Source organism: Tauraco erythrolophus, chromosome 10 (assembly GCF_009769465.1).
Source record: "Tauraco erythrolophus isolate bTauEry1 chromosome 10, bTauEry1.pri, whole genome shotgun sequence".
Classification (NCBI taxonomy): domain Eukaryota; kingdom Metazoa; phylum Chordata; class Aves; order Musophagiformes; family Musophagidae; genus Tauraco; species Tauraco erythrolophus.
In genome coordinates, this window is record NC_141474.1 from 24,318,430 (window position 1) to 24,547,600 (window position 229,171).

Consider the following 229,171-nt stretch of genomic DNA (forward strand, 5'->3'; position numbering starts at 1 on the left):
GAGTTACTATCTTAGTTTTAGAGTGAACCTTGTTTGTTAGCGGGTTATTAAATCTGCATGTTATTACGTTTGCTTTGCCTTTCATTCATCTGCCCTGGATGATACCCTTTAACCTGGAGGGCCAGAGCTGGTTCCACTAGCGTGTGAAGTTGTCTATTGATTTTCTTGAATGCGAACAGTGGCGCGTCTCCGGCCAGTGGGTTGTAACACATGTGGCCACCCCGCTGCTGGAGCATCCCAGGGAGATGAGTGCAGAAACCTAACCGGTTGTGTTTTCTTTTCTTTTCTGTTTCCTTGCAGCGTTCGGAGGGTGATGATGCTCCAGTAATTTTCCCCGCTCCATTCCCAGGCATCGCTTTGTTTTCCTTCCAGGGAAGATCGTTCTGCTTGTGATCCTGCTGAGGAAAGAAACTCCGATGGACTTACACCGGGCAGCGTTCAAGATGGAGAACTCACCCTATCTCCCCAACCCGCTGGCCTCCCCAGCACTGATGGTTCTCGCCTCCACCGCTGAAGCCAGCCGTGATGCTTCCATTCCCTGCCAGCAGCCGAGGCCTTTTGGGGTCCCCGTGTCAGCAGACAAGGACGTGCATATTCCCTTTACCAATGGCTCCTATACTTTTGCCTCCATGTATCACCGGCAAGGCGGGGTGCCAGGAGCGTTTGCAAACCGTGACTTTCCTCCATCCTTGCTTCACCTCCACCCCCAGTTCGCACCCCCCAACCTGGACTGCACCCCAATCAGCATGTTGAACCACAGTGGCGTTGGGGCTTTCCGCCCCTTTGCATCTACTGAAGACCGGGAGAGCTACCAGTCAGCCTTTACACCGGCCAAGCGCCTGAAAAACTGCCATGACACTGACTCACCCCATCTGCGCTTCTCAGATGCTGATGGGAAGGAGTACGAGTTTGGCACGCAGCTCCCCTCCAGCTCCCCTGGCTCCCTCAAAGTCGACGATACGGGGAAGAAGATCTTTGCTGTTTCTGGCCTCATTTCTGACCGGGAGACCTCATCCAGTCCTGAAGACCGAAGTGACAGATGTAAGTACCTCCATTGACTTATTGGTTCTTTAGTTGCGCCTCGTTGAGATACTCAACAGGTGATTGTCCTGCAGTGCTATGGTTCTTGCTGACGGCAGAGGAAAACCAGCCTTTCCTGCCTGCCGAGCTCAACCCCGCAGTGTTGCCCTGGCTCTTCTAAACAGACATTGGCAGATTTTAAGGTGCGGTGCTCTTGAGTCCAGCGCACAGCTGGACATGCAGAAAGCTGTCTGTGCCCCGCTGTGAGGCTATAGGTGCTGATACTCATATGTGTGTAAACAGGGATTAGATGTGTGTAAACAGGGATTCAGCTGGAGTATGTAGCCAGAAACTTTCCCAGAGCTTGCAGCAAACACGTACTCCCCTGCTTCTTCAGGTGTATTTTTTCTGACCTTTTCTTCATCCACGCCGTTCTTATAGCAAACGCGTCACCTTCAGGATTCATGCCTCAGGCTAGGACGAAAGTACCTTTTCCTCTGGTTAACTTAAGAATATTTCTGGCCACTGAGCTCCATCTTCAAGACGTAAACCCAAATCCCTTCTTACAATTCAAGGAGCTGTTGCACCGTGCGCTTTCTCCGAGTGTTTCCCCGCTTTGGTGGCTGTTGAGATGCAATGTGCCCTTGTGACTGTAATTCCCTGCTCCCCCATCACCTCGTTCCTTGCAGTGTTGCCTGCACAGAGGAGCAGAGCTGTCCTCAGGGAAGGGCAGGCTTCCAGCTCTGCTGAGCTGGGAGGTGACCCATGGTGGGGAGTGGTCTGGGGGCAGCAGAGCGTGGTACCCTGGAGAAGAGTACTAACTTACAATTAGAGTTTTCCCTTAAACCCAGACATGTAGACCAAGGAGTGGTTTTCTTTTCACGTGGGTCTCCTTTGTTCTGTTGAATTTTCTTCCTAGAAAACAGTTTTATTATTCTTGTTGTTATTGTTATCACTATATTTTTTTTTCAAGGAAAACCTGCTGTCCCACTCCTTCCTCTCCCTTTCAGATGTGATTTTTCCTCTCCCCTTTATGATGCCGAGGAGAGTAATAGAGACATTGTGGCTCTCTCTCCCCTGTCGGCGCTGCTTCCTCAGGCTGTCTCCTTGAATTAGGCACTGTGCTAACTTACCGGCGCTAAAAGGCATCTGCCTAAACCCAGCGTACCTTTTCAATAAAAGTCATCATAAAATCAACCTGCCTTGTAAATCCATCACTCTTTGGTTTTGAAATATGCTGCAAGTGTGTCTTTTATGTCGGTGTTTGCAAGGGCAGGACGATTCCCACTGAAGGCAGAAGCTGTGTATTCCTTGCACCACGAATGCGATCTCTTATCTGTCTCCCCCCTCTTCTTCCCATCCACCCCCAACGATGCTACTTTTTGTGCCGTAAGCTCCTTCCATTGTTCAGCATCTCCTCTCCCTCCTTTTGGGTCCGTAGGGAAAGCGGCTGTAGGTGGGAGCACGTATGGATGTGTATGTGTGTAAGCCGATAATATAATTATCCTGGGGGGGAGGCAGGTGACATGGCAAGGCTTAGAGACAGCTTTGTCGATGCTCTTTACCTTATCGATATAACCTGGCTGTGGGAACGAAGCTTCCTCGAAAGAATACTCAGGGAGGTAGCGATGAAGGAGCGGGTCCGCTAGCTAAATGAATTTACAGCACGTCAGCTGCTATGGATCTTGCTGGCAAAATCCTGTCGGATACCCCATTTAAAGAAGTAAATCTGTTAAATGAATTAGACCACATGGAGCGCAGCTGTGGACAGACGGACGCATCCACACCCACCGCCGTGCCTCGCCTTTGCCGACAGCGCGTGCCGAATGCAGGTCCTCTCCTGCCTGGGAGTAGACGGGGCTTTGCACAGGCGTGGGCGAGAGGCTGGCACGGTGGCACCTGGCTCCCCGGGCCGCTGCCAGCCCTGTGGCAGGGGACTTGCTGGAAAAAGAGAGTGGAATAAAAACTTTGCAGGCAACTTGGAAAACTTGGGCAGAAGTGGAAGGTGTTTTGGTTTATTGTTAAATTTCTTTAAAGTGCTTTGCTGCAGGGTAGAGCCGAGCAAATGCAACATCCCTGATATTTCATCGACATTAAAATTCTTCCGTAACTACCAGGACAGTGTAAGCTAAATATGTTTGTTGGCTCTGTATCATATTCCCATCACATATAGATACTGCACCATGGAAACTTCGCTCCATTAACATGGCGAGTTTATTTGGTGTGCGCACACACATTTACGGGCGTGTTTGCTGGAGACTGAGCGAACGAGCGGCGGAGCTTTTTAGTGGGTCCTAATGATCTTTGATGTTGACCATCAGAAAAGCAAAACTTCCGCAGTGAGGAACTAGAGAGATCACAGTTTGCAGATATAATCGTGATCCTGTTTTGCATTGACATTGGCGTACATATATTTGGAGTTTCTATATAAATGCCTGCTTGGGCAGGGGGGGAAGTGGTTGTCTCTGAGAAGTTTTGTGGATTCCTTATGTAACTGTTATATGTAACCCTTTGTAAAAACTGCCTACTTGTGCTCCTGATGGGTAATCTGTTGCAGATAGGTGGCTGTAGCTTCTAGGCAAAAATGTAATACGGCTTTCTACAACTGCGAGCAAAAATTGTAAAATGTTCTTAGATCAGCAACACCTTTACGTGTCTAACAGGTGCTTTTCAGATTTGCGGAGCTCAACCGTTCAGTTGTATTTTTCAGATTCCTGTGAGGGTTTGTGTTACTTAGAAGGTGAATTACTACGATTGCTCTGCGTATTCCTTTGTACCACTGTGCAAGAACTCTTTTTGGGTAGCTTATTGAAATGTTTGTTTTACCCCATAGCTTAAATGGTGATTTTCTAAGAAATTTGCCTTTTTAAAAAAAAAATGTTTTAAAAAAGAAAATGGAACTCAATGCACTGCGTTTTAATTTTCCTGAAAAATAGGTTTACGCTTGTGATACCCTGCAGCAAAACAAGAATCCAAAGTCAGGCATTTTCGTCTCAAGGAATATTTGGGTGCTCTGTTTACTCCTCTGCATCATGGGAGCCTGTTTTCACCAGTGGAGGAAATTCACAGAATTCAGTAAAATTATTTGGGATATGTTCTGGTGTAACCCAGATTAGCACCTGGCCCCATAAGATATGTAGGATGTAAGATATGTATTTGTGCAGTAGAGAATGCTCAGTCTTTTGGGTGAACCTTTCCTTACTTTTAAAGCAGGGCATTGCTTCCAGTGGTACCCATCCCCATGCATCCCCATGCATCCCACGAAGGGAGAGCATCTCCTTTGGGGTGCATCTGGGTGGGATCGTGCTCCACATTACTCAGCAAATTGGACCGGGATGTCTGCATTCGGTCAAGTTGTCTCTTGCTGTAAAATGCAGGTACTCAGGATGTCTGGAGCGATGGAGCGTACAGGGAGCGCGTACAGAAGCAGAGCCTTTCCAGGGAGAAGGAGATGTACCGTATGCTGGATGGGCCCATTCTCTGAGGTGCTTACTGAGAAAAAGAATGCCATTTGCTAGAGTTTAGAGGCTTCTTGTAAAGCATGTGTTAAAGACACTGGGAGACATATTTTATGGGTTTCCTTTAATAAGCGTACAATAGCTGGGATTCCTAGAAGGAGTGGAAATAAATGGCGTGTTCCTTTCTGCAAAAGAGATCTATAGTCCTGTTTTAAAATCAGGAAAAAAATAAAAAGATCCCTGGTTTTATTCCGTGCTTCTAATAAAATCTGTCCCAGTGGCCTTCTGTACCCAATCACCATGGCATCGCTTTCCTACAAAGTGGCAGGCGGAGGTCCATGCTGAAGCCGGGATCTCTTGGCAAAGAGCTGGACCTGGTCAGAGCCATGGACACCTCTGCCATCCCCCGTCCTCCCTGGGACCACAGAAGATGGTTTCCCATTGCTGTCTGCTGCTTGGTCTTCTTCATGCATTGTGTGTGACTTCTTGTGAAGCACAGCCTGATGCGTGAACATGACCTTCCACATCCTGGCCACTGGTTCAGTTTCCATCCTCTGGCCAGAGCCTGGCTCTCCGAGCCTCGGTTTCCCTCCCGCTGCTGCTGCGCCCTGGGGATGAGCAATCGAGTTGGTGAGCAGGCTGGGATCCTCGCTCAGCCCTTCTTGGGACTGGTGGGTAAAGTGAGGGGTGGTTCTATGAACGTTATTTTGATTATTATTTTTGATGATCATATTTAACCTTGGTTATCTGGACGCAGTCAGTTTGTCCTGCAACTGGTTTCTCCTCTGCAAGAGAAGTCGTGCATCATATTAGTGAGGTCTTTGTTCCACTTTAGGGTTTTAAAGAACATCTCTAGCATGGAGTTAGTTTTGCTTTTGAAACAGCTGGTTTGTTATTGATCAAATGTAAATCGCACATCAGGTGATGAACATCAGGGCTATGATGACCACAGCTTGAATTCCTCAGTAACGTAGTGCTTTGGAAATCAGACTGAAGACTGTCTCTACAGTTGTCCACCCGCTCAGACATATATGTTGGGCTTTGTTTTACAGATCAGGACCTATGTAGAGAGCTGTGTGTGTATATATGTACGTGTGCTGGGGGAAAAAGGTTTTTTCTTTACATTTTATGGCAGAACAATGGGTTGGAGGGGGAATGCATGCATGCACACATCCACCCGCGTGCACATCCATAGCTCGCACTCACAACTCTTCCTGCTGGGATGTGCCACTTCCAAGACCGGTAAAATTTGGGGTCTAACATGAAGCAATGCTTTGTTGCCAGTAATAATCAGCCGTGACCAAGGGAAATTGCAAGCTTAACATTGCTGATGAAATAATGAAATAAATCAAGTGGAACGTTGGCTTTCCATCATGCCGTGCCCCCTGCGCGATGCAGGAGGAGTGGAGGAGCAACAGTGGATTTTCTGAAGGTGTGGGCAGGCAGACAGGCGGTAGCAGAGATGAGGGCCACATGACCATCCCCTGTCCCACAGCTGAAAACGCCCCGTCCTCGTGGAGCTGGGTGTGCTGCTGCGTGGAGGAAGGTCTCATTGCCTCCTTTTCTGGCAATGATCTTCCCGCTCCCTCCTCAAACTGTTGCTGAGACTTCTTTCCATGCTGTTCGGCTTAATTGTCTTGTCGGGATAAAGAAATGTTTGAACAGTTAAAGTGGGGAAGGGCTGGATGGGAGCAGCTCCTGCCGGCTGCGGGGCCATCTGGCCTGCCTTGGATCTGCCAGTCTCTAGTTTATATTTCTCTTTCTGTTATTTGGGGCTATCTGGCACACTCGGAATACCTAATCACCACGGTGCAAGGAGGGAAGGGGCTGCTCCCCCCACCCCGCCGCCCCTCCGGCCTCCCCTTCCCATCAATTGTCATGCAGAGCCCGGCCGGGCTGGGCTGTTCTGCTCACAGCCCTCGTTTTCTGTCCTTGCCCGGCGCTCAGCAGAAGGATGGCTTTTAATTGATCGTTTGAGGGGGAAGGCTGGGGTTGTCTTTTCCTCCGAAATATTTCCCTGCGCAGCCACTGCCATCCGGCTGCCTTTCGTGTTGGCTCAGCCACACCAGCGATGCCTCGTGCCTTTGCTCTTCCTTTTTGGGCTCCCCGGGAGTCAATGTTGGGGCTCATAACCTCTGTCCTCGGAGCATCAAGCGACACCTAAATGTCAGAGTTACCCATCTCCTGCTAGAGACAGGCATGGGTGTGGTAAATATTTATCACTTCTTTTTTGCCCCACGTGTCTGACTGCCAGTGTGAGGGTATTTATTGCACCGTTGCAGGGAGAAATCCCCGTCTTGCTCAGTATTTCCCGTCAAAACCACGGCCCCTGAACCGCTGGCCGAACCCTGCTTTTCGAGAAGGATTTAATCACGTTAAATCTTCGGTCCCATCGATCAGACTTGGCTGCTGTCACAAAATTGCAGCAGAAGAAACGAAGGCAGACTCGGCAGCTGCCATGCTGGGCTGGGCACCGGGAATCCCGACCTCGGGGACAGCTTGGAGTCGCAATTTCCCGATTCCTAACGGGGAAATAGTGATATCTCCCTCACTGCGGCGTGTACCGCTTTGATATCTTCTGACAGAAGACACTAGGCAAGGGCAAAGTATTAGTATTATTAATATAGTACAGTTAGTAGAATATTATGAACTATTATAAATCATTACCGCTAAACTACAGTTATTAAAGGAAATGACCAAAGTGCACTTTGCGAGCCAGGATCTCTGACAGTTAAAACATTGTTTTATTATTTTACTTGCTAACTTGCAAAATTCAAGAGTTACCAACAGTTTCCTGGTTGATCAGTGGTGATTGCGTAAGGAATTGGGAGAAGTGGGGGGCAGTGGGCGTACGTTTTAGGAGGGAGGGAATAAGCATTGGTGCCTCCGTGATTTTTTTTTTCTTTTTCTTTGGTAATTTGGATGTCTTGAAAGAGAGAGACATACTCAGGCACTGGCCTAATCCTGCTCTGTAGGAGTGAAAGTGTTCAAGGCAATGAGGTCTTAGTTTCTGGAATTTCCCTATGGAAAAAATAAAAGTGAAGGTGTTTGTGAATTGTTACTGATTGTTATTTGTTTGATATAATTTCGACAAGTCCCATTAAATGCTAGCAGCAGATTCATTTTTCCCTCTTTGTTTGCCTTCCAAGGAGTAGAAAATAGACATAATTATATTTTACACGAGACTGTAAGGTTTCCGCTCATCTCCTTTTCTGGCTAATATCTGCAGCTATAAAATAAATTCCGTTTGTGCATACATGGTGTTAGACTGAGGTAAATAACTGTTATCTAAAATCTGCCTAACCTTAATCCGCATCAGGAGCACTATAGAGAACTGTACCCATTTGTATAATATTAAGCTTTATTTTTCTTATGGATTTCTAATGCAAATTCATAGTGGAGGCAAAGTTGTTTTCTCTTAATACCGTATTGCAAGAAAAGCAGCCATTGAGAACAAATTGTGACAATTTTTATCCTGCAGTTCATGTCACTGGTGGTCTTCGACCATGTCAGTTTGCTTGGTGGCTTATGAATATTTCACCTCTCTTCTTTAGGATGGAATAGCAGATTTGGACACTTCTGAGGACATTTTTCAGCTATCCAAAGCCACTGAAATTCTATGGGAATAATGGATTTCTATTTGGGAAATTTAAAATGGGATCGGATTCCTATACAGCATCCTCTGAAAAAGGACACGTGTTTTTTTGTAGATCTACACATGTAATCTCTATATGCATCTTTCTCTCTCTTCATGCAACCTTGCTGTTTGCCTGCTTGGCTTTGCTGGCCGAAGTGATCCCTGTGTATATAAACTCACAGGTTACAGACATTTTGGGCAAATTCATCGCCCTGAATTCGGTTTTCTTTACATCTTAGTCCTGAAGTATTTTCCTGTTGCTGTTAGGGTATTCGCTGGCCAAATCGGCAGTCTTTCTTGAGGACCTAGCCCTCAAGTCAGTGAAGGCTCTGGCTGAAGAAGGGCTGTGAATTTTGGTACTATCTGTGTCTGTCCTTTTTGTCTTGTCTTATTTAAAACATGGATGGTGGTTCTGATAAACCTGAAGTTTCTCTTTAGCCATCACTTTCTCCTCTCCTTCAATCATTTATTTGTTGGCATCTTGAATTGCCTCAGTGCCCAGAGCAACAGAAGAAGGAGAAAAGCAATGTTGGGAAGGAGCGGGGCAAAGAGAGGTTTATTGTCTTAAACGTGGATAACGTGGGGAGGGAGTCCTGGTGACAGTGGAATTGCTCTTCGAGTTCAGGTGTGGGACACTTGCATAATATTTTTCCTTACTTGGGACATTGTTTCCAATCGGTATTGTTTCAAAACCTTCCTTTTTTGGTAGCTCGAGGCCGAGATCTGCTTTCTGACCGAATTGCAGAGCAAGAATGTGTTTTGTACTTTTTCTTGTGAATACCAGGCTGTCCTGCAGTAGGAAAAGGAAGGCACTAAGCGTCTCTGGATACTCCTAAAAGGAAGAGCTGGAAACCACATCCTTGCTTTCCCCTAACAGCACCGATTCCTAGTAACTGGCTCTCACCAGAGTAACAACATAAAGTTTTTGATTTGGAAAGACACAGGAGCTTTTATGCGTGAGCTTTTTGCCGGTACAATCCTGCAGCCCTGCCTATGCTTTGCGAATTTGTGATGCTGCAGCCCTGAGAGTGGGGTGAGGGCAGCAGGACTCATCCAGCTGCAGGTGCTGGGCTCCTGGCGCGGCTGGTTTGCCGAGCGCAGGAAGGTGGAGTGTTTTTCAGGTCTTGTGTGAAAACTAAAGCAGAAAGGGCTGGGGTGTCAGCCAGCAGGCGAGCAGCATGCCACTGGCCCAAGGGCTCATCAGATGCGATGGGTTCTGTAAACAGTGCAAAAAGTGAAACTCAGGGAACTGCCCTGACAGACCCATTTCTTTCTATTGGGACTTTTGGTACTTTGTTTCAAATTGTGATATTTGTAATTAAACATGACTCAACCTTTTTGTCTGATTTTGACATTGTTTCCCTGCACTTTAGAAAGCAACTTGCAAAGCTGTTGAGTACATGAAATGGTCTGTTCTGTAACGTCCCTCACCGTAAGGAGGTGTAGGGTAACAGTCCCTCACGGCAGAGCCTGCTTGGGCTGTTGTGCTGGGATGGGAAAAGAGCCGGTACCAGATTACAGCTCTGCCCTCTCCTCCAACTTTTACTTCTAACATTGAAAATTTCTTTAGGAATTTTCTGTCCCAGTCCTCTTGGGGGGGAGACTTTACGGAATTCCCTACTGGGGGCCACTATTCAAACTCCTGTGCTGTGCCGGAGGTGATGCCAGGGTGTTTGTGAACAAGCAGGGAGGAGGGCTCACGGCACAAGGAGCATCCTGAGTGCTGCACCTCGGGCTGGGTGAGCAAAAGTCTTATCAAGGTGGCCTGGCCATGCCATAGCAGAGCCACCCCACACCCAGGCCAACCTTTGGCCAACGCAGACTGGAAGGAACTGTGTCTCCTCGTCGCTGTTTGCACTGTGGATGATCCTGTGAGGTCCTGACAGCTGTGGGTGGGTGGAAAGTGCCATCTTGGGTACCCGGTATCAGCGCAGGTCGGACGGATCCATGCAGAGTGCTGCAGCACTGTCGAGGGGGCTGCAGAAGCCCACTTCCGTCTCTTGTTTGTTCTCTTTCTTGCGAACAAGTTTTGGTTCCCTTTACCAGCGCTATAGGTTGGAGGTGAGCCTCTAGCAAAGTCCTCAGCCCTGGTGACAGCTTTTCCCTCCTGAGCTCCTGTCTTCAGCCTCCCCAAGAAGGCAGACTGACCACTGGCCTTTGTTTTACTGGAGAGATGAAGGAGCAATTGGTGACCTGGGTGACCCTGCACGGAGCATGAGCAAAGGAAGTTAACGGTCACAATCAAAAAGTTTCCAGCCTGGGTGGATTCATACATTGGGAGGTGCTCCTCAGACAGGAGAACGGGAGAACGAGCAGCTAACCTCATATTCCTGCTTCTTTGCTCTTGGTTTTGTGCCTTGCCCAGCGCACAGCCCTGCCCAGGACTGGAGGCGTTGCTCGGCGGTGTCTGCTCCGCGGGCCTGGCTGCCACCATCTGGGCTGCTCCTTCCTTTCTGCCTGCTTGGGATCGCGCGCAAAAACGTTGCTCTCAAAGAGCTGTTCTGGTTACAGGAGAGCCGTGGTGATGGGCAGCCTGCCCAAGATGTGGTGCGTAGGGACGTGGTTTAGTGGTGGACTTGGCAGCACTAGGCTGATGGTTGGACCTGATGGTCTTAAAGGTCTTTTCCAACTTAAATGATTCTATAAGATTTGGGGCTAATGTGTTCAGGGAAGCTGTGTTGAAGGCGCCTGGAGATTCAGTAGTGAGGGAAGCAGGGAGTCTGCAGACCAGAAATGAAACGTCAGCAAGAGGTCTTTGAGAGAGTGTGAAGTAGAAAAGCGCTACAAGTTATTTCTGTCTTAATTTGGCCAATGTGTTGTGTCCAGTCCTGTGTTGGGTCCAGGACTGAAATAAGTATGATGATATTTGGATCAGGACTGGGATATACTGGAAAAAGTAAGCCATGAAAGTTTGCAGATCTCTGCCTCCATTAGCCAGAAGTAATGTTCCCACCATCTCATTATTTTCTCTCTTAAAATGAAAACAAGTTAACTGTGGAAACAGGGGAGGATTGTGTTAGAGCAAGACAGAGCTGAGCAGAGAGGAATTGAATTGGCCTCACTTGCATGTAACTCAGAGGCTGTGGGTGTTGTAGCCTGGGGAAGCTGTGCACGGTGCGGTCCGGATCAGGCCCCGGGTTTTACAGCACATCTCAAGGAAGAAGGGGCCTTAAACTAAAAAGAAATGCTTCACCTGTGGTCATCTGTTCAGGAACACTGCAAGGACCCAGGTGTGCCTTCGAGCACGTGCATCTGCCCCCTGAGGTGCCCACCCCAGTGAGCGGGCACAGTCTGGTAAAGGCTGTGGAAGGTTATGATGTCAATGAGAAACATCTGGGTCTGTGTTCTCCCAGATGTTGCCAGTCGTGCCTGGGTTGTTAGCTGCACCTGGGCAAAGAAGAAAAGGAAATCCCCGGGTGGTGTGATGGGTTTTGCAGACCCTGGGAGGAGAAGGCAGTTAGACACCACTTGCTGATATCCCTCTGCTATGTACTCAGGTGGCTCATGGACGTTCAGGTGATCCAGGACCCTCGTTCTTTGCAGCTAAGGAAATGTGTCATGAACTCGTCACATACTGATTATTTTACTTTTGTCCCACCTTTCTCGCTTGACTGGTGTGGGAGTCTTGAAGATGAAGGGCATGTTTATTGGCAGAGCCGAGCGTGCCTCCTCCTTGCAGGCACATGGAGCAGGAAGAGGGAAGGGCTGCCTGGGCAAAGCCCTGAACGTTGGTTTGCTTATGCTGTGGACTCTGTTGACCTCAGACGAGCAGAGTCATTTCTCATCGCCCATCTTTAAAGCAGGGCTGATGATATTCTTGTAGCACAGCTGTATGCTGAAGGTGGTTGTGTTCACATTTCGGAGATGCTGAGGTCCTCGGGCAGTGGCTATAACCATTGTACCCGGATGGTTACACCAGGATTGAAAAGGCAGCATGGGGGGAGGGATGGAGGCTTGTTTAATAAACATTATCATTGGGATTTATTCTGAAGAAACAGTTGCCAGATAGGGGTTTTTTTTTGTGAAACTTGGATGAACAGCTGAAAGCAGTGGCTAGGAACCGCAGAGCAAGAAACGGAGGAAAATTCGGAGTAAGGTAGATAAAAGTGAGAGATAAAAGAAATAATGCAGGGAAGGATGAGTAATCGACATTCTTGGAGTCGAAACGCAGGCTCTGGCTTCCTTCCTGAGCAGTAAAATAAAATTAAAAAAAAAAAAAGTCTTTAGAACAACAAAACTCTGGACATGCTGGTTTCCTTCCTGACAGGCCCAGCCTCGTGGTGTTTCGATGAGTCCTCACTGGCAACCAGGGCTGATCTAAAGGCCAAAGGCAGAAAGATTGGGGGGGAAGGGAGAGGGATTTAACTCTTCGAGCTCTGCTGGAAAACCAGAGATCTTCTGCTTTGTGTGGATTCCTTTTGCTGTGGCTGGAGCATGAACAGTGTTCACAGCAGCTCGGAGGTCTGAGGGGCAATGAGTACATCCACCCAGGGGCTTGGTCATAGCCAGAGTTAATGTTAAAAAACAAAAGTAAGTATTTTTAATCCTTGCGGATAAAATTCCTTAGACTTGGCATGGTACAGCATGAAGCAACAGCACGGATGAGCAACGTGGGAGTGGACTGGCAGCTCTTCATAGGAAGCCCTGACGTTGTTGCTGTCTCAGGGATGCTCATTTTACTCGGAGCATCCAGCTTATAGTGCAGTGCTGGTGCAGTGCCTTTCGTTAGCACACGTCCCAGCTGGGAAGGAGCTGCTGGCTGCAGGAGAGCCTATCGTACCCCAGAAGGCTGCGGGCAGCTTGCAAGGAGCCCGGAGCGCGGGAGGGCAGGCTGTGTCTGTGCTAGACAGGTTGAACGGCTTGGGCAAACTTGTTTTGCAGCTAACTCTCTGAGGCTCGCCGCTCTCCACAGGGTTCCCCTCTCTGAAAGGTCGAAGCTACTTCTTAATTCTCAGCAGCTGACAAAATATTTATTTTCAGGTACTTAAAATATTATAATTTGAAGTGGAGTCCAGGGCCCTGGCTGGAGCTGAGCTTTTGTACTAACAGTTTCAGTGAAATGCCTTTTTCCTTCTACAACTTGCCAACAAATGCTTGGAAAATAATAGTGGGACAGTCATCCCTTTAGTGAGCAGATCAAGAAGATTTGAGACTTGCCAGAGACTTTCAAAGGACAGGCCAAAGGTTCAAGTTGTTGCCAGTTCTATTTGTCTTAGCCTTTATACTTACTTTTGTGTCATTAATTTCATCAAATGTCTGCGGGTAAAAGGCACCCAGCAGGCTGCTGCTGCCGCTGAGCTCTCTGGGTGTGCTTGGACACCTCTCGGGAAATAAGCCCACCTTTTTGTCTCGGGAGAGAGATTAATCCCTCCGCAGCTGTAGCAGAGGAAGCTCACCCACCCGCATGCTTGGGATAACCTGACATGGAGATGGCTGTCCTGGGGAGCAGTACCCCTGAGCTGCTGGTATCCCTCCTGCAGCCCTTTTTAAGAGAGTTCTGCAGGGAGATGTGCAGACGAATGATGCTCCCTCAGTGGTACCGGACCTATAGGACCTATAGAGATCTCCAGAAATAAGGTGCCATGCTTGGATTTTGTGGAATTTACTGAAATGAGGGCTCAGCAAGGAGAGGTGAGCAGAGGCCAAGCAGAGAGGAGCCCAGCACCCCAGGTCCTGTTTCTGGCCCTGCTGTTGGGTCCTCAGGATAATCACATATTTTCTGGGATCGTGGTGAGTGGTTCTGTTGATTTTGGTATCAAGGCGTCTCCGTTGAGTTCTTCGCAAGGGCTACCTTGCAGGAGTAACAACTCTGTTGGCACTGTCTTCTCCTGGGGGCTGTGCAGCAAAAAAAAGTGGGGAGGAGGCTGTTTTCTCAGCAGGATCCCTGCAGGCAGAGCTCCCTGCCCTTCTCTTGTGCTCTTGTGCTGCAAACCTCTCTCCTTGGTGCTCCCACCACTGCCCGCATCCCGACAGCTGCTTGCCTACCCTTTCTGCCCCAGTGCAGCTGGCCAAGTGTGTTAATTTTTCGGCAGAAGTGTTGTAGTAATTAGGCAGCTCGTCGGAGGGTTTATCAGTACTTAACCAGATGTGAAAAGACTCGTACTGTGGTCCCTGCTCTCTCACTGAGCTCCAGCCAGCTGCCTTTTCCCGCCTACTCAGGTTGCCCAGAAAGGGCTGTAGGAGATCTCCCTGCTGCCCTGGCTCCTCTTGCCTCTCTTCTTATGCTAAACACTGATTTGTAAAGGAGAAGGAGGGAGAGTGGAAATCTGGCACTGTTTGGGAGAAGAGCAGCAGAGAATTAAAAGCAGACACCTGCAGCGCTGGGACTGGAGACCTCCGCCATTAACTCTTCCTAGGGCAGCATCCCTCGGGCTTGCAGCCCTGGGTGCTGCGTGGCAGCATGCGAGGGCTGGAGTGGGTGATAGTGCTATCCAGGGCTCTTGATGGAGCCTCATTACATATATATATATATAAAAATTATGTATGACCTTCTCCATCTCCCCTGCCTCAGTTTCCCTTCCTGTGGGGCCGATGCCGTTTCCCTGTCCACTGTGCTCTATAAGCATTTATACGCTAGGCAGTATTATTATCACTAACATTGTTATAAAACGAGGTTGTAGTAAACTGTATTGTGTGCCTAATCCATATTAATGGGAAAAACTGTGGAGACAGGATATTGGCCTGGATGGCCCTTGGACTGAGTCATTCTGACAATTCTTACGTTTCTATGATAAAGTTTTATACCTACACACTGGCACCGTATATTATGTTTAAAAAAAATCTATATACAGCCTATAGGTTTATGGTTATAGAGAGAAAAGACGTATTAAATCAGCAAGACCAAGGGAGCAGACAAGATATAAAAATGATACTATATTATGCTAGAACTTATTGAAAATCCCAGCACATCTTTTTTGTGTAAATGGTAAATTCTTTTCTATGTTCTCAATTTGTTTCTTAATGTGTGTCACGTACCAGAATAGTAGCATAGACACAGTTGCAAATACGGTATATGTTTTATTGTGAGTATTATACTGCATAGCAGAGTAAGGGTGTTGAATATTGAAGTCGGTTATATACAGCTGTAAATGGGAGCTACCTGCTGTTCTGTATACAGCAAGCTGCATATTTATTAGTAAATACAAGTCTCGGTAAAATAAAAATAAAACAGGAAGTTGCACTGAAGACTTCAAGGTTTAAAACTAGTTTGTGCAAAGCTCCTGGGATCCCACTGCAGGGAACGGTCCTGCATTTTCCGGCATTCAGTCTTTTCCATCTGATTTTTCTACTTCTGTGAATTTGAAAGCCTCTGCTGAACTCCCTGGCTCATCAGTTTGTGGAATAATTCATAAGTGTTTCAAAGCAGGGTAAAGATTGGGTTTGGGGCTGGAGAAATTGCGGGTCGGCTCCTTCCCTGGTGTAGCTCCAGGTGAATGTATCAGAGTAGCTCTGAAGGATGAAATGTACTGAGGACCCATGGTTATGTGCACGAGAGGGCACACACGTCACACACGTGTGCATGTAACGCATGGAGCTGCAGGCGCTCCATACCTGCAGCAGGAAGGCCAGGTTGCGGAAAGCAAACCCCGTGTTTTCTGGGATATCTGCGGGCTTTCCAACTGACGGACACTTCTCTGAAGATGAAGGCATCAGGGCAGAGCGTGGAGTCCAAAATGAGCGATGGCTTCTGAAATACCCGAGTGCTTAACCTAGAGGGAGCTCTCTTACATGAAGAATGAGACTATTGGCACAGCTGCCTGAGCAGCTTTTAGCGCGTGGATCTTCAGCAAACTTCTGCCTCCTGCATCCTCAGCTTGCGCTCCTGGATACCACATTTCCCTGGGCTGACGTACAGAGGATTGGAGAAGTCCGGTGGGTAACTTCTGCCCTCCCAGCTGTGCAGGGGCCAGAGCGGGAACCTTGCTCGGCCTCCAGAGGCTGTTTCTTGTGGAAGTTGGTGGAGATTTCTTCTGGCGATGGCATTTCTTCTATTTTTCCTGCTCCCAGTAGCATCATCACACCTCGCAGATGAGTCACGGCTGTTGGGGTGCCAGGCACCTGCTCTGCCAGGAAGAGGAAGGGCTCCTCGGTGAGGAACAGCCTTTTGTTGGCTGCTGAGGGTGCTGTTAGCAGGCTGATCCACTAAGGAGATACTTATATGCTGGTCTGGGGGGGCTCAGTTGCTCCCTTTGGGTCTCTCCTTTTAAATGGTTTCATATCCCCTCATCCTCCTTGAGGTAGGTCCAGTTGCCCAAATACAAAGCTGTGATGTTTTGGGGTTAGATGAACTGGTATTTCCTTTCCTAGAAGCTGAGTGATGCTGGTGGTGACACGGATGGATGATGCGAGGGTGCTTCCCCGGTGCACAGACAGAACAGGCTCGGACCTGGTGTGAGTCCTTCAAATCCTGTGGGTCCTGCTCCCAGTGGAAACCCCTGGGCCGACAGTGCCTGAGATGTCATTTGAAAGGAGGATTGAATAAAAGTAGGACTGAATAATTCTTTCCTGGGTCCAGAATGCTCCCATCTTGGCATGGTGGACCCGATGGGGCAGCGTTATGGCGCAGGAGGGGTTGACAGCAGTGATGCTGCATTCCATCCCCTGGCCGTCTGGGTCCCCGTGGTGGCTGCATTTGCCCTGGCAAGTAGCAGGATGGTGGCAGTGTCACTGCTGGAAGGCTGGCAGTGTCTTTGCTCTCTCCCCAGGGCAGCCTCCCTGGGGAGGTCCTGGGTGAAAAAAGAACCACCCCAAAAAGCAGAAGGGGAAGATTCGTCCAGCTGGGGTGTACCTGCAGGGAGTGCGACTGGGAGAAGTGCGAAGCTGAAATCCATCCTGCCAGCCAGAGCAGGCTTTCCCAGTTGCAGCCCTGTCTCTTCTTGGGGCTTTCCTAAGGTGCTTGGCACTGTCTGTCTGCCCTTCCATCTGTCTGCCTTCCCATTCTAACTTCTAAGCGGCTTAACAGCACGGGTGATGGAGGGGGCTCCTCTCTCTTTTGCAGCCCCTGCCTTAAGGAGTTGATTTTATGATGCCGGGCAGGGGGCTGGGTTGTAGGGGGAGGGCAGGGGTCCTTTCCCCTCTGGCACACTGCTTGCTGAGCCTTGGCATCGTTAGCAGCTTGGATCCTCACACAGGCATGCCCAGGAGTGTGGGAGATGCATTGCAGGGGCGTCCCTGGCACTGGTGCTCTCAGCCGCTGCTCCTCGGATGCTTCCCTGCTCCCCAGGCAAGGGCTGGCTGCTGCTTAATTAGTTTTTTGTCTCACTCGTGCCCCCGCTGACCTCCCCTGCTCCTCCCTGGCTCTGTGGACCTACCGCTTGGAAGGAGGACGAGGAAGCCTCGGTGCAGAAAACAGCAAAGCCAGCGTTTCCTCAGGAGAAGGCAGAGAGATGCTGGCAGAGTCTCTCTGGACAGTTTTTCTAGTGGAGTTCATGGAAAGCTGAGTTCAGCCTTTCAAATACCTTGACCCTGGTGTGCAGGCTTGGCGTGATCCTTCTGCAGCTCCACTGTCGAGCTGTTGGGATGCTTTAAAAGAGGCCTGTGGAGAGGCAAAGCTGGGTGGGAAATTAAGGATAGATGGAGTAGGACAGCGGGTATTTTCCTGTGGGTGCTTTTCTTTTTGTTGGGTTTTGTTGTTGTTGTTGAACAAAGGAGTTTGGGGAAGGAAAGGGCATGTGTGAGGGTGAGGAGCTGAATGGGGAAGATAGTTGGAGGGAAGAAATGGAGAACTAAAGCACCTTTTTCATCTAATTTTTAAAGAAAGTCTTTCCGATAACTTTTTTCATGCCTTCAGCTTGTAGTGTGGGCTGTGTCTTTTCCAGAGCAGGCAAGGAGAAGCGTGAGCCGCAGAGGCTGGAGAAGTTTTATTCAAGCCACCAACTGGGCTTGACAAATGGCAGGGCACAGTAGCTGAGACTGGAATAAGCACTTTTCCTGTGGATGACTTCTCTCTGTGTCTCAGATGATGGCCATTCCTTCCCCCATCTCACTGTCCTTGCTTTGCTAGCTAGCAAATCATACTGGAGTCTCATCCTTCCCTTTTCTGAGTTGGCACGAGGAGATTCTGGGAAGCAGCTAGTTGCAAGGGAATCTGCCCTGGACTTCTAACGAGGTTAGGGGATGCTGTGGGAAAGAGAGCAGCATGAGTGGGCACACCTGGCTTTGGGGTCTCAGCAAACGTCTCTGTGTGTGAACAGTGCCTGGGCCTCACCCCACCCCATTCCTGTCCTGACAGGAGGAAGCCACACAGTTGAGTACAACTTTCATGAAATTCAGCTCTGTAAGGGCCTGAGTGTGGTTGGAAAAAACAACCCATTACTCTAATGGTCAGCTTTAAGGAAGTCTGGTAACTCTAGGAAACACTGAGAGAGCTCAATGTGCTGTCCTTCGGGGCTGCTTCACAAATACCAGAGCAGTGGATCAGTCCTTGCGGATCCTGAAGTAATAATTATTAGGTGTAAACTCTTGCAGGGAGAGGTCACATTGCTCATGCAGGAACCTTGGTGAAATGCCTGAGGTACCACTTGTAAATATCCCCATGCAGCAGAAATGCTCCATCTCCTCTTCTTCTCTCCCTTGTGGCCCCAAGTCCGCAGCCCAGCAGACACCTGCTCTTTGAGGGCCTGGCTACAGCAGCCCTCTTATTCTACATCCAAGCTCCTCAAAAGTGAGTTCCCTGTGGGTCTCTGCTCTGTGCTTAACACAAGCAGCCCTCCTTATGTGTTTGACCTTGTACAGAAAGGTTTTTAGGAGTCCCCAGGGAAGGTGGGTGGCTCCCCTGGGAGCAGAGCAGGTCCCATGTCCTGGGCAGGCGGTGTGAAGGTGGCTTTAGGAGGTGCTGGCTTCTCATCAGTAATTCCCACCAGTCATCAGCTGTTTGGAGTGAAACACTTTGGCTCCTGAGGAATTCCTCGGAATCTCAAAGGGTTAAAAAAAACTGGCACTTCTGAGTTGTACCTCGTGTGATCTTCCCCTTCCTTTACCCTCTTCCCCTCATTCACCAGTCAGGTGAAAACATTAGCCTGAGATGCTGTCAGTGTACAAAACCAGGCTGCTTCACGTTGCATGAATTCAGCGCTCCATGTTGTCACCAGTGACCGTCTCACCATTCATGACATGGGGATGAGGAGCAAACTGCTCTTCTGTCCTTTATACCTGAGACACCACCTTTATACCTGAAGATATTAACAGTGCAGAGAAAACCAGGAGCAGCAGCCTGCAGGGAAAATGGAAAGGACTTAATACCCACAGCTCGCAAAACAAGAGCAGCTCAGGACACGAGCGTTGAGTGCTGGAGCCTCGGAGGTGGTGGGAATGTCTGTAGGAAACGAGAGCAGGGATGGAAGGGCCAGGACAGGGGAAATTGCTGTCGCAGTCTGAGACTGTCTTCAGAAGAGTATTGGGAGCCCTACACATACCTGTTGTGTGTCCCTAATGAAACCATAGCCCCTGCAATGAGGAGGCAGGTAGGGGATGAGAAAGGCGAGCAGGAGAAGCAAGGCTATCTTCTCCCTCCGTGGCTAGTCTGACGTGGAGCAGCCCTCCGAGTCAGCATGGGCTCTTTTCGTGGGGTGGAGGGGTGAGGATCAGCTGCACGGCCACGCTCTCCTTGGCCAGGAGGGTCTGAGCCAGTCCCTGGTGATGGGGACTGATGGCAAAACCCAGCCCAGTGGTGGCCAGCTGGGAAAGGGGAGACAGGGCTCAGGCATCTCCAGCACATGGAGTTTGAAGAGGCCTTCCCTTTCTCTACATAGATGTGTTTTCAGCTCTTACCTGGACCTTAAACTTAAAAGGTCCTTGCTTGGTAAGTCAGGAGAGGTGTAACTTTGGTTTGCAAACTTCAGGCTTGATTCAAAGAAGGGCAGCACTTTAAAAATAAATCCATCTGCTGCTGCTTCCCTAAGGTACGTCCAGGTAGGGTGTGCTCAGCACTGGCTTAATGCTCCAGTTTAAAGAAATAATTCTGTCCAAAGCCACCCTTCTGCAGGAGCCTATAATTAGCAATTAAAGCATAAAAAATATTTCCATCGAGTGACTCCTAAATAAATGCTTGTCACTGCTGATCAGAGTTGGTTTATTTCCATGTGTGTTTTCCTTCTTTCTTTTTTTGTATAACTTACGGCCCTGTAAATGCTCAGCAGCTGTTAATATGATTCTGTCGATACGTTTACCATGGTGATTTGGCTGTATTTGGCGAGTGTGTGAAGAAATCACTCACTGGTTAGGAGGAGGAAAGACAAGCTGTCGATATCAAGGGAGAAATGCTAATAACCCCGGTGACAAATCATTCCTGGGAATCTCAAAGGGTTAAAAAAAAAGCAGCAGCACTTCCCGGAGAGAGGGGCCTTGGTGAGTGAAGGTGACTCATCCGGAGCTGCAGACACCAGCTGTCATCTCCAGCTCCTCCTGTGCTTAATCACTTCACTTTTCTAAAGAAATATTTTGTTCTAATTCAAACAGACCTGGGCTTGTTTGTTTTTTATGAATTATTTACTGGTGAGAGGAACCTTTTGAGGTATCCATCTTCACTCAGGAATAAGTGGACTCTCAGAGCCTGCTGCAGCACTTTAAAGCCCGCAGTCCCCTCCTTGATGAGCCTTTTTTGTTTTTGTTTTTTTTTTTTAACAACTGCTTAAAATCCAGAATAAACCTCAGAAAGTCAGCTCTGGCCCTTGGATCCATACCAGAGGGTGCTCCAGGTGACCCCTGTGACTGCCACCAGTTTCCCAGCATGGAGGTGGAGATGTGCTCCCACACCTGACTTACTCCTAGGTGCATTCCTGTAGCAAGCACGCACTCACTGTGCACAAAGTAGGTGCATGAAGGGGCTTGCGTGTGCCACTGACCCCTCCTCTGGGCACCAACACACTCCAGCTCTGGGTGATGTTTCTGTTCCTTAATAAACCCAGGACCAAATTCCACTTGATCGTTCCTGACTTCTACTCTTTGCACATTTACAGCTCTTCCAGTGGCAAGAGGAGCTCGTGTGATATTTCGCAGTCCCAAAAGGTCTGATCCAGCGGCCATGGAAGTAAATAAATGGAAAAATTTGCACTGACTGGACTGGGCATCAGATTAGTCCCTAAATGTTAGTTGATCTGCTTTAGGGTTATGACAGACAAATATTGCCCCAAGGTTACTGCTACAGGAATAATCGATATACCTGTCTTGGATACGTCCAGACTGCCTATCATCACTGTAATAGCTAAATGAGTGTTACCTCCCAGGAAGACTGTGCCTGACCAAATAAGTTGCCTTTTCTTTGTGTGGTCTGAGACCAGAGAGTTCAGTTTTCAGCGTATTTAAGATCGTTTCTATTTGGCACTTATCTGCTCCGCAGGATATTGCTACTTGACTGCAATGTCCTTATTACCTACTTCTATATTCCATTTAGAATTCTTTTTTTTTAATTTATTTTTTTACTAAATAAATAACATGATCTGTAAATAAATGACCTGGTCCTCCAAACAATTTAGACAGACAAAGTACCTTGAGTGTGATTTAGCTTGAGTGGTGTAAGTCGCACGCTTATACAAGCTTCAAAATGACAGGAAAGATAATCCCATCAGGCAGTCTGTAAAACAGAACAAGCCTCGAGAAGGGTTTTCTTGTATACAGTCACACTTAGAGACACGGGATGAGGAGGAAGGGGATTCAGGACCTGGGGAGGCTGAAAGAAGCAGCTGGTTGTGTCCTAGATGCTTATTTGCACTATGACCCCTCCATGTGGGTCACCGCAGCCTGTGGAAGCTGGGAAGGAGACGGGCACAGCCTCATGGAGAGTGGCTCTGGTGCCCACAAAAGCGGCATGGGTTTGGCCAAGGGGCTTTGCATCGACGCCGGCGTGTTGCAGATCTGCTGGGAACACAACAGGAGCGTGCTGCGTCGGGCAGTCTTCCCTCTGTCCCACGGGTCATGGGGCATGTTCCAGCCTCGTTTCAGGGCTGCTCTTGGGCGAAGGAGGAGCCTGCAGCCTGCCAGCTGCCCCCCCCTCGACCAGAGGCAAAAGTGCCCGAAAGCCTCCTTTGTGCCCCATTTCTGTTTGGAGAATGGGAACTTCGCCTGGAGAATTGGATGCATGAAAGCAATTCCTTTACCCAAGTCAGTAACATATTTGCTTTTGATTCCTCACTTTTTTTTTTTCTTTTTCCTCGCAGAAGACTCTTTAAGCAACGCTTTTTTTAAGGGGCACTTTTGACACCCGAATCTCTTCTTCCTGCCTCCTTCCACCCCCCTCCTCCCTCCAGCCCACACAATCTGCCAGCTCCCCTCTCTGCTCCTCTCCCGGTGTTTGGGGTAAGAAGTTTGTGGCGTATTCACTAGTGATGTGTAAGTTAGCAGAATTGAGGACTTGGGGATTTTTGCCATTTACTATGAACTCTGGGATCCCGCAGTTTACAAAGCAGCGGCTGGTGGGAGGCACAAGATACAACAACTGAGGTTCACTTCTGAGCCAGTTTCCCATCTTTTTTCACGTGTGAAAAGTTCCTGACTCTGTGTTGATTTTCTTGAGATCGTGTTTATTTAAATCAGGATAATAATCTTCCAAATATACCCTAAAATTATATAGCCATATAAATCCTGTCATAATATATTCAGTAAAACTGTCAGGTGATCACTCTTAATGTAAAATGAGACCTTTTCATTTTCATCCAGTCAGTTAGCACTAAATTAACTCCTTGGAACAGGCTCAGAGTCGTTCATTTAAGTAAATATCCCAGTTATTTATTGAATATACAGCATTGCTGTCTGTCTCGGGGCTGAAAGCGAGGGGCTCCTGTCCTTATCCCAGCTGTGACACCGGTCGGTCAGGGTGCTTGAAAACTTCAGTAACACCCACACAAACATTCATTTTGCTCTTAATCTCGGTGCAGCCGTAAGCTGATTCCCAAGGACGGGTTGAAGCCATGGGCCAGGCTGCCAGCAGGACTCCCGATTTGCTGCCCCGGCAGCAGCCCAGGAGCAGGAATGGTCCCACGCTGGCTTGAGCGCTCAGGGACATGGGCAGGAGCCGCATCCCGGTGCACAGCTGGGGATGCTCAGCTGGTGGGCTCCTTGGAGATGGGCTCTGGCCAGTTGGACTGGCTCTGTGCTCCTTGGTTACCTCACATCAGAGCACCTTTTCTAAATCATTGTTTACCTTTTGCTCAACATTTTTGATTCCTGACCATCATGGGTCTTCTAAACCTCCAGCCAGGAACTGGTCAGGGCACATCAGGACCTCCATCTCTTCCTCTTGGGAGGGAAAGGTGCCAGCAAGTGTGGGAGAGGTTTGCTGTGGGGTTCACCATGCGTGGCTGTTTGGAAGAAGTCCTGGAGTTCCAGAAGGGCCATCAATGAGATAAAGACCCTCAAAGAGCTTGAGCTCATCCTTCAATAGGGTGATTTTGTGGACTGCCTGGTCCATTACAGCCTCCTCTCCATCCCCAGAGGCCAGGCCCCCTTCTTTACTCCTCTTTATCCCTCCTCTGGCTGCCAAGCCAGCGAGGAACATGAATGGTCAGCAGACGCCTGTCCTGGAACCTGCCACAAAACATGATGGAAATTGAAGCACTGCCTGCAGGGGATTCCCTGGAGGACTCAGATTTCTCATCAGCACATGCCGTTTAGATGTCCAGTCTCATGATGGAGCCGGAGGGAGAGGTGAGCTTCTTTCCCTGCATCCCTGAGAAGACGGTGAAAGTGCCTGCAGGGATGCCCTGGCATCCTGCCTGCAGCCTGGGAAGCACGAATTCAGCCAGGTTCAGGGAAACACCTTCCTTCTCCTGGACCTAAAGAAAGAGCCTCGCTTGCAGCCCCGCATTCAGCTTGCCAAACACAGAAGGCAAATAAAAATAAACGAATCAGTGAATCAAATCCTGACTATCCGGAACCGGTCTGTGAGGAGACACACTCATCCTGCTCTTCTGGGAGATCAAATTCACTACACAGATCAAAGAAAGAAGAGGAAAAGCTCTTCAAAAGTCAGGAAACAAAATCGCCTCAGCCTTCCTTTAAAGAAGGAAAGTTACTGGACCTCAGCCGAAAAGGAGCAGAGGAGAAAGCATCAAAAGGAAGCTCTTAGTCACATGTGGCTCTGTGAAAGGTGAGGTCTGCCAGGTATCATATGTCCAGTTTGAACTGACAAACTTCAGCTCCCGAAGAGCAGCCTCTTATCCTGCCTACAGGAGCTCTGCGTCCCCATCCCCTACAAAAAATGATTAGAGTAAGGGAAAAAAGAAATTAAAAGGCTTGCCAGATTTATTCATAAATTCTTTATAATCCTGCAGAAAGTGGAGGGCAGTTCCCTTTCTTATTTTTTCTCATTGATGCCCATTTCAGCTCTGGCCTACCTAAAAGAAAGACGGTGAGAGTGGTCGGATCTGTCTCTCCTTAGGAGGGTGGGAAAGGAACCCACCCTCCTCTGAGGATGGCGCGTCAGGTGGGCGTTGCAGGTTGAGTAGTAGGAAGATGTGCCAACTGCAGGTAAGGCAAGAAGTTTGGAGCTTAAACTGAAGCCTTTTAGCTGCTATTTTCTAGCATGGAGGTGACAAAGCAATGCAATAGGGTGTCTAGTGAGTGGGAAGCACTGATAGGTTTCAGGACCAAATTAAGCAAAGTTATTTCAGGAATGCATTAAATTTAGCTGTTTCCACTTTTGGACAGAAAGAAGCAGATAACCTCTCGTTCACCCTTCCACTTCTGCGTGATTTTGTGATTCTCCATGTTTCAGATTCTCATTGTTGTGCAGAGACAAGGTGTGGAGCATTGGGTGCTCTCCTAGAAATGCCCTCCCATTTCTGTGGGAGCTCAGTATTGAGGTGACCTGTTGGCTGGGGAGATGCTTTAATAAACAAGAGGCACAGCAGATGAGAGTGCAGGATCAGCAGCTGGCAGCAAAAATGGTTCCATGTAAGTTTATTGACACATAATCAACTGGAAGAAAGGACAAAGCAGTTCCTTCCTCTAGCAGAAAGGGAAAGAAGATGCAAAGGGGAAAGGTGTGAACAGATTGTCCAGGGAGTGGAAGTGGGGAGCCCAACTAGAAAGAAAGACTCTATATCTTTCAGGTTTAGGGGCTGCAGGAGTACAGTGACTCCAGCCGTCTAGTGGGATCAACTGTCCAGAGGACTCACAAAATGAAAGCTGCGGTGTGTGGCTGCCCGAGGAGGTCCGCTCATCCATAGGTACCCAGGTCTGAGCAGAGAGGATGCCAGGGTTCGATACAGCAGAACGCTGAAGGCTTTTATCTGTTTTCTTAGTCTGGCTGACCCAGGGTGGTTTTGATGCCTAGCTGGGATTTCGTGTAGTTTGTTTTAGTTTAGTATGACATTGTTTAGTGTTTAAAGGTTACCTGGGTTGCAAATTTTACTGTTGTATTGATTGACTGGTCTTTTCTGTCTTGTTGCTGAGGATGAGAAGGAATTGAGAAAAATGTTCCCGATTCCCTCACCAAACTGGAGTATTCTTCCCTGCAGACGACTGCCAGTTTCCTCCCAGCATTCACCTCTGCTACCATCTTGCTATGTGCAAATGCACACACAAGGCACAGGCTTCTTCCAGTATCGCATGATATCCCTGAAATCCACATCACACACTGATTTAGATTTCTGCTGGTGCAACTTCTGCTTCTGGATATGTGTAGCAAGGTTTTTAAAAAGCCAGCAATAACTGGCCTGATTCTTTTGAGCAAAGTGTCTGTGAGGGGAAGGCAAGTCAGAGATCATGGGAGGATTCTCTCCTTTAGTGTAGCCTGAGCGTGGCCTTGCCAGTGCTACCTCTGCTCCTGCTCCTGGGAGCAAACGTGTTAGTAGACAGAACACGTACATTCGTCTACTGAAAAGTGTTGCACTTTGGGAGACCGCTGCACGCTGAACCTGTGACAGCAGCAGTTGCAGATTTCATAGAATCATAAAACAGTTTGGGTTGGAAGAGGCCTTAAAGATCATCTAGTTCCAACTCCCCTGCCACAGGCAGGGACACCTTCCACTACACCAGGTTGCTCAAAACCTCATCCAGCCTGGCCTTGAACACTTCCAGGGATAGGGCAGCCACAGCTTCTCTGGGCAACCTGTTCCAGTGGTTCACCACCCTCACTGTAAAAAATTTCTTCCTTATATCTAACCTAAATCTCCCTCTTGCAGTTTAAAGCCGTTGCCCCTTGTCCTGTCACTACACGCCTTTGTAAAAAGCCTCTCTCCAGCTGTCTTGTAGGTCCCCTTCAGGTACTGGAAGACTGCTATAAGAACACCCCAGAGCCTTCTCTTCTCCAGGCTGAACAACTCCAACTCTCTCTCTTCATAGGAGAGGTGCTCCAGCCCTCGGATCATTTTTGTGGCCCTCTTCTGCACCCGCTCCAACAGCTCCATGTCATCATCATGTTGGGGGCCCCAGAGCTGAATGCAGTACTGCGGGTGGGGTCTCACGAGAGCAGAGAAGAGGGACAGAATTACCTTCACTGACCTGCTGGCTCCTTTTCTACTCTTTGAATGAGTGCAGGCTCCTCGCTGCCCCAGGCACTTTCCACTAGCACCGGAGGTGCGTGATCCTCCCGAGGAGGATGTGTTGGTCCCACAAAGCTTGGCTGGGATGCTGCTGCCATATCTCCACTGGCCCCTTTGCTATGTTTATTGATATCCACATTGCTCCATTTTAGTGTTTCAGCAATCGTGGTGATAAACAGTGCCATAACAGTGCCCCACGGGCACCACTGTGCCTGTGCTCTGGGTGCTGCTGAAGCACCTGTGCTGCAGACCATCTCCAGGTGGGAGCTGGTTTGAGGGTGTGGTTGCACCCCAGCACACCGTACCACCCAAGGTCGTGGTCCGAGGAGGCAGGTGGGCAGCAGGCATGAAGTTCTGCCTCTCATCTTTCACTCAATCCGCAGAGCGCTAGAAAGCACAAATTCTGTTGAGATTAAGTTATAATTTAAGGCAGTGAACACGTGCTCTGCTGGCGGCTATAAAGATTCAAATCATAAAGTTTTACAGTGGAACGGTTTCTGTAAAAGCATCGTTAGAAAGGGGGAATCATGCCTTTAATGCTTACAGCTTATGGGGCTGCCTGGTTCTTTTTTGTTTTAGTGGCACTTGGTGTGACACAGGGTGGGGTCCCAACCCCATCTTTCCATTTAAAGCCAGGCCTTTCTTCCCCAGGGCCCTGCTGTTTCAGTGCCTTGAGAAGGACTGGAGGTGGTGCGGAGTTTTCTGTGTTCACCCCATCCACAGGAGAGTTTCGGGACCCCTAATGCGTGCAGAGCTTTTGACCCATTGGACTAGTAGGGAGAAAGATGACCCATTGTGTGCTGCATAGCCATGGTATGGAGTTTGGGGAAATCCAAGCTGAGATACAAGTATCATGAGCGTGTTATAAAATGCCTGGTCAAACCATCAGTGTAGGGTTAGGGTTGGGTTAGTCAACCTGAGGGCTCTGAGGCTGTTGAATATCTTTCCGAAGGATAGATTAGCTTCCTCATTCTTTCAGACTTTGAAACCGAGTTGGGCTTAGTCATGTCCCATAACATTGGTTAATGTCTAAACGGAACCATCACCACACGTTGCTTCCAGTTTTTGCACAGTGCAGGGTGGTTGTTCTCCATCTGTAATGTCTTTGCTCTAGTCACACTTGGAGTAGAGACTTGATTGCTTTCAGCAAGGAAGGGCTCCCAGGTCTGGGCTTCGGAAGCGATCTGACACAGCCGGTGAAAACCTGCAACTGCGGCATGAAAGGCAAATGAATTAAAACATAATATGAATAATACAGTCAATACAGCAGCCATGAGTTGTTTATTTTTATGTTAAATTCAATGCATTTTTGTCGCCCTCATATTTTGAGTGATCAATAGGCCAAAGATTTTCATATTAACAATACTCAGCTGCATCGTAGAAGTGGAGGGAAGTGGAAGGTTTTGGCAGCTGGATGGATGCGTATGGTTTTTGTCATCTCTTTGGGACACGTGGAGAGCAGTTTGAGATTATGAAGAAGCATCATAGATAGATATATTTGCTGAAAGATCAGCAGTCAAATTGTTAACAGTATTCCCAGTTCAATGGCTATCTGCAGCTCCCAGAATTAGGACCCCACTGGGGTGAGATGACTACGGCAGAGCTCACCGTGCGGTTATAGCAAGATCTTCAAAGAGGGAGGAACACACTGCTGGTGTTATCAGGTGTTAAATCTTTCAGGTTTATTTATAAATTAAAACACAGGAAATTATTCATAATGAAAGTGAAGATGGGCAGTGCAGGTGGTGTCCGTGTGGTGTTTAGGGCTTTGACCCTGCGTGGAGGGCTGTGTTCTGCTGAGCTTTGCAGCTGGACCACCGCCACAGGGCTGGCCTGGGTGAAACCGAGAGGGGAATTTAGCTCAGCTGTAAGCCAGCTGGGGTTGAAATGAGGGAGTTCTACGGTCCTGAGTCTTGGGATTTCGTGTGATACTGGCAAAGAGCCCAAATAGGGCATGGGGAGACAGGCACTTCCCAGCCTTCGTCTGCAAAATGGAGGAGCAGACGGTTAGCTGAGGTGCTGTCGGTATCTTCTGGCTGGAAAGAAGGCGTTTAATCTGCTCCACTGTGCAGTGGAAGTGACTCCCCAGCTTTGGCTGGCAGCTGGCGGCTGGCAATACTGCCTTTAAAGCCGAGCGTTGCGGGATTAGATTGAGTCCTATGACATTACAGCCGAGTCTCGTTCTGCTTTTGAATCCTGCCTTTGCTGAGCCCATGGATCAGCTCGGCTGGGGCTGTGCGGTGGCAGTAACCCGGCATTATTGAACCTGTCCTCCTCGCTCTCCCGGGCAGTCACACGTGCGTCTGGCCACATTTGCAGGACTCAGCAGCGGACAGCCCGGGCCCCACTTACTCAGAGGAGCAGATCGATAACAGAGACGGGTGATAGATGAGGAGAGTTAGGGATGGATAATCTGCTGAATTTACATGACCCAGGGTGGTCCGGGGAAGGCTGTGGCTTTGCTGGGAGACTTTCAATAGGAGACAGAAGTTGCCTTAGTTTCCAGCTGCTGGCTGCATTTTAAAAAACATTGCAGGGTCTGTTTGGGTGGGTGGAGGAAACTGCCAATTCTCAGCAGAAAATAAAAAGCAGCATGTCTGCTGCCTACCGTCAAGGCTGTGTCCCCCTGGCCCCGGTCGGCGGCAGCTGAGCCAGCGCTGCGGGAAAGGGAGCGTGCGATGTTATCCACTCAGCCGCCCATGCCGACAGGCTCCTTCTCACAGTGGAGTTTCAGGGAAGAAGGAAGTACTGGTGGGACAGGCGGGATATACTTTGAGGAGTTATATAGATACATATTGGGTATATGCATTAAATTGGCTGTGCTGGCTCACTCGGTAAGAAGCAGAGGGTTTCAGTCTGAAAGCCCTGTATTTCCAGGACCTGGTTAGCAAACACATCATAAAAACAAGCACCAGCAGGTAGAAACAAGAAGTAAAAAGCTGCACTTTTAAATAATAATACCCAACAGATTCCAGCTTTCCAGTCCCATTGATACTGGAGAGAGGAGTTTTAGGGCTTAATCCCATAAGATGTTGGTAAATGCCTTCTGCCACAAGAACAGAGCATATGCCAGCGGCCAGCTTTCGGGGAGGAAACTTCCCTTGAATTGAGGCTGCCCTGTAACTGTTTACAGTGGTGTCTTCCTTTTGTCTTCTTTCGTTTGATCTTTCACAGAAGCATCTGGTCTGGCCTTTGCTGGAGACACCACACTGGGCTGGAAGGACCACAGGTCATTTCTTCTGCCCACAAGTGACAGCTCTGGTGCCCATAAAACTATAACCTTCCTGCTGGCTGGAGCACGCTGCTGACAGACCGGTGCACTTTGATTTAAGTATTTTAGCTTTTTCTATGTGTCTATGTCATTTGGTCTCAGATTTGGGTTTTAGTAAGAAATAATGTTTACAAAACATAAAAAAAAAAACCACAAACAAACAGTAATTTGAAATAAATATGTACACCAATCCTTTAAAAACCAACCTTCCTCCTTCCCTTTCATTTGTTCATCTTGGAGCTCAGGCCTTGCAGTATTCAGCTTTTCCCCAAAACTCTGAAAGATAAGACGCTGCAGAGCGACTAGAAGCAAAAGTGAGGACAGGAAAGCTGTTTTCAATATGCAGACTGATAAAAGAGCCCAAATTCTTGATAGTAGAAAATAGAATAGATTTTCATGATTCTTCCCAGTGCAACAATCATGGAAGTTTATAAAAAAAAAAAAAAAAGAGATTATTTTTTTAAAAATACATATTATTTTAATCAAAGTATACTTTATTATTTTACTGAATTAGACCCCAATCCTACAGTTAGATCTATTTTGGATGCAGCTTGTTGAGAATCATCTTACTCGCTTTGATTCCCGGAGGCCTTTGCTGTCTGTAAAGTCTTGTCCCTTGTACATCTAGCTGCAGTGTTGATGTATTGGCATGAAATGCTCCTCTTCTGCTTGGAGATGCATGTCCACAGGTAGAGCAAGCATGGCAGGGTCTGGGACCTTCTGGGGAGAATGGAGCTGTTAAAAAAGCAGGACACTGCGAGCTCCCTTGTGCAGGAATGCGTGGGGCTGACGTGGATGTAAAATCGCTCATCAGCTTTTTCTGTGTTTGCTGTTTTGCTGGATATCGTAAGTAATCAACAATAGACTGAGGCTAAGGAGGGGTGGCTTTCACAGCAAAGATTGTCCACTGCCAGGAGGGGCTCTGACAGTGAGGGCTCGGGAGAGTCTTCACACCAAGCAAAAATAGCTGTTGTAATGCAAAGAAGACCTTAAAGGGACTGATTTTAAAGGCTTTTCCCCTTCCTGCCTCCCTCCCCTGCTCTCTATTAGTACTCAGTAAATGGCTTTGGCCCAGGCTGTCCTACCAGGAAGGGAGGTGGCGGAGCAGGGATGGCTGGCGCAGGGCACAGGCTGCTGCCACTGCCGTGTTGCATGTGTGCTGACGGACTGCAAGGACGGCTGCGAGGATGGGGAGCTCTTGGCTGGAGGTGCCCTGCAGCACTGTAAATCATGTTTGGGAAGCTGTGCTGGGCATCGCAGCATCCCCAGTGGGGCCGCGGCTCAGTGATTGAAAGGAGCATCCCAGAGGGGGAAAACAAGCTGTGCGAGTGGAAGGGTGTTCACAGGAGAGCAGTGGTACCCAGGGGTACTCATACAGTGGTCTTGGTAACAACACGTGCCCTCCAAACAAAGCAGTTGTATTGCTACCAGAGCACTCTGTAGGCAAGGTCTATATCTGCATTCTCCTCAGCACCTTTGGTTGCCTCTTCTTTCTTCAAAGGAAGAAGGAGGAGCAGCGTTAGGAGCCCGGCGTGTGTGCATAAGCGTGGGTGCAGGGAGCAAGGGTAGCCCTGCAGCGACAGACGTGCTCCTGCCACATCAAACCCATGTTGCTCTCCTCTAACGAACCAGTGGGAAGGCTGTTCTCCTGCATAAAGAAAAAAAGAGGCAATGGACTAAAATTGCCATCTTAAAAAGCAACATCCCCATCAGGCAGGTGTGTAATAGCAAGGTCTGGTGGAAGTTGCCCAGAAGAGCAGCACGGAGCAGAGGTGCTTTTTGATCCCCGTCAGGCGGTGAAGCACAGTGCCGCAGGGCTTGTGGAGACCCAGACTCGACTTCAAGGAGGAATGGGCTGTTCTGCTGGGCAACAAGCTGTTGTATTTAAAGCAGAGAAATTTTGGAAAGGCAAAATGATGTTTCAGACAATTCTGTGTAGCAGTGAAGAAGAGACGCTCTCGCACATTTACCTGTTCTCTCTGCATGATATGGATATGTTATGGATATGAATAAAGTACATATCCATTGGCATATCCCTATGCAAGCACAGCATGCGTGTCTTGAGTAAAACCACAGGCGTGCACGTACCTGGGCACATGCACACGTGCCCGGACTGGGGCCTTTGCACATTTGTGTTTATTGAATGGGCTTAATACAGGGCAAAGTTCCCTTTGCTTCCTACTTCCTGACATTTCAGGGAGAAAAATGTCCTGCTGCAGCCTCAGGAAAATAACTAAGCAAATAACTTAAAGGAAAAAAAAAAAAAACCAACACCAAAACCCAGGATTGCTCCAGTTAAGGAATTAGCCTGCCTTGCCTCTGCAATAAAGCTCCTCTCCCTCTCTCCCCGTCACTCCTGTGGCACCCTCCCTGCTCCGCGTTTTAATTCCAGTCTCTAATCTCAGCCGCTCCTGTGATAAATTAATTGCAATGATAGAGGCCCCAGTTACGAGGTCTGCACCGTTTGCTTGTAATCTGAGCGACAGGTTTAGGGCCTGCTTTATTTAAGATGCGAGGGTAATTACATGGGAGTTAGCATATGCAGGCAGGGAGATATGATTCATTCTCCCTGCGACGGCCATGACACAGCTGTTTGTCGGATAAAATAGAGGAACCGTGTTGTTACAAAATGTTCCCCTTATTATACCTCATTAAAAACAAGGCTGCGATAAGTCAGACCTGGCAATGAATAAAATGTATTGCCCCCTGTAAAAGCTGATAGGAGAGAAAGAGGGTCTTCGAGCAGCCTCAGGTCATTTATTTATTTTTTGTTCTCTTTCACACTCTTCTTTCTTTCCCTCTGCTGTTCTGCCTTGCACTGCCTGCTGGAGAAAAGAAAAGGCATGTTTTCTCTTGCTTTCCCTTCTTTCTTTTCTTCTTTCTTCCTTTCTTTGAACCTGGCTCTGCCCTCCCCTTCTGGGAGCACTGGCAGATAAGGCAGAGTCGGGCCAGCGGCAATTAGCGAAGCCTTTTGCAGGGAACAAAAGAGGAGATTTGTTCCCACCGGCCCAACACGAGTTGTGCCTCTTCACCTTGCCCGAATGCAACAGGCTGAGCGAGATGGGGAGCTCCTTCTGCAGCCCAGGGACCAGGGCCGTCCCAGGCAGGTTATTAAAAAAAAAAAAAAAAAAAGTTTTAAAAAATTGAAAATGATACGAAAGCATTCCTTTCAGGAGCGAAAAAATGTTTTTCTTCCATTTTCTTTTTAAACAACCCGAGAAGCGTAAGGTGATTCTTACCCCTTTTTCATCTGCAGGAAAACAGCGAAAGTTTAAACGCTAAAAGCCAAAAGTGGGGGAGAAGGCCACGAATGACTTCTGAGAGCCCCCTCAGGGTGAGATGTATAGAAAGGGTCTCTCTGAACTGGCGTGCCGGAGCAGATGCATAAATCCGTCACCTCTGAGAGCGCTTGGGTGCGGGAGTTCAAAGGATGGCTTTCACTCTTTCACCAGCAGTTTTTTCTTTGCGTGCACTTTAAGCTGTCAGACTTCGCGGGCTGCAAGCGGTCCTGCTTATTTATTTATTATTTTGGCGCCCTAAAGCTACAATGTTGACTTTTGGGGTTTTTTTATTTTTTTTTATTTTATTGCAGGGAAGATAGAGTAGTTTTGAAGTAGCAGGAGCAGGAGGAGGTTTTGCCTGCTCTGGAGGGCTGTCATTTGGGTGAGAGGCACCAACCAACTCGAGCAAAGCTCGAGGCGGGCAGCTGTGGCCTTTTGGAGCTGTTTGTATGGGCTGCATTAAACCAAATGACGTGTGTCTTGGTTTTTCTAACAATTTTTTTTTTTTGAACTCTGATCAATACGTTCAGCTGCCTCTTCTCAGACCATTTGCTTCTCTCTTGCGTATGTTGCTCTTTTCTTCCCACAATAGCTGAGATGAATGAATAAGGCTGATTGATAGATTGGCTGGTTTATTTTTAACTTAAGCTATTGAGGGAGATTTATAAAAGCATCTTAATTTCTCTCTGGGTGGATTTTAAGTTATAGACACTGTAACATTTGACTAACAAGATATTGAGCTGCGTTCAATTTAAAAATCAGACACAATATCTTAGAAATAACTTTTCCAAGTACCAGACGCAGCAAATTAGTCACTTTTGAGGTTTGTTCCCTTGGAAATAGGTCCCATTTGTAAACATGCATACCTGGTTTGCATCCGAAACACCAGATTTTTGGAAGGGTAAGTCGTAAGTCATTGCTTGCCTGGGTTATTGTCCTCCGTGCTGTAAATAAGTCCTGTGCTGCTGCGTGGCTGGTGGTGGGTGTTAGCAGTGGGCTCAGGAGTGGCAGTGGAAGGCACTGCAGTACTGTGGGGCATCACCCTGCTATTAAACCAATTGGGGACTTAAAACGTTAGAGCTGGTGCCCTGGGCAAAGAAGATCAGATCCCAGGGTGTAGCCTGTGCTCAGGCCTTGTTGCTGCTCATGGCTTCTCCTGTGGCAGCCAGAAGAGGCACAGGAAATTCCAGGTTCTGCTTCTTTCTGGTGGCAGTATTTTAGTGGAAGAGTGATTTCTGGGTTAGGGGCAGTGTCAGCTCATGGCAGTAATGACAGTACTGGTGTCGTGGACCTGCTGGGCTTTACAAGCTTGTTTGAGCCATGGGGAGATCAGTGCTGTGCACTTGGAGAGAGCCTATCCTGGTCACATCACCTTTCCCCAAGGACATGGGGTGTAAGGATGAGGAGTCCTCTCGAGACAAAATGTCCCAGGCAGACATGCCCTCATGCAAGTGTCTACAGCATTGCCCATGGATGGCAATGGTGCTACAAGTTTCAAGATGAGAATAGTACATTTTGAAGGCTGATGTTGGAAGGCTGGGGAGAAGTCAAGTGCAGCATGGGCAGTCCTTGGACAGTTTTTCCCAAATCTCTAGTTTAATCACACTTTCTCAGACTGGCTTGCTAGTCCCCTCACCTCTACTTCCCACTTCTGTATTGATCCTCTGCACTAGTTCTCCTTTCTGAGTAGATCTTGTTTACAGAGATGTAATGAAGTGTCTTATTTCCAAATAAAATCCAAAACAAGCAGGAGTAATGGTTCGCATGCTCAACCACTCCCACACTGGTAATTTACTAAAATTAAAACTTAATTAAGCCAGGCTCACTCGAAGGTTTTGCATAATTTAGTAGTCTGTCTTGGATAGCCAAGGAGCTGTACAGGCAGGCAGCTGAGTCAGGAGCTGAGTCTGTCCTCCAGCTCTGGAGTCAAGAGCTATTACTTGGCACTTTATACACCCACTTCTTTTCACTTGTAAGATCTCAGAGCAGCTTACAGGAGTGAGCTGGAATCACTTTTACTGATGGGGAAAGCGAGGCACAGAGAAAAGCAACTCAACAAGCCAGTGCTGTAAGTAGTAGTAAAGGAGAACATGATGTCTGCTGTCCCGCATCCCTGTTTATGCATCACATAAGCCATTCTCAAGATTTTTCAAAATGGATTGTCACCCAGTAGCAGCATCTGGACTAGGACAGGTCTCTGCTGAGGGATGCAACTTGCATTTTAAGGTCACATCTTGGGGGAATATGTCACTTTTGAGCACAGGACCACTTAGCGTCACTTAGGTATGACAGCTCGGGAGTGTGTGCAGCCAGGTCATGCTGATGGTACATGTATGACTTGCTGCTATGGGTTGGGGCTCCTTTGCAGGAGAGCACGGAGCAGAGAGGAGCACTGCTTCCAAACATCTTGCAGTCTAGAGAGGGAAGACAGGCAGCAGGAGCAGTATTTAAGGGAAAATGAAAAGACTTGAGGTGTCGTAATGGAGCAGCAGCAGAGGTGCTGGGAAGCATGTAGGAGCAAAGACCGAATCAATAGGCTGCTGTCAGTACGTGTTAGGCTGTACCATCTGCCCTCCCCAAGAGATGCCCTGTGAGAACCTGCTGTCGAACTGGGAAGAAACCTTTGTACCCACAGTTACTTGGTCTCTTTTCTTTATTCCATAAAGGGAAGGGACAAGTTTTATCACTGGATCCTCTGCTGTCTCTGGGAAAGCTTGGGAGAGACTTGGCAGTAGAAACATCAAGCCCTCTTTCTGCTCCTGTGAAATGGCATTGGTAGGAGCACCACTGTGGGAGGTTAACCCAGAAAAGCTGGTGGGTAATGTCTGAAAACCATGGCTTAGTGAGTGGAGTTTGGGTCTTGTACTGGGTGCAGATACCCAACTGCATCAGACACTCCTGAGCACCCCTGTGGAGCATTGAAGCCTATCTGTCTATGTATCTCAATTGTCTCACTGGCCACATGGGGACAGCTGATGGATCCTGCCCAGGTGGGTCAGCACCACTGAAGCCCAACAGGGCTGTAGGAGCATTGTTGCCTTTCTAAAGCCTTTGAGAGATGCTGCCTTGGCTGCAGGGGTTGGATGAGCTAGTGGAGTTGGCTTCCCACACAACCGGGCATGAGTGGGGCTTTCAGAGAAGATGTCTCTCCTCTGCGAGGGGAATACAGAACTAGGGAGGGTACTTGAGAGGGAAACGGAGGGTGACGATTTAGCTGAAGAGGGGAAGGATGTGCAGAGGGGAGCTCACCTCAAAAGGAGGACTCTGAAGCGTCTCCCTCAAAGGGAAGGGACCTGCAGGATTCGTGTCTAGACCGTCAGCACTGAACGGGACGCCCAGCGCTGGTATGGAGGGAAGGGACATCAGCTAGTGGCGAGGTTAAGGATCACCCAGAAGATGCCGGCTGAAGAGAAGGGGGCACAGCAACAAAAGCCGAGGGGAGGGTGTAAAACCAAAGGGCAGCCCTCCCCTCCCCCTCACCCCATAGAAACCCACGGAGGGCTGGAGAGGCAGGTGAGTAAATCACGCCACCCAGCTCCATCACTGCTGGGGCTCTTCTTTGTGCACCGCACAAAGGCCGGGAGTGTTTTATTTTTGGTGCGTGCGGGTGTGTTTTGGCGCGCGGGGCCCCCCTGGCCGAGGGTGAGCAGCGGCCAGGAGCAGGAGCGGGGAGCGGGGAGCGGGGCCCCCGCGGTGCTGGGTGCCCCTTGTCGCTGGCCCGAACCCGCCCCAGCCAGACAATGCGGAGGGTGGGCTGGGGGAGGCTTTTGTCTCCCTGTTTTATACACTCTCTTTTCAAGGTGGGGAGGAGGGAAAGGGGCTGAAAAAGTTTTTGAATTTCAATCAGGTTTGGCTTTGAAAGCCTTTGGCTTTTGTTGAGGGGAGAGGAGGGGAGGTTTACATTTCAGCTGAGCCTGGTGGATGGGCGCTGGGGGGGGGCGAGGGAGTGTGTGGGGAGAGGGCAGTCACTTTAATGACATCAGTTTGGCTTTGGGGCTAGGCATCCAAAAAAAAGTGTCATCCCAGAGCCTGCTGCTTTGGCAGGCACAGGGAGAGGGTGTCGCCGGGGGGACGATGGGACAGTGCTGCGGCTGCTTTCTCAGTAGCTCCGAGACTGGCATGTCCATCCGAAGTGCCGGGTGTGAAACACAAGCCTGCCTGAATGGCTTGTCCCCGCCAAGCACCAGCCACCCCCCGCCTAGCTTGTGTGTGTCATCCCCCCCTACCTCGATGGCAGCTTTGACTTGCGTAAGCTGGTGAAGAATAGACCCACCCATGCCTAGAAATCCGCCTCCTCCCTCCCTTCCCAACCCTTCTCCCCTTTTCTGAGAGGTCTAATGGAGCAGATCTCCCAGGGAGCAGCTGCCTCTGCCTCCATGCCTGCCTGCCCTGTGCTCTGCTTTAGCACCTCGGGGTGAAGGGGGGTGCCTGGTGTCCCCGCCAAGATGCAGAGCTTGGGTCTGTTCTTCCCATGCAGTGCTACAGCTGCCACCATGGTGCAGGCTTTGGAAAGGTGATGCTGTGTGGCTCTTGTCCCCTGTCTGCCCAGCAGTGAGGAGGACCTGTACCAGCTTCCGTGATGGTATCAGATGGTGCAGATGGCCCTTCCTCTTTTGTGTGTGTCTGCGTTCAACTCTCCCATTCAGCTACAGAAGAGCTTATTTTCCTTTGTTTTGAGTAAACTTAAGGAAAACACAAACCCTCACTTCCAAGAGCAGATCTCAGCTCTCCTAACACAAGCCGTTCAGATGCACACCTCCAGTCACATCAAAGTCAAACACTGCCCTCTTCTCCTGGTAGCTGCAGTTCTGTGTGGGACAAAGTTGGAGTAAAAAATGTGGAAGAGCTCATGGAAAGAGAAGGAATATGGTTTGACATTATTATTTTCCATTTTTGAGACAAATCCTGAGTTCTCAATCGTAGGCCCCAATTCTCAGGTCATAGAAAGAGTGGGACGTTCTTGGCTTAAAGAAAATAGAACCAGCAACCTTTGGGTTTTGATCAGAAACATTTCATGTCCCAGAGGTGTGTGTGCTGCCAGACTAGTGTGCCCTTGACAGTGAAATAAGTTCTTCCTCTTGTGCATCCTTCAGAAGCAGCAGAGCAAAGGGATGAGACAGTGTCAGGAGCAGGTCTTAGCTCTTGTAAATGGAGATGTCTCCTATTCCAAAAATACAAAGAACCTGTCTCTGTTCCTCAAAAGTCAGAAGATCCAGAACTTCAGTCCTGCCCCAGGGGCAACACCTTTCCCCAAGCCTTATTTCAGCATAAATTGGGAGGAACTTCCATAGCACAAAAACTGGTTTGAAATGAGCCTCATTTCATCCTGATTTTTTTTTTTTAACGTTATTTGAGTCTATTAACAAATACGGGCAGCCATATGAAACCCCAGCAGAGAAAAGCCCAGGAGAGCTCACCAGCAGCATGCCCTTGGCTGTGCGAGGGTACAGTTTGCGTGGGGTGAGGTGTCCTTCTATCCTTCCATGTTCTGTTTGTACATTACTAAGAATGCTTCAGATTTGCCCCTGAACGGTACTTACTAGGTAAAAATGCACAACATAAATCATATTTCTTAGAGTAATCTTGTCATACGCCCTTTCTACCTCGTGGAGTTTTCTTTGTCTTTAAAACAGTGTCAAAATTCATATTGATTGCCTTGAGAGATAGAAAGTGGCTTCTCAGAGTCACTGTGGTGCTTGGTGCAGAAGGATACGATCGAATTTTTCCTGCTTTCAATCTTAGATGTAAGCCCAGCACCTTCAGCTGGTCTCTGGTATGGAGATGTCCGGGTTTCCCATGTCCATACTGAGCCATAAGGGTCTCTTTTAGAAATCAGTCAGAAGAAGAAAGTGTAGGTAGGCAGGGAAAACTCACCATCCCTTTCAGGAACTTCACTGTAACCCAAAGGTATGCCTGCAAAGAAAGCAGTCTGTTCCCAGGTTGTTGCCAGTGGCTGCAGGTGCTTTGTGTCCCCTGCCATGAGGAACTTTGGAAATGACCCAGGGTTCTGGGGAAGATAGCGTACAGTGTCCTGCTTTCCATCGGTGTGTCCATCACCACCTATAGAACCACGAGATGCACGGTAGGAGCTGCTGTACCACTGCGGAGCAAGTCCCTGGGGGTATGTTGACACAAGGCTGGTGTGGTTCTGGGGGACGAAGGAGGTGCCTGCAGCAGCCCAGGCTGCTGAGGGTAGGCAGGGCGGAGCGGCCAAACCCGCTGGCACACAGAGCATGACCTAGCATTGCTCAGAAAAGGGAAATTGTCAAGAGAGGGAGGGGTTCAAAAGAGCAATGGGTTTGGGGAAAATTAGCTAGACCTTGAAAATGGAGATGTTGAGATGTTTGTGTATGAAGCTGGTCATCAGACCTTTGAGGGCAGGTGTTGGCTCCTGGTGGGGCTGTGCAGACATGGTGGTGAGAGGTGGGGGTAAAGTGGGATATATTCCCTTTGTTTGCACATTAACCCGAACCACAGCCACGGGAACTCCTGCTGTGACCCATATTTACGTTCATATTTGATTTTTATCTATTTACCTCTCAATTTAAGAGAGATGGGAGTGGATGTCTCCTTGTAGGGGACTCACTTCTGGCCTCAGTTATGCCCTGCAAGCCTGTAGGAACTCTTGGCTTCCATAGTGTTACGCTGGGGTTTACACCGGGATTTACGCCAGCAGTTACGCTGGCATGGCGGAGGTCAGAATCTGGCCCTGCCACCCCTCCTCCTTCTTGTAGGAACCTTTTTGGTTTGTGGCTTGCCCGTGAGTCCCATGCAACTCCGTTTTGCTTTTCTCTTCTTTGAAAAAAATCCTACAATCTAATTCTTACTCTCTGACGGATTCCAGGCCCAGAGGTGCCGCTCCAAAATAAAAACACGTCCTTCCCTTCCCCAGGTCCAGTGACGTTGTTTTCCTCTGTCTCCTGCAGCGCAGGTTAAGCCAGTGCCAGCCCTGGTCTCAGGAGATTCCCTGCAACCCCCACTTGCCTCGCTCCGTCGCCGGCAGCTTTTTCATTATTTATTTAATGTCTTGTACCGTAAATAATGGTGACTTTATGGTTATTAGGAACGGGTTAAGGTACATGCGGGCAGCACCAGGCTGCCTTCAAAAGGAACAGGCCCGGCATAAAATGTTGCGATAATTGCTTTACTGCTGAGTGCTTGGTCTTTATTTTGTGTCCGATTTGTCTCTTAAGCCAGCGTAACATTCTCCCCGCTGCAGGAGAATGCAGAGAGCAAATTGAAGGTCTGAGCGTGAACAATGCAACATGGTGCACTGCTGGGTTTTTCTTTTCTTTCCTCTTTCTTCGTTCCTCTCTCGACCTCCCTCCAGTCATCTCTGCTCCCCCTCCCCCTCCAGCCTCCTCTCCCTTTCAGCCGCTCTGGCTCTCCCACCTCTCGGCACCCTGTTTACAGCAGGTGAGCTGGGAGGTGGGAAGCCAGCAGGTCTTCTTCAAAAGCAAAGAAAAAAATTATAACGGCGGAAAGTACCTTCTTCTACGAAGCCAGGCATGTCCGTCAGCCTGAAATCCCAAGCACGTGTCCCAGCCCAAGAATAACAATGGCTTTTCCGTAGTGCTAACGATACCCACGCATGCAGCAGCCAAGGATGCTCCTGGGTGCCCACGGCTGCCGGCAGCGCCACAGCAGCTGCCCGCGCGCCGCACGTGCCAAGGAGGAGGCAGCAGGGAGCCGGTTGCGGAGGCAGGTGTGCTTTTAAAACACAGCTCCCAAGGTGCCAGGGCCTGGGGAGTGTTTGCGTCGTCCTGCCATACACGATAATTACCTTGTTAGGAGTAATTAAACGTGGATTTGTGATCCTTCTAAGGTGGAGCTTCCCTTTCCTTCCTCTTAATCATGAGAGGCAGCTGCAGTTGCTCTGCAGACAATGGGAGCATCCCAGAGCAGGGCTGCCATGGTGGGTGCATCAGTCATCCCGGGTCCCTGGTAGTTGACCTGGCTCTCTTCCCGCTCATACGGTCCTCCCTGGCGTGAAACCATCTGAATTGCCTTCTTCTGAGATTTATTTTCGGCAGAGGGGGAGAAGCGAGTGCCAACCTGGCACCCGCGTGGCACTGTGAGTGCTGGGCTGCTCCTGTGACCTTGACAAAGCTGCTTGGTTTTGCTGAACCTCAGTGATCCAGGCTGTGAAATGGCACCATTGTCCCCAGTCTGTCTGGTTATGAGTCTCTGTTTAATAACTCTCTGGGAAGTGCTGTGCTGGAGGGACAGAGATCTGCTGCAGAGCCTCCTGCCTCTCCTCTGTCCAGAGGCAGGAGGAAGCAAAGGTTGCAGTTTCTCGTCTAATCACTGCCTGTAGAAAAATCATTGCTATTGACATGGCCTTGTGGAGTCCTCTGGAGTGCCTGGGCCTCCTTCATATTGGAGAAACCTCCTGTGGTTGGAAAGGCAGCAGTTCCCTGGTTGTGCAGTGTGTGCTGGCGTGATGGGATGGGGTGACAGGGAGCTGATCTGATGCAGAGCAGTTGAACAACCCGTTCTCCACGCCTCACTAGCAGTGTTGGGGCCAAGGCAATATTTGTTTTACTAGGAGGAAACAGAGAAAGAGGGTTTGATTGTACAGGAGTCCACAGCCTTCTCCTGGATGCCCAGCCAGGAGTCTTCTGAGATGTTCAGAACCTCTTTCATTTGAGATCAGACCTTTCTGGTTTGGTCTTTCTGTACCTTATCTACCTGGTATGGAAAATGCAACCAAAAAATATCCCCCAGATGCATGTCATCTTTGAAAAAGCTTTTGGTTTGAATTTTGCTCAGGAGTTAAAATTTGGCCATTTCCCCAGTTGCAACAGCTTCCTGGCTGAGAAGTTGCTATGTGCAAAAATTCAACTTTTTGCTTTGCTCCCTCTTCCTGTCTTAGCTAGAGACATGATGCTTATCAGGAGTTAAAAATGAGAGAGTTTTACCTTCCCTGGGCCTCTGGAAAATAGCTTGATTAGCAAATTATTATGCAAAAGAAGTGTGGGTTTTTTTCTTTGCAAGGATCCAGGAGTTATTTAATCAGAAAGTGCTAATCATCAATTTAAGCTTAAGAATCAATGGGTTGTAGCCGTGGCAAAAGCCAAATCAATGCTGAAAATCTGACCCATGGATAGGTTTGGTCCCTTTTCTCACACTCCCCACCTGCCTCCCTTCCCCCTCCCCTCGTCCCCCTAGAGCAGCGACCAAGTAATTAATAAGGCATAAGGGGAAATATGAATGAATTGGGCTGAGCAAGAGGAGGACAAGCAGGAGGAAGGATTTGCTCTGTGTATCTGAACAGCTTTAATTAGCTGTTTCTTAGTCTCTTTGGTTAGGTTGCTTGTTAGGGTAATCCAGTTAAAGAGGCTGCCTTTCATCTGCGTTAGACTTTTCCCAGCAGAGAGGGATGGGTGAGCTGTGCCGGAGCACAGGGTAGTGCGGGCGGCTGAGAGCCGAGGCCACCCCAAACCCCAAATGCGATTGTTCCTACAGGGCTGCCGCCTTTAAAAACAACTAAAACAAGCCCACTGCAGTGCAGCCCTCTAGCTAGCCACGAAAGTCAGCGGTAAAATGGCCAATGTGCTTCTCTGGGCTTAATGTGTCCTGTTTTCTGACCCCGAAACGTTTTCTTTATGAAAGGATCAAGTTGGGAGCATTGTCCCAGCGCCTTGAAAAGAGCTGCACAGAATGCTCTTTTGTGTTAAGTTGCCTTTTTTTTTCTTTTTTTTTTTTTTTTTTGAGCCACTGCCTGCTGTGTTTTTTTCCTCCCCCTCCCTTCTGCAGGATGGGGGGAGAGGCTGGGACGGACAGTGATACAGACAGAGACTGTCTTGATGAACCATCTGTGCCACAGTGTAATCCAGTGGAGCTGAAAAATTAAACAGCATTTTCAATTAACTTTCCCTCTCAGGCTCTTTCTTCTTCTTCTTCTTCTTCTTCTTGAGGAGAAGTTTTATTTTAACCCCTTGGAAGCCATCGGGATGGGGAGGATCCCTGGTGTGGGGGCAGTGTGGGCAAGGCACAAGGAAAAAACACACACCTGGAAACAGGACAGTGCTCATGAAGCTGAGAGTCCTGTCTGGGGCAGGACATGCTGAGTTAGGGGATGGTTAAGAAAGGCATGTAATTTTGGAATAAATGGGCCACAGGGGAACTTTTTCTTACTCAGTTGGAGGAGTGTGTGCTCCTTTAAAAAACAACACTGGCAGTTTTTATTTACTCTTGTTGATATAACCTAGGATGTTTTCATTATCCTGTTTAAGTGGGGTTTTTTCTCTTTGATTGTAGCCTCAGCGCTATCTTGTGGCAAGGAGCCCCAGGGGTTAACTCTGCATTGTCTGTAACTACTGCCTTTTTATCAATTGTAAGGTTTTTCTGCCGTTCATCTTCACATCTTCATTTAATTTCCTTCTTCCTTTACCCAAGGAAAGGTGTAGTAGGAGTTATTAAAACTACTCCTGTTCCACTCCCTGTTTTGTATATACCCTTTGTGACCATTTTTATTTGTCCCCTACAGTAAAGGTATTTTCGTTTTCTTTGGGAAAAAGATTGATTCCAACCTCGGATGGTGGCGGTGGTTCAGGTGAACACTCTTGTTTGTAGCAGAGGTGTTGGGGCTGGCGTGGGACTCAGCGTGTGTCTCCCTGGTTGTGGTTACCATGGCTTTTTGAGGGAGAATCCTGCCTTTTTCCCACTGATGACTCTAGCTGTCCTAGGTGCTCATTTTAGAGCTCTTCTATGAAAGACATGTAGAAAGCCCAAACAATTTGCCAGCCAGTCGTTTAGCTGAGGCCCTCGGACAGTTCTCATGGAGAAGGGAATTCACCTGTGCAGGAGGCTCCCTGCATGTGCTGTGTTAAATCGTGGCTGTCTGAATACTGTCTTTAATTTGGGAGCTCTTCCTGGCGACTTGCCTGACACTGAAGCAGGGCTTTGCTCATCTCTAATCCTTATGGCCATCCTACAGGCTCTTTGAGAAACATTACCAATGTTTTGCCTTCCAGTCTTTTCACTTAGTGGTTGCAATAATCCTCATAGTAGTTTGCTCTTAGAAGCTCCTTTTACAGCTGTGGGACTCCCAGTACTTCACAAGGGAGATGAACCCCATTAGTACTTTATTTTGAAGGTAAAATGAAGCACAAGGAAGCAAGGGGATACCAAAGGTATCACCAGGTGACCAGCATCATGGCCGAGCCTGGTCCCTGAGCTGGAAATCCAGGCTGCTCCCTCTTTACAAGTGGAGTCAAGCTGCTGGTGTTTGGGAGGGTGTCCAGCCCTGTCATTCCCACGTCCCCTCACTTGTGTCTCCTCTGGGCCTGGGAACTTGAATTCTTGCATCCTGCGTGCTGCACGCAAACATGCAGAAGCACCCTGGCTCTTGCTGCTCCAGCTCATCTCTTGCCTCCCCCCTCAAGCCATTCAGACACCTTCCTGAGCCCTCCCAGCTCCTCACCCTCCTCCTCCTCAGCCTTCCTCCTCGGCAAGTTCTCTTCTCCCACCCTTACAGCATAGCAGCAGCAGCTTTTCCCCAGCAGTGACCTCAGGGCAAGACTCAAAAGGATGTCCCCATGCCTGTTTCCCCTCCCAGTGCTCGTACAAGGGGCACGGAGCTGGCAGAGGGGTGGGCGCAGAGCCTGGGCCCAGTCTTTGTCCTTGGCAGTTGAACGCTCCAGGTCTCCATCTGCAGTGATGTGGGCTGGAGGCTGGGAAGGGGGGACCTTTGCTTCCCAGCAAAGCAAATCCAGATGGTCTCTGGACCCAGGCTGCTCTGTCCCACTGTGCAGAAGCGGGCACAAGGGGGCAAGGGTGGCAGCAAAGCCGTAGCTTCTCTGCAGCCTTGGCATCTCTGCATCCGACCTGGGTAAGGACAAGCAAAGCGAAAAAAATGCCGCCCCCACCCCCCCCACCCCCCCCCCCCCCCCCCCCCCCCCCCCCCCCCGGCCAGTGTCCCCAGTCCACTGATTCTGCCGTCAGAGGGGAGGGGGGAGGTCGCTGGGGTGTGTGAGTCCCTGCGAGTCCTCCACCGCAGCCGGAGCTTTCCACTTCTCGGGCTAGCGGACAAGCAGGGACGGTCGCCGCTTGCAGCAGCATCCCGGTGCCCGCTTGCCCTGCGCTCGCCGTGCCCCCTCGCAGGGATCCCCCCTCCCCCGCGTGCAGCTCCCTGAGGGGAGCAGCCCGTGGGTCTCCCCCTCCTCGCGGGCAGCCTCCCAGTTACCAGGGGCTGCTGCTGGCATGGCAGGGGGGAAGAACACTCAGCAAATTGCTTTGCTGCGCATCTTAAAGCAGCCCTTGATTTGATTTAAGCAAAAACAAAAGGGGGCTTGGTGGAAAGCGGGGCGATGGGGGGGCGCCGGCCCTCCGCTGTGCCTCGCACACACGGGCTCGCATCAGTGACAGCTCGGTGGGCCGCTGCCCAGTGCTTTCATTGCACGGGCTCAGCCTTTCGTGGGGGAAAGCCAAAGTGTCTGTCACTGTGTGTCCGTGTCCCCCAGACCGCCCCCCCCCCCGCCTTTTCTTTTGCTGTCCCCTTTCTTTCCCTCCCTCTCTCTGCAGAGGAATGGGCAAGACCTTTGCATTCAAAGGGAGGATGGCTCTGTGAGGTCTCACAGAGGGTGGAAATCACTTTAGCAGAGATGATGTTTCTTTGTTTAGGGGCAAATTGTGCCCCCTTCTCTGTGGCTCCCAAGTTGCCAGATGCTGTCATCTGCAGGGGGTCCCCAGAGAGGGGTGCAGGAGCCATGAGGAAGGGCCCTAGTTTGGGGGGAGCTGCTGGTTTTAGCACTTTTCAATGGGAGGCAGGGATACAAGGGGGAAAAAGAAAAAGGTTTGGAAGATTTGTAGTCGGCGTCTGGGGAACTGCATGAAGCAAGGGCCAGGGAAGAAGCGCAGCTGGGCGGAAAGGACATGCGCTTCTTCCTCGCATCTCGGGGCCGTTAGCTCCATGCAGTTGCTGAGCGGTGGCTCTGCCTGGATGCCTTAATCTGAGTTTCTGCTGTTATTTGATACTGCATAAGGTTCCCAAGCTGCTTTCACCTCCAGTCTTGACCAAAATGGAGCCCTAGGACTGAAGTAACTGGCACCGAAGGAGATGGGTTGGGTATTGCATTTCAGTGTCTCTAGCCATTCATTTTATTGCAGTTGTTCTGACCATATCCAGCTCTTCTAGAAAGCCAGGGTAGATCCGTCCCTTGGCTTTCACATGAACCTCACATAAAATGCAAGGTAGTGGGATCAGGAAAGAGCAATGAACAGCATCAAGGAAGACACAGGGTGCTCGGACATGCGGTGATGGACACAATGGAGCAGAGCCTCTTGCTGCTTTCCCTGGAATGGGCACCCACCACACTTTGCACTTGAGCACTGAGCATACTGCGGACAACCACAGACACTGTGCTCCCTCTCCCAGCATCCCAGGGAGAAACAGGCCTTGAGAACATCAGTAGAGCATTTGAGGACTTGCCCAGTAGCCCTCTTCTAATGTCCAGGCATACGGTCTTGGCTAGCTGTGGCTAAGTGTTTGGGATGATACATTCTCCCAAGTGTCCTGGATCAGGGCTGCTCTCGCTTTGACAAGAGAGAAGCACTCTCAAGTGCCTGTCCCTCATCGTCCTCAGTGAGCTGTTCAACACCCTCACTGAGCTCCGCTCCCAGATGTACTTGGTGGGTCTTACGGGCTCTTGTTCCTGAGGACTCAGATCATGGTCATCTCAGCCCTGCACAGCTAGTCATCCTCCCTGGGCATGATCCTGCAGTCTCTGCCATGATGGAAGCAGATGTCAGGTTCATGTGTGTCCAAGGACGCTCTCAGATCACTTCCAGGCTTGATGCCAGCACTCTGGGTGAAGAAGATGATCGGTATTTGGAAGCAGACAGGGTGGCTGCTTTAGCAGCAGAGTCCTGTAATCTGTGGCATGAGGAGCATGATGTGGAAGATGACTTTTGGCACACATGCCACTCCTGACAGTTGTTCTCCGTTTCTCAATTCCCAGTGGCAGAGTCAGGCTTACCACAGGTCTGCTTTGGCAGAGGGGAAGGAAAGCAAATATCTCTACAGTGAGGGATAAGGAGAGCGACTCATTTGGGTGATCCCGCAGAGTCCTACTGCCAGCCCTGGTTTCATGCGCCCCGACTGTGCTGAACGCTTTCTCTCGGTCCCTTTGGCAACCTCACAGTTAAAAACTTTACCAGTTTCTTTCTCTCTCTTTTTCCCTTCCTTCCTTTTCAGAGTTGACAGGGGCAAAATAAAGGCTTTATTTTTTTTTAAACAATTTTGTTCCTTCTGGGAGTGATGGAGCGAGAGTGAGTGAAGATTATAGCTCTGTGTGCCGAAGACCTTCATAATGGGGGGAGAAGCAGTGACATAATGGGAACCTAATGGCAGTAATTGGCCCTGGTTTTGACAGAGCCTATATCACGGCTCAGGAAAAAAAGAGATGTTTAAAGTAAAAATTTACACAAAATTACACGGTTTGGGAGGTGAAAACGGCTGTTTGGTTTTTATCTCTCTTTTTTTCCCATTCCTCTGGGGACGTTGCCTTGCACTGTGTTTGTGTCTCTGTGTGTTTTCATGTCCATCACTTAATCAAAGTCAGAACGCGGGTCCCTGAACAAGAGAGCCCTCTGCGCGGCGCCCACGGTTTTAAAGCGCTGGGTCAGATGCTGAAAGCCAGCACTGCTGAAGTCTCCTTCAGGAGAGATGGGACGTGAGGACCCCCCGACGTGGGGACCCCAATGAGGTATCTCGGAGGCTCAGCTGTGCCAAGGTGGGTACCATAGGAAAGCGAGGAGCAGAGTGGGGCACAGAAGCCGGAGCAGCAGAGAGGGGCTGTGGGCAGGGGTATCTGTTTCTTCTTGCTGTCCATGCCACCAAGTGAAATCCCTTCTACCTTTCTCTGTCTCCCCTTGTAGGGGCGGTAGGAGCATGTGCATGCAGAGGACAGTGAAAGGGATGTACGTCCAGCGAGGCAGGGCAAGGGCAGCACTGTGTCTGCAGGTTGGGCTGCCGTCCCCTTAGCCCTCAGCACACACCATTTCCTTTAACATTTGCTCTGGTATTCGGATAGCAGTGGTCCACAATATCTCACCCATCGTCAAACCTTATGAATTTCCTTCCTTGGACACAGCCACAGCTTCCCCAACCATAGTCAGCTCCTTGATCATTTCTCAGGATCTCCTCCTGCTGCGCTCCAGATCATCTCTGTGTCTCTCTAGCACTGTGGTCCCAGGGCACAACATCTTTTCTTCAACATGGCCATGTCAGCACAGGCCAGAGTAAAACACTAGTTTGAGCTCTGATTCCTTTGCAGGCCTGGACCACACTGCACATTTTGTGTTGCCATATCACGGCCCAAGCTGATGTCCAGCTTGATGTCCCCTCCAACACCCAGTTCTTCCCTGCTGCTGCAGCTTCCCTTGCATGTTTTCTTGCTGAGTTCACATCAGTCAGCTTGTTTTCCCCTGGAACAGCAGTGCGGGCTGATGGACGCCTGTATACTGTAGGACTGCACTCTGAAGGCCCTTAGCCGGAAAGTGGCCACTGGCTTGGAGGCGTGACTGCAAACAGAAACTTGGAAGTGTGGGACCACGAGCGTTTGTGTGTGTCTGTGCAATGGTTGTGACAGCTCCGTGATAAATTGCATCACTGCAATTTGGATCACAAAGCTATTCTAGAAGATGCTTAGAAGTTTCTAGAGTGCACTTAGTTAAAAATTCCTCTGTCTTCAAGCTGGATTTAGCACAAAGGGCTGCTGGTCTTATGGACAAAATGGTGTTGAATCGGGATGCCTGTCCGTGTAGTGGTTTGTTGGTTGAAAAGTTCCCGATTCTTTCACTCTCTTGACACTAGGACCTTTAGGTGTGTTTAGTAAGTAAGCTCAAGGCTAGCCATGCCCATCACCCAGTAGAAAGTTGGGCAATATTCTTCAAGGACTGACCCCAAGGGGCATCTTGGATGCACAGCATGTACATTTATCCCATGGGAACAGCCAAAGAGGGCTTGTATATGTGTCTTGCCCCCATTCTGACCAACACGAAACCGGTAGATTTGCAGTAGTACAGTTTGAAAGAGACAAGGAGCTTAAAGCGGGATCTCTCCATGAAAATGCCTGAGGGCTGTTGTTACACCTCTGTGTTAAGGGATCAATAGTCATTTGGACCAGATTGAGCAGAGAAATGACTAATCTCAGAAAACACCATTCCCTGCGTAGCTGGGTTGGAAGTGGCATGTCATGGTCTGGGAGGGTAACCTGGACTCACTAGGCACTCTGTGAATTTGCAGACCCCAGGTGGCTGCTCTGGGGTGATGTTTTAGGAAAAAATAAGCATATCTCTCCTCTAAGCTACGAGCAGTTGTGTGTTCTTCAAGGTAGTGGGATCAGCTGTCTAGGTTGACAGCTGAGAATCACAACACAGAAGTTCTGTGCTGTCCACTAAACCCACGCGGGTCCCCTACTGCTGTAGTCTGTCTGGAGAGGGCCTTTCCTTGGCCCAGCTTCTGCAGCCGTCTCAGCCCCCACATCTCCCAGAGGAGACTCCAGTCCCCTTAACTCCAATTTAGAGATGGGAATGTGAAGTCCCAATGCCTGTGCCACTGGCTGGCAATGGGGAAGGGAAGACCTTTTAACACCAATGGCTGACCACAGCTATAAACTCTTCCTTGTGCTTGCTCGACTTTCCTCTGGGGTGCCTCTCTGCCCACCCCACTGCCGAGCTCGCATGTGTGTGCGTGAATGCGCATGTTTGTGTGCGTGCACCTGACTGACCTTAAACAAGAGTGCAAAACTCGTTTGCCTTCCCGGCTCAAAGGCAGCAGAGCTGCTGGGGACCTTGGGGGCAGGGGGAAGGCCACATCTGTTCAAAACCAAACAGTGCCTCCTGCTAAATGGCCTAGAAAGCTCCTGCGAGCGTGGTCCTGGGTGGAGACTCCAACGCTGGGAATGTTTTGTCTGGAGGAGCTGGGATCGGAGGTGGGTGTCCATGGGGGCTCCCACATCCTGAGAATGAGCCACATCTGGGGAAGTCGTTTGGCCAGTGCTGATGATTCCCCAAGCACTCTTGGCTTTAATGACTCGTGATGCCGCAAGAAGTGGCCCTGTAATGGCCATTCCATGCTTGGCCAAGGGGCACGTGCTCTGCCGCCGCACTGGTGTGTTTTCTCATTCCCGCTGGAGACCAGCACCTTCCGCTCTCCAACTGCCCCAGGCAGGGCCACCTGGAGACCCCAGTGCCTTCAGGAAGGGTCTGGGGGATTTGCAGGTTGCAGTAAGGTGTGCTTCTGGTGGCCATCCAAGGCATCTGTTCTGGCTCTGCTGTACCCGTTACCAGTACCGGGCCAGCATGAATTGTCCCTGCATGAGGTGGGTTCAGAGCTGCTGGCTAAGCTGAGCTGTGGTTGGAGACCCAGCAGCGTAAGCCAGAGCACAGACCTACTGCTTCTAATGGGAGGGAGAGAGAGAGCGCCTTGAACCTGGAGCAATGGTCCTGGCTGTTTCAATGCCCGGGAGCTGGGTTTTCAGCAAGGATGCCATGTTGCATTGCCCATCGGAGGGGTGGCCAAGCCCCAGGACACCAGCACCTGGCTTGCCTGTGGGACTTGCGTGGGACTAAGCAGTCCCAAGAATGGCCCTATGATCACAATCGTTCTTAGTGTGCAGCTGAGAAGCAGTGATGACATTCATCCCCCTTGCTGCTGCCAGCCTGCCGCAGATCTCCGTTCAGAAAGGTCCCTGTTTTGAACCTTGCACCCTCCACACAGCTTGCAGAGACCAAGGCCATCCTGTCAGCCCAGCATCTGGCCAAACCTGTCCCTTTGGCCAGTTTCAGTTCCCTTCAGAAAGGTGAATTGCTGTGGGAATTGTCCTGCTGGGAAGCAAACCAGCAATCTGTTTAATCCAGCACCTCGCCTGCAACAGTGAGTGGATCTCAGTACTCCAGGAAGAGTTTAAGTACTTTGCAATTGGCAGTTTGGAGTTAATTTCCGTCCAGCCCTTGTCCCACTCACTGATAAACTTTGGTTTAAACCCCCTGGCTGCACAGCAAATCTAAGCCAATGTTTCCTTGACTGAAAGTTGCCTCCTGCTGACTTGGTGGTGTCCAGTAGCCATGGTGCTCGCGTGGCTTTTCTACTGTCCAAGTACCATCATTAATCCTCCATGAGAGAGTTTTGGTGGGCCTCAACCTAGCTTCTGGTGGCACGTGCGCATAGTGGTGGGGATTCTGCACTCCCCTCTCGTGTCAGCCTTAGCACAGAAGCTGAAGCCTGAGAGGGGCCAAGGAGAATGAAGCTGGCACCATGCAAAGCGTGCATCCTGGTTCTCCTGCAGCCTCTGAGGCTGCTGCTGACCCCACTAGGTATGTGGGGCTGGCAGTGGGCTGATCCTCCAGCTTTGGTCTCTTTACCCTACAAAGCAGAGTACCACAGCTGAGTACCCACAAGTCATTTTGTGTGCAGGCACAATATTTTCCAAGGTCTGGCTGCAGGAGAGACAGGGTCATTGCCTGGTGACCCCTCCGATGCTTCCATGGACTTTCTCCTTGATTGTGCTGATCTGAGGGCCTGCAGCAGCCTGCTCCCACCCTGGATGTCTCAACAGTGGCCAGTTGCGTGCAGAACAGTGGGGATTGGAGGACAGATCTGGCTGTTCCTGGAAGACAGAGCTGACACTGTCGACTGTTCCCCTCTTCCCTGCTCCTGACCTTGATGTGGGTCCCCTTCCTTTGTTGGCTTCTCTTGGTACTCTTCTGCTTCCCATCCAGATCCTGGCAGAAGATTCCTTTCTATGCCGAACCAAAAGCAAAGCCCATGACAGCAACAGTGATGAGATTCACGTATGGATTCGGGCTGCTCGCAGGGCTTGGTTCCTGCTCAGCTCCGAGTCACGGCATCCGGTACCCATCCTGGCAGGAGCTTGTCCGCTGTGCCGGTGGGGAGCAGGGAATTCCCTCCCCCTGCCCGCCTTGCCCAGCGAGCGCTCATAAAGCCGCAGGTGTGGGATGTTTGTTATTTAGTCTACAGCCTGGTATGTGACAGTTTCTTTTCTACTCAGAGTGGTTTCAGATAATTAGTACATTACGATTCCCCCACCTTGAGTGGGGGAGAGAGGAGGGGGCAGCCCACCCTCAGACTACTTGTAATTTCACATCCTGTGTTTTATGGACCCGAACTGTTCAGGGCGGGGAGTTGGATGGGGGGGATCAGAGAGCAAACAGCGGGTCCTTCCCCACCAGCCAAACCCTGGCGTTGTTAGGGTGGCCAAATGTTATTTTGCAGAGTTGCAACCAACTTAATTCAGAGATGTTTGTTTGCCTTTTTCCCCCTCTTTTTTCTCCCCCTTTTAAGGCTTGAATGCCCTAAAAAGGGAAGAATGAAAAACAAGATGCTCTTTCTCGCAGCCGGTCCATGCTCCTCTCTCTCCCTTTTTATTACACGCTTATCGCTTCTTTCCCTCCTGCTTTTGAAATTGATTTCCTTTCCTTTCTCCCCTATTCAGGGCCTAAACGCTGAATGTTCGATATTTCATTTGAGGCCGCTAATCGCATTACCACCCTTGACGTTTTACAGATATCATATTATGGGCGCAAATTTGGCAAATTATTAGCGTTGTAATGTATAGCTTGTCAAAGGTATTTAAGACACTAAGAGCCCTGGGCTTATCGGGGTTAGCAGAGAGCTCTCGTTGAGCTTTTGAAATGCAGAGAGCCGGTTATAAAACACACTGTGACTCTCTTTTCAGCTTGTAAAAAAAAAAAAAAAAAAAAAAGAGTGTGAGAGAGAGAGAAAGGAGGGGGAAAAAATATCATCCGTCTATCAGGGGCTTCCAGGGCTGATAACAAGCAAAATTCTTCTCTGTGGGTTTCACTGGAAATGTGAGAAGCTTTTAAAACATTTCACAAGCTGTCTGGGAAAGAGGAAAAAATCTTTATTGAAAGGATGTAGCAATCTTTTTACTGAGGTCTATTTATCTCCTGGGAACAAGCTGTAAGTAGGAGTTTCCCTCCCGGTCACCGGAGAGGTTTGGGAGGGTGGCTGGAGAGGGGTCCTCCCGGCCCAGCCCGGGACGCCGGGGGCTTGAAATGGGTCCCACCAGCCCTCCTTCTCCCCGCTCGGCCGGGATGCTGGTTGCCATGTCCCGTTAGGCTGCGGAGGCGGGCGGCAGATGCTGCCGGGCTGGCCGCGGCAGAGGGTCCGGGGAAGCCCCTTCCCCGCCGCCCCAGCGCGGCTCCGGGGCAGACGGGGCAGTGCTGGCATTTGTTCTGCGACCCTCTCCCAAGGGGAGGTGTTTCCTCTCCCATCACTTTATTAAAACGGTTTTAAGTCCTTTTAAAGCCCTGTGGGGGATTTGTGCCTTCCCTCGGTGCGGAGATCCGAGCGTGTGTGTTTCCCCCCTCCCTCTTTTCAGGCCCGGGAGGAGGGGCCATGGCAGCGCAGGGTCACGTTTCGCTCCCGATATTGTGATGCTAACGAGCTGCGAGGTTCGCCGGTGCGGAGCGGGGCTCGGGCGGCAGCGGGGAGGGGGTGCCAGGGTTGGTGGGATTCACTCCCTGCTGGCAGCAGAATGGATATCATGCGTCTTGTTACGGAGTGAGACAGGCAGAGCCCCCCCGCCCCGAGCTGTCAGTCCTGCCTCCGCCTGACAAAAACAAGCCATAAATAAGCAAATGCTTCACAGCGGGCGGGCGGGGGGTAGTGTGTGGGGGGGTGTGTGTGTGTGAAAGAGAGAATGGCTGTGTGTGAAATACCCGGGGGGAGGGTGGGTGGGGGGGTGTGAGGAGGGGGGCTGCGTTTGTAACCCCGGTTTGTAAAAGGGAAAATGGGTGGGATTTATGCCGCCGGGTCTCCATGGAAGAGAACATGTGTCTTCGGATTGCCTTGCTTAAGTGTTTGGAAACTCAGCCTTGTGTACACCAGGCAGCATGCATCTGGGCCAAAGCGTGCCGGCATGGAGCGGGGGGGTGTAAGCATGTTCACAGCAGTTCGTGTTTGTGAGGCAGGAGAGATAACTGGGGGGGTTCCTCTTGCTGAGGTATTTCGCTGGGAGGACACAGTGGGATGCTGAGCTTGGCAAAAGCTTTAAAAGTACCTGTTGCATACGCATGTGGGCCTGGCTGAGATGCATGTGTGCTGGGAAGATGCAAAGTGGTAGGGCCAGGCAGGTGTCGAGCATCTCTGAGCACAGAGCATCTCTGAACAGAGCTGAGCATGGAGATGGGTTGTCCGTGAGCATGGCTGAAATGCCCATCATACTCATCAACTTCTGCCAGCATCTGTGAAGGCAGGAGGACATGCAGCCCTCAAGGGCAGAGTGTGTGTCTTGTTTGGGGCAGGAAGGGTCCATGATCTTGTCACAGCTTTTATGAGAGAACACCAGTGAAGGACCCCGAGCCCATGCTCCTCCACGTGCCCTGGGAAGGCTGCAGCATTGGTATGTCACCCATCCCTCCTTGGCTGAAGCAGGGGTCCGCACATGGTGCCCTGCCTCAGCTGATAGGTGCAGCAGGTTTTCCTGGCAGCCCCATCCAGACCCCTTCCGCTGTGGGTGCTCTGCCATCCACATCCTCCCAGCAGCTTCCAGCCTCTTCTCATTTTGTGGTGTGCCGGGGGGGTTTCCAGCGGAGGTGCAGAGCCCACATGCAGAGCAGTATTTGATCCTCAGTTTGCTGTTCTCGTTCAGCATTCCTAAGTAGCTGAGAAGTAATCCATGGGCCCTGAGGGGCCACAGACCACGGGCTGCAAATCACTGCACTCTGCTTATGTCTGTCAAAGAGTTTTGTAACTGCCCCCGTGCCTGTTGGAGGGCAGGGGATGGATAGTGTCTTCTGATCAGCCAGTTAAAACAGTGAACCACCTGATTTTTGTGATTTTCATGGCAATACAGAGCTGCTCAGCACCTCTGTGCCATGCAGCAAGTTTTGGGGCAGTGCTAAGGGCTGGAAGGGCAGAAACATCAGCCACAGGGCATGGCAGCAGTGCACAAATCTGAGAGGTGCTGGGCGCTGCAATTTGTCCATGTTCACAGGCTCCCGGAGTAGTGATGGGAACAGGGAGATGCAGCAGGGTTTGGGGAAGGGCTCTGGGTTGGATTTGGCGCCTCTGAGGAATTTGCCTCATCACAGACAAATGTGCCAGGCAAGCCCTTTTCATGTCAAATGGAGCTACTTTTCTCTCTCGTATGACTGGCTGTGGTCCTTCTACCTTAGAAGAAGGTAGTAGGAAAAAGACACTGCCCTGTCCTCGGTTGGTTTCTGCTGAGTTGAAGTCCATCCTTAGGGCCTTGGTCCCGTTTCCTTAATGAACAGAAGTTTGTTTGATTTGAGCGTGGAGCCCTGAGCTCCCTTCCCCTCTCAGCCTCCTAAGGATGCAGCATTCACCCTCTCTCTCATATGAAATGGCGCATCGGTAAGTGCTACTTAAGAAAACACATGTTCTCCCCCTTGAAAGCAGCCCCCCCCCCTCCCCCTTCACACCAACACCTTTCTTTATTCGACCCAAACCTCACCAAGGGGAATTTGCAACAACTGTGGTGATAAATCCGCCCGCAGATAATTGGCAAGAAAACAACACTTGTGCAGTATATAACGTTTTATGGTTGTTTCATGTACTTTATTATAATACTAATGAGCAGTTATATATCAGGAGCTAACTGCACGCCGGATTAGCTTGTTAGCATGATATGAAACGGCAGAGCAAATAGTCCAGTCCCCCTCACCCGCGCGCCCTCCCCCTACCTCTCGTTCCCATTTGCACTGAGTAATTAGTATGCAAATTAGACCCCGGGACCACACAAGTTCTAGTATATTACAAGGGCTTTATTATGCTCTTGTGAGTAGATGATGGAAGTGGCCCATGACAGTGTTTATCTCACTACCTCTCTCTCTTTTTCTCTCTCACATACATTGGCAGAGAGTAAACACACACAGAGCTGGGCCCTGTACCATTATGACTCCCTGAAGATGCCACCAGCTTGCCTTTATCCCGATGACTGGAGTTAAGAGCCTCCTCTGGAAGCACCATAACAATGATGTTAATAATAATAATAACCCTGATGATGATGGTGATGCTAAGAGCAGCCTTGGCTCTAGCAGTCATGGTGATGATTGCAGGAGCAAGGAGAAGGATCAGAGCGAGCCAGAATGAGCTCTTTGTCACCTGGGTTGAGCTGCAGAGGAATGAGGGTTGGCCTCAGTTCCCAGCCCTGTAGGGATATTTTGCTTTCTTGTAGCTCAGGATTTCGGTGTGTTAACTGCTCTCAGTGTGTGATGCTCAGAGCGAAGCATCTTCAAAGTCTTTAGTGACTACCAAGCTATTGAGAGAATAGATTCCAGCTGAAGTTTGCTTCTGGGTTCCTCTCCTCTTATGTTTTCTGTATACGGTACTTTATATCCCACTTTCTCTTTTTCCTTTTATTTCTCATTGAGGTGAGCCATGTCTTCCAACCATGTATCTGGTGATGGATGGAGCTCCCTGAACATAGACACTTTCCATTTAAATTAGACTGTAAGACACCAGCAGCACCCTCTGTCTCTCCTCAGTGCAGATGTACACTGAGGCACAGACTGAAGTTGGTCTCCATGGTCCGTTGGTACTTTGCTGGGACAGTGAACATGGTGCCATGGGGCTATACTCCTGCCCATAGCAGCTGCACCTTCCAACTTGGGTGCCTAGCACTCTCTTGAGCTATTAGTCGGAATTTCTGTTTGTCATAACCAGTTTGATGCCAATCTGGTCACCTGAGTGCGAATGCATACAGTCTCATTCCCACGCCTGACCCAGTCTGCTCTCTTCTCTCCAGGTCTGAGGTCTCCTAATGTCTCAGTTAAGGTTGCTCTTTGGGTTGAAGCAATGAGTACTGAGGAGCCCATAGGGGTGAAGGAATGGAAGGAATCTCAGTGAAACCTCATCCCCACTGCTTGGGCTCTCATGGGACACAGTCACCTCCACAAGCATTTTGAGCTCCATCTCAGAAACTAGCAGACTGTGTTTGCGCAGAGGCTTTCCATTAGAAAGTCCTGGCTGTGAAGCTCTTGGGCTTTGACCAAAAGAAGGTGTCATATGGGGTGGCCCATGTGCTCGGTGGACATGCAACCTCCTGCAGTCACTCTAGTGTTTATGGTGCCGTCTGGGACTTTGTGAAGGTACAGTGGAGCCAGCTGATGGGTCTGGGGTAGGGGCAGAAAGACCTGGATAGGGGCCAGGCGCTGCACTGGGCTGCTTGTGAAGCAGGGCAAGCATGGCAGGCACCGGGTGTTAAACCGTCTTCAGGGAGCTGCCTTTTGCCAGTCTTCCTTGGGGGGTTCGCTGCCAATGTTCACTTCAGTTTGTTCTCATTTGCATTGGGTGTTTTCTCACCCCTGAGAGATGACCATCCTGGATGTCTGCTGTTCTGGAGGACAAACAGAAAGAGAAAACCAGAGGCATGGTTTGCTTTTTTGGGAGGCATCTTCTCAGGGCTTAATTCTTAAGAACTTTGTGCCAAAGGAGAGAGATCCTGAAATCCCAAAGCAAAAAAAAAAAAAATGGCTGCATTTGTTCTGAGCATAAGCGAGGGGCGGGGGTGGAAATTTGTAGAGACGGCAGTTTTTGTAAAGCGCTGAAGTGCCCCACACATCACGCCCTGACAGGCCCTGATGTTAGCTCCCGGAATGGATCACAGGAGACTCATTAGAAAAAACAAATATTATCACACGCTGAAATGATTTATGGAGAAAAATGAAAAATTTTGTGTTGTTGCGTCCTCGCTCTCCCGCTCTCCTCTGCTTTCGCTCAGGGAAGTTATTTATGGCAGCAGGCCCTTAACAAGGGAAAGGCGAAGCGCTGAGCCGCTCGCTCCTGCAAACTGCCTGCGTTTGATTTTTATTAGCGAGTTAAAACTTCCTTCTTTTCACCTCCCCCCTTCCCCTCGCGCGCCTTTATTATCCCGGACTAACTGAAATGCATTTTAATGCCTACTACTTGTGCTTTTAATAGTGATCCTATCGCCACCCCAGCAGCAAATAAAGTGACATTGACGGGGGGAGGAAGGCCTGACAGACAGCGGGGCAGACAGGAAGGAGTTACAGCCCTCGTGTGCTCCCTCCTCGTCTGTTCGGCGCCGCTACCTTCCCAGTAACCGGAGAGGCGTTTTATTGTCGGAGGAGCGAAGGCGCACGAAACCCGGTCCCGATGTATGAGCGCGCCGGCAGCGCGCCGCCTGCGAGGCCGAGGGCTGGCGCAGGGCAGAGCCACCGAGCACCCCCAGCCCCGGTCCTGGCGGGCTCCGAGCATCCCCCAGCCCCGGTCCTGGCGGGCTCCGAGCATCCTCCAGCCACGGTCCTGGCGGGCTGCGAGCATCCTCCAGCCCCGGTCCTGGCGGGCTGCGAGCATCCCCCAGCCCCGGTCCTGGCGGGCTGCGAGCATCCTCCAGCCCCGGTCCTGGCGGGCTGCGAGCATCCCCCAGCCCCGGTCCTGGCGGGCTCCGAGCATCCTCCAGCCCCGGTCCTGGCGGGCTGCGAGCATCCCCCAGCCCCGGTCCTGGCGGGCTCGGCAGGACCAGCAGGCACCAGCCCGTGGGCTGCCATCCCCTTCGCTCGCTTGCGAAGTGTCGCTGTGACTGCAGTGTCTACGCCAGGCGTGGAACCCCCTCAAAACTCTCCGGGCGGCTGGACGGCCCCGCTCTTCCCCCGGCCAAGCATCCCCGCAGCGGCACGATAAGCTTTCCGGAGCGATGGTTATCGGCCGGCCTTCCCCTCCGCTCCCTCTTTGTGCGGGGGAGTCCGGCCCCGAGGGTCCTCCCGCCCCGGCTGCCTCCCCGCTGGCGGCTGAGCCTGTCGGGGGAGCCGGCAGCCCCGCACGGGTTAATGCCCGCGGACACCTGCAGCTCGTCGGCTGGTGCTGCTGGCCGGGGGGGAGGCGTAGTGGGGGGGATCGTTGGTGGCGTTATTATGAAGAGCTCAGCAGGCCTGGGGCCTTCCATTGTCCGAGTGGCAAATAAATAAATAGAAGAAAGCAAGTCTTCCCTATGGCTCGGCAACGGGAGGTTAACAGCTGGACATGACATGACAAATTGGGCGTTTTTTTTTCCTGCGGGGGCTGATCCCGGCAGCAGCTCGGTGTGAGGGGGAGGCATGGGGGAGAACGGCTGAAGGAGGGAAGGGAGGGAGAAATCAGCTGGGCGAGGGTCTCATTGGCTCCTGGAGGGGCTTTGTCCCGGGCTGGCTGCCTCTGGTCTCTAGAAAATGTGTGGGGGGAGATTATCCTCCAGGAGGGAATTCCCAATGCTGAAATGCTCGCCCTAACCCCACGCACCTGATTGCCGTGCTGGCAAGTCCCCACGGCCAGCCCCCGTGTTGTGTCCCCTCTTGGCGTGGCTCCGCTCCGAAATCAGGCAATGCGGTGCCTTTTAACGGCCAATAAACCCCGGAATTCTCCAGCAGGAAAAGCAGGGAAATTAATCAAATCGTGGATCTGCTGTGAATTAGGCGCTCACCTCCCATCTGCCTGTTCAGCCGGCTCACCTTCCTTTCCCTGCCTGCAGCCCCTTGGCTTGCTGCGGGAGGGAGCCTTTATGGCTACGCCTGGAGCCCTTGCCATTTGTCGTGGGCTTAATAGAAAATGTGTTAAACATACAGGAAATGACCCAAATGTTACCAACGGGTCTAGTTTGCTTGATTTGTTTCTCCTTTTTGAGGATGGCAGGGGGTGGCTGGTTTCGTTTGGAAATTGTAGGATGTAATGGCAGCCAGCCTTGTCCCAAAACAATCCTTCATCCGAGCCTCTATTCGGATGGTGCCCGTGGCACTTTTGTGAGCTGGGCTTTTTCCAAGGCTTCTTCCCAGGCCTTTCCACCAAACCCTGCCTCCCTCCACACTGAACAGCTGCCCCACTACACGTCCCATGCTGAGGTCTGTGACCTCCTTATTGCACTTTGCTGCCTGCTCCATGTCCCAGCACGTGGGCAGCTTGAGCCTGGCCTGCCTCCATGGCTTTTGTTCTGATCCCGTGCCTCCTAGGACCTGCCAGGGCCTTGGAGCACCCAGGAAGGACTGCAGCAGCTCTTTGGAGAACCTCCATGTGCGAGGACTGTGCAGTCCAGAATTGCTCTGCAGTGCTTTCTATACAGTCTCTCTTTGTAGTACGTTGACTTGCTGAAGGCTTTGGGAGGGCTGGAGACTGCTCTGTGCAGCCTGTGAAAGCCCAGTGTGGCTCAGAGACCTGATGTCACCGAGATTCAGGTTGCATTGAGTTCCCATCACCACACAGATGTAGCTGGGGAGGAGCTGCTTGCTCTTTCCCATCTCAGCCGATGTGCCTGGGACCAAAGGAAGGTCCTCTAAAGCAGCAAGCATGAACCAGGCTACCCATTAGATGTAGCTGGGCTGTTTTTTTTGGTATGGTGGACACCAGTGGAGCCATCACCATGACTGTGGTGTGGACAGGCCCAAGGGAGCTGGAGCCATGGTGGGTGGTCAGGAGGGAGACTCTGTAAACCCCATCAATCTCCTCCTCTGGCTCCCATACATCTGCTTGCAAAGGGAGGGGGAGGCAATAACCTGGCTATCCGCTCACGATTGACGCTTTGGGAGGTGGAAGGGGGAGGAAGGGGGGAAACGCCAGCCTCGATCCCTTGGCAACTGCAGGCTGAAATATTAACTGGAAGAATGTGCCCAAGACTTGGCCCCACACTGGCCTGCTCCACCACCGCCTCCTGGGGGGGTGCGGGGACGGGGCAGCCTGTTTGCACAGCCCAAGTGTCAACTAATTAATAGGAGTTTATAGGAACATTTCCAGGGCAGCTGGCTCAGGAGCGGTGGGGGAAGCACCCCACGTTTCCTGAAGCCCAACCATGACCCAGTGCTCTTCTCCACGTCTTGGAGGGACGGTAGCTGCTTTGATTTGCTCTGTGGTCTGTGCGGCCAAAGCAGGCTCAGCTGGTTCACTGCATCACTCCTGCCTGCGCTGCCACCGCACAAAGGGGTGCCCATGGCTTGTTCTGGAGACCTCTTTGTTGCGTGGACACCCTTCTCTTCCAGGGCTTCCAAGTGCCTGTTGAACGACTCAAGTGGGTGAACTTGACGATGTGTGTCCTACAGAGGTTCCCTGAGTACCCATGCTCAGCTGAGGAGCAGCGAGTTTCACATCCTGCGCCCTGTCCTTCAAGGTGCAGGTATGCCTGAGTCCATTCCAGCCCATAATTTCTCATATTTTCTCAAATAACAGGAAAGATGCTTCCTGGGAAGGGAATACGGTCCCAACAGTGTATCTGTCTGCTGGATGGTCCCCTCGGAGCGTGTATGCTGCTTCCTCTGGCCTTGACAACAGACTGTGCAGACATCAGTGAGAGGTCTGGCTTGTACGTCTCTCCCGATGCATAGCGTGCTGCTCGGGGTCACCTCCCCTCCTATGCTTCACCAGGTTGAGGTGGAGGGATCTTACAGGGGCAGCCAGGATGGAGTTGTCCTTGGATAGGGAAGGGCGCGAGCTGGGGCAGCACCCTGGGGTGCAGGGCAGCCCTGCACACCCCACCACCAAGAGCGGGGCTGGAGACCCCTGCTCTGAGCATCCCTGAATTTAGGGCCTACCTGGCTGTGATCTTTGAACAAACCAATAAATGAAGTGTAATAACCAAAACGGTGATTGTTTTCCTCGCAGTAGCTGTGGAAATCTCTCCCGGGGGAGCACAGAGCTGCCAGCCTCAGGTTTTAGATCACAATCCCACTAACCTTCCTGTCCCCTGGGCAATAGTTTACCGCTGCTGCCCTCAGAGCCAGGCTCTATTTATTATATATACTGGCCTCTGTGTGTGGTGGTGTGTTCGTAAAGCCTGATTGAGCTGTAAGGAAAAGTGCACTCGAGGGGAAGGAGGAGACAAATGCCTGATTTGGCCTGCCCTAAACATGGGCTTATAACCTCTGTGGGTGCTGTCAGAGGGTTCGAGGCAGTCATCCAGATGCAGCCCCAGCCCCAGCTACATAAAGCTGTTCCTTGATGGCCACCTTCCACAGGGGGCTGCAGTTACCCTGCCCTCGTGACCACTCCTGGGACACCCGAAGGGCTGCAGGAGTGCAGCAGGACCTGGGCAGCTCTCTCTTAGCTGGTGGCTTGCCCTTTGCATGAATCTGCAAAGTCCAGCTTGGAGAAATCGAGACCCTTGACCATGTGGGCGCAGCTTGGAGCAGCCAGCAGACAGGACCTCAGCACAGTGGGGAAGCTGAGTCCAGAGCCTGCAAGGTGTTGCAGCCATCGGATGCTAACAAAGCATTTTGGGTTGGTTTGCAATGATAGTTACATGTAGCCGGGACCATAATCATCTGCAGGTGTCCACCTTCAAGTGACGGATGGACAGTCAGGTCACTGTGGGGAGGACAGTGCTCTGATCTCCTGCCAGTGTAAGTCTTTGGAATTGGGTTTGAAAAAACCTCATCAGTGTGGCAGAGATTAGCAGGTACCCTTGTCCCATGCTGTCCAACACGGCTTTCATGAGCTGGAGACCTTTCAGCTACCTTGCTGCAGGGAGAGGATCCACACCTCTCTGCAGGAGAGTTGGCTGGTTGTACGGACAAAACCTTGGCCAAAGGGGGAAGAGGAGTTTCTGTCGGGATGCTGTACTGGCGTTTGTGTGTGTGTGTAGCTGTGCACGAGTGTACACAAACCTGCCCAGCAGCGCTCAGCCGTGTGTCACAAGTCCTAAATTCTTCAACTCTGGAAGCAAATGGATGACTATGGGTCACGGCAGTGCGGCTGCTCAATGCAGTAAGTGGCCATGGGGCCCAGCAGAGCCTTGACTGGACATTCCCATTTCACTTTGCCCCGTTTAGCTGGTTTGATACAAATGTGAACCGAGGCTGTGATAGAACAGGACAAGAGACAAGATAGATGGGGTCCTGTCATCTTCTGGGGGACGACGTGGCCCAGGAAAGCCTCAAAGGACGAGTAAAACACCGTCCTCTGCTCCCAGACCCCACTGTGAGTTGATCGTTGGCTGTAAATACCTCCAGGCTCTGCTCCTGGATCAAGGCTCAGTGCTTCAGACCCATCTTCAGACCTACATCTCGAAAGTCACTCACCTGATATGGCTGGCAGCAGGGGTGCGCTCCAGCACATAATGTGGCTGGCAGTTGCTGGAGTCATCAGCATTGCCCTGCTTGTCTTGCCATGTTTTCTGCTGCAATGCCTGTGCTAGGTGAGAGCCCAATACAGACTGATGTGGGAGCTGGCAGACTGGGAATGGCAAGGCTGCCCCACCACTCAAGAAGGGACACGGAGGTACAGCACAGATATAGTTATTCTTCATTGGGGTAACGGAGAGCTATAAGATCTTTCATTTTCCAGGAATCTGCCTCCTCCCCCTACTTCTAGCTTTCCTATATAATATTCCATGCTGTAGCCTATAAATGCTGCTCTGAGCCCACAGCCTGATTGAATTTGGAAGCCTTTGTTTACAGATGTCTGGCTGTACAGGGGTATTTATTGAATTTTCCATGAAATGTTGCTCCTCTAATGCTGTAAAGCATAAGCTGCCCACATCAGAGGAGCTGCGTGTTAACGGATCGGGTTACGCAAAGATGCATTGCTCTCCCTCACCATCCTTTCCCCGGCCAGGGAAGGAAGGTGGGTGCTGGAGTCCATGCACGGCGGGGATTCCCAGGGGACCCTTGCCCTGGAGAAGAGGCGGACCAGCTGTCCTGCGCCCTGGGGCTGGGAAGTGCGTTTGATCCTGCAAGGCAGCAACTCCAGCCACATGTGATGCAGCCCAGTCGGTGCTGAGAACAGAGCAACTCGCTGCAGGTCACAGCAGCGGCCAGATCTGCTGGTGGGGCTGGAGATGGGTCTGACTTTGGGCTGTTGTAATTACTGCGCTGGCTATCAGCGGCTCAGAAGAGACCTCGATGGCAGGCAGATGTCTGCAGGGCTTTTTTGTGCCTTCCTTTGCGGCTTGCAGTGTTGGGATACAGTCAAAGTAGTGGGTAATTTAATAAGATGCCCCTTTGGTCGCTGTGTAACCAGGGTCCGTCTTTCCTTGCTCATCTAATCTACTGGTACCCCGCAAGCAGAAGACTGTTATCAGCAAAAGAAACAGGATTTTCTTCCTGGGAGACCTTTATGGAGCCCCTCGGAGCATCCTCTGACCTCAGTATGTCATTTTTAACCTCTGTCTTGAGAGGGAAATGAGGGAGAGCCTGGTCTGTGAAGGACACATCCGGGACCTGCCGTTCTTGCAGTGGTAGCTGGAGGAATGTGTCTTCCTTCCTTGTGGGGGAAAGTACAAAACCATCTTGCAAAACTCTGGGTCAGGAGCCCCAGGATCTCTGATGTAAAATAAATGATTCTCGGGAGAGAGCATGTGTTCACCATGTTAGAAAAACAAGCCCCCTGCAAATAGCACATACCAAAATCTGCCCGGAGGAAGGGACTTCAAGGGTGGACAGAGGGAGCAGTCCGAGCATCAGAGCACAGCCTGCCCCCCTCTCCCAAGCTGGATCTTCACACTGGTCTAAGGAGGAGGCAGGAGGGATGGGGGCTTGTTTTCTCAGATTTGATTGGTTTATTTATCCTTGGTCCAGGCTCCCATCTGGTCCAACTTCAAACAGGGGCTGCTGTGAAGTGTGGAAGCCACCAAGAGAGATTCTGCAAACAACAGTTGCGCAAAGTATATAAATATTCCTGGACATAAAAATGACTGTGTCTGAGGAGGGATCCATTTGGGCTGCGATGGAGGGTTCTCCGTCCTGCTTGGGATAAGTCCTGCAGAGTGACTGAAGCAAGGAGAAATATGTGCTTATCTGCTGTTTACATGTGCATGTGCAAGGGCAGAACCAGGCCTGCTGAGTGCTGCTACCACCGGAGGCTGTAAGGCAAGGAGAGGACAATGGGAAAGTCTGTCTGTCTCTCTTCTCCTGATTTAATAGTCAGCGTGCAAAAATGTCCATTGATTTGAGGAGGGGCAGAATTGAATTTGGAGTTTGTAACTCATCAGAAAATCCAGCAGGGTCTGTCTCATGAGGGATCTCCAAACACAGCAGCTGCATTTGAAAAGTTTGGTGCAGCTGCTGGACGTGAACTTTTGTTTGAAGGTAGAGGGAAAATGTAGTTTGGTTAGCGATGGCCTTTTGTGCAGTTGGAACAGCAATGAGTGCCTGGGCCAGGATCCTCGTGCATCCCAGAGTGATGCAGCCAGTGGCTTCGGAACTGGCTGATGGATTGTAAATCAGATCAGCTCACAGACTGCGGTTTGGATGGCATCCCTTCAGGGAAAAAGGCAGCGGCTGGCGCTATGCCTGGGCTGAGCTGATGTCTGTGTTGGTGATGCTGAAGAGGACGTGAAGGCCAAGCGGAGGAATTTGTCAGTGGCGGTAGCTGCAACCATCACTGAGGGCAAGGAAATAGTGTCAGGGTAGAGAAGACAGCACAGGCTAGGGAGGAGACGTTCAGCTGTAGGAACAGCACGTGGCATTTCCAGATGTGCTTCTCAGTATTCATGCGACGGTCCTTCCTTGTACGAGGGAATGTGTATTTCTGGCTTGGATGAGGAGAGGGATAAGGAGGACACAGCCACCTCTATGGGCTCATTGCTGCCTTTGGAAATGTTTTGGGGATGCTTGGTCTTGTGAGTCTCACCAGGAGTGTGCCAGCCCCAGACAAGGCACGCTCCATGCTGCATCTTCCCTGGGGCTCAGCTGCCCATTGACCTCTGGCCACAGGGGCTGGAGCCAAACCACGTGGGAGAAATCCCACCACGCTAGTTGTTCTCAGACTGGACAAGGAAGAACTCAAAAGCAGGTGTTTCTTGAGTTGGGTACTGATCGGGCTTCAGCCCATGGGGACAGGGCAGTTCCAGATCAGTGGCTTTAAATCAGTGGTGTACATTCCCAGGATTCAGAGGTTTTAACCTCCAACTTTGAGCTATCTCTTAGCATCAGCACACCCAGATGTGCTGTAGGCAGCAGCATCTGTTTGTCCTTCCCTTGGAGAGAGACAGATACTCTCGGCAGTGTGTGGTAGGTCCCGACTGCTAACCACAGATAGAAATGACCGTGTGCCTGAGTGGCAGGATGGTTGAGTGCTGCCCCATCCTGTGCTGCAGAGCTGCCTGGCTTGTGTCCCCAGCCTTGCTTTAAGAGGAACACAGCAGCTGGATCCTGGTGGCAGGGACTCAGCCAAGGGAAGAAAAGCAGCTCTACTGGGCTTGATTTTTATCACAAACTGCATCAACAACAGAGTCGTCAGCAAGGCAAAGTCAGAAGAGCCCTTAGGAGCAAAGGCAGGATGCTGAGATCCCCCCTTTGCCTCTTTCCCTCTTGGCAGGGACCAGGATCAGTGCCATGTTGAGCCCCAAAACCCACCATCCTCCTGTGGCAGATAGCTGCCTCTCTGGGAGCCACGGCTCTCCTGCCCCGCAGGCGCTGCCAGATTCCCACGCTGGGGCTCCCCAAAACTGGGTGCTGACCTGGAAGGGCGGGGGGGGAAGCCCTGGGAAAATTTGCTGGTAAGATCTCAGGGTTAAACTTAGTTGTCTGAGATGGAGAGCATCTGAAAACTGTACTGCCCATGCAAGGCTCAGCCTGGCCCAGCCTCCAGCAGCCGCTCTCTGCAGCAGCCCTCCGTTAAACCTGATCCCTCGCTTTAAGGGCCTGCCTGGCACTTAGTGGAGACTGTAAATAGCGATTTATAAACGATCTTCACGCCAATTCCTCTGCCGCTGCTCAGACATCAAAGTCTATAATTCACGCCCTCCCGCGTCCCGAGCCTCACAAAACCACAGCCTTTGATGTGAGCCTCCCCCTCCGCTACCTGCGCGGGGGCCGAGCCCGGCTGGGCTGCGGGCATGTGCTCTGCTTGCAGCAAGGCGCCAGGCCTGCTCTGCGAGGCATTTTATAAGGTGTCTGCTGTCACTCAGCCTGTTCCCGAGCCTGTTATCCCCTTTGGCGAGGGCTGCGTGGGACAGCTGCGGAACAATGGGAACGGACCCAGGGGGAGCTTGCTGGGGGCAGCGTCCAGAAAGCACCTGGCCTCTCCTTCGTCCCCTTCCCCCCAGCACCTGCATTAATGGATTATTAATGGAAACTTCTTCCAATAGTGCTGCCTGTGCTGTTTTAACAAGTCCAACTGTGGGCTCTGAGGGCTAGAAACCAGCCTTGCCTCTCAGGATGCAGACGGCTCCCAGGACCCTTGCACCAGCCCTGCTGCTTTTGGGGCAAGGACGAACACTGGTGCAAGAGCTTTGTGGTGTAAACGGGCCATGATTGTATCTAAGATGAGGCTAAGGTCTTTCCTGGCTCTGCAAGCACGGAGTCTCTGAAACATCCTCCCAGGAGGGAATAAGAAGAAAGAAAACATCTGGCTAGCTGTAAGATGGGTCTGGATCCGTTGCAGGAGGTGGTGCTGGTGACAGTTCAGGGCTCCTCTGCCTGCCTAAATTCACCATGAGCTACTCCGAGTTTGCAGCCATCCTTGAGGTGGACTCAACAGCCCTTCCGGCCTCTCTAGACGTTGTGGGGCTGAGTTTGGCTTCGTCCTTTTGATGAGTGAAGGCTGGCCCAAGATGCACTCCCCATTTTCCCTGGCCTCTGTCTACCTCTACTGAGCCGACATTGCACCACGTGGGTGCAGGAGCCCTTCTCCAGCGCTGCAGTCAGCCCCATCTGCGTCCTCTTCCAGCTCCTCCATTATCTTCTGCAACCTTGAGTTGGATCTCTCACCTCTTTTCTCTAAGATGGACAGTTTTCTCTTCCTCGTACATGTGAAACTGCAAACTGAAGGCTCCACACTGTGATCGCACTGAAGTCTGGGGGAGCTGCGTGGGACAGGTGTCTTCATCAGTATGGCAATCTCTTCCTCTTTCTTCTGTCTCTTTCTTCCTCTGTTTTTTAGCGGCTGGGGCTATGAGGAGGACTTTCAAGATGTGAAACCAGTGCAGCAATGTTTGTCTGAGTCTGTAGGCTCTGGGGAAGGCACACAACCCCCTGGTCACATCCCTCTTAAACCAAACGATTGTTCAAGCACAACATGCTTGACCATGGTACCAAAGCACTGTGAGAAGGGAGAGAGAGAGGGGTTTGGGACCATAACACTGCTCACCTTCATCTCTGCTGGTTTAGCCCCTCTTTTCCCACACAAGGGCCTGCGGGGTCAGGCGCCAGAGCTGGACATAAGTCACAAGTAAAGCACAAATTAAACTCTGTCCATAAAAAAGCTGCCTGGTCTGGTGCGAAATACTATGTCTTACAAGCCAGACACTGCAAAGTTGATAGAGGCATTTGGAGTGTTGGGAGGATTTCAATGTATTTTGCATCTGGGATGGTTGTGGATTTCTTTATTTTATTTATTTTATTTTATTTTATTTTATTTTATTTTATTTTATTTTATTTTATTTTATTTTATTTTATAAGTGAATTTCTGTAAAAATTAGTTGAGAGAGTCTTGCATGTGCTACAGGCTGGCAAGTGGTGAAGAAAGGGCATGAATCATGTCACTCGGCTCTGTATTTAATCATATCAAACCAGTTTGGTTCTCCAACAAGTCAACATATATTATCTGTGTAAAAAAGGCATTTTACAGGACTGGGAGTCTAAATATCATTTATAAATATTTAATTCTACAAGTGATCTTTGCAAAAGAAGGATAGCTCTTCATTATCATACCTGTGTCTATTGAAATATCACCATTATTTATCATCCACTGTTGGTGCAGTGTCCCGCCTGGGACTGGAAGAGTTATTCTGTAGCGGAGGCCAGCACAGGGCTGGTCCTGTCCTTCTCCCCACACCAGGCCATGCATAAAATGGGAGACACGGTCCTGGCGTGGCTTCCCTCTGCCCTGGTCCCTGACTGCACCATCTTGGAGACACGAGGGTCACACTGCAGAGGGGCTCGGGAACCCTGTGTCTGAGCTTGAAGGAGCCTTGTGTCATAGAATCATAGAATGGTTGGCATTGGAAGGGACCTTAAAGATCATCTAGTTCCAAGCCCCCGGCCATGGGCAGGGACACCTTCTGCTAGACTAGGTTGCTTAAAGCTTCATCCAACCTGGCCTTAAATACCTCCAGGGATGAGGCATTCGTAACTCCTCTGGGTAACCTGTTCCAGTGTTTCACCACCCTCATTGTAAAAAATTTCTTCCTTAGATCTGATCTAAATCTCCCCTCTTTCAGTTTAAAGCCATTGCCCCTTTTTCTGTCACTACATGCCCTTGTAAAAAGACCCTCCTCAGCTTTCTTGTAGGCCCACTTTAGGCACTGGAAGTCACCCAGTTCCTTCTTAACCTACTCAACCAGAGCTGCTGAAATGCTCTCTGTCAGGGAGCTCTTGTGGACCACTCGTCACCCATCTCGCTGTGAGAGTGCCCCTCTGTGCTCTAATCCAGCTCTTTTTATGGAGTGAACCATAAAAAGCTGTGGCCACCCCGCTCATCCCGTCCCCGTCTCCATCCCTGCGGCTTTCTGCCTGTTTAATCTCTCTGACATTCAGCCCAGCTTTGCCCTGCTCTGTTTTGACTCCTGACAAGCCTTTCAATTTGCTCTCCTCTCTGAAGAGCTGAGAAGCCATTGATAGCTCTCCCCCTGAATTATTGAACCTCGGCGTCGGGTTTCGGGCCCCGGGGAGCAGCCCCGCACGCGCAGGGCTCCGAGGCTCGCCATCGATCGGCAGGGCTCAGGTTCAGCCTGCTGCTGGCACATGCCTGTCCCCAGGTCCCCAGGCGGCCGTGGCTCCCTGCGTGCATGGCTCCTTGCTCTACCGTGGGAGGAGACCCTCATTTTTCCTGGCCGAGGCTCGAGGGCTGGCATGCTGCCTCTGGGATGTGCATCCTACACCATCATCCTCCTTGTATTTGAGGAGGAGATGGACTTGTTCCTGGCCAGCATCTGGTTCATGACTGGCCTGCCTGCTCAGGAACCTCAAGCCCCATGTTTCTCCGTGTTCTCTCCCATGAAAGAGAGGTGTGTTGTTGAGGTAGCGGAGGTGTGCGAAGCACCAAGATGTTCTGTTGGAGCAGAGGTCCGGAAAGGGACAAAGAATCGTTCTGATTAGCAAGTGTGAACCTCTGACTTTGCTCTTCTGGGAGAAAGGAACCTTCTGGAGAAGACACGGTGACAAGAGTGTCTCATTTAAACCCCACTGGCATCTTGCCGAACTAGCTAGGACTTCCCTCTTGTCACTGCTGCATGGGCTGATTGGAAAACAGATACCCATTCGCACAACGAATGCCCTTGGTGTTTTCATACGCTGTTGTGAATTGTTTTCCAAAGACCATGGGAATGTGTGTTGACAGGCTACAGAAAACCAATAGCATTTTTCACTGTGTTTTCAAGAGGAACATTTTTCATCCCCTTTTTGTGCTGCCACCCTTACAGCCACTGCACTGTGAAAGGGAGCGGGGAGCAGGTATCCCTCACACACCAGCCCCTGTCACCATGTGTGTCCCCTGGCACCGCTGGGCAGTGCTGTTTACCCAGCAGAGGCAAAATATCTTCTCCATCCCTCCCTTACCCACTTAGGGCATTTTTAGCCCCTGGCTACTCCATGGTCCTCCCAGAGGCTGGTGGGACGCAGGGCCATGGCAGGAGCTGCCCTGGGAGCTGGAGTGCAAATGCATTTCAGTAACGGGGGGAAGAGGAAGGGCAAGTGTGGATTTTATTAAGTGATAACACATCTTCAAATCAGATTATGGGAAATTTTCGGGGGCACCACGGCATTGATTGGCTGGGCTGGAGTTGGTGAGGTTGTGCGGGAGCACGTCAGAGCATGTGCAATCGGATCCCTTCCATTAGCCTGATCAATAGCTGCCGCGTGGGGGGAGTGGACGGGAGCGTGGACAAAACTGCATAAATATATACGCCAGAGTCAAGAAATCACATTACAGCCAAAGAATCTGAGATCAACATGGGTAACCCTTTCACCCCAGCACCCAGGGCAGGGGGAACATTAACCCTCTCAGGGCAGCCCTCTGACTCCGGCACTGGAATGGGAGTTGATTGGGTTGTGGCTTGGCATGGTGGTAGGAAGAGGTAAGGCACCACTTCCCCATGCCCGGCTTATTGGAGGCCAGGTATGTTTCTTTGGCTGCGAGGGATCCAACGGCACATGCTCTCGTGTGTGTGAGATGCAGTTGGGCACTGGGAGTGTGAGCAGCGTATGCACAGCATCCCCTTCAGCAGTGTCCCCACTGCCCTTCGCAGTGGCACACCATGTGAGTGAGTTAGCATCACATGTCACACCTGTGTGATTCAGAAGCAGAAGGGACTGGCAAAGGGTTGGGGAGTCACCGCAGAGCTGAGTCGAGCCCAGTCTGCAACCCAGGGCATCCTCCATCGCTTCTCCACCAGTAGTTTGCTGGGCAGCCCCGGAGACCAGGAGCTATGGGCTTTTCTTCTGCATCGTGGCATCAGCATCTCCAGGTGCTTGCAAGCGGGCAGAGCTGGGTGCTCTGCTGTAGGTTTGTGGCAGCCTGAGGCCAGAGCAGGAGGTGCAGGAAGGGAGAAGAAACGCTTCCAGTGGGACAGAGAGCAACACTGGAGGATGGTTGTCTGAGAAGGAGAGAGGCAGAGAGCTAACATCAAAGAGAGAAATAACACATTTATAAAATCTTCTCTGCTTCTTACAATCCCAGGAATTTGTAGGAACACAGGACAGATCTTGTTGTCCTCTGAGCCTATCTCCTTTACATCTCACGTTTGGGATTTCTGGACCAAAAAAAGTCAGAGAAGCTCAAATGCTGGTGCCGGGGCCATCCCGCTCTCACCTGCAGCGCGGTCTGGAGCCCCAGGATTTTCTGTTTCTCTCCACAAAGCCCTGCTTATCACATTTCCAGGCCCTTCCCAGCAGCACCTGCCTTTCCAGTCCTGTTTTGACACTTCTAATTAGGAGACATTTAACACCTTGTTTTCCTTGGACTCTGCCTTCAGCCAGACAACACATCGATGGCCTTTGACTTCTCCCCTGACCCCGGCTAACCTGGCAGCACAGAGCGCTTGGCATGGCTCGGAATACATCCTGTCCAATTTCCTCCCGCTGCCCTCTGCCCCTCAGTCCCCATGGCCCTCCCCAGCCATGCTGGGGCGAAGGCACAGCGAGGTGTGGAGCGCAGCCTTTCCCTTCGTAAGCGCTTTCCTGAACATGATTTAAAGCACTGAAGCAAGAAGAGAGGGGGAAAAAAAAAAGACTTGTAATAAAGTCAGCACTCTGCTTATTAAGGGGAAAAGGCTGTGCTTTACTTATACTAACATTAATTAGATAGATATATAGGGAGCAAAGAGCCCTTTAGGAGATTTATACAGAGGCCCTGAAGATGAATGTGAGGACTGACAGGCAGCAGCTCCTGTAGAGTGCCAGGAACGGGGTACCGGGGACGCGGTGATGGGGAGTCAAAGAGGGTGGCGGTCTCAGGGATGCTTCAGTGCAGCATGTATGAGGGCAGATGGGGATGTTGGGACCTGCCAAAAACACCTGGGGGTGCCATAAAGCTGGAAGGAGGCACAGATGGAGTGTACCAGGGAGGTTTCTGAGAGCATCCTCCGAGAGGAGCATGTCTCCCTCTCCTGTTCCCCTCTGCGGTACAGTCAGGCAGGTCTAGTGGCAGACGAGGTCTTCAAGCAATAGTTTGTCTTTCAGGCTCCGGAAACCTGTAGTCACCTGGATGCCATTATCAAATTGAGGAGACACTCAGAGCTGTTTATTTTCACCATGAGACTTTTCTCCCTCTGTTTCGTTCCTCGGTGCATCAATCAAATATTTTCCTACCGCTCCCAGCGCTAGACAGACAGCAGAGCAGAAAACTCATTGTGGCTTTTTCCTTATCCCTCTGCAGAAGGATGCTGTGTTAGCATCTGATGGGAGCAGATCACGAGGTGGCAGAGTGGTCCCTGCCCCAGCCCGCAGCCAAACGCAGTGGGGTATGACCTTGTGTATGCCACTAACACAACAAGACAGGTGACCATCTCCTTGGTCCTTCTGGGCCTGCCCTTGCGGCCATCTGGACCATGTTTTTCTTGTGTTTCTGTTTGGGGAGGCAATCATGACCTGTGGATCTGGTAGGGATAGGTGAGCCCATGCATTGTACATGCTCCATGTGTTTCACCATCCTCCCTCCTTCCTCATCTGTCACCCTGGGGAGAGCAGAACTCCTCACTGGTCCTTTTCCACTGATGCTTCAGCAAGGACAAGTCTGGAAGTGCCCTGTGATACCTTGGCAACTGCTGAACTTTCCACTTCTCCAAGACAGTCAGCATCCTTGGCCTTTTCTCTCTCTCCTCTAAGTGCTACTTCTAACTGCAAGGACAAGATCAAGCTTAAGCATTGAAGGAAGCTTAACTGTGTGTCCTTGCAGCCGCAGTGGAGGGACCTCCCTCCTCCTAGGACTGCCAGGTGCTCACACACTGCTGTGAGACTTCCCCAGCCTGGAGAGCGGCTATCTCGTTAAATCTCAATTCTCATCCGCTTTGCACAGGAGGAGCTTCCACGCAGGGCAGAGCCCAGGGCTGCTCGAGGAGGCTGCGGCTGTGGTGGTAGTTCAACTGAGGTCTCTTTGATCCATCGCCTCCCGCTCCACCACAAGCCCACCCTGCTCTCGGGTTAGGGCTTGTAAAAGGGATGTGGCTGCGGAGGCTGAAGGCTCAGGGGGATTTATTTGCTGATGCTCCAGCAAGCCCCTGCCTGTGTCCGTGAGCTGCGTCAGGGCCGCTCGTCACACTGTGCTGCCTTCGCTTTTTGGTCTTAATTTCTCCGTTGTGCCCAGGCACTGCCCCCTCCCCTCTTTCCCTTAGTCTGGGTTAAGTATAGCAGCTAACTTTGGTGGTGATTAGTAATAAGATTTTAACAAGCATTCATACGAACGTCTTTCTGTCACTTTTATGAGGCCATTTGCAGCAGGGAGATACAAGAGCACCTTAAATCTCCCCCTAACAGGAGGGGTCACGTCAGACGGGTGAGAAGCAGAAGGCTCAGTGTCCAGCGTCACCTGCCTGGTGGTGCTGGGTGCTCCCTGTCCCCACGGTGGGACGGGTGGCTCCGCTTTGTGCTACCAGCTTGGCCAGTCGCTTCCCAGACTGGGGACACTGGGGGCTGCACAGGGACGGGGCTGGAGCTGGAGATGGGCACAGTGGGGCGAGGCTAGCTCAGGTCCCACAGCAGGGCAGCCACCTCATGGCTCAGGCATTGCACTTAGACAAATACACTCCATTAGGAAAAAGTATTCACATCGGTCATTTTCCATTCACCTCCCAAGTGTGCCAGTCGTGAAACGGGGAATGGTTCCTGTTGCTTTGCCCAGGTCTAAATTTGGGGCCTGACTCTGCCCTGACGTTGTCTACCTTTTTTAAGAAAGGCTCGTAAAAGCCATACACCCTTCCCTGTTTCCAATGCGTCTGGCTGCACACAGAGGGCAGGGTCTGCTCCTGCTTCCCGCGGTGCAGATGTCCCCTGCCCACAGCTGCATCACACCCACTGGGAGCAGGAATGGGATTGAGTCCCTGGTCAGCAGTGTACATGTGAGCAGCCAAAGGGATCCTTTCCAGGAGCACAGGAGAAGGAATAAGCCTTCGTGTTTCCTGTGTAGTTACATGTCCCAGCTCTGCTCCTGTCTGTAGGCTTCATTTCTCAGCTGCGATAATCGAAAACTTTCTGCCTCTGGTTTTGCTCAGCATGGTTGTTACGGCAGGCCAGGACAAGTCCAGGTCTGGGCAGGCACCGAGCCAACCACAGTGGGCAAGTGCGGTTTCTGGAGCACTGATCCAGTCAGCAAAGCCAGTGTGTGAGGCTGTATAGGATTTTGCCAGGTGGTGTTTCGTGGTGGGAAAGTGCGAGCTCCCTCCGCCCCAGGTATGAGGCAGCAGTGAACTCCGGCACCCACTGATGCCCCTGTGTCCCAGGGCAGGGGCTCAGGGACAGGGAGAGGTGCAGTCCCTTCCCCATCAACTTTGGGTTGATGGCAAAGCCCAAAATAGAGCCACTCTGTCCTGACAGCCACCGAACCGTGCGGCTTCACATCTGCTCTGCCACACACCTTTCGTGTGGGCACTCTGCTTCCTCTGCCAGGAGCGTGGATCACACACAGCTTCACCGAGCCTTTTAATGTTAAAAAAAAAAACCCCAAGGCTTGTGGTCTGAGTTTTGAGCAGAAGTTTAGGTTTGTTCCTTTTTCTGGTTTTGTTTCTTCAAAAAAAGGAAACATACCTTTGAACAGTGAAATCAGAAAATAAGGAAGCAAAACGTGTCCAAAACGAGGGCTTGTTCGTTGTGAGCAGTGGCCGGTCCCTAGAAGAGCAACTCGCAGCCTCTTCATAGGCAGCACCAGCTTTGCAGGAAGAGCTACTTTTACATAACTAATACAGTTTACAACTAATACACGTTAGTAATGTAAACATACATGACTAGTTTTCCAATCTCATATATGCCACCCAAGCGCTAACTGTGCATGGCGAGCATAAATATCACCCATGCAAAGGCAAGGGAGCAGATGTGGGGAGCAGACGCCCTGTTCTAGGGCTAGAGCTGGAATTATAATTCACTGTTGCAAACTTGCTCCTTTCTGAGGAGGCAAGACAGAGCTGTCAGCACCCAGCAGCCTGGCAGAGCGGGCAGCAGGGGTGCTCAAACTGCTTTCGTAAAAATATCTAGTGTGGCCAATGATAAAAGTGAGAGGAAAAGATCAGTATATATTATTTTGATTTTCTGGTAAGGAGTGCAGAAGTGAATACGTTGGCTAAGTCAGATGGTTACTTTTTGCTGAGAAAAGGTGATTTTGAAAATTTCGTTCTGGAGCCTTTAGGGTTTAGCCAGCTCTCTGGTTTTGACTAAGCAGGAAAGTGATTCTGCAGTGTTGCTGATTCCTAGGAAAAGCAAGGCTGCATGAGTCAGCATCCCTAGCAAACAGCATCCCAAGGACTACTTCCCACATTGCTCTCCAGTTGTGGGATGAAGCAGGGCTGGAGGGCTGCTGACAGCTGTGGGTGCTGCCAGGACAAGGCGATGTTGGCACTGCTTGGGCTTGGCAGCAGCAGAGGGATGACCCTGCTTCTTGCTCCCACGCCGCTCTGTTGAGTTTCCCTTGGAGCCCAGGCTTCCTCTGGGCTGGTATTTGGTCATTTTTCCTCATTGCTTCCCCGGGTCAGAGGAGATATCTGTATCCCTGGGAGCCAGAGGGACCCAACGCTCCCTCTGTGCACAACTTCATGTCATTACTGAGAGCGCCTTGGCACCCCAGATGAAGTTAGTGAGCCGGGATGTCCCGCACATCCCTGGTGTTGTAAATGACATTCTCCATCCTCCACACACACATCCTCCCATGGCCACATGTTCACCATGCATGTCAGTGCAGTCACTGATAATGATTGTGATGCTGGGATCGCCAAAGTGACCTGTTTGCAGAGATGAGTTGCCCAAGCTTGGCAGAAGGAGGCAGCTTGGGGTCCCTGGAAGGCTGGGATGGAGGAGATGGTGCAGAGGGAAGAAAGTGAGCAAGGAGCAGAGGGCAGCAGCGGGCAGCCCCCGTGGGCAGTGGGATGCAGGGGTAGCCCTGTTCCGTGGGGTTAGAGCCTCCTCCAGCAGGAGGTCAAAAAGGCAAAGTTTCTTGGGAGGTGAATTATCAGTGGGAGCAATATCGGCAGGTCAAGCACATCGGTGCTGGGGTAATACAGTTAAGGTGCAGAGCCTTGGAGGGAGCCCGGCCGAGGAGTGCAGCATTAAAGCAATGAGCCCAGCTTAATCTGCCCCAAGTGAGGGCAGTGGGGTCTTTAATATTGTGTCAGGCTTGCAGGCCCTTGTTGGCGGGTTATTCTTCACGGCAGCTAATGCCACTGGGCTAACTGAATTAGCCCCTCCTTCCGCGGGGTGAGCGTGGGGTTGCCGGGAGGGCGATCATGCCTCGCAGCTGCAGGGAGAGCAAGTGATGGCCTGGAAATTCAATCAGGTGAGGAGCTGCTGCCGTCCCCAAAGGAACAGGGAGCAGCCGGATTGGGGAAAAGAGTCCAAGACGGGGACGCCGATGACTGGCTCCGTGCTGTCCCTAGGCAGGATCTCCCTCTGGGGTCAGCTCTCTGCCCTGGATGGCACGAAGTGCTGCCCTGCAGCCTGCTGCTCTGCATCCATCACCCTCCATGAGCGCCTCGGTGGAGAGCCCATCCCTACCTCTGTGCTCGTTTCCAACTCACTCACCGCTGGATGCGGTATTCCCTTGCACATCCATAGCGAACCGTGACGCAGGGACGTGCTGGGACATGCGGTGTGTCTCCAGCTGAGCTGGGCATCCCTGGGATCCAGACTCCAGCGCAATTGCAGCATTTCTGTTTCATCGGAGATGAAGGTTTGCCAGTGAGGGACAGCCTGGCCCAAGGAATTGGCAGGTGGGTCTTTTTCCTGGCTTTGCTGTTGAGACAAGGTGCTTCCTTAACAAGCCACCAAGTGCTTATACGATCCTCTTTTAAAGTCCCGAAGGACATGCAGGCAAGGAGGACAGCTAAAACGCTGGGTGCAGCAGTGACCCATCATTCCCAGGAGTCGTTTTCTGTCCTTTAAGTTAAGGAAAAACGAAAATCTGAACCTTGCAGGTGTTCACTTGTTGTCCTCCAAACCTGCCACTGCTTTTTTTCTTTCCCAGCCTCAGCAATTGCTTCCTCCTTCACATCTAATTAGAAGCCCACTCCCAGTGAATACTGCCACACATCCTGAGTGAGAACGGTGTCTGTGCCCACTGCTGCCTGGATGGTGCCAAATGCAGAAGGGCTCACCTGTGTGCCAGCGACCCGGACCAGCCTGCACTCGGCAGTGGCACTTTGCCAGCTCCAAGGACAGGAAGGGCTGTGGGGGCCATGGAGGATGCTGCGGTCCTTGAGATCTAGGGTGGCAGACCCATGACATGGGGCTGCCCTGCTCCAACGGGGTGCAGTCCCCCTTGCCCTGCCACACCAGCCCTTTCCCTACATGAAGCCACTACCCCTTTGCCTCTGACACCAGGGCTGACATGGTCCCCTTTCCTTTCCCAGGTGACCTTTTGATCTTCAAACCTGCCCCAACTCCCTTCCCTTCCCCTTCCCTCAGATTGTTATAAATGGAGGCTTTGGCTGCCTTTAAATAGTCATATCTATCAGACAAGCTCATGTCAGCCATAAATTCTACAGTAATGATGATTTTCTAAGTGGGTCGACTGGAGCTATTTCCGCTTCAGCTTCAAGTTACTGCACATGTGCCCCCCCAGGGGCCAGCAGCCTCATTTGTTGTCCCCCTAATTGTCATCTCTCCCATATGCACTTGGGTAGAAGCTGGAAGGAAAACTGGTCCTGCTGCCAGCCTCAGGCTGGGGCTCCTCTCTGCCCCCATGGATCCCTCCTGGTCTTTCCAGCTCGAGGTGACTCCAGAGAAGAGGAGAGGGCTGGAGAGGCAAGATGGCACCGGTTGCCTCTGACGCAGGCAGGAGGAATGGCTGCAGAAGCCCACCATATGGATGCCCTTACCTCTCGCCGTTCTCCCCCACTTCCCCAGCTGCGTGAAACCGGCCCCGACGTGCGAAAGCTGTAATTGCAGGTAATCCCCCTGCCCTGCGCATGGTTTGAATTTGGCAGAGCAGGAATGTGGAAGGGAGAAGGGGAATTACTGCCCAGACGCGCTGCAGGGCCAACATCTGCACGAGTCATCAGCGCACATCTGGCTGCCGCAGCCTGCGACTGTAGCCCAGCCGGTCACTTTTTAGCCCATTAGGTCTATCTCAAGCTCCCAATGAGGGCAGGGCATGGACATCCGGGACTGGGAACCTTTGGATGATAGAGAAAGTACCCCTTTCACCTGATCTTGCTGCTGATGTTGGGGTGGTCACCCAAACTTGGTGTGCCTTAGTTTTCCCATTTGTAAAATGGATTAAGGCTGTCAGGAGCATACTCCAGGGTATCCACCGTTACCTCTTCTGGAGAGGAGAGTGGCTGTGGCACCCTCTCCCAGGTCTGCCTAAGGTTGGCACTGCTCTGCAGCATCCCCCAGTGCGATGCTGGAGCAAAGGAGTTAATTTCTGCCTTCACACGCAGTTGGGACCTGTGAAGTGGGACCCCGCCAACTTTCTGTTTCGCTGGAGCCGTGGTCTCAGAGCCGGCAAGCTTTCTGCAGAAATCCTGCCCTGAGGTTCGATCCTGCGAGGCTGAGCACTTCTCAGGACAGAGCCCCTAGCGCAAAGCAAAGGGTTTCAAATCTACTTCAGATCAGGCCTTTGCAGAGAGAAGCAAGGCAGGATTGGGGCTCCCGTACTGCTGGTAGCCGAGGGACTTTGTTGCCTCCAGGTGCTGTAAGCTTCAGTTGTTCTGTTTACACTGGATAGGGATGGAAAGCCTCTGTCACACAGATGAGATGTGCTCTCCCTTGTGTTTCCCGACAAAGCAGTCCTGGATCCCGAGAAGGCTGCTGTGACCCAGGAGGAGGCAGAAAGTGCTGGGGAGACGGGAGGGCTCAGGACACAGAGAGGGGCTGCAGTCTTGGCCAGGGGAGGCTGTTACGTCCAACGCCTGGTTTCTGTGGCCAGACTCGATCTGACCTGCTGGTGCTAGGGTGGGACAAGAATGGGGCACATTAGAGAGACAGACAGTCACGTGGCTGAAGATCCACCATCGTGGTGCTCTGGGATGAGGGCTGGCCCCAGGGAGCACTCTGGCAGTGCCTTGTGTCTGAGGTAGCCGACTCTGCTCTGTCTCCTTGATGGAAAAGACCTGCTGGACCTTCTCATCCCTACCCTTCATCTCTGAGGTTTCTTTGGGAACGTGCACGGTCAGGGTGTAAATCCTCACTGCCAGTGAGTTGCCCTGTGCAGGGAAGGGCATGCTGGGGGGGCTTTCAGCAGCAGACATGGGTGTCACATCTCCTCCCAGATGTGGCTGAGCACCTCCCTGTAAGGAGCATGCTTGGGGCTGACCCAGGACCAAAAGCATCTTCTGTTGAATCGCTTACACCCCTTCGTGCTCCCCCAGCCCCCTGGGATGCAGCCTGACCCCGCTCAGCGAGAAGGCGGGCACTGCCTCCTCCGCAGGCAGGCAGCTTCCCAGAGAACCCCCCCGGCTTTCCGAGGGCAGTGCAGGTGTCAGAGGCATTGTCTCTTTGGAAATTAATTTTCCTGTCGATTTCCTTATTTCTCTTAATTGATGAGGGGCAAGTCTTAGGCATGTTGCCAGCGGCACCAGCCACAGCCTCCCGTAGGTACCGTCGGAGCCAAAAGCACCAGCGCTGAGGGCTGGGGAGTGTAATGAACTCTCAGAGGACTCGTTGCAGCTCAGCCCGTGCTCTAGATTAGCTGAGGAATCATCTGGCCCAGCTATTAACTGTCCCATTTAACATCATAAATTATTAACCTAATTTTGAGGAGGGTCGGTGACAGATCATGCTGATTTTTGTCAGTTTTTCCGCAGCCTCTCGCACAGGCTGCCAGTGCGGGGTGAGCCGCGGGCAGGGCCGGATAGTTGGTGCCTCCGGAGAAGGAGAAGGACGGGAGAGCACAGCCTGGCTGCCAGCAGAAGGACCAGCTCTGCCTCCTCTTCCAGCCCAGCAGAGAGCTCAGAGAGAGCCCAAGCAGGGGGAATCCTCTGCTGGAAATGGGGAATGTAAGAGCTGCCCCTTGGGAAGAGCGAACCCACCCACTCCCCAACACACCTGCATCCATCTGGGGCACATCTGTACCCGCGTGCACCGATGCCCAGGACCTCTGCCCCTTTCTGGGTGTCAGCGTGTGCCGCTCACCCTCAGTGTGAGCCAACACCAGAGGTGCTTTTTAGCTTGTTTAAGCAGCTCTCGGGATGCTTTTTGGTTTGTATGGCAAAGACCTGGGGTTAGGAGTTTTTTCTTCCTACCCATGTTGTAGACTAGAGCTTGTTCAAAAAGTTTCCTTCCTGGGAAAAGTTTTAAATAAAATAGGGGGGAAAGCTGATTCTTCAGTATAAAAGTTTTAAACCATTCAGAGGCTTTTTTTCAGCTGACTGAAACGTAATTAAAATTTAAGGGATCCCATCTTTTCTTTCCTCTTCTCTTTCTTTGAGAAGAGAGATGCGTGCGAGAAGGGGCTGAGAATTGCACTCAAACCAGCATTTTTTTTTAATTGAGTGGAAAAATTTTGAAGTCATTTGGTCTGTCGAAAAAAACACACAAACCTGAAGGAAAGCAAGCTCTGAAATCCTTGTAAAATGCCTCTTTCATTCTGGCATCACAAAAAGGACTTTTTGTTTCCCTGCAAGCAGCTGTGCTGCTCGGTGCTGCCTGTCCGTGGTGGGCAAGCGCGTGGCCCCGAGCTGGTGGTCTGTGTGTCCCTGCGTCCTGTCCCACAAAGGGGTGACGTTTGGGAGCCGGCGTAACCCGCAGCCCCGCTCCCCTTCGCTTTGAGGCCGTGCGAGGTTTGGCGGCTGTAGGACCAGGCGTCTCTCTCTGCCACGCGTTTCCCTGGCTGGAGGAGCTTGGGATGAGGACCAGCAGGTTGCGTTGCTGGTGAGACGAACCCCCAAAAACCCCAACACAAGTGCAAAGACGTGTCTTTGGGTGTGCTGGGGGTGGAAAGGTGTCAGAGTCTGCATTAAATTGGCAAGAACGTGTACCACTAACCTGCCTGTCCTTGAGTACCCATCTACTCACCAGAAGTGCCTGTAGCTCGCAGCATGGTTGCTGCCCCTCGCTCCCTTACTGAATGAAATGGGAAGAGGAATCCAACACTTGCAGACCCACAGTGTCGGTGCCGTCATACTCCCCTCACTCGGCGTGAGGCTTTACACGAGGTGCAAGGAAATGGCCTTCGCCAAACCTCACAGCGCACATGCGGCGCAGACCGGCACAGGACTGGTGCCCAGCCACGGATATAAAATACAGCGCCCTGCAATAAAACATGCACTGCTAGTCTATATATTTTGCAATCCCTTTAAAGATTTTTTTTTCTTTAAACCCCTCACCCCAGCTCCCTCCCCATTCTCCCCCCAAAAAATTATTATAAAGAATTATTGCCATTAGTACATCTTTCCCAGTGAAAGGAGAAAATCGCCTCATTCATAATTTATACCCTCAATTACTATTAATAAAGAAATATTTCAGCAGAAAATCGCCTGGGAAAATTACACGTAACATTGCATTAACATTCTATTTGAACATTTTCATCACATTTGTTATAGAGTTAATAAGAGGGATATGCTCCCCTGACTTCTTCATGAAATTATGGGCTGCCTATGATAGTTTAATCTTTTAGACTTTATATAATATATTCACTTTACTAATTGAGCTATCCAAGGAGCAGTTAGGGATGTTCTTAAACGTGGAAGACAAAGTAATCAGGGCCGTGACTTCCTGACGAGAAGATCTTCTTCCGGAGATGAGGAGCCGCGCGTGTGAGGAGCACACACGTAGGTGTTTGTGTGCAGATGTGCCACTCCATTAGCCCTTCCCTTAGTGTCCTGCCTGTGCTTGGAACTGAATGTGAATGAAGGCTGGAGGTGATTTTTGGACTGGCGAAATATTCCCTGAAAGCTCCGTTTGTATTTCTGAGCAAAAGGGGGTCTGGTGAACGTGAACGAGCTTCTATTTCGGGAATAAGAAATACCCAGCACGAGGGGTTTCTTGGGAGCAGGACTTTGTATAGACAAACCTGTAGGCTCAAATTCACCCCCACCCACAATCATGCACAGACCATCTCCAAAACTCTGGGCAGGGAGCTGGACTGGGGTGGATGAGCCCTCTTCTGCTCTCTCTGGAGCTTCTGTTTCCCCAGGCAGTGCAATGTGGGGCACGTGGTGCAGAAAGGCTTCCTCCCAACCAGGGTACAAACCAACCCGAAATTGAGCCAGATGCAGGAATTGTGGCGGGTGTGAGCAGTGAGGGATGAGGAGGCATTTTGGAAGATGAGTACCACTCTGGTGCGCCACTATGGTGCTACCATGGGCATAGCTTTGGACAGTCTGCTTGTCTCCAAAAAACTTGAGCAACAGGAAAGCCTTGGTAGCTGCTCCTGCACCCATAGCTGGGGACCTCACATAGTAGCTGGAGCCTTGGTCCAGACTCAGCTGCTCTTGGACCTTTCCTTGCATAGAGGCAGTGTCAGACACCAAGACTTGAGCCCCTCATCCAGTTTGGGAGCTCAACCCAGGTCAGGGTCTCTCTGCGAGATCCTCTGTTCCCCTCCATGTGCACACAAGGTGTCCCTTACCATGGGATGTGATCCAGAGCTCTTGGTTTCAAGCAGGAGGCTTCCTGAGGTGACAGCGGGCAGTGGTTTGGACCAGGACCGTGTGGAAGAGGCCACATCATCAGTGTGCCAGGAGTTTGCTCATTCATTAAGTACATGCAGCTGCGAGCAGGTGTAAAGAGGGATCCATCACTGCTGAGCAATGGCCCTACCACTGGAGACAAAGAGGAAGCTCTGTTAGCTGCCTCTGACAGGGAAACTGAGGGAGCGCGGGACCAGCTGCTTCGTTTCACATCTGCAGGGTGCTGGTTTCCCCTCTGCAGCCACTGAGACCGGATAAGAGCAGGGAATGGGTGGCAGGGCACAGGGTAGCACGCAGGCTCGTAGGTGAGGGTTTGCAGTCACCCCCAGAACCACTTTTGTGATTCCAGCCTCTGCAAACTGGTAGCCAACACTGACAGTGAGCCAGAGGGTTAATGAAAAGCTTTCATGCATTGGGATTCATTAGCTGGGACTCATTAAAAACAAATAAGAGCCTGGATGTTGCCAACTCAGCCCTGCTGAAGGTGGCTTCTGGATCTCAGGAGAACCTCCATGCTATTGGGGGGCAGCTGGGTGAGCCCCCATTGCTCCTGGCAGACCATGGCCAGTGCATCCCACCAGAGATAGGAATCAGTGCGGGAAGAGTGCGAGGAGGGGGTGCTGGCAGCGAGCATCCCTCCGCCACATCCCCAGCATTTTAATGTCTGTTCATAACACCATCAAGCTATCAGGCCCAGCCAGGCTCAACCATTCAGACCCCTGGTGTGACATCCAGTTCTCTCACCAGGAAGAGGGAGCTGAGCTCCTGCCAGCTCTGTCCTCCCCACCCGTGGGAGCCCATCAGAGAGACAGGGATGGGTGTGTGACAGCCCGAATGCATGGCCCTCTACTGCAGTGTGAGGTATGCGGCGCAGAGCACCCATGCAAGGTTGCATGAGATGTGCAGCTCCATGGCTTCATGACAGAGCATTGTTGTCCCTGGCTAGTTTCTCATGGGATGCGCTGCACCCTCATCGCTGATCTGCAGCCAATGTTTTCCTGGGGGATGGTGTGCCACCAGCCAGCGCTGATGGAGGCTGTGGCCCCCTGGGCTACCACCGAACCATGCTGGGCAAGCAGCAGCACGGGCAAGCCCACATGTCCCCATGGTCTCCTGGATGGTCAGGGGGCCATAAACTGCCCTGTGTGCAGGGAGTGGGGTGTGTTGGGCATCTTTCCAGGGACCACACGGGCAGCCTGAGCATGGCAGAGGCTGAGGAAGGTGAGGCATGGACTGTCTGCCCCGGGGATGGCCACTGCCTGGTCCTGGACAGAATGGACCAGGCTGTAAACAGGACAAGGCTTGTAAACAGGGCTCCAGCTGGGATAAATTTAGCCCATTGGGGTTGCAGCCCTGGCTCGGCAGGACACGGTGTCAGGGCATTGTCGAGAGGAGACGGGGAGAAAGAAGCTGAATAAACAATTGCAGCTTGTCCCTTTTTTTTTTTTTTTTTTTTTTCGTCCTAGCATTGTTATTTCAGCCGGACAATTGTCCTGCAGATTGAGGGAACAGGCTGGAGTTCAAGTGAATTTGGCTTCCAGCATCTCCCTTTTTATATTGTGTTTTCACATGGGAATGTATCCTGGCATATATGTCCATACCCATGTATGGATGGATAACTCCATGGATGCTCCACGCACATCTCTGGGCTGGCCCACAGGAATATGGGCTGCTTGGAAGCCCAGGTGAGGCCAAGTAACTCAGTATTAGCTGTCATGTAGGACTTTGCTTTCTCCACGTGCACAGCCCAGACTAACATCCGTGGGTGTCAGAAGCACACGTGCGAGGTGATCTGTGCTCCATATGTATCCATATGTGCCTCTATGAGCAGAGCAGCCCTGGAGGTGTCCCTCCACAGCAGAGGGGACACTGTAGAGGTGAAAGTCTTGGCAGGACTTTAGAAATGAGGATCAGGACTCCTGAGTGTTTTTTTCCCTTGTTCTATCATGGGGTTTGGACAGAACATATTCCCTTGACAAAATCATCCATGATCTCCAGAGCAAGGGGCATGGATCTTCTCTGTCAGTCCTGCTCTGCGAGGACCTAAGTCCTTTCTAAAGGCCATGTTTAGAAGCAGCCTAATTTTCACATCGTCATTTTATTTTTCTCACATCTCTCGCTGACACACACATACACACACACACCTCTATTGGAAAAACGATTTTAATACCCATGGCACATTGTCCTGGTGTGATATAAAATCCAATGACATGTGGCATTTGGAAAAGGTCACTTCCTCCATCAGGACTCATTATCCTACCTCAGCCTGGGAAGCCATGGGGTTGCCCCCGCCTCTGCGGACCCCTTGCCCCCTCCTCGGCTGCGGTGGGTGAGCAGGGAGAGGGGATGAGGTGGCTGGGTGGCCGCGCCAGGGACTTTGGTGGTTACAGGGATATGCTGGTGGGAAGGCTTGGGCTGCAAAGCCGGCTCTGCTGGGTGCACAGGACTCGGTTTGGCTTTCTCCTGCCTCCCCCTGCTCACTGCTCCCTCTCTGTTCCCTCTCAAGCAGAAGCTGGCTCTTGCGGTGCCCTTGCTCTGCACGGTTGCAGAAGGGAAATGCTCCCCTTCCCTGTTTCACTTGTTGAATTTTTTTTGTGCTGGGTTGGTTGGGAAGTGCCTTTCCATGTCAGTGCTCACCACCTCCTAGGCAGAACTGAGAAGAGAAAGCGGAGGAGACCTGGGAAGCCCAGCTCCTCTCCAGCTTCCCTACCGAGCCTGGGGTCCCCGGCTGCCCCACGCTCAGTGTCCCTCAGCCCCTGGGCAGACCAGCAGTGCCCAGGCGGCTGGGTGCAGCAGCACTGGGGGGGGCTCTGCCTTGTCTCTTGGTGATGACCAACGCAGGGCAGCATCCTGGCTAGAAAAGGGTCCCTGGTGCATGTTGCAGATGAGAGACAGCAGATCAGAAATTGGGGACACTCATAGCAGGGCAGGAGTGACAAGCAGTCCTGGGGAACTTGCGTGTTTTTTTCTTTCCTTGGAGTTCTTTCTGCTCAGGCTTCCCCAGGACCACCTTTGTACAAGTATATCCACCTACCTCCCCACAGTGTTTCCAGCCCAACATGGAGCTATCCCCTGGAAAGACAGAAGGGTGCAGGAAGGACAAACCTGCCGTGAGGCTGCCTGGGCGTGCTTAGGGCATGCAGCCCCTGGTGGGGCTGGGCACAGGCCATTCCCCAGCAAGACCTGGGAGCCAGGACTTCTCTGCTTGGCCACAAACTACCTTGGGGTGCCTTGGCCAAGCCGTAACCCTATTCCCCATGTGCAGGGGAGAGGAGAGGTGAGGGTGGGCGCCCTGAGCATGCAGCAGGATCGGGACTGCAGGAAGGGTGGGAGGTGGGGAGAGGGAGCAGTTGATCTCAGGGAGAGGAGCATTATTCTTGCAGCGAGGAGTGGGGTTTGATGCCTGCTGAAGATGACTTCTCAGAGTGCTGAGGGTGACGGTGAGCATAGCCCCTTCCTACCATATAAACACCAATGAGTTATGGGTACCCCAGCCTCTAATTATGCAGTCAGCCCCAAATGGGCTGTGTCTAACGAGGCTGACAGACTAATATCTCAAGAGCCCTTAATGCGTTATCATCTCTTGCTGTATGACCTCATATTTATAACTGCTCTGGTGGGAGGTTGAGAAATGTCCTTCTCTTCCCCCAGCCCCCTCCTCAACTTCCCCCCCTCCCAGAGCAGCAGCTCTTCAGCCTCATCTGTTAGGATTGGGAGGAGAGAGGCGACTTCTCTCCATCCATCACAAGCGGAGTTCGCGCTATTAGATGATTAAAGGCATTTTTTATAATATTTGGAAGAGGCTTTGAAACATCTCTCAAACAGCATGATTAATGCCTGCTTAACCCTTGCCTGGCCAGCATGGTGTGGTGGGGAGGCGGGTGCACCCCAGGGCAGGGCTCCGCGGCCATCTCAGCGGTCACCCGGCCGTTGGGCACCCCAAGCCCTGACAAGGTGTGATTCATGAGTGCAGGGCACCTGCAGGAAGCCCCAGCCTCCAGGCAGTTCCTAATGCACCGGGGAATTGGTGGTTTCTGAGGCTGCAACGGCCGGGGCAGGAGGAAGCGGCTCCTGCTCCCTCCCCACCATTTACACAAGAGGCTCCGGGGCTGCGCTGGTCCGGGTCTGCAAGCCAGACCATCCCACGGCGATGCTGTGGGTTTCAAGGGCGGGTGGGGAGAGCGGGTGAGCAGCCTGTGCCCATGCCCCAGCTGGCCTGAGCTGGTGGAGCGTTTGCTTTCTCCATTTCCCCTTCTTTTTTGATGGCTCGCTCTTGGCTCTCCAAAAAAAAATCACAGGCATCTAAATCCTCTGGTAGGTTCCACCGTTAGGACGTTGCATCCTTGCTCAGAGTTTGCCATAAAGACCTGCAGGGCTGGTGGACACATTCACACTAAAAGTCGTGCCAGCGTTGCCTTGGCCAGTACGTGCCAAAGGCCAAGTGGCTGACGTTCACTGTTGTTGATTCCTGTGGGGAAGCGGAGGTTTGGCCTCGGATGGAGGAGGGATGCCCACCTCCTCTGATTGCAGGCACAATGTTTCATAATCTCAATTTCTTGTTAATTGATTGCCAGATAGAAGCGACAACCAAAGAGGGCCCCAGGCGTCTGCAACTGCCTCTCATCGTATGGTTTTAACTCTCCCCCTCTGTAAGTTTGCATTATTTTCTTGTTGTTATTGTTATCTAAAGAACCCCCCCTTCTCTCCCCCTCCAAAAGCCCTGACGCCCTTGTCGATTTGGTGTTCAATGTACAAATAGCTGAGAAGGGTTAATGCATGATTAATAAGTGTTTTATTAAAATGGTTAATCTGTCATTATAGAGTCCAAAAGATCAATAGATTTCTTATAATCGTGGCTTAAAATCATCTTTAGCGCCACTGCTTATGGGCTTAAGACCCTGGGCAAGATGCTTAGGGGACCTGGGAGTCCCCTGTTAACTCCTTCTAACCCTTCTGCCACCTGAAGCATGACCCCAGGTCTCCCACAGATGGAGAAAAGCCAACACAGGGATGCGCATGCTCTTGCCGTTACCGTCCGCCTTATTGATGAGTATTAAAATTGTCACACCTGAGCAACAGAAAAGGGAAATGGAAAGGAGAAACTGAGAACGTGGCTGGATAAATGCTCTGTTATGACGGTCGGCAGCACCCGAGCAGAGCGAGGCGGGGGCACGGCGGGGGTGTCTCCACCCCTTAGTGCCAGCGTTGGCCGAGCGTCGCCCCATTGCAGCCGTGCCCCATTGCTGGCGAGCACTGCCTCATGCGCTGGGCTGAGGCAAGGGGGTCCCAGCCTTGCACAGAGGGGAAGCCACGTGCCCGGCATGGTGCAGGGTGTCGGTGGCCAGGGAGGACCAGCCCATCCACCAGAGTCCCATCCGTGTCCTCAGCCCCAGAGGCTGCCTTCCCGGCAGTGGGCTGATGTGGGGTCTGGTTGACTCAGCCCTTTGGGATGCCTGGGCCAAGCTGCTTTTTGATAACTCCGGTGATACCGTGACAAATCCCAGAGATGCTGAGCTGCCGACCCCCAGCACAAGGTCTCTGCAGGAGGAGGTGCTGTTTAGACTGGTTGACATGGCAGCGACTGAGCCAGCACAGGCGGTGGGGGGGAGCACAGCCCCCTCTCTGCCCCCTCACCGCCCCACAGCCTCCTCTCCTCCGTGGCAGAGGAGGGATCCTGAGGTCATGCGAGGGCTCCATGGTGGAGCCTGGATGGCAACATGGAGCACTGTGCTCTGAGCTTCAGGCAGGGCAGCTGGCGCTGGCCAGTGGTCCCTGGGCGATTTTGGCTGTGGATGTTGCTGGGCCACCCATGCAATGGACACCTAGACCTGCTGCCGAGTGAGCGGAGCAGATGTTAGTGTGCTGGGACCGGTCCTTGTTGCCTGAAAACCCCTCCCTGAAACCCCTGAAATCCCTCCCTGAGATGCACAGATGCAGGATGGGCAGGCTTTTGCAGCCCCCAGCACCACAAGCCTGCCCGAGGCTGGAGCCCCTTGCTCAGAGGCTGCTGGGAGCTGGTGCTTTCTGATGATTTGGCCTCACAGGGTGCCTCTGCTGCAGCCCTCCTCCCTCACCTCCTCACTATGCATGGGGGCTCAGTCCCGCTTTCCCCCAGGCTCTGCTCCCAGCCCGACTCGGCAGCCCGTGCCAGCCAGCTGGCCTCAAACCCTAGTTCGGGTAAAACGAGGCAAAGTCATGCTGTTACGTTCCCCTTCTCTCCGCTGCCTGTCCTGCGCTCACTCTGCTTAGGGCTGACTTGAATAACTCCCGCCTGGCAAGAAATCCTGAGTCTACCCCATTGAGCCGGGGGGCCCGTGCCTGGTGCGGGGGTCTCAGCTTGCCACGAGGGTATCACTGTCTCCACCTCCCACCCCCACTGGTGCTCGGCATGGGGCTGGGTGGAGATTTTCCAGACCCCCTGGATCCAGCCCTCTCCATCCTTGCCTCATTGCTTATTTCGGCGCCATTATATTCGACAGGGAGAATTTGTTTCTGTCCAGAGCAGATCCCCGGACAGTCTCAAACCTCTGAGGATTTATCATCCTGAGCTTTTGTTTGTGGATCTCCAGGACCCTCTGCCCCACAGCCAAGCCCAGATTCTTCTCTATCTCCTGCACAGAGCCTGCTGCCCCCCAGGAGCACCAACCCATCTCTTCCCCCATGGGTGCCCAGTCGTGCAGGGTTCCCCGCACCCTGGTCACACACATGTCTGCAAAGGCCACCGCTGGGGCAGGTTGCTGCAGTGACAGTGGCAGGAGACATGTCCTACCTACTGGGAAGGTGATAATTGTGGCTTCTTCTGGCTTTGACCCCCAGGGCTGCCAAGGGAGGTGGCCCAGGGCAGGGCACGCTGGGCTTCCAGCACAGAAATTCCCTGGGATCCTTAGGTGACGTTCAGCCTACCCCAGGACCGATGGCAGGGGAGCCTGGGCTTGTCCCCTTGCAGCCCCCAAATCGCATCCCTGCTTCCAGCCCTGCTCCACAGCAGCCGAGCAGCTGGGAGGGCTGGGCAGAAGTGAGGTGTGAGCCCCCTCACTTGTCTGGGGGTCAGCACTGATGTCCCCTCATGACTCATAAAGCTGAAATAGCAGCGGCCGCCTGTGCCGGATGACAGCGCGGTGACAGCGGAGGCAGTGCAGGTGCCACTGCCACTGGCTGTGCTCTCCATGTAAGCAGGTGTTCAGCTGCCCTGTGGTCGTGGTGGTGAGGATTTGGGGTCATTCTTGACAGGTTCAGGTCTATCAGGACAGAGCTATCACCTGGCACAGGTAGCGACTGGGGTTGCATTTCCAAGTTGCCACCGCTGCTGCGTTAGATGGGGACCTCACTTGCCGCCAGCCCCCTGCTCGCTCTCCTCCTGTACCAGAAGCCACTGTGATGGTGACAGAAAGCTGCTCTGGAGCACAGCAGACCATGGTGGAGAAGGAAAGGGGTGCGGGGCTGCTCCACCAAAGTGCCACCCCCGCAGCCTTGTCCCCTCCCTGGCCACCCGCATTCCTCCACAGCAGCGCCAGGACAGGGGGGACCAACCTTTGGCACGTTTATTGACACTCCCTGAGTTCATACTGCGACTGTACAATCTTTCCCCGAGATTATTAAGAATTAATTGATCACTTTTATATTCCCCCCGATACCCAGGGCTGCTTCGCGACAGGCTGCAGGAGGAGGGAAGGGAGGCGGGAGGAGGGCAGGGTGTGTGTAAAAGACACACTGATAAATGTTAATTACTCTTTTACAGCCCTTGTCAAATTCCAAAGCAAGTCGTAAATTCATTAAACTCTAACGGATTAAGCACATGCAGCTTATTTAGTTGCCATAAACAAGATCATTTGGATGTTGATTTTCCTCTTTTTATTGCTGCAGCAGGAAAGGAGAAAAAATCAGATGAGGAAAGCAGTTGATGGTTACCAGGGAGTCAGAAAAGTTTGGATTTATTTCATATCTTGTTTTCTCACTCCATAGCAGCTCTCTGGAGCACATCGGTCCTCGGGTTGCGCCTGGGCAGCATCTTGCCAAGAAGCATGGCCTTCCCAGGATCTATGTCCGTGTTCCAAGCACTGAGTCTGCATGGACAGCCCTGGGATGGAGGGGCTGCGCTGCACAGAAGGTCTCCATGCCCTCTCCATGCCCCAGGGCTGCCTTCTTAGTGCTGAGGCTCTTAAAGACCCAAGCAAGGTCTAGCTGAGCAGAGATCAGATACTCAAAGACCTTTCAGTGGTGGTTTTGGGCTGGGTTGGCCACTCTGCGCTCTGATGTGCTGAGAGGTTTCCAAGGGTGAGTTGTCTCCAGCGAGACTCAATCCGGCCCCTGGAGTGCTGAGGTCTGCTCTCAGCCATGCCATAAGGGATTGTGCAGGCAGAGTTAGCATAAAAGCAGCTCTGCTCATTCTGGGATGTTTCAGCTCATTTAAGTGCTGTCCCCAGAGTGTTGACTGTGCTCAAGCGAGTGGGACGTGCCCTCAGCCAAGCCCAGACACGAGGGAGAGGAAGCAGGGAAGGGACGCTGTGCTGGCGGGTAGGGACAGGGCACCTCTGGCTGCTTTGAACACGAGGACGTGGCCCGGGATCTGCTGACCCGCTCGGTAAGCTCACCATCCTCTGCGTGCACATGTTAATAATCCCAACTGACCTTCTGAGCTGTGAGAGCAGGGGAAGGAGAATGAAAGGAGGGTCATGGAGATTAATTAATACTCAGGGCTCTAATTATGAGTTTCTTCAACACTGGGCTTCTAATGAGGAACAGGCGCTGTGGCAGCCCCGAGTCCCACCGCCCCCCAGCTGGCCCTGCTGAGACATCTCCTGCCTCCTTGCAGAGACAGTTTTACTGGGAGAGGGATGGCAGTTAGCCCCCGGCCACCAGCATCTCCCGCTGCGGTTCTGGGGCTCCCGGCTGTGCAGCCGAGGACTTGCCATGCTGCTGTGTATGTAACCCCGTCCGTGCCTTGTGCTGAGCGCTGGAGTCTGGCAGCCATCGCCAGCACGCCCAGCTCCCTGCCTTGGTCCGGTACGCGGGTGTGGGACAGGGGCAGGAGGTGGCCTTGAGGACCGGAGGACCTTGATGAGTGTCACAGCCTGGCCCTGCACAGCGGAGGATGGTGCCTGGGTCCGATGCTGGCAGGAGCCCTGGCACTGCTGGCTCTGCTGGTGCTGGGTAGCCATCTCCAGTTGAGCAGCTCATGGCCAGCGATGCTGTCCTGGGCCACGATGGTGCTTCTCCAGCATCTCTCAGCCTCTGATGAGGCTGTGCTCATGAGGAGCTGCAGGCAGCCCTGTGCTGCAGGCAGCAGAGGGAACTCTAAACACCTCACCGGAGCTCACTGCCTGGCTGCTGCCAGAAAAATTTAGGGCTTTTGCTTCCGAGTCTTCAGCAGCACTTCATCTAAAGGAGGTGGCCTGGGCGCTGGTGGGGACACTGCCCTTCTCCAGCCCCATCTGAGCCCATCTCTGAAATGGGTGCAGCCCAGGAGGATCTGCGCCATGGGTACGTGTGTGTCACCCTGGCCCTGCTCCCCTCTGCATTTGCTTCTTGAGGGGCAGAGGGAGAGAGAGGAGCTGCTGGAAGCGTCAAATAGGAGAGTGATGGGGTGCCAGCCTTCAGAGCCCCCTTCCCAACAAACATTTCCCTCTTGCAGTCTTCACCCTTTTCCCTTTACCCTTTTCACACAGTGCATGGCTAAGTGTCAGCAGAGATGTCCCTGCCCACCGCGTCCCTCCGCGCTGTCCCGCTGTATGGAGGTGCCCTCCTGAGATCTTCCCCAGGCTTCTGAGCACGGACAGGGCATCCAGGGGTTAAGGGAAGGAGCGTGTCCCATGCTAAGCAGTAGCTAACAGCCACTAGCTAATAACTTTATGGCTTCAAAGCAGGGCATTTATCATGCTGAAGTTTGTTTATGCACTAGTTATATGGCACATTATACCAGCACTGTGTTTGGCTGATAAATTCTCTGTGACAAGCGAGGCTACCAATGGGGACTCACTGAGTCCAAAAGACCAGTAGCTTTTTCCTGAACTCTGCTTTCTGAGATAAGGATGTTTTTTCCCTCCTTTGTTCTGTAAGGAGGAAAGAAAAGAATCTGACAACCTGTAAAGTAAAAAAAAAAGAGGGAGATTTTTGTCCAGATAAGTTGCCCGATGCCATGGTCCCCGATGGGTGCAGAAGAGATGGTCCTGGTCCTGGTGAGGACCAGGCATGCTGTGTGTGACGACTTCTGTGCTGGCAAGTGATGCATGTGGGCCTGTGCTGGGAAGCTGGTGCATGTGCTGAGTGAGCACTGACAGTGCGTATGGGCTCTGGATGTCCGTCCGCGGGAACAGCATACCTCAGTCCCGACTGCCTTCAGGGAGGGTGTTTTTTGGGTAGAATTATTGGAGGGCACTCTGGCAACCCTCTAGTTCTGCCCAGTGTTTCTAAAATGAGCCATAATTGTAGCATTCGTTGCTATTTTGAGGTTGTCTGCGTGCGATTCGTTGCTGAGCATGGCACAGCTGCCACGTTCACCTGCACCCCCTCACTGCTGGGTTAAATTGCTTTAATCCTAATAATAATAATGACCTTCACATTTCTGGCTTGCTCTATCACAGGAGCCAAACCCACTTTGCAAACATGAACAATCTCGGTCTCCCAACTCCGTGCAAACATGATGGGCCAGAATTATTTTTCCTGCTGTGGTGGTGGGGAAACTGAGGCATAAAGCAAAGAGTTGGTTGGTCTGAGCCTACCCAGAGGGACACCCTTTGCTTTAACCATTATCTCTCACCCTGTTCCAGTCTGGATCAGTGTGGGCTTTCATGGGTCTCACCTGTGGAGCAAGACCTGGGGCTGCTTAGCTGGTAGGATGCAGCAGGATGGACCCTGATGCCGGGACCTGCCTCTGCAGTGCCACCACAACGGTTTGTGTGTCAGCAGCCTTTGCTCCTGCTGGGGCTTCGGACCTGCACTGCAGGATGCTGGGGGATACTGGGGTGTGCCAGCTCAGCCTGGCCCCTGCCCCATGAGGCCGTGGCCCTCTGTCCTGCCGCAATAAGCAGAAAGCCTCCATCTATGGTTTGGTGCTCGGGAGCAAATGCCCAGGCAGCGGGCATGTGGGCGCACAGCTCCCCACATGCAAACAATCTTGTTACATGCATCCGCAGGGGCTCCCCGAGAAGGGCATCTTGGTGCATTTACCCATGCACGCTGCTGTGCACCACACGGGTGTGCATAAACACAGATTCAGCAGTGCACTGTGTACATCTTCATCTCCGCATGCTGCATTAGGATCCGTCCACGGCTGGCCACCCGCCTGGGCACCCCTGGCCACGTAGCCGTCCCAGCCTGCGCATCTTCGGCTGCGGTACCTGTTGCATCTCCGGCTGCGTACCTGTGCCGGTGTGCGCAGCCCCGGCTGCGGATCTGCATCAGTGGCTGCGTGCAGTGGCCCCCGCAGGCTGTAAATACTGCCAGTGTGGCGGGGAGGTTGAGCGGTTTATGGCTCAAGGTCAGGCCCATGAATCATAAAAAGGTGTCGGAAGGAGCATTAACTCCTAGCCTTCGCTTGGTCTCTGTGTGGTTTCAGGCGGGGCCCTGGAGGCAGTGATTAAAGGGTGCACCTTCCCCTTTCAGTTTATGGTAAAAGGAAAGCAGTAAATTAGAAGCCCACAGGCTGGGGCAGGCCAGGTCCCGCCAGCGCAACAGCTAAGCGAGTACCTGCCGTGCGCCCCGAGACCCCGACGCCGGCTCTGCACCCCCCCATTGGCACAGCCCCCACGCAGCCCCTTCCCAAGGGGCAGGGCCCAGCCGTGTGCCGGGCAGGCAGCCACGCTCATGATGGGTATGTCCCTCCATCCTCACCCGGCTGATGGCTCGAGATGGCCGGGGGTGCTCAGTCCCGCTCACCCTGTGGAGCAGCAGCACCTCTTGCTCTGCACCTTTTTATTACTCCAGCTATAATTAACTTGAGTAATAAAATTTTTTGAATCCAAATAGATATAATTAACGTTTAATGCCCCTGTTTTCTTGCGAATTGTCAGGACTATTAAGAGCTGAGTATTGATTGAAGAGGCAAGGCAGATGTTTCTGCTGCCGAGGTGGGACTGTCAGGGCAAAGGCAGAAAGCTCCGATCACAATCAGGTCCCTGCTACACGTCTGGGCCTCGGGACAGCGAGCTGGGGCTGGGCAGAGCTGCGGTGACATCCAGCGCTGCGAGGCTGACCCTGGCCCAGCTTGGCCATGGCAGGGAGGACAGGACGAAGGCTGCTTGCAGGATCCTGCTTATTCCTACCACAGCCTCACGAGGAGCACTCAGGCATGGGGCTTTGCTAAAGGTGCCACCTCACTAGCATGTGCTTCAAGATCACCATCTTCTGGAGATGGGCTTTCAGGGACAGAGGTGTGAACGCACCCTGCCCCATCCTCATCCCGCCAGCGTCATCGTGCTCCCAAGCCTGACCCAGCTGGCAGCAGCCCTGTCATCCCCTGCTCGTCCCTGTCGCCTGCCAGGCTGGCGAGCAATAACACCTTCCCCGAGCGGCTGCTCCCGCAGCCAGCCCTGATAAGGCACCGTGCGAAGGGCCGGGCGCGTTTGGCAAGTGCCAGCCTGATTTCCCCCAGCTGCTGCCAGCTTGGCACGACTGCTCCCCCTCCGGACCTGACTGCCGGACCTGCGGGTCAGGCTGCCACCGCCTGCCTGGTACCTGCAATAGCAAGGACCATAGGGCGGGCAGGGAGACGGAGCGCATCTGCCCCCGGGAACGCTGCGGGTACCGCAGCCCTTCTGGCCCCGGCCTCCCTGTTCCTGGGCTGGGTAAAGCATGAGATGCCTTTGAGGAGGGGAGGGAGGGAGCCTAGCAGCTTGCAAGGAGGGAAAATACTTCTCTTTTCCCTTAAAAAAAAAAAAAAAAAAAAAAAGTGGTTTTTTCCCCTGAGGAATGGCATGGCGGAGCCCTGGAATTGACGGCGCTGCCAGAGCTGATGAATGGCACCGGCGGAGGGAGCAAAGCGGGTCAGCAGAGCAGAAACCAGCAGGCACAAAGGGAGAGCCTCCCCGCTAACCAAGGCAGGCGGTGACACCCTGTGCCGGGGCTGGGCCCACAACAGCCCCCTCTCTGTTGGACTGAGAGTCGGCACAGCTGGGGTACCTGGAGTGCCATCCTGCGATGCCCCCGGGCTCACCCCAACTGCACCCGCCAACAAGAAGGGCCTTTCTTCATCTCCGCATAAGCCCCGATTGTTTGGATGCTTCCCTTGCCACTGCCTTGTGCTTCTGCTCTTCCCAGAGACGGTGCTGAGAGAAAAGGGAGGACTTACGACATCTGCACAGCCAGAGCTGCCGGGGCTTCCAGGTTTCTAAAGGGACTGAGGCTCCTTAGTCAGCTCCAGACCAGGACATCTTGGTCCTCTCAGCAGCTCTGCTGTGCAGCCATGTGAGCCCACAACCCACTCGTGTCTCCATTTCCCCACCAGTGGCTGAGGTCCTGCTCCACCTTTGCAGGTGTGCTGCAAAAAGTGAGTGTGTGCATTTGAGCCAAGGCGCTCCCAAGAATTGGGGAGCTGCAGCACCAGCTGCCCAGGGCAGCCTTGGTGCAGGCAGCTGCGCTGCCGGGTCCTCTGCCTTCCCTCCCAGGCACACAACATCCTGCTGGCCATCCTAGAGCTGAGAAGGGGGAAAGTGAAAGGCAGAAGTCTGAGCTGGTGTGGATCTCTGAGGACTGCTCCAAGCAGGGACCTGGCCATGTTTTGAGGCCAGTGGTGGGAGAAACTGAGTTTTTGTAAATGGTGGAGGTGGTGGCTGTGGGCAGAGATCAAGAGACTGGGCAGCTGTGCAAAATCAGTGCTAACCTCCCTGAAACTTGTCTCTGCTTGCTCATTGGAGACGCCCAGCCAGCCTCCTGGCAGGAAAAGTGACAGCAGATTGCAGTGACACTGGCACTGGAGAGGATGCTGGCTGTTGTGGTGTGACCGGGGCTCACAGACACCCACTCCAGCCTGGGAGCCCCTGGCTCTGCCAGCGAGAAGCATCTCCCTCCCAAGTCACTGTCCCATCAGGCACGTGTGGGAGGGCAAGATCTGTCCCTATCAGCCATGTGTGGGAGGCCAGGATCTGTCCCCCATCAAGCACGGGTGAGTGGGCAGGGTCGGTGGGGAATGATGTCGGAGCGGAGGCAGGCCACGATAAGCTGTAGAAAGCGACAGCTCTTTGGAAGGCTGGAGTAAAACAAGGGTGCAGTGAGTGCCAGGGTTGGGATCCAGGACTGCAGGCTGCTCCCTGTCTCTCTTGTGGGGTCAGTGGGACCTTCTGCTTTCTTCCCCTGAGCACAAGTAGGAGAACAAGCTCCTGTCTCAACTGGGAGGCCATAGCCCTCCACCCAGGTCCCCCTGGCCGGAGGTTCTCTAGGGATGCAGAGCTGCATTGCCCCTCCTGCAGCATGGGGACACAGAGCAGAGTGGGTCTTTGGTGGAAAGGAGCCCAGTGTCCTGGCTCCTGTCCTGGGCTCTGTCTCCAGCGCGAGGATATGCCTGAAGCTGCTGGGCTGAGGAATGTATCTCCAGAGGGATCTGAACTCCAAACTGTCGTTTTTTGCAATAAGCCCTGCTGCCGAGTCCCTCGACTCCAGGAGCTGTGAGGAGGAGGAGGAGGGAGGAGTAGTGCAGGGAAGGGGCTCAGCTTCAAATCGATGCTGAGCACCAAGATAAGAATCTCTTATCACCCTTGTCATTGTAATGGCTGGGACTGAAATGCTGGGCTGAGCTAAGGGCCAGATTTCTGCACAGCTGGAGGTGATGAGGAGACGCTTTCGGACAAAGTCCCAGCACTTGGAGCACCTGATTGTTTTCCTCCAGTGATGACCAGAACCAGTTCTCCCTTCTCTTTCCAGCCTTGGGGCTGCCCTGTCTCTTTCCCCAGCTCCTTTCAAGGAAGAGGAGCTCCCGGCGGCACAAGTGAAATGCAGCAAAGGAACAGGTCCTGCAGATCCAGACCACATATGAGGGTGAGGGTCACACACAGAAGAGCAGCCCAAGGGCTGGACATTGCCAAGAGGGACCAGGAATGAAGGAAGAGCTGGGAAAAACTCCTGCTCCCACTTCTGCAGCTACCTTCGGCCTCTTCCACCTCCCCCTGGCCGGGCTCAGCCCCAGTCCTTTGGAGAGCTGCAGCACAGGAACAAGACAGGGACCCAGGAGCTAACGAGCTGACGGGGCCCTGTGGGGTTTTCCAGGCCTTTGGGAATTCTCTCTGTTCCCATTACTGTCAAAAGCAGCTTTTCCAATGGGTAAGGAAAAGGAGCCGGTAAGCTTACGCACTCTGGGTGGTATTAGACTAGACAGCAGCAGCATGGCGTGCCCTCAACTGTAACGGGGCTCCTCCAGAGTCCTGCTTTAAACCCCTCATGCTTCTCCCCATGTGCTTTATTACAACTGTTGATTGGGATTCCAAGGTCGTCTGGCCGTGCAGAGATGAAGATAAAAATCTAAGGCTGCTGCAGTCCCCTGCATCTCCGGACCACCAATCTCTGTCTATCTACATCTCCTCCTGCTAAGCTTTCCTCAGACGGACAAGCCCGAGAGGGTTAAACAGGGTCCTGCAGCAAGGCCACTGCTCTGTCCTCCTCCGATAACCGTGCGGCTGGGGCATGTGTCCAGCTCTCCACTCTCTCGGCCCCATTCCCCTTGGCCACTGCTGTGCAGACGTCCCGCTGCCAGGTGGGAATGGCCAGGCAGGAACTGTGGTGCTGAGGAGGGCAGCGCTGCTGCAAAGGCTTGCTGAGGGTCTGTGGCTGCCCAGGAGGCTTTGCTGCTGGCTCCATGCTGTTGATGGCAAAAAAAAAAAAACATGCTCAAAAGACAAAGCCCCCTGTGCATGGGTGCCCTGCTGCTGGGGCCTTCTAACCAGGGTGGGGTACCCTGGTGTGCTGCAGAGCTGAGGACTTGCACAGTGGGGGTTGTATCGGACCCAACAGTTGTTCTGCTGGAGAGGATGACTCTGAAGCTACAGACTCGGTTTTCTTCTCATGGACCAGACCCAGGTTTCGTGGCTGATCCCAGGTTGGTGGCTGGGGAGCCACAGGCAGCGGTGCTGGCACAGTGCTGAGCAGCTCACTGCTATGGAGAGGCACCTCAGGACTCACAGGTTTAATTCCAGGAGGAGCAGCGTCAGGTCGAGTGAAATTGGCCCCGCCAGAGGATTTATTCATTTCTCCTTCCCTCTGCCTCCTGCCACGGGCTGCGCTAAGATCTGCACTGCACAGTTCATCTCACTAGAGCCAGGGGGCTTAATGCTTAAATGGTTTTCATGCCGCCACAGAGTTTAGTGCTTGTCAACGAGTCCGAGGTCTTGCCAAAGAGCCTTGACAAACAGAGCAGTGGGGATGCAGGGACAGCGGGTGTCAGTGCTGGGAAAAGGGGGCACATGAATCAGGTCTCCAAACAGCACTGCGTAGGTGGGAACGTCACATACCCAGCTCCATGTATCCCCTCCAGCACAGACAAATTTGGTTGTCCCGCACTCTAGCAAGAGGTGTATTTGGCCCAGCTCTGAGTTTAAACCTCATGGAAACACCTTCATTAAACCTTACTAACGTGAAAAAGCAGAGCTCGCCCATGGTTTTTAAGCCCTTGCTTTTGTAGGCTCCTGCAAATAGATGTATGCATAGGAACATACTTTGTGCTTCGTATTCATCAGGCTGCTTTTACTGCCGCGGCGAGCCCGAAGCCAGCGGAGCTGAGTGCTGCTGCAGTAACGTGCCGGCTCTGCAGATGGGGATAGCAGAGCTCAGAAACCAAACCCGGCTCCGAACGCCACTTAAAAAACTTGCCCTGCCTGGGGAGGGTGAGGAAGGCACCCCTCACTTCCCCCTGCACCCCAGCCTGCCCCGCTGGGACGAGAAGCTCTCAAACTTGTCTCCTTTCTTTTTGAGGAGCTGGATTTGCCAGGGATGAATTTGCTTAAGCGTAGGATAGTTAACTTCAAGCAGATCTGGCACAGTACAGAGCTGCGAGGTGCGTGGCGCAGGTGTCGAGGTCCCGAGGCCCTCATGTTGTGGGTCCTCTGGGAAGCCCACCCCACGCCTTGGTGGCAGGGTGGGGAGCGAGGAGGCACCATGGCAGGGCAGGCTGGCCCTGCCCCAGGCACGCCGCGGCAGTAACAGCCCTGAGACACCCGCTCCTGTGGGATCCGCTGCTGCCGGTGGGTCGCCCAAGTCAAGCGTTTGAGCAGGATTCGGAGGAAAGCTGGGTAGTTTTATGGGCAGTAATAGTATTTACAGCCCTGCTGGCTGAGGCACTGGTCCAGGGGGAAGGGAACTCCCTCCCCAGCGAAAACCGGATTGCAACACTATCCTGTCTCCAGCCTTCCCCAGGGCAGGATTGGCCCCATTCTTTTTTTTTTTTTTTTGAAGCGTCCTTGGTTGACCAATCCTCTGTGAGCCTGTGGGCTGGTCCCCCTGGCACGACCAGCTTCCTGTGCTGGTGAGGTCCTCGCCCTTCTCTGTGGATTAAGGATTAAGCCCTTCATTTTCACGGGAAGCACCAGAGATTTTCTTTCTTCACCCCACTCCTTGGCTTTGTCCTGCCATCCGCAGTAACCGCCTTCCTTGGCAGCTCCTCTGCCCGACGGGCAGGCATGGCAAGCAGCCCCGCGGACACCCCACATTGTTTTCCCATCACCTGCCACAGGCCCCGTATGTTTCGTTTAGGTCGACATAGGAGAAAGCTGTAAAACATATGTCTGCTTCCTGAGGAGAGGTTTAAAAAAAAAATGACTCCAACAGCTTGGTCCCAGTTAACAGCTCGGGCTCTTGACTCTGCTGTTGGCTTCGCAGGGGCTTGGTTCATGCTCTGTATTAGCTGGCCCCCCTTCTCCAGCTGGATCAAGCTGTGTGTATCCTTTAGGGGACAGCATATTTGGGGAGAAGATGCTCCCAGCAGCTCGGGGAGCGCAGTGGGGCCGTGGTGCCCCGTGAGAGCGGGCAGGCAGGAGCACTTTCCACCCCACCTCTCCGCGTGCTCTTCCCAGCACAGCTCCCCATCCATCCCATACATTTACCTAACGCTAATGAGACGTATTGATTGGAATGATGGGATTTTGTAAAGGTCGCAGGGTTAAAGTACATAAAACCAGCCTTTCTGGAGCTGCAATATCAGGGCCGATGGGTCTGGTGGGAGAGATTAAAGGCCTCGTGCTGCAAGAATGGAGAGAGCTGACAGCAATTACATTTCAGATGTGTGCATAGTTATACCTCCCCCACCCCTCCCCCCCCCCCAAGACAGCGACCACATCCCCACCACCACAGAGCAGGTCTCCAACCTCCCACCCCCTATCTCGCTTTCAAAAAGAAGGATTCAACAGAGCAAATCAGGGAATGAAAGAATGAGAAAAAGGCGGCAAGGAGGAGAGAGAAAGACTGGTGATCTCTTTGGAGAGGTGGTGCCCATCCCTGCAGCTGGGCTTGTGCCCCTGTTTTGGGATTCCCAGCTGAGCTGTTACAGCATCACTTCGCTAAAGTCACATCAGTGGAATCTAAACTCCAGAAACACTGTGGTCCCTTTTGTTAGGGCAGGACTCCCACTACTGGTAATGAGCTGGCAGGTCATTAGAGCTCTAGATGCTCCCTGGAAAGGACCTTCTTTCCCCAGCAGTTCATGCTTGAGGGCTGGAGGAGTCCAGATCCCCAGAAATACAGTTCGCTGGAGGTTTCTCCCAGGTCAAGGTTAACAGGTCTTGCTGTAGGAGGCAAATGGATTTGGCCATCATTTTTTCTAGAAGTGTTTCTCAGCCACATCTGGAGATGCTTAGGTCCCTCATGCTTTGCTCCAGGCTGCACTCACCAAAGGTGTGTGCTGGACCTGCAGGGCCAGCCCAGCGCTGGTGGAATCATCCCACTCCATCATCCCTCCTGGTAGGCCCCTCTCTGCACCATGTGTTTGTTTCTTGGTCCAAAACAGAGAAGAAAGAGCACAGTCAGGAGAGTGGCATCATCTGAAGGTTATATGCTTATAACATCATGGGCTCCTGCACTAGTTCTGGGGTGCAGGGAGACAAATGTGTGCCTTGGTGGTTTTCCTGGGTCTCCAGAGGGACAAGTAGACAGAGAGATGAGCTAGGCTGAGGAAAGAGCTCATGTTAAGGAAGGATTAGTGTTGACAGTATCACCACACACACAGTTAAATTAGCTCCACAACAGGGCTTCATTAGCCCAGGCTTAAAGGTCAGCTCCAGACGGAAGCCCAACTCAAGGGCTTTTCAGCACCAGCTCATCCTGACTTTGCATCGCCCACCTTGCCTCTCACAGCAGGATTAACACCAGAGGCACCTCAGACTCAGTAAACCTGGTTCCATCCAACATCGCACCAAGTCAAGAACATGAGCAGGGGCTGCACTTCCCCAGAGATGAAACCCAGGATGAATCCTAGCAGGGAAAAGGAACCATTTGCCAAGCACAGAAAGAGGCACATTGTTCATCTGTAACTGCAGCTGTCTCAGGCTTAGAGCCTTTCCCTGGTGACAAGGCAGGGCTTAGCACATGGTGTGAAGCACCAGCAACTTGACAGCCCCTGCAGAGCAGTTGTCCACACACACTAGAGCTTTAAATCCTCCCCAGAGCCCTGCCAAAGGGGCTGCAGTGGGGAAGCAGGGGCATCCCCCAGCACTGCAGCCCCCCACCAGTGCCAGGCACCCACCCATGCAGCTCCGTCTTTATTTATCCCTCCCACACACTCTCTTTCCCTCCCTCAGATGGTAATGAGTGGTTTGCACTGGGAACTAAATGAAGTTGATTGCCCACTGGTGTCTGCCATTAGTGGTAATTAGTTAAAACATCAGAGTATAAACAGTAAATTGGCTCTAATAATTATACTAGCACTCAAGCATATGAGAGACACAGAGACTGGGAGAGAAGCAGCGGCAAGCTTGTAAAATCAGCTGGGGCTGCTTTAATTAAAAAGGAAGGAATGTAAGTAACACAGTATTGGAAAAAGGACAAAAGCCATCAGGATCTTGCTTGTTAGGAGCGTGGTCGTGTCTCCCCTGGTGCGCAGCAGGCTGAGGGCTCGCCCTCCAGCCTCGGGTACCTGCCGCTGCGAGAGGCAGAGCCCGTGATGCCAAGGCAGTTGCATCCCCGAGGTGCTGGGACACCACTTGTGTGATGAGTTTAGCCTTGTCACTAGTCCTCCTGGGGTGACAAGGAGGACCATAGCATGTGGATCTGCTGCTGCAGATGGGAGGTGAGCTGGGCAGATAGGTGGGATAATCCCATGGGATTTTTCTAGGGAGATCAGCTTGGATCAGAGGGGCTGCTTCATTCAACTGCTCCCTGCTTAGTAAGGGCACCTTCCTCTTCTCTTTCCTCCAGCAGCAGATTTGACCTGAGGTTTCCTTTGAGAAGAAAGAGCCAGTAAGGGATGGGTGGGTCCTGCTGGGGAAAGAGTAACAATTTTTTTCTGCAGGTTTTGCCAACCTGCATCTTTCCGCTCCTTCCAGCCACCTTCTTGCCCCGCGCACCTTCCCCTTCTCCCAGTCAGCATCTGGAGGGGCTTCCCATAGCCCTGCCTCGGCAGAAATCCCTATGCCCCCCGAGTGAGTGTAACGCTTCTTCTTAAAAATTATGATAATAGTAAAATAAAACATAAAGAAGTAATACTGTCAGTGCTGGGGTGGTGCTGAGCAGCTGGTGCTCCCAGGGAGGGGGTGCAGGATGGCTCTCCCCACACAGGCACAGCCCCGGGCTCAGGTAGAGGTGACAGAGACACGGCGTTGGGGAGAGGGGGAGGCTGCAGTGTATATTGCTATTAATCATCCCCGCGTACGTTAACCATGCTAATGTCGTAAGTGACAATAGCCCATCTCAGCTCGTGATTTAGGGTCTGTGAACGGAAGCTGGGCTCCTGGAGTAAATGCGTGAATCCTCCGCTGGTACTAAACCTTCTAATAAATCTAACGCACACCAAAAAGCCCTGGGCACTAAATCCCAGAATCCGGTAATTGAAACCCTTACAGCTCTCAGAAAAAAGGTAACCGGTGAGTGGAAGTGAGTGTATGTTTTTACAGAATATACATCCTATCTGCACCCGATTATCTCCAGCAGAGACAAAGGAAACTTGGTCCCTCCTCATAAAGCACCTTGTTCCACAGACTTAAAATAATACCTTGGAAAATAAGAACGAAGCAGCCCCATGCTGCAGGCGCTGGTGCTGTGCCCGTGTGGGCAGGAGCAAGGAGCCGTGACTGCCCCGGCCGTTGGCAAATGCCACCAGGTCTGTGATGGTCCATCCATCTGCTGCCTCAGGCTGTAGTGCCTTGGTGTCATGGTGATCGGTGGGCTGTGACGCTTGGGGACAGTCACTAACCTAGCCTGGCTCATGCCTGCCTTTGCAGCAGCGTCCCTGAGCTGTCCCCGTCCTACAAGTCGTAGGGGCAGAGGAAGGGCAGGACGTTCCCGAGGGGCTCAGCGTCCTGGACGAGGTGGGGTGGTGCAGGGCGGGTGAAGGTGTTCCCCCATCAACCGTGTCTTCGGTGCAGGGAGCAAGCTGGACAAGCAGAAGGACATGTGTGGGGCTGGTCCCCAGCTCTGAGTGAGGCGTTTGCAGGCACAAGTATGTTCGTGTTGTGGCAGCGATGAATTTGGCATCCCTCCCACCGCTTGTGTGCTTCTGGCAGCCAATGCTGAGGCTGTTTATCGTTTTGTTTACTTGAAAAAAGATCACGTTGGTGTTTTATTCTGCTTTTAATCTCTGTTACAGACCACTCTGTAATGCCTTGGCAGGGGACTTAATAAATATAGTCATTTGGATAATGAATGGTGATGATACAGGCAAGCTCGGGGGAGGTTTCAGAGGAGAGAAGCTACACAGGGCACCTGGCTGCATTTGGAGGCAGGAGGATCATGTCCTCCCTGGGATCGACCACCCGCAAGGTCCTGCAGCTGTGACTGGTGGTCGGGACGCAGGGGTTGCCCAGCTCTTCCTGGTTCAGCATCCTTTGCTATGTGAAGAGGGCTGAGACAGGCAGGGATCGATACGGACACCCAGTGTCCTGCCTGGCAATAACCACGAGCCTGTCACCCACTGTGACCGGGGAGCACCCTGTGCCCCTGCACCCTGGGGACCCGGGACCCATCCCATGCATGCCGCAGCAGCGTTTCTGTACGATGGCTTTCTGCAGGACATTTCTCAGAAACAAAACAGAATTGGGATTTTTATTCCCCCTCTCCCTACCTTTCTCTTTACTGCTGCCCGACTGTCCGTCTGTTACCGCGAATCATCCTCACAGCCACTCTTGCCGTCTCCCAGCCCACCACGCCGTTGGCACACCAGCACATCGGCACAGCCGTTTTGGGGTTAGCTGGTGCCGGGCTGCGAACGAGCCGTGATGGATGCCCAGCACAGCTGCCCACCTGCATCTCCCATCCCATCCTGGGGTGCTGGTACCGTCCGCTTGGGGACAATCCTGGGATTTCCATCGCCTCTCCCTTTCCTCCCCCCCAAACCTGGGAGAAGCCTGAGCACCCTCATTTCTCAGGTCACCGCTTGGCTAATGGTCTATTAATTTGTTCAATTGTCCCCTGTGAGGCAAACTCAATTTCTGCCCGAGATTCCTCCCTGGCTGTTGACACGGTGATGGATAGGATGAGTGGCTGTCACTGCCGGCCCCGGCGCCCGCTCGGCACACCGGGCACCCGCACCGGCCCTCTGCCTGCGCACCGGCGCAGCTCCGGTGGGGCCAATCGCGGCCTCACGCCCAAGGATCTGTCTCCGGCAATGAAAAATGACAGAAATATTTAAGGACAAATAAGGTTTACAAACCCAATTTAAAATTATTACGGGAGGCCCTGGCTGCAGATGGGCCCAAGCTGATTCGCAGTGGCAATCAAATCGAATTTCCTTATCGTTGTATTATTTTAGGGCGTTATCTGGCCCCATAATGCAGTTATAAATTCAATTTCATCTGCGAGCGTTCATTGTTTACTGTCGCCTGTTTGCCAGGGAAAATGTAAACACTTCGCAGCCCTTGGCTGAAAAATTAATTTCTGGTGGAAAACGGGAAAGGGGAGAAAAAGTGGAAGGTGCCAAAAAAAAAAAAAAAAGAGAGAAAACAAGAAAGGTGGTGGTGGGAGCACTGTGGGCACGGCACGAGGGCTGGCCAGGGCACTGTGGTGCTGTGCTTGGGACAGCGATGGATGGGGGTGGATGGGGATGGGCAGGGACAGGTACCTGGGTGGCGTGGGTGGCTCTCACCTCTCCTCCCCGCTGCCACGTTTCTTTCCCGTGCAAAAGGAGGAAAGAAAAAAAATACTCATTCACCTGCTGGGACTGCCAAGGGAAAGTTGAAGGTCTCCCATTAATTCCAGACTAAAAATGACAAATTCATCTTCTACGACAATTAAATGAAGGTCAGTAATTGATGCTAATTGATCTTCGGCCGAGAGGGCTCTTACTGCTTTGCTGTGCTCTCCCCAACGCTCCGCACTTTCCCCCCTTCCCGCTCCTCCTTCCCGCAGCTTCATGGGCTCATGCCATGGCCCTGGGGGATATCCCCAGGGCCATCCCCATGGTCCCACCAGCCCCACTCATCTCTTTGAACCGCTCGCTTCTTGGAGTTTGCGTTTATTTTCTCTTTTTTTTTTTTGAGGCAGGTACCAGGCCTGGCTGTGTTAGCGACAAAGGATTTATAGCCTACAGCTGTGTAGGTTTCCACTTAATTTTTATAAGCCCAGCATAAGAGCCGGCAGGGGGTAAAGCACACTTGGATTTTCTCTACTTAAAATATTACAATGTTAGCACTTTTGCTTGAGCCCTGAAAAGGGGGCGGCAGGGGGGGGGGCTGGATGCGTGTGTGTGTGTCTGGGGGTTTTTTGGTGTGTTTTTTCTTTTCTTTCTTTTCTTTTTATGAGAGCCCTTTAATCTCAAGCCAGTATGTCAAAATCAAATTAAGCCTTGGAAGGGGAGCGGGCTCAGCGTGCCAAGCTCGCTCGCTGGGTTGTAAATGTACAATTGTTTCTGGGAGCTGTTATTAAAGCGTGGTGACTGCTGCCCATTAAGGGACCCTGACGTCACGTCCTCCAGTCATGTCCTCCAGCCGTGCTCGCTTGGGAAGCGGCACCGAGAGGAGCGGGATGGGGGTTCGGCCATGGGGAGGGGATGGACCCATGGTGTCCCCCTGGACCAGAGTGGAGGAAGGGTGGCACCAGCCCTGGCATGGATGGACTGTGTGGTGGCCCCAGCGAAGGAAGCCCTGGGGACACCTGAAGACCCTCGAGGACACGGCATGTGCTTTGACGCAGAAGAGCAGATCCCCAGTTGAACTGTCAGAGGGAGTGGGTTTGAGGCTTGCAGCAGAGTCTGTGTTTTGGAGGTAGGACAGCCAGGACTTCCTCTGGCCCTTCTGGAGAAGCAAAAGGAGGAAATCACAGGGGGGTTTCAGTTTTCGGGTGAAAAAGTCCCTGTTTGCTCTGGTTGAGAAGCCCATTTCTTGCCCAAGCAAAACCTTTTCAGTGGGGTGGTGGTGCCGGCCGAGAGGTGCCCTGCAGAGCCCTTGGCAAGGTGTGGGGTAGCATCACTATTTTTGGGTAGCTGGGGCTCTTTGCCGGGGGCATGGTTAGGGGCAGAGCTGACAAGCCTTGTCCCTAGAGGTTACTGAACCCCCCTGATGTGGAGGTGGGACTTGGGGTCCTCTGCTGTAGGGTGCGTGTTCTGCAGGGCATCTTACTGCAGCAAGATGCTGCCATCAGCACCACGATGAGTATTTTAAATCCACTTTTCTGCTGAGCTTCACTGCAAGCAAAGTAACAGCAATGACCACACTGTAAAGTATCACTGTTCTTCACTCAGACAGTTTATAATTATCCATAATATCTGGTATCTGACATATATTTAGACTGTGCAGGTCTTTAGTAGTCACTTAGCACCCTTTATTCACGCAGTGGAACTGAAATGGGCTGGAGAAGCGTGGTGGGCAGCAGGGAAGTGCGTTGGTATGCTGAGATCCACTCGCCGCCTTTCGCCCGTCCAACCCAACTTCAGCTCCTGCAGATGCCAAGGCAGGTGGTCCCCGCTCCCTATCCCAAATCCCTGATTTCAGTGCATTGAGATGGGCAGCTTTGCGGCTCACCAGGGCCATTTGGGACTCAATGCTGTGGTCTCAGCAATGTCACCATCAGCACTGGGGCGAGGACCCAGCACAAGGACAGCGAGGAGACCTCTCACCTCCTCCTCTTGGCCATGCCATGCTGGGTCAAGAGAGAGACGCACTAACGGCTGGGATAATTAGTCCTGGTGAGAGGCAGTGCTAATGAGACGGAGCGTAGCGCTGCGCTAACAGGGCTGTCTTGCTTATAGGACACAAGACGGGAGCTTTGCCGTGGCGCTGGGCTGTCCTGGGCGGACGTACAAGCTCATTAGGAGCAAGCTGAGAGACATCTAACATGATGCTGTGGGCAAGGTGTCAGACTCTGGGTGGGGGGCAGCCCCTGGGACCCTGAGAGACGCTGGTAGCAGTTCTCTGTATCGGCCGGGCGATGCGGCGGGAAGCTCGCGTGTCCGTTGCAGGCTGCTTTCGCCAGTCTTTGCCGTGTTGCGGCTGGGAAGCGAAAACTGGTTAGTTCTGTCTCTGGTCTTTATGGGTCCCACTAAATCTTTGTAATATACTGTAAATAAAGTTTATAGCTGAAATCGGTGTTTTACAGGGGCAAACCAAAGTCCAGCTGCAGAGCTACAAACAAATGCGCTGTATGCAAAGGGGAGACAGCACCGGTGCCTCTCGCCAAGCTCCCACCCATTTCTCATGTGTGTTTTGGTGGCTCTTAGGGAGAGCGTAGCTTGCACTGGCTGACTCTGGACATGTTCGGTCACCTGCATGTGGCTCCTGGCTCCCAGCACCTCTTCCCTGTAAGCAATTGAGACCAAAAGTCAGCTGCAAAAGTGAAACTGAATGACTTTCCGCAAGTCACACAGGGAAATGACAGTGAGGGCAGGGTAGATGTCATGCCTGGGGAAACTGAGGCAAGGGGCCGTGCTTCAGGGTCACTCTCCTTGGTGGCTTGTGGGTGCCTGACATGGCATGCAGGGACTTGAAGTCCCCAAAATACCCCCCCCTTGCCTCTTTTCCCACGGCTCCACAGCTGGAGCGGCCACTGAGCAGGGCTGCGCCTGCCAGAGCGCTCCGGGTTGCTCAGCGATTCCCAGACATGCTGTGCTCGCTGTTTTCCGGGAACCCGGCAGCCTGAGCAGAGATAAATAAGTGATACAGACATCTCTGCACTAAACACACATGACGTTCTCCCTCCCCTCCCCCCCCCCAGTTCTATTAAATCCTGACAAATTATGACGTACAGACGTGTAATGCAAACTGATTCATCATACATTCAAATCTGCTGTGTGGGAGCAGCGGAGGGCAGAGGCAGACAAGTGTATTACACGGATAATGTATTTGACGTATTAATAAAACCAGCCGCATTGCTCAATCTGGAGAGAGGGGGGATGCCGATACATCATGACAGATCACATATTGATGGAATCCAGATGTTGGAATCATAGTCTTGGGGCCTTTCTTGTATTGACTAAAGTAAAAATGCAGGCTGTCAGCACATTAAATCTCTGCTCCACTCACAGAGGCTGGGGGAGGGATTATTTATTTCTGGAGGACAAGGAAGCCACTCCCCAATCCCCTGTCCCATTAGCCCACCTGCGAGGGAGGGTCGGAAAAAGAGGTTTGAACCCTCCTACTATTTGGTTGCCAATCGCTGCAGTGGCCAGCCAGAGGCACACATTAATAGGGTCCCATCGGCTCAAAATCCTTGGCTCAGCCCCTCAGCTGGTGTCAATGAGCATGGAAGTGATCCCCATTGAGCACACAGGCTCGGTTTTTTAGCTGGTGAAAATAGTTAAAAGACCCACCTGGGCTTTGCCAGTGATGCTGCTGCTTCCCGTGTTTTGCTCCTTTTGGCCAGCGATGCTGCTCAGCTCTGTCTCCCTTTTATCCTTGTTCAGAGCACACTGTGAGTGGTTGAGTGAATGATACTTATATACATATACACACGTATGTGTATCCATAACATATTTTTAGTATTTTTTCAGGGGAAGATATTGGGTTACTCATGCTTTCAAGGGTAAAGGTCATTGTGCCAATAACAACCCCAACTTTTATTTACCTTACCAAGTTCTTTCAAAATGAGATCAGCTTGGTCCAGATCTGTTTGGGTTGGATACTTTTTAAGGGCTGCTTGCATTCTTGAAGGCTGATTGACCTCGGCTTCGGTGTGATAAAGGTGTTACACACATGGTGATGTTACCTCTTGGGCACGCGGTGAGGGTACACAAATATATGAATGTACTGGCTTGGCTTTGTGGTTCTCTGCCTCAATGGTGCTTTTCCCTTGAGCATCTTCCGGTTGCAGTGGGTTAAACCTGCTGCTCGGTGCACAGTAGGATGAAATGACACAGAGAAGATGACAGAGCTTTATCCTAATGCCTGTTTCAGGGTTATTGCCAGCCTGGAGAAGGTGCTGTGCTCTGTATTTTTGGGCCCTGCCCCTGCAAGCTTGCGTTACCCACAGAGGGGAGCAACCAGGAGGTGGCTGGGACACAAATGGTCATTGCCTGGGAGGCCAGGGCAGCTCAGAGGGATGGGGTGGGTTTCAAAAGTAGTGAACTTGCAGCAGAGAGGGGTGTTTGAGCACTAGGAAGAGTTTAAATGATTGGGGCGCAGTTTCCTTCTATACAGACCACTGGGACTTATATATAGGAGCCTATAGAACTCTTATTAGGCTCAGAGAGAGAAACTCTATACAGGAATTACAGGTTTATACACATATATATAAGATATAGAACTATTATATTATATAGAACTAATATATAGGAGCCTATAGAACGATTTGTATGGCATTTTTTCCCCCTACCAGAATGAATCAAAAAGTAGGAATCAAGGAATTTAGGGAAATAAAAAAGCAGACATTGGTATCTTGGTGGTTTTGCCAGAGGAGCCCTGGCTGGCCCCGGCTTTCAGTGTGCACAGCGGTGCCGCTGCCCTCGTCACGGCCAGGGCACAGGGCGCAGCCGGGCTGAGTGTCTGTCCCCAACTTGGCCACCAACTCCCTCTTGAGTGGTGGGTGACCCGTGCTGTGCTCAGGTTCTCAGAAAGGAGGACACAAGTCCTTCGGAGTCACAAAGTGCTTTTAAAACTCCTTCTTTAAGCTCTGGAAGCCGTTTCCTTGCATGTGAAATGGAGACAATAAACACCTGAGATAAAAGGGCAGCTTTTCTCTGTGGAGATAAAGGGGTTTGCTCTTTCCCCGGGACTCGTTCGGTACAAGTGGATGGGTCTGGAGGCTGAACTGCTGGCAGGGAGAGCATGCCAGCCCTGGAAAGTAGCAAGGTCATTTTTCAAGTTGGAGAAAAGCAGCTTAGAGGAAATATAAATTGCACCGAGTGAGCAGGACTTGAAAGCAGGGAGGGCTCCTCAGACGGGGAGCTGGGCAAAATGATGGAGGGAATGTAAGAATGACAAAGCATGTCGTTCCAGTGGAGTGCGAGACGATTTGCTTTAGCTCATTAAATACTGCAATAAAATATTAATAGTTATTGTCCCTCTATTTTTTGTAATTATCCTTGCAAAGAAGGATCTGCTGCAAGTCACTAATGTATTCCCAGCAGCGGGTTGCTTTTTAATACGGCGATGGCAGTCAGGGGTGGTGGTGGTGGGGGAATAAAAGCGTTTATGTGTGGCCAGAAAATAGTTGTATGATCAGGGTCATTAAGGAACCAGCACTGTCTGCAGAGGGAGAGACACGAGCAGGGGAAGCGGAGGCTGTGGGGAGGGGAAGAGGGTGCAGGTCAACCTGGGAGCACTCAGAAGGGACAAGATTTGAGGATAGTCTAGGGTCCGTGTCCCACCTAACCCCAAAGAAGAAATTCATGCTGCGGCTGATCAGCCCAGCACTCCCGGCTGTTTGCTGGTGAACGTGGTGATTTCCCCACCTGATCGCTCCAATGCGGGTACGAAGGACCCTGGAAGTGCCCAAGCTGCTGCAGGTACTGTGGAGACAGCCCAGGGCTGTAGAGCTCAGGGCATTGCATCTTGTGCCGAGGGGGTCCCACTCCAGGCAGGGCATGGTGCATGTCAGTTGTGCCGTTGCCTTCAGGTCCCCCATTCCTGTGCCTGTCCCCACCGGCCTTTCCTGTCCTCACTATGGTCACTGCCACAGCTTACGTCATCACCTCCAGGTTCCTCTGTGCAGACTTTGAGGCTCTGGGAACTCTTCCTCCAGGGTTTCTCTTTCTCTTCCTGCTGAGGTGCAGCTGGGACCCAAAGAGGCTGTCACCCCCTTCCCTTAGCATCACAGCCGTACCCCTCTGCTGTGGCCTCTGGGCTGCAAAGAGCAGGTGAAGGGCTGCTATCAGGATCGCTGCTGCAGTGCTGGGGCTCAGCAAGCCTTACGCTCTCCCTGTGGCCAGGAGGGTTGGGAACGTGACAGGGTGGCACCTCGCAGCCTCGTCCTCTCCACACCAGGCTCCAGCCAGCTCTTCTGGATGTCAGCATCAAAGGATCCCTTCCCAGGAGTGTCACCTGGGTGAGCACCCTGTGAGGTGGTCCCCAGGATGGCCGGGGACCCAGACACATGACTGGTCGGCCAGACACCATCTGCTGGCCAAGAGGTATCTGAGGGATTGCACTCAATCCAGAGGTTTTGGACCCCGGAGAAGCTGGGGAGTAGCATCAGCCTCTCTTCCATCCCACTGCCATCTCAGCCTACTCCCTCCTCCTGGTGCATCCCCCGACCCAGGAGCAGGGATGTGCCTCCCAGCCCCTCTGGTCCCTGTGGTGATGCCAGCCAGGGGGTCACCGGCAGCCAGCTGAGACACAGCACCGCACAGGAGCAAGCAATGCTAATGCTGTGGCCATGACAGTCTCTGGCAGAAAGCTTAAGAAAGTGAGGTGGGATGTCTCCTGCCAGGAGTGAAGTGCCCCTCTAAGGCTTGAATCTTCTGCAGCAGCAGCACCGGCATCCCACCCCACCATGCTCTTGCCAGGCGAGACCTCACCACGCTTCCTACAGCTCTTTTTCCAGCTGCTTGAGCAAAACGTGATGCAGAGAGGTGTTTTGCTGAGCCTGGGCAAAGCTGGTGGCTTAAACACGGTGTGGTGGGGAGGGGAGCTGGGGCTTTTCCAGCCAGGAGCAGCCCGTGGTGGGTAAGCAAAGGCTGAACCCAAATAAAGCACTCCCAGTGTGTGAGACCAACCTTGCATCGCCGTGGGTGGCTCACACAGTGTCGGCCAGAGACAGAAAATGCTCTGCTGACAGAGGAGGAGGGAGTGAGGATCCCGCCGTAGCTCTCAAACCAGGCAGGGAAAGCCCAGGAACGCAGTGCCGGCGTGGCGTCCTGGGCAGCAGAAGCGGGGTGGTACCCTGAGCCCGTTAGTCTTGAGGAGTGAAGCCTGTTCCTGGTGATCGCCGTCCTTCGTCCAGGCAAGCTGAGGGCAGGGCAGCCGTGTCCCTGATGCTGCCTGCAATGGCAGGGATGCTCCTGCTCCCTGCGCCAGTAGGACAGGGGCTCCGGCCCCCACTCAGATCCCATCAGCGGCCCTCGGAAGAGAAACAGTGCTGACAGGTATCTAAGCTGGCGAATTAAGGGAAATGATAATAAATGTGGATGGTCAGGCGGGGGAATGAAATGATCCATCTGTTTGCATGTTAGTGCAAGAGGTGCTCGCAGGCTCCCCCTCCCCGCTCCTATTCAATCAGGGCCCTTCAGACCTCCAGCAGGCTGGCATTTTGTGAAGAATCTCTCGGCTAAAAATTGTTGTCATTCCTATTTCCTTGTTATCAGTCGGGCGGCACCTCGGTGGAGCCCGGAGATTTAACGCATACATCACCGGGCGAGCATCCATTCCCGATGAGCCCTATCCATTACGCTGAGCTCGGCGGGTCCCTCCCGCCTCTACCTCCCACATTCTCATCTTTAACGCCTGACAGCCCGGCGCAGCGGCTTTCAATTATCTCTCGCCGCGTCCCGGGCAGGCTCTATCCGTCAAAACGCGCAAGGGGAGCGAGCCGGAGCACACGTCTCCTCTCCCCTGTTCATAGGGAGCGAGGGGGGGGGACAACCTGCCCATGTGAGGGACTCGGTACAAGATTGGTCCGAGATACACAATTAATCATGGCTCGCATCAATTGCTTGATTTATCTCCCCGGAGGGAGAAGGGGCGTAACACAGCGTGTGCAGAGGCAGTTGTGGAAACATAATGTGTCTGTCTATAGGAAAAACATTAACACATCATCCCCGTTGTGGGTGATTGATGGGGGAACGGGAAAGGGACAACCCGGAGCTGGCAGGGTGACAGAGAGCCAGGAGCTCGCCAGAGAGATGGACCCAATGGAGATGAACCTCAGGGGCCACCGGTCAGGCATGGCGGCACCTGGCACGTCCAACCAACCTTGAGCTTCCCTCCCGGAGTTTCTCCCAGAGGTGGCAGCCCGGCCTGGGCATCATCTGCTGCACCGAGACCCTCTGGGTGGAGAAGGGAGGTGGGAAGGGGAGCTGCCATCCACGCTGCATGTGCAAGGCAGGTCCTTCAGGGTACGGATGTATGAAACATCTGTCTTCAGGGTGATGGAGAATCCAAAGCAAAAAGGCTTTTGCACATAAAAATCGCCATGTCCTGAATGGGTGGCAGCGCACCTCGCTCTGCCTCGCCTTCCCTGAACTCCTCTGGCCAGTACCTTTTTCTGCCTGTCCCGGGAGCAGATGCATTTCAGGAGGAGATCCAAATGTGCACAGCGTGCTTGTGAAGCCCTTCAGTAGCCTTCGGGGCGGGGAGATGCCGCAGCATGAAAGATGCGGTTGGTATTAGATTCCCAAGCTCTGGGTTGTGCCGTACCTGATGGCTCCGGGCAGAGAGAAGAGGCTGACTTTTATGGAGAAAGTTACTGCTGTATTTACAATCCAAACCTCCTCGTAACCAGCCGCAGGGTGGAGGAGGAAATGCAGAGCGCGTGTGTGATGATTTAACGTGTCCTTCTCGTGTGCCTTTCAGCTAAGGAGCCTCCTCCCTCCTTCACCAACCCGCCTTCGGCCGGTGCTCCGGCTCCTTGAATCGAACCCACAGGGACAAGGGAGTGGGAGGGGAGGTTCAAACCGAGGTCAAATCGGGGAAGCCGGAACCTGGAGACCCATGTTCCAGAGCCACAACCTTCCTTAGTAAAGTCTTCACGGAAATAAATGATCCCCAGACCTCGCCGGCCAGGCACCCCCGTTTCCCACTAGATCTCAGAGAGGTTATGGTGTTTGGAGGGGGAGATGGGGCTCGTGAGAGCTCACTGCCACCAACAAGTGAGCCTGCACCCGATATTTGTAAGGAATAACCTGGCCAATAGGAATAGCTCCAGCGTGAGGGCTGTGCAGGATCAGCCGATGCAGTTCACCAGCCCTTACCGCCCAGACCTAACGTGTGTCCCGGGCAGGTTGCAGCTCATGGGCCATTCCAAAACTTGGTGCCATTCTGCTGGAGCTGTGAGCGCCCACCTGAGCCGGGTTTATGCCCTGGTTAGCTGGCAGTGGTGTGAATGGGCTCCCTCTTGCCTGGCCACCCTTGGCCCTTGGTGGGACCTTCCTGCAGACGCTCCTGGCATTTGGGCTCTGAACAAGCAGCAATTTCCCCACATATGTTTCTTAACACACCTGAGGCTGGGTTTAAAAGCTGGTCTTCCAGCCCTTCCTCTTCCTCCCTGCATAGAGTCTCCTTAGCTGCACCCCGGTGTTTCCAGCTGGGAGAAGGAGATATTAACGCAGGGAGATCTGTCATCCGCAGAGCACCGGATGGTGCTTTGTACGTCAGAAATGCACGAGATAGATGTCATCTGCCTCAAATGACACCTGAAGCGGTGCGGGCACGATTTGAGCATCCAAGCAGCCTGGCCATTATTTGCCCTCCTGTTTGCAGGTCCGTGGGAGAAAATCTTGCTGTTCTATGTCTTGTCTTCTGTCTGTCTGGCCAGCTATCAGTACGGTGCTTCAGACCCTTCCTGTTTCTAATTCATAGAGTATGACTTAAGCTCTGAGAATTAGCACTCCAGCCGGGGGCTGCTCCCATCCACAGGAAGTTTCCCGTCCCCTTTCCATGACGGGCAGCATCAGCCACGCCTGCGAGCCCCACACGCCCAGCCCTTTGCCCCCCTTCGGGGTGGGTCCTGCCCACCAGGCTGAGCTCAGGCAGGATCAGGTCCGTGACCCACAATTCTAGGCTTGCTTGTGGTTTAAATTTATCAGTTCATTTAGTTTTGTTCTCCCCTGAATTAGTTGCGTCAGAAGAGGGTTTTTTGTGTCCTCTTATCTTGTGGAAATTACCCATAATTTTGTAGCAGCTGTTTAATATATATATATATGTATGTATATGCTGGGTTTTACAGCCCTTTTTATCACCTTTTATGATCATGGGTCAAAAGCTTTACTGGGTTGCATTCAGGGAATTATGCAAACTAAGAGAAATACCATAGCAAAAACTATAGATTTTCTCATTAAACTCTGCTTGGACATGTAGTTATACGTAGTAAAACTCTAGTAACTATTACAGGCCCTAATATAAAATTATAGTTTGACACCTCAGCGTGATTGGCCTTGCACTGCAGTTAAATTAACCCTTTCCGTCCCTTGCCGGCTCAGACGAAAGGCTTTTGTTGGAAGCGGGCAAGCCAGGCTTAACAGGCAAGCCAGAGTGACTGTGCGGGGGGGGCTTAGCCAGGGACCCCGCTGAGGCACCCACGGCCCCTCCGTGAATGTGCAGCTTCAGAGAAAGCTTCGTCTGAGCTGTCCAAAAACTTCACTCCACAAGCATTTAGAGAGACAGTGATGCTCGAGCAAGGGAGGATCCCGCAACTCCAGATGAATAAAGTCCAGCAAGGAGGTAGGAGTTCGCATTCTCCCTCCTCATCCCAGAAATTGCTTCGTTCCCACCACCAGAAGCCCATGTAATTCTCCCTGCTCCATGCGCAGTGGATGTAAGGAGCGATAAGCATATTCAGCGACTTAATTATCTCAGATCAGATTTTCTTCTCAATTACACTCAAGTAAATCTGAAGTGATTCCATTCAAGTGGATGGTGTTAGTCCCACTCTTGTAAAAAATGAAATCGGATAAAATATTGTCCATACGTTTTAGCAAATCTCCATGCCTCTGCCGGTAATGCTGCAGCAATGGTGGGAGGTTTCGGGGACCGGCTGACGCAGCGCAGTGACAGGGAGCTGTGTTTAAAACAACTCGGATGGTCTGGCGGGGATGGGGACTGTTTCCTTCTGATTGTCTGATTAACATTTTAAAGCCATGTTGATAATAACCTGGGGTAGCGTGACAGTTCAGCAACTTCATTCGAGGAAAACACTTAATCATATTTATTATGTAAACACAGCTTGCCATGCCCCCATTAAATTGTAATAGTGCCATTAACTATTTACATATAAATCTTATAGCAATTGATGGAAATGGCTTCAAGAACCTTGCGTTAGCTCTCTTTTTATATGGATTCTCTCTTGCAATGCCCATTTATTAAAGAGTCAAAATATTAATTTTTTTGTAAAATTGTTCACATCAAAAATGTCACCTTAGCAGTTTTGCAATTACCATTTATGCAAAACCTACTGACGTGGTATTTTCCTGTCTTAAAAAAATGGCCTGTTTAAAAATAGTGCTTAAGAGGAGCAATTAAGGGGAATAAGAGTAAAGATATTTCAGTGATCTGTTTTTTTGCATTTTCATTACTGATCAGTTGTTAAGCTGAAAGACACAAACACTGGGCAAGTTGTTCCATCACTTCACCCCGGAGGTACCCTAAAATGGCCCCAATCCTGCTGCCTGGGGGTTAACCTCTGATCAAAACATACACAGTTTCTATGTATTTGTGAAAGCTACTTGCTCTTACTGGGACCTGAGTTAATCTACCTTGGACTGCAGTCATGCCCAGATGCCCCAGTTAGAGCTGATCACACTAATGGGATGCAATGCCCCGGTTACGACTCCTCTCTTTTTTCTGTATTTTGCAGAATCATAGAACGGTTTGGGTTGGAAAGGACCTTAAAGATCATGTAGTTCTAGCCCCCCTGCCATGGGCAGGGACACCTTCCACTAGACCAGGTTGCTCAAAGCCTCTTCCAACCTGGCCTTGAACACTTCCAGGAATGGGGCATCCACAACTCCCCTGAACAACCTGTTCCAGTGTTTCAACCACCGTCATTGTAAAAAATTTTCCTTTTATCTATTCTAAATATCCCCTCTTTCAGTTTAAAGCCATTGCCCCTTGTCCTATCACGACACCACCCTTGTCAAAAGTCCCTCTCCAGCTTTCTTGTAGGCCCCTTTAAGTAGTGGAAGGCTGCTATAAGATCACCCCGGAGCCTTCTCTTCTCCAGGCTGACCAGCCCCAACTCTCTCAGCCTGTCTTCATAGGAGGGGTGCTCCAGCCCTCTGATCATCTTCGTGCCTCCTGTGGACTCGCATCCAATAGGTTTATTTTAACAAGACAAAAAATGTTCATTTTTAGAAGGAAATTTGTATTTCCTATGAAAAGGAATATTTGGAGGAAATTTTTGTATTTCCTGTGAAAGAGGTGAGGTCTCCTTTCAAAACAGGAGTGGGAAACTGAGGGAAATAGGTAGTATAGTGGGAGCATGGAGGAGAGAAAGAGCGTAGGGAATACAAAGGCAGGATTTACTGGACAGAATAACAAGAAGAGAATGGAGAGTAGTTAGTCCTTCTCCTGTTTCTTCTCCAAATTCTGCATCTTTCCTACACAGCTCAGCCCTGACTAATAATCTTAATTAAGTTCTATACTGTAATTCCTTAATACCTTCCAGATAGCAATATCCCAGGGTGATTCATATCTTAAGACCGACAAATTTCACAAGTTTATCATAAGACTCTCAGAATTGTTTATTTTTTTTCCTCTTTAAAGTGTCAGCCCCTGTGATATAAGAAATCTCAGTTCTTATAAGTGGTGATATAAGTGGTGATATAAGAATCTCAGTTTTCCTTTCAATAAATAGCAAAGGCATGCTTTGAGCCCTGCAGACAGGGCAGAAAGCTTGACTATGTGCTGCGAGCAGGGTCCTTAAAATGTAGAGACCAGAAGGCAGAGAGGAAGATGATCACAGGGTTGTGGAGCTGTAGGATAATTTAGGTTGAAAGGGACATTGGGAGGTCATCATACACTTAATTTCTGGTGCATCTCATACTTAAATGGCAGTTTTCATTAGCGTTTTTAGTATAAAATAAATAAAACATAGCTCATAGTTTTGTGTGAACTATATATACTGTACATCTCCACATTGTGAAGTATAAATCTCCCCCGAGAGCTCGGCTGCCCCTTTCCCCTCCGGCACACCCAGCAGCTCTGACCGGAGCAGAAGGAAGGAAAACCAGTTGTTGGGAAGGAGCTGGAACTGCCTGAACTGAGACCTGCTGGGGACCAGCACAGGGCTCCCATCCCACCTCTGCCCAGGATGTGCAACCTCGGCAAGTCTTGTTTCCCTTCCACACCTCCCTTCTTCCCACTCAAATACGGGGGTGAATAGACACTTTTCTTCTGGAGAAGTATTTAAGAATTAGACCTTATTATGGTAATGTAGAAGCTGGGGAAAGACGGAGGAGGCATTACACAGGATTTTTTTTCCCTTCTCATTAAATGAATGTTCTCCCAAGCCGTCATGCCCAGCCCTTGTGCTGTGCTGGTACAATTGTCTCTAAAAACTGTCTGATTTTTCAAGAAATTTCTCACGAAACAGGCACTTTCAGAAAAATCATAAGAAAGCAATCGTTTCCAAATTGGTCATTTGGGACTCAAATTACTAATCTAATACATTTTTATGGAGGGTTCCTGAAAGGTTCCATAAAACACAGTCTGTGAAGCTGCCCAACTTGCCAGCCCTCCCCGTTTGACAAATCGAACTCAACAATACCACTTTGCAGCTCAGGTTTAGGGCTCACGAAGCCGCCACCGGAAATTGCAGCATTTATATTTCTCCATCAATAGTGCCTATCTGGTCAGATTTTTAAATTCCCTGGGGTGTTTTGTAGGATTGTGGGTTTTTTTTGCCTGTGCTGGATTTTTGTATTGGTGTCCAAGCTGCAACGCTGATATTGGGGCTATTTGGTGGGGGGAGTTGATCTGGAACCTGCTGCTAAACATCGGCTCTGGCACTGCTGGGAGGAGTCGGCAGGAGGATGGAGGTCCGGTCAGGCAAGGAGAGGACTGGGAGCCAGAGACTGAGTTTTTATTATTTATATTCTTTTTATTATTTATATTCTTTTTATTATTTATATTATTTTAGTATTTTCTTGTATTATTTATACTGTTATTTATGTTTTTCTCGAGGCTGTAATTAGATGGGGCCCCTATAGCCGCGGAGCACTGCACACAGTCCCTGTCCCGTTGAGCTTAAGGGCTGAACAGAGAAGGGAGACGAAGTATGGGAAAGATAATTTCTTTCTAAAACTGAGGGCTCAAAGCACAGGAGAATGAGTGAGATCAAAACAGGCAGGTCTCTGGTCCCGAGTCCTTGTGTCGTGTCACAAGACCATACTTGTCTCTTTGCAGCAGATTTTTGGGGAAACAGGGATTTTCCAGCAGCCACTCATGGTTATGAAGCGTCAGCCTCCCCACACACAAGGCACTAATCAAATACATGTTAATTATTATCTGGCAGATGCTGATGGCCGGCTGAGTGCCGCCTTGAGGTAGGACTAAAAAAACAGCGCCTCTCTGATCAAGTTTAATAAAATCCAAAATAAAATTCCGTGGGTTGACAGCCAGCTCCTTCCTCATGCTGGAGAGGCAGCACCCACCAAGGAAAACCAAGCGGCACGAGGCCAACACCAGCTCAGCTTGCCAAGAGCCCAACCAAAATTGCTTTTCCCCTTTGATGTCTGGTGGCAATTTTCTTTTCCAAGATCTGCCAGTCAGGAGCAAGGCAGGAATGTGGTTTTGGGGAAGACTTTCTAGCAGTGTCTGCTTCTTCTTGGTCTGGCCAGCACAAGAAGGTGGAGGGGCGAGGGAAGGAACAGGACAGCCCAAGAAAGATACAGAAGGCTGCTGGGCTGTGGGCAGAGATGGGATGGAGAGGCTGGGAAGAGAGGTGGTACCTCTGCCTGCAGCTCAGCGCCTTTGACATGGCTCGTGGAGAGGGGATGGGGACGGTGCTGCGCTGACGCTCTGGCCCCAGCACCTCGGTTTGAATTTCACCCTCCAGAAGCGCTGTGCGAGGTGGTCTGACGTGCGACAGGCACCGTGCAGGCAGGGAGGGAGGGGACTTCCCCACAAATCCCGTGGCACCCGGCCACGTCCTCGCCTTGCAGCCCCCGGTGTCCTCCGGCTGCGCGTCTCCCTCCGCGCTGCTACAGCCGGCTGTGTGCGGACATGTTCCCCTCTAACGCCTCTGAGGGGGCCTGTTACTGTTTATTGGGTTAGCGTGTAGTTTTCTGCTGCCATTACAGTTTTACTGTGAGGATAATGCACAACGTGTAGTCAAAAAGTAGAGCTGGAGTTGCTTTCAAGCCAAAGACGGCCGTTTTGGATATCGGCTGGGGCTGCGTTGCAGAGGGGAGCCGTTCTCAGCCAATTCTGCCCGTGGCGGTCTCCCACGGGCGACGGGTATGGGCTGGCAGCCCCTCCAGCACATCCTCTGGGCCACAGCTCCCCTGGGGAGTTTGATGCCAGCGTCCTGCTCTTGTGCAGGAAGGATAGTTGCATGGCTTCCTAAACAGCCATGGCCCCACAAGCAAAACGGACTTTATTATTGTGCTGTTTCATTTTAAAAAAAATAAAAATCCATTTATTAAAATTAATAAGCAATGTGACATTTCAGACCAAAATTTCTTCCTATTTCAAAGAAAACTTCCACACCAAACTCCAAGCCAAGGCAAAATCAAAGAGGACAATTTATAAATGAAGCAAAAAGTAAGGTGAAGCAAGAGTTGCCCTTTAATCCTGGCTGTTGCCGCACAGTCAGCAGCTCCTGCCTGTGCCGCCCAGGCTTGGGTGACGGTGCCAGTTCACACCAGCTCTGCCAGCACCGTGTCCCGCATGGCTGATCCTCTTGCTGGAGATGCAGGTATTTTTATTCCGGATGGGAAAACCTTCCTTTTTCCCTGCTCAACCTTTTTTTAGGCGCATGTGATCAGCAAGATGCCCACGTGTTTCCCTCAGAGGGGCTGCGTGGCCCGTGGAGATGCATTTCCCGAGCTCAGCCCTGCCTTGTCCCTGTGCATGAGGCTGTGCAGAGCAGGTCCACCCCCCCAAAAGCTGCACGCACCAGCCTGTTCTGCCTCCGTCCCCACCGGGCAGAAAAACCACCAGCACCCGTCCCTCGCAGAGGGGTGGAGAGGTGTTGGGCTACCGTCACAGCGCGAGGGCCCCGCACAGAGACACGTGGGCCCACGGCAGATTGGGGACATGGCTTCTTGCTCCACTGAGCTGGAGGTGCAGCTCTGCCGACCCCCTAGTCCTTCCCACCGCCCTTCCTTGAACTCCCTCCAGCCACCCCACAGCTTCACAGGGCGCGTGTGCTCTGGCTCTGTTTTGCTTTCATGGTTCACACCTCTCCCCTGCGGGGCCGTTCCCCCTCCGGCTGTGTGCCATGGCTGCCTGCCACGGTGCACCCGCCCGGGATGGTGTCTGATGAGCTGTTTGGTTTAGCCGGAGGGAAGAGCCAGCCACCGGGGCGGGAGCCGCGGGCGGCCATGACAGCACGTCTCCCAGCCCACCGCTCGACAGACTTGGATGCCGAGAGGCACGGAGATGCCAAGTGCTGAACCTGGCTTGAAGTCCATGAAGTTGCATGGACTTCAAGTCCGTGAAGTTACCCAGCAGCAGGGTAAGAGGCTGAAGCATCAGGATGTGTCCCTGCCTTGTGCTGAGCATCCCTCTCCAGGGAGGGGAGGCTCTCAGGGCAGATTTCACCTTGCGCGAAGGGGTCACCAAAAGACTCGCGCAACACTTAAATCCCACTTAAGCACTCCGCGCCGGGGCGAAATTAACTCTCTTCGCAGAATAAGCCATCAAGAAAAACTGATCTAAAAATCTACGCTGGGCCACAGCTGAGCCGCGCTTCTATTAGCAAGTAAAAAAATATTTCCCGTCCTTGGAGTTAAATGAGCCAATAGTTCAATCACGGAGCGAAAAGCAGCAATAGAGACGAGGATGCTGAGTGCCTCAGGTATTGGCAATCTATGCGAGAATCACAATAAGCAGGGCTCGCCTGTTTTCCGTGTTTAGCAGCAGTGTTATTCAACAACCTATTTGCAAATGCCATCTTCTAAAGTCCTTTTTTCCCCCCCTCGTTAAAGTTGCAGCGATAATAGGGCGATTACAGTGCAATAAGCTAAACGCAATCCAATTATGGCATCACGGCCGGTTTTAGATCTTAAAAAAAAAAAAAATCAAAGCTGTTTAAGTTTTCTTATTATGCACATTAAAGGCAGGCAGCAGGGTCTGATCAAAGACAATATCACCCCTGTGCTCCCCTGCCCGCCTCCTGTCCCTGCGTCTTGTCCCCCCTCTATTCATTAGTGGTCACAGCTGTGCAGTCGGCCAATTACTTGGGCATAATAAGTACATTTTGCAGTAAATTAAATATTAATTAGTCCTTGGCAGGTTGTTTTGGTTTTTCTTTTTTTTCTTTATTTCTCTCTCTCCACCTGAAAATGGCGGAAAGGATGTGACACTGTCATCGCCTGTGTTGGAATGTGGGTGACACTGGGGGAGGCTCTTCTCCGCTCTCCATCCCTGTGCTTGGTCTCCTCTGCGGTGGCCTGTGGCGAAGTCTTTCCTGCTCTTCCTAGAGGGTTCACTGCTGCTGGGCCAGGATTTGTAAACTCATCCCCAGCTTTGACGTTATCTTCTTCTCCCAACCCAAGCACATCCCATCTCTGCCTGTGTTCCCCCTCCTGCACGCTCCAGTTGGGCACCCAGCTCTCCGGGGCAGGGCATCATCCCTCACTGCCTGTGATATGCCTATGAGAGTGGCCTGGAGGCAGCAAATAAATCCGTGTGGGGATTGCCTGGCCATGGGAAGCGTCTTCTCCATGAGACGTGAGGGCAGGTTGGCTGGTGCAACCCTCTCCCTGGCAGTGCTAGTGGGAGAGATGCTGTCTGGTCTCCTGGATGTGCCTGCGAGGCCTCATCCTGCTCTGCTCCTGCACAGCAGGACCTCAACCCAAACAGGGTGCCTAGTCCCAGGGGATGAGGAAGAAGAGTAGGCATGGGCAGAAGGATGTGGCTGAAGAGCGACTGTCGTACAACCCAGCGTCACTGCTGGCCAAAGCAAGTTGTCCCTATGAAGACAGAAATTTTTTACAATGAGGGTGGTGAAACACTGGAACAGGTTCCCCAGGGAAGTTATAGATGCTCCATCCCTGGAAGTGTTCAAGGCCAGGTTAGATGAGGGTTTGAGCAACCTGGTCTAGGGAAAGGTGTCCCTGCCCATGTCAGGGGGGTTGGAACTAAACAATCTTTAAAGTCCCTTCCAACCCTAACCATTCTATGACTGTACGATTTTCCAGTTCAGTAACAGATCCCAGGCAGGGTGACCCTTTGAACTCCCAGCCAGGGACTCTGGAGACAGAGTGACCTTGTCTGGCTTTGCCTGTTCCCGTGGAAGTCAGACCACCTTGAACAAGTGCAGACCTTGGGGAGAAAGCCCTGCACACTGTGGTCAGGTGAAGCCCAGATCAGATCCCAAGCGTGGATCTGCTGGGAAGGGAGGTTCCTTAAACCGAGCCAGGTGGGCTAGTTTTGATGTCGTCAACATATCAGCATATATGAAAGTTTAAAGAATGAATGTGAATGCAGTGGAAAGGAAAAGTGGATGAGAAGAGCAGCTAAACTCTGCATAGGAGAGTTGAGAACCTGGCATGGAAGAAAGACCCGTCCTTGCTCTGGAGCTCCCCAGGAGTACTGTGGAGGCTGGCACAGGAGCCCCTGGGAGCCCTCAGCAGTCAGGACAGGAGGAGAAGATGCTCCAGTTGCTCATCCGTATCCTGCTGGCTAATTCTGGTTGGAGCCGCTGTCTCTGTTGCCTGGGCTGTGCCTCCCTGATGTGCATCATCACCTTTGCTCCCTACAGCCAGGTAGGAGCCTGGAAACAAGGAGACAGGGTCTCAGCATCCCACCCACCACCATCCTTCTGCCCTGGCACCGGTGTCAGTGCGAGCAGAGGAGAGAGCTTTTCGTGCTCTCTGTTCTTACTAACGCTTTCCCAAGAATTTCTGGGGCAGAAATGAGTTATGTTAGCAAAGCTGGAGTGATCTGTGCCTGTCAGCAGATCCCAAGGTAAAAGGTTCCATTTGTCCAGCTCTTGGATTTACACTTTCCTAACAGCTCTGCGGGCTGCCTTGTGATGCACCGTGCACCAGTTCGCCCCTCAGTGCTCTTGAGTGCAATTAAGTTGGGTTTTTTTGTTGTGCTTTTTTTTTTTAAAATGTAATTTGACAACATGCAGGTTAGGTTTGTATTTTATTTACAGCTTTTACTTGGGGACCAATAAAACCCCAGCTGGCTAATGTGAGATCTAAAACTTGCATCTCACTCTTTGCCTTGGATATCTTTCTATGGTAAACTATTTATTTGCGTTTCATCTTGTACGAGCTCCTCTTTCCATGCTGAGAAGCCGAGAGCTCCAGGGGCTCTTTGAAGACTATTTGCTATAGGATAGCAACTGGAATTCTCTTTAAACATCCGCGCCTGCTTTGTCCTACAACTGGCCTCTTGGTGTCAACACGCAGTTTTGTGCGAGTTTCCTGTGCAAAGCTAACATTTGCACGCTCCCCTGGCAATTGCGCTTCCAGATCCCTCTTGTTCAAGCTTATCCCATCATTTATTCTTGCAAGCATGAGCAGCAGTCACTCCACGTGCCAAATTAAGGCGGCATCAAGGCCTCTTTTAAAAAGGAAGATTTAAGCAGGTTATGAATTACCGCTGCGCTGCTCGGGTAGGAGGAACATGCTGCATGACCTGCGCGACTGGTCAAAATGGTCCATGTTTAGATGGCAAGTACACGGTCCCCCTATCTCTGAGCCTTCAGCTTCTCAGCACGCAGTTAAAATGCCACAAACCCTTCTCGGAAAGTGTTATTCGACAGCAGAATGAGGCGCACGCGTGCAAAATCCCAGCACATTTCAATGTCGGGCAGTCAGACATCTCCACCTCTGAGCATCCCCCGGACACCGACCCTGGCGTGCCAGCGGAGCATGTGTGAAGGGTGAGGTGGCATCAGGCTAGTGACACAAATCACGCTAAAAATGCCAAATAGCTGCGTTTACATGCATTCACAACGCGAGGGTCGTGCTCTTGCCATAAAAAGGAAGATGAACCCTGGCGAGATGGGAGTGATGTTCCCAAGGATGCCTCTGGGAGGGAAAGATCAAGAACCGATGCTCGTAATGGCCTCAGCTGCTGAAACAGTCAAAATAATAGCAGGGTGGAGAGGATGTTGGAGGGGGTAGATGCAGGCAGGGGAGCCGCGAGATGGGTGCCCATCGGGTGCGGGTGCATCTGTCCGGTGACGCCCCAATGTGCCCGTTCTCCCCAGAGTGCTGCAGGTCTTCAGTGTGCGTGTCTCAACATCCAGCCCCCTTCTAAATCCCAGCAGAGATTTCTGTCATGTGGATGGAAATGGCCAGGACAAGCCCTGGGAAAACACAGAAGGGAAAATATTTCCTTTCTCTCTGGTGTTGTATTTCCACTCCCTCCATTTTCCTTTCTGCCCTCCCTTTGCCATCTCATGGCTCTCTAAATTCATGGAAGCTCTTCCTCAAGGTGAAATGAAGGCTCTGGGCTGCGTTAGGTAGTGCCGGGGGGGGGACGAGGGTCAGGGAGGGTTAAGCAGGGAGGGGGCAGTGCAACAAGGCGGCCTGATCTAGTGATTAAACAAAGGGATTCAGCCAACATGTGTAAAATTAAGTGATCAAGAGTTGATTACAGAGTGCATTGATTGTGTACTGATGGATTAAACAGAGTCGTGCTCGGGATGCGATTTTCCGAGCTGGGCACGGAGAGCGCAGGCAATTGACGTGTTGGCCAGAAGGACTCGCTTCTCCCAAGCCCTGGCTTTTATACATTCTCCGGATAAATCTGCAGAGAGGCCCATGGAATTATAATCGATTATCCATTTCTCAAAGTCACTTAAGGGCCCTGAGCTACAAGCTAAAGTGCCGGTGCTGCGAAGAGGCATTGGGTATGCGCCGGCATGTGCAGGTGCTGGCGCGAGGGGAAAATGTGGCAATGACCCTGCGTGCTGCAAGCTGATGAATCTATTTTCTTGTAGGAAATAGTTTTGACAGTTCAATATCTGTGTTTTCGATATGTGCCCCACACACCCCCGAGGGAGGAGAGGAGAGGAGCTGGAAAGTGGGGGGAGGGAGTGGGTGGGAGGCAGGGAAAGACTCTACCCTCTCACCCCTTCAAATTATAGGCGGATCAGTATATCACCAACTTAACAGGCTGCCCTCCAAGTCAAGGGCATGGAGACGTGTGGCTGCCTGCGAGCATCCGCTGCGGGGATGGGATGGGGCTGGAGACCACCTCACTGGGCTGTGGGGGACCCACAGCAAGCCCCTGGCCCGCTGGCAGCAGGGTGGTCCTCAGGCTCTCATTTCCCTGCCAAGGGTGACAGCAGAGAGCCAATTCCAGGCTGATCTTCTCTCTCAGGATGCAGCCAGATCCTTCAGCGAGGACCCAGAGGAGCAGGAGGATGTCGTGCGAGAGCTGAGCAGCTGCAGGCTGGTGCAGGATCGTCCTTGCAGGTTTTGCTTGGAGCTGGGATGTGCCGTGGTGGGATAAGGCTGGGAGGGAGAAGCCCCTCCAGTGCTCCCCTAGCCCCTTTGCAGGGCTGTTGCTCCCGCTCACAACTGCATCCTGGCTTCTGGTATGGATGAAGCAATCAGGGCATGGTGCAGACCCTAAAAGCGCCTGCAGCATCAGACCCCAGCTCTCTTATGGGCTCCCAGACAGAGATGGGGATGTTCCTATGAAACTCCCACCTTCTCTATTTCCCACTGCTGTTATTTTTTGGCAGCTAAAGAAGGTGTTTTGCTCCAGGTCTTTCCATCCCAAGAACCGATGTAGAGCATGGATGATCAAGGCATGCTTTGGTGATGCAGCTACACAGCTCTTCCTCTCTGTCCTCTCCCACCGGGCCAGCAGGAGAACCAGCTAAGCAGACTGGTTCAGCAAAGGCCAAAATGTGACCTTTCTAACAGCAAACAGGGCCAGAGGCCAGGCTCACTGCTGAACGTCACCCAGCTGCCACCCCTAGATGCAGAAGCCCAGGCATGCCGGGTGGCTGAGGAGGAGGAGGAGGGATGGTGATGAGGCAGAGCTGTTCCCCGCACTTGGTCCAGCCGTGGCGCAGGCAGCGAGAGAGCCACAGGGTCTACTGCCTGGCTGGGGAGCATGCTGGCCTCCAGTACCTCGTTTCACAAGCCCCTCCATCCCACAAGAACCTTGAGATGGAGGGCAGCTCAAGGATGTGGGGGAAGGAGGTGGACTGTGCCCTGCGAGGTGGCCCAGGCTGGTGGGACAGAGCTGTAGGATTCCCCCAGGAGTATTTCTGCCGTTCTACGTTCACTGAAGCCAGGGACTCCACTGATGCTGGAGAGACCCAGCTGCTCCCCAGGACTTGTCTGTTTTGGAGATGAGGCAGTGGGGTTGGAGGAGGCTCCAGTTTCACTGCCAGGGCAGAGGATGGGTGGCAGCAGGAAGGTCCAGCTCTGTGCTCCTGAGCTTGCCCAGACTCATACCAGCACCCATCAGAGAAGCTGGAGCAGAGAAGGGACCATCCATCTCTGTCCCTGATCTCCGCTGTCACAGTTTGGTCCATCTCCAGCCCAGTGTGGGTCACGGCCAGGCACCAATGTGCTTCCCCAGGCAAGGAGGACAGCCGGAACAGAGGCAGTGCAGCCCCTTGGCTCACTCTCCATGTTTCTCTATTTTTCTCTTGCGAAGCCCAGGGAGATGTTTCTGCTCTGGTCTGGGCCGAGGAGCAGTGCCATGGTGAGACAGGGCCACAGCCCTTCCCAGCCCTCCTCTTCCTCTCTCCCTTCCAGGTCCCCGTCACGCTCTCCCTTTCCAGCTCTCCTGGCGGCCCACGGCCCTCTCATCGAGGATTCATTGTCTTGTCAGCCTCTAGTTAGCCAGCATGCGTGCGAATCATAAATTACCCCGCCCGGGCCTCTGCTATGCTTCAGCACAGACAAAAAAATTGCACTCCATCACCGTGTCTCCCGGCTTTTAGTGGTATTGATCAATGCTGCTCCCTTCCCGCCCCCCCCCTTTTCATTTTAACCGAGCCGGTTAAGTGCAGTATCTTATTTTGTGCTGGGACAAATGAAAAGAATATTAGCAAGGGCTGAAATATATCTCTTTTTTATCTCTCTGCTACTTTTTTATTGAATCTTTCTGAGTAGGTGGCTTTCCGCAGGATGACAGCCTCATGACAGGCTCCTCATTAGAGCCGAGACAGTAATTGTGATGCATTTCCCTGCGCGGCCTTTTCGCTTCTCCCCCCTCTCCTGCCTTTGCTCCTCTCTCCTTTTCCCCTGATTTGTAAAGTGATTGGATGTACAGACTCGCTCAGTTTCTTAAATTATCGCCCAGCTCAATCTGTCTTCCCCTGCCCCGCACCGGGCAGGCCGTGATCCCCACGGATGAAGAGCCGGGGCCAGGATCACAAGCAGTGGGGTTGGATGCTCGGAGGGGCTCCTCACCTTTCCGCACTGCCAGGCCACCAGCTTCCATGAGAAACGTGGTGCTGGACCCGATGGGACATGTAGGAGCTTTCGAAGAGCCCAGGGTGCTGCTTGAACTCGCATTTTTACTGAGCGGCCTGTGGGATCAGCTGGGATCCCCAGCTGGCATTTGGCAGCAGCATTGCATCAGTTTACGCTCCAGTACCCATCTCACCTGGAGACAGAGATACAGGAGCAACTCTTTTCTTTGGAAGGAAATCAATATTTTAGCAAGCTTTTCTGCCTCAGATGCCTCCGTAGTTCTTAGCCTCAGGAGAAGCAGGTATATTTGCTAAGCTGCTTGGCAGCCCGGACACCCTACAGGGAGCAGTGCCAGGCATTGGGCCCTCAGTGGGGATGCAGGGGGCTGAGTTCAGCTCTTCACTGCACCCCAGTTTGCTCATGAGGTTGTAGAGGTCCATCTGTGCCTCTCTGTGTTCTATACAGTTGTATAAAACCAGCTGTTGCACATCCCTGTGCTCCTCTTTGTTGGATTTGAGGCAGGACTCACTGTGCCCATGCTGTGTCCAGCACAGTCTGAGTCCGGTTTCTGCCGGTGCCCCACGGCAGCTTTGTGCTGCCATGCAGGAGGGGAGAAGAAATGACTCCTCAAAAGCCTTTTCTTACATGAAAAAACACTTTTCCAGACCCTTGCTCCCTTCCTGCATGCACAGACCTCCAAAACGCAGGTGCTCCAGGGAAGAGCAGGTCTGTGCAGCGCGGGGGAAATCCTTGGTGATACAGCTGTGCTCGCTGCACTGCGGGGTGTTTGCAGAGTTAGGTTGTGCTGCAGATGTGGCTATGGCCAGATGCTGAACCAAGCTGCAGCATGCGAACCTGGAGTCACCTCACTGCCTGTTGCCATCCCCGGCACCCAGCTCTCCACCACCCTGTGCAGGGCAAGCACAGGAGGGGCTGGATCCAGGGCACCCAATCTGGGCAGCAAGCTGAGGTCTGCATCCTGCACAGACAGGGAGGAGCCTGAGGAATGGGAAAGGAAGGGTCAGGTTGTGCCCTGACCTCGAGCCATCTCCCAGTGCAGGCTTTTTAGGGCCACATACCATTTGGCCCCAGTTGAAACCAGCAGGATCCAAGGTGGTGCCCAGCAAGTAGGATGCAGCCCCATGGGGATGGCACCCAAGAGCATACCAGGGAGATGAGAGAGCAATGAGCAACGTTATTCCTGCTCCCTCACTTTATTCCCAACCCCTTTTTGCCTTTGCCATTATTCTGGGGTGCTCTGCACTGACACACGACCATCTCCGCCTTCCTCGCCCCATGGTTGTCATCCTCCCCTGGCAGCCCTTTGGCTGCCACTTACTGTCAGGCTCTGCAAGCCTCAGTGGCTGCGGCATGGGCTCGCCAGGAGAAGAGTGAGCGTTTGGCTATTTCCAAGCTAATATGGGGCTTGCTTTGAATTATTGTGTTTTGAGCTGGAAGGAACGGAGGCTTGTCACACGAGATATCTGCTATCAGTACACAAATAACAGCAAGCCCATCATCGAATGGAAAATAATCGCCGCGGAAACTGAGTTGCGGGGGAGCCGGGAGGGATTATTACAGGCGCTGGCAGTGGCGATGCTGTCAAGGAGCTTGTGTCAGCACTTCCATTACCACCCACCTGGTTCCAGTGCGGCCTCCGAAGCGGCGCGCGGGGCCGCGGGGCCTCAGCATGGGGTCATTTCTATTCAGAAGAGTTTCAGATCAACTGGCTTTGATTGGATTTAAATGATGGAGTGTTTAAGAGGGAGAGAGAGGAAATCGGAGGGCGAGATGGAGGGAGGTGTCTCGGAGGAGGGGGAGTTTAGTACTCAGACAAGTGGAAAACAGTGTGAGAGATGGCAAATCAGGAGTTGGGAGAGAAGAGCTGATCCTCCCGGGGGCAAGTTTCAGATGGCCGCAAGAAAGGACGGCATGGAGAGATGCCCCAAAACCCCAGGCAGATGCTCTGGCATATGCCCAGGGAAGGGCTGTTAGGAAAAAGCAAGCACGTCCCCAGCGGAGAGCGTGCCCCATGGGTGCTCCCCACTCGCTGCCTCTGCCGGTGCCCCCGGTGGTGGCCATCCCTGCTAGGCACCTGGCTGTGCAATAAGTCGTCAGTGGAGACGAGTTACTGAATTATAAACAATTTATTCCATTCATTTGGCAGATTGCAGAGCTGCTGGGCAGAGTGACCCCTCACGCCTCACACACTTGGCTCGTTCAGGATGACTTGGGAGCGTCACTTACTCCGTGCTGTGCGGTGACAAGGGGCTGCATACGTCATGCTGTCGTGGCTGTCGGTGGGCTGTGTCCCTTTTTTCTCACTTAAATGCTCTCCAAAACATCTTCCCCCAGTCTGCTTGCGAGGAAAAGGCCGAGCTACCCAGTCCTGGCCTGCAAACACCTCGTGATGCTGTCAGCCCTCTGTCCCAGGGCACAGACACAGCGGGAGCAGGGATGCTTCTGTGCCTTTGTGCCTATTCGGTGCCACACTCACATCCCCAGCTCCTGAGCCCAGCTCCCAGCCCAGAGCCCAGATCCTATTAGCAGACGCGTCACGGGGAATTAGGCCTGACTCAGAGGACTCAGGGGAATTGTGTTGGATTCATATTGGTGTAACAGAGGGCAGAATCTGGCCCTCGATCCCCAACGGGATCGGGAGGGTTCGGTTCAGTCCCCGCCTGGGCTGGGATCCATTCGCAGATGCTCTCCGACAGAGCCCATGGACAAATTACTCCATGCAGGGGTGCGTCTGCACCTCAAGACCTCTGCTTTCAGAGCAGGAAATATTCAGTTTCAACACTTGGAGTTAAACGTTTCTGCGGAGCCCAGGAGACCATGCAAACAGCGGGAGCACCAAGGCTCTGCCTTTTCATCTCTCTGGCACTGGCGAGCAGGGGGTCGGCAGCGGAGAAAGCACGGCAGAGCCGAGGAGGGTAAACACTGGAGCTGAGCCTACCAAGTAACCAGAGAGCAAAGGGGAGAGAGAGGGGCAAAGAAAACAAAAACACAGCTGCCAAAAAACAAAAGCCTGAAAAGAGCCATTCAGGGTCTCCCAGGAGCGGGTTTGGCACAGAGTGGGGAGGGAAGAGCCGGGAGCACTTGCTGCTGGGGCGGGCACAGGTCCAGCATGCTTGGGGTCTGGAACCTTCGTTTTGCCCTGGGCAAATCAATGCTCTCCGCTCCCTCGAGCGGGGCGAGCACCTACGCCCCAGCGCGCTCCAGCCGCACATGCAGCGCAGCATCCTTCCCTTTTTCGTGGGTACCAGGATGCCCCCGCTGTGGAGAGGAGAGGTGGGATGTACGTGTCTCCCTCCACCTTTGCATTCACAACCAAAGCCCAAGGACTTGCCATGCCCATTCTCTCCCTCTCCGTGACCCAGCATCCCACGCCACAGAGCTGGGTACCGCTGCCCGGCATGAGACACCGCAGCGTGGGCATGCGCCAGGCCCTGGGGCACGCTGCGGATGCGGCCGCCGCTGATTTGGGGAGACGCATCCTGCCAGCAGCCTCTGTGGCACTGCAGGCATGCAGCGGGGCGCAGAGCTGGGGAGGCTTGCGTGGGTGTCCCACTGGCACAGGAAACCATCCCTCCCTTCTGCCTGTCACTTGTGCTTAGCCCTGCTCCTGCAAAAACCTGGTTGTCAGCCCCTTGGGCCGGGAGCCAGGGCTCCTTCTGTCTCCTGCTTTGCAATCTATATGTCAGGGACTTGGCTGCGTGTCCAGGTCCCTGTTCTCCTGCGTCTCTGGAAGCCCTTGCTTCAGCACGAGCACCAGCCTCCCACGCTCACTGGAGCAAGGGGATCTTCCCCTACTGTCACAGGGATGCGGGGTGACAGCTGTCACATCCTTCCTTGGCACAAATTGGTCGCCGTATCATTGGTGTAGCTGGTGGGTAAGGCCATCGCTGCTCATTTCTTGCTGCTGGCCCACGCTGGGGTTGGCAGCGGCCATGGAAGGCAGCGAGGCTCCTTCCCGTGGCCCAGGATCCCTCCCAATTGCCCCGGCTGTTGAAATCCAAAGTCCTGCCTGCTTAGGAACATGCACTTCATGGAAAAGCCCTGAAGAACAAGCAGGGAGCAAGGACCTGGGCATGCAGGAGGTTAAAAAAGCCGCCAGTTTGGTGCAAGAGAGCTGGTCCCCAGGAGGGACCACAGCTGCACCTCCCGATCCAAGGCTGCCCATCCCAGCACCACGGTCCAGAGCTCTCCATGAGCTCCCCCAGCAAACACACAGCCCTGGGCTCCCTGGAGAGCAGAGACTCGGGGATGCTCAACCTCGGGTTCACCCTCCAGTGCCTCTGAGAGCATCCCTGTTCCACCAGCCCGAGCTGTGGGGGGCAGGTGGGGGGCTCGTGGGTCCCACGGCGGTGGCCTGGGCTGGGAGCGGGGATGCAGCATGGCAGGGCGGAGGGCAGCCTGTTTACCCATCCATCTGCACACTCCACAGTGGGGATCCAGCAGGATTTCCCGTCCACTCAAAGGCTGCCTGTTTATTTTGGGAGGGAGACTCAGACGGCTCCATTGTTTTGCGGCAAACTCGCGGTTATAAATAGCAGGTGGTCGGGGACGCTCCTGGGCTATTTTGGGCCCCTGCTACACAAAAGTGGAAAAGCTCCAAGAGGAAGGTGGAATTACTGAAATGCCGACCTTTCCCGCAAGGGTCAGCGGGTGCTGGTTTGTTTGGGTTTGGGTTGGGTTCTGGGCATTATTTAAACACGAGGGAAGGAGGAGAGAGGATGTTCCCAGTTGCACGGGCTACACGTTGCGTCCTCCCCAGCAGAAGGGTGGTGGGGATGCAGAGCCGAGCTGCCTGGGCTCTGTGGGGGCTCTGCCCGGGAGCCGTCAGGAGCAGCTCAAGTCCGGAGGAGAGATCAGCTGGGTTTCCCACTTGGCTCTGCAAATGAGAGAGTTCCCAGTGGCTGCAGGAGCTGGAGACAGGAATTGCCCCGTAGCGCTGGCTGGCTCCGAATTGCCCCTCGTGCCTCAGTTTGCCCCATCTCCTGTAGGGAGGCTGAAGAAAAGGGCAGGCAACGTCCCAGCAACAGCCCTGCTCCCACTGGGCACGTATACTGTGTCCTGCTGGGAGGCAAGGATGAGCCAAGGTGACTCTCAAACTTATTTCAGACCCTTCCTCTTGTTAAATGCCTGCGCCAGGCACTTATACAGGGAGCAGCGGGGACCCAGTAAAGCCACTCGCACCAATGTTTTATACTTTGAGAAGGTCTATTCCTTTAATGGGGATTCATTTAACTGGGCTCTGCCATCGTTAGGAGCCATAAAATGACACCTTTTGGCTCCTGATTGGAAGGCCATGGTGCACGCAGCCCCCTCGTATCCAGCACCGGCTGCTTTATTGTGCATTACTGCCTCTCACTCGGATTTAACCAATTTGATCCATGTCTAATACATAAATAAATAATCGAGCAGGAGGGTTCACATTAGATGACAACAGGCGGCTATAAAGCATGTTTCCCCCCACCGGAGCCATCTGAGCCGGGCTCCGCACGCCCTCTCATGAGCGGAGCTGCTAATACAGCTGGGAGAGGGGGGCCTGGAGACCCGCGGGCTTCTCCGGTTTATTGAAACTTCATTGTTTGCTTTAGAGTTTTATTTTATGTTAAGTAGATGCTGTATATTCCTTACAGAGGGGGCAATAAAGTTTCCAAGCTGGAGGAAATTGGCTTCGGAGAAGGGAGTGAACCAGGGAGCTGTGGCTGGGCAGGGGAGCAGCAAAGAGGATTTGGGGTGAGGAGGGTGAGAGGCAGTGCCTCGTTTCCACGGCAGCCCTAGGGGCTCAGCCCAGCTTGGAATTGGGGTCCACAGGCATCCCCAAATCTCACTCAGAGATGATGCAGCCCCAGGGGGCTCGGGGGGCTGTGGAGTTTGGAGCTACTGGTGATTTGGGAAGGGTGAGGTGCCCCATCTCAGTCCAGGGACAGGGTGAGCAATCCCCAGTGACCGCTGGGGCAGCTGTGACGAGCATCCAGACCCGCTTCCTGCCATCCACAGCCCAGCTCCGCAGGGTCTTTTCTGCCTCCCAACTGTTGTGTGCCCATGGAGAATTGCCCTGCCCTTTGCAGGGGTCGTCCTGACCCACCCTGCTTCAGGAGTGCCAAGGAGGATGAAGACAGCTCTTCTTAACTTAGTATTGCTGGTTAATAGGAACAGTGAGTAGTGTTGTATCATCCATCTGCCCAAGTCACGCAGCCTGCGCTGCAAACTGGAGAAGCCAGAGTTGCACAGGGTCTGTTGCTTCTCTCCCCATAAGACTGGAGGGCCTATGGCCAAAGCTGGGATGCTCTTGTGCCAGTTTCTCTCCTGCTACAGAACAGAGACAGTCTCTGCCCCAAGGATCCTGGGACGGGGAGAGAAACAGGGCTATACTGGGAGAAAACCCCCTGGTTTCAGACCTCAGCTAGGATAGGGACCAGGGCAGAATGCAGGCGATGCCAATGGCAGTCGATCAGAGTTAAAGCTTTCTCCCCTCTTTTCCTCCCTGCAGGCAAAAAGAAAGCGACTTTGTTTGACAGCCAGGCTCCGATCTGCCCCATCTGCCAGGTCCTCCTTCGCCCCGGGGAGTTGCAGGAGCACATGGAGCAGGAGCTGGAGAAGCTCACCCAGCTGAACATCAGGTAAGCAGCTCCCTGGGGTCCACCAGCATCCCCGGGTCAGCCAGCCGGGGCACCCACAGATGGCAAAGGAGATGGTGGTACCCACAGCTACCAGATACCGGAGATTTAGTGCGAAACGTTTCCCTGGTGTTCACCGCAATGGTAGAGAGGGGACAAAAATGCCTCCCGGAGACACCTCTTTCCCCAGGGACGTGTGTTCAGGTGAGCAGCTCTCATGTTGCTGATGTCCCGTGATGGAGCAGGACTGCAGCAACGGTGTGTGCTGCCCCTTGGCTGCCTTCAGCCCCCTTCTGCTTCCCCAGTGCAGCAAAGTCCCCTATTTAAAAAAAAAAGAAAATAATTGCATTTTAACTGCTAGCAGTTATTTAGGAAATGGCTGCAGCCAAGGGTTGGCAGATCCCTGCCCCTGCCTTAATAAAACTCGGCAGCCTTGGAAAAGAGCGTGTTTATTTCAATTATTAATGAATTCCCCGGTCATTAAAAGGTGAGGAAAAGAATCAAACGGCTGGCTAGAAGCAAAGTTGCGTCACCAGGTGGTAGGAGAGGAGGGAGAGCATATGTGTGTGTGTGTCTGTGTCTGTGTCCGAGGGCAAGGGGGTGCACGTGGCTGTGCATGGTGCAGAGGATGCAGAATATGTCCCTATCCAGCTTGGATCTTCTTTGCAACTGAACGACAGCCATTGCAGATGAAGGTAGAAGGAGGGAGCTTTAACTAGCGAAATAGAGACCTCCCCAAATGGGTCCGGGCTGAGATTTCCCAAATTTGGCACCCACAGCCTCAGGCTGAGACCCTCATCCCCCATGCATCGCACGGGAAGATGGAGAAGGGGCGGGGGGGGCAGGGAACAGGCAGCCCATTTATTCCCCGCGACACCCGGTCCCCTTGCGAGTGTAATTTATGGTGTAATTTGGGCCGCATCCAACTTAATAAAGGGCCACTGCAAATTAGTGAACAGGTTTAAATGAACAGAAGCAATTAGTGCTCGGAGGAGCCCATCAAAGAAGTTGGGCCAATATCAGAGTGAAACTGAAACCATAAGCCAGGAGCGGAGGCTGACTGGCGCGAGGCGGTGATGGGAAGGTGGCGTTTAATGGGAAAGGAAAGGAAACCCTAAATCATAAAGCGTGACAAGGGCCATTGTGGGCCAGCTGACAAATGAAAAAGAATGGCATTATTCCTTTAAATAACAGCAGCAGTTAGAGAGGAGACAGCTCTCCCCGGCTTGCCCTCGCTTCCCCGGCCCACTCCTCTCAGCCACGCAGGCAGCGAAGAAGAATCAGAGGTCTTTATTAATTATTAAATAACGACTCCCTCCGCAGTATGATAGATAACGTTCAATCTAGTCGATGGATTCAGGCGATGGAGGCTAATCTGTAACACAGAAGCTCTGCCTGGGGACGGTCCCCGCCAGCCCCAGAGGGGAGCGATGCGAGGGCCAGCCAGCAGCAGCAGGCAGGGCGAGCAGGGCAGGCAGAAACAGCGGGCAGCGGGACGCCAGCGGGTCGGGCTCCTGCGTGCGGCCTGGCTCCAGCGAGGCAGCTCAGTCCAGCGGATGGTCCCATCTCCCATTCCCCCACCTTTCCCGCCTGGAGGAGCAGGGAGCGAGAACACATCAACAAGAGGAGAGAGAAACTAATAATGATCTCAAATAACCCAATAAACATAAAAATAAAATGTAGGCCTATAAACGTGACGGGCACCGGCAGCCCTGGCCGCTCCCTGCCAATACCGACTCGTTACCGAAATGGCTGAGCAGCTGTTACTTATCAGTCTGATGGGGAGAAGCGAACCGGGGGGCTGCTTTCCAAGGGCCTTTTTTTTTTTTTTTCAATTTAAAGAGGATACAGCCAATCATGGCTTGTGCTGTTAAGTTTTAATAAACCTTAATGATTTGCAACAAAATCATAAATTTCCAGCGCTCGGGGTTAGGAAGGCAGATCCCCTCCTGCCCGCTGAGCCCGCAGCACTGGGGACTTGGTGGGCACCGCATCAGCTACCGCCACGGCACCGGGGCTCCCCGCTTGCTGGGGTCTCCCCTGAGGCTGCGCGATCACGGGGCTGCGTGGCAGTGTGAACCAGCCGAGATGCTGCTGTAGGACTAGGTCGAGAGGAGCAGAGAGGCTGGTGGAGAAGGAAGGTGGAGGGGCTGCCCCATGCCATTGCCTCCACGTGGGCTTTTGGACATCACTGGAGCAGGGAACTGGGCAGCGCTTGGAGGAGGGCAGGGGATGGGAAGGAGGAAAGAGGCTTGTCCAGGCGATCACAGGAGCTTCTTGGGGCTGAGATATAAGGGAGCTGTAGGAGCCACCTGGATGATGCTACCCATGGTCCCAACTCACCAGGAGCCTGAGATTGCATCCTGCCCACACCAGTGCACCTCTTGGTCAGCTGGCGGGGATGGGGTTTGTTGTCCCCCAGGGACAGGGACAGCCCTTCTTGTCCACAGGCGGTGCCTGTGTGACCATCCTGGCCTCAGGGTAGGAATATCTCAAAGTCTACACAGCCAGAGCATCACACAGCAAGGCAGGAGGAGCTGTGCCAAGCCATGGGGCAGCACCCACCCATGCCAAGGGGCTGTGTATACCCATGGGACGGACACTGGCCATTGGACCGGGGACAAACATCGCTCAGGAGGATCCAACCCTGGTGCAGGGTCAGGCTTTCCCTTGAAAAAGCAGACTTGAGCGGGAACAAGGGACCTGAGTTTTAAGGTCTTCTGCCTTCTTGGTGTGTCCAGTCTCCCAAAGCACAGGGAGAGACCTGCTTGTGCTTGACCCACAGCTCCTCCACCCAGCACAGGTCCAGCCGAGCCCCGTACACAGCTCTGCGCGGCAAGGCTCGGCTCTCTGAATGCAAATTTCATTTCTGAGCCACTGGCGCTGTTTCAAGAGCCGGCAGCCTCCAAGCCCTTCTCGGTGTTACATATGTAACAGCCTCATTGAACTTGACATGTCAAATTCAGGCCATTTGTGCAAAATCTCCCTTTAATAATACCGTTTCATTTCGCTCAAATGAGACTTGAATGCATGTAAAATGGAAAAGGATATTTAAGCGCTAACATTAGGCAGATGTCTTGCCAGAGGCCGATTGAATATATGAGATTTTGAAGTGCTTAACACGTTTTCGGTGCTCCCTCTTAGAATATGTCACCTGGCTTTCTTTTTTCTCTCCCTCCTTTCTTTCCCCCCACCCCTCTTTAAGTGAAGGATATAAATTGAAAGAAAACAAAACTACAAGCCTTGGTTTTATGGGGTTTAACTCTTGCCAGGCAAGACCATTGGCGTTCCTCCTCCAAAGAGAGATTACCTAGCAGCTCACCTTCGCGGAGCACTAGCACAAAGCAGCGGGGAGCGGGAGGCGGGCGCGTGGCAGCCCCCAGCACTTTGCAGAAGGGATGCTCTCCTTGCTCTGCATGTACGGCTCGGAGAGCAAAAGGTGCCGATCCCCAGCTGAGCAGCTAAGTGCTACCAAGGTAAAAATAAGAAATAATAACAGCGACTCTCTGTGTATGCCAGTGCCCTGTGCCCTCAGCCAGGCTGGTCCCTGCAGAATACATGAATATTCCTGGCTTGCGTGCATGAAGCTTATCCGTGTACTAGATGCCGGTCTCCTATCCTCACTCAATTTATATTCACTTGTTTTCCACCTCATCCGTATTAAAGGCTTGTGATAAAGCACATTGGAATGTGAGACTTTTTCTGGAGCTGTCAATGGCCCCAGCTTGGAGCTGCTCGCAATGCTTTGGCTGCAGATGCATTTCCCCAGCCCACAGCCACCCGGCAAGCACAGGCAGGCACAGCGCTCGAGAGCAGCACCCATGGGTGTCCGTCAGGGCAGGCATACACATGTGTCCCCGTGCACATAGGAATGTGCCCCTGCATATGTCACTGCAGGTAAATACTACGGGCAGAGGTAGCTGTGTGCAGGGGGACCCTTAAAGCCTGCCCGCTGCTCCCCAGGCAGTGACTGGAGAGGACAACCTGCTGCTGGTGGGAAGGCTGGGTGAAAAAGGGGCAGGTTTGGGACTATGGTTTGAGTTTGGGGTGAGAGGGAAGATGAGTTTGAGGACAGAAGACGAGTAAAGGCGGCAGTAGGAGCTGCAGAGCCTGCCTCAGCTGATGGTCCCACAGTGCTTTCTAGAGTTTAGGGAAGAAGCATTTATTGGCCATATAAAAAACCTTAGGAAGTCACGTTACAAATATTACAGTTGCTGAGTCAAGCACTTGAAGGTTGGGAATGTGCCTTCGGATGCAGTGGTTTTAATAACATGACGCTCTGTTCTTGAATATGCGGTGCTCTTTTTAAAAGATTTATTTGGCAGGGGGCATTTTTATTCCCCTGCGTGACAGCTAGCAGATTCTTCCTTGCATTACCAGCAGCAAACCTTTGCTTCAGAGCTGCGATTTCACCTTCCCAAAAGGACGAGGTGTATCATTATGGCTATGGAATGATCCAGAGGATGGAGCGGTGAGTCGGACCATGCCAGCTCTGTTACTGCTTTTGCAGCCGAAGTATGGTGCGAGCTCAGACAGGGCTCTCTCATCTCTTTCCCCTTTTTTAAAGGGGTTTCTGAGCTTAGCAGATGTAGCCAGCAATAGCCTCATGCCATGTTGTAATATTCCCTGTGCCTGCTATGGCATCCTGGGGCTGGGCACAGCGGTGCAGCCACCCAGGGTGCTCAGCGGGTGCCTCCGGGGATGAATGTGCTTGCGTGGGCAATCTCTTTCTTCACTTTTCTTCCTTTCTTTCCTCCGAATTGAATACTTAATCTGAGCCTATTTGTGTTTTAAAGCCCATTCCCACCTGTTGGCTCTTTCCAGCCTGGGGTAGCAGCTCTCATTGCTCCTTGCCACCATGCTGGGAGCGTGGGGACACATCCCTGCGCACCCAGCACCTCAGGAGCTACTGATTCTCCCTAATGATCTTTCTGGTGTGTCTGGGAATAATTTCTCTTTTGACTCTCTGATTATGAAACATTTCCTGGAACACAGAGGGCACCAGGGTCTCTCACCTTGGTGCAAATGGAAAGTGCTGCCGGTTGTTTTCTGGTGACCTCAAAGATGCTGTCGCAAAGAGGAAACCAAACAGCATGGGGCAAAGAAAGGCAGAGCAAGCTGCAATGCGAAGGCCTATTTCAAAGCGGGTGAAATGCCCAGATAGGGATTTTAGCTACATTCTTGGAGACAGCTTTGATTCATGTCAGAGGAAGAGGGTCAACCATGGGACTGTGGTGCTCCAGCTCCTTGTGCACCTCTGCCCAGGCTTAAATCTTCCTTCAGCATCCCCTGAAGCTTCCTCTCCCTCGTGTGCTCTTTTCCTCTCACTATTCCTAATCCTCCCTCCCTCGGCAGCTGGGGTGGAAGCAGAAAGTGCTGCCTCAGTTCCTGGCACTGCGCTGAGCATCCTCACCCAGCTGGAGGGAGTTCAGCTCAAGGTTTCTTTATGCAGAGAGGCACAGCGGTGGCTCTCCTGGAGGGACAGAGGCAGCTCTGGGTCCGGTGGGATAAGAATTAAGGAGGAAGCTGGCAATATAGCTAAAACATGAAGGCTGTGCGACCTTGGGAGATGCAGGGTCACTGTCCTTGAGAGATGTCTCCAGGCACCTGGAGACGCATCCTGGGTTTCACCTCCTTTCGCAGGTTGCTTTCCCAGTGTTTTGTGATCTTTCTGATTAAAGTCATCCCGTGCTGTCTGCAACAGAGACTCCTGGTGATGGACAAGGAGAGAAGCACACCATCCCTGTGGCTCCCACATGCCCAAATGACAGGGGCTTTCTGTGTTACTCCTGGTCAGAATAAGGACCCAGAGCAAGTTGCGAGACGTGGCTCTGACCCCTCTCCTGCTCAGGGAACACAGTCTTTAAATATGGCTGCTCCTCGCGCTGCCCCAGGCAAGGGTTTGCTTCATTTCAGCGGGATCTGCGGAGTGCCATGTTGTCCCAAAGAGCCCTTGGAGGAGACCTTCCCGGGGCTGGTGCGGGCAGCTGCTCTGGGTAGGGCGAGCAGCCGTGCTGCCACGCTCGGCAGGATAAATAGAGTGTGTAAAACCTGAATTAGCTCTGTTGTCGTGTGTCACAGCAGGGTCATGGCTCTCGCCTCAGGTCTCCTCAATTTATGCCTGGGGACTTTGACTTGAGGGCCAGGTACTTCCCCAGACTTCTTGTGCAGCAAATCCAGCCTCCCAGTGGGTGAGATCCGAGACGTTTTCGAGCAAGAAAGGTTTTTTCCCCAAGCTCTTCTGCAATACATGCTGATTCCCTTCCTTGCATGTGTAGACACCTGCGAGCACTCCGGAGAGCGCAAGGAGCCCTGGCCAACAAGTGAGATTGCGACCAGGGAAAAGCAGGAGTTGCAACCTCCCACTCCTCAACTTCTGTCTTTTTTCTTCCTTCTTTTTCCTCTCTTCTTTTTCCACCTTCTTCTTTTCTTTTCTCTCCCTCTTCTTCCCTCTCCCTCCCTCTCTCCCAACCCCCCAGTATCAAGGCGACATCTCCAAGCCAAGTACTTTTAATTTCGCCCGTGGCCCTTGCTGACACGGTGGATATGCACAGCAAGTTAAATTCCCGCCTGATCAATAAAGCAGAAGCAGTGTGTCCGACTGGTCGATATTTTTTTATCTGTCTTCAGCCCAGTCCTGCTGATGACAGCCCCCTGCGCTTCAGCAAAGGCACTCAAGGGCATCGGGCTTTGGCAACACAGCTCTTTTTTTTATTTAAATTAAAAAAAAAAATCCAGATGCCTACAAAAAAAAAAAAAAGTTCACGGAGTTTGGCCTTTGCTTAATAACATTTTATGATTTATCTTAATTTTTAATTGAAAAAAATTTGCGAATTAATTGATTTCTGGGACTTGCCAATTAACATTGTAATTGGGTGCATGATAAATTTCGAGGGAGCATCATTTTTCTCCCTCTCCCCCTTGTCACCGAGAAGGGGAATCACGAGGGCAGCTGCTTCCTATCTGTACGCCCCACGCTCCTTCCCAAGGTGCCGCTGCCCTCCTCCCCCCTCGCCACTGTATCTTAAAGAAGGAACAAGAAAGCTAATAAAGTCGTGTTATTAGAGTCTCGCCAGAGGTGACCCCTCAAGGCATAAATCGAGGCTGGGGAGATGCTGGGGACAGGTACTATTAAGTGGTTGACAGTGTTCTGTGCCGGCGGGACTGGGTGCCCCCCGGCAGCACCCTCTCCCCGGGCCGTGGGGGAGGCAGTCCTGGCACCCCTTAAGATGCTCAACTTCATTACCTGTGATATCTCCCCGTGTGCGAATCCTGGCATACGTGATCTTCCGAGCCCAGCTGCTCCCCGGAGAGGCCCGACTACAGCACCGAGTGGCGGGTACCTGGAAAAATGGCTGCTTTCCGCAGCACGTGCAGGGACCAGAGCCTGTCCCACAGCCGATGTCCCCTGGCAAAACCAGGCTGGGGCAGGGCTGGAGCTTTGCTCTTTGGGGCTGAAGCACAGGAGGGGTCGTTCGCGTCCTGCTCTGTCCCGAGCTCCCCGGGAAGTGGGTCCTGCCCCACGGCGGCAGCAGGGCGTCCCATGCCACCCCACAGCAGAGGTGTTTAGTGTGGGACCTCAGCTCCAGGGTCATGGGTGTCCAGATTCAGGCATGGATGCATCTCCAGGTGCGTGGGAAGTGGCATCACCTAAAGCTTTCTCCGGCAGCATGGCTCAGGTCAGATTTAAATTAAACACACTCTGTCACTGGAGAAACCTGCCTGGAAGCGCCAGCTTCTCAGTGATACCTGAGCAGGGAGCAGAGCCACCTGCCACTGCGAGGCTGGTAACAGGGTCATGTCCCCACATTGGGTGTGGAGAAGAGGGCGAGCTCGCTGCTGCCAAAACGAGGAGTGAGGACACGGTGCGGCACCAGTGCAGGGAGAGAGAACAAGCCACACCTGGGGGACGAGGATGGAGAGTGGGAACGCCAAGTAAACTGGTGGCTGGCGTCCCTAGCGCATCTCCCACCCACTTCACATGCTGCCATGGACCACCTCATCACAGCCAGCTCAGGTGTCCCATGCACCATCTAAAGCCCATGAGCTTGGACAGGGCTTCGCTGTGCCATCCCACAGCCCCAGCTACACTGCGGTGTGCACAGAGGGTGAAGGACAGCAGCCTGGGTGGAGAATCCAAGGCTTCCCTGGCAGAGCTGTGGCTCTCCCCACTGTCCGGGACACCAGAAAGGCCAGGAGCAGCCCAGCTCCATGCCTGCTGGTGTCGGTGGCAGGGAACCGTGGGGGAACGGAGGGAAATTTATGAGGAGAGGAGTCTGTTTATTATCTAGCAAATGTGGTGCTGCTGATACCGTGGATTTATCCTCTTTCATCCCCCCTCTGATTTGTGTCCCTGCCCCTCACTGTGGCAGATTAATCATGGACAGAAAGGGAAGAGAGACCCTACAGCTCTCTCCCGTGCACTCAGAGGGTAAGGAATGGCGGCAGCCCAGACCCTTCAGCCACAGCTTCTGCAGCAGAGAGGGCACAAGCCGTGCAGCTGCCTGTCCTGCGTAGAGATACCCCATTGCCCCCCTCCTGTGGCAGAGCCCGGGGGAGGCAGAGCAGCTGGGTGCTGCCCAAAATCCGTGGGTGAGAGGAGCACTTCTCATGGGTCAGGGCTTCCAGGGTAGCACAGCGGGTGAGAAAATTTGTGGGTCATGTATCCCTTTGCTCGTGCAATTCCCTCAAAGTGCTACAAAAGCTCCTGGGAGTGCCTTCGGACTGTGGTACCTGACTCCAGGGCATGGGTGTGCAGGCTGGGGTGTGGGACCTTGGAGGGCAAAGCCTTCCTCTGCCGCTGACTCTCAAGGCAGTGGGAGCCCTGGGAAGGGATGCATGGAAACCCAAAGGTGAGAAATAAATCTTCGGTCAGTTATTTGCCCTTAAGCGATGCATGCCTTCTGCAGAGCCTCTTCTGAACTGCCACGTGAGCTGGGAATAATTAAACAGTCATTTGCCGCGGTAGCAAAGAGCCCCCCAGATCAATCTAATGCATGACCTTTCCCTCCGACTTTTCTCTTTATTTTTCCAGCCACCTCCTTTTCAAAGAGTGGGAGAGAAATGAAACAACCCTCCCACCTCAGCCTCCTGCTTCATCCCACACATGTGGACCATCACATCCTCACCCAGAAACCCATTGCCTGCTCTGAGCAGAGGCTCTTAGCAGGGGTGTGGGGCACCAGGGGCTGATAAAGAAAACTCCAGCAGGAGAGAAAGGGCCAGGGGTGCAAATGGAACAGAACAAATATGGGATTTTAGCATGGTCAAGTCATGCCACAGTGATTTGTGATCCTGCTGCATTTCTGCTGCAGCATCACCTCTCCGGGGGAGGTGGGTAGCTGTCCTGTGGGGTCAGGTTTGTCACAGCTGACCATGTCGGGCACTGAGGTCTCAAAAATACTGACTGGGGGAGCATTTGGGAAGCACAGCTGGGACTGTAGTTGCAGAGCATTTCTAGTCCTGACTCCAGCGTCGTTGACAATTTTTACCATCGCTTGGCCTCTTCTCCCATCATGGGATGCAGGAGATCTTCTAAGCAGTACTTGAAGCAGGTGCCACTAGCAGAGCCACAGCAGGTTAAAAACCCCAGCGTACTTCCCCCGACAGCAAGGAGCACGTCTGGCCACACCAGGGGCTGTCACCTGTGGCTAGGTGAGGATTTGGCCTCATGCAGTTTAAAAAAAATTAAAAATAATCAAACTCCCATTCTCTTATTTAGGCTTCAAGTGACACTTCCACTTATTTAAACTGGCGTTCACAAAAATCCAATTCTCTCTCTACCCAGCAACTGCTTATTTACAGCTGGCATTCCCATCCACACGGCTCTGCAGGCAGCTTGCTCCACTGCCGGGGCTCCCAGCCTGAGGCTGCGTGTTTGAGCCACCAGTCCTGGAGCTAAAAATACATTGTCTCCATTGGATTATTTTCTTTTTTATTTTAAGAAATACATCAGTTGGCTACAGCTTGTAGAAACCTTTTGGCTTTGTTGGATCTCATGTGGGAGCTGCGTGTGCTCTGGCTGGTGCCCATCAAATCCAGAGGGCTGCAGGTAGTTGTTCTGCAGGAGAGTGGCAGAGCTGGAGGACAACATGGCAGCAGCCCTCTCACCACCTCTTTAAATCTCTTCTGGCTGCAAGAAGGCCATTAAGGGCTGAGCACAAACAACTGTAGCTGCCTGAGCTCAAGGAACTTCTTCTCTTCCAGTTGTTACTAATTGCATGTGAGGAGCGCTGCCATGCCAGGTGCTGAGCTCAGCCCTTCCTTGACGGATGCTCTTCATAAGCTCTGCCTTGCACTCGGTAGGGGGTCTGCAGAAACCTCCCCTGAACATGTCTGGGGAGTCCAAGCGGCTGTCTGGTGGTGGCGGTGGGCTGAAGCACAGCATCAGGGCTGTTTCTGGTCCTATTGTTGCTGCGCTGAGACTTCAGGCAAGTTGCATCACTGCTCTGTGCCCAAAGTGCCCCTCTGAGCACATCCCTCTTGGTCTTACATTGGCAAGCACCTGAGCTGTAGCTACAACAGAGCTTTCTAAGCCTTGCTCTGGGGTGCTGCAGTGATGCTGCGGTGCTGGCACTGTTGGGGTGCATGCCATGGTAAGCATGGAGGAGGAGGGCTCCTGCCCTGCTTCCCTGGGGCAGCTGCCTGGCACTGGGTTCTGCCTGCACTGGGGGTTCAGCAAGAACCCTGCCTGCATCTGATGGGCTCTGGGTGCCAAGAGCACACCCTGGGTCATGGTCCTCTGCCCAGTGGATTACAGGGCATCTCCTGTGGGGAGCAAGCCTTCAGGGCTTCTGCGCGTCTCTGGACTTGGACGTTCAGAAAACTTCTCTTTTCTTGGGGAGGGAAGCTGAGATTCCTACAATAGCTTGCAAGAGCAAAGGCTTAAAGGAAAAGGAGAGAAACCACCTTGCTCGTGGTAAAATGCAATCGGATCACTTAGCCTTTATCTCGTGCCCTGGGTCCTCCACATGCAAAGCAGCAGCTTCTGTTCATGGGGATGATAAGGGATCACTCCCTGCGTATTGCTTTTTTTTTTATTCCTATGACACACACACCCCAAACAGCAGGACCATAACAAAAAAAAACCAAAAAAAACCTGAAGGTCATTGTGTGTAACAGCAACCATAGCAGGGGTAGAGAAACACCAAGACTGTGGTTAAGGAGGGCACGTACTCGGCATGCTGAGCTGCCCCTTGCCCTGCGGGACACCACAACCAAGGCGTTGGGTCTGAACAGCCCCTTGGGGCTCACTCTGAGAGATGTCAGGGGATTCCCAGTCGCTAACTAAATGTGAGTTCCTGAGTAATGTTCCTAACTAAACCTCTGCCTAGCATTAAGAGACATCTGCATGTCCATGGTATAGCCTGAGTCTTGCTTTCATTGTGGAGGGCCTTGCTGAGAGTAAATCTTCCTCTTAAAGCTGATGTGCTCTAATACAGAGGAGTGACGGGTCCCCAGTGAGTACCCCAGGGCACGTGGGGACCTGGCTGTGCAGCTCCTGTTAACATGAACAGGCAGATCTCCGGCAGCACCAGAGCAGGGACCTTATTTTGTCCCTGCAGAAGTGTAGGGCACCTGAACACTTGAGGATGCATGGCCAGAACTGGTGCCACAGCCCCAAGAAAGAGAACCAGCGAAGAAGCAGCCTCGTATCGCTTGGAAATGCAAAGGTGGCAGGAGAGAGAGAAGGAGGCTGCCCAAATTGCTGGGTCTTTCCAGGCCATTTCTTGTCTTCTTTGGTACTTTGGGGGGGGTTCTTAAAAGGAAAGAAGTTGTTTTGCTGTAATGAACTAGATAAACAATTCCCCAAATAGATTAAAACTAACTGTAACTTATAAAAGCGGGTAGTAATTATATTTTATTAGCTAGCAAAACACCATTTTTTTATTTCGTAGGATAATTCTGTGTAAATCACCTTAATTAGAAGTGTCAGACGAGCCCGTGAATATCGTACTTAGTAACTAATTTCCTATGTACAGGTTATAATTTAAAACACATGGATCACTCGCCGAGTGGAAATATGCTAGCCATGAAATAATGTGGGGAGTGTTGGGGTTATTACTATGTAAATGTGTAATCATTTCAGACCACTGCAGCCTGGCTGGGTGATTAAAGACAATCCCAAGGTCTCCAAAGATTGTGCTCTCTGCAAGGGCCTAGAGCAAAAAACTTTAAAAGGCACCGAAAAGTGTTTGAACTTTAAAGGTCTTGATTTCCCTTTTACCATTTTTAATTTGTCTGTGGTGTTTATGGAGGGGAAGGTTTCTCTTTGCTGACGGCCTTTTGATTCACAGCCCGCTGCTGGCATCCTTAAGAGGCGCGGGGGGCTGCAGCCACTGTAATCTGGGGAGTCGTTTCGTGAGAGGAAGGAAAGCACCCTTAAATTGCAGGGTCTTGGGACTTGGATGACCAGGGTTTGTGCCCACTCCTGACCCATCTCTGGAAATAAATAAAAACAAATTGCAAACTCTTATTAGTAATAGGTTAGGGCTGAATTGCAAGGAGGGGGTTGGTTCTTAATAATCCTCCAAATGAAGAATAAAATAATTTGGCAGAGTTTATCTACATCAGTCCCCTTCGCCATCAGTCCCAACGGCAGAGGCTCAGCCTTTTGGCTGACCAGAGACTCTTGTCCTGAGAACTGCAGTTTCCTGGCACTAACACTATTTCTGGGAGGAATTAATGAGATTCTTCCTCTTTCCCTCAAAAGAAGTAATTTTAAACACCTTTAACAAGAAAAGGGAGGAAATTAGTTGTTTTTTTTAACCTGGAGTTTGGATTATAAAGGGAAAAAAAGTTGTTTCATGCTTTGGGCGACTGAGAAATTCAAGGTAGTGCTGGAGATGGGGAGGAGGTGGCAATCCTTCCCGTCGCAGGCGTTGGGGCACAGGCTGGACGTGGTGCCAGGGCTGCATCTCTGGGGTTACCAGGGACTGACTCTGCTCCCCACTGCCTCCCCAGAGCAGCGCAGGGGGCAGAGCTGGGGGCCGGGGCGTGGGGGGCATCCCGCACCTCCCTGTGACCAGCCAACAGCACGTCCCCTCGAGGAAGGGAGACTGCGAGGGCAGCGATGCCCAGCCAGTCAATCGGTGATCCCCGGGAACCGCAGCCTCTCGCTCTGAGGGCAGAGCTGTGGCATTTGGGGTGACCGGATGGCAATGGATAACTGTTTCCCTCTGTTTGGGTTGGGGGGCGAGGGCGGCGGCACTGGGAGAGGAGGGGGGCCGTAGCCCCGGGAGAAAACACCTTCCTCCATCCCTGCTCATTTCATAACACCCAGCCATCTGCCAAATCAAGGCAGATTAAAGCCAGCCAAATTCAATTTCTCCCCGCTGCCACTGCAGCTCGGCATCTGGGGCTAAAGTGTCCCCGACAAAGCGAACATGACAGCCACATTGCTTTTTTGTCACATCTAGTACCGTGTTGATCTTCTAAAAGTCTCATAAAAATTTATTGATGTCTCCCATATTGCTGTGATTGAGAAGAAAGGAGCGCGGGTGTGCGGCGCCGGGTGCGCGCGCGCGGGCAAGCGTGTGTGCGTGTGTATATTAATGTTTCTGAAGTAGATCTGATTTGATATGTCTTGTTCTATTGTCAGCATCTGTTTAGCGAGGCTTTTTAATACTTTCTGGCTGCCGATCACTCATCCTTAGCCTGGGATGCAGGCTTGCATACAAATTTTGTTATTAAACACAATTCCATTCCCCCCCCCCCCCACCTTCCCCAACCTCCGCCTCCCCCCGCTAACCTCCCCCCTCCACTCACCCATCCATCATCTCCCGGGGGCTATGGGGAGCTGGGAGCCAGCCGCCCCACCGGCATGCGCTTACAAATGCAGGCACTGGGCTTGGCAACATATTTCAAGAGCCTTTTGCCTGCTGCAGGTGCTTTGCATTGACAAATCGAATCATGGGGAAATAATTTATTTCCTAATGCTGTTTGCAGCATGTTAGCAGGAGAATTTACATGAGAGAGATTACTTTAATAACCAAAAAATTACAGTGCAGGCCTCCCCGCCATGTCGGCTTTGATATGTAATTGTTTCAAGTTTAACCTGTCTGGAGGGGGGGAAGGTGTTATTAAATCTATAGCATCTCCCGCTGGCGAGGGCAGGCGAGGGGGAGCACCACGGCGGGGACCTCCTTCCTTGCTAAATGGGGAACAAGCTGAATTAACAAATCACTCCAGCCTCTGGCAGAGCTGCTGCCTCCACAGCGCGGCTGGAGCTGAGGGGGATCTTCTCTCCCTTGCTCTTACACCGATTTAATCTCCTTCTCTTTCCTTCCCTCCTTTTTTTTTCATTCTGCCTGACCCTATGCAGGGCTCACCATATCTGCTCCCCTCTCCTTGGCTTTCTTCCCTGCACCCCTGCGGGCTCAGTCCCCGCTTTTCCCCTGGGCTGGGAGAGGAGCTGTGCAAGCCCTCGAGGAGGGGGAGAGTCAGGATTTGACTCTGCATCATGTGTCTGGGTTTGGGAGGTTCCACTCATAGGACCGCTTCATTCCAACTGGAGAAACAGTTGGCACTCACCTCCTTTCCGTGCCCTGGAGTGAGAAGGCTCCCGTTGGCCCGGGAAAGGGGAGCCGCGTGCTTTGCCGTTTGACCTCCGTGAGATCCCTCGAAGCACTCTCCCCCTTGCCCACCGCCGCAGTTTTGTGACTCTGACCCCGTTCTCTTCTCTCTTGGCAGCAAGAGCTCCATCCTGAAGGATGCCATGGCAGCGGGCACCCCCAAGGTAAGTGAGCACAACTCGGCACGCTTTCCCCCTGCCAAGGGATGCTCTTTACACCCCCCCACCTTCCCAGCCCGCTCCCCATCCTGCTGCTCAGTGTCCCCCAGGACGGTGGCCACGCTTTGGAGGGCGGCCAGCATTGGGAGAAGCTGCTGTCCCCATGCACCCACTGGGCTGGAGCGGACAAGTCCCCACGTGGGGCTTGCTTATTCCCCGAGCGGCTGAGGGACGGTGGAGCCGAAGGAGCCAGTGGGCTCCGGGACTCCAGATTGTGTCTAATGACAGCTAATGAGAGCTGATCACACGCAGGCTGAGCTCAGCCTGGGAAATCATGTGCGGGAGTTCCTGGAGCCAGAGCCATATGCCAACTTTGGAAGAGGGGAGAGGGACTGCCTCAGGGGGAGTGAAGCATACCTGAGGGAGAGACTCAATCACTAAAAGACCCCGTCTCAGCTGCATCCCCCTCCCCAGGACCCACCTCCCATCCTCTCGGCTCAGAATGCAAAAATACTAACTGCACAGAGCATCACAGCATCGCTGCAAAGGGCATCGTTTACTAATTAGCATTAATGTTAGCTGGACTTCATATGACATGGTGGTGGGAAGGACCAGAACTTGGGCAGGCGAGCAGGTGGCAGGGAGCACTACAGGACAGCTGGGCATTGTACGGCCTCCAAAAACCACCCTGTGCTCCCCAAGGTGGGCAAAGGCAAGTGGTCCAGGCTCTCCTACACTTCTGGTGACACAGTCGAAGCCAGGGAGGGTCCTGGCTTCCAGGGAAGCACAGGGCATCTCTCATGGGAGATGTCTTTGTGCTGGTTTTAATAGAATCAACTTCAGGTCTTGCTCTCCCTGTTATTTTTCTGGAAGCTTTGGGTCATTTTTGGCATGTGATGTCAAAACGGTGACTGAAATTTCAGCTCTAGGTTCTCCCCTTGGGGCTGGGTGTCTTGCCAAGCACATCAACACCTCACCTGCCCCATGACGCAAGAGGCCAGGGAACCACTGTGCTGACTGGAGTTCCCGGCAGGCAGGGATGCTTCCTAAACAAACCCAACAATTTTCCAAACCCTCCGAGGGACAATAAAGATCGCAGCGATACTCCGTAGTGCTCTACACCTTTGGCATTCCCGTCTCCTGTGTGACTATCCCCATCTCCTGTGCCCTGTCCCAGGAGGACAGCAGAGACTGGGCTATTTCTCCCACGAAAAACCAGCAGAGCAGAAAGCAATCTCCAAACCCATCTACCATTCAAAGTTCCCAGAGCGTGAGGCTGCCTTGGGGTGTCTCAAAGCATCTGGAAAGGGCACCCACAAAATGAAAGCAGCTGGACTCTGCAAGCTTCCCTTCCCCTCCTCATCAGGTCTGAGTGTAGATAACTCAACGGTCCCGAACACATTGCCTGCAAGGGAGAAGGACAGCTAGGAAGACAGATTAGCTGTTTGGAGGGAAAGGCAGCGAGTGACTGACAGAGACCAGATAAAGAAGAAGGTCCATCTCGCGGCAGGGCCGGGCTTTTGAAGTTTCCATTGACAAAGAATCCCATTTGCCTTGAGAGAGGGGATTAAACTGGGACTGGAGCGTCATTCTATGTAAAAGAGATCAATCGTCCCCTGTCACCACATGGATCTTTTCCCTTTGCCCGTCACGTCTAGGGCTAAGAACATTAACTTCAAGAAGCCAGGAGAGCAGGGAGGGAGAGGGTGAAATCAAGAAATCTTTCATTCCCTTCTCAGAGAGCTTGAAAGCCTCTCAGCACAGGAGGATTCATTATTTCTAGGTGGCTTTTTCTGGGAGACAAGTCCTGTGTGGCATGGGAAGGCACAGTGCTGTCCCCTTCACCTGGGCTTGGTATTAAAGGCCCCTTTGTAACCGCATGGGATTGAGGAGGAGGGTGGTGAGGAGATGAAGGCAGCTTCTTCCCTTTGTGCCCACTGAGCGTCTGCAACGTGGGGTGGGAATAGCCCATCAGGATGTGAAGTCCCTCTGAGAAAGTCCTACTGGGGACAAAGCTGGGCCTTTGGGCCACCCTCAACAGGGATCTCAGGTGGAGGGATGGGGGACAGACCCCCGGGTGGGCTTGCAGCCCATGCGCAGGCATCGCTAGAGGTCTGGCAGGTGCTGCCTGAGAAAAGCTGGAACCTGTGCCATGTCCGCTTCCCACCCTGGGCACTGGTGGAAGGAGTCACAGGGGCTGCAGGGACTGCCATAAGGTTCCCTGGCCCGTCCTTCTCCTGATGCCAACAACAGGACCAGCAGCTCCAGCAGCTCAGCAGCAGGAGAACGGGGCAGCACCTCCCCATCCCTCAGGATCATCCCCTGGTAACACAGGCAGGAGCAGGCTGGTTCCACTCAGGGACATGGGAACTGGGGTGAGGTACAGACTGGCCATGTTACTTTTGTGGTCACCAGTGGCTTTAAGATCACTTTAGTGATATAGTATCACTATCATCGATGCTTCTGTTCTGGCCTCAGGCTCTTCCTGGGGTGCAGCTGGGGACAGGGGATTTAACTCCCCCGTGCTCTGCCCCCACCCCTTCCCCACAGTTGCCCCACCAAATGTCTCTCCTGGCCAGGAGATATAAAATATATAAAAATAAAATATAATATATATAGAAAAAATATAATAAAACCCCGGTTGTAAACGCATGTTCCTCGCTCTCCGCTTTCCTGCCCCTGAAGAGCTGTCACTCACTGTACTGGGTCAATTTTCATGGCAATATGTCAAAGAAAATCCAATCACTCAACATGGGATGTGATGAATGCAGGATTATTGTATCAGGTTCTTCTATTATCGGAGCCGACGGAGGCAGGGACGGCCAAGCAAGGGCTGCGAGCTGAGGGGCTCCGGCCAACGCATCTGCTGGGTGCCCGGGCTCCCTCTCTGCAAAGGCGGCTTGGAGGGCAGCGCTGAGCACCCACCAGCCTCGCAGCATTAAGGGTCCTTGTTTGCTTTCTATGAGAGACCAAGCCCAATGGATCATGCTGCGCCAGTGTGGACAAGCCACTTGGACAAGCAGCTGACAAACCTGAGTGGTGAGCCTCAGGGTGGAATTTCTATCCAACCCTGACTGCCACTTACTTAGGAAAGCTGGTGACAGCAAGCTGGGCTCTGCCAGCATTTGGCTGGGGAGAAGGGCCTGAGATGGCTGCTTGGTGTCTTCAGGAAGTCCCATGGCCCATGGATGGCAAGAGGAACACCGCTGTCTCCTCCCAGCTGCAGTTTCTGTCCCTCGTTGAAAGTTTTGATGTTCACCCCAAGGCTTATGATAGCCTTTGATGCCTTGATCTTCATGTTGCTGAGAGCTAGGCAGCCCCTTGAGCCCCCAAAGTTCAAGGTGACAGCTTGCTCCTGCTGATCTGTCTCACACCTATGCTTTGCAGAAGGCAGAGGTGCAAAAAGGTGGTGAAAGCCCATCTCCTTTGCAGAAAGCACACCCTCTGGCCCTGCTCTGGGAAAGATCTTCCTCAGGCTTTGGACTTCAAGGAGAGTCCTGGACCCCTGCAGCATCCTTCTCTAATGACATGCCTGAGACACCAGGAGGAAGAGGAGGTGGGAAAAGAAATTCTTCATCAAGGAGAAGTTTCTATGTCAGTGGGAACAGATACTGCACGCCCACAGGAAGGGATGGAGCTTGTTCTTGCTGAGCTAGAGACCACGACCCCACGGTCCCATTCACTGGTGTGGGATGGGCATTGCTCACTAAGCTTTCATTGTTGTCCTGAGTCACCATGGGGAAACTCAACACCAGAGCCACTCAGGAGAACGCTTTCTCAATGTGTGTTTGAGCCAGCCATGCCCCAGACCTCTGTGATGCCAGAACTTCCCTGCAGCCCTCGCCAGCATCAGCATGGCCTGAGGCCATGTTTCAAGCAGGCCAGGCATCATGGATGTCTTGCAGAGGTGTATGGACAACACTGTGGGCTCCATCCAGGCTCCATCCTGTGGGCAGCCCAGGAGGCTGTAAGTAGTTGTCAGCAGCACACAGCTCCCCCAGGCATCGTTCCTGGGTTTCACCCTTGCCCCTTACCTTTCCATTCTTGCCTTGGCTGCCTCTTGCAGGGGGTTGTGCAGGAGAGGAGCACACATTGAGTTGAACTCATGTTGGTGAGGTGTATGAGCAGTCTAAGTCTGACTGTTCCTGCTCTCTCTTGAGCAACCATCAGTAACTCTGAGACTCAGCATCCCCAGGTCCTCTTAGCTACCTAAGAGCACGTTTGTGCCACTGCCTGTCTGGCCCATGGCTCTCTCACCATGGGCTATCATCAAGGTGGGATATCACCTTTGCCCAGAGAGATCTCAACCCCTAAATTTCATGGCGATAGCTGCAGTGTTACCTGTCACCTAACAGGTGAACTTACATCCCTTGTGAAAGTGCTGGCACTGACCACTGAGAGAGGAGAAGTTGGGCTCCATGAAGCACCCCAGCTCTCACAGCAGGTTCAGCATCACTTTTCCACTGTTGCTTCCTAATATGTGACTGCAAATTGCCTTTCCCACTAATGGTCCAGCCCATGCACTGGCTCTTGCTGCAAACAAACACTGGAACGAGCAGCCAGGAGCAAAACCCATCTCCTGCACCCAGCAGATGCTTGTGACTGGTTTGTTTAGGTGCGTGCCCGGCTTCTCGCAGGGTGCCCGCAGGCAGGCAGCCAGCACGCTGCTCCCAGACCTCCGGCGGAGCTGGGAACCGAGCCACAGTGCCAGAGCCCTTTGATTCCCCCACCCACCCCTGTGATTTTACAGCTTTGCTGAGCAGTTTGAGAGAGAATTACAGCACCTAGAGGGAAATTTGACCACTAAAGCCCTCCAAGGAAAAAGAGCTTTGAAGCAAGCAAGATTTGGAGCCTTAAACCTTGACAGAATGTCTGTATTAAGCCCTTCCCAGCTGCCTCGCTCAAGATGAAATTTCTAGTACAATCGTTTAACTTCCCCGTATCGTGTTTGGTGGTGGGAACAGGGGACGGGTGTCAGGCCCCGGGGTTTTAACTCCTTCTCTTGTGTCGCTGACTCACTGGGGGTGGTTGGAGAAGTCACTCACCATATCTGTGCCCCCTCCCTCTGTAACTGTGATTTACAAGAAGAGATTAAACAGCTAAAGCTAAATCTGAGTATTGTGGCAAAGCTATGGCCAAGCCGGGGACATGAGAACAGCCCATGGATAGGCAAAGGAGGGGAAATTATGTAGGACAAGTGTCGGCTGGCCGTGCTCCCTGCCAGTTTGGGGTGATGAATACCAGAGCTGCTCCAAAAAATATCTCTGCCAGGTTTTATTCCATAAAACAAATTATCCCATGAAAAAACAAAGCCCCTCACTCCCCTTGGGCCAAACAGCTGTGCCCTCCCATTAGTCTGGGAGAAAAACCTCTGTGTTCGGCAGAAGGAGCGGAGAGGGATGTGGTCACGGAAGGGAACTGGACAGGCTGGCAGACCCCGGCAGACCTTGGCCAGACCTCTTTCCTTCTTCATCCCTGGGGCACTGATGGGCAGTTCTGGTGGAAGAGGCCCCTTTCCCCACTGTGTAGCTGGTGTCTCGCTCAAGAGGACCCAGAGCTCGAATGCAATCCCAGGTGTGACCGTAACATGCACAGAAATAAATCAGTAGCTCACACCTCTGTAAGCTTATTCTGCTTGCAGACCACTGCAACCCTTCAGCAGAGGCCAGAAGCTAGCTGCTGATACCATTATTTCTGTTCACTATTCACACCCGTCTCACATTTAAGCCTTTCATCCCCAACTCCATCCCACCTTTATCTCTGCCAGCTAAAAGCCACTAGATAATTTTACCTCTAACTTTCCCGGGAGCAAATGTGGACCCTTCGAAAGCTTCTAGGAAACTCAGCTCTAATAGTAGCATCTTTGTGTCAGGGATCCTCCAGCAATAACATAAAAAAACAGCTGGTAGAGTTAAGGAGGAAAATTGCAGCAAGGCCTGGTATCACTCATTGCTTTCGGGTTACAGTTCCCAAGTGATAACAGCTATTAGCAACACTTTGACGGCTTCCCTACCGTGGAGGGGAGGGCAGGAGACAGAAAACATGTCAAGCCATCAACTCCATGTTAAGTGATAAGTACCTATTTCCACGGCAGAGTTAAAGCCGAATGCATCAAGCAGGGAACACTTTGTGCCAAAAAAAAAAAAAAAAAAAAAAAGAAAAAAAAGCCATATAGATACATAAAAGTGGGGTGAGGGTATTTGTTCTGCTGACAGCAGCTGTGATGGATTGTTTAAGAAAAATAGACTCCCTGTGTTTTTCCAGGGCTATCAGAAAGCAGGAGTCCAGCACTTTAATACTCTCAAATGACTGGCCTTGAGAGGCAGCAGAATGTCAGCAGCACTGGCTGGGCTCTCCCAGCGCTGACACCTGCCCTGGCTGCCGGCGAGAGGCAGCGATAAGGGCTGGGGGCGGCGCGCGCTGGCAATTTCCATCCATTTCCTCGGGCCGGTGGCTGCACCCTGACACCATCCCCTCCCCTCGTGCTGCCCCGGGCCCGCGCCTCGAGCGTCTGCAGGTCGGGAGCCGGCGGCACGTTGGCATGCGTGCCCTTGCCAGCATCGCCGCCAAGCTGCCCACGGCTCCTCTGCCCGAGCAGGGAGGAGCAGGTCTGGAGAGCGATGGACTGGGATGGCAGCAGCCGGCGTACCAGCTGCATGAGGCACATTTCATTGATGCTGAACCTGCCTGCGTATTCCTATACATTAACTTTATGTTGCTGCTCATTGCAATGAGACTGCAGAAACATTTGCAGACGCTGCAAGCTAGATCTGCAGAATTGCCCCGTCCATGGACGGTGTTGGGAGCTACCAGGATGTGAACCTTGTAGCATGAGCAAGGCTTGCATGTCCTCTGCTTCCTCCAGTGCCACATCGCCAGGGAGAGCCTGGATCCACGGAGATGGATGGGTACAGCTGTACACCCAGACATGTCACTTCTCCTCTTCTGCTCGGCACTGCACGGCTGGGCTCCGAGGGGTAGGAAGGAAATGCCGAGTGGCAGGAATGGCAGGAGGGACAGGAGGAAGGAGGGAGTACAGGGCTTGGACAAGATTGATGGCCTCGTTGCCATTAAGAAAAAAATTAGCCGGTGGCGGCTATCATATTAAAGGGTGAAGAAGCCGTGAATTATTTTCTTAAAGATCTTATCACTTACAATGATAATTTTACCTTCCAAAAGGCCACTTTTAATGAGGCAAGCCAGGCAAAAAGTCATGATTTAATGCCAGATTTTTTTTTCCAAACACATTTTACTGCTTTTTTGTCCATGTTTAAAAAGCGCCGGTGACCTTTTTTTATTTAGCTTGCCCCAGGTGTAATGCTCAGGCTGATCCTCTCAGGGTTTATAACCTCCGCCGAGAGTGCCTTTACCCAATGGAGAGATGATTTAAAGGGGAGGGAGAAATATGGGGCTGCACGGCCACTCGCACAAGGCCCTTGCTCCGTCTTTGATGCCGGGAGCTGTGGTTTGCCAGGGGAGGGGAAACCGGGGAGGGAGGAGGGTGCCCCTGCCCAGATAGCCCTTCTCAGCCGCTCCCCGAAGGGGAGCTGGGCTGAACTGTCAACCAGGTGGGGATGAGCTGGGGAAAAGGGACATCTCAGCATCAAGGCTTATTCCCACCATGCTGAAGCAGCTGGTCCCTGAGGCAGGGAGCATCTCCGCAGAGCCGTACGACATGCCTGTCTGCACGGACAGAACCCAGCGCCTCATTTTTGGGGTGGGAAGCCAGAATTTGGGTCTGCCCTGCAGCATGGTCACACACGAGGGCTGGGAAGGCATGTGTAAGGCTGCCTGCTCCCTCCACAACCGTCTGCCTGGATGCCGGTCGAGAGAGGGACGGGGATCGTATTGCTGCAGCCATGCATCCTCACCACTTAGCCATCGGGAAACAGCCCCAACACAACATTTGGGGAAAACAGAGGCCAAAATTGGGACGGCAGAGAGGCTGGTCTAATGCAGAAGTGAAAGTCATCCTGATGGCGAGTACCTTTCCTAATCTGTTCACCTCCAAGCCTGCACCCCTGCCTGCCCCCATGGCTGCCTGAAAGGCAAAGTGTGGCACAGCGCACGGAAATGAGAAAAACAAATGAAGTCAAGTTTCCTAAGAGTGAAGGGGAAGTGTGACTTGGCATCTCTAACGCTGTGTTTAACATGCCGGCGAGGTATTTAGAATTGAAGTGCTTGCACACAATTTAAAAATAGACAGTTTATTAATCTAAACTGCAAGTGTATGTAGAAGAGGCCTCGAGATTGACATCTTTGGGATTAGTTTAGCCCTGCGTTTTTCCAGAGGTCATCGCCATGGTGCTCAGGAGGTTTGTGGAATAAATGGGGCCGGTGTTCTTCCCGGGACCACACGCTAAAAACTAATACATAACGTTTAATTTACTGTCTCTATAGCTAGCCCAACCATTTTTCACATAATAATATTGGATTAGAGCTACCAGAAGATGAGGGGGGAGCTGGAGGCGGGGAGGGTTTGTCTGTCTGTCGCGGAGGAATGGGGAGATGGGTATTTTTTCCCCTTCTCTGGGATACATTGGAAGACAAGACGGATTTAACCATCCCAGCTCCAGTGTGCTTGGCTCATTAGAGGAGGGAAAGACCATTATCACCGCTGCAATCAGGGCTGTTGTTCTGAGACATATCTGAAGGCTTTCAGCTTCCATCCCTTCATTTTGTAGGACATCTGCAAGCCTGCTTCTTCAAAAATGGTCCTCAGCCTCCATTTAGAAAATAAAGAAACCTAACAACAGCAGGAGCTCGGGGTCCGCACTCTGCTTCGCATGGCTATCACAGGGCTTCTCCAGAAAGAAAGGAGCCGCTCACCAAAACTGATCACCGGTTGGGTTTGGCCAACACGTGAGGCAGGAGAACCCCCTCCTCTGTCCATCTCTCTCTCCTGCGAAGCAGAGTCTGGTCTCTTGGGGCAGCCCTTGCTGCGTGGCCCCAGCCCCACCAGCTCCCACCAGCCCTCCCAGCGCCTGGCATCCCTGTCGGGCTGAGCTGAGGAGCGTGCCAGCCCCGAGATGTGGCCAGCACAGCCCTCAGCGTTGGCAGGAGGGACCATTCCTGGGGAGACAACTGAGCATCCCAGCAGGCGACTCCCCCGCGACACCTTTCAGGACATCATGTCTCTGCACAGCTGCCCTCCCCTCCCTCTGTGCCCACACCCACTATGCTGCTGTGTATTTTCTCGTGTATTTTCTCGCCGGGAGAGCTGTCCGAGCCCAGGGAATCACATCCTGCTGACTGAACCGATTTGTATGCTGAGTCCTTTTTCCACTTGTTCATATCTTTCCAAAAAATGCACATTTTTTCACGTTTCATTTCAGCCCAGAGGCAAATGTTTCTGGAATACTTGCCTTTCTCCAAGGTATTATGCTTTTTAATAATGTTGTCACCACACTTGACCTGTCCAATTCAGATGATATCTACACTTCCTTTCGCAAACATACACATCTCCGAGCAGTCATTTATTGTCAAATCTTGCCAGCTGATTCTCAGAAACAAACATCTGGAGAGCTGCATTTCCACTGTACATTTTTTTACAGTGTGTCAGGCTATATTTAGCATAGTTTAGCTAATTTATATTTTACATTAGAATTTTAAATTGCATTTTTCCCTCAAACTCTTCTAATAATAAAGTTCACTTGCAACTCAGCATGTATTTTTTTAGATGCTGTCAAACTCCCACAGTAATTTTCCTGCTAGAGTTCACTGTGTGTAGAATTTAGACTTAGCTACTATTGACTTGAAGTTTATCAGTGATTTCTTGGGTCTCAAATATCACTGATCTTTTTAACCTTCTAAAAAACCCTTTTTTTCTCTGCTGCTTATTAAAATAAATAGCATCATTACGGAGGGAAGAGGTAGTTGCACTGCAAAGGTGCTGAGAGCTTCAGTGCCGTTTACAAAGCTATTGAGAGATTTAGTGGCACTTAGAGGGGCGGACGAGGGCACGTCAGCACGGCTCCACGTCAGCACGCCTTCGCCTCACCCTGCGAATTTCTGGTGTGGTCCTCACACATCATTTCCAGCAGGGACTGGTTCTGCCCCCAGCCACTGGATCTGGCGACAAAATGACCGTCCCTTTGTTGCCTGATGCATTTGCACTTTGCCAGCCCCTGCAGCCTGGTCCCCTCGTGGGGCAGGGTCCCACAAGAAGAGCAGAGCCAGCCCCACAGCCCTGCAGTACGTCCCAGCGCAGCCCTGCAGCCACTCTCCGTGGCTTTGAGGACAGCTTAGCGAGGGGCAGGGAGCTTGGCGACGCTCACAGCATGAATTTCTCCTTTCTCTTGCAGTCAATTTTGTTGTCGGCCTCAATCAAGCGGGAAGGAGATTCTCCGACAGCATCACCGCACTCCTCAGATGACATCCATCACTCGGACAGATACCAGGTAAGCAGGCGGATGCCATCGCTGGTCTCAGCCTTAGGCAGGGAGCCAGCTTGCCCCAGCACTCACAGCTCTCTGTGCGTGAGAGCCCGGCTCTCAGCGCCACACCGGTGCCCCAGCTCGCCTGCCTGCAGCGTGGGGACGTGATCACTTGGTCCCGCGCACGGCGATGAAGGCGTGCTTTTGTCTGCAGAGTCCTCCCAGCTCTGACTTTAAACCGCAGCTGTGCAAAACTGCTCTACGTCTTTGTAGAGGTTTCTGTTGCATTATATTCATCACTTCGGTCGTTGCCATGGCTGTGTTTGTCACTAACTTACCCTGTGCCACTGGGAAATTTTCAGAGAAGGGATTTTTTTTTTTTTGTAAAACAGTGAATGATGTCAGCCAGCAGCAGGCCAAAATTCTCCATTTCACTGGTGTGATGCTGCCCAGCAAACTGACTTGTGACTCCTACCCAAAACAGAAATGGTTTTGGACCATCCACAACCATGCCAGCATGTTTTACAAAACACCCTCTGCCCAGAGGAGCAGCAGGTCTGGGCTTGTGATGCAACGAGTAAAAGTTGAGGGAGATACAGCAAGCAAAGAGGAGAAAGGCAACGGCACAAGCACAGCTTTGCTTGTTGTAAGTCTGTCTGTATTTCTGGGGCAGGCTGGCACACTTGACTCCAACTCAACACACATCCACACTGTTTGGCTGCAAACCTGCGCTCAGCCACTGGCTTCAAGTAAGCTCCGAAAGGCAGCAGATAAATTAATGGTGGTCTTCAGCACAGATCCAAGCGTGCCTCTGCCTGCCATGTGGACAGGCTGGGTGGGCACTGGCTGTACCAGCTTGGCAGACGCCCATCACCCTGTATCCTACAGCACTCTGCAGTGATACGCTGTGCCCAGAGTTAGGCAGACGGTCAGGTGTTCCTGCATCAGCTGCTTCGCATGTGCCAGGTCTGCGCTTGGATCTGCAGAGGGAGAGGATGATGACCAGTGCTGGGGGTCTAACCAAGCAGCCCCAGTTAAAGCTGGTGTTCCTCAAGATAGGTCCTATTAGTAGCAGATTTGTACATTTGTTGCCCATTATTCTCTCCTCTGTCCTGTTTATTGGTTATATTATCAAAATCAGGCCAGATCCTCCATTGTTTGACACATATTCCTATGTAGCCCTCAGTTATAACTTGGCGTCACGTCACAAGTCACTTTACCCTTGCATGAATGATGAGACTTGGTACAAAGAAAGAGAAATGAAACCCTGCAGAAGACACAGAAATGCCTGGTTCAGGTAGTCCCACTCTCTTTCCTGCCTAGCTGATAAATAAATCATGCTCTTTCCAAAAGGGCATGGAAGATACTTTTGCCGTGGCCTCCTTTGTTGGAGAACACCCCTCCCTTCCTGCTGCTCCAGACTTCAGTCTCAGTGAAATTGGTGGTCCCTTGCAGTCCTCCATTCCTATAAATTTTTATTATGTCATACTTGAGGACAAATATTCTCAGCAGCAGCCCCCTCTGTGCTGAGTCTAGCTAGTCTTTAATGTGTTTTAAGTTTGTGAGTGTATTTTATGGAGGGTTGCAGCCCTTAATGCAAATGTGTAATGGGAGTTGTAAGTCTGCAGTGCAGGGAGAAAAGACCTCTGGGGACTGATTTTCATTTACGCTTGCGCTGGCTGCATTATGCTGCTCCAGCAGTGTAAAGGGACCTCGGAGTGGGTGCCAGGGTTTTGTAAAGCCTCAGTGTATCCTTAATGAAGCCACAATAGGAATGAGAAGTCAGTCTTCCTGGCTTACCAAGTAAAATGCTCAGGAAGCAGAGCAGAAGACTCTCATGGTGGTGACTTAAAGGGCTGCAAAATTCAGTTTTCCATATGCAGAGGTGTGCTGGAATTATGAATGTCCCTTTTGTTATCTGTGATCTAATGGTGAATATACAGTGTATTAGTAACATGCTAGAACGTGAGTTACCGACATATAGGTTTTCAGAATTCCTGGGGCTCGGTTTTCTTAGTCTTCGTGCTTATTTACTATGGGGATATTTAGGGAAGAAGGAGATTTATGAATAGGAGACTACAGGAATATGGGCTTGCACAGCACTTGTGCTGCTTGCATTGCTTCCCATGCTGAAAGGGAGCTGCAGTGGAGGCGGTGGGGTGGCTCCGGGATGCGGGGAGGGGAAGTTCCTCTGCCTTCCTTCTGCCAAGCCTGGTTGCTGGAGTTTGGTACGTGGACTCTGATCGGACCGAGGTGGTGGCAGCTGGTGTAGTACAGGACCTTGTGGTACGGGTCAGTGGTGGGTGCTCCTCTGAGACACAGTATGTTCTGTCAGCTGGGGCTTTTCCTGAGCTCCAAGTGAAAATAAAGCCATTTTAGTTAGATTTATATACAACCCTTCCTCAAGTCCCAAGTGGAAAAATCAACAGCAAATTATAAATCATTCACCACACTCTAAAGATAACATTTCAGGCTCAGAAGGAGACCACCTTGTGTGGGTCAATTAAGCCCACAGAATATTTGTGGTTGAATAACATGTGGAGTAAGTATGACTGAAAGCCTAAAATCCTTGTCCAGGAAAGGCTCACCTCTCTCCACCTGAGCTCAGCGGCGAGTGTGCCTCCTGAAAGACAGCTTAATTAATTAAAAAGGTAAAACCTACAATCAGCAGCTTTGATTTTGTAAGTAAGCACATGTATGAGAACACAGCTGTGTTTCAGCTTGCAGACAGAGCTGGGACGTACGATGCCGGTCAGCACTGCACAAAGCTCACCAGCCAGCACCTGACCTTGCTAACTGCCCATCATCTTCCGAGACAGCAAAATGTATTGGGATTTTTTTTGTTTCCCTCTGAAGGAGAAGCAGATTGTCAGTAGCCAGAGCGAAGACCCAAAATGTAGGTTCGATTCCGAGAAATAAAGCCTGGGAGTCTGCAGAGAGGGGAACAAACAAGATTTGTGTGCATAGGGGCCTGTGCTGCCCGATTTCTAGCCCCTAGCTCCATCCTGCCCTCAGGCTGGTCCACTGGAGCCATCCCCACCACAGCTGCGGGGCGGCAGCGCTCTGCCTGCAGCCCGAGTGCCCCCACACCCGAGGCACGGGCCGCGTCTCCTTGGAAAGGTTTCAGAGCCCCGGAACTGAGGCGGGTGCCATTGGGCCGGGCCGGGGTGCCCAGTCCAGCCCTGGCAGACGCAGCTGGTGTTGGCACTGGGGCTGCGCTCAGCCCGCAGGACGGGCCAGAATTCTGCAGCTCCTCTCCCCAGGCCGGTGCCCGAGGGGCCAGGTCAGGCAGGGCCCAGGAGGAGCCCTCGGGGCTCCACGGCCGCCAGGGCTGGGCAGGGAACATGGAGGGGCTTCTGGCCCCCATTGGCCACGTGCCTTTGCTTCTAGTTACCCCCTGGGCCCTGATTGGCCAGGCGCCCTTGGGCCCCCAATCCCTAATTGGGCAAGAGAAGTTGGAGAGCGGTTGCCCTTGGTGCAGGATTGGCCAGCAGCTTTGGGTTACAGTTGGCTCAGTGTCTTGATTGGCCAGTGCTACTGAGCCTACAGGATGCTCAATCTTTATTGGGCAGGGAAACCTGCACCCAGTTGCTCCTGGTCTTTGATTGGCCATCTGCCCTCGTGTTCCAGTTGCCCCTGGGCCCTGATTGGTCATGTGCGTTTGTGTTCCTGTGGCTCCTGATTTCTGATTGGCCAGGAACTCGGCTCCCTGTTACTTCTGATCCCTGATTGGCCAGGCGCCACTGGATTCCAGCCATCCCTGGGCCCTGATTCGCCGGGGCTCGCTGGGCCCTGCTGCCGCCTGTCGGTTGCCATGGGAACTTCCTCCTCTCGCGCCTCTCCCCGCCGGTTTCCTGGTGAACTTTCACCCGCTCGGCGGCGGGTCACATGACCGAGGCCAACATGGCGGCGGCCGCTGGGGGCTGATCGGCGGCGCCCGCCGGGCCGCGCCGTATCCGCCCGCATCCCGGGCCGCGCGGGGGGGTCCGCCCCGGGGCCCGCCGCCCCGCTGCCCGGCCGGCCGCCCGCTGCGCCCGCGGCTATGCAGAGCAGCAGGAGGGGGCCCGGTGGCGGGGGCCGGGAAGAGGTGAGTGTGGGGCGGGGGGGGGGGGGGCGCCGAGGGGTGCGCAGGCCCGTGGCCGGTGCGCGGTCCCAATGGCGCGCGGGGCGGGGGGGGCCGCGCCGCGCCGCGCACGGCCGTGTTTACCGGGGAGGAGGGCGAGTTGTTTACATCCGTCGCCTGCGGGCCCTGACACTTCTCCGCTCCTGTCTCCCCTCTGCAGACCTTCCTGCGGGTGCGAGCGAACCGGCAGACCCGGCTGAACGGTGAGTGCGGTCCCGCGCGGTGCCCCGGGCTGCCCCCGCCCCGCCGAGCCTCCTCCCGCGCTTCCCTCTTCCCGGAAAACTTTCCGGAGTTGGGCCGAGTCGTGTGAACCCCTGGCAGGCCGGGAGCTGCGACGTGCCGCCGGTGGGGTGCGGAGTGTGTTGGGGTGAAACCCTCCGCGCTCATCCCGAGGTTCCTCGGGGGGCAGTTCCCACCGCCGGGATCCCACCGGCGAGTTCCTGAGTAGGCCCTGAATGCCGTGTTTTAAATTACGGGGCCGGGCTGCGGTGCCGCCGCGGCTCACATGGCAGAATCTTGCAGTAAACTTTCAAACCAGCAGTCTGAGCGGCCGTGCATCTGACGTCATGTGTGGTTGGGGCTTTTTTTCTCTCAAACCCACAGATGCTGCTGCGTTACTTTTATTCTTGTATCTCTGCGTGTTCCTAACAAAAGTGAACAAATGTTTCTAGTGAAAAATGGTGTGGTATTTCAAAACCAAATAAATCAGAGGTCTCTTTTTTTTTTCCCAGAGAAAGTCCCATCTCTCTGTCTGTAAATCCGAAAGAAAAAAATTAAAGTACACTTCTTTGGCTCAGGCGAAAAAAAAGTTGAAACTGTTTTCTCAAAGTTCAGAGAAATCAGAATTTACCATTTAAATAGTCACAATATTCTGTGATCTGATTTTGTATTGCTTATAGCTGCTCTAATATGTACCGTTTAGTCAAAATCTGGTTGTTCGGGCTATCGGGAGGCTTGTTAATTTTGAGCTTCCTGCTGTGATAGTTGGAGATAACACCAGTGACGTCGTGCTGGTGCAGTAAGATAGAGATACCCTAAGAAAATAGCAAAACGCTTTAGAGTGTACTGATGCCGAAATTGCTTGAATTTGAAGTAGTCCATGTTCAGCATAGTCTTAAGCAAATAGCAGTGTTTTTAAGTTACTGACCCAATATCTTTGTTAAGTTACACATAACTGAATTCGGAGGTAGCTTGGAGATTTTTAAATTCCAACCCTAAGGGCCAAAAACCCATGAACTGTTGAAAGTCCGTTAAGTCGTACAACAAAGAGATGAGTTACTTTGCACCAATTACAGGTAACTGCTGGCAGGTGTGCTCACATCTGCACTCCTGGATGAGTGCAGTGAGCTGCCAGCATTGACAGGTAGACCCTTTTCCTGACACAGAGACTTCAGATGGCTGAAGTGCACTGAGGTATATCTCTCAGTGACTTGTTTTGTATGACAGAGGTCTCTGGAGTCAGTGATGTCAAACTGTTTCTTTGTCATTTTTGGATAGCTGAGGCTAAGCTCCCACCTTCCACCTTTTTTCAGGCCAACAATGTGCAGTTACCTTATTTTAAATTTAAAAAAAAAGGTCTGAGCCAGGCTTGTGAGGTTCTTGGTGTTGTGGAGTCCTTCAGCATGAATGAAAGCTCTTGATGACAGCATGCTCAGCTGAACTGGCTCAGTAGTGTTTTATGCTTTTGACTTTAGCTCGAAGTAGGGCTGCAGCACAGTCTGTGTAGACTGCCATCTAGGAACTCCCTTTGGGCCCTGGTCTTGTGAACGTGGTTAATAACCCTGGTTTTGTGAACGTGGACTCATCATCTAAAGGGAGGCTGGTAATTTTGTACAGCATTCACGTTATTTTTGCCAAACCTTTTACTCTTTTTGAGGTACAGTGAGCACAAGTAACAGCCATATTCCAAATGAGGACGTTTAGTTAATTTATATAATGAGTTATAACACTGGTATTCCCTTATAACACTGGCATTCCCTGTCTGTTCTGTGATACACGGTAACAGTACTAGGTCCAGACGTTAGGCAGCCGGATGCAGAAATATTAGCTGAAGTGCTTTGGCTTTGAGTCACAAAGAACGTCAAACTAGAGCAGAACTGGTTCCTCCTGACATTAGCTTTTTATGACTCTGATTGCTACTGTTCCCATACCTGTAGTGATGCCTGGTTCAGTCCTACACTGTTAGATTAGCGTCCAGCTGGACGGTTGGGTAGGTCATGCTGCTCCTTTCTATGCGTGTGGCTTTATATTTGTGACCGCTGAGCTCCCTGCTTGCTTGTTTCTTCCTCCGCGTTTGTTTGCACTAAAATAACTTTCTGGTATTTGTAAGCTTTGCCGCATTATTGTTAAACAGTTATGTAAGCCGTATTGCTGCAGAGAGAGAACATTTGAGTGTTTTGGGGGGGAAAAAAATGCCTATTTTCTATATCTCGTGTTTTAATGAGCTTCTAATCAAACATGCAGCTTTATATCTTGCCTTGCGAGAATGGTTTCCTTATCCCCATTAGTTTACATGGACAGATCCTACGTAATTTCTGTCAAAAGGCATCTGAATTTTGTTTCGTATTCTTACTGCCGCACTGAAGAAACTTAGGATATAGAAAGTGCACTCTACCTGTCAAAGAAAAATCTATTTCATTTGGGTTTATTATGTTTTAGGTGTACTTTCCAATATTGTTGTAACCAGTTTATCTTAGTTATCTCTGTCAAGCTTCTTACCAGCTGAGTGCCAGAATCGCTTCTGGAATCTCCTCCCATTAAAAGGAGCCCACAGTGTTTGCTCTTCTTCCACATAGTCCTTGACTCAAATCTCAGCTGCTCCGGTTCTTTGTGCCCCAGTCCTGTCGCATCTCCTCGATGTGTTCCATCCTGTTGTGGTCACTTGGGAGAGTGCAACCAAGAGCTAAGGAAAGAGAAGGCAGAGAGGGAGGTGTCTTCTGTGAGCTCCTGTTGGCCTGACTGCAACATGCTTAGGTCCTGATAGTTACACTGCTCACAGGCACCTGACAGTCCAGAATTTTAATTCTGTAAGTAAAACCTTTGGCTTAAATTGAACTGTAAGTAAAGCGAATGCGTTTGTAAGCTCTGGAGCAGGAGATTAATGTTCTGCCTGTTAGGCTGTCGGTTGAGTATTTGTATCTGAACTTCCCTGTCAGCCTCAGCGAGTTAATCCCGCACCTCTCACCTGTGCTAAACCACTTTGCAGAGGTTGTGTCCTTGTGAACCCAGGAGTATGAGGTGCTGATTCCTGATGAACCCATGTGATAAAGAAGGCATTTCTTTCATTTGCCTTATTTCCAGTGTTGCCAAACTGGAAACTTTAAGTCACCCTGTAAATTTATGCTTACTGAGTTTAGCAGGGCAGGTTAGGTAGTCGTTCCAAATTAGAGGCACAAAGTTATGGGTTAGTGTGTCAGAACATGGATTCAGCAAGGTTAAGTATGTGCCAACCTCAGAGAACAGTGTCAGATTGAAGGTTGCTGAAAATCATCTCCGTGGAAATTTGGCCATGCAAATGTGAAAGCCTCACTGAGACCCTTCTGTGAATTTGGCCCTTAATGTTCTGTCTCAGGCAGATGAGCAGCAAATCCTACATAAGATCTGAAACATCCTTGACCATCTGTTTTCTTGCTTTACCTTGTTCTTGAGACGACTTTTTGTGCTCTGTCGTTGCTGCCTTTGTTCTCTTGGATCAGGTGCTGTTGGATAAGTTGATCAGCCACAGAAGCTTTCTGTGATAGGTCTAACAAAGTATAACCGCTCTTCGAGACTCCTCTAGTAGATTTGCCGAGAGCAGGTGCTAACCCCTGTGCTTGAATAGCTTTGATTCATATTTAGGGGTATTTGCAAAGTTGGCATTCTCAGTAGAGTTGTAAAGTAGGCCCTTACAAAGCTCCTTTTGCACCTGCTTGAGAAGCTGATTCCTGTATTGGTGGTGACCGTAAGCCTGCCTCTGTGGACAGACCTCCATGGAGGTGGGGACCGTGCAGTTTGTTTTTGAACCACCACCAGCAGCACGTCGTGTGCTTTTGTATCTGGTGGGTGGGGGAGAAATAAAGCTAGATGATTTTCACTGGAAAGGAGACAAAAATCTTTCCACTTAATTTGATTGGCCTGCCATTGCAGGAGCTGCTAATGATGTCTGCATGGGACTCGGGGGACCACTCAAGCTGGTGGAGGGAATCATAAGAGATATTGCTAGTAACTTAATCATCTCCTTTGATGCTGCGGTAGAGGTTTGTCTAGTGTCCACTGCTGGATGCTATGTAAGAGCACTTCTGCAGTAATTAGTGCCCTGTCCTGAAGGTGGATTTTTGCTTGGGGAAGGGAGTACCAGTGAAAACTAAAACCCATTAGCTTTTCTCTTAGGAAGTTTTGCTGGGCTAGAGAATAACATGATCTTTAGGCATTAATAAGCCTTAGCCTTGATGAGGAGAGCCTGTTGTGAGAAAAAGTCCTCAATATTTTCTGCCCATAAGGCAGCAGTGTCTGTGGATAGGGGTGGGCTGGCTCCTTCTCTCTGCACCCGTGGGAAAGCAGGGGTCTATGTACCTTCAGCAGTAGAAGCTTTGTCAAGTGCAGTTTGGCTCCTGCTCTAGTGAAAGCAGCTTCTCACCTTGTGTAGTCCCAAAAGACCCTGTATTAGGGAAGGGAAGAGCAGCTCACTTAGCATAGCTCTGAAGTTAAGTCAGAGACTGTAACTGAGACCCCAGCCCTTGCAGAGGGTCCCAGTTCTTGCTCACCTCCATGTGCTACTTTCTCATGCATGTATTCTGTGGCCACTTAAACTCCCTGGGTGCCCTATGGTTTAGTGTAACCTGAGGGAGAACATGCACATGCAGCAGGAGCGGTGTGTAGGGTAATGCACATCTGTTAAAAGTGAGGCCTCAAAGGTGCTGGAAGCCCTCTGATAGCCTAATAATAATTATTAATGCTAGTAAAAATTAGTGAACTCCTCACCTCCTGGCAGAAGGCTGCAATAACAACTACAGAGTCTTTGTTCAGTCAGAGATAAGAACAGATCAGCCTTGTGCAAAAACCTCCTTTCCTGAGCTCTATCCTCTTCTTGCATCCAGTCCTCTGCTGGCTGCGTTTTTATCTTCCTGAATTACAACAGGGAATGGCTTTTTTTTTTCCTCCCATGCTCCTGTGACAGGAGCGAGGGGGAGAGGGATTAGTGAGCTAATTAGAAATGATCGCATCTATCAACACTAATTAACAATCCTGTGGTCTCACTCGCATGTTCTTTTGAGCCGCTCCCCTTCGGGACAGCACCACAATCACCCCCTGCCTTTGGGGCTGCTCCGTCCCTTCTGCGCTGATTGGAAGTGATAGCTGGACTGTGTGTCGTGTCGGGTAGGGACAGCGCTGTGTGGGATGTGCTTCTTGGGCTGCAGCATTCTCTTTTGGTTTCTGCTGTCACCAGGGGCACCCTGGGCCTCCGTGGGCACAACGCTGCCGCTGCTAATGACCACAGAATGAAAATGGCAGGGGGATTTGTTTTCAACACCTCTTTCTTCTAGTGGCTGTTTCACTTGTGGCACTAGAACTTAAAGGGCTGCTTCTCGGTGGGGCTAAAGGAGCCAAGATAGGGCTGTCTGCTGAGTCTAGCGTGGAGCTGGAGCAGGGTGAGGTTCTGTTCACAGCCCTGCGCTAACACCTCAACAGCAGATCAGGTGCTTGGTTTGGCAGAATGGTCCCAAGAATTCATCAGTGAAAGACCTGAAAAAGTTGTCTTCCTTTTATCATTGGTACAGTGCATGGACTGGAGGATGACGGTGAAAAAGTTAAAAATACTAATAAACTTGCCAGGCAGATTGGCTTGGCCGAGTTGATTGGCCACAGGGAGTCCTACCAGAATAATTAAACTGCTCCTTCCCTACATTTCTGTGTTTAAAAATAGGATGAGGTGAGAGGAAGATGTGTCTGCGATCAGGATAGAGACGATTTCGTTCCTGTGTTTTTCTCCGGTCAGATAGGTGTTTGCTGGAGAATGCTGAAGTTGTGTCTGATTCCAGCCCCCTCCCCTGTTTTGTGCTGGCTCCGCATAGCTAGCGAGGCAAGGAAGGAGCATCCTAAACTTGTGCGGAAGAGCCATACTGGAGGATATAGGAATTCACTAAACCAGAACTTCAGAAGTCTCTTGTGCACTGAAGTACAAACCAGATAGAGCATGGCTTAACTCTGACTGCTTCTGGTAATAGGGCTGGATGATGTCGAAGAGGGAGGAGGGATAGCATTTTGGGGTTCAGGAAGGGGAGAGAACACGGAAGATGTGCTGAGAGTCATTGTTTTATTTAAAAGTGGAACGTAATTCATCTGGGCACAATGAAATTAGCAGTAACACTTCATGATGTGTGCTTCTGTATTGACTGCAAGTCAAGCAGTTTCCCTCCTGAAGTAGAAGCTGACAATATAGATAAAATAAAAGATTTAAGCAGACAGAATAGAAGGGAAACTATTAAAATATCCCACTAGGAATACTGAAGTACCTGAAGCATGTGGAGAGGCAGGTGAGCTGCGGAGTTGTCAGTGTCATGTACCCAACACAAAAGAGGGTTGTGGAGCTTCAGCAGATGAAATTTAGATGACTGATGAAAGTGGCGTGTGTTTACTTGACAGTCTCTGTTGTTCGAAGTGCCAGGTCTCAAAAACACTCTCATCATGGTCTCAAGTTGCTGTCTGTTATTCTAGGAATGTCACATTTGCAGAAGCCTTTTCATGATGCCAGGAGGGAAGCTTTGTTTTGGAGGGAATTTTCCTACCAATCTGTCTTGTTTGGTGAGGAAAAGCAATGCCCAGGGAATAATTCGAAGCTGCCTTAATCCTTGAGCATCACAGAGTGTAGAGGATGCTGAATATTCCTAATTCTGGATTGTGGGAAAGTATATCCTATCCTAACCCAGAGAGTCTTGAGTCCAGGGAAGCCAACAAGAAAGCCCTGAAAGAGGCCTTTCAGGTCTGCGTTGGTGTGTTCAGATCCAACTTTAGTGCCTCCACATCACCAAGTGAGTTTTAAACTGATGCGCTTTAGAAAGCGATTGACAGAAACTTTCCTGTACCTCGGTCCTTCTCTTCCTGGCATTCCATCAGCTTTCTCTGACTCGGCTGCAGGGAGCTGTTGATCCGACAATATTCAGGCATGAAGGCTTTCAGAACGTGCTGCAGTGCTCACAATGTCAGTAACGATTTCTGGCTAACACAGCTTTTTGGTGGTGTCATCTCTCATTATCACATGGGCTTTCCTTGGGTTTTCCCTTGTCTCTCATTCAGAATTTTGACCTTCCTTATTAATTAAACAGTGACTTTCCTGCAGCCATGATTGAGTTATTCAGTAATACCTGCCTAAAGCCATCATAATAAAGGAAGTTCTTTTTAATGCAAAGGATTTGGTTCCAGATGTTTTGATCACATTAAACCATGGCTCAGATTAACCAGAGATTGGATTAAGCAACAGGCTACCTTGGCTGCTTTTTTCTAATCTTCATGGTTCCTAACATGTTTGTTTCCCAGAGCATACCCTCAAGAAAGCAATGTAGCCTCCAGTTTTCCTCTACATGAAAACAGTGAAATAAAAACGAGAGAGCCAGAAGCTATCTCGCGTAGATGCCGTGTTTTTCACAGCAAAGATCTGTCCTCTCCATAGGTGTTACCTGCTGCTAAGATTTGTTTGTGATGTTGTGGGAAGGAATTATTCAGAGTGTAAAGGAGGTTCCTGGAAGTGACTGTTATATACTTTGTACAAGGCATCTTGGGTGCTACATCTTCCTTCTACTGTCTAAGCAAGATCCTGTGTAGGGAATAGATGTGTTAGTGGATGAGTCTCGGGCTTAGAAGGCAAAATCCAGAACAGGATTCAGTGGCTTGATCGCTTCACTTTTGTTTGAAAACAATTTCAGACTTCCAAGAGAAAGTATTTAACCATTTTAATAACTTACATGGGGATGTGCAGCAGATATTCCCTCTCCTACTTATTAAATCATGAGTAGCTGCCTTTCTACAGTCAGGCTGTACTCAGCCACAGGTTACAGGTTTAATCTGGAAAGTGCTAAGTAACAGTCTCTTTACTGCTTATGGGGGATCAGAATGGGGAGTTGCAATGGGATTTTCTGGTGTGAAATCTTACCATGTCTGCCAAGGGTTTATTATTTGGAGCTGAGCAAACAGAGGGAAGAGTGGATCTACAAACTTGACATGTCTTCCTATTTTTTTTTTTTTTTTTTGTGTGTGTGTGTGTTTTCTTTCCCTGGTTTCTCCATGCAGCTCGGATTGGAAAAATGAAACGGAGGAAGCAAGACGAAGGGCAGGTATGTCCCCTCTGCAGCCGACCTCTGTCAGGATCCGAGGAGGAGATGAGTAGGCATGTGGAACAATGCCTTGCAAAGGTAGAGGCGCAGCAGGATCACCAGCTGCCATTCCCTTCTCCCTACTCCCAGCTTTGTCTGCAGTTGACCTAACATGGGGCAAAAACTAACATTGCTGAGCTTGCAGGCAATGCTAACTATGTCTCCCTAGGATCTGTAGTCACTTCTTGCTGTCTTGGAAGGTGGATTCTTCTGGATTTTTCTTTTGTGTTGCATTAGTAACTTTTTTACTTCATGCACCCTTTTGCGGTTACCTAAGTCTAAGTTGTAGACTGTAAAGGTAGAGCTATTGAAGTTTATGAAGCCTTTTGTAGGACTTCATGCTTCTTAAGTAATGCAGCAAAAAGAGTTATTTCTGATCTCTGCCTTTGACAACATTAGAATTACTTTTTGTTGAGTTCTTTTGTAACAGATTGGCATTTGTAAATGTCACATGACCATCTTACCCCAGGAGGTGCATTTGAACAGAAGCATTCTCTTGCTGTTCATCCCAAAGACAGGAAGGAAAAAGGAGGAACAAGCCCTCCTGCACACCAGCATTGCAGGAACCAGAGCTTAAATTTCCGTGTGTAAAAATGATGAACCTTGCCACTCATTTTGGTCTTAAGATTGTAAAGTTCTTCCAGCATCCATTTACTTCTAGATTTAGATCACTGGGAATGGGGGCGGGAGTAGATGCTGCTGTCCGCTCTATACTTAGCTGTCCTGATAACGGTCCAGCTTTTCCTTCTCCATCCCACCCTGAGTTATTGATCCCAAAGAGCTGTTTCATGCATCTCAACGCTCTGCCCCTGCTTTACCTTGTGCAGAGAGAAGGTTCATGCATGACTGAGGATGACTCTGTGGACATCGAGAACGAGAACGGCAACCGCTTTGAGGAGTACGAATGGTGCGGGCAGAAGAGGATACGGGCGACTACTCTCCTGGAGGGAGGATTTCGAGGTGCGCCAGTGTTTTGGGGGCCCTTGTAAATCATTCTGCTGTAGGAGTTGATCATTGTCTTACCTTTAAAGGGAGGGACCTGGAGATCTGCCTTTCACAAAGGGCAGGATCTTCAGCTTTTGCCTGAATGTAAAGTGATTTCAGCTGTCTGTCTCTCTTGAATGATGAGAGTCAAAATTCGTGCAAATCTGGAACAAAAGCACGGTGTTATTTCTTGCTTGGGAAATGCGGCTAAAGAGGGAATGAGTAGGAATGGGCAGAGTGAGGAGATCATTTGGGGAAAATAGCTTTTTATATGTTACACATAGTAAGAAATACATGGAAATATGCGAAGAGAGGGAAATAGAAATGAAATTGTAAAAATTCCCAGCCTGGAGTGACGAAAGCTGGTGTATCAGCCTCCGGTGATGCATTGAAGGTGACAGCTAAGTTGCTTTAGCACCTGCATAAAATATTAAAGGGCCGGTTGTGCATTTATCACTCCATCCCTTTTAAGGTTGATAAATGAGAATCCAGGAACCTGCTCTGCACCTCCAGCACTGCAAGCCCTTAGGGCTCCCAGACAAACACATTTTATTTTTCCTCCTTCTTTTGCTCCTTCCCCTGTGACGGGGAAATCAGTTACTGAGGAGAGAGTGAGTTATGGCAAAATTTGACCTCTCCTGAGCTTTATTGGCGAATGTAATTTTAGCTAGAAACCTGGCCCCTTTCTTACACTCAGCCCTTTGGCCTCGAAGAGGAGGATTTGCTAAACTGTTCGTTGGCATGAACCTCTGGCACTAAGGAGAGTCTCTTGCAAGCAATCCACGTAGAGCATGCCTAATGAGAGGAGGAATGCTGGCTCCCTCCGCTCAATAAAGAGGATGGGATGTGATCTCTTCTTATATCAGCTTGGATTTTAATTTAAAATATCTCAGGGGGAAAGGTTACTATGTAAGCAAGTTGGACTTAACAGCCAGCCGTGTGCTCGTTGACAGCCCGGCACTCCTGATCTGCTCCTACCTAGCTCTGAAATGAAATTGTAGCTGGGTTGTAGCAGAGCAGATGATCAGGAGCACAGAGGTGAAGGAGCAGTGTCTTTGGGTTTTAAAGGGTACCCAGTGAGGCTCACCCTGTCGCTTCCTGTGTCTGTAGCCTTACCTGCCTCAACATTTTTTGTGCCCACATGATGAGTTGAGTCTGTGCATGATTCCAGGCACAGGTCTGATGAGACCATGCAGGACTTGAGGCTGTGTTTATGTAGTATAGTTACTACAATCCGTAGCGGGGAACTGTGGGATGTCTGTGTGCCTCTATCATTGTCGCTGCTAGTCCTGATTAGAAAAAGCTACTCAGTTTATTTCTGCTGTTTTTTTGTGCTTGCGTAGTTTCTTCCTTCACTCCCACTGAACACCTGCATTTGAGGAGAGCGCAATCTTCTGCTTCCTTTGGTATGGACATTGTGCTGTCTTTACCTGGTTAATACTCTCAGGTGTTTTTGAGTTAACTCACTGAAGTGAGGTCTGAACCTTTCATACTGCTTTAGTCATGTGGAGACTCTCTTTCTAATGAGGCTTCAGGTGAACAGAATGTTTGTAATTGATGTGATTAGGCTGTGTAAATGCAAAGTACTTGCTCATTGTTGCATTTTATTCCTTATTTTAAGGAATTCTCACATGTTAGTTTGTTATATATATATCAGCTGCTTTCCTCCACCAGAGGTTAGACAGATTCTAGCAACAGTCAGGGTTGCACCCCCTGCTAGATGGCTGCACATACATGGACAGGTACTTCTGTATTTATATATTCATACTTAGAAATAACCTTTTTTCCATCAGGAAGTAGTAAGTTCCATCTCTTCTTTCCTTTTTAAGACCTCCATGACACCTTCAAAACTGTTTGATTACATGAACAGATCCAGCAAAGGATCCAAAGAGGAGGAGAAGAGTAGAACACAACTAGATGAGGTTCTAAAACTCTCCATAATTACCCTGATGGGAAGGCTTTTGGATTAGACTCCTTCCCTCTGTAGTGCTGGATGAAAGGTGTTCGTAGATCAGCTCGCAAGGACAGGAACCTCCCTGTAGCATTTGTGATGAGGAGCATCCTTTCTGTGCGGCTCTTGGTGGCAGAGCCACTGCTGAAGAAATAACTCCACTGGAGCAGCTGGCGAGTCCCTAGCACATGAGCTTCTCGCTGCCCTTCCTCCTCTGGAGCACGTCTCTGCTGGCAGCTGGATTCAACAGCTGCCATGCTCCTCTAGAGGGGTGTCCTTCCCTAAACAGGGGAACTTTTTGCTACCAGCTTTCTGCCTAGTGTTTTGGGATGACCAGATAATATATCTGCAGGATGCCTACATACTCTGTGCAAGAAGTTTCTGTAAAATTTGGGAAGCCAAAGCAAAGCTGGAATGATGTCCCATAGTTGGCTGATTGTATTTCTTTTTAATTTCATGCTCCTTTTTGTGGTTCTCATGATGTCTCTGGCTGCTGGTGTTCAGAGGTCTCCGTCAGCCAGGCCTGCTTTGTGCACTCTCAGGTAACCTTAAGGTGCCTGTCTTTTTCCTTTCTCTGCCAGTGTTGGCTCTTGCCCTGTTTTAGGGACAGAATTCTTTATTTAGAGCCCTGAAGCACAGCACAACGTTTTGGAGATGCTTTCCGGTGCTTGAAACTGCTTTGTCTGGAGTTGGCAAGGCCCTCGTTAACCCCCGTCACCCGAGGCTTTGTGTTTGGCTCTGTTCCCTTTGCTGAGAAGTAGCAGCGATGTGGAAATGGAAGGCCTTTCATAATGCCAGACAGCCTTTGCCAGGCTACAGGGATGTCGCCAGTGTCTAAAGAGATGACATGGGGAAATACATAAAACCGGAGGGGAAAATAAATGTCCGTGTGTCTCATTAATTTCAGTTTTAATGGTGTGTTGCTTTGAGGAGATGTCACAGCTGGGCGGAGGCAGGAGCAGGACGCTGTGGCCATTGTGTGGTGCGTGAGTCGGTCACACCATCAGGCAGCCTTACAGAAGTGACTCAAACTTAACACGAGTCCTGGCTTCTTCTTTTTATCATTTTTGGTTAATGGACAAAGTTCATATCACTCTTAAGGTGAGGAAAGCTCTTTGCTAATTATCTGAGAGATCCTGCCAGGTTCTCAGGTGGGGTAAGGTTGGGAGATAATGGGGTTTTTCTTCTCGAAAACAGAGAGGTCAGGGAAATTAACAGCCCTGCTCAGATTTTCTGGAAGGTTGTCTAATACTTAGGAGCAATCCCAGGCTGAAACTCTCACTTGTGTGGTTCCTAGGATGATGCTTTCCTGCTTCCAAAGTGCTTGCTGGGAAGGCTTGCTCCTCTTACCTGAGAGTCTGTCTTAGAAGGTGGAAATTCTTGTGTCTTCTGTGTTGATGTTACAGCTGCAAATCCCTGGTCAGATCTAGTGCAGTAGAGCCAAAGCACACCTTGTCCACCACAGCTTAGCATACTTGAGGCAGCAAGTGGAAAGAGCAGGAGATGGCAACAAGTAGCAATATGACATAACTGGGAAGTGCTGGGTTCAGTACGCTGTCGGGTTTGGTGAAGGCATTCAGTCAGGAATTTGGTACTTCTAGCGGTCCTCCTGGCTTCTTAAAGCATCATTTGCTATCACTTAATTTGTTTACCCAAAACTGGAAGAGTGCAGGAAGTAAGTGAAGATTTTGGCAATTATATAGTATTTGGAAACACTTTGCTTCAGCAGAAGTCCCGCCTGAAGTAGGAGTTTGTAGTAGGAGTTCTTGCTTCTGTTTCGGATGGGTGCAGAAGGCTACCAGCATGAAATATCAAGCGCTGTTTAAATCGAGTTCATGCCTCAAGGTGGAAAGCTATACAGATGTAATAATCAAGTATTTCCCTATCTTAGAACAGTGTCACAAGACTAAAATCTCTCTCGAAATACCTGAACGTTCAGTAACTGTCTGACCCTACGTCTCTGGATCATCCCTCTCCGAAGCTCTTTGTTGCAGGGGATTATTTCATGCCATCCAAAGATGTCAACGAGTTTCTCTGTTTAGGAAGGCAACAAGGCTTCACAAGTGAAAGCATCAAGTGGCTTGCTCTCTGCTGTGGGTTTTTTTTTTTTAACACTCAACATATTTGTAGCAATTCTTCTGTTCCTCTCCAGAATGGATGCACGTTACCCTCAGTGTTTACACTGTAAGGTTATCCCTTTAAAGAATTCCTGAGGGAAGTTCAAAAGGGTTTTTTTCTTTGAAAGATTCAGTGTCTCTTTTTGTGTGTATGTCTCTTACTTGAAAGAAGGAAAAGGGAGGGGGCGAGTGAAAAAAAAAAAGTGCTTTATCTGAAAAGAATCACATCAGTTTCGCACTGATAGAAGCTGCTGTCATCTCTTAAACGGCTTAGCACAGTCAAAAGGCAAGAGGACTTAAAACAGTGTCTTACACAGGGATCGATGGGTGGAACACGTAACTCGTAACTGGAAAAAAAAAAAAAAAAGCAGCACGTGGGGGGGGAGAGATAACGGTAACGATTGCATTGAGGGAAGCTTGAGGGAGGCTTGTTCTTTGTAACACAGCTTCAAAGGTGTCTGGACTAGTGCCTGAGCAAGCTGTCCTGTGAAGTCGCTGCCTCTGTAGGTCTAGGGAAGGCAGGGGAGATGCTTGCACCCTTCTGTTTCTCAGCAGATGGGACAAAGATTAGTAAATGCCAGGGTAGCAGCTCCCTTCTGCTACTTTGCATTTGAGGAGAGGCTTTTGCCACTTGGTCCTTCGCCGTCCGTTCCAGGCTTGTCCAGGAGAGGGGAAGGAGGCGAGCGGTGGACAGGGTGGTTGGGGAGATGGGGTGGGGGGACGGGATGTCAGTTTATCGATCGCACCTCAGTCAGGAGAGCTGCAGGCACAGTGCTCTGAGCACGAGCGGCAGCGTGCTTAATGTGATTGAAAGGCAGTTAAAATGGCGGTGACCTTTTCAGGGGGAATTAGATTGCCTGCCAAGAGTGGTTAGAGGGAGTGATAACGCCAGCTTGAGGAAGCTGTCCAGTCTGCTTCAAAGGGAGAGAGACAGAGACAGGGAGAGCAAGCTAGCAGCAAGTACCATTTAAAGCACAAACCACGCGGTCTGATAGAACAGAGATTGCTGTCCTCTTTAGATATGAAAGAATTGAAGAATTATAGCTAAGTTCTCTCCACCCGCCCTGTCCTCCTCTTCTTCTCTCCAGCTCCCCCACCAAAAAGCCTTCTTCGGGGCACATTAGTGATCTAGTCACCGCTACTTTTCTGGGTTTCTTTTCCTTTGGTAGATTGGTTGCATCAAAAATAACACAGAAGAGAGAAAGCCTTTGAAAATGTTAAAATGGAAAGCAGGGCATTTTCAGAGAAGGACACTTTCTAAGAAAGATCGACATGACAAGGATCTGTCTGATGGATTGCAATACTCTTGAAGGAGAAACACACCGAGATTACTTCACTCTGAAGTTTCTCTTTACTTCTCCACGCTGCCTTCCTCCCAACCTAGCAAAGGGCTTGCGTCTGTTCATTAATGTCTTATCAAAGGAAAAGATCAGCACGACTTAGCGTATGCATGGAGAGACTTGGTAACGCCTTTTGAGCTGTAACAAACTACAGTTATCCTTGGGTGCCCGTTTGCATTGGATCTCATGTCATGTACAATTAGGGCAGCTGCCTGGAAAATAAGACTGTATTAAAATATCTAAAAGTTTCCAGCAGATGCCTGCAGTCCCACTGTCAGCTTTCTATCTCTGCAGAATCAAGATGCGCTTCAGTTTGACCAGCAAATGTTGTAAGCCAGCTTTTGTCCAGCATGGATTGTTTGTCCAAGAAAGAGCCAATAGCTGTATGTTCCTCCAGTGCGTTCTCCTTCTAAATACATGCGATGTAGAAGCACGGTCTCAAGGGTGAGAGATCCTGTCCTCAAAATCTAAGTAGATGCTTTTCAATTCTCCTGCCTCAGCAGCAGGTGTTTGGGAACACAGTGACTTTGCTTGTGTCTGATAACTGCCTGGCAGAAAGCTCCGAATAGAAGAGGAGAACTCAGTTGCGCTTCTCCGTGGAATTTCATTAACATCAAACTCTACAGCAAAACTCTGCAAAATCTGTGTTTGACACGTATGTGGAAACTAAAGAACGGAGAAGCATCTTCTCTAGTGTTACAAAGATAGTAGCAAAGCTGGTGACAGCTTAAAAGTCTTGTTCTAGAATCTCACCTAGTAGCCAGCTGTGCCCTCTTTTTCAGATAAAATGTAATGAGGCATGCAGGAAAGCTTCAGGAGGCAAGGAGACTTTCCATTTTTGTATGTCAGAAGGTTCAGGCTGCATTTAAGATCATACTAGTGAGAGGGTATAAACTGATCTACTCAAATTCAGCAAAAGAATTTGAGCTGAACAGTAAAAGTGTGACTTCTCCTAAGAGACTGTGTGGGAAATAGAAGAAGTCTGGCATCTGTAGGGCTTTTGGAAGAGTGGTCTAGTAACTAGAATCATCTTCCTCGTTTCCGCATAGACGAGTCACAATTCATTCATTTTACCCTGGCAGGCTAAAGCAAACTTCAACTTGGATGCTTGCATCCAAGCAGCCTGTGGTAAGAGTATAGGGAATTTTTGCCATAATGAAATTCTTAATCTTCCTCCTGCTTAGCAAGAGCTCAGTTCAGTGCCTTTCTCTGTCATGTTTCCAGTGTCAGTGTCATTTGTTGCTTAGTCTCTAAGGTGAATGCATCCATACATCTGAGCATCCTTCTCAGTCATAGCATTTTAGCCTTCCTGTATTTCATTTGCTGCCTTCTGCTTGTCCCTTCTACCTGTTGTATGCTTCCAAGTGTGCAAGATGTATAAATTTCGTGTTTCTCCAGTGCTTATTCTGTGCCTTATACCCACTTTAGAGGGCTACTCAGTCCCAGAGCACTCATATGCCTTACCTCAGCCCTCGTGTAAAATGGTGGTAATCCTGGTAATCCCTCCGTTGCTGAAGGACGGTGCTTTGTACTGCTTTGATGGAGTAGCCCAAGCGCTCCTTAATGTTTGCACCTCCCTTGTTTGAGAGCAAGTACTTGTCTACAAGGTAATATTTGACCTAAAATGCTAACGGATCTGTTTATGTAGTGTGATATGCAGCAATTGAATGGGCCATTGCTGACTATTTCTCTGTGATTTGTGTCTGCAATCTGAGGGATTCTGTGGCTAATAAATGTCTCTTGGGTGTTATACTGTGTATTAATATCAAAAGTTGACTTTAGTGAGCAGGAAAAACAGTCAAGAATAGTACGTGATTTAAAAAGAAAAAAATTCAGAATTCCTACCTTACATACAAAAGCCATCATGACCCATCATGTAATTGATGCTCAATATCATGTGTGTTTAAAGTTCATATAATGCTTCAAGGAACAACATTTTCTTCATTTTGGAACACAAAGTAATCATTGAGACTCAGCAAAGTAAAAATCACTTTAACCAAAAAAAAAAATTGGTGCTTATAGCTGTTAAAAGCCCTGATTGTTGATAGTACATTTCCATTTACTTGAACGCATGCAAAATTCTAAGAACCTAATTTTTATGCCCAAACTGCCAGAATGCATTAGCTGAAAGGAGCCCAGTCAACTAAACCTTGCTGTTTGATTTACGTTAACGCTGACAGCCACTCTCGCCAGGGAAACGTTTTTCTGGGGCAAGAAGGGGAATTCTCTCTATTTGACGGTATTCTGTATCGTGCTTGGGGGAGGAAAAGGGATGTCTGTCACCCAGCAACAGAGGAAGGAGGAAAAAAAATTAATTAAAAAGAAAACAGAAAATGCACTTGTAGCACCATGAAAATTGGCAGGGGGAGTAAGGGAGCAGGTAGAGCACCTGCAACTACTCAATTTTTTGAAATTGACTGGGTTTCAAGTTGACAGCATCCCTTTAAACTTCAATTTTCCTAGATCTTAGACATGCAAGCATAAGATCTTCCAGTCTCATCTGCTGCACTTGCTTAGCTGCTCTCTACAATCCATTTTTCTAGTGGTCTATCTGCTCTGGTTTTGAAAGTCCCAGGCTTTAAGACAGTCGTTTGATCTTTTTTTTTTTTTTTTTTCCAAGTGCTTGCAGTTTTGCTAGAACTGCAACCTACTTCTCGGACACTCAGATCAAACTTCAGCCTTAAGCACCCAATAGTTGATTGACGTGATTTTAATAGCATTTTAGAATACAGTTGTTAAGTCAGGGGCAGTGAGATTTTTCTAAAGGCAAAGGGAGCACGGGTCTCAATGGCTTTAAACAGCTCCTGTCTCCGCGTGTCGTCTCTTACACTCGGCGGTGAAACGCATTATCGAGTAGTGCCCGGAAAGTGGCTAACTGCGTTTGACACACGCCAACTCCCTGCCTCCACACTGGATAATTGCATTGTCAACTGTTCAGCAAAGTGGCAGGTGACACTGCAGCTGGATTGATTGTCCTAGTATGGAGGCTCCCAAGACTGTCAGCCGCCCAATCGATAGAGTTTACACAAGACACCGTGACTGCATCTGTAACTAATTTCAGTTTGAACCTTGCAAGATGCGGCTGTCCCCATTTCCTGTCCTCTCGTCTTTGCTTGCATCTTCTCGCTGGATGAGGAAGTTGCTTTCCTGCTGAAAGCACGGCTTTATTTCTTGTTTTGCAGCTGGAAGTGAAGAAATCAATGGTGTGTTTTGTGGTTTCAGAGTTGAGGGCATTACAGCACATGGCTAACTAGCAGCTCCAGTTTAGCAATCGATAGGCTGATCAATTGATTAAATTAGCACTGATTTTCCTTTCTTCTTTCCAGCCTAGAAAAGAATTAGTTGGGGGGGGGGGGGGCGGAGAAACATAGGGGTTTGGCCCATGAAATTTAGCCCTTGGTTTTTCCAGTCCTTGGCTGCCTTTCTCCCACGCATACCATCTCTGTACTCATCATTATTTAAAGCAAACTGCATCGAGCCCTGCCGCTGGCAGCGGCCCGCTGTAAGCCGGGGCATCACTTTCAGCTGTTCACCAGCCTTGCTGCTTCATGCTCGGCTGCCTTAGAAAAGTCATCCTCCAAGCTCTGCTGTGCTGCTTTATTATTGGCAAAGTTGCGACATTCCTGTGATCCCTGTCAGTGGTGCTTATTGATCCAGCGATGTGAATCTGCTTAGTGATTCAAGATTACTTTAATTCTCTCTCTTGCTTTTTTGTTTGTTTCCACCCTCTCCCCGGGGGAACAAAAGCTTTCAGATCCCCCTTTCCCTGACTGTGGAAAACGAGCCGTAGCTGCAAAGACCGTGGCTGTAGCTACTGCTTTTGTACTTTACCTCTGGGTTTTGAAGAACAGCCTTTGAGATGGACATGAGACTGTTTTCACCTTAGTGCGTCACACCAGTGTGAGGCTCTAGGATGCAACCATGTGTGAATGGCCACACCAGATCACACCTTTGGTCCGAGCGCGTTTCTCCTCTGCAGCCACAATCTGCACCTGATGGGTTACAGAGAGACATAAAAGGAATCTCTGCAATACTCCTCTGTGCTACGAGGGGTGGGGAAGCCTCTTCCGTGAGCCTTGCAGCAGCTGGCTCTTACCCTGTACAGTGGAGCTTGCCTGCCCTTTGTTCAGCATACTGCTGCAAAACGATGTTAATGGTCGTAAAATTATATGGCCCCTTTCTTTAAAGGCAGCTGTTCCTCTGATCTGTTAGCAAAGATCACTGGAAGCATCTGAGACACTGGTAAGCAGTCAGGTCTCTGGCAGCCAATTTGTGCCTCTATGGGAGCTAATAGACGGCATCAGATGGATGCATCTGCTGTTTCAGGTGTACGCTGTAACAACACAGTTGGGTGTGAGTTTTCCAGGTAAATCACTGTTTTGCTTGAAATGTATCTGGCTCCAGAGAAATGAAAACCTTGTCTTGCAAGCAGCTTTTCATGGCCTCTGAATTTCATTTTTCCTGCAACAGGCTGGGAAAGTCATCAGAAGAACTATTCTATCCCTCTTTGTGCGGGGAAACAATTTCACTGTCCAAAAATTTGCCTGGGGAAGTGTAATGGATCTGCAGAAAGACTGTTGTTCAGCATGGCCTCATCTCTGCCTTCCTCTTGTTTTAAAGAATCTCTAATAGCTTTCTTTTTCTTCCCAAACGCCTTTTAAAATAAAATGGCATCTGTGCCACCTTGTCCTCTTAGTACTAGTTTGGGATACTTCAGCAGCTGATGAAATAAACCCAGTTTAGAGCCATTCTCGGGAAGTGTGTGTGAGGCCTGGCCGTGTGTCTGCATAAACTACTTTTACTGCCTTCATTGTTTTTACTCTCCAAGAAGCCAACGAGTGACATTTCGTTAAGAAAATAGAGTGAACGTGCTGGAAAGGGAGGTTGTGCAGAAAGGGGTTACTGCAAGGAGTGTAATTAGCAAAGGCTACAGTTCTGGAGATTTATGGGAGGCTTTTTTTCTTCTTTCCTGAACACGTGTAAATTACCTGCAAGCAGAATGAATGGCTCTTCCCAGCAAAAACAGGCCCCAGTAGAGCTGCATGCCCCTGAAATGGGTTTGGATTTAGACCCAGTTACAGAACTTACACAAAATTCTGGATTTCTATAGTATTTCCGAGACAGATTTGACACCACCTCCCTTTCTTGGGAGCCAAACAGGAGAAACAGTAGTTATACAGATGAGTTTGATCCTCTGTGTGAGCAGCATCTAGTAGCTGCAGGCATAATGGTGGTGCAAATAATAGTACTAGCATCTTAGTTTTGTTCCTCGGTCTTGTTTGACGTGATAATTAAATGTATGCAGAACAGCTGGCCCCCAAAACTGACTTATCTGCCCAGATAGGAGTTGAGAAGCAGAGGTGGGACACAGTAGGTCAATGCTTTCCTACCTGTGCTGATGAAATTTGCTGTGGTCATTTGGGTCTGCACTGATCTGGTTGTCTTAGCTTTCTACTGCCAAGACTGCCGGTCTCCGTGTGAGCTCATGCCTGTGCTGGAGCCGGCAGCGCTGCCAACACCTGAAGCAGCATATGTTGTCACTTTGACCATCTGCTACTGAATGTGACAGAGAAAAGGAGGGACTTGAATGTGAGGCCCTTTTATCTGTTCTGTGAATCTGCTTATATATCATGTTAATGACTCTCGATCTTCACTTGAGCCACCGTTCACTTGAGAGATGTTGGGAGGTCATCGGGGGATTGCACAAAGGAAGCAAGATTTGAGCAGCAGAGCAGAGGTCAGAGGGGATTCTTAGGTATAGGGGACGCCTTAGGAGAAAGTAAAGTGCTCTGAGAACTTAAATAAAGGGGAAGAAAATTATTTCTGATGAGACTTATCCCCAGCTGTTATTAATCTGCACATGGAAGAAAGTGGAAAGTGTTCTGCCGTCTCCTTCAAGCTCAGCTGATTCCCGTAGCCTGCCAGTGCCTCCAGCCTGTGTGGGCGAAGAGGCATGCAAATTTTTTTCTTATGCTTTTTCAGGGCTCTGCATCCCTATTTCAGAAACACTGTTGCTTGTGTAGAGTACCTAAATTTTTCAGAAACTACCTTGAATTGGCGCTCAGGCAGACGCTGCGAGGGCAGCCCAAGCAAAGCTGTGTACACAGTGCTGGAGGGTGGTGGGCGCTCCAGGTAAGTGATGTTGATAGGTACATTCTGATTGATGGGGGAGTTTGTCTCCCAAACTGTCACAGGGTTTATAGAGGTGCCACTCAATACCAGTGCTGGAATTGCTTGTCAGAGCACCTGGCTACAAGAGCAATGGGGATTGGAGACAGAGCTGTAACTTTGTTTTTTCTCTGCTTAATGGCCCTGGCGTCTGACCTGCCTGCTCGCTCCTGTTTGTCTGGACCTTAAGGAGGCAGCTGGGATTAAGACTGTCAGAGGCTTGTGCTGCTTTAGCATCAGGAGACTAATTGTATTGGGGCTGGCAGCGTATGACAAGCAGTTACCTCCTATGAAATGCACAGTAAGAGAAAAAAAAATTCCTCAACAAGTAAAGGGAAATATATAGGAGAGTTTGTGTTTTGTTTTTGTTCTCTTTTCATCTGAAAGTAGTGTTTTCAGATTCACATGTGGAATTACGTTCTTCAGGCCTTCAATAACTCTTCTTATAAGTCACAGCTGCTCCTGCGAATAACAGCAGGAGGATCCTGTCTCTTGTGAATTCCTAGGTCAAACTCACAACTTAACATTCAGTCATTGGATTTCACTTTATTAACACGTTGGGATAAAGTTCTGGTCCCAAGCATTGACCTCTGGATAGCAAGACTGGCTTTAGAGGTCCTCTCTAGGCAGCACTGCTGATGGCCGTGAATTACTGTGTGACCTTCAGAAGCCGAGCCTTGCTGGAGGAACCCTTCCCTGTTCTCAGTGCACGCTGCAGAATTGCAGGTCACCGGAGGGTAGTGGTAGGGGGTCTTCTGGAAGCTCCCGTTCCCCTCTAGCAGGACCAGAACAATGCCGTTCCAAAGGCCATTTTATTCTACTCGATGCCCTCTGTGCTCCATTTCACATTTTCCTTGCCCCTGGATAGCAGTGTATGCCGCTGGCAGGAGCTGGAAGTTGTGAGCCCTCTTTACACTTGGGCTGAGTTAGTGAGAAGCAGGTGTGATCCTATCAGGCCTTCCTTGCATTTAGTGGTCCTCTTAATCCATTTTTAACAGCACTTGTCCAGAAATCTGGTTTGAATGAGCCTGAGATGAATGAATAATGTCAAGCAGTTCAGACGTCAAATATTTGAACAGCTGCGAGGGTGTTTTCACTGGCTTTGTGCATGGAAGCAACCCCAGGAAGTTAGACAAGGAGGGTCAGGTCGAAATTGTGGCACCAAGCCCCAGCCTGCCGGAACTGGCCTCAGAGTCCATCCCTGCTGCAGATGAAAGGGCGCTAGGATGCCGGTGGCTGGCCGTTCGCTCTGTGGGTGATGCTGGACCGAGCTTTGCATCCTGTTCTTTGGTGTTTTCTTGCATGCAGTGGCAGTACTGGGATTTATGGACCTTTTGATTCACATTGGAAGCATGTTTTGTGGATTTTGTTTTTCATTTTTTTTAAAGCAGCCACTGAAGTCCTAAAACTCATAGCACAGCTTCTATTCAGAGTCTTTTCTGTGTACATGGAGGATACTTTGTTTAGCATACAGTTTCTGAATTCGTTTTTTTTTTACCATGGTGCAATGGATTGCACTTGGTCATGTTAAAAGAAATAAAAATTTTTAAAAAGCCATATTTGGTGAAAATTTGAGTTTAATCACCTTATTGCGCCTTCCTTTAGGCCCTGGCCTGGGAGTCCTTGTTTGATGAGATTTGCCTTTCTTCTGCCCCTCATCTTAACCTATTAATTTCTCTGCTGTGTCTTCCTCTCTGACTGAAATGCTGTATCAGATCATCTCGGTATGTATCTGTCATAACAGGTAGTGTCCAAACCCTTCCTCTATACCCTCCTTGTGTAGGGGGGATAGTACTCTGTTGGGAATACAGTCATTGCTGCTATAGAGCTAGATTCAGCAAAAGGTCTGTGGAGTATTTTCTTTACAGACTTAAAAGGGATTTTCTTAAGCGCGAAGGTTTTGAGAGCAAGGACACAGGATTCTGAAGTCAAGGTGCCTTAATATTTGTAAATTGCATCGCAGTAAGCAGATCTTCTTTTCTTAAGCTCTGACCATAAACTACTACTTGGCTTGAGTCACTTGGAAACAAAATTGATGGAAAGGTGCCTGTTTGCTGTGTGCTTGGCATCCTTGCAGAGAGAGGGACACAGTGAGTGATCCTGCTTATGTTCACTCATTTGGACACCTTCCCCCCACCTCCCTCCCGAAGGCACTTGCTCCAAGTATTCATTGTCTGGCTAAGATTCAGATCACCTCTGGGACTGGCCAAGTCACAGCTCCAGCTTTGCATGATTTGTGTTTCCCATAGCTACAAGAAAAATGAAGACCTGTGTGTCCAAAGTTTATGGCCTTTGAGAAGTGATGGGCTAAAGTAATGCCAGGTGCCGGGGATGGTGTTACTGCAGGTTAAATGCCATACCTGTAAATTACCACCCCATTGCCCACTGTGACTTCTAAGGCAGCTTTGAAAGACTATCCAGCTTCTTTGACAGGTCTCTCTTACTCCTCTAAATCTCCTCCCAAACATTGTGATGAACCGAAGGGTTCAAGATTTACTAGATGAGCCGTTGTAGCAAGAGAAGGCGGGTCGTGACATGTGTTGGCTGGCAGTATGCAACCATGGTGTGAAACACTTTGTAAGGGTCTGCTGGAAGAGGGCTGCCCCAGTGATACCACAGAGCTGACCTGGGAGCATGGATGGCTCCTGTGGTACCTGGCGCAGACGGCGGGTGCTGCATTGTCGATGCTAGTTTTGTTACCTCTGCTGAAAATTAAGGCTGGCAATTACTTTGAAGTAAAAGGTAGTTTACGCTTTTAGGGAAAGGTTAGTCTTAAAATCATTGCCATGCTACGATTATCACTCGTTAAGGACCTTCTTTATATTCAGGGAAGAGAAATATCAAATCCATATAAACAAATTTTATTGGAGGCTTAATGAATTGGCGAGAGCATCCGTTCCTAGAGAGTGATAGTAAAGAACTGTGTCTGCATGGTGTCCTTGGAAATGAGGCCTTCGCCTTGCCCTGCTCTCTGCACAGATGCAGACCGTTAGAAATATAGCTCACTCTTCTGGGCTGGGAAGGTGCAAGTTTGCTGCTGACAGCACAAGCTTGTGTAAGTGTGCTGGTGAGAGCCCAGTGGGATGAGCAGACTCAGACATCTGTAGCACTAGAAGGGCTACCCTAATGCTTGGGAGTGTCCTCGTTCTTCAGACTTGCACTTCATATTCGGTGCTCCTACATTAATTTTAACCTGTCTTCTGCACTTAGAACTCCATTCACAGTGCAGAAACGTACCACTTTTGGGGCATTTGTGCAAAGCCAAGGCTACCTCTGCCTTACTCTTTCAGTGTTTGCCAGGGGGATGCCTCAGTCTAGCCACAGACTTAGGTCACCAGCCATCTGGATGGTCCGGGTCCTTCAGGCTCTATCAGGTATGCTCTGTCCGTGAGCCAGATGTCCAGGTCTGCCGTCGGGACAGTGGGATGTGAAGTGAAGGAGCCTACTGGAGGTAGCCAGAGTGAGCCAGTTTCTGTCTATGTAGCTTATGTCTGCAAACAGCTTAGATTTGCTGCAGAATTGAACACAAATGAGAATCTTACACCACCCTAGGATTCAGGAGATCTTTGCTTCATTTCCAGTTTTGTGGGAGAGAACGTGTCCAATGTTAGATCACATAAAATGTAAATATATGTCTTCCTTAGTTTCCGTTAATATACCTTAGGCAGCAAATACCATGTGAAGGTTCATCTTCATAGGTGCTTGCAAGCAGGTTCAGCTAAAAGAAGCCTTGTTACAATCAGCAATAACACAGCCAACAAAATGCTTGAGAACCAAAATAAATGTATATATTATTAGAAAATGGCACTTGTTACACAGTTCAGTCTTGGATGTAACTGTTTACTCTTGCTGCTGGAATTGAGACTGGGTTTGTGCTTGATCCACTCTTGTTGGAAGTGCAGGACTCTTGTTGGCTTGCTCTGGAATTTATTCACGTAAGAAATGCTTGTAAGGGGCTGTTAATGACTGTGGAGTCTGATCTTTTTCCTAGAAGAGGTTTGCTTTTCTTAAACATTTTATAAATCTAAGCCATGACTAAATGCATTAGGAAAAAAAAGGGTATTTCTAATTTTATTTTAGCCTCTCTCTGCTCTATGCACCTGAAGTAAGGACTAATTCAGAATGTCTCTGTGGCCTTCTCTTCCCTGCTAGTAGTGCAGGTTTTGTATTAACTACTTCTATGAAAAACCGGTCTTCTCTATTTTGCTTCAATTTTTTTCTGCCTTTGAGAGAGATGCTTCCAGTGCCTTCAACTTTCAAATAATTCATATAGAGAGCAAAAGTTCAGAATTTCATTTTCAGTGTTGAGGGGCATTTTAGAGCATAAAATCCAGCATTCATTTCTGTGAGTGTACAATCTTCAGAAAATTGTCCTTGTACAGTCTTTAGAGATGGTACCTTCTGTGAGGCTGTTAAGAGTAAAGGACAGCCTACAAACTGGTTCTGTCCAACCATACTTAGGAGATCTCCTTCACTTTGTCTCCCATTCAAATACTCATCCATATGTTTTATTTTCTTCCAGGTTCTGGATTTATCATGTGCAGCGGCAAGGAGAATCCGGACAGCGACGCTGACCTGGATGTGGATGGGGATGACACACTTGAATACGGGAAACCACAGTATCATTTTTTGAAAGGTCCTAACTGAGAGGGAACCTGGAGTAGCATCTTCAGCTGGCTTTTGTACAGCACTGTCCCGGGTAGTGGTGGATAATCTGTGTCCAGCCCTACTGGAAATGGCATTACCTTCCAGTTTCTGTATTATTTGAACTAGGAGGGATTCCCAGTTGCTGCTTTTGAGATCCTTCTGTTGCTGCAGCAGTATTTCAGACCCAGTTGGTGAAGTCTGAAGGAGACATTGCAGTCTCTTGTCTCTATCTTCCATATGGATAGCTTTTCTTGCTTCATGGGCAGGAATTTAGTTTATTTTCCACAAGACATCCCTTTGTTTTCAGAGATTTTGTGCAGTAGACATTTCAAGCCAGTTAGGCTTGCAGAACTTGAGGAATTGGTTTTCCCCTTCTAAGAAACTGTGGCATCGTGTTGCTGTCAAAAGACTTCTGTTTCTTTCCACCTAAACCAGAACTTTAATCCAGGATTTAAAAGCAAGCCCCTCTTGAATACTAGTCCCTCTTCTTTTGATGTATTCCCAGTTGAAATGAATTTGCTCTGTATCCCAGATAGTGTCCCAACCATCTCAAAAGCTTTTCCATTGTCTGCAACAAGGCTGTATGTTCCTTAACTGCTTGTGCTCAGGTACACAGAAGCAGACATTATCCCTTGCACTGGGGAAGAGCCAGGTGAAGCCAAAGAGAGGGAGGCGCTCCGAGGTGCTGTTTTAAAGTAAGTACTGTGCCTTCCTAATTTACTTTCATTACTTTTAGGGAATCTCAATTTGTGAAAAATAGCCATTCACTTGAGTGTAAGGGTTGCAACGAGAGAGACTTACAAAGAAGCATAGTATGACCGACAAGTCTCCATTTCTACTCATGCAGCCTCATAAAGCCTCCGTGCACACTCTCCCTCCCTTAACCACCCCACTGCCCAGCCAGTGCCATCTTCTCCCTGAACAGCGCTGGACAGAAGGTGAATTCTGGTGATGGGGAAACTAAGGCCTTGCACATCATCTTGCTTCATGATGAAAGGTGGCCTCTTAGTAGTAGTATAACAATGCCATCCAAAACTAATTCAGCACATTAAAAGTCTGGCACCCAGAGTATGATTTCATTGCATCCCATTGTGTGTTGTGGGTTACACAAACTGATCCTTCTGCATTCAGCTCTGGGACTGGGGCAGCTCAGGGCAAGATGAGTGCTTTGCCCACATACATACGTGGAGAATGTTGGCAGCCAGCATTCAGGGCACTTGGGGAAGTATTTCAGGCAAATAAAATGAGTCTTAACAGGGAGCTAGGATTGCTTTCTAAGCCCTCTGCCCTGTATAAAACAGGGCCTAAATTACCCCTCTATCTCTTTCACTGAGTGATCCTCTGAGGTCAAGGTTGAAGTCACTGATAGAGCAGTGAAATTAAGTTTTCTTACTGCTTAGCTTGTCACAAACACTAGTTTAAAATTAGGTTCCACTCCATAGCAAAGTGGCATTTGCCACACTAGATCCAAACCATTGATCTGTTCAATACTTTGCTAACCATGCTAGTCCGTAGGCAGGGCCTCAAAGATGCTGAAGCTCCTTCACGGCCAAGTCAGTGGTACTGTAGCAGGAGAATATCAGGATATCCCTTATCAGTGGCTGGGGACGCTTAGTGCTTGGTGAGATGACTTTGGAGCCTGAGGCCAGGAGACCTGGTTTTCCTTCATGTATCTCGCACCTAACACGTTGTGCTGTTTTGGCAAGGTCCTTGAACATCTCCCGGACTTGTTTGCCCATCTTTAAAACAGGAGAGATGGTGTTATTTGTAAAAGCACTTTGAAATTCTGGCAAGTTTCTGTAGAAGTGCAGTGCGGTAACTGATGCCCTGAAGCATAAGCCTACATTACCTTTTGAGTGGATGGAACTGTCTTAGCTCATAGAGCTAAAATGTTATGCAGGCACAGGTGTGGAGCCTGCTCAGAAGATTCCTTTCTCTTGCAGTCTCTGTTACTGGCTTGCAAGAGAATGGACAGGGTTAGGAGTTGTCTGTACTTCAGTGCTGCTGTTCTTCACACGGGAAGATGGAAAAGATGGGGCTTGTGAAGATGTAAAGTTATTCTTAATGGGAGAAGCTAATGCAACACAGGGGATTTCTGCTCATGGCTAAAGTTTTCATCTTTGAAATTGTGTATTCAAAAATGAGCTGTAGGTCACAGGTGCTGTTTGAATCCCAAGTCTTCAGTCAGCATCACAACCCCAGTGTGATTCAGCAGAGGTCACAGCTAGAAGCGCAGGTTGGGAGAGCGCTAGTGGAAATGTGGTCTAGCACAAAACCACCTCCTGCAGCAGGCCAACCGCTCCCATTTTGAAGCTAGATTGATGGATTAGAAGTATTGAGAGAAGTGGGTAGCTTTTCCTGAGCAGCAAAATTTTCCATATTCAACCTTTAACATTGTGCCCTTTTCTCTTCTAGTGGTGGCACACCAAGTACTCGAATAACACCGGAGTTTTCCAAATGGGCCAGTGACGGTGAGTGTTCAACATGTAAATCGTTAATTTGTGTGCTACAGGAGGGCAGATAGATATTTGGTACCTTCTGATTGCCGGTAATTAGGCAAATGGTAGTTACAAATGCTCTTGTGTGGTACCAGCAGATATGTATGCACATACTATCATGCTATCTTTTTGAAACTTTACAGCACAATTTACTGTAGTCGGTGGCGTCTGGGGGAGTTCCCAAAAATGCAACATTAACTGTTATGGTGATAAGATACAGGGGTTGGATTGACTTGCTGTCATGCCACTAAAAGAAAAGCTGCTGTATCACGGAGGAAGCCATCAGGGCTTCACTATGTGATGGTGGTGTTCAGCTGCTGGGGGTTTAAACTACCTAAGTACCTGTTGCTTTCCCCCCCCCCCTCTGTCCCCAGCCCCCCATTTCTTATCATCTTCCCTTCTTTAAAAGGGTGTGCTAGAGACTTGTACAGTGATCTGCTGGATTGGTCTTGTCCTTGCTGGCCTCTGTATGGCAAGAAAAACCTGCAGCTCTGAAGCCTGCACCTTTTGAGTTGGAATTTCAGGATCTGTCGTACTTCTTGACCTATAGTTGAGACTCCAGAGCAAACGAGTGAATGTGAAATCGTACCTTTGCATACGTTATTTGAAAGCTCATAGCATGAATGCGTGTGAGGGGGTGTTAGACCTATTCGATTGCTGGGGTTTTTTTTATTTAATGCCAGCAGCACTGGAAGTGTAAGCAGCAACCTAGTAAAAATATGAGAATAATAAAACCTGGCGCTTTCCAGCTGTTGATGCCAAATCCATTTCCAGAGCTCGGCAGTGCTGCTTCAGCTCCCTTAGGAAGGGAATTGAAGCTCAGCGACCTGAAGAGACTTGTCCCAATGATTTTGTTCCCTGTTCTGTGACTGTAATGCTTTGGGCATTTGATTCCCAGCCTTGAAAGTACCTACAAGATATAACTGCTTGCCAGTAGGAGGGAGGTGGGTAGAACCAGTTTTGCCAAGGGCATGATGATTAAATGGAGAGCATAGGATATCTATTGCAGGCATTTTCTTCTGTAGGATAGGCAATCACATTTATTTTCTGTGATGTAGGAGCACTCGCTTCTAGGTGTGTTCAGCTTCAGTATATACAGCCACAGAGGTGATGAGGAAGCAATCCTGATGGCATTTGCTACGAGCTGTTTTCTTCGTACCTTTTACCTGAAGCCATGGTGCTGAACCTACAGCCCAGGGGCTGACTCTAGGACAGTTCATCTGGTTCATCTCTGACTGGTATCTCACATCCCCTCCAGTGCTGGGAGGAGCCATGGGACTGCTGGTAGAGGAGAGCTATGAACAGTGGTCTGTCGTAGTAGTTACCTGGCATATCTTTTTCTCCCTGACTCTGTCTGAGGGGTCTCAGAAAAAGGGAGAAGCTGAGAGCAGGGTCTGGGCTCCAGATCCACCTTTCTAGAAATACACTTTGGTGTGGCAGCTGCACCAAAACTTTCTGAATTATATCCTGGCTTAAAACAACTGGGACATCTGGAAGGGTCAGTCAGTATGTTCAGCCCCGAATCATAGAAGCATGCCGTACAGAGAGAATGCCCCTGTGTCAGACAGGGACATGTAGCATTGGTTAGCATTGGTCTCTTCTCTTTCTGAGAATCGACATGAGAGTGACTCATCCTCTGCTTCCAAAACTGAACTTGCTCAGACTATTTCATTGCAATGGTCAAATGTTCTCTTACTAATTTGCCTGTTCTTCCCTCAGCAGAAGTGCCCTCAACGAGTAATGGTGAAAGCAGTAAACAGGAGACCATGCAGAAGACCTGTAAGAACAGTGACATTGAAAAGTGAGTGTAAAGTGGATAGCTTTCGGGGTTTTTTTTTTTTGTTTTAAGGAACCATAGTGTCCCATCCAGTGTTCTAGAAGCAGTGCTAGTCTGAGGGTGGGCATATTTGAAGCTTTTACCTCTGAGAAGGGAAGTTGTGCTTCAGCATGAAGGCTGGACTTGGAGCTGTTGGTGTCCTGACTTGCTGCTGCTGTGTTCACAAAGGGCCTATGGGGATTTGTCCCTCTCCCAGATATCTGCATGGGCAAGTAATCAGTGACAAGCGATCGAGCGTAGCTTCCGAAGGGCTTCTCCACTGCAAATGACCTTCTTTTAAAATACGCAAATAGATATATCCATGCTTTCCACCGTATTCTAGTTATGGTGGCTTTTCAAATATGTTATGCTGTGCATAGCAGCCTAGACTAGAGCTGGGACTTTGGAGAGGAGGTGAAGATTCAAACCCACTTTAACCTGACAAAAGCAATTGGCTTGTCAAGCTGTACTTTGATTATTTGTTTATTTCCTCCTGCAAGATTCCTGCTATCAATGTATCACGGTATCCTGCTTTTACTGGAGAAGTTACCTTATCGTTGCATCTTGGTTTTTGAGGGCAGTCCTTCACATGGTCTTTGTTCTGTTTTCTCCATGGTACCAGCATGTTCCGCCCTCCATCTCTCCAGCAAGAGGGAATCCCAGCAGCCCCATAACTTCGCAGAAACCTCACTGAGAGAATTTCTTTTCCCTTAAGGTCCAGATTTCACTTTTGTGTGGTTGCTAATAGAAATAACATCTCAGTTCCTGAGTTTTTTACCTGCAGCCCTTCCAGTTGATTCAGGAGTTTAAGTCCCAGTGTTTGAATGTACAATAGTGGAGGGGCACCTGACCATTTCCTTTCCTGTCCCTTTCTGCTCACTGCATATTCTGTAGCCTGGTCCAGGATAGAAACAAATGGTTTTGTCTGCACTATGCATTGGAGTAACAACCTCTCTCCTCAGCCTCCTTAAATACACTGCTAGGGAGACTTACTGCTCCAGCAGATTTGATGATCCAAGCCTAAAACTACTGTCTCCTCACTGCTGCTATGGACTGCGTTAATTGGTGTGGGGCAGTGTTTTAAGTTGATTGTTGCCTGACATGTTGCCCCAAGATGTAGTGAGAGACAAAACAGCTTGAATGAGATGGAAGCAATGAGATAATTGTGGGCATTTACATTTTGAGGATGAGGTCCACTGATAATTTGGGATGGGGAAAAAAATCTGGTGTAGCGTTAAGCTGACTTTACAGAAAGTTTTTTTAATGTAGTTTATGCTTCTTCTGGCCCTGGTCCCAACTTGAGAGGTTGTGTCCTTGGCACATTTCGGGATCTCTGACAGTTCAGGCAGCCTGGCAAAGCGTATGTTCACAGTCAGGGGCTGACTGGGGAAACTCCCTGCTGCAGAGGGAACTTTAAGACTGCTTTGCCGTCTCGGCACTTTCGTTTTTACAAGGCTTTTTATTAGCATGTCCCAAATGTGGGCTGTCTGCTGTTGGGTGCTTCTCGGTGAGCAGACTTTGGCCAAGGACTGCTGAGTTTGAGCGCTCACAGGTCAGTGCAGAAGTAGCTTTGTCCTTAGAGCGAGCCAACCGTTGCGTGCTGTCTTGGTGGCAAGGACTCATCCCTTCTGCCCTAATCTATCAGCCTCTGTCTCAGTCGCTGCTTGGCTTCCCTTTGGGCCTCCTGCCTGTCAGCCCAGCAGCCCACCACCCTCCCAGATCCACTCCTATTGAAAATCTTTAAACTGCAGGAGCTGAAAGGATTTGACATTTTCCAGAACACTTGAGCTCAAGTGATAAAATTGACATAGCTTTAATAATCTGATCAAAGAGGCTTTAGCTAGCACCTTTTGAAGGATCCCAGAATCCTTTCCAAACAACGCTCGTGCTAACGCTGCTGTGAAGCAGGGGGAGCGTGTATGTGTGTGCGTGCGTGTGCCCGTGTGTGCATGCACACCTTGCTCCACAATAACCTTGCCCTGCTAAAGCTTCAGTTCTGCAAACGGTGCGAAAAGTCAGAAAAACCCAATAGAAATTACACGAGAAGCCTTAAGCGTCTTGCTGAGTCTTTCCAATAATGTTGAGTTTTTTTAAAGTAGCAGGGGAAGCTTTTTATTTAAGGCACTTTATTTCAGAGGTTCAGAAAGGAAGATGGTGTTTCAGGTGGAGAATTCCTAGCTGCTTTTTTTTTTTTACCTCTCCTTCTTTCCTTTGAGATTTGTGTGTGATAAATAGTTTCTGTCCCGCCATTTAAGGAGCCTGAATGCTCTGTGTGCTTGTCTGTGCAGAGGGGTTCTGTTAAATTAATTGATAACAGGGATCAGAGCTAGAAGCCTACAGAAAAGGAGGGGGAAGGGTTTCACACTGTCTGGCTGATTCCCACTCCACTGCTGAGCCATGATATATGGCGACCCAGCCCAACAGGCTAAATTGATTCATCTCTAGTTCCTGTTTCTTAATCTGGAGCTAAATTGGTTTCATTTTTCTTGTTTTGGGTGGCGCTTACAGGAAGTTTTTGGCAGCATCACTTTACTCCATTGTTTGTAACTTTAATTTTTGCCTTTAAATCTGAGCGTTATTGATTGGTATGTTAAACCCTGTGTAGCGTCTGATTAGCATTTTTAAAAGTGTCCAGAAGCACATGGCTTACCACCTGTGTCAGCTGTGCTCTCCGTTTAGAGCAGCGGCTAATAGAGTTAGCAGCAATCCACATATTGATCCTTCTCTCATAAGGATGACATTCCTTCCCCCTCCTCTCTTCCAAAAATAAGCCTAGGCAGGGACAGCAGTGTGGTTTTGTTTGTTTGTTTTTTAATTCGTTAATACAATACAGCAAGTGGTCCTCCTTTTGGCATGCAGCTGAAGCTCTTTGCTTGAGCAAGTTAATTTAATCTAAACTTAGGTTTTTGTGGAAGACTCTCTTGGATGTAGCATGGCTAGGTGGGGTTTGGGGTAAGTCTGTGTTTGTTGCCCTGCTCCTTGTGCCGTGCCAGGTCATCAGTAGCTTGGGCAACCTCATCTGCATTGTGTTGAGCTTCAGATGGCAGCCACAGGTAACGAGAGATGTGGTGCTGGTCCCGCCTCTCCTTCCCAGTGCTGCAGGGCGCCTCAGCCCTGCTAAGCATTTCTAATCTCACCAACATGAGGTGTCTGGGAGACACCCTGGGGTGCTGAATGCTCATGGGGAGAGGTAAATGAGCATCCCCACTCGTGACTGGGGTCTTCCACAGACAGGCAGAGCTCAGCTGGTGTGATGCTCCTTTACCTCGACTCAAGATGCAGCTTTGCTCGGAGAGAGCAGCCAGTGCTTAATTGCCCAGGCATCCTCCTCGACTCCTCTGCCGATGTCACACTTTCAGCCAAAGCACTGTTGTACACACAGAGCTGCAAAAAGCACCTTTCCCACAAAAAGTCTTCCTCCTTCCTGAGATGCTGCCCACGAGGGTCTGGTGCCGGTTTGAAACTGAGGTTCCCCGGGGTTAAAAGCCAGCATCTTAATTCAGAGTGCCAATGTTCAATTTTGCTTTCTGCCACCAGACTAGATTGCAGGCCAGCAAGAGAGTCTGGGTTAGTGGCCCACTGGGTCACCTCCCATTTGTTTTCCTCAATTTTGTGTTGTCATAAATTCATTCCAGCCCGTTGTGGTTGATCAGTTTATCTCCGCCGGGGCAGGGAGCGCTGCGAGCATGATATATGGCACAGAGCATTGTAGCCAGCCTCTCCATGAATCACTCCAGCTGTTTGGTGTCAGCCCCAAAGCAAACAGGACCCGGCCGCTGAGCGTTGACTACGATGAGCTCAGTATGGGAAGAGACATGACGTATGAATGTTTATTTAATAATTCTCTAATATTTCCAGCGGAGTGTGGCTATGCCTTCTGGGGGGGGTGAGAGGAGGGGGGAGGTTGAAGAGGGAAACTCTAATCTGTTGGGGTGGGTCATAAATCAGGCAGACAACATCATTAATCAGGGATGGGACAGAAGTGGAAGGAGGTGGGACTGGAACTGCCATCCTCAGTGGGAAGGGGGCTGTGCTCTTTTTTTCGTAAAACAAATCTTGTTTCTGATTCTGCTTGGCCCCAGCCGCGCTGCCCACATAATAGCAAACCCGGACACAAGGCTGTTTAAGTGAGTATGCTACCTCCGCTATAAACCTTGCGATACGAGCCTGCCAAGCATTAAATCCCTTTATAATTATCTTCTTTATATAACACTTCATGCTCATCATGCTTCACTGGATGAGACGCTTGTTGGGTTAAAAAGAGGGTTTTAGAGACAAAAAGCAATTGTATTTGTTTTATTTTTCTTGTCTCCTCTTTCTTCCCCTTCCCCCTCCCACCTCGCCTCTTTCCAATCCAGCTGTTCGGAAAGCATCAGCTGCAGAGTTGCTCTGGCGTGGCAGCACAGGAAGGAGCATCAGTTAAAATTAAACAAAGTTTAGGTTTGGTGCAAAGGTGCGAAAGTTTAGGTCCTTGTGCAAAGTCAAGCGTGTGAGAGCAGGCAAGGAGGTAGCAGTGTCTGCCGTGGGGACCTTGCTCCTGGGCAGATGGGTTGAGATGGGAGCAGAGGGGCTGTGAAGCCAGAGGATTAGCAGAGGCTGAAGGGGAAGGAGCCACACTTCAGCTGGTATGTCAGAGGGAGACAGAAGCTGTTGTGAATTCACACTAGAGGATAAGCACTCCCCAGCCCTTCCCCGTAGTGTCATACCATTAATAGGCTTTGGTGGGAGACAAGAACATCATATAGCAAATATAGAATTAAAAAACTAACTCGAGTCATAAATGAACTAACCCTTTGTGCTCTGCTAAGAGACAGCAGGATGCTGGTGGTGGGTCCAGTCCTAGATCAACTCATGTTAACTTGAGACAGGATCCAGGAAGCTGAACTGGAGCGTGGGATCGTCAAAGCCAGGCTGAGAAAGCGCTGCCGGACTGAGTGCTGCCTGTGTGCAGGTTTGTCTGTGTTAGGTTTTAGTCCTTCGTTTCAGTAATTCAGTAGTATGTAAGATGTGCTTGTAATGTACTCTGGTGTTCAGCATTGGAAGGGTGCATAGGTAGATGCTCCATTTCTTTATGAAGTGAGACTTTGGCATTGCTTCATTCTGTAGGTTGTGGTGATGGAGAGCAGAGTGCTGGGCTGCGGTTCTTTATTCTGCTCCTTCTTTTAACTGTTCGGTAGAAGTTGCGTGTGCCAATGATGGTCTCAAACGTTATTACCACTGCGCCAACTGAAATTGTATCAGCGTTATGGTTCATCACAGACTAGTGGTTAACGAAGCTCAGCGAGGCAGGCTTACTGTACAGGCTCAGACCTGGAGGGAAGGTGGTATCTCTGTTTAGTCCAGTTGTGTCTAGAGGTTTGATCTAATTCTCATGCCTTGGGGCAGTTTTCTGTAGATTTGAACATCTTCATTATAGGGAAGGACTCTTGTGTCTGTTGAATCTGTGATGTTTTAAAGCCGAAGTGTCTGCAAACCAAGGTGACTGACAGCTTCAGGAGCAGTAGCATCCCGGTCCCATAACTGGTGAAAACCCCGAGAAGGAATTTTATTCCTATGTTGAGGGCACAGTTCAGGCATCTTGCCATTCATGTCTCTTTGCCTGCCCCTTCTTTTCTTTTTTTTCTTTTCTTTTTTTTTTTTCTTAGTTTCAGAAATGCTGTTAACTTTAATTTGTGGAGTTGCTTCCTGGGAGTGAAAAATCGATGGGGGGCTATCGCAGTGTGAAATTCGACTGTCACTATTGAGCTATAGAGTTAGCAAGATGTCTTAGAAGGTAAAAAATAAATCGTGGCCCAGCAAGTGCTCAGCTGTGCTATTTCAAAGGGGATATGAGGCTGATGGTCCGTTAGAGGGTACTTCAGTTAGATGGATGATGATTCCCTGTGAAATATTGGAGTTATTCCATAGGTAAGAGAAACTTTAGCTTGTAAAACACAAACAGCTGCCTTCTAGCAGACAAATTCTACCCTTAGATGTGTGAGCAGCTTGTCAGAGAGAGGACTTGTCCCTAAAATTAGCCTGTTGTGTTTAGCAATGTCTCTGATGGAGCATTGTAGATCCTGCTGTGTTCCTTCTGAAAGTATTTTGAGGACGTGACTGTTTATTCACATCCCTTACCTACGCTGCAAGAATGAAGAGGCAGGGACTGATTATTTTTTTTTATTATTTTTATTTAGGAAATGTTTGTACAGTGCCCAGATGCTCTCAAGAGAAAAGTAACAATTATTTTTATGTAGACTGTGTTCCCTGTTTTGGATGGAAATGTTCCTTTGAAGAGCAGAAAAGGGATCATGTTGTGCCCTATCTGCTGCCAGTTTGCTGTCGCTCTCGTGCATCTGTTGAAGGGCAGCCCTGGCTGCGCAGGCTGTCTGCGTGCTGGCGTTAATAGGGCTACTGCTTTCTTTGGCACTTACTGGCTATTGTGGCAGGACTCAGTAAGTGTTCGTGCTGTGCCAGCTGCTGTATGACAACAGGATGATTGTAATTATGGCTCTTGGTAGTTTATGCATTTCTTAGGCTATGGTTGGTAAGTATAAATATGAAGTAGTACCAGAAAAATAAGAAAACCCAGTTTGTATTAATTCTGAGCTAAACCATGTCTGGGACAGCTGTAGAGTCTGTAATTATTTCTCTTGCATTCGCATGCACAGTTGCAATACTGCTGAGGAGAGCGTACTGCTGCAGGAAGGAGTTTTAGCCTGCATTTAGTTGGAGCGTGGTAAAGATTTCTCAAAGGATTTAATGACAGAAGAATTCATTGTGCTTTTATATCTCCTGTGCCTCTGTAACACAGAACCCATCACTGCCTTTACAGAAGCAGTGTAATAGCAAGTAATGTAATTAATGTGTTTTAATATCTGTGTTGATTTTTTTCGCCCTCACTTTGGTGTCAGTGCTTGTCCTTAACCTTACTTGCTCCTCACCGCTGTAGGTGCTTCATCCTACTTCTCCATTCACTTCTCCTTTCTTTTTGAGAGTTTTCATCCCCCAAAAGCTGCTTTTTCCCACTCAGTTGCATAAGCATTCCTGATTGTCCCTCAGATAGCCAGCTCTTGACCTGTCCTTCCTCTGTTTTGCTGGTTTCCTCTTCCAGCTCTGGGACCACAGTTGGTTATGTGACACTGATGTGTTGTGGCCTCTTTTAACAGCCTTATGTTTCTTTTTGAAGACATGATTACCTTAAATGATGCTAATTCTGATCCTTTCTTTCCCTGTAAAGGAAACAGCAACAGTGTAAAAGTTCTAGGGCAGCAGCAGCAGTTGTAGGAAGCTGTCTGGAGGATGTGTTGTCGCGCTGCCCTTGTGTACCTCCAATCAGCAGTCATGAGTGGCAGTTCTGGAAAGCATATCACCTCCACGGTGAAGACCTTAAAAGGTTGCAGATGAATCCAAGCGCTGCTGTAGTAACATAGATATTTCCTGTTTATTTCGGCCGTTTGGATGCTGGCCATGGGAGTAGAAGGTATTTCATTGTGCACAGAGGCTGGCTGCAAGACTCGTCTGCACGTCCAACTTTCTGAACACCTTTCAGCCCTAGGAATTTGCTATTCCTCTTTCACTTCAGGGATATTTTATAATGTTGTGCCCTGATCGTCCAACCAAAGCTACCAATAATCCCAGTCCACCTCCTGTAAGATGACAGGTTACAGCTGCCATATGTCTTCCAGTAGAAAAATATACCTGCCTAGCTATATGTGGAGCTTGGTCATAATCCAAACATATTTACTTGTGGGTGGAGGCAAGTTTCAGTAGGCTGGAACCTCTAAGCCGTGTGCCTCAGCAGGGAGAGGAGCTGTATTTTCCATTTCCGCTGCCTGCCTTTTGCAGCCCTGGCTTATATTAAGATAGTGACCGTGACACATCTTCAAAGATCTGTTAGGAATACAATTAGGGTCGCCAGGATGAAGGATACATTGGAAAAGTGAACCGAGATATTAATTAGTTAGATGTGCGATTATTTCCATTTAGGAACTTTGTCTAGAGAATCATTTTCTCACTCAGCCAGTGCTGCCTCAACAAAACCTTCCTGCAGCAAAACACTCTTCCGTAGCACAGCTTTTTCCTTTATCACCAAAGCTGCTCCAGTAAAGCAATGGGATTGCATTTATTTTCTCTTTGGAACAGGGGACATAGTCTCTAAATCGAAATCAGAATGACCCATGCATTCTTTCTCCCAGCTTTCATGTCGAACCATAATTGCTCAAATGGCACATTTAAAATTTTGGCGCAAGCTCAGACTTTCACTAGCCGCCTTTTTAAATCAGTCCCAGTGGCCAGCGGATACTGCGTAGCCCTACAAATGCATCTAAACATGCTGACTCCGAGGCTCCTTCCATTCTGAATGATCAGCGGTGCCATCTGTCTCTGTTTTGATTGGGGCTGGGCACATGTGTCCCAGCGAAACGCGGGCCAAAAAAAAGAGAGAGAGAAAGAGCCAGCGCCTGAATTTACTTCCCGCTTCTGTAGAGACATTGTTGGGTTCTGTGTTACAGAGGCGGAGGAGATATGAAAGCATAATGAATTCTTCTGTCATTAAATTCTTTGGGGAATCTTTACCCAAGGCCCTACTAAATGCGGCTTAAAACGCCTTCCTGCAGTGGTAAGCTCCCCTCAGTGGTGTTGCGACGGTGCATGCAAGTGTAAGAGAAATAATTCCTCTGTGGGGAAAAAAAGAGACAACACTTTTGGTTTGCATCAAGATGAAATTAGTCAGAAGCAAACTCCGAATTTGGCAAGCAGATGCCGGTATTAACAAGTTGTGCAAGCAAGTATAAAATAGAGGCGCTCGTGACTGAGAGCGCCTCGGCGTCGTGTGTGTGTGCCCTTGCATGCACCCCGCTCCAAATTCACGACTTAGAACACGGAAATTAGAACGGGGAACATTGCATTATTCATAACTTGGCAACCAGAAGCCAGGGCGCTTTGCCAAAATAAACTATTCTCTATAATTACAGGTGAAGCAACATTCTTTAATATCTTACAATACAAAAACATACATTAATCAAGGAAAGAGGGCTTTTTTTTTTCCTAGAGGACAATAAATTAGCATCCTTGCCAATTTCCTCAATACATGTGACGATGTTTTACAGGATTATAAGTCAGCCTTTTTAAAGGAGGTTAGTCTAAAAACAAATAAACCAAATAAATGAGATTTTTAGCTAAATAGAGGGGAAGCCAGCTCCTAAAACGTTGATGTCTTGCCAGAAGATTTGCTTTTAGCACTCACGTTCTCCCAGACTGAGGGTCTAAACTTCACTTGGTGTGATTTGACACAACTCTACTGCAAGCAGCTTTGTTGGGCAGTTTTCTGCTCCTAGGGATCTGGCCCCTTCTGCCGTGACCAGCTCATCTAGTGAAATGAAGTTGTGGTGTGTTGTGCCAATCCAGTAGCCCGCGTGTTCTGGGGTGATTCACAGTCAATCTGCCACCAGTGCCTGACACTGGACTTCTTTCAGAGACTTAAAGTATGAAGATGCTTGACCTGTGTCCGATCCCTTTTAAAGCCACATGTGACTTTTCTTTTTAAAAATTTATTTATCTTTTTAAATGTTTTCCTTGTTAGTAACAAATTTTTTGTTTCAGCTTTATGATACGTTCTTGCACCCCAGTAAGTGCAAAAGGCCTTTGTGTCTGTGTATCTCCCACTGTATATCTCCCAGTAGTGCTCTCCCGCATCCGCCAAATTAAACTCCCGATATCATTAGCTATAGCGCTTGCTGCAGGTGAGGCTTGCTAAGTTGGAAGGCAGGGTGGATTCTTTCACCAGCTTGAAAACAGAAGCAGTTCTTGTCCCATAAAACTTAGAGTTGTTTTTAGTTAGTATTTGAAACTTGAATAGGGAGGGAGCTGTGTTGAAAACAACGTATGAGGGAGTCAAGACAGCATCATCATGCTCTGCCGTTCCGCAGTGCTACCAGTGTCACAGCAGCTATGCACAGCGTGTTACAGGCTAATAAAACATGGTCTCTTCTCTGAAAAAGCTGCCCTCTCACCTAAACATAAATTGGCTATGAGAGAAGGCTTACAATTAAATGATTGTGCACTGATGTTGGGGTCATTTTTTGGATCATTTTATCAAGATTTGTGCCTCACGAAGCGAGGACTGCAGTAGGCTTTCTCTTCTGCAGCGTAGTAGTGGTTATGATAATTGTCATCGGCGGCTGTGGTTGGATATGGCCAGGAGCAATTTTTCTGCTCCTGGAATCTTACTTTAGCTTGACTCTGCCTTCAAAGCATCGACCAGCCTGTTTCTAATATTTATGATACGTGAGCTGCTAGCGACCTGACCTCTGCCCCTTGTGCATGTATGTTCTGCTGGGATCAGGTTCTCTACCTCAGACAAGGGAAGAAAAAGGCTTTGTTTAAAAATAAAGACATCACTCTTGGGTTTGTCAGTGGTACTGTACGTTTTCCCCTCTGCCACTGTGTTTACAGGCATACAAAACCAAAAATAAATGTATGAGGAAGAGAGAAGAAGGTCAGAATATCAAGTGTCAAAAGTAGCCCATGAAATTTTATTGGCAGTGCATTTAATCAGTGCTAAGTGTTTTTTACAAGGTACATACAAACAGTGGAATTGTAAAAATTTATGGAATGCTGTGTACAGTGTGGCCGTTTATGAAGAAAGGAAAATTTATATCCAGTTGAAATAAACCGAAGGGAAATGTTTTATGGAGACTCTTCAACAGCGGGGTGTGTCAAGTGAGATCTGGGTTAGGGGAGGACCGGATATTCGCAGGGGCTTACTGATCTTTGAGGTGTTTTTCTGTTTCTTCAGCAGCTACCAGTTTGCATCATTCTGTGGCTCTCAAATAGGCAGGATGCAGTGATGGTATGATGGTTTGTTTTTTTCTGTGTGATGGAAAGGAAACACAAGTGAACAGCTGCTACTGGTATCTCTGGTACGAGGCTCTCACTCTTGGGCTTGTTCCAGTCCAACAGTTTCTTGAGCGGCCCTTAATATCCAGCTGGGAAGGGTTAACTGAAGCCAATCACTTTGACATCAGCATTTTTTTGTTTCCTTTTTGGTCCAGTATTTTGTTGATGATAAAGCACCGACTTAGTCAATTGAGAGATTCCAGAGCTGCAGAATCAGAGATAATTTAATTAACGGAATTGCTTGTGATTGTCCACTGGGACAGCGGGTAGGAATTGCTCGATTTAATTTGGAGAAACAAAGATCACATGCATGCTAATGTTTGACAAATAACCAGCGTTTGGGTTAAAGTTTTTTTGCAAAGAGGAGGGCAGCCAATTCTCAGGGGAGATTTGCCCGAAGGTGATTGCTGAGTAATAGCTCAAAGCTACAGATAGGTCCTTTTTCCTCTTCCATGGTATTTTCGTGCCCCCCTTCTGGCCTTTTACTTGAACAAAGCAAGGATTTGCTCAGAGGAAGAAAGTTTATTCTTATTTTCAGTGCTCAGGGGAAAAATGCTATGAACAGTAGAAAAACATGCTCTGGGCGCAGAGACTGAAAACTCTCAAGTGCTGTCTGCCAGGTCTTATAGGCTTGTCCCCTGGTAGCCAGCATCCTCAACTGTGACTGCCAGATTGTTGAAGAGTTATCCACAAAGTCCTGAGAGAAGTGCAGGACCAAGCTTCCTCCGTGAGAAGCCCTCCTTTCGTATTTTTGTTCTTGTTTAAAGGTTCTTGCTGAGGCTTCCCTGTGTATAATAAGGTAGGAGGTCCACAGCAAGTAGAGCAGGGATGTGCCCTCTTGTTACATCCTAGGTGAGGGAGGACAGTACAGGTATTGCTAAAGCCACTCGGACCTGTGTGGCTGGAGAAGCATCAGCGCTGAGGCTCGAGGCGTTGCTCTCGGCAGCGGTTGTGCTCAGCAGATCTCTCTGGAGTCTGATGAATGACGTTCTCCAAACACCTCAAATCCGAGTGCTGAGGCACAAAATTGTTAAAAGAGTCCTCCCACATCCAGCATGAGGTCAAGGCAAAGCAGGGAGAGCAGGGCGGTGTAATTCCCTCTGCCTCCCTTGGCAGGGTAGCTCATACACGGCCTTACTGTGACCGTGGAGCTTGGCTTTCTGACCCTCGCTCCACCCCGACGTTAACCCTGTAAAAGTACTGCATGGGCTGCTCCCAGCTGTGTCCGGGCAAGCGCACACGGGGTGTGCACGCAAGAGGGAAGCCTGAGGGAGTTCCCAAGATTGCTGCTGCAGGAAGAGTTGCTCCTAAGCGATGCTTATCTTTAGGATACAAGCAGCAGGTTGACGGTAAAATGTCACTAAATGAAATGGCATGTGTCCCAAGTGTGCTGGCCACCACGGGAGCCAGACATGGGAAGTGACTCTTGTCTTTATTCCATCCCTGGAGGTAGTTCCAGTTTCCTTTATTTACTAATGTTCTCCCTATTTCCCTTGACCTCATTTCCTCCGGCTTTTCGGAAGCAACCGTGCAATTATCGCTCACTTTGGGTTGACCCTTGGCTGCCACGTCCCTGGTTGCTGCTGCTCGGGGAGGCTTTCCTGAAATCTCAAGTGCAAAATGCTCACTTGTGGCCAAAATCTCTCTCTTGTGAGATAGGAGCTACGTTTTCAGCACTACACTGTGCGTCAGGATTTGCCCTGAGAGCACACTTGGCAGGGAGGACATGGAATTTAAAGTCTGTCACAGCTGAGCTTTGGTCAGCACTGGGAGTTATTGCAGTGGCTAAAGCTCCCTCTCTTACCAATGCACCCCAGTCTTGTTAATAAATGTATATTTAACAATGTCTGGAGCGTATGAAGTGATAATAACTAAATCAATACCTCCCACATTGATTGTCCAGGATCCCTACAGCGTGACGCACGCAGCGGTGCGGTAATTTTCCAGCTAACTAGCACCCTGATCTACAGCCCTCCTATTGATTGGCCATTGTATCAGGCAGCCTCTGAGCATTATTGCTTATACCTCTATTCAGCCTCCTTTTCTGATTCATTCGTTTATTACTGGACAGGTGCGATTATCTCAGAGACTTTCCGAAATTGGCTGATGGGGGTCAGCCATTTAGACTTCTATAAACAAGCCATTTTCTATCTCCTCTAGTTGTTGCAGTGGCAAATTTTTCATTCTCAAGCTTTGACTGTTACTGGGCTGGGTCTGGGGATGAAACAGCCTTTGCTTGGATCTGCTTCCACTTTTCCCTTTCCTTGCTGAGTCGCCTGCCCTTCAGAGGAGGACGGATAGCTCCACAGATAGTAATGGGAGAATTTAGCAAGCATTGAGGTTCTGCTTGCCACTTACTTTGGGTGGGAGCCACACACGCTGCCTTTACACCTCCAGTGCCCTTATGTGTGCAGGAAGGAGAAACCGATTCCAGAAAGTCAAGCTCGACTGCAGCCTTCATCCAGCAGCAGCTTGTTGACAGACTGGACTGAAAGGGAAACAATTTTCTCATCCCACAATAATCTTCAGGCTATAAATAAATAATTCTTTTTCTTCCTTTGACAAAACTAACACCTTTCTAGACTTTCTTTGAAAACACTGACAACTCTTCCTTGAAGGTGAGAACCCAAACTGGGACATGATAATAATTTATACCAATGACTAGGAGCAAGTGGGTGTTTCACAGCGAGGAGCACTGTCTTCTACTGAAGCTCTTACATTTTGCTCCGAAGAATATTTATTGATACCAAGATACGAATCCACAGTATCCCTGTCTCAAGGCAGTCCTCACCCCCTAGGCTGTCACAGGACATAGGTGTTTCCTTGCCTTTTTTTTCAGTTTTAAAATTGTTACCGTTTCCTAGTAACTGTCATTTACAATGAATCTCCTGATGGAGGTTTCCCCTCAGTTGGCTCATGCAGAGTGTCTGATCGCTACAAAGGTAGGAGTGAAGTTGGAGGAGCTTGATAACACTGGTATTTAACCATGTGCATTCCTGCACTCCAGTGTCTTCTGAAGTGTCATAATTTAAAAAAATCACTCCAGATCTTTTTGACTAGCTTTGTTTCCAGAGCCTTGGGAAAAGCCAGCAGAATCACCTCGTGGGAGATACCTCAGGTCCCTCCCTGTGTGCCAGAGGCAAGTGACTGATGAGCAAAGGAGCGAGTGTATGCGTGCGGCAGGAGTGCTGAGATTGCAGCTCACTTTATTGGTGTAGTAATTCCTCTAGACCCATGTTTTAGCCACCTGTTGATGAATCATTCTCTGAAAAGGTAGAACGTGCGTGTGCCACTGTGGGTTATGTTGTGGTTGATGCAGCTTTTAGTGGTGGCATGGTGCTCTTCCGGTTCTTCTGAGCTGGAGTCTGCTTGGACAGGCCTGAAGTTCACTGACATACATGAAAATTGCTGGTTTGTTTTGCTTTTCCACAAGAATGAAAGCCTTAATGTCAATGCAATGCTCTAAACCTTTTCTGGGGAATGCCAGAGGGCCCCTCCCTACGTCTGCACTGTGTAGAAATTGGATTTTGCAGCATGCTGGAGTGACATCCTTGTCTGTAATGCTCCCTGCATCTCATTTGCTAAGCATTGCTGTCTGCCCTTGCTTTTAGGTTGGCAAGCTGCTTTTTTCTCCAGCCTCACAGAACCATGAAAATACACTTGCCTGCCCTCAGCGCAGCGCCTCTGTGACAAAAGAGATAATGCTGCCCATCAAAAATGACCCTAGGAAATGGGAAAGCAGAGATTGTAAAGCTGCTTTTATAGCCACCCTGTTGGCACAGTGTCTGTTGCTTTTGGTTTCTCCTTGTTTTCAGTGTTAGAACCTAGCAAGCTAAGGGTTTCTTTAACGTAAAAGCGTTGTGTTTATCCTGTGTAATGAGCTGATTTTGTGTTTCACGAGGTTGATGGCCAGCAAGGACCTGCATTCTCTGAGGGAAAGTACAGCTCCTATTGCCCACAGAAAGCTATCTCACCAGCTTTAGAGAAACATACAGAACTTTGGCCAGAGCATATTTGGTCCTAAGGAATCTCTTAAGGGAGACAAGAAAAGAGACACAAACAAAAAACAAACGAATCTGTTCTTTAAATGTCCGCGTCTTGTGGAAATGTGCTCTGTGTGAAGTGCTCTGGCTGGCAACCCCAGCCCTGTTGTGTTCTGTTGTGATGTGTTTGGAAGTGTTTAGGAGAATACATCAAAGAATTCTCACTGGGATTTTCAGGAGCTCTTCTTCACCACAAGTTGGATATATTACTTCGAATGTTGCTGTTTCCTGTGCAGTACCTGTTGTGGGATCCTTTTTTCCCTGAACTCTTAACAATCTTGTGTGCTCAGTGATGCTCATGCTCCATCATCTTTTGCAGAATTACAGAAGACTCTGCAGTGACAACATTTGAAGCGTTAAAGGCTCGTGTCCGTGAGTTAGAAAGGCAGCTTTCCCGTGGGGACCGCTATAAATGTCTCATTTGCATGGTGAGTAGCACTCCACTTGTGGTAATGAATCAGAAATGTCTTGCTATCTTTGCTGAGGAGGGGAGAAGCTTTTCTTCTTTTTGAGGTGGAGTGGGCAAACTCATCTTTGTCCCTGTACACCAATTAGCCTTCCAAAGGAAGGTGCTGGGTGGTTTTTAGCAATTGAAATTTCTGTATGCATTATGTTGTTCCACTGGTATTTGTAGCTGTCCATTCCTACCAGGGATAAGAAAGCCCCAACTTCAGAAGACTTTCAGACTTCCTGTAGAAAACTCCAGATACCAGTGTCCTCTTCCTGCATATGCAGATTTACATATGTAAGAGAGAGCAGAATCTCTGATCTGAAACCTGCCGTATGATTTGAGAACAGAACGGTGCCTGAGCATTTAAAAGTTGTCGATGTCCTACTTGCTCAGTGGTGATGCTGTGGCCTTCTGAAAGAAGGGCAGCAGCTCCCTCTGATGGTCTGAGCCTGCAAAGCTTTGCATCTCCTGTTAGGTTTTTATTCTGCTGATGGCAGGAGAAATTTCTGCTTGGTGGAGGGCTCCCATTGCAACTTCACCATGATGCATGGTGCTCTCTCTTCCAGCTCATGACCTGTAGGTATGGGAGTACAGTCCCCATCTCACAGAAAGGACGACAGCTTGCTGCTGATTTCCAGAGGTTTATTAGCAATGATAGAAGATGGTCAAGAGAAGGCATATCTGCTGAGATAGCAGCAGCATTCTTGGGATGTAGTTAAGCTGTTCCTGCAGAGCTAAGAGTTGTGATAAGGGTTAATCTTACCCTGTCACTGGTTTTTGTATGATCTGGTGACCTTTCTGATGAGAGTAATGGCAGGTGGCTGCAGCAACTTCAGATGCTCTTGCGATAACTGTGCTGAGCCAGGTCACCACTTGAGTGGATTATGGGCTTCCAACAGGGGTTCTAGGAAGCCAGAAAAATGGACTGCAGAGACTTTCTGCCTCTGCCACGCAAACATGACAAAAATACAAACTTACGTATTGCACAAACTTATTTTTTGTAATACAAAATACAAGGCAATGTTACCCACAAAGAAGGGTGTTTTGATGAGGTTGGGAGCAAAGAATCAGTAGAACTCTGCTGTGGAAATAACCCATTTGCCTCTTCTCCTCAGGACTCCTACACAATGCCCCTGACTTCCATTCAGTGCTGGCATGTGCACTGTGAAGAATGCTGGCTGCGGACTCTGGTGAGGCTCTTGGCTACTTTCTTGTTGACTTACAGACTTTTTCCTCTCTTCTGGGATACTTTCTTTAAATCACCACGGGGAAAGGTGCTTTTTGCTTTATTTTAAACAATCTGAGTGCCGTGCCTGCAGACATCCCAACCAAGCCCTGCTGTTTAACACGCCGCTCTAGCTTTGACTTGAGTGAATTTTGTTTGAGTCGTCATGATCAAAGTGCAGTCCTGCCCCTTGCTCCTCTGCAGCTGTGGGGACAGCCATTGCTCATGTAAGAGCTCTGTGCCAGGGACAACCTTGCCTTACAGTAATTTCCTGTGGGGCATCCATGCAGAGAGGTAAAGCTGTGAGAATGGAGGCCAAATCCACTGAGATTTCATGGAATGGGTAGCTTCTGAGAAACCTAATATTCCCCTGAAGCAAAGGGAATCATCTTCAGGATAGATGATATGGAAAGGAGCTTTTATGAATATAAATCTATATTTTTCAGATTATTTGAAATAGCACTGTGCAGTTTTCAAGCATATGCCATTCTGTTTGGAAGATTGGGGACTAACTTGAACATTGAATAGGTGACCCAGTGCAGTAGTGATTTATACATGTATTAAAGGACATCAGGTTAAAATTTGAAGTGTTATTAAATACAGTGTTTTCCTTTCCTATATTAAAACTGTGAGCTTTATAATCAGCCTTTAACGTCCTCTGTGCAGCTGATTTTCAAGCTTTCCGTTTGCTCAGGTCGGAGAGCGGAAAATAGTCAGTTGTGCTTTCTAGTTCTCCTGCTAGCAAGATGATACAGTGTTGGGTTACAAAAAATGTAAGGGAATGCCACTCCTAAAAACTGTTCCTGTAAGGCATTGCAAAATCTACTTTATAGAACACGTTGTGTGCTTGGAATTACGATTAAGCCGATCATGCTCCTTTAAATCCTGCCTTTTAAAAGTCTTGTCCAAGAAAAGTTACCAGGACGGTGAAGTGCCTGTGGGCTTGAGTACTAATAGCAACTCAATAACTTGGCTATCCCTTGGGCTATATTTTATAGCTCTTCAGCTACACACTGTCACTATTTAGATTATACAAGCTTTTATAAACATTTTAGCTGCATGTTATAAAAGACACATATGTGGGTACGTAGCTGTGAGGTGTTTGGATGAATGTGTGCTCTGCCACCTTTGCTAAGTGAAGAGTAATTTTGTCCTTCAGCGGTGCTACAAGCAGAGGATAAAACACTAATTTCTTTTTTATTTTCTCTGCTCTGAACTCTTTGTCCTCTCCTCTTCCCAGCAGCCTCAAGTCATCTTCTAAATCTGTGGCACCGATTTCAGGCTTTCTTAAGCTCAGCAGCAACTTAATTAAACTTCAGTCCGGCCCTTTTGTTTCGTGTACAGCGGCCACGGCTGCTCGTGAGAACTGGGAAACCCCACTCCAGGTGCTCAGGGGTTAGCATTTACCCTTGCAGAGGGGGAGTCATCTTCCCCCTAGATATCCATGAGGAAGGTGGGGACAGAGCTGGCTGTGTGTGATCTGCACATCGCTCTTCTGCCGACCAGGCAGGCAGGATGGGAATAGTCCAGCAAGACTTTGTGTTAGGACTTGGCACTTGCATAGGGGAAGCAATTAATAAGTGGCTACTCATGTGTTCCCCAGTCCTAGCCTCTCCCTGCAGCCCCCAATTTATTAAACCAGGCCTTTTCACAAGGCATGCTTGCACTCCCTCTCCCGTCTCAAAAAAAATCTCCCAGCCTGTGTTCGCATGTTTCTAATGTAACCATTAAAATGTAGCCCGAAGACAGCAATAAAAACCCTGGAACGCCTTGGTGCTTTTGTGTCTTGATCAAAGTCAATGTGTGTAATCTCGTTAAGACTGCCCTCCTTCCCCCCTCCTTTTTTATGAATTTAATGGCATACAGCAGCTGGGCTCAATGTTTAATGCTCACCAACCTGCATTGTTCTAATTAAGGTATCTCCTTTTATTTCGGGCACAAAAGAGACTCTTGTTTTTTTTAACAAGCGAGGAGCTGTGGGATAGTGTGTGTAATAATCGCTGCTGTTACCTTTCCCTGGGTATAAAGCTGGCTCCGCAGCGGGGGCGGGCGGAGGGAGCCTGCGCGTGCAGCACACATGGAAAGACTTGGCTGGGGGAGAGGGGCAACATTTTTCTTCTGTTGTGCAATAAACAATTTGTTGGAGTTAATAGGAGTTGGGGCGGGCGGGTTGTGTCGAGCTTCCGGCCCCTTTTGAACATTCTGGAGATCTGCCATCCCTACTGGTGAAAAGTCCCCTTTCTCCTGTACGCCTGTGGTTTATATGCCCAGCCGAGATCTAATATTAAATTAGAGTGTGAGTGTGTCTGTGAGAGAGAGAGAGGGAGGACCGTGTATTGAACAATGCCCTGGAACGGAAGGCTCGGAGTGCCTGGGAGCACTTCTAAACCTCTGCAGGGTATTGAAGATGGGGTGAAATTTGATGCTGACATCTGCCTGTGGATCAGAGGAGGTGAAGTGTCTTTTAAAAGGTTTAAACATTTTCTAGGATATGTTGCTAGAATGATCTGAACATCTCTAGTATCCTCTGACTATGGTGGTGTCTAGGGCGCTGATGAGGATTGGATCTTTAAAGCGCTTAGGCTTTCTGAAAATACGATTTTTGGTCTTTTGGCTCTCAATGTCCAATTACAAATTATAACCATTCTGTTGCTAGGGGAAGCGTTTTTAACCACCAACGCTACAAATGGCTGCTGGACTCTATAGCTTAGGTACCATTATACTAGAGCTCAGGGCATCAAACCAGCTCCAAGTTCTGGGGACAAAACATCCACCAGAGCAGACTCCATCTCTGTCTCCTGTTGCTGTATTGGACTAACATGAAAGAGAGTCTGGGGTTGCAGAAAGGGGCGCTGAAGATGGCTTAAGAGAACCGAGATCATGGTGCTCGCTGAGTTAGCCAGTGCTTCGGTGCCAGTAGAAGCTGCTTGGTTATACAGTCCTCTTCACAGTGGCCATGGAGAAAGGGCGGAACCATCCCTTTACTCAGCGTCAGGACATGATGAGTTGAGTGGTTTCCTCTCCTTCCACTTGCTCTGTGAGCAGAACCACTCTACCTGAGGGCTGTGGTCCAGGGGACACAAGCTAAAGGTGTGTTGTATGCTGCATACGCTGTGGGCAGCCCTGTGATTGTAGGCACAACAGGAGTGGAGACAGGGAGAGGGATACAAAAACGTGTTGCTTAATGCTACGTGATCATGCTGGGTTTCCAGGAAATTCCCTGCTTTGTCAGGTGGGTTTGTCTGCTGGTTTTGTGTTGCTGTGTCAAACCACACCCATGGGCTTGCTGCTCGCTACTTGCTGATTGTCTGGGGACTCAACACAGTGATGTTTTTCATCCATCCATCCTGCATGCAGAGAGCTACCTTGAAGTTACACAGAAATTGGGACACTAGCCTGGAGTGACTTCCCTGTGATCTCTTTTGGGAATCCCTGAAAACACATGCAGGTTCTTCAAAGACAGGAGGGGAAATAGTGTTGCAGGAGGGAGATTTAGCCTGGGCAGCAGGAGGTGAGGTTCATTTACCTGAATATCCACCATCCTTGCAGCAGGTGTCCATCCTCAAATGGTTGCTGGTCTGCAACCCTGAATCACTGAGTGACAGGGGATGTATCTCCCTCTGGAAGAGGTTTGTCTGCCCCTTCTCTATCCTTCCCCATTAACCAAGGTGGATCCTACAGCTACTAGTGGGTGAGATTCGTGTTTTCCTTGTCTTGGGAAGAGTGCTCTGACAGTAAAGATTGGCAATCCGCTGCAGCACTTTGCTGGGGAGGTTTGGAGCCACCACCCTTGGAGGTCAGTGAGAACAGGTTTGATGCGTTTCCCATCAGCAATAATTCAGGTTGAGGTGATGTTACTGGGGGAACAGGTCAGTGAGTTCTTGACATCCCCCTGAGCTGCGGTTCTGTGATCTCTCAAACCCTGCTATCCTTCCTTACGAAGTAAAAGGATTTAAAAGCTAAGTCAGGTAGTCATTTGCCAGTGATGGAGCTGTTGGTAGGTGCAGGTGTGCAGGGGCTGAAAGAGGGCAGGTTTATTTGAGCAGGTGCAGGTTGCTGAGTTTCCCCCATTGCCTGTACAGCCAAATCCAGCATTTCCTGTGTGTGTTTGCTGACCTCGGGCTTGTCTTGCCTGTCTTGGGCTTATTTGAAAATGACAACAGCAAGAGCAGGACAAAAAATCACTTCTAAACTTTATCACAGAACATGTTTCCAGGGGATCCATCTATAGATATGTATGCTCTACAGTTGACACATTTACATCTTTGGTAGATTATACTACTACATTCTTAGCCTGGTTGCTTTTTCTGGACTATAATACCATATATCCCATGCGGGCTGGAGTATTTTTCTGTGAAACACCGCAGATATCAAACAGTCCTTCTGGGTGATTCCTTAGTGGTTCCAGCAACGTAGGGACCTCCTGAGTCAGTAGCTACATGGAGGATGGTGTGCTTGATCCTTCGTGATGTTCCTGTCTGCCATGAGGTTGTCCGGTTATTTATGAATGTATTTCAGTTTTGGCCTCCGACAACCCGTGGGTGTGAGCTCCACTTTTTGAGGAGGCTCTGCGAAAAAGGATGCTCTCCTGATTGCTTTAACCCCGTTACCTGATGACTGGAGGTACCCCACAACGGCAGTGGTGAACGGCTGCTTCTCTAGGATTTAGCATTTGCAGAGAAGAAGCTGCCACTTCATGTGCAGGCGTGGGGAGTGGGGGCTGTCACCTTTGTTGAGAATTGGATCTTGGAGTTTGATTCCTCTCCTGGCAGAAGATGGCTCTTGGTTTGTGTCCCTCCTGTCATCTCTCTGCCTTGGTTTTCCTTTCTGTAAAATAGGCAGGCTTTGAGCCCAGGGTTGAAGATGGCACTGTGTAGGCGAAGTTGCTCTCTGTGTGTGTCTCTTTATTCTCTGTGCCTGGTAGCATATTTTGCTTGGAAATTGCCCATTTTTAGACCCACAGGACAGCAGGAAGTGCCTAAATCCTTCCTTTTGAGTTTTCTTACTTTAGCCAATTTATAGCAGACGTCATTTTTTTTTTTTAAGAGGCAACTTTAAGACAAAATAGTCCAATCCTTCCTGGCACCATGTGAGCCCTAACGACTTCTCAACATCTCGGCTCTCGTTAATGTATTTTTCAAACTACTACCCCAAGTGATTAGCCTGTATTGTGGATCAATCACTTGCCAAATTTTAATTAAGAAAGGAGGAGAAAAAATAAACTCCATCCTGGTTCCAGCCCCTTTGCTTTGCTTTGTAACAGCCCTGGAGCAAACTTCTTGCAGCAGAGTTTTATAAACCACTCAAAACTGGGGTTTATAATGGAAAAGCTGAGGTGGCCTTTACTCTAGCACACGCAGCTATAACACATCAAGGCTTTTCCATGAAGCTATGATGAAAGGAGCAGAAGGACCTGGAAAAAAAAAAGAAAGAAATGGCCGACAGGTGGGACTTATTATTCCACAGCATTTTTATTTCAAGGGAAAAGTTTAGTAACCCCAGCTGGCAGGTGAGCAGTGGGGGAGCAAATGCTTTTTCATTGTGCCTGTGCCAGCATGTGTGTGTGTGTACAAGCTTATGTGCCTCTCTACAAGAGAGGTGAGCTTAAACGCTAGTGCCAATAAATGTTGTACACCTACACCAAAAAGCCAGATGTAAGGAACAAGGTCCTGAGCGATTTCAATCTAAAAAGAAAAAATCAGGACTTAGTTCTGAATTTAACACACATGCTTATGTGTGAAGAGGATGACAGTGTTTGGTTTTTTTAAAAAAAGAAAAGAGAAAAGAAAAAGGCTTCCCCAAGGGTCCACAGTCATTACTTTTTCTTGAACTGTTTAATACCAAGCATAAATATGAAGGAGACCAGAGACCTGGACCTGGCACGGCACGCGCAGTCAGCCTGCGCGGCGCTCAGGCCAGGCTGCTGAAGGTCTCTTGGATGCTGTTGTTCCCTCCAGTGTACCTGGGCTTCAGAGCTCAAGATGAGCTGCCCTCCCAGTGTGCAGGTGAAGCAACGTCTACCACTGCGCTCAATCAACCTGGAATCATGTAACTTTTGCAGAAAATGGGTCAAGCTACATTTGGTTGTGTTCTGCCTTCTGGCGTGGTCGAAAACTTGGCCCTGGCTGCCCATGTGCAGCTCTCAGCCTTAGGTGGAAAGAGTGGATCTACTAAAGCCATCCTAAAACATGTGGTGCTGACAGCAGATCTCCAGGACAGAGATCCTGGGGTCTGGCAGGATAAATCTACCCATCTTCCCTTTTCCTGTGATGTGAAGGACTTGCATACCTGACCTTGCTTTGCCACAGAAGAGAGGGGCAAAGCTGCGGTCGGTTTAATCAGGCTTGTTCTGCCATCCTGTGGGCTCAGTGCAGAGGACTTGTAATTATAGCGAGCACCTGCACAGCCTTTGGAGAGACCTGGGCAGGGTGGCTTTCTAGGGAATCTGTCCTTCCAGAATTACCCACATTGAGCTGTCTGGTCTGTGTTAGCAAGGTTACCCTCACTACAGGTCACGTACATCCACCTGCAGCTCTGAATCCCAGAACGGAGCATGAGATGCAAGACAGCAAGGTGGCAGCAGCTGAGATTTGCTTTTAGCAAAAATGAACTCGAGGGGGTTTGATGCTCCTCCCCACCTACCTTCAGCCAAACATCTCCAACTTCAGCAGAGCTAAAGGAAGATAACTGCTGAAGTGCTTTTCAGCTTTGCACGGGAGCACTGAGGAATAGAGGGACATGGTTTTAGGTGGCAGCAAACACTTTCCTTCATCCTTCTCTCCAGACTGAAGGCAGGTTCAGGTATTGGATGGTTCAGGAAAGTGGTCCTGCAGACCAGCCTTGAATCAGCCCCCTGCCCGTTCCCAGTGCACGTTATTCCTGGCGTCTGGGGAGTTTTCAGTAGTATTTGAGACTGCGGAGCAAACATGACTTGCCCCTCTTCGGAGCAACATCTTGATGAATTACTTGCACCCGTGTAAATTTTCTGTACCTGAGACTCTCTCCTCCAGATTCTCCTTAGTCTGAGGAGCTTCCAGGGGAGAACACCCCTGTCCTCTCTCTGCAGATGTTGTCACAGAGCAGAGAGGACCTTCTCTAAGGACACTTGCCTTTTGTAAGCAGCAGTGCCAGCTCCTCTGCTAGGCATGTCCCCGAATGCAGGTAGCAGCACCGAAGCAGTGTGGCAGGTCACGGTCCTGCCCTGCCACGCCGTCCACATCCCGCAGGCTGCCGCGCTCGCTGCTGCAGGTGCTGAAACAAGCCATGCCAAGGGAAAGCGGCAGCATCACTGAACCAAACGGCTTCAGTTCTGCCAGCAAGCCCTGTGCAAGCCAGCACACTCTCACACTGCCTGACATTCCTGTCAGCTGGCTTGTCGTGCTGAGCACTGGGTGTTAGCTGCTGGAAGGGCCTGTCTGACAGCAGTGAGCAAAACTCAGGGTGCTCGGACAGAGCCTGTGCTCAGTTCTGTGCAGCAGGAGGTTGTGCTGGGCTGTGGTCAGTGTTGAAAACCAGGGCATCCCAGTTTCCTGTGCTGCTGCTGCTGTAGAGGAGAGGCTACCTCACAGCAGAGCCGTCTTTCTGTCATTTTTCCCATCAGCTGTCTGTCACATCTGCCAATCTAATGATGACCAGCCTAGGTTGACCCTGATTCTGAGGCTTATTAACACCCTCTTACTGTCAGGCTTGGTGACAGATGGTACATCAGCCCTTGTTTTATTTCATGTAGTGTTCATGTTGGCTGCCCATTACCTCTCCCCAGTTCACAGTTTACCATTTTCAGCTCACCTTGGCAGAACAGACTCATCTCTGCGAGCTGTGGAGGACAGGACAGGGGTTTCCTTCATGCCAGCAGTTCTGGGGCTTTTGCAGGATGGCCGAGGCAGTCCCTCAGCATGCTGCACTGAAGGGGGTGGTCCAGCCCCACCATGAACCAGTTGAGTTATCCCAGCTGAAAATTGCACTTGTTCTGGCTGTGTTGGTTTTCTGCCCGCTCGGTGACTGAACTGACTCATCAGGGGCTGCAGATGAGCAAGGGAAGCAGCAAGGAGCAGATCTGCCTGGCAGTCCCCGATGACAGTACAGTGGGACGGGGAGCTCAGGACAATCCATTGGCAGAGACTTCTCTCCCCAGAGCTGCTGAGTTTGATGACACGTCCTGGCTCTGGGTTTCAGCCTCTTGCAGGGCTCCTGCCTGCCCAGCTGCCTCCTGCCGGGGACTGGAGCGGGGCGAGGGGCTTGCAGGGCAGGCAAGGAAGGTGTTGGAGCTCCCCCTTCTCACAGCTTGTGCCTGCTGGTGGGAGGGCCAGGGGGATGGCCTTGCTCCCCCTGAGGTCCCAGGCCAAGGGCAGGGTCATGCAGGTTGTCCTCCTCCACTTTCTCATGCTGTTCGTCTCATCTGCTGGTTGCAGGGTGCCAAGAAGCTCTGTCCCCAGTGTAACACCATCACGTCTCCCGGAGACCTTCGGCGCATCTACTTATGAAGGACCCAGCGGGAGGGCAGGACCCAGCTACTTGGCTCAGCTCATCACACCAAGGGGGAGAAGAACGACAGCAACAACAACAAAAAAAGACATTTTAAAATTTAAAGGAAAAAAAAATACAACAAACCAGAGACTCCAGACATGGACTCGAGGATACAGGAGCAGTGGGGAGCCTCAGCTCTCAGGTCCCGCATGTTGAGACCTCCTTCAGCATCTGCAGCGGGCAAAACCAAACCCTTTGTTGTGAAGCCCCCTTTTTTAAAACCAGTATTCCCCATCCACCCATTCCCGGGAGCTGGCTTTGCATCGCGGATGGCTCGTGAGCCCTCCTTTGGACTGTGTTGTTGACCACTCTGCCCCCAGGAGACTGGGGAAGGGACCCTTGACAGAAAGATGTTAAATAACCTGTAACTTGTGTTCTTTGTTCAGTTTTTTTTGTTTTGTTTTTATTTGTTTTGGTTTGGTTTTTGGTTTGGTTCTGTTTTGGTTTTTTTTGTGGTGTTCTAGTGATAAAAAAAGGTTTAAAGAAAAAAAAAAACACACCCAGGCAGAAATGAAGCACATGTAATATAGATTATATATGTTTACAATGTTGTGTATAAATGGGATAGACTCAAACATTACATACTAATAAGTTTCCCTTTCTTTTTTTTGGGTTGTATTTTTTTTAAAGAAGAAAAAAAAATGAGCAGAGAACATTAAACCCATATTTTTCTTGGTTCAGCAAAGTTTTGGCATTAAAGTCATTAGTTTAAAAAAAGTATATATATACATATATATAATATAAATGGTTTAATGTTCTGTGGTGTATATTTCCTCATTCAGATATGAAGTTAACAGCTTTTAGTAATGGCTGTAGCATTGCCCATAACTTACAGAACTTATGGGGAGTAGAGGAGGTGGATTTTTGTCATTAGTTGTAGCTAATGGGGCTATTTATAATAGAATCGTTATCCCCGGAAAGACACGGCTTTTAACTCCTCGCCGGGGGACCGGGCAGCGCCCGGGGATCTGGCTCAGCCCCCTTTGCCTTTCCCAGCTGGGGAAGGGGCAAAATGTGCAGAGCTGGAGGGCAGCAGCCTGACAGAGCACTGCCCTCTCCCCCAGCCCCGAGTGCCTGCTCAAGGGTCCGGCTGACCCTCCTCATGCCCCCTCCAAGGCCGTAGCCCCTTCCCCTGCCCCTGCCTCACTTTGCCTTCCTCCCCTCTGGGCAGGGTTTGCTGGCCAAGGATGCCCGAGCTGCTCCCGGTGCCCGCTGCCGAGGCAGGAAGGGAAGCAGTGGGCACGGGCAGGGATGGCAGGGGACGGGGTGGCCATGTTGGTGGCTTTGCCCGGAGAGGCTCAGCCGGTTCTGTTACGGTGCTGGCTGGAGTGGGCCAGCCCTGCCCCGTGCCCGCCTCCCCCAGCTCCTGTTCTCCTGGAGCCTGCGTTTTGCAAAAGAGGTTTTGGCACTAGGGCAGGGAGCTGAGTCAGCCCCCTCTGTCCCGTGGCCACCCTCAGGGCTTGCCCGCAGGCTGCGGCCAGCAGAGACACTTCTAGCCACAGCCAGAGGTTCCCCCCAGCCCCAGCTTCTTCCACATGGCCCCTCATGCTTGTCCCTGCCTCCTGTATTCTCAGCCTTAACCAAAGCTGCCATCTGGCCTGGTTTTTTGTTGTTTTTTCTTTCATTTTCAGGACCCAAGAAACAGACACTGATCATTTCCCAAGGTGAATGCATGCCCCATGTGCTGACTTCTCCCAGCCCCCCACCGTGCAGCCCTGCCCTGGCTCCCCATGGGGTGTCACCTCAGCCAGAAGACAGGGAGATGGGGAAGCTCATCTCCCTCTGCTCCTGCAGGGTCTTTCCAAGCAGATCTCACCTGGCAGCACGTGACCGGGGCATTTTAAGACAGTCTGGAAACAGCAGTGGATGAGGGGTTTGGAGCCAGGACCCCAGCACCACCGGGCTGCCGGGGCTTTCCTGGAGAGGGAAGGGCTGGGGAGGCAGGACGCCTCAGAGGCGACGGTGCCATCACCACTTCTCTGCCCTGAGCTTGATGCTGTTTTGCAGCAAGCGGCTGCTGTCCTCGGTGTCTCCTGAGTGGTTTCAGAAGGATCCCACTGCACCCAAAAAAAAACCCAACACCAAATTGAAGGAGCTGTATTTTATAAGCATCTCAGCAAAAGACGACAGTTCCTAATTGAGAGTTTCCCAGGTCTCCAAGCTCTTAGCAGCATGGTCGCCTCCAACACAGGAGAGCTGCATCCCTGCAGAGCTCCCAGGGACTGGAGGAAGCTGAGGCACCTGTGGAGGGTCCTGCCTCACAGGGAAGAGGCCGCAGCAGTGGACTGGCACTGCTGGGCCACCCTCTGCCCAGCAGCACCAGGGCAGGGGAAGGGCAGGCATGCAGAGCTCGGGTCGGAGTTTGCAAAGGGGAAGAAATTTAGGGGAGACACAGCTGGGCTGTGAGTGCCACCGGGGCTGTGGTGCCTGGGTGCTGGGGTCTCGGAGGTGGATTTGGAGAGAGTGCAGTGGGTGGGGCTGAGTGGCAGCCAGGAAGGGGGAGAGGGCAGGAACCCCCTGCCCCAGCCCTTCCTTGGAAGTAGACCCCAAGAGCGAGCCAGGGCTTCTGGCGGGTGTTGTGGACCAGCCGTGTGCTCTATGTACGTATGTGTAAAACCATATGTAACTAGTCATGGGTTCTTTGTTTTGGGGTTTGTTTTTTGATTTAATTGTAAAGCCATCCCCGGTTTTCGGGGGAGGAGGCTGCAGGGGAAAGGCTGGGGAAGAGAGGCATCCCGGTTTGTAACAGGCATCTGCCACTTCCCCTCTTCTGTAATGAGTTGAAATGATTTTTTTTAAAAAAAAAAGAAAAAAAATGAAATATCGGAGTTACCTATCTTTGCCCAAAGAATCCCAGTTGCACAAAGCGATATTCCAGTGTGTCGATGATTGTGTGTCAGTGTATATTATACAAAGAGGTACTTGTCACTCCCGTTTGTAAACTACATTTGACATTAATTAAACAAGTATAAATCTTCTCAGGTGCTTCCCGCCTTTCTGTGTTTCTAGGCGAAAAGCAGCAGAGGGGACACCTCCTGCCCCCCCTGCCCCAAATATGCCACAGCCCCTGGATGTGGGTAACATCCCAAAGGGTAGCCCTGGTCCTATTTGGGGTGCAAGGACGGATGCAGGGGGATGCTACATCTCTGCCCCATCACGGATGGGGTCCCCCAGCTTATCCCCCGCATTGTAGAGCCGGGAGGGCAGGGTGAAGGGCACACCTCAGGGGACACCCCCCCCCCCCCCCCTCCCCAATAATGAAGTCTCATCGGCTGCATTAGTTGGGGGCAGGAGGCGCCCAGCCCCAACAGATCTATACATCTTGCATTAGGGGCCACCAGAGCAGTATAGGGTTACCCCCAACAGCAGGGACCAAGAGGCTGCTGTGGTGGGGGGGTGATGGAGGTCAGGTTCCCCCCCAGCATGGAGCTGGCGCCGATGCTTTTGGTTTACAAACATTTTGCAGATGGGTCGATGGGGTGTTGAACCCCTCCCATGACTGCAGTCCCTGGGGATGGAGTGCTGGGTGGGAGGGGGGGTGTCCCCAGAGTGATGGGGGCAGGGGGAAGCAGGGCTGTCAGGGACTTCTTTCCATCTGTGGTAGCAAGGATGGGGAAAGGGGTGGATTTGGTTGCTTTTTTGGTTGGCGGGGAGCGGCAGGGCATCTCATCCACTCTCCAGTTTTCTTTCATCCCAGAGGAGGCCTGAGGCCAGGGGGAGGGGCAGGAACTCTCCCTCCCTCCTTCTCCACCCACCCTGCAGCGGGCTGCTAATATTTTATTTAAAATATCTTTAGGAAGCGGAGGGCCGTGATGTATCGGATGTATTGAGAAAATGCTAATGCGTAATAGCGTGTGTCAGGGGCCTCGTTCATCACCCCTCGACGCCTTCTGGGGGATCCATATCTAATTAACAGTAATGAATGAGGGAGCCCACCTAATGACAGCCCGCCAGTTTGTTATGGAAATGAGGCAATCCCATTAGGCAAAACACTTAATTAAACAAACCGCTTGGAGTGGAGGCCGGAGCAGGATGGGCACAGGCGTTTTGGGGGGCTGTGCACCAGGGCCCCTCAGTCCTCCAAAACGCCTGTGCCCATCTGCACATGCCAAGCAGGGGGCACAGAGGCGGCTGCAGCCCCATAGAGCCGGGTCTCTATGGCCAACCCCAGCAGCTGTGGGCTGGGTGAGCCGAGAGGGACCTACCGGGGTGGGGGGGTCTGGGACAGGGAGGGGCCAGCGGGGCCGGTCTCATCCCCCTCTTGTCTCTCCAGCATGTCGATGGGTGCAGAGGCCAAACACAGATTTCCAATCAAACGTGTGTACTTGGCTCCTGCTCTATTGACACTGAAGCAAGAAGGGCTCAAGGTTAATTCCTTATCAATACCCTATTGTCAGCTCATTCATCACCCACGGAGGGCAGGGCTGCCCAAGCTCTCCCTCCTCCAGCCCCCATGGCTTTGGGAGGATGACCGAAGGATGCCGTGAATCCCTCTACCCTCCTCAGCCCTGCCCGGGTGGCTCATCTTTGGCTGGTGGTGCTGGGATGGGTACACAGCCATGTGAGGATGTGGAGAGGAGGGGATGGCGGCTTAAGGTCAAAGGAAAGGGGATAGGGAAGATGCCAGGACAGGCAGAGCGAGCAGCTGCCGTGTGAGCTGCTGCCTCCCTTGCCCATGTGCCAGGCTGGATCATAGAACCGTTTGGGTTGGAAGGGACCTTAAAAACCATCCAGTTCTAATCCCCCTGTCGCAGGTAGGGACACCTTCCTCTAGATCAGGCTGCTCAAAGCCTCATCCAGCCTAGCCTTGGACAGCTCAAGGGATGGGGCATCCACAGCTTCTCTGGGCAACCTGTTCCAGTGTTTCACCACCCTCATTGTAAAAAATTTCTTCCTTAGATCTGATCTAAATCTCCCCTCTTTCAGTTTAAAGCCATTGCCCCTTATTCCTATCATGGATACCCATGTCCTATGCTGGATGCAGGATCTGTGTGTAGGATGTGCTGGGCGATGCGGGGCGGGGGGGGGCAGGTCAGATAGTGGCTGCGGCCCCCATTTGTGCTACCCTGTTTCCTGTGTCCTGTTTCCCAAGCCCCCAACCCTGTGTGCTGCCAGTCTTTCCAGAGAGCAGCACTAAGCTCAGCTCGCCCCCCCAGGGCTGGGAGGCTACAGGGAACCCAGGGGACCTCCACTGTCCCGATTTGTGGGGTTTCCAGAAGTTGAACCATGGTCTGTCAAACCACAACATTGCACAGGTTCTCTTGAAAAACAGACAGCCCTCTCTGGGTGATGGAGAAGGAAGTGGTGTGACCTGGCCTGCCAACGCAGGAAGGGCAGTAAAGCTACTCCTGCCATTAGACTTAACGGTTTTAAAGTTCAGTTAAAGCTGAGGAGCAGAATCTAGTACGACTTCCAGGCGCAGGCGGCTCTAGGGCCAGATGCTGGTCTATATTAACTCATGATGTCTACTTCTCGGCATCGGAGCTTGTTCTTACTGGTCTTTTTCCTTGCCTCCAGAGGGGACTTTTTGCAGAAGTTGGGATCTTCTCCAGGATCTGCTCTGCTTAGCTCCTAAACGAGGAATCTCTCCACGCAGGACAGAGGGGGCTGCTGCCACCTCGTGGAGTTCTGCTCCCTCCCGGGCCGGAGCACCCCACACCCGGCCAGGCTCCTGAGGCCAGGGAGGATGGCACAGCCACCCTCTGCCAGCCCCCTCCTCCATCACCTCCACGGCGAGATGGACACCAGCCTCACACCTCCCTCCTTCTCTTTCTAGGACACAGCATAGGGGGTTGAGATGTTTGTTTCCATCTCAAGCTGTCCACACTTTTCCATCAGTGGCAGAGCTTCACACATAGGTCTGTGACTTCCCAACATGTACAAAGACAGGGCCTCGGCTCATACACAATTTGCTGCCCCAACACCCAAAAGGCAAGAGCAGAGGTGTTTTAAAAAACACCTTTATTAGGTGTGGACACAGGTCAGTCTTCGCCCAGGGGCTTGGTTTGAACTACTCACGCTGCAAGATGCTCCAAAACGTGACCCCTGGCTGGGCTGGACCATGCCCCCTGGTCTGCCCAGGTCCTCACCGCAGCCTCTCCCAGTGCCACGGGGCACCCTAGCTGCACGGGTACCCTCCCACCACCTGTCAGGAGCAGCTAAGCCTCCTCCACCCCAGGTACACAACCACTCTGACCACTCAGTGGCTTTTTTCCTTTTTTAAAACCTTCCTGTAATGTCACTGCTGCCTGGAGAGAGGAGGCAGCACAGGGGAGCAAGCCAGCAGCCAGCTCCCTCACACAAAACACTCACAAATGGCTTCTGTTGATGAGGAGAGGTTAATTCGTGCTCTTGCAAAACAAACCTAGCCAGGAAACACGCAATGGCAGCAGCTGGCCCCTCCCTGGGCATCCTCCTCTTCCACCACTACTGGTGTTTCACCCACGCTGCTCCACTGTCCGTACACGAGGACTGGAATGCAGGAAAAGGAGCTCCACGCTCCTCAGGCAGAAATCACTGGTGCCACATCCGGCTCCCTATACCCACAAGGCAAGCCCAGGGACACTGCATTTTTCCTCCCAGAGCAGATCTGCAATACCGCTCCCATAGCTCGTCTCAGATTTACTTGGATTTGCTGAGATATCCCAACCTTTGGCTTTCAGTGTTCAGGCTGAAGCTCTTTAAGAACACAGGCTGCACCAAACTGTGACAGTTTAGCAAGGATTAAGGGTTCGAGGCTGAGGTTTTTTAAATCCAGTAGTGCTTGGATCAGTTCTTGGCTGTGTGCCTTCAGGCTCCAAGTTATTAACCTTCTGTTTCAAATAACAAGCAACAGAAAAAAGGAGGGCAGAACACGGCATGACGAGCATACCTGCTGTACAGGATAGTAGAGGGTGATACGTCACACAACACATTTAACACACTGCTCATAATCATCATTAGAACTTGCTGGGACACAGAAAACAGAACCCAGACAGCAGACTGGTGTGGATGACTTCCTCTGTAAGTCGCTGGCTTGCTCGAGACCGCCCCTGCTCTTAGAGAGGTGTGTACATGAATTAGCCCTGAACTTCAGGTCAGTTTTGCAGCAGCAGAAAGGCCAATGAGCTGGTTCCCACTTGCGAAGCACAGGGCACCTCTGACTATGGAGCTCTGGCAGGCAGCACCTGCTCCCTGCCTGCTGCCCTGGAAAGCAGGGAGATGGAGCAGATCCAGATTGAGCTGGGGAAGCAGCAATCCCATGGTGTGGAGGCGAAGGTGGGAATGGAAGAGGTAGCTGACATGTGTGAGGCTCTTCCCGGAGGGAGCTTCACCACTCCACTGCACAGGGAAGGAGTGTTTAGCTCCTGCCAGTCACGCTTCACAACAGCCTGAGTCCTCAAATAGAAGTTCAATGCCCACGGCAATAAACAGGAACAGCAGATTTCCAACCCGGCACAACTGTCTTAATTCAGAGCCCTACACTATGGGGTGTTTAACTGTTCTGTAAATACTGAACCCGTGGAAACCAGCACGAGGGCAAGTGCCTGTTAAATAACCTTTACCCGCTCTGCTCCCCAAGAGTTTTCACAGTGCCACAAACAGGTTGGCTGCTCAGAAGACGCACCCCAGTTCTCCAGGAAGGCAGGCAAAACAGCTCAGGAGTTACAGCACTGACTGCACAAACCAGGGGCCTGCTTTACAAAGCTGGGAGAACTTTCTGGGGATAGGGGACCATGCCTGAATTTTACAGGTCCAAACCCTAGGAACACGGATTTCTCTGTGGAAAGTGGCAGGCTGAACAGTATCTCTTACCGCAGGGTAGCCCTCGCAGCTCATCTTCACAGTGGAAGCTGAAACTGGGATCACACCGACAGAAGACTGGACCCCGAGAAATAAGGGCTCCTGTGCCTGGAGCCAGATTTCGCTCTAAAAAAACTGAAGACAAACCAGGCCATGATCCTCTTTTGGGTTACTTCTCACCTATCTTCACCCCAGTCCACCATTCAAAATGATGCCCAACGCAGGGTTACTCTCTACTTCAAATAAGCATTGCCACAGTAGCCTGCTAAAAACAGTTGTGCTGGCCACTGACCACAACTTGCCCTGTGCTTCCACTTCTGTGAGGTGTTACAGCTCTTGTTTTAAACTTCCGAATGATTTTAGTGCTTCCCAAGAGACCTCGCTCTCCGCGTTTTGATTCAGAACAGCAAGAGCTTTGTAACTGCGGATGACAGCACCCCAAGGGTGGGCAAGACAAGTACAGCAGCCCACAGGCAGCAAACACCTGTAAAAATCCTTGTGCTTTTTATCTTCCTACCTCTCCAGGGCAGCCCCTTG

The 229,171-nt window shown here is 50.7% G+C and overlaps 1 protein-coding gene across 5 annotated transcripts; it reads left to right on the forward strand.

Annotated features, from left to right (window-relative positions):
- Positions 1–416: 416 nt before the first annotated feature.
- On the forward strand, positions 417–221,983 carry RNF220 (ring finger protein 220). 5 transcript variants are annotated; one of them, XM_086617583.1, is made up of 15 exons: positions 417–1,041; positions 87,862–87,936; positions 136,507–136,636; positions 151,325–151,370; positions 161,669–161,764; positions 166,024–166,066; positions 174,126–174,247; positions 175,036–175,168; positions 191,291–191,387; positions 192,024–192,110; positions 193,831–193,886; positions 195,633–195,714; positions 210,970–211,078; positions 212,217–212,291; positions 220,738–221,983. In XM_086617583.1, exons 1-15 carry the CDS (start codon positions 417–419, stop codon positions 220,807–220,809), a joined length of 1,848 nt encoding a protein of 615 aa, XP_086473709.1. In that variant the 3' UTR covers positions 220,810–221,983. The 5 variants fall into 5 exon arrangements, with proteins under 5 accessions (XP_086473709.1, XP_086473710.1, XP_086473711.1 ...); XM_086617584.1 differs by having other exon boundaries at positions 195,636–195,714; XM_086617585.1 differs by lacking the exon at positions 87,862–87,936 and having other exon boundaries at positions 195,636–195,714.
- Positions 221,984–229,171: the final 7,188 nt, after the last annotated feature.

Coding starts and splice junctions, on each gene's coding strand:
- RNF220 (XM_086617583.1), top strand. CDS start 417: ATGGACTTACACCGGGCAGCGTTCAAGATGGAGAACTCACCCTATCTC. Junction 166,067..174,125: donor CCGGCAGACCCGGCTGAACG/GTGAGTGCGGTC, acceptor TTCTCCATGCAG/CTCGGATTGGAAAAATGAAA. Junction 193,887..195,632: donor TTCCAAATGGGCCAGTGACG/GTGAGTGTTCAA, acceptor TTCTTCCCTCAG/CAGAAGTGCCCTCAACGAGT.